Here is a 231,863-nt window from a genome sequence, read left to right as displayed (position 1 = left end):
GGCGCCACAAGGTGATCCAAGCTACGAAATTATTCCCATGAGAAGACTGAGAATTGGCAGAACTTACTTAATTAGGAAATGTCAGTAAGTCAAAGGCATCCAATCAGATAAAGGTTAAACAGAGAAACTCCGAATCCTGACTTCCTTAATTTTGTGAGAGACTTTGCCTTCTTAACTTATGCCCCAATTCATTTAAAGTCCTGAAAACTTTCAATTCTCAGATGTACATCAAGCAGTGTGCTCGATATTGTAGAAACAAATGAAGCAAGGATAGTTTGTACCCTTAAGAATTTAAAGAGCCAGGCGGTGGTGGCGCACGCCTGTAATCCCAGCACTCTAGGAGGCAGAGGCAAGCATATTAATGAGTTCGAGGCCAGCCTGGTCTACAGAGTGAGCTCCAGGACAGTCAGGGCTATAAAGAGAAACCCTGTCTCAAAAAAATCAAATCCAAAAAACCAAAAAAAAAAAAAAAAAGAAAGAAAGAAAGAAAGAAAGAAAGAAAGAAAGAAAAAGAAAAGAAAGAAAGAAAGCTGGGTGTGGTAGCAAAGTTCTTTGGAAAGCAGAGGCTATGATCTACATGAATTGAAGGCCAGCCTGATCTGCAGGACAGAAAAAAAAACAAAATAAAATAAAAAAGACTGGCAGCACATCTTGAATCCCAGCACTGGGGAGGCTGACAAGGAGCTGAAAAACAGTCTGGGTTATAAAAGGAGATGGTGTCTAAGACAGAGAATGAAAGAGAGGCAAATGGGGAAATGTCTCAAAGGGTCTTTGACAGTATTTCAAACTGTCATTTCACCAGAACTATTACATTATTTTTGAAATAATAGACTATGAAAAGGGTTGCCCAAATTTAAATATTATGTACAGACCTATATTCAGTCCTCTCTGGGAGTCACTGAGAATCACAATTATTGAGGTAACAACAATACTCAGCCAAATTTTGGAAATTGTTATCGATACACTAAGCAAAATGGGTGGCTGATTAAAAAAAAAAGGGGATGGGGAGCCTTACCTGTAAGATAAGCCTACAGATGTCACATGTTTGTGTGAGTACATGTATATGTGGATGTGGTTATGCGTGCGTGTGTGCATGTGTGTGTGTGTGTGTGTGTGTGTGTGTGTGTAAGCCCAAAAGTATCCTCCTCAATCAGTCTATGCCTTATTTCTTGAGACTGAGTTTATCACTAAACTTGTTTCTACTAGCAGTGTGCTTGATATTGTAGATATCAATTTTCAGGGATTTTCACACATATTCCAGTGGCTGGGATTATTGATGAATGTCACAGTGACACCTTGCTTTACATGGATGCTGGGATCCAAATTCACCTCAGGCTCATATGGCAGGGGCTTCACCCACTAAGCCGTCTCCCCAAACCCTAGTTTTCTATTAGTTTACAAAGCAGCAAGTCTCCTTATGTTCCTTTTTTCATACATCTGTAGTTTGGGTCGACCCTCCATGCACACACTCCCTTCTTCCTGATCTCACCCCTTATTTTGCTTAATCCATTTCCCCTCCAGTAGTCCTTCCTTCAGGTTCAAATTACCTGTTCTATGAGCTACCCGCAATGCTTAAAGCCTCCTTCATTTTCTCTAATGTGGGTTCTTACCAGTTTCTGAGTATCTGTACACACTCCCACATAAATAAAAATAAAACACGTAAATAAAAATTAGAACACATAAATAAAAATAATACACGTAAATAAAAATTAAAAGCTAGGAGGCTAGAGATATGTCCGCCAGTTAAAAGCTCTTGCTGCTCTTATAGAAGACCTGAGTTCTGTTCTCAGAACCACAGATGTTTCACAGCCAGCTATAACTGCAGCTTACAGGGCATTTAATGTCTCTTCTGACCTCCTCAGTCACCAGAGAGAGAGAGAGAGAGAGGGAGGGAGGGAGAGGGAGGGAGAAGGAGAGAGGGACAGAAAGAAAGAAATACACACACATATGAAGGCAAACACTCATATGAATAAAATAAATCTTTTTTTAAGTATTAAGAAATTAGAAGCCAGGTCAGGGCATCCTTGTGCACGCTTTTAATCCCGGCACTGGGGAGGAAGAAGCTTGAGAGTTCAAGCTCAGCCTGGTCTACATAGAGAGTTCTAGGACATCCTGGTCTACATAGAGAGTTCTAGGACAGCCTGGTCTACATAGAGAGTTCTAGGACAGCCTGGTCTACATAGAGAGTTCTAGGACAACCTGGTCTACATAGAGAGTTCTAGGACAGCCTGGTCTACATAGAGAGTTCTAGGACAACCTGGTCTACATAGAGAGTTCTAGGACAGCCTGGTCTACATAGAGAGTTCTAGGACAGCCTGGTCTACATAGAGAGTTCTAGGACAGCCTGGTCTACATAGAGAGTTCTAGGACAGCCTGGTCTACATAGAGAGTTCTAGGACAACCTGGTCTACATAGAGAGTTCTAGGACAGCCTGGTCTACATAGAGAGTTCTAGGACAGCCTGGTCTACATAGAGAGTTCTAGGACAGCCTGGTCTACATAGAGAGTTCTAGGACAGCCAGGGAAACCTAGTAAGATTCTGTAAATAAATAAATAAATAAATAAATGTTTAAAATAATGGGAAAGATACAAAATCAAGATGAGCAAATTACCACACAGAAACACGAAAAAGCTAAGTTCTCTGGTTCTTCAAAAAGACAATAACTTATCAATGATTGAGTACAGTAATACTAAAATAGGTCAACTACCAGCAATATACCTTCAAAGTTTGTTAGTATAGTGATCAATAAATGTGAAAATCAGCAATGTGAATGAATGTTAGTAAAGAGATTGAGAAATAAGGGAAAAAATAGAAATGTTAGAAATGAAAAGCTCAACAGACTGCAGGGAGGAAAAGAATGCTAGACATGAAGGAGAAGGTCAACAAACTACCAAACACATTCAGTATCAATAGGGAGGAAAATGAGCATGACCACAACAAGCAGGAATTTTGGAATACAATCAAGAGAAGTCATAGGACAAAAGGAAAAATTGAGATTCCATGCCAACGGTACATAGCCAATGCAGTCAATGATATTTTAGTTGAAAATTCCCCAAATCTAGCGAAAGGAATGAACACACACACACACACACACACAAAACCTCTTCACAATATATTATAAACTAGCTGTCAAAAACACAAAGCAAACGATACAAAAAACGATAACAGAAAACCATCAACTCACAGACAAGCACCAAACTAACAACACAGACAAGCACAGCAGACTGACGACAAATTTGTCATTAACAACCTAAAGGATAGAAAAGTATGAAAGGTTGTATTTCAAGCCCAGAAAGTGAATGAATGGGTGCCAACGTAGATTGCTCCACCCAGAAAAGCTGTCTTGTAAAATTGATAGGTAAATTAGGGCATTCGGGACAAGTTCAAACAAAAGCAATTCATGTTCGTCAAGCAAGCACTGAAGGAGACACTTAAAGAAAACTACACGCAGAGGAGGTAGAAAGAGTCTTCTGCACAAGAATACAGGAACAGACAAAGCTGGTGAGAGGAGTAGAAGAAAGAACAACTGTGAAGGGATCCCTGTCCAGAACAGAAAATCTTCTGATTCTAATAAGGAATAAAGAAAATAATGATAATTCAACCCACCAGACAAACTAATAATAAAATTATAAAAAATAATAAGCAACTCTCAGCAATAACTTTCAGTATAAAGGTCTCAAGTCACTAATAAAAAAACAAACAAATAAACATATGGACTGGAAGATCCAGAAATGAACCCACACAGCTACATCATCTTCAATATAAATGTTAAAAACAAGCATTGGGGCTGTGGTGGTTTGAATAGGAGTGGCCCCCACAGACTCTCGTGTTTGAATGAATGCCTAGTTCATAGGAGTGGCACTATTAGGAGGTGTTACTCTCCTGAAATAGATGTGGCCTGGTAAGGAGGTGTGTCATTACAGGTGACTTTGAGGTTTAAGTTCAGTCTCCTTCACTTCCTGCTGCCTGCCAATCTAGAACGCTCAGCTCCTTCAATGGCACCAAGTCTGTTTGAGTTCTGCCATGACGATAATGACCAAAACCCCTGAACTATAAGCCAACCCCAATGAAATGTTCTCCTCTGTAAGAGATGCCAGGAGATGGGTGAGGGGGCCGACAGGGGAGATGGGGGCAAGGATAGCCTCTTTGAGCTATCCTATACCAGTAGGACATACCAGTAGGATAGCCTACTGGTAGTAGGAAAGATGGATGCAAAATTAGAATAAAATTAGGGTCCTATCTCTCGACTTGCACAAAAACTTATTCAAAATAGATCAGAGACTAAGGTAAGACCTAAAACTTTACAACTGCTAGAGGAAAACACTTCAAGGTCTAAGAATGGTGTGAAAATGTAGCTTCCTTGGTAGAGCGCTTGGCTAGCATGTAAAAAGCCATGGTTCACAGGCCAGCCCTGTATAAAACCAGGCAAGGCAGCACATATGCCTCTAATATCAGAATTTGGAAAGCAGAGACAGGAGGATCAGTAATTCAAGGCCATCTTTGGCCACAAAGCAAGTTTGAGGTCAATCTGAGAGACATGGTTCTATCAAAAAAAATAAATAAATAGAATTAGACAAGGATGGTATATAGAAACAAAGACTCCAATAGCACAGGAAATAATCCCAAGAACTGAGAAGATTGAATTGAAATGAAAATGTTTCCCCAGGTAAAGAAATCAGTCAACCTATTGTTGTGAAGAGTTGGCCTAGTAAATAAGAGAAAGTCTACTAACCATACCAACATGGCATTAGTACCTAGGATGCACAAAAAGCTGCAAAAACCATTTTTAAATCATCAATTTAATAGATAAAATAAGCAATCCTTGAAAGAAGAAGCCCAATTTAGCCAGTAAATATTTGGAAAAACACAAACAACCTTGATAATCTGGGAAATTAAACTAAAACTACTCTAGCTAGGCAGTGGTGGCACACTCCTTTAATCCTAGCACACAAGAGCAGAGACAGGCAGGTGGATCTCTATGAGTTCGAGGCCACCCTGGTCTATAGAGTGAGTTCCAGGACATCCAGGTCTACACAGAGAAACCCTGTCTCAAAAAAAGCAAGAAAACAATGACAATAAACATTGGCAAAGACATGGGGAATGACAAATCCCTAGACACTGTTACAAGAAATGCAAATTAGTTCAGCCACGATGGAAACCGGGGTGGAAGTTCCTCAAAAAGCTAAAAGTAGAGCTAACTCACATATGATTCAGCTACACCACTTCCGGGTATATGCCCAAAGGACCGTATGTTTGCATACCACAGAGATACATGCACATCTGTGTTTATTGCTGATCTGTTCTCAACAGCCAAATACGGGCCCCTCCACAGGTGTTCATCGAGAAGAATTGTATTCGTTACTTTTCTTTGTTTCCTTTTATTCCCCCCAAATATTAAAACATTATGTGCATGAGAGTAAGTCTGTGGGTGTGTGCACATGAGTGCAGGTGCTTGCTGAGACTAAACACAGTGCAGTCCCTAGAACTAGAGTTATAGGCACTTGTGAAGTGCCCAACATGAAGACTCAGAACTGTTCTCCAGTTCTCTGCAAAAGTAGTCCGTGCACTTAAGCACTGAGCCATGTCTCCTGTCTGCCTACATTTATTTATATATTATAATTTTAATTAATATATATAATTATATATCACATAATTTTTAAATTATAATATAATGATAGTATCCCTGCTTTCCTTCCTCCAACTCTCCCCATGTATACCCCCCATTTTTCTTCCTCAAAATCATGAGTTCTAGTTCTTAAATTATTATGTGTGTGTATATGTATATAACTTCCAAAATATGTAAAAACTGCCTGCTCCATCTTTACAATATATATGTATGTATATTATTTCAAGGCTGACCACTTCGCATTGGGTAACCAATTCCAATTTGAGTGCTCATCCTTGGTGATGACTGTTTCTCTTGATAGTTTCCTATAGTTCTTTGTTGAGGGTTGAGGCCGGACGAGATTTCCCCTTCCTGTTAGCCATATCTGTTTGTGTCCTTGTTCAGGTCTTGTTTAGAGAGCCACGTTGATGAAACTTAGTGGGTGAGACGTTGTAGACATTTCTAGGAGGGTTCCTCTGGCTCTTACAATCTGCCCCTTCTTCTAAAGTAATCTCTGAACAGCAGGTGCACCCGTTGTGTGTGCAGATGCCTCAGTTGGAGCCAGGTACGATCTACTTGCCTGTTCTCTGCATCTTTATCAGTTATGGTTTTCTGTAATGGTCTTCATATGAGGCGAAGAGAAATTTCCTGACTGAAGAGTGAGAACTACATTTACCCACAGGCATAGGAAACATATTTAGAGTATAGTTAGGGATTAGGCTGGTTTAGTAAAGGATGGTTGTAGGTTCTCCTCCAATATACATGAGTTCATTAGCCCTGGATAGTGGGCTAGGTTTCCAGTGCCAGGAATGATTTCTCTCTTGATGAGCAGGCATTAAATTCAACTAGAAAGCCAAAGTGGTGTTTCTATGGAAGCAGCCTGGAAAAGGGGCATGTGATGTTTTGCTAGAGTGGATGCTTGGGAGAACACCTGATGTTTGGAAAGTGTCTAACAGACAGTAGACAATGCTGTATGGTATTGGTTCGCCTTACCATTGGTCATCATTTGTTGTGATTTCATAGAAAGAAACACCACCAAAGAACTTCTGGTGGTGTTTCTTCCTGCCACTTCCAAGGACTGGGACACATTGGCAGAGCTTCATGGCTTCTTCTGGATTGAACTGTCATTGCTGCTACTGGAATGGTGCTGGGACTGGAGAGATGGTTCAGTGATTAAGAGCACTGACTGCTGTTCCAGAGGTCCTGGAGTTCAATTCCCAGCAACCACATGGTGGCTCACAACCATCTGTAATGGGGTCTGATCCCCTCTTCTAGTGTGTCTGAATGAAGATAGTTACAGTATACTCATATCCATAAAATAAATAAATAAATAAATAAATAAATAAATAAATAAATAAATTTAAGACAAAATAGTGTTAGTTGGGTGGGGGTGGTGCACGTCTTTAATCCCAGCACTTGGGAGGCAGAGGCAGGTGGCTTTCTGAGTTCAAGGCCAACTTGGTCTACAGAGTGAGTTCCAGGACAGCCAGGGCTACACAGAGAAACCCTGTCTCAAAAAAACAACAACAACAACAACAAAATAGTGTTTGTGAGTGGATCCAGTGGCCACTGCTGACAAAGCAGATTGGATTTGCTCCAAAGAACTATTTCTAAACAAGAGCACATCCTTCTTTGCCCTATTAACCTTTCCTTTCTACTACCTCTGGTGGATGGTGGGCTAGAAGGGAGCTTAAAGCATTAAAGAAATGTAATATATCTATATCTATATCATCTATATCATCTATGTCATCTATATCATCTATATCAATCATCTATATCTATATCTATATCTATATCTATATCTATATCTGCCTTGTGCCTACAGAAAGCTCCAACTACTGCACCCTTAGGGTTATTGTGCAACGTCCCTCTGTATTGTGGTTTACAGCCATGACAGCTGGGCAGGATTATTGCTTGCTTCCTTCCTTTGGAAGCTTACATGGCACATTTTGGTATCAGGAAAGCCAGTCCTTAGGAAGGAGGCTTTCAGATCACAAAGAGTTCAGATCATGTGGGTCAGACGTCTGAAGCATAAGGTGTAGTCCTGTGCCCCATACCACACCCCAAAACAGGGTTTCTCTGTGTGGCCTTGGCTGTCCTGGAACTTACCTTATTGACTCAGAGATCAGCCTGCCTCTGCCTCCCAAGTGCTGGGATTAAAGGCACATAGGGGGTCTTTAGCAACGACGACTTACCTTCAACTTCTGGGAGGCAGCCAAAGGCACAAAAATAATATGTAATGTTTTCGGAGACTCTTGGGAAACCTTGACCAACAACCTAAAAGGGATTTTTATGCCTCGTATTGGTGTATTTGTTAAATAGTTTATGAGCCTTGGGGAAGAGACATTGTCACCCTAGATGGGAAAATATCATTTAAACTATATCTGGGGTTTTTTTTGGGGGGGTGGGTTTTTTTGTTTGTTTGTTTGTTTTTTGGATTTGGTTTTTTGGAGACAGGGTTTCTCTGTGTAGCCCTGGCTGTCCTAGAACTCACTCTGTAGACCAGGCTGGCCTCAAACTCAGAAATCTGCCTGCCTCTGTCTCCCAGAGAAACTATATCTGTATATACAGGCTTATATGTAATTTTAGGTAAATTGGTAGCATCATGATTTCTTATGATTTTTTCAGATGCCTTAATGGTCATATAACCCTCTTCTGTAATAATTTACCCTCTCCCTAATTAAATCCTCCATTCCTTCGTTCTTTAAACATTTTTATAACATTATTTATTTATCATGTGTATCTATGTGCCTGGTAGGGGTGTGTAACTATGTGTATGTGTGAGAGAACTTGCATGCATGTTAAGTGTGTAGAAGCCAGAGGACAATTTACAGAAGAAGGTGGATCTCTCCACCTTATGGATCCCAGAATCAATTCAAACTCAGGTCATCGGACTTGAAATACAAGCATCTCTCCTTGCCAGGCTATCTCATGGCCCCACTCCTTGCTGAGCTATCTCACGGCCCCCCATGGGGGTGCTTTTTCTCATCAGTGTGAACAAGCACCTGAGCAGAATCAATTTAGGAGAGAAAAAAGCTTTCCCGTTGTTTTATGCCCAAGGTGATCCCGTTCACCGAGGTGAGAAGCATTGTGGGAGATGTAGGAAACAGTTGGCAACATTGTTCATGCAATTAGGGAGCCCAAAAGTTGGATGCGGGTGCTCAATTTTCTTTCTTCTTTTTATTCAGATTAGGTTCTCAGCCCAGGGAAGAGTGCTGCCCACACTTCTGCTCTCCACTTACCTAATCTGCAGACTCTTAATAGATGTGCCCAGAGGTTTGCCATTTTGACATCCTTTGAGGTAACAATTAATAGTAAACCACCACAGGAATGAATAAAGAAAGTTCTGAACCAATAAAGTCCTTGCCTGACAAACAAGTCTCAAATCTGAGTCAGATCTGAGACCCATATTTTTTTTTTAATAAAAATTCCAGACTTGGAGGCACAGGTGTATAATCCCACTGCTATAAAGCACTGGGCTTGCAGGCCAGCCAACCTTGCTTAATGGAATTGGTGAGCTTTGAGTAAAGAGAAGCCCTGTCTCAAAAACAAACAAACAAACAAACAAACAAACAAAGGCATTTGGTACCTTAAGCCTTCAGGCAATGACCTTTCCCCATCCTGGATATTCTGACCCTGCTCCCATTCCCCAGATTATACAAACCTTGACTCAGACTAAGCAAAGGTGATCTGCCTCCGCACAGCTGGTTGTGGCTTCTGACAACCTGTGTCTGCTCCCTTTGCTCTCACGGACTGCTATCAGTTGAGGATTCCTGGGGGCAAGGAGGGACACAGGCATATTTGGCTAACAGGGCCCTAGATCTTAGTAGTTCTTAAGACCTTCACACAGTTGACTCTGTGTTGTAAATACTAGTCAGGCTGTGAAATTTAGCATATAACCACCTGGCAAAAGTAAAACAAAGACCTGATCCACCGAAATTTATAGCTGTGAGAATGTCTAAAATGTGCTCACCTTTGGCTTCTGTAGCTCTGCTTCTGGCTAACTGTTCTTGTTAGCTGAAGTTGTCAACCCAGGATATGGTCTTTGTGCCTAAAAGCTAATGCCAAAATAGGGTCAGGGCTACACTGGGATCACTGGTCAGTTAAAAATGATTTCACATAGGTATATTACTTAGGGTTTTATTGCTGTGAACAGAAACCACAACCAAGGCAACTCGTATAAGGATAGCATTTAATTGGGGCTGGCTTAGAGGTTCAGAGGTTCAGTTTATTATCATTAATAAACTGAATAAGGTGGGAGCATGGCAGCATCTAGGCAGGCATGGTGCAGGAGGAGCTGAGAGTTCTACATCTTCATCTGAAGGCTGCTAGCAGAATACTAGTTTCCAGGCAGCTAGGATGAGAGTCTTAAAGCTCCCACCCACAGTGCCATGCCTACTCCAAAAAGACCACACCTACTTGAACAGGGCCACACCTCCCTCACCCCCACCCCCAGACAGGGTTTCTCTGTATAGCCCTGGCTGTCCTGGAACTCACTCTGTAGACCAGCCTGGCCTCAAACTCAGAAATCCCCTTGCCTCTGCCACCCAAGTGCTGGGATTTAAGGCATGCGCTGGGTTGGTGAAGATCTTTTCCCAGTTTGTTGATTGCAGTTTTCTCCTTTTGACAGTGTCCTTTGCCTTACAGAAACTTTGTAATTTTATGAGGTCCCATTTGTCAATTCTTGATCTTAGAGCATAAGCTATTGGTGTTCTGTTCAGGAACTTTTCCCCTGTGCCCATGTCCTCAAGGGTCTTACCCAGTTTCTTTTCTGTTAGTTTCAGTGTGTCTGGTTTTATGTGGAAGTCCTTGATCTACTTGGAGTTGAGCTTAGTACAAGGAAATAAGAATGGATCAATTCGCATTCTTCTACATGCTGACCTCCAACTGAACCAGCCCCATTTGTTGAAAAGGCTATCCTTTTTCCACTGGATGTTTTCAGCTCCTTTGTCGAAGATCAAGTGACCATGGGTGTGTGGGTTCATTTCTGGGTCTTTGATTCTATTCCATTGGTCCACTTGCCTGTCACTGTACCAATACCATGCAGTTTTTTTTTTTTTTAACACTATTGCTCTGTAGTATTGCTTGAGGTCTGGGATACTGATTCCCCCAGAAGTTCTTTTACTGTTGAGAATAGTTTTAGCTATCCTGGGTTTTTTGTTATTACAGATGAATTTGAGAATTGCTCTTTCTAACTCTGTGAAGAAGTGAGTTGGGATTTTGATGGAGATCGTGTTGAATCTGTAGATTGGTTTTGGCAAGATGGCCATTTTAACTATATTAATCCTGCCAATCCATGAGCATGGAAGACTTTTCCATTTTCTGAGGTCTTCTTTGATTTCCTTCTTCAGAGACCTGAAGTTCTTGTCATACAGATCTTTTATTTGTTTGGTTAGAGTCACACCAAGATACTTTATATTGTTTGTGGCTATTGTGAAGTGTGTCATTTCCCTAACTTCTTTCTCAGCCTGCTTATCCTTTGAGTATAGGAAGGCTACTGATTTGCTTGAGTTGATTTTATAACCAGCTACTTTGCTGAAGAGTTCTCTGGTGGAGTTTTTTGGGTCACTTAAGTATACTATCATATCATCTGCAAATAGTGATAGTTTGACTTCTTACTTTCCAATTTGTATCCCTTTGACCTTCAACAGAGGGCTAATATTCAATATATACAAAGAACTTGAGAAGTTAGACAACAGAGAACCAAATAGACCTATTAAAAATGGGGTCCAGAGCTAAACAAAGAATTGTAACCTGAAGAAATTCAGATGGCTGAGAAGCACCTTAAGAAATGTTCAACATCATGAGTCATTAGGGAAATGCAAATCAAAGCAACCCTGAGATTTCACCTCACATCAGTCAGAATGGCTAAGGTTAAAAACTCAGGAGACAGCAGGTGTTGGCAAGGATGCAGAGAAAAAGGAACACTCCTCCACTGCTGGTGGGATTGTAAGATGGTACTCTAGAAATCAGTCTGGTGGTTCCTCAGAAAACTGGGCATGACACTTCCGGAGGACCCTGTTATACCACTCCTGGGCATATACCCAGAGGATTCCCCGGCATTCAATAAGGACATAAGCTCCACTGTGTTCATAGCAGCCCTATTTATAATAGCCAGAAGCAGGAAAGAACCCAGATGTCCCTCAATGGAGGAATGAATATAGAAAATGTGGTACATTTATACTATTGAATACTACTCAGCAATTAAAAACAATGAATTCATGAAATTCTTAGGCAAATGGTTGGAACCGAAAAATATCATCCTAAGTGGGGTAACCCAATCACAAAAGAATATACATAGAATGCAATCTCTGATAAGTGGATATAAGCCCAGAAGCTCTGAATACTCAAGACACAATTAGCATATCAAATGATTCCCAAGAAGGAAGGAAGGAGAGGGCCCTCATCCTGGAAAGACTTGATGCGGCATTGTAGGGGAATACTAGGACAGAGAAATGGGAGCGGGGGTGATTGGGGAATGGGTGGAGAAAAGAGGACTTATGGGACATATGGGGGGGGGACTTGGAAAGGGGAAAGCTTTTGGAATGTAAACAAAAAATATAGAAAAAAAGATATAAAATGAAAAAATAAAAATAAAGGCATGGGCCACCACTGCCTGGCCAAGGGCCACCACTGCCCGGCCAAGGGCCACACCTTCTAATAATGCCACTCCCAGGGCTGAGCATATACAAACCATAACAATAGGCTTACACCCTTGTCTGAGTAGTCTTCTCTGGTAAACACCCCACAACAATATACAGAAAAAAAATTCTTGAGCTACCAAAAACATGAGATTTTGACGTTTGCAAGAAAAGTGGATGGAAAGAATGAAATAGATTGGATGAGTCGCACTCAGGAAGACAAAAGTCATATTTAATACAGATTTAAATGTGTGTGTGTGTGTGTGTGTGTGTGTGTGTGTGAGAGAGAGAGAGAGAGAGAAAGAGAGAGAGAGAGAGAGAGAGAGAGAGAGATTGTGAATGGAAACACCTAGGGGAAAAAACCAAGCTATGACTGTGTTAAGGTTTGTAAATGAATATATGATTTATTTGAATTTCATCACTGTGGAGTTAGAATGATGCAGATACCAAGCTGAAACTCTTGAGCTGCTAGGCATGGTGGCCCTTACCTTTAATCCTAGTGCTTAGGAGGCAAAGGCAGGCAGATCTCTAAGCAGGAGTCTATCTAGCCTGGTCTAAAGGGCCAGTTCCAAGATAGCCAGAGATTACCAGAGAAACCCTTTAGCTGTTTTTAGCACCCATTATTTTAAAAGGGTGCTATTATTTACCTCTTATACGTATGGCTGTTTTGCCTGCATGTATATGTCTGTTGTATGTATATATACATGTGTGCTTGGTGCTTGCAAAGGACAGAAGAGGGCATCCAAACTTCTGGAGTTACAGTTGTTATCCACCCAGTGGGTGCTGGGAATATACCCAAATCTGGGTCCACTGTCATTAGCTGCTGAGCCATTTTTTCCAGCCTCTATTTTAAAAATTAACTAATTTACTTTACATCCCAACCACAGTTTCCCCTCCCTCTTCTCCTCCCAATCCCCCCCCCCCCCCACACACACACACACTAGGCTTCCTCCATTTCTTTTCAGAAAAGGGCAGGCCTTCCATGGATATCAGTCAGCCTTGGAACATTTAGTTTGCTAAGACTAGACACATCTTCTCCTATTGAGGCTAGACGTGGCAGCCCAGTTAGGGGAAAGGGTCCCACGGATAGGCAATAGTGTTAGAGACAGTCCCAGCTCCCCCCAGCCCCTATTTTTATTACTCTTAATATCCATTTATTTCTCATCCCTATGTCTGACCTAATATCCTTTTGAGTTTCAGGTAAAACTTTTGAAATGGCTTTAGGCTTTTAGACTCTTGTCTATCAATCTGAAAGTTAAGAATGCAGCCAAGTAGTGTCTGAGTTGACAGCAGAAATCATTCACCTCACTGACTAAAGCCTTCCTTCCTAAGGTCCCCCACTCTATATCTGGTAAATACATTGATTTAGTATCTCTGTTTCTATAACTAATAACAGCTCTAACCACAGATATAACTGTTTCCAGTGGAACATATCCTTGCTGGTTTGAATAGGAATGGTCCCCCTAGACTCATATATGTGAATCCTTGGCCTACAGGGAATGGCACTATTAGGAAGTGTAGCTTTATTGGAAAGGGTGCGGACTTGTTGGAGGAAGTATGTCACTATGGAGGCAGGCTTTGAGGTTGCAAAAATGCTCAAGTGTGACACACAGTCTCCTCCTGCTGCCTGCAGATCAAAATGTAGAACTCTCAGTTCATCTCCAGCACTATGACTACATGAATGTGGCTGTGCTTCCTGCCAAGATGATAATGGACTAAACCTCTGAAACTGTAAGCCAACCCCAATTAAATGGTTTATAAGAGTTAACATAGTCAGGGTGACTGTTCATATCAATGGAAACCCTAAGACAATGTCTTTTATAAATTACATATTTATTTATTTCTCTCTGTCTCTCTGTCTCTCTGTCTCTCTGTCTCTCTGTCTCTCTGTCTCTCTGTCTCTCTGTCTCTCTCTCTCTCTCTCTCTCTCTCTCTCTCTCTCGTGTGTGTGTGTGTGTGTGTGTGTGTGTGTGTGTGTGTGTGTGAGTGAAATGCTGCAGTTCCAGTGGCCATCAAAGAACTGCTTGCAGGAGTCGGGCTTTACAGCAGTCACCTACACACCCTGTGCCATCTGATTGGTCCTGGAACTTGTCTTTCACAGTAATCTAAGCCTTCATTCTTATGTCATTCATATTTGGCTCAGAATAAACTACGGTGGTACATGACTGTAATCCCATCACTCAGGACGTGGAAGGAGGAGGATCAGGACTTCAAGGTTGCTAGATGGTGGTGGTGCATGCACATGTTTAATCCTACCTCTTGGAGACAGAGGCAGGTGGATCTCTGTGAGTTTGAGACCAACCTTGAAGTGGGAATATATGGTTTAGTTGCAGACTCAATTGTGTCATGAGATTTTTTTTTTTCTGGAAGCTGTCTTATGAGAGGATGTCTTGCTGAGAATAGACAGGTGTGTTTTTCTGGAAGCTCCTGGTGAAAGGGCATGTGATATTTTGCTGGAGTAGATGCTTGAGAGGACATGTGATGTTTGGGAAGAATATAAGTATAACTCAACAGACAGTGGACGACGCTCTGGCATTGGTTCGCCTTGCTGGTCTTTGTTGGGTTTCGCTAATGCTGATCTTTGAGTATGACACTCTTGCATTCACTCACCTTGTTTTCCTCTCCGATCTTTGCTTATTGTGACATCGTAGGGAGAAACACACCAAAGAACTTCTGTTGGTGCTCTGGCTGCTTCTTGCTACTTCAGTGCACTGAATTCAGGGGAGCCTTGAGGTTTCTTCTAGATGGAGCTGCTGCTGCTGATTTGTGTTTGGTGTTTTGCTAGTGGACTGGACTGCTGACAACAAAGACTGCAATCACCCCCAATGAACTACTTCTAAACAGGTCCACGCCCCCTTGTCCTATTAGCCACCTTCCTCCTCTCCCTTTGGTCAGTGGGCTAAAAGGGAGATTGAAGCACTGAAGAACCCTTATTAAAGTGGGTTTTGAAAAATACAAGCCTACAAGCCTGGTCTAGAGAGCAAGTTCAAAGATAGCAAGAGAGAGCTACACAGAAAAACTCTGTCACACAAAAAACCCAAACAAACAAAGGAACAAACAAAACTCCCAAACAATAGAAGAGTCCAAGTCATCCTCAGATACCCAGTGAGCTTGAGGCCTGGACTATACACACACCCTGTCTAAAAGCAGAAAAAGACAAAACAGCAGCTACAACAAAATGCTACCTCAGATTGCCTTTGAGGAGAAAGCTATGTTTTACAGGAACAACTCAAAGTAGAATGCTTATGGTGAACATGAAGAAGGAAGTCTAAAGGGAAGTGAAAGCAAAAACAGGCTGTGGGGGTGGAGTCAGCAGGAGGAAGGAAGGTGACTGTGGAATGGCAAAGTATATTATACATAAAATTACCAATGTAATACAGTATATTCATGAAAATGTCACAGTGAAACTCATTACTTTGCATACTAATCAGAAAGAAATTAAATGCTAGCATGGTTGCATGTACCTTGTCACCCCAGCTCTGGGGAGGCAGAGGCAGGAAGATCACTGAAATTTTGAGGAAGGCCTGCTGCATATAGCAAAGTCCAAGCCAGACAGGGTCTGAGAAAACTATTACTAATGCAACAACAACAAAGAAAGAAAAACAACACATCCAGGAGAATGGAGGTGCATTCTCATAGTCCATTTTAATAAACATTACAGAGCTCTTTGAAAACAAAATAAAACCAAAGCAAAGAAGAGAACTATGTTCCATAGTAAGTGTGATCTATATTCAAGCAATGCTATATGGAGATACCTTTCCCCAAAGTGGTGCTGAAGAGATGGGTCAATCAATGGTCAAGAGCATTTGTTGCTCCAGCAAATAACCTGGGTTTGGTTCCTGTCGTCCACACAGTGGTTCACACTTATTCTTAATTCCCAGTTCCAGGGGATCTGAAGCCCTCTTCTGACCTGGAGTATCTTGCATTCACAGCCAGTGTATAAGAATTTAATCATAAGACAAAGTACCACATTGTAACCGATGGCTTTCCATGCTTTTATTTATTTATTTATTTATTTATTTATTTATTTATTTATTTATTTATTTATTTATTTATTTGGACATGGCTAAAATACTAATAGCATCTAATAACTTAACTTGTTCTTGAGAGAGGATCTCATACCCACGCTGGACTTGAACCCTTCTATAGCTAAGTACAACATTGCATTTTTTTTTCTTTTTTGTTCCTGATTTAGTTCTCTTAACACAGTTATCTCTAGCAACCTTGAATCTTCCTCCAGAGCTCAAGTGCTAGGATTATAGGCTGTTTCTGCCATGCCTCATTTAAGCAAGTAGGCAATGTCATTAAGAGTACCGTGATACAAAATTGCTTCTGCTTAGATCACTGCGCTTGTAGGACCCAGTTTCTTTTACTTATTATTATTATTATTATTATTATTATTATTATTATTATTTTGTTTTTTTCTGAGACAGGGTTTCTCTGTGTAGCCCTGGCTGTCCTGGAACTCACTCTGTAGACCAGGCTGGCCTCAAACTCAGAAATCTGCCTGCCTCTGCCTCCCAAGTGCTGGGATTAAAGGCGTGCACCACCACTACTGATTTAAAAACAAAATGAAAAACAAAAAAATAAAAAAGTTGTGACTGAAATGAATCCTGTTTGTTTTTTTTTTAATAAGTAGCCCCTGGTTCCAGTGCCCTGCTCAATACAGGCACTTGAGCCTTGGTGTAGCTTCCATTCAACTTTGTATCACAGGAATGGATTGGCCTGATTTCTTGGCCTTCGTTTGGAATTGACCCCAAACAGGGTCTCTGGCAAGTGGAGTGAAGGCTTTTTGTCTAAAGATGACAAGAGTCAGCTCAGGGGTTGTGGGGGAAGGGCACTTTCATCTTCCCCACTGTCATTTGAGGTTTTGAACTCTGGGTAAAGAGGCAGTTTATCTTTGTGAACATAAAACATTTTATGCTTTCTTCGGTTTTATGTTAATGGTGAAAGAATGGAAGCGAATAAAGTTTTACTGATTTTTGAGACACTAAAACAAAATAATAATGTGCAGAAATCAATAGAATGTATGTTTTTACCCTCCATTAATTTAATATTTTTCTTTTTTTTAAGATTTATTTATTTTATTTATATGAGTATACTGTAGCTGTCTTCAGACACACCAGAAGAGGGCATCCAATCCCATTACAGATGGGTGTGAGCCACCATATGGTTCCTGGGAATTGAACTCAGGACCTCCAGAAGAGCAGTCAGTGCTCTTAACTGCTGAGTCATCTCTCCAGCCCAATATTTTTCTATGCATTGAATTATAAAAAGCCCAACGGATCCTTTTTTCAGTGCTGGCATTGAGCCTAGGACCTTGTACATATAGATAAATAATACTCTACCAGTATATTACATCCCTAAACCATGAAATGACTTTCAAAGAAATCCCAAGGAGCTGAAGAGGTGGCTCAGTGGTGAAGAGCACAGATTGCTCTTGTGGAGAACCCAAGTTCAATTCCCAGCACACCTACATTGCAGCTCCAAGCCGTCTGTAACTCCAGTTCCAGGGAATCTGCTCCCTTTTCCTGCCCTCTGTGTGCTGCACAGGCATGCTTTTTTTTTTTTTTTTTTTTTTTGAGACAGGGTTTCTCTGTATAGCCCTGGCTGTCCTGGAGCTCACTCTGTAGACCAGGCTGGCCTCCTAACTCAGAAATCTGCCTGACTTTGCCTCCCAGAGTGCTGGGATTAAAGGCATGCACCACCACTGCCTGGCACACCAGGCATGCTCAAGGTACGCAGGCCTACATTTGGACAAAACAAACAGTGAAAATAAAATTGAAAAAAAATCCAACAGAATCCAAGTATTGTAGCATTCAGGATTATGAATTGCAGGCTAGTCTGGGCAGCATGGCAAAATCCAGCCTCAAAAAACAAAATCAAAAACAACACCAAAAAACAAACAAACAAGGGCTGTTAGGGTGGATGGCTCAGTGGGTAAGAATGCTTGCTGTGCAAGCATGAGGACCCAAGTTCAAGTCCCTGGAGCCTGTGCTAAAAGCCAGCACAGTTGTGAAACCCCAGCATCAGGAGTCAGAGATAGGCAGATTCCATAAGTTCACTGGCCAACCAGCCTAGCCCTAAATTGGCTAGTGTCAGTTTTAGTCAGAGACATTGTCTGAATGAAACAAGGCTAAGAACAATAAAGAAAGTCACCTGATGTACTGCTCTGGCCTCTAAATGTGTATACAAAGGCACATGAACCCTAACACACTCCTGTGAGTGCACCACACAGAGGGAGGTGAGGACAGAGTAGAGAGGAGAAAGAAAGAAAGAAAAAAAAAAAAGAACCGAAATAGAGGACTGGGGAGAAAGCTTGGTGGGTAGATTGTCCTACAATCAGGAAGATTTTATTTCTAGATAAAAAAATATTTGACAACAACAAAGTGCTTGTGGGGGGGTGCCTGCTTATAATGTCAGTGCTGGGCGTTGGAACCAGAGAGATCAACAAGAACAAAAATGAAGCAACAAAAAATTCATGCCAAAACATGCCGGAAGTCGACCTCTGGCCTCCACACACAGTGGGTCTGAGTGTACCCTAGGAACATGTGCCTACAAGTACACACACGTACACATACAGAAAGTAAAACGAAGGCTGGGGAACGGCTGCAGTGGACAGAGAGTTGACCCCGAAGGAGTGAGGACAGAAGTCTCAGTCACCAGAACCCGCAGAAACCTGGGCCTCTTGTCAGCAGCACAGCACAGCAGGACAAAGACAGGGGATCCGTGGGTCAAACTGGCTCTCTAGACCAGTAGAAAGAGAGAACCAAAGTGTCTCTGACCTCTGACCTCCACATGTGCTATGCTCACCCTCAAACAAACAAACACACGAACAAACACGTAAATGTGATTTTCAAAAAGAGAGAGGAGACTATTTTTTAATAAGCAAAATGGAATGTGATTGCGGAAGACATTCTATAGCAACTTAAGACTTCGGAAGTATACCTATACATGTACCCACACGTTGCTACATGTGATCACACACACACACACACACACACACACTCACACTCACACATGTACACTCACCAGGATAAAATAAAAGAAAAAGAAATTGCAATAAAGAGTAACTGTGTTTATATTAAATTTAATGACTTTGCCAGTGTTCAACTTATAAATCCAACCATTTATTTATTTACTTATTTAATGAGACAAAGGCTATTGTCGTCCAGGCTAGCCTCAAACTTAGTACGTACCCAACGGTATCCTTGAATTGATCCTCCTGCTCCCATCTTGCCAGTACTGGAATTACAGCTATGTGCCAGCACATCTTGCTTTATGAAGTACTGGGGGGGCTAAAACTAGGGCTTTTCGCATACGAGGCAAGCAGTAACCCAGTTAAGCTAAATTCCAGCACCCGTACCCTTCTTTTAACGGACACGGGCAAATTAATTTGGTAATGAAAAAAGTTCGTGAAGTGCACATTCTAGGCATATGGGAAACCACTTTACAGGCTGAGTTTTAAGACATTAGATTGCTGACAATCACGGACGTTACTTCAGAGAGATAAAGAGATACTCCGTGTAGCTGAGCCTGGTAATATGCCATTACAACACTAGCACTCGGAAGGTTGAACCAGTAGGATTGCCTGTTGGAAGTCAGCCTGGGCTACAAAACAAGTGACTTCATCAAAAAGGATGTCTACAAAGAGAGATGTGTGACATGACAGGCAAAAAAATTATAATTTGGGTTATTTTGGTACATAATTGCTGATATTATCTGGCACATTATACTGAAAAGAACTTCAGAACTCTGCTTTCTGTTTGTTTGTGGTTTTTACTTCAGAATTCTGTGTAGGTGACTCACAGCACTGTGTACCAGGGCGCTAAGTAGGGGTCAGCAAGCTAGAATCCAGAACGGCAGTGTGATATACTGGGAAGAAAGCAGCAGTCAGGAAGGCGGAACCACTCCCCCATCTGTCCTGCACCCTCCAAAACACTCCCACCTCTTGCAGTGCCGCCATCTCCACATGGCATAATTTCTTGTGTTAGGGAGGGTTATGTAGAGAAATAGATTCAAAGGAAAATACATAATGTGTAGAGTAGTAGTTTCAAAAAGAACGCCCCCAGAGGCTCATATAGTCACCGGGGAGTGGAACTGTCTGAAAGCAACAGAATGATTAGGAGGTGTGGTCTTGTCTGAGAAAGTGAGTCACTGGGGGTGGGCTTTGAGGTTTCAAAGGCCCACACAAGGCCTGGTCTCTCCCTCTCTCTCTGTACCTAAGGATCAGGATGTAGTTTTCAGCTTCTTCTCCAGCACCATGCCTGCTTGCTGCCATGCTCCCCCCTGTGATGATAACGGACTAACTCTCTGAAACTATAAGCAAGCCCCCAGTTAAATGCTTTCCTTTCTAAGAGTTGCCGTGGTCATGGTATCTCTTCACAGCAATAGAACAGTAAGAAAGTTATTTGATTGGCAAAGGACAGAAGTTGGGGGGTGGGGGCGGGTCATGTACCAACAGCTGTCTGCACAGAAGAGGAAGAGGACTCAGTAACCGCTCGGGCCACAAAGCTGGAGGCTGCAGCCGCAGTCTGGCCAGGAAGCTCCCTGGAGAACCACACCATTCAGTTCCTGTTGCAGGGCCAAGAGCATCCTGAGTCTGATGACAGACAGCCTCGGTGACGCAGGCATCCACGCAGGAAGAAGTGAGAGGCAGGTGACAAGGCCTTTTCTTCTGACCTCTTTATATCGAAACCTTCCATTCTCCCCTCTCTGGAAATTAATGCTTTCTGTAAACACACGGGCAGGCATGCTCAGAGGTCTGCTTCTGCAACGATTCCGAATCCCAGCAAGCTAACAAGACAAGCCGTCATGTTTCTCTCCTACGTGCACAGAAAATGGACAAAATGGTATTGGTCGTAAGCTGATGAAAGGTAGCCCAGACAACAGAAAGGTGTTTCTCACAGTTCTGGGTGACACAAGTCCCAAACAAGGTTCCTCCTGAGCCTCTGACCTTGCGTGAGAATCTCTGTGCCCTCACGTGACATTTTCTCTTCTCATATCCAACCCTTGTGTCTTTTCCTCTTTTTATGACACAAAACTGCATTTAATTAGGGCCCAAGTCTAATTACTTCCTTTTTGACCTTACTTACTTATCTTAAACTCTAACTTCAAGTGTAGCCAAATGCAAAGTACGGGAGGTGAGGAGTCCAAATACGACTTTGGGAAGGGTACTGTGGCAAGACACTTGAGAAAACTAACTTAAGGAGGGAAGGTTACTCTGGCCCTCGGAGTGAGAGGCTTTAGTCTGTGGCTTGTTTAGCCCCATGGATGTGACTTTGTGTTGGGGCACATCAGCATGGGGTAGTGCATTCTGAAAACAAAGTAATTCCTCTTATGAGGCCAGAGAAGGGAATTGAATCGACAGAGAGAGAGAGAGAGAGAGAGAGAGAGAGAGAGAGAGAGGATCACAGTGACCTATCCCTCTAGCTAGGCCCTTTTTTCTAACAGCCCACTCAGCTACAAACTCACCTGGAATCAGAGTTTCCATGATCCACTCACCTCCATAGTATTCCATAGTATCAACAATTGGGGACAAAGTCTTCAGCAAACATATACGCTTTTTGGAAGACATTTCACATCCAAACCCTAAGAAGAAAAGACACCGTTCTGTTTACAGTAGGGAATTCGCTAACATTCTGAGATTCTAAAGCCCTCAGTTACATTCCCGTCACTGCCACTCTAGCGGCTGCCCCCACCATTGATGAGACTATCATTCTTCCTCCTGCGATGAGGAGAACGGATCCCAGGGCCTGGCATGGATGGGCCAGCCTGACTCCATCTTAGAAGTCACCTTATTACAAGGTCAAAATAAGCTCATTCCTGCTTTCTATAAAACTTGGGTTTGACCACGTCTTGACCTGTTTTCTGGGATTTGACATGTCCCACACATGTTCGGGCCGAATAACTTGGAGTTGTTTTCCAAGTTCCTATGTAACCAAAACCTCTTGAAAACCTCCTAAGCTTGAAGTATTGAGATAAATATAAACCTCCATCTTCTGTGTGCAATACTATTTTCTGAAGCCCTTTAGGGAGATAGCCCTATCTGATGGAGAATAAAGCTTGGAGGGACATAGCACATACTAATCAAGAACTCCATAACTGAACCCCTCTCCCTTTCTTTTCTTTTTTCCTTTTTCTTTTCTTTTCTCTTTCTTCCTTTCTTTCTCTTCCTTCCTTCCTTCCTTCCTTCCTTCCTTCCTTCCTTCCTTCCTTCCTTCCTTCCTTCCTTCCTTCCTTCCTTTCTTTCTTTCTTTCTTTCTTTCTTTCTTTCTTTCTTTCTTTCTTTCTTTCTTTCTTTCTTTCTTTCTTTCCTTCTTTCTTTCAAGATAGAGTCTCACTATGTAGCCCAGGCTGGCCTTGAGCCTGCTACTGTATCCCAATTGTTGGGATTAAAGGTGTGAAGCACCACAGCCAGGTTCCCCTTTCTTCTCATCAAATTACTGTCATCGGACTGGAGATGCTGCTCAGTGATAGATGTGTTCCTAAGGAGGCACAAGGTCTTGGATTTTGTCTCCAGCACTGAAGAAAAGAATAGGGCTGGAGAGATGGCTCAGGGGTTAAGAGCACTGATTGCTCTTTCGAAGGTCCTGAGTTCAAATCCCAGCAACCACATGATGATTCACAACCACCTGTAATGAGATATGACTCCCTCTTCTGGTGTGTCTGAAAACAGCTACAGTATATTTACATATAATAAATAAATAAATCTTAAAAAGAAATAACATTACTATCCAGAAAACTCCGTAAAGAAGAGACAGATTAATATTACTTCCAGTTTAGCAAAGCCTGTAAGAGGATTTCAGAAGTCAGAATGTGGTAGGAACTTACCTTCAGCTTCTATGGCACTTGATGAAAAAATTACAGTATGCAGTTATATTATTTGTAACATAAAGACCCACAGGCAGCAGCTTTCAGGCAGATCTGATTATTATTTAACCCAGGAGGAAAGCTCTGTAACGCGTGTTGTGTTGGTAAATCATCACGTTCTTTCTGAGTTCACTGAGGAACTGGCTCTAGAAGCAGCGTAACCCCTCTCACACTTCGGCTCCAGGTACATTTATGTGGAATGCTCTTTGAGACCCTGGAGCCGTGGCAGGAAAGAGAGTAAAAATACCATGTCCTTGTAGACAGACTATCTTGTCATTTATCCCATGGCACCAAAAGCAAGGCTGTAAAGTCAGTTACTGCATTCAGCTGTAGGAAGCTCATTCCCTGAGGGAAAGCTCAGCTGGGAACTCCAAAGGACTGCTTCATCTTCCTCCTCAGTTCCAGGCTGCATGTGTGTAAACCCCTCCTCCATGATTATCCCTCTGTTACTTATCCTTTCACTCAGAAGACTCTCTTGAGGGGAGCTCACTCTACCTGGTTCTCTCTTTCTCTATTAGGTTCCAACCACTGCCTTAACGGGGCTTCTGCTAGTTGACTTGCGCTGGATGTTTCATGTATATATATATGACTGGTATTGTTTTGGTTCCCCTCCCCCATGCCCTTCATTCTTTTACGCTAGTTTCCTATATACATAACGCATCCATTTAAAACCAAACAGTTTGGCTATCGTAGAGCAATCTCCAGTTTGTACAGCACAAGTTCTTTCTTCGGGTCTCAGAAGACCTTACACCAAGCCACAGAGGAAAGTAGCCTTGTGTGGGGAAAAGCTATAATCAAGGAACAATTACAAATTAGCAACGGGCAGGTGCACAGTAGAGAGGGAGGGACGTGGAAGGCTTCTGTGACAATCCTCACTCCCTCACCAAACCCTCAAAAAAAAAAAAAAATCACAGCGTACACAAGAAGCTCTCAAAGAGAAGTAACTCTTAAAAACCGTGATGGAGCCGGGCAGTGGTGGCACACGCCTTTAATCCCAGCACTTGAGAGGCAGAGGCAGGTGGGATTTCTGAGTTCGAGGCCAGCATGCACTGCAGAGTGAGTTCCAGGACAGCCAGGGCTACACAGAGAAACCCTGTCTTGAAAAAAAAAAAAGTATGATGGAGATGCCTTTCTCTTGGAGATGCGGGAGGAGATGGACTCAGTTCTGTTTAAGTGGCAGGCCACAGAGAGCTTGACCATGCTCCAGTGAGTATATAGATAACACAAATAAGATTTGCTTATTTTTAATGTTTCTAGTTTATTCTCATTTTTATTTTAACATTTTTGGGGTCACAACAGTGGGGGGATGGACATGGAAGGACCGGGGAATGATTGTGACTGGGGTGCACGATGTGAAATTCCCAGAGAAGCAATAAAAAAATATTATGTTGGGAAAAAAAGTAGAAATGAGCTAAAATTTAATGTATATTGTGTCTATGCAGAAAAATATATCTGTGAGTGAAATATTATACTGTTTTCATTTCTATTCTAGGAGCTTCAATATTTGCAACATGGTTTGGATAAATTCATCTTGTTAATTTTGGAAGCTGCTCAATCAATACACCCTCTGTCACCTCTCTTTCTCAACTTAGTAAGATGCTATCGATATTTGTAACAATCCAGCAGTGTCTGTGACACATTTGACCTGGATAGCACTAACATGTATTTCACTCACTAAGCTGAGAGCTAAGTCCCCTAAATGTCTTTTGCTCTAACCTTTTCAATGTTTTGTGTTTTTATAAATCCCTTACTCTGTGAAGGTCCCAATATAACTTCCCTTTTGCTGAATGAACTCTGATAAAATTGACCACATCATACTAAGATGTTCTAAGGCTATCAGATGGATGTATAGAGATGGAAACATATGTGCTTTGTATCCCTCAGGTTCTGGGTGGGGTCAACAGCCAGAATTAAAACAAAAAAAGTTAAAAAAAAAAAAAAAAAAGACAACCTGCGTAGTATTTCTAAGCCAAAATTTATAGAAATAACTCAATTTCAGCTCTCGAGTCTAAGGTAGGAAGATCTTACCTTCAGAACCAGCCTGGGTTTATAGAACAAGACTCTGATTAAAAACAAAACAAAACAAAAAACCAGAAACAAAATGAAACAGCAAAACCACATAATAATAGTAGCAACAACAACGGTGAAATAGGGTGAAGAGTGAGGAAAAATGGCTCTGCTCTGAATATTGTTTCATATACAAAACACAAAAATAAAGTTCTAGAGCAAATCATTTTAAAGCATAGAAACTTGGGTACTAGTCACAATTAATGTCTTTTTTTGAAAAAAAAAATCAAAATTGAAGATGCACCTGAAAGTCCCTGGTGGCCAGGTGTGCTGGCATTCACCCTTATACCAGGATGGGAAGTACACTGGTTCATTGGTGAAGATTCTGGATTTTATACGTGTTGACTTGGACCTTCCTAGTAATGAGCTCTGCTGGATGCTTTTCAGGATCATTGGCCTGCTGGGTATAATCTTTGTAGAAATGCCTATCAAAGGTTTTTTTATATTTTGGAAACTTGACTTTTCCATTGTTGAATTTTGGGAAGTGGCTATTTTGTTTTCAACTGTGATATAGCTAGGTTGCCCTGGAAACCTCAAACTCCTGCTTTAAAGTGGTTCTTTTGCTTCAGCCGCTGGGCTGTTGTTGTTTACCAAATTCTTGATCATTTGATTTTAGCAATGTAGACTTGGGAGCCTGCTAGCTCAGAGAGGCAGAGAAAGCGCCCAGCTGACCTTCCTACTCAACAGAAGTCATGCCTCTCTCTTCTACTTTCTGTGTGACTACCTGTCCTTCTGACTCCCTCCTACTCACTATGTTTTTTTTTTCTTTTCTTTCTTTCTTTTTATTTTTTTTTTAAAGAATTTTGTTTTGTTTTGTTTTGCTGTTGTTGTTTTGGTTTTTTGGAGACAGGGTTTCTCTGGGTATCCCTGGCTGTCCTGGAACTCACTCTGTAGACCAGGCTGGCCTTAAACTCAGAAATCTGCCTGCCTCTTCCTCCTAAGTGCTGGGATTAAAGACATGCACCACTACTGTCTGGCCATTTTTTTTCTTTTTTTAATTGGATATTTTATTTATTTACATTTCAAGTGTCATCCCCTTTCCCAATCTCCCCCCTCAGAAATCCCCATCCCATCCTCCATCTTTCCTCCTCCTGCTTCTATAAGGGTGTGCCCCCACCCACCTACCCACTCCCGCCTTTCATTTGTTTGCTTGTCCTGCCTCTTGACCTATAGTTGACTTTATTTTTAATTCTGTTTAAAATAAGGCTGAGCCACACCACAACTAGAAACAGGTTTTTCCAATAAAGAAGCACCCAGAGTAATTCCAGGCATTGGTGTGCTGCCCTGTCTTACTGCATGTCCTCAAGTCCTGCTCTCTTGTCAGCTGCAGTAAAACCATCTGGCCTGTGTGAGCCCTACAAAGGGTGGGATTAGACAGATGCCTTAGAATAGCCTTGAGCCTGTACCAATATCTTGCTATCTGCCACCTCCTGGACTTGAGAAGTAACCCTCAATTTATGAATTCCTTCTTTATTACTTCATGAACATCTGCTGAAATTTGAAAGAGAGCAAGGGGTGGTGGTGCTATATTTGAGTGTGCAGAGGGAGGAAAGGGAAGGGAGAAATGATATATTATAATCTCAGAAATAAGAGAAATAGAACAAAAAGTGGTTGGTCACATTGTATCCAAGTCACGAAACAGGGAACAATGTGGGTGCTCAGCGCTCTCTCTCTCTCTCTTAAAAATGAACTTACTTTTATTTATGTATATGTGTCTGTGTGGGAGCATGTGCATGAGTGTTGGGTAGGCTTAAATTTTTCAAAGCTTACTTTAATTAGGGTACTTAAATGCTTTAATCTCCCACTCACCAGAGGCAGTGAAAAGGTTAATAGGGCAAAGGGGGATGTGGGCCTGTTTAAAAATTGTTGTTTTTGGGTGATCGCAATCTTTCTTGTCAAGATATCAGCAGTTCAGCTCACATGAATCAGTCATGGTAGCCAGATCTACTCGCAAACACTACTGATGAGTCAGCAGTGGCAGTTTGATCCAAAAGAAACCATGAAGCCCTGCCAATTGGCCTGAGTCTGAAAAACAAAACAAACAAAAACAAAAAACAAAACCAGCACCTAGCAAACAAGCAAACCAATAGAAATATCATGAAAAGTTCTTTGGTACATTTTTTTACCTACAAAGTCACAACAAATGACAGCGAAGAAGGCAAGGCGAACCAATGCCACACAGGATCGTAGTTGTAGTCGTTGTCAGTTGTTGTCGTCATGATTGTCGTCCACTGTCTTCTGGGTTATAGTTATACCCCTTCCAAACATGGCACATTCTCTCAGGAGTCTGCTCTAGAAAAACATCACCCGCCATTTTTCTAGGCTTTCAGAAAAACACCAGGAGGTGTCTGTTTTCAGCAAAAAACAAACAAACAAAAACAAACACAAAAAACAAAACCCAAATTTTCTACTTCAGTGTTGGGTGCCTGTAGAGGCCAGAGACACTGGGTCTACAGGCAATTGTGAGCCACCTGACATGGGTATTAGGAACTGAACTCAGGTCCTCTGGAAGAGCAGAGCACACACTGAACTGCTAAGGCATCTTGTCATTTCTCTTCCTCCTTTCCATAATTTCATGTATTTCATTAATATCAATATTTTTTATTCGATATATTTTTTATTTACATTTCAAATGATTTTAATATCAATATTTTTATATATCTTCATATTTTCAAGATTACTACATTGTTTTAACTATCTTACATATCTTGTTTGTCACAATAGACTTTGAGTTCTTTGAGATTAATTAATTTTGCTTCTTTTTGACAGAACAGAAAGCTGATTCTAAGGTCTCAGACATGTGGAGAAGCACTCTGTCACTGAGATATACTCCCACCAGTATTCAAACATGGTGGGAGTTTGGGGAAGTATTTGTAAAAGTTGGAACATCTAAAATAATCCTTTCAAGCTCGGCGGTGGTGCACGCCTGTAATCCCAGCACTCTGGGAGGCAGAGGCAGAGGCAGAGGCAGATGGATTTCTGAGTTGGAGGCCAGCCTGGTCTACAGAGTGAGTTCTAGGACAGCCAGGGCTACACAGAGAAACCCTGTCTCGAAAAAAACCAAATCCAAAAAACCAAAAATAAAATAAAATAAAATAAAATAAAATAAAATAATTCTTTCAAACTTAATCTTTATTCATTTATGCTTCATTTGACACATAAATTTAGCATTTTATATTTTTAAGGCCATATGCAAAAGTAAGTATTTTAAAAATAAAACATCTATAGCAATGCATAATCAAGACTATTTCAGCCGGGCAGTGGTGGCACACACCTTTAATCCCAGCACTTGGGAGGCAGAGGCAGGCGGATTTCTGAGTTTGAGGCCAGCCTGGTCTACAGAGTGAGTTCCAGGACAGTCAGTGATCTATACAGAAACCCTGTCTCAAAAAACCAAAAACCAAACCAAAACAAAATAAAATAAAACAAAACAAAACAAAAAACCAAAACTTCAAATTAGGTAATATACTGAAAATACTTAAAGATATTAAGGAGTGTCTCATGGGATGAAATTTTCAGTTAGAATTGTAACTTTACATAATTAGAAGGCAGTAGTTTGGGAACTGATTCCATCTATCACATCCATGGATATATTACAGCAGGACTTAACACTTTAAACCAACAGAGCTATACAAATTACTTTTTCTTTCCATTTTTTTTAAATTTGATTTAATCCAGTCATATCTCCTGGATCTGGAGTTACAGGTGGGTGTGGGCCCCAGGAATCAAACTTTTGTCCTACAGAAGAGCACTATGAGTTCTTAACTGTTGAGTGAGCTCTCTAACCCCAAAGAAACAAAACCTTTTCAAATAATCAGATTTATTTATTCTATTTTAAGTGTGAGTGTTTTGCCTACAAGGCATATACCCCACATGGGTGTCTGGTACTCCAGGAAGTCTGAAGAGGGACTTGGACCCCAAGAATTGATGTTACTAGAGGTTGTTGTTAACCCCTATATGAGGGCTAGGAAACAAACCTGGGTCCTTTGCAAGAGCAGCCAGTGCTTTGAAATATTGAAATACTGAGACATTTCTCTAGACCTCTTTTTTTTTTTTTTTTTTTTTTTTTTTTTAAAGACAGAGTCTGTCAACATGGCTGTACAAGAATTCACTATGTAGACCATGCTGGCCTTGAACTCACAGAAACCTGTCTCCCTGAGTGCTGTGAATAGAATCATGGATGGCCTGGGTCCCCTCTCTCTCTATTTTTAGCTAAGAATCTCACTATTTTGGGAATGCTTGTTTGAATTCCTGAGTTAAAAGTGTGACTCTCATACCTCTGTTTCCCTTGTGTATGTGTAAGCCAAAGTACAACGTTTGGGCATTAGTTCTTGACTTCCAACATGTGGGTCCTGGGAACTGAACTCAGGTTGTTAAGTTGGTGGCAAGCACTTTTGCTCCCTGAGCCATATCACTGGCCCTCAACTCATTATTTTCACACATTAATTTCTTTAAGGAATATGTGGAAAATCTACTTGTGTATGTGATCATATATACACACACATTCTATAATATTTAAACTAGATTAAATACATCAATTTAAAACAAGATATTTAAATACTTTTAATAATTGTTTTTGAATGAGTATTAATGTTTTGGATACATGTCTTGGGTATGTCTATGTACCACTTGTGTGCCTGGGACCTAAGCAGGAAGCAAGTGCGAGATCCCATGGAACTGGAATTACAGACATTGTGAGCTACCATGTGGTTGCTGGGAATTGAACCTGGGTCTTCTGGAAGAGCAGTCGGTGCTCTTAATCAGAGCTATCTCTCTATCCTCTTGAAGTATTTGTCATAAAAACATCACACTCCCTTCTAGCTTTTTGAAACACACCACATATGATTATCTAGTTATTTCACTATATCACATCAGAGCTTCTTATTCTTATTGATTTACAGTTTAGTACCATGAGTCAAATCCCCACACTTTTCTTCTACTTCTTGCTCCATGCTTTGGTAACTAGCCTACTTGCAACTTCTCTCCAGTAAGTAATAGGCAGCTGCGTTGCTTTGGCTGCAGCGATGAAACACCATAACCAAAGCAACTTGGGAAGGAAAGAGTTTATTCAACTGGTCTTCCACATCACTGTTCATCATCAATGAAAGTTAGGACAGGAACTCAAAAGGCAAGAACCTGGAGGCAGACCTGATGCAACGGCCATGAAGGAGTGCTGTTTACTGGCTTGCACAATCTGCTTTCTTACAGAATCCAGGATCACCACCTCAGGTATGGCACCACTCACCGTGGGCTGGGCCTTCCCATATCAATCACTTAACTTAAAAAAAAAAATGCTTGCTCTACAGGCTTGCTAAGAGTCTGATCTCATGGAAGCATTTTCTCAATTAGGGTTCCCTCCTCACAGATGACTGACTCTAGCCTATGTCAAGTTGACATAAAATTACATTAAGGATCACAGGTCACAGGATCTGTGACTACCTAAGTCCTTAGTGGCTAACAGTAATTTGCTGCTAAGCCTGACAGACCACCTGAATTCAGTCCCTAGAATTCCCATGGTGGAAAGAGAGAACTAATATTGTAAATTGTTCTCTTTGTGCCGTGTCCCCTCTATACCCCCCTACACACAAATAAATGTAATAAAAATAAAGAATGGCAAGATTTCCTTTTTCTTTTTTGTTTTTGTTTTTTGGATTTGATTTTTTCGAGACAGGGTTTCTCTGTATAGCCCTGGCTGTCCTGGAGCTCACTCTGTAGATAAGGCTGGACTGGATCTCAGAAATCCACCTGCCTCTGCCTCCCAGAGTGCTGGGATTACAGGCGTGCGCCACCACCGCCAGGCTAGATTTCCTTTTTCTTAAGGCTAACCAGTTTTCTATGTATACAAATCACATTTTAAAATCCATTTATCGGTTTATCAGCTTATACTTAGCTTGCTTCCACTAGGCAAAAAAAAAAAAAAAAAAAAAAAAAAAAAAAAAAAAAAAAAAAAAAAGCTACTTTAAAAAACATTTCACTCGACTAGCTTCAATTTCCTTTATCCTTATGCTATTCCACAACTGGAAATTCATAAACCATACATAAAACATGCAATGTTTTGCAATCACTGGCAGAAAATTCCGTCGTCATTAGTACCTAAAGATCTACAGAACCAGTAGGGTAGCTCATTACATAAGTCTAATTATCAGTTGTCAAAATCAAGTACTAAAAATATAAACACCCGAAACTTTTTCATGAATATGCACATCTGACTAGGACTGACTGAGCAGCACCAAGTTCAAGAAAAGTGGTGAGGCAAAGGTAAACACGCAAAGCGTTCTCATGTTGAGAAAGGTAGAAAACCTGAGCCTTCCTTTTACACGATTAGGACAAGTCTCATTCATTGCAGGTTTTATGATTTGACTGACACTTCGCTTGCGAACTCTTTAAATTTTAGGACCTTGGGCAAGTCAACTACCATTTCCTCATTTATAAATACCTTACAGTGCTTTTGAAATAGATCATGTTTGCCAAACTTCACACATATGAAGGCTCTTGTATACATCTCTCGTGATGCCTGCGCTCCTCCAGTAAGTTTTGTCTTTTTGAATAATCGATCAGTGAGTCCAGAATTTTTTTCTGGGGTACTTTTGATTACAGGTCGCACGAGCTCTGAAAGAACTCTTCAGGCGACACTGTTCACAATACCCAGATGAATACGCTATCAGGGTACATGCCTGTCAGAGGAACTGTCAGAGATTCCTTTTTTCTCGAAGCTTAAGAAGCACTTCGGAGACGCCCCAAAAGCAACACGGAAGAAAGGAACTTCCGCCACACACCGGGAGGATGGGCTACACAGAGAAACCAAACCGGAACCGGAGGGAATGACGCCAGCCTACAGAGGAAGGTGTCCGGAAGCGCCGGGGGACTACAGTTCCCATAAGCCCGCGGGGCAAGGTGAGGGGCAGGCGTCGAGACAAAACCGGACAGGCCTTGCCAGTCATTTGGCTATATCAAGGTAAATGCCGACACCGCGGCTCCGAGGGAAGAGTGACTTATAGTTCGCAATTAGATTTTTACGAGTAACCTTCCCAACCCATCCTCAACCGACAAAAATGACGCTCCCAACGGGGGCGTCCTTGAGATTTCCAGGCCACAGCACTCCACGCCTGCGGCGAGCTTTCTCTGTGCCTACGACGCGGGCATTACGTTCCGCACCGACTTTCTCCATCTCTAGCCTCCGGCGGGGCTGTGCCTGACTCCTGGGCGTGGAGAGTGGGTAATGGAGGTGTTGAGCAGCGGGTCGCCTCCGCTCACCTTTGCTCGCTCCGCCCAGGCGCCAGAGGGTGAAAGCTGTCCCAAGACCTGGGGGCCAGGGCTAAGCATTTCCATCCTCGCCCTTAATCCCCCTTTGTAGCCTTTAGCGTGGTGTAAATCCACAGGAGAGGCCAAGCGACTTCTCCTAGGTCACGGAGTGTAAGTGTCAAAAGAAGTTTTGAAGCCACTTTTTATGGTTCACTCCCTTCTACAGTTTAACCCCGAGGCTAGGCATTGAGGACCACCGACTCTTGAGGTTTTGTTTTTGTCCTTTAAACACTAGCGGTATCTAGGGGGCACCTTTGGGACCAGGCATAGAATCCTAGCGCGTCATCGGCGTCGCTAGCCTCAGCCCGAACTTAAAACAAGCACCGGGTTCTCCGCAGGCCGACCCCAGCCGAAGCGCCTCGTAGCCTCCTTCCCCCTCCTCGGAGAACGCGCACCCCGCGCACGTCACCACGGCGGAGCGGGTGGGTGGGGTTTGCTGCACGGCGGCGGTGGCGGCGGAGGCCAGTGGGTCCTCCAGCGACTCTGGGGCGGGGCTGTGGGGACGGTGCCCACCGACTGCTGGACTTGTCAGGAATGGGGGGTGTGGCTGGTCGGCCAGCATCTTCCGGGTGGGAGAAAGGGTCCGCTGTTACCGGCGGCACAACCTCCAAGGCCTGCTGCTAGAGATGCTCTTCCTCTCGGTGAGTTGTTCGGCTGTTTTGTTTTTTATTTATTTTTTTGTTGGCTGGGATGTACTCTTAGACACGCCCCACGGAGGAGGAAGGAACCAGGCCACCTTGGTCTGTGTGGCCTTGATTGGGCGGGCAGAGGGGAATTGACCACCTCTGCTCGCGTCGTTAATCTGCAGCTGCGCTCGGTGTTCAGTTTCATGCAGGCTCTTGGGAAAGCTGGTGCTGCTGCTGCTGTGTGATTCCCGCGGACAGACCTTGGGACCGGGGCCGGCGCTGGCAGCTGGAGATGGCGGACACACGATCAGTGTATGAAACCAGGTTTGAGGCGGCCGTGAAGGTGATCCAAAGTTTGCCGAAAAATGGTAAGTGCAGTGGGCTCTGGGTAAAAGACCTATCAGCTGGTGCTAGTCGACCTTCGTTGGCGCCCCTCCTATTTTGTCATTTGAACGAATGTAATTGAAAGAATGGCATTGAATGTTAATTACCCTCTGATTTTTTTTATTTATTTATTTATTTATTTATTTATTTATTTTTGTTTTTTTTTTTCGAGACAGGGTTTCTCTGTATAGTCCTGGCTGTCCTGGAGCTCACTCTAGACGAGCCTGGCCTTGAACTCAGAAATCCGCCTGCCTCTGCCTCCCAAGTGCTGGGATCACAGGCCTGCACCACTGCCGCCTGGCTACCCGCTGATTTTTGAGGTCCAAGACGACGTTTTATCTAGGCTTTAAGTAGTTTATATTTTTGAGAACAAGTCTTATCACTTAATGAGTGTGGATCTGGTCAAGTTAAAAAACCAAAACAAAACTGGGGAGGGATGTCAGGTGGTACCTAACTCAAAAGAGTAATCCAAACCTTCAGAAACTTTTGATATGAAGTGAAAAGAAAGAACAATAATATTCACTTATAAAATGATTATTTTTGACTATAATGTGTCAAGTACGGTTTTCTTTGTGTGTACCCTGACAACAACTTGTAAAACTTTTTGTAATTTTGTCTGACCAGTGTTAAGAAATTTTTTCCATCACTAAATTTTTTCTTTCAGTGTTCTAAATAGAGAGACTTTTACTTTGAAAATTTATATCCATTTGCATTGTGATTTACTTTTCATAATAAATTAGATTAAAAATTGTCTTACCCACTTTACTGTGTGCACTAGAATGGATAATGAGAACCTGTCTCAAAAAATAAAAAGGAAATAATATAGGAACTCAATTAGACATTTATTAAAAAGTTGTTTTAAATTTTATTTACATTGGTGATCTGCCTTCATGTATGTCTGTGTGAGGATGTCAGATCCTCTGGAACTGGAGTTACAGTTAGGATCATGAAGTGTCATGTGGGCACTGGGATTTGAACCCAGGTCCTTTGGAAGAGTGGCTAGTGCTCTTAACACCTGAGCCACCTCTCCATCTCCAGATATTGAGCTTGATATTTTTAAATGTTCAATTAAGAATATTTATAGGAAAGTATGATTTCAGAGTTTTATGTAAGTAGTTTGTTCACTTCTCTAAGCCATGCATTTTATAGGTCTTTGAAAATGAATAAGCTCGACCTGATATTTCTATTTGTTCTACTTCATTATTTTACATGCTACTTATTAAAAAACCTAAATGAAATGGATTGCAGGCCAGCCAGTTTGGGCTACAAAGCAGGATCCAGCTTTTTTTTTTTTTTTTTTTTTTTTTTTTTTTAAGTATTGAGAAATTAAGATAGACTCGATAAATGGACCTTGCAACAGATGTGGCGTGCTGTGGCTCAGGCTCAGTGATAGAGGTTGCCAGGGACCTTGAGTTTAATCTTCAAAGAAAAAAGGGCAGGGGCAGGCACGGCTGGATGCCAGAGTAGGTATTTAGCAGGCACAAAGCCATTAATAACAGACAACCCCGCTTGCTCAGGAAAAGGACAAAAAAAAGCATTTGTGTTAGACAGCATTTGATGAAGTTTCAAAAGCTAACTGATCTATCTGAACAAAATTTGGTACAATGAAGTTAAATATTTTTGTAGTTTTTAAATTTGCTTTTGAGACAAAAACTTGCTGTTTAGCTCCAGCTGGCCTCAAATTTGGGAGATTCTCTTTCTCCTGCTTCTGAAGTGCGCGGGTTATAGATATGCTCTACCACACATGCCTTATGCTACTTTGTTTGTTTATTTGTATTTCTTTATTTATTGGCAGTATTGGGGTTGAATACTGCCTAGGAATTAAACTCAGGACCTCTAGAAGAGCAGTCTGTGCTCTTAACCACTAAGCCATCTCTCCAGCCCTGTAATTTTATTTTTATTTGTGCACTAGTAACATTCTAAGCAAGTGGTCTACCGCTGTGCTATATTTCCAGAGTTATTTTAAATTATTTGGTTGGCTTTGAATTATTTTTCAAAGAGATCTTGAAGTTTTTGTTATTTATTATCTAACTTTTACTTATAGTCTAAAATGAGGGGCGAGGGAGATGCTTCTTTGGTTAAGAGTGCTTGCTGCTTTTTTAGAGGACCTAAGTTTGTTTCCCACCTACCACTTCAGCTCTGGGGTATGCAGTGCTCTCTTCTGGCCTGCACCAGTATTGACATGTACATGGGTGGATATACATGCTTAGGTTGTTGAAGGCCCAAGGTTCAATCCCCAATACTGCCAATAAATAAATATAAATAAACAAGCAATAAAATAAAGAAGGTATTATAAGCCATGCATGGTAGAGCATATCTATAATCCTAGTGCACAAATAAAAATAAAATTACAGGGCTGGAGAGATAACTTAGTGATTAAGAGCACTGACTGCTCTTCCAGAGGTCCTAAGTTCAATTCCTAGTAACCACATGGTGGCTCATAGCCATCTGTAATGGGATCGGATGTCCTTTTCTGGTGTGTCTGAAGACAGCTACGGTATACTCATATGCATAAAATAAATAAATAAATCTTTAAAAAAATAAAAAATAAAATTACAAACAAATCTAAATTAACTATATAACGATTGATAGAATCTTAGTTATTAGACATGAAAATTTAAACACATATGTCACGGGAACATCTTTAGGACAGAAGTAATGCTGTCTTACACTTAGTATATTTAAAATATATTCTCAGTTTTTGTTTATATACACAGTAATATGTATCGTTTACCAAAGCCAATAAATTGTAAATTTTGTTAGCTTACTGAAGATATGAGATGAAGTTGTTTAATTAAAGTTTTTTTTATTACATTTACTGTATGTATGCGTGTACCACTCGAGGAGGTTAGAGAACAGCCTATAGGAGGTTAGAGGACAGCCTACAGGAGTTAATTTTCTCTCTCCACGGTGTCTTGCTTGCATGTGACTTTGATGTGCTGAGCTGTCTGTCTCACCCACCTCCCTTTTACAGTTGTTAAATTTTTAAATTTGAATTTGTGCTGTTAACTCATTCTGTGTTTTTTTTTTTTAATTTTTATTCTTCACTCTTTAAAAACTATCTTGTTGGAATCCTATGTCTAAGAAAAAAACCTAAATGTTGATAGGTAGTTATTATGGTGGTTTTGTAATTAATTATATACTCTTGGCCAAACCTGAACTACTAGTTTTCAATTTGACTGTGTTATAATTTCTAGTTAAAAAAAAAAAACCTATTAGCTTTTGATTACTACATGTAATGCTTGATATATAGTCTGTTATCTTGAGACTACCTTTATAGTTACTGTTTTTATGGCAATTTTTGCTTTTGAAAAGTATTAAGCACTAGGATGAAGAGATGGCTCAGCAGTTAAGAGTGGTTGCTGCTCTTCCAGAGGAGCTGAGTTCAGTTCCTTGTACTCACATCTGGCCGCTCACAAGTTCCTGGGACCCTAGCCTCAGGGGATTCTATACCTCTGGCCTTGGGCAGGCACCTGCACTCCCATGCAGATACCCATGCAGATACACACTGTCTTAGGGTTTTACTGCTGTGAACAGACACCATGACCAAAGCAACTCTTATAAAGGACAGCATTTAATTGGGGCTGTCTCACAGTTTCAGAGGTTTTGTCCATTTTCATCATGCAGGGAGACATGGTCCTAGAGAAGGAGCTGAAAGTTCTACATCTTGATCCACAAGCAGCAGAAGCCACAGAGTGACACACTGGCATAGCTTGAGCACATAATACCTTACAGCCTGCCTCCATAGTGACACACTTCCTTCAACAAGGCGATATCTACCCCGTCAAGGTCACACCTCCTAATAATGCCATCCCTGTAGGCCAAGTATTCAAACATATGGGTCTGGGGACCTTCCTATTCAAACCACCTCACACACTTACACATAATTAAAAAACAAAACCAAGTTTTAAACAGAAAAAGGAAAACTGAAGTAATAATCTACATACCTACCTACTATCCAGAAACATCACCTCTTAACATTTTAATGCATATTATGTTATACTTGCTAGGAGATAAGAGTGTTGCTTAGTAGACTGTGCTAGCCTGGAACATACCATATAACCCTACTACTCATCCCATGCTGGCCGTCTACCTGTAATCCTCTTGCTTCTGTTTCCTATGTGCTGAGATTACAGATATGTATTACTGTACTATTTACACATGCACACACACTTATTTAGGTGTAATTATATATGGTGGTTTTTTTTTTAATGTGTGAATATTCTGTCTGCTTGTTTGTGTCCTTTTATGTGTCTAGTGCCCATGGCTGCTGGAACTAGGTATCAGATACCTTAGAGATGGAGTTATTGGTGGTTGTGGGTTGCCACGTGGGTGTTGGGAATCAAATCTAGGGTCTGTGCAAGAGCAGCCAGTGCTCTTAACTACTGAGCCACCATCTCTCCAGCCTCTGTTTGTAGCCTTTTAAAGATGCTTTCTTCCTTTCCCCATTTAATAGCAGGTCATGAAACTTCTTTTGCCTTTATTTATATTTTCCTGCAGTACAGTTTTTAGAAATGTAATGAACAATTAGTCTTTTAATGGGTATAATAGTTATTTAAAATATTAATATTTAAATTTATTGCTTTTATTGAATATTGTAAGTTATAGTACTTGCTTATATAACTTGAAAATTTTAAATATAAAAATGTTAGCTGGGTGGTGATGGTACATGCCTTTAATCCCAGCACTTGGGAGGCAAAGGCAGGTGGATCTCTGAGTTTGATGCCAGTATGGTCTACATATCAAGTTCCAGGACAGCCAGGACGACAGAGAGAAACCCTGTCTCAAAAATCAGAACAAACAAAGCAAAAACCAAAAAGATATGCTATTAGAAACATAAAACACCAAATATATTAAAATGTGTAATGACTTACTATGGAAAGTCAGGCTCCTGTGGGAATCTGAGTGGCCCAAGTGAAAAACCTACATGGTTACGTTGGCCAAAGTTTAAGTTTTCCCCAGATAAAGGACTTCGGGGAAAGCTAGTTAGTTTGGGAACATTTCCTTCCTTCTTTCCTCCCTCCCTCTCTCCCTCCCTCGTTCCCTCCCTCGTTCCCTCCCTCCCTCCCTCCCTCCCTTCCTTCCTTTCTCCCCTCCTTTCTTTTTTCTTTTCATTTTTTTGTTTTTTGTTTGCTTTTGTTTTGGAGACAAGGTTTCTCTATGTAGCTCTGGCTGTTCAGGAACTCACTCTGTAGACCAGGCTGGCCTCGAACTCAGATCCACGTGCCTCTGCCTCCAGATTGCTGGGATTAAAGGTTTACACTACTGCCTGACCACCGTTATTTTCTTTGAAAATAGTCTTCACGTATTTTTTTTTTAATGTAACACTGCTGGCTATTTCAGTTACATCTTTAAAATGGTTTCTAATTTATTTATTGAACTGATACTGTTCTTAAAAGTTTGAACTTCCAGAACATTTTGAAATCATAGGAGCTTTAGCCCAGGTGTGGTGGATCCTGCTTTTAATTCAGCATTCAGGAAGCTGATGCAGGATCATTGCTGTGAATCTGAAGCCAGTTTGGGTTGCATAGCAGATGTAGGCAGGCCTGAGCTGCAGTGTTATACTGTATCTGAATAAAACCAAACCAAACCAGAGAATTACTAAGTGTGTGTGGCTAAGCTAATACAGGGCTTTATGTTATAAGTAATAGTCCCAAGTGATCTGTATTTAATGTATGTTTCCCGTAGGATCATTCCAACCAACAAATGAAATGATGCTTAAGTTCTATAGCTTCTACAAACAGGCAACTGAAGGACCCTGTAAACTTTCAAGGCCTGGATTCTGGGATCCTATTGGAAGATATAAATGGTAATTTCATTTATAGAGTTAAGATAGACTTTTCGTTTAAATGAGTTAATTATATAGCTGTTACTTATGTGTTTTGTGCATAAAGTGTCCTAGGTATTCCTCACAATTTTATTTTTAAAGTGTCCTTAATATACTTTTAAATAATTAGGAAAATCTTGGAGAAGATAGGAAAACAGTAAAATGTCATGAGTAGGTTCTTTACAGATAGAAAACTAAGAAAATGTTTGTACTTAGTTTTCCTTTTCTGTTATAGAGGTTCCTTCCTCTACTTCCAGATTAATACCCCATGTTTGCTTTTGGTGATACAACTCAGTAATTCTAGCAGTCTGAGGTAGAGGCAGAAGGATCAGGAATTCAAGGCCAGCTTTGGCTACATAATGAGAATAGGTAAAAAACAAAACAAAAACAAAAACAAAACAAAACATCAAAAAACCAAACCAACTTTTTCTTATCTCTTTGAGCTGCCAAAGAAAATAGTGGCTTTTGTTTGTCAAGTGAATTGTTTGCTTTGAGACTTTAAGGTAATGTGTAACAAGGTATGACTCAGGGACTGCCACATTGACTTTGGTCTAAAGTGACTCCTGACCCTTAAGAAGAATATTGGTTGTTAATGTTGTAGCTAAAAGAGTCATGAAATATCTAGATGCTGTTCTGTTTTCTAAACTGACTAATACTTGTTTACAGCTTTATATGTATAAATACTACTACGGATTTACAAATATCTGACAAAGCTTAATTTAAGATTATACTTTATCAATAGAGCATGGTAATTAGTGCATCGTGTTTTCAAACAATTAAGTCATTAGAGTCACAGATGAGGAAATCATTTCTTTCCCTAGATTTGACCTTTGGCAGAGTTAACTGCTTCATAAATGTATGAAGACAGGATTTGACTTTTTTTGAGACTGTCTCATCCTAAAACTTACTTGTAGCTGAGGATGGCCTTGAATTTCTGCCCTCCCTCTCTGCCTTCCCAGATTTGGGGTTGTAGGCAAGATCACAAGCATGAACTACACTTGCTAATTTATTCTGTGTTTGGGATTGAACTCAGGGCCTTATGCATCCTAGGCAAGTACTTTTACGACCTGAGCTAGGTCCTTAGTCCTGGGCCATCCTTAGTTCTAGTATGTGATTGGTTGCATATTTAAATTAATGGGGGAATTTTAACCAAAATATTTTCTTTTGTTTACAACATGGCATTCAGAGTTCTTATAATCTTCTAAACTATCCATTACTGTTACTATTCTTTATAATGACATAAAACCTCCTTTTTTTCTTTTGAGGCTGGATAGATGGATCATTGGTTAAAAGCACTTGGTACTCTTGCTATGAGGTCTTGGGTTCCTAGCACCCATACTAGATATCTTACAACTGCTTGGGACTCCAGTTGCAGGGAATCTAATGCCCTCTTCTGACCTGTGAGGGCAGTTGCATGTAATGATACACATATACACTCAGGCTCATATATATACACCAAAAAAAAAAAAAAAAAAAAGAATAAAATAAATCTTTGGGGCTGGAGATATGGCTCAGTGGTTAACTGTGCTTACTTTTGCACAAGACCTAAGTTTAGTTCCCAGCCCATATGGTGGCTCACAACTGCTTGTAACTCCTGTTCTAGGAATCCAACAACCTCTTCTGGCTTCTGCGAGTTCCTGCACATAAGTGTGCACATAAACTCCTGTAGGTATACAAACATGATAATAAATTTTTAAAAATCCTTAAAACCTTTGAGATGGTCCTTAGGAAATATTTATGAATAGTTTATAGTCTTCTGTGCTTTATACGTATGTTGATGGGTTAATGCTTAATGTTTTAAAATTCTACTTTTTTGTCTATTTTATATATATGAGTCTTCAGACACACCAGAAAAGTGCATTAGATCCCATTACAGATAGTTGTGAACTACCATGTGGTTGCTGGGAATTGAACTTAGGACCTCTGCAACATCAGTCAGTATTCTTAACTGCTAAGTCATGTTGCTAGCCCTAAAATTCTATTTTTTTAATACTTTCAAAAATGACTATAAAAGGTTCCATGTGGCTATCTGCATGCATGTGTCTAATGTACTCTGAGCACATTCCTTCCATACTCTGCTGTCTTCCCTTGCTCCCTCTTGCCCTAGTCCCCTCGTTCCTCATTTCACTGACCTTTGTTGCCATCGGCACAGACTTCCTTCTGTTCAGGCTTAGGATCTGTAAACGAGAGAAAGCCTGTTTGCCTTTCTGAGGGCTCTTTACTTTACTCCATAGGATTTTGTCTGCTCGGACTCATTTTCTGCACTTAGCATAACTGCATTCTTTAATGGCTTCAGGCATGAACTATGATGTTTAGCTCAAAAATCAAATATCTCTTGTTATTATTTTTGTATTTTCATTTCTAGGGATGCTTGGAGTTCGCTGGGTGATATGACTAAAGAAGAAGCCATGATTGCATATGTTGAAGAAATGAAAAAGGTAGGGAAAATAATTTATAGCAGAGAATAAAAATGCTCAAAGGAGCTTCAATTTACTTTTGTGTGTGTGTGATAATAGCTTGAAGGGTTAAAACCATGCCGGTCAGTCAAGTCATCTACTTAAGCTTTGTGTCCAGCACCTCTGATTAAATTTTTTTTGGGGGGGGCAAGATCTTATGTAGCTTAAAGCAGCCTCAGTGTTGACAAGTGACAGAAGATTGCCTTATGGACAGGCACCACACAGCCCTATTTATGTGGTATTGGAGATAGAGCCCATGGCTTCATGCATTCTGGGGAAACACTCTGTTAACTGAACTACATGTCAGCCCTGTCTGATGATCATAAAGAAATCGCTTTTGAGCATAAAGGAAATCGATCTGTAATAGTCTCTCCAACCCCAGAGGGTTTTCAACAACATCTATTTGGAAAATCCAGAGTTTTTTTTCATTCTTGCCTGTGCTACCCTTTGCTGTGCCCTTTGTTACATTTTCACAACTTTTATTTAATGAACTTGAGCACCGAGGGCAGAGTTTAATGCTTCTGCTGTTAGTAGTATCAGTAGCATAAACACAAAGGAGCCTTTCAAAAGCAGAGAGAATCAAAAGGCATTGCAGTTTGATAATTGTTTTAAAAAGTTATACTTAGCTTTGTGTGCGTATGTGTGTCATAGTACATGTGAGACACTCAGGAGACAACCTGTAGATACAATTCCCTCCTCCTGTTGTATGGGTGCTCGGTGTTGACCCCAGGTTGTCGGCCTTGGCAGCAAGTGCCTTTACTCACTGAACCGGCTTGCTGACCTTTCTTAACCTCAGATAATGTATAATTTTTAGGATACATTTATATAATTCAGTATAAGGTTGAACTGACAGTAATCTTTATTCATTTTTTCCTATTCAGTTTTATGAAGTAATGGTTTAGCTACAGTTTAATGTGAGAAAGGGAGCAAGTAATTACAATTACTTGCACTTGAATTCTTGCCCCCTGGACTCTTAGGCAGGAGGATTCTATAAGTTCAAGACGAGCCTGGTCTACATAGGGAGTTCCAGGATAGTCAGAGCAACAAAGTAAGATCTCTGTACCCCACCCACCCAAAACAAAACAACAACAAACCCCAAATCTAAAACCAAACAAATGGATGATTCTAAATTGTTCCATAGTCTTGAAGGTGTCAAAGTGTTTATCAATTCTTGCTTTTTGTTCTCTTAGAAACTTCCTTAGTATCAAACAGCAGATATGAGGGGATTTTATTCTAGTAGCCATTTATTTCTTTTAAAGATTTGTTTATTTATTATATGTAAGTACATTGTAGCTGTCTTCAGACACCCCAGCAGAGGAAGTCAGATCTTGTAATAGATGGTTGTGAGCTACCATGTGGTTGTTGGGATTTGAACTCTGGAACTTCAGAAGAGCAGTTGGTGCTCTTAACCACTGAGCCATCTCTCCAGCCCCTACACACCCATTTTTAAAGTGCAACTTAGATTCTCACATAGTTTCACATGAAGCCTTTGTAAAATAGTCTTTGACTGAGAATACTTTTAAAATAAACAGTTTCTTTATGTACATGTGTGTGTGCCTGAGTGTATGTTGAGCACATGCATGTAGGAGCCCTCAGAGGGTAGAAGTGAGGTGCTTGTGAGCCACCATGTGGGTGCTGGGGTCTGAACCTGGGTCCCCTTTAAGAATATCAAGTTCTCTTTAATAGGTGAGCCATCTCCTCTCCAGCCCCATCCCTTTGGAATGTGTGCTAATGAATTTCCAATCTGAAAATTATTGACAAACTGAAAAAAATAGATTTTATATAACTACAGATGAATTTAATAGTTGGCACTTTTACAGTATTCCTTTCTCTTACTTACAGATTATTGAAACTATGCCCATGACTGAGAAAGTGGAAGAGTTGCTGCATGTTATAGGTCCATTTTATGAGATCGTAGAAGACAAAAAGAGCAGCAAGAGTTCTGACTTGACCTCAGGTTGTATGATATCTGTTTCTTTTTAAGACATACCATCTCATGACCAGGGTTGGACCAGGCTGGCCTCTGACTCACCAACTTCCTGCCTCATTGCCCTGTGTCCTGGGATTACAGGCGTGTTCAATCCCATGCAGTGCTGTTTTACTCCTCACCCCCCAACTCAGCAGCCGATCTATTATGTATACACTAACACCTGTATGTCTAATTTTCTCTTTTACTTCCACATGCCAGTCCGATTGGAGAAAATCTCTAAGTACTTAGAAGGTAGGAATAATGAAAACCATGTAAACCTTTTGTTTAAAATTTTCAGGGCAGTGGTGTTAGAGTGATGGCTCCGTGTTAAGAGCATATCCTGTTTTGCAGAGGAGCAAGTATAATTCCCAGCACCTATGGAGGCAGCTTACACCTGCCTGTTACTCCAGCTCTAAGGCCTCACCAGATGCCGTCTTGGCTTTGTGGCCACCTCCACACACACACATGGAATACACTCGTACTCACCCTCAGATATAAAAGTAAAGATAAGAAATAGGGCTGGCTGCGTGATTAAGAGCACTGACTGCTCTCCCAGAGGTGCTGGGTTCACTTCCTGGCACTGACATGGTGCCTCACAACTGTCTCTAACTCTAGTTCTACAGAATCTTGTGCTCTCTTTTGGCCTCTGAAGATACCAGGCATGCAAGTGGTGCACAGATATACGTGCAGGCAAAACACCCAAACATAAAATAAAATTAAATAACTAAAAATACAAATAGAAAAATAAATAATAAAAAAGTTTACAAGGAAAAATAATTCTGCATATGCACATAAAACATAAATTTATCATCTAGAAATTGTTATCCAAAGCAAACATATTGTATTGAGATTCTAAAATATTAAGGTATATTGTGATGGCCCTGGTGCTGGTGTATTTTGATGTTAATTCCCTTTTTTCCAAGGAGGGGCTGTCTGGAATGAGGAATAAATCTCATACTCTGGTGACTTCTCCTAAACCATCCCTTAATGAATAAAGGAATCATTCAAGGATTCACCACTGGAAGATTTAGATTTAATTGGCTTACAAGATTAGGATTTTAGTTGATGTGGCCAGCGATTGAGTTGCCATTGTTTCTGAACTAAGTTTGTGTGGTGTTTTCTTTTACACAGCAGCTCGACTGGGTTCCAGAGAGAAAGGTTTAGCGGCAAAGCGTAGGTTTGCCTGATGTGCACACAGAAGGGTGTGGGAGTTTTGAAGCATGGGAACTTATCGAGCTGGGTGGAGAGATTTTGGAGCTCTGAGACAGAGAGTCTCCATGAGATTAGAACAGGCCAGCCATTGCCCACCAGTGCATGGCTAGCCAGTCCACTGGCGCCAAGCCTGCAGTAGCATGGATTTAATATTTCCCACAACAAAAGTGCATGTTTTACCTTATTAAAATATGCCAAGTGGTTCACCTTTATATTACAGAAATAGAGAAGTCATAGTTTTTTTGTGTTCCTTATTAAATTAAAAAATTATTTAGTACACTCATGCTGCTATGCCAAGGTCAAAGGGCAGACTGTGGGACTCGGTTATCCATTTCTTCCTAGTGAGTCCCAGGGGCCAGACTCAGGCCCTTGGGCATGGCAGCAAATGCCTTTACCCATGGAGCCATCTCACTGTCCAGTTTTGTTTTCGTAAATGATTTTGTCTTATGAAGTATGTTATTTATACCATGGATTAAATGGTTTTTGTTTTGGTTTGGTTTGGTTTGGTTTTTGGGTTTTTTTTTTTTTTTTTTTTTTTTGGTTTTTTGGATTTGGCTTATTTTGTTGTTGTTGTTGTTGTTTTTTTTCCGGAGACAGGGTTTCTCTGTGTAGTCCTGGCTGTCCTGGAACTCACTCTATAGACCAGGCTGGCCTCGAACTCAGAAATCCGCCTGCCTCTGCCTCCCAGAGTGCGGGGATTAAGGGCCTGTGTCACCACCACTCTGCTGATTAAATGGTTTTTAAATGTGTATTTGTAAAATATTTCTTTAGAAACAGTTTCTTGTCATAACCCTGGCTTTGAACTTATTATATAGATGAGGCTAGCCTTGAACCTGGTCAGTCTGTTTCCACCTCTCAGGTTTTGGGGTTACAGGAGAGTGCTTCCATGCCACCTGCTCCTGTGCTTACTTACATGTTAATTTATTTATAACACAAAGTCTTGGTATATATAGCCCTGGTTGGCTCAAAACATACTATATAGAGGAGGCGGACCTGGAACAATTATCTTCTTTCTTCTACCTCCTAGCACTAGAATTTTCCCCCCTGAGACAGGGTTTCTCTGAATAGCTCTGTCTATCCTGGAATTCCTTCTGTAGACCAGGCTGGCCTCGAACATAGAGATCCTCCTCCTGCCTCTGCCTTCTGAGTGCTGGAGTTAAAGGTGTGTGTCACCACAACCGAGCTTCATCTTCTCTTAATAATGTTTTATTCATTTGTATTGTAGATTTATTCTTTTGTGTTGTATGCTATTGTAGATTGAATTCTTTTTTAAAATTTAATTTTTGAGTTATATATTATTACTAAATAGAAATAGAATTGTTTTGGTATATAAATCTTATGTTTCATTTGCATTTACCATTTATCCTAATGAATTCCTTCCTTCCTTTCAATTCATCCATCCATTCATTCATTCATTCTTTTTTTTTTTTTTTTTGAGATAGGGTTGTGCTTTGTAGCTCTGGATGGCCTAGAAATCATAAGAAATTCATCTGCTTCACCCTCCTTGAGTGCTGGGATTATGTCTTAGCTATGGACCCATCTCTCCAGCTCCTAGATCATTTAGTAAAAAGATTTATTTATTTGTATTTTACATGCATAGGTGTTTTGTCTGCATTTGTACCTGTACTGTACCACTTGTGTGCCTAGTGCCTGGGGAGGCAGAAGAGGGCATCGCATCCCTTGGAGCCTCAGTCTCAGTGATTATGAGCAACCACTTATGAGTATGTGGGTTCTTGGCATAGAATCCAGGCCCTAAGCAGCCAGTGCTATTAACCATTGTGCCAGTCTCTCAACATGTTTCACTCTGTGAGGTTAAGGAAGTTTGTTGTATTCTTTGTTTATTTACAATTTTTACTTTATTATTTTTTATTGTTAATTTTATATTTTTACAGTCCAGTCATTAACCCCCTCCCAGTCTGCCTTCCACAGTTCCTCATCCCATTTCCCCATGCCCCATCTCCAAGAGGATGCCCTCTCACCCCCTCACCCCTTACCCCCTACCCTCCCACCAGGCAGTCCTCTACTGTATATGTGTCAGGTGGGGGCTCGGACCAGCTCTTGAATACTGCCTGGCTAGTGGCTCAGTGTCTGAGAGATCTCAGGGGCCCGGGTTAGTTGAGATTGCTGGTCTCCCTATGGGGTCACCCTCCTCAGCTTCTTCCAGCCTTTCCCTAATTCAACCACAGGGGTCCTCAACATCAGTCAGTTGGTAGGGTATAAGTATCTGCATCTGTCTCAGTCAGCTGCTTATTGAGCCTCTTGGAGGACAGAGCCTCATCTGTAAGCACACCATAGCATCAGTAATAGTGTCAGACCTTGAGCCTCCCAAGTTGGGCTGGTCACTGGACCACCTTACCCTCAGTCTTTTCTCCATTTTTGTCCCTATAGTTCTTTTAGACAGGAACAATTCTGGGTCAGAGTTCTTGACTGTGGGATGGCAACCCCATCTCTCCACTTGATGCCCTGTCTTTCTAGTGAGGACTCCACAAGTTCCCTCTCACCACTGTTGGGCATTTCATCTAAGGTCCCTCCCTTTGAGTCCTGAGAGTCTCTCACCTCCCAGATCTCTGCTACATTCTAGAGGGTCCCCACCTCCCACCCTCTGAAGATGCATATTTCCGTTCATTCTGCTGGCCCTCAGGACTTTTCTCCTGTCTCTTCCCTCCACAGTGGGATTGAAGCATCCTCACTTGAGCCCTTCTGCTTGTTAACCTTCTTAAGTTGTTTGTATTCTATCCTGGGAATTCTGTACTTTCTTGGCTAATATCCATTTATTAGTGAGTACATACCATGCATGTCCTTTTTGGTCTGACTTACTTCACTTAGGATGATATGTATTACGTTGTATAAATGAACCACATTTTCTGTATCCATTCTTCCATTGATGGACATCTGGGTCATTTCCAGATTATGGCTATCACAGGTAAGACTGCTAAGAACATAGTAGAACACGTGCCCTAGTGGTATGGTGGGACATCTTTCGGGTATATGCCCAAGAGTTCTTTACCATTTTTATAAAAAAAAAAGAAAGCTGTGTTTTGTTTCTTCATCTTATCTATGTGATAATTATGTGACTGTCATTTAGTCTATTAATACAGTATTTTACATAGATTTTTAGCTGTTGATTTATTAGATTATTTAGATTCATTATCACATACCTGCATTGATGTTATGTTTTCTGCTGTCAGATGGTTCTGTTGTGAATGTGTATTTGATGGAGATTTGCAGGGTTCTTGTTACATTTGTTGAAGATGTCTACTGGCGTGCACATACACACACACACTTAGTTTTTTTTCTTGTTCTTATTTTAACAATGAAAGTGAAAAAAAAAAGTGCTCTCATGCTTAGCATACACAAGACCCTAGGGAAAAGGCCCTTGGTATATAATACAGTAAATACCTGAGCACTGGGCATGAACATTGAGTAGAATCCTTGCCTATCATGGATAAGACCCATAGTCTAATTCTTAGAACTACAAAACAAACTATAGAGATGGTGTGATTCTATAATAGAAAATAGGCTTGAAGTTTTAGTCTTTTGTTTGATTAATTAGGTAGACTTAAATAAGAATGGAGGCCTTGTTGGGTAGTGGTCATGTGGCACGCCTTTAATCTCAGCACCCCGGAGGCAGAGGCAAGCGGATCTTAGTCTGTGTACCCCAAACCCTAAAGATAAGAAAACAAACAAACAAGTTAAGTGAATAGTGCCTGATTCAGCAGCACAGTGCTAAACTGAACAACACAGAGATTAGCACAGCTCCTGTGCAAGGATGATGTTGTAGATTCTTGTAGCATTCTTTGTCTAATAGAAAGAAATTAGCTGTGTGGGCAGTATGCCTGTCATTCTAGCACTTGGGAAGCAGAGGCAGGAGGACTATGATCTACATCATAAGTTCTAAACCAGCCAGGGCTATAGTGTGAGGCTTTAACTAACAAAGGATTAAAATGGAGTTCAACTATACTATTAAGGAGACCTTTGATAGAGCTAAAATAGTATGTTGTTTTCCACAGGCTAGCAAATTGTTTTTCATTTACTATATACGAAGGTCATTTATTTCCAACTTTTCAATTGACATCAATTTTAAAATTAATTTTCCCTTGGCTTTTAAAAAGATAGTTAACTGGCAATTGAAGGAATTTGTGTAGTTATAAATATATAGCGTAAGAGACTACCTTTACATGTTGTGATAGTTTGTGTATACGTGGCCTAGGGAGTAGCACTGTTGAGGTACGGCCTTGGAGGGTGTGTGTCAATGTGGGGTTGGACTTGGAGGCCCTCCTCCTAGCTGCCCAGATAAAGAGGTAGAACTCTCAGCTCTTGTAGCACCAGGCCTGCCTATACACTGCCCTGTCCCCACCTTGATGACAGTGAACTGAACCTCTGAACATGTAAGCCAGCCCCAATGAAATAAGTTCCTTTATAACTTGCCTTGGTTATGGTGTCTGTTCACAACAGTAAAACCCTAACTAAGACAGAAGTTGGTACCAGGAGTAGGGCATTGCTGTGATAGGTCTGACCATGCTTTTGTTTGGAAGAATGTGGATTTTGAAACTTTGAATTTTGGAAGCAGTGGAATGCTTTAAATGGGGCTTAGTGGGCTATCCTAGGAGGAATATGGAAGACTTTGTTACTGAGGGTGGTTTGAATTATGCAGACCTGGCCCAAAAGGTTTCAGTGGGGAATTTTAATATGTAGCATAGAGACTGTTTTTGTGGTATTTTGGTGAAGAATGTGTTTTTTTGCCCTCATCTGAAGAGTCTGACTGAGGCTAAGGAGAAGAGACACAGATTAATTGCATTGACAAAGGAAGTCTCAGAAACGCCCACCATAGACTTTGTTCTCTGGCTAAGTCTCATGAAGAGCACTTTAAACAAGCACAGCAAGCTGAGAAAGGGAAAATATAAAATATATGGTTCAAGTATTAAAGGGGCACCAGGAAGTGAAATGGAGCTGAATCCTGTGTTCAAGGACATTAACCAGAGTAGTGACCTTGGGGCAGGATCCCACCCAGCTAAGTTTAGGTCTAGGCATTGAATTACAAGCCTTTAATTCCAGGAGGCAAAGACAAGCAAATCTCTGAGTTCAAGGCCAACCTAGAGCACTTTCTAGGTGAAAAACTTAAGTCCAGGCTTGGTGGTCCACACCTTTAATTCCAGTGCTCAGGAGATAGGCATGCAGAAAATCTGAGTTCAAAGTCAGTCTACAGAGCAAGTTTCAGGACAGCCAAGCTTAAGCAGTGAAGGAGCTGGGAAACAGAAAGCTGGTGATAATGTAATAGAGCAAGAGGGCCATGTTCCAGTCAGCAAAGCAGCAGAACCTCGCAGCTTCAGCCACGTGGCCCTGGCTTTAGAGTGAAAAATAGAAGGGACTACTGGGACAGTTGGTACTGGTTAGCTGGGTACTGGAAACTGAACCTAGGTCCCTTGGAAGGATAGCCAGTGCTCTTAACTTCTGACCCATGTTTTCATTTCATGTTTTAGATCTTGGTAATGTTCTGACCTCTTCAAATGCCAAAGCTGTTAATGGTAAAGCGGAGAGCAGTGACAGTGGGGCTGAGTCTGAGGAAGAAGAGGCCCAAGAAGAGTTAAAAGGAGCAGAACAGAGTGGCAGTGATGGTAGGTGCTGGGTACCTGGCTTAATACAGTTAAAATTTTTTTACTTGATAAGATAAAAGGACAAGAGAACATTTGTGCTGATTTTTAAAAACATTATATATGATTAATGCATGTGGCAGCATTTGGGGCATTGACTGTACTATCAATGTTTTCGGTGGATCAAAATGTTCTACTATGGACTATCCAGGCAGGCAGCCTTAGTTAGTCATCAATCAGATAGGAGTTAGCTTAGAGTGGACAAGACTGGGCTACTCTTCCCAATACTCTGAATACAGCGATGTGTTATATAATGAATAAAAGGCTATTTACTTTTATTTTATTATGTATATGTGTGTTTTGTCTGCATGTCTGTATGTATACTATGTGCGTGCAGTACCCTCAGAGGCCAGAAAAGAGAATTTGGAACTAGAATTACAGATGGTTGTGAGAGGCTATGTGGATATAGGGAATAGAACCCAGGCCCTCTAGAAGAGCAACCAATGCTCTTGACTCTTAACTGCTGAGTCGTCTCTCTATCCCAGTATTTATAATTTTAATTTTTTGGAAGCACTGCCTCAGTTATTATAGACTGGCCTTGAATATGTTCTGTAGCTGAGGATGACCTTGAACTTCTGAGCCTCCTACCTCCAGTCCCCTTGCTGGATACAGGTGAGTATTACCATGCTCAGTTTCTGCATTGTTGACATCTAAGGCCCTGGTTCATTGTTATGCAAAGAGCTGCATCTCTAGCCCCATTCATATATTATTTATGGTGTTATTTTTAAAATGGATATATGTATATGTACATTAGCATTTTATCAAAATTCTTTAGCATTCTATCAAAACTAAAATGGAATTTAAAAAATACAATATAGGCATAAACTCCTTTTTGCTTGCTGAGGATTGAATGCAAAGCCCCGCACTTACTAGGCAAACATTCGACCCTGAGTTATGTGCTCAGTTCTAAGTATTCTGAGACTGAGTCTCACTATGGAGCTCAGGTTGACTCCAAATTTAATAATCCTGATTCTGTGTCTAGAGTGCTGAGATTACGTTGTGTCACTTGGTCACCTCAGGCATAAATTTTGATGGAGTATTGGTATAACAGGATACCTCATTACTACCCTATTAGTAGAAGGACAAGAAATTCTAATTACAGAAAGAGATACTAAGTCTGTACAGCTTAGGTCTGCTTTCACACTCTGTTCTTTATGGATCAGTTTATTAGTCATTTCTAGGTTTCTAGAGCAGTTTGTCTGTTTGAGATAATGTAAAAACATTAGGACACTATTCTAGGGGCTGGAGAGGTGGCTCAGTGGTTAGGACAGAGGACCTGTGTTCATAGGCCAGCACACACATGGCCTCACAGCCACTGAATTCCTATTTACAGGGAGATCTGATCTAATGCTCTCTCCTGGCTTCCTAGGGCACCAGGCTCGCATGTGATGCACAGGCATACATGTAGGCATAACACCCATATACATAAAAATAAGATGAAAATAGATTTAACTTTCGTTTTTTTAGAGACAGGTTATCTCTGTGTAGTCCTGGCTGTCCTGAAACTTGCTATGTAGATTCACAAAGATTGCCCTGCCTCTTATTTCCAAGTGTTAGGATGAAGGGCGTCTGGCACCAAGCTCGCACGTTTGTATTCATGTGCTCATACTTGCATGCATCAGTGTCTGTGTGCCACATGCACATATGGGCATCAGACCACAGCTCTTAGGGGGCAGACCTCTTCTTCCATCATCCGGGACCTGGGCTTTGAACTCAGGTCATCAAACTTTACAGCAAGTGCTTTTATTTGTCGAATACTTATCTTTGTGTTTGAAGCCAGGTTTGTTGATTTCATCACATAGCCAGGAGGTAGAGACAGTAGGATTGCTATGATTTCAAGGCCAGGTTGAATTACAAAGAGAATAGTAGAGCATTTAAGGCTACATAATGAAACCATTTCTCAGAAAACCAAAACTGGGGTTTTGCATGGTGATGGACACCTTTAATTTCAGTGATTGGGAGGCAGTCTCTGTGAGTTGGGTTGTATAGTGAGGTCCTGTATTAACAAAACAAAATACCAAAAGCAAGATAGTATTCTTGTAAATCTTTTTTCCCACTTTGAGATTTATTTTATTTTTGCGTGAGTCTGTGTGCACTTCCTGTTGCCTACGGAGCCAGCAGAAGGTACTGTGTCCTCTGCAGCATAAGCTCTAGGCAGTGTGAGGCTGGCGTGGGTACTGGAGAATCTCTGTAGCCCAAGATGAGGAGGAGGAGGAGGAAGAAGAAGAGGAGGAGGAAGGGAAGAAGAGGGGAAGGTGGAAGAGGAGGAGTTTTAAAAGGATTCTAGAAGAGTCATGGGAAGTGGGAGCATTTTGAAAAGTTACTGTGAATTGTGGGTGTGTAGTAGTTTCTTTTGCAAGGAGCTACCCATTTCTCACATCTAGACGGGAAGCCAATCAGAGGACTGTGATAGTTTGGGAATTGAGTAGTGATTCTAGAAAAACATTTTTTTTTCTTTCTACGTAGACTAGGCTGACCTTGAACTCAGAATCCACCTACTTCTGCCCCTTGAGTGCTAGCATTAAAGTTTAAGTCATTATGTCTGGTACTTTTGTACATCTCTTTTTTTTTTTTTTCATACAAGGTAAGAAAATGATGAAGAAATCAACAGATACGAATTTGGAAATTATTGTTACCAACGGCTATAAAGATAGCTGTGCTCAGGATATACAGAGTGATGTTCAAACCGATTCTTCCCCGGGGACCAGAAGCAGTGAAGATGACAAGCCTGCAGATCAGAGTTCGCAGTGGACGGGAAGCACTGTTGTCTGGGTTCACCAAGGTATTGTCCCCAAGTGCCTCCCTTTAATCATTTTCTGACAGTTAAAACACTCTTAATAGGGGCAGAGAGATGGCTCAGCGGTTAAGAGCACCGCTTGCTCTTTGGAAGGTCCTGAGTTCAAATCTCAGCGACCACATGGTGGGCTCTCAACCATCTGTAACAAGAACTGACTCCTCTTCTGGACTGTCTGAAGACAGCTACAGTGTACTTACATATAATAAATAAATAAATGTAAAAAATCCCACACAAAAACAACAAACAACAACAATAACAAAAACCCATTCTTAATAGTTGTAGGATGTTTAGAAATCATTCTGGACTTTTAAAAATGTCATGTTTAGTAATATCTTCTTAGGATTTGTTAATACTGTAAGGGTTACTTATTTTGAAGCACAGTGAATTAGAGTCAGGGCATTTTCTTATATTTTTTCTTTTTTCTTTTGTTCATAGTGTGGTGTGTGTACCATGGTAAGTCTGTGGAGGGTCTGTGCAGGTCAGGAAGGACAACTTGAGTTTCCGCTGTGTGAGTTCTGGGGGTTGAATTCAGGTTGGCCAGCTTGGCTGCCAGCTCTCCTGCTCTCTGAGCTGTGGTGTATTTTATTAGGATCAAGCTCTGTAGACCTGGTGTCCTAGAACTGCTGATCATTCTCCTGCCTTAAAACTGCTTGAGTGTAGCTGAAATTTGTTTAGTTAAGTAGATATAAAGTTTTGGAAGTTTATTTAAAAAACAGTCATGACGTGGAACCAGGTGTAGTGGAATGGCTGTAACTTCAGCACTTCAGAAGCTGAGGCAGGAGCCTTGTGGATTTGAGACCATCCTGGTAGACAGATTTCTTTCCCGGAATGAGTATACTGCTGAATTGTGAAATATAGAATGAAAATATATTTTTCTTGTCTTAAGAGTATAGTTACACTGTCTGGATATTTGTTCAAATTTAGATAAAAATGAAGATCCCAGTGAAGATGCTTCAGGAATACATCATTTGACAAGTGATTCAGATAGTGAAGTATACTGTGATTCTATGGAGCAATTTGGACAAGAAGAGGTAAAGATGACATTTTCCTATTGACAAATCTTTAGAGTGATATTTCCAGTGCACAGCATATAGTATGACATCCATGCATGGAAATGCCATAATAAAACCCATCACTTTGTGTGTTAACAAAAACTAGCAAAAGGCAAGAAAATCTAACGCATAACTTGAGTTAGTGGCTAATAAGCCTCTTCATTACTGTCTTAGTCAAGGTTTTTATTCCTGCACAAACATCATGACCAAGAAGCAAGTTGGGCAGCAAAGGGTTTATTGAGCTTACACTTCCATGTTGCAGTTCATCACAAAAGGAAGTCAGGACTGGAACTCAAGCAGATCAGGAAGCAGGAGCTGACGCAGAGGCCATGGAGAGATGTTCCTTACTGGCTTGCTTCCCCTGGCTTGCTCAGCCTGCTCTCTTATAGAACCCAAGAGCACCAGCCTAAAGGTGGTACCACCCACAAGGGGCCCTCCCCACCTGATCACTAATTGAGAAAATGCCCCACAACTGGATCTCATGGAGGCACCTCCCCAACTGAAGCTCCTTTCTCTGTGATAACTCCAGCCTGTGTCAAGTTGACACACGAAACTAGTCAGTACAATTGACCCCTTGTCAACTTGACACACAAACACATCACTATTAAGCCTCAACCCTTACTTTCTTATTCATCCCCAAGATCTAAATTACTTTAAAAGTCCCACAGTCTTTACATATTAAAAGTTCAATCGCCTTAAAATGTCCAATATCTTTAAAATTCAAAGACTTTTAAAAGTTCAAAGTCTTTTAACTGTGGGCTCCACTAAAATACTTTCTTCCTTCAAGAGGGAAACATATCAGGGCACAGTCACAACCAAAAGCAAAACTCAAACTCCAAATGTCCAATGTCTGGGATCCAACTCACGATCTTCTGGGCTCCTCCAAGGGTGTGGGTCACTTCTTCAATCCTGCCCTTTGTAGCACACAGCTTGTGTTCTAGGCTCCAGCTGCCTGTACTCCACTGCTGCTGCTGTTCTTGGTGGTCATCACATGGTACTGGCATGGTACTCCAAAACGCTGCTATCTTACACTGTAATTAGGCTTCACCAATAGCCTCTCATAGGCTCTCATCAGGGTGACAAGCCTCTGCTCCTATGCATGACCCCTTAAAGTCCTGGGCCATCAATTGCAACTGAGGCTGCACCTTCTCCAATGGCCTTCCGTGGCCTCTCACTGTGCCAAGAGCCTCAGCTGCTCTTCATGACCCCTCATACCTTCAAAACCAGTACCATCTGTGTGACTCTACACAATACCAAGTCCAGCCATAGCACAAAATACAACTGTGGCTATCTCTGGAACACACTCTCTGTGCTCTCAGAAAACACTTCCAAGAAGATTTCATCTCAGTGATGCTGGTCTCTTCTTAATCACTGCTAATTTCTTAGCTCCAGCTAACCAGAATCAATAGTCCCAGTAACACAAAGGTTTGCTTTAGTGGTTCTGGTATCTTGTTACAGCTGATTCTTAACAGCTCCAGCTAACCAAAACCACAGAATCTTCACAATCAAAATATGGCCACTGTAAGCGTATTTAATCTTCCCTCTGAAATTTCACAAGCCAGGCCTCCATCTTTTGCACTGTTCTTAACATTGTCTTCCAAGCTCCTACAGAACTTTCCTTTCTCTATGATAGAAGCTCCTTTCTCTATGATAACTCCAGTCTGTGTCAAGTTGACAAACAAAACCAGCCAGTACAATTGCTTTGCTGTAGGGCGCCGTGCTTGCTGTGCAGGCCGACAGACTTCAGGGCCTCAGAACTCGCACAAAGCTGGAGGATGTTTATAATCTTGGTACTCCAAAAGTGAGATGGGGTGTCCTGGTAGGGCAATCCCCAGAAGGTCACAGGCCAGCTAGGATGCTGTGTGTCCTATGAAGGACGAAGGACCCTGCTTAGTGGAAAGCAAGGGCAGACACCTGAGTTTGTGGCCCTTTAAGCACGTGTGGGCTGTAGCACTCTGCTAAAATAACAGCCATTAACACATTGGAATACATACACATCACACATGCATTTCTCTCTGTCTGTCTCTGTCTCTGTCTCTCTCTCTCTCTCACACACACACATACACACACACATCATACACACACACACATATACACACACAACTAAAAAAAAAACCTTGAAAATGTTTAAACATTTATAGTTTTTTTTTTGTGTGTGTATGTAAATTAAAGTGTATAATAAGGGTGGGAAATGGCTCTGTGCATAGGAGCACTTACTGCACAAGTATGTGAGCACCTGTTTGAATTCTCAGCGTCCATATCAAGAGCCATGTGTAGAGGCCAGCATGGAGGTGCACAACTTTAATCCCAGAACTCGGGAAGTAGAGGCGGGCAGATTTCTGTGAGTTTAGTCTAGCTAGAGCTGTACTGTAAAACTGTCTCAAAGGAAACAAAAGCCATTAGTGGCTCTGTGTGCCTACCCCTCTTCAATACTATGGGAGTGGAGAGAGGATGGACACTGGGGCTTTCTGCCGTCAGCTCTAGGTCAGTGGGAGACCCTGTAGGCTGCCCGATACTGTCTGGCCTCTGCGTGTGTACCATGGAGTGTATGTCTGCACTGGTACATGGGCATTTCAAGCACATACAAGAGAAAAATATGCCACATAATTTTATTAGAATACAATAGAATTAGAATACAGATTATATTAGAATACTACATTAGAATTTGTATAAATATTATAAATTAGTATATATAGTAGAATAATATAGAATTCCATGATCATTTGCCATATGTGCATTTTATAAATATTCTGTGGCAGGGAGGATGGCGGTGTAGAAGGTAAACTGTGTACCCACAAGCTTTTCTTTTCTTTTTTTTGTTTTTTGTTTTTTGTTTGTTTGTTTGTTTTTTCCAGATAGGGTTTCTCTGTATAGCCTTGGCTGTCCTGGAACTCACTCTGTAGATCAGGCTGGCCTTGAACTCAGAAATCTGCCTACCTCTGCTTCCCAAGTGCTGGGATTAAAGGCGTGTGCCACCACCGCGGGCTATCCCCCAAGCTTTTTTTACCTGGCCTCTTTGTTCACCGAATAACGACTCTGGAACTTAATTATTCATGAATGAATGCCTAGGCCTTAAGCTATGGCTCATTCCCTGACTAGGTCATAGCTTATATAACCCATTTGTTTATTCTAGTCCGTGTCTGCCACATGGCTAATTACCTCTCATTTTTATTGGTCCATTTCTTCAGAGTCTGGGCAAAGTGTCTCACCGCTCTCCTGAGTTCAAGTCTCTCTCTACCGCTACTCCCACATTCTATTTCCTCTCTCAATTAATAGGCCATCAGCTTTTTATTGACAGGTGATGCTTCCACATAAGAGATTCTCTGTACAGAACTGTTTATGCTACTGTCCCTGCTAAAACATTGATTAGGGAAGAAAATTGAATAATTTTCTGACACAAATTCTTCATACTGACTATGTATATTCCAGTCAGTGAAAACTTTTAGTTCTAGGGCTGGGGAGCTGGTTCAGCAGTTAAGACCCAAGTTCTGGTCCTCTTATCCATGTCAAGACAGCTCACCATAGCCTATGAACCTAGCCATGGGGGATCTAGTGCCCTCTTCTGGACTTCAAGGATATTACTCTTATTTGCAAAACCCACACAAACTCATATACAAGATGTTTTCTTATGGGTATTGTGTGCGTGTGCACACACACACACACTTCATATACTAGATGTTTTCTTACACACAAAACTAAAAGTAAAATGAAGCCTTTAAAACCAAAAACTACATTAGTAAAAATAATATTCAGATTTCAGTAAAGATTCAGTATTGGAAGAACAAAGAACAATAGTCTGTGGTTGGATGTGGTGGCCTACACCTTTAATTCCAGCAGTTGGGAGGCAGAGGCAGTCATATCCCCAAGTTTGATGTCAGCCTGGTTTACATAGAAAGGTCCCCACCGGCCAAAGGCTACATGGTAAGACCCTCCCCTAAATAAAATATAAAACAAAACAATACAACAACAAAAAACCCCATGAAAGTTGGTGATTAGTACTTTTTCTCCCTCTTCAAGATAAAGTTGTAGTATGTAGCCTAGGCTGGATTAGAACTCCATACGTACTCATAGCTGGTGTTGATGGACACTGACCTCGGACAGCACCTGCCCATGCCTCCCTCATGCCTCCGTGAGCACTACAGCACATACTTCTTTTTCTGTTGACCCAGGGGCTTAATCTTCACGAGTCTTGGTAACTGCTTTTTTTGATTCAGCCATGATATGTCTGATAACTATCAAAGAAATAAGCTCAGTGTTTTCTCTCTTCTGAACTCTACTCTTTGCCTAGTATGCTGGCACTAGTTTTATGTCAACTTGGCAGAAGCTAGAGTAACTTTGGGAAGGGGACCCTTAGTTGAGAAAATGTTCCCACCAAAATATCGTTATGGGGTCTTGACTGAGCCCCCACACCACCATTGGTCCTGTGCTCCAGGAAGAGAACAGGCTGAGCGAGCCGTGAGGAGCAGCTAGTGAGCAGCGCCCTCCATGGGCTCCTGCCTGGCTGGACCTTCCTGCCCTGACTTAAAGCTGTATGATGAAATTGCCCTTTCCTTCCCTACTTGGTTTTGGTCCTGGTGTTTTTAAGCACACAGCAGAAACTCTGAGACACCTATGGCTTCAGTTGTCACTTGCTTGTATCCGAACCATTTTCTTTTTCTGTTCTAAAGTCTCATCTTCTGTATCTGTCATAGTACATCACCAAACCATCTAGTCTGCAGAGCTCTCCTCCTGCTCTCCATGCTCAAGTTTCCAAATCATCTTCAATCCAACTACATTGCTGGACATCTGTTGTTATGAAACCTTTGATTTAGCTTATGCTCATTTGTTCTTTTTGCTTTTGCATTAGTGACTGACTGTAGACCAGGCTGTCCTCTAATTCACAGAGATCTGCCTGCTTCTGCTTCTGAGCACTGGGGTTTAAAACGCATTCACTACCACACTTGGCCTTACTCATTCGTTCTCAGTTGAAGCCTTTTCTGACCATAGTCGCACTCAGCTCTAGTAAGGGTTAGGTACCAATTTGATTGGCTTCTGAAGTCTGTACTGCATATTGTTTCTCATGAATCTCCGCAGACAATGGAGCGGTAATCTCTTCTAACTCCTTACTAAGCTGGTAAGCAAGGTCCCTTTGCTTGAGAAGGAAATTCCTATCTCTATTATTTCCTGTCTGGGAAGCTGCATATAAATTGAAGAATTTTTTAAACAGAGAAATATTTTCAGCAGGAACATGAAAGGATCCTTTTAGAAAAACAGTACTTACATTACTATGAAATTGTTGGCTTGTCATTTATATTTTTAAGTTTTAACTGTCATTTTGAATTTGTAGTCTTTAGACAGCTTTATGTCAAACAATGGACACTTTCAGTGTTCCTTAGGTGGTGGTCTTCCTCAGCACTTGGAATGCTCTGGGTTTTGTGAAGATGCTCCACAGTCCCCTGGAAGCAGCAGCACTGGGGACGTGCAGATGGTAGCAGTCAGGGGGAGCGGCGAAGTGACACACGGAGGGGAAGATGGCAGAAGTGGCGGTGGAGCACCGCCCCGAGAGAAGAGAGGCGGCGAGAGCGAGGACTTCTCCAGTGTCAGGAGAGGGAGAGGTGTGTAGTCCTCCTTCCTTGATGCCTGACAGTCTCATTGTCTAGGCCCAGACATGGCCTGGGACTTGTGATCCTTTACTTCGGTGTGACAGTGCAGTGTTTTTAATCTTTTGTGCCCTGTTTTCTAAAAGAACATTCTGTGTGTGTGTGTGTGTGTGAGAGAGAGAGAGAGAGTGTGTGTGTCTGTGTATGTGTACACACTATATATGCAATGGCACGCACGTGGAATTCAGAGGACAAGTTGTCAGAGGAGTCAGTCTTCTCCATCATGTGGCTCCCATGAATCAAAGCCAGGTCGTGAGCCTGGGCAGTAGGTGTCCTTGAGTGCTGAGCCACCCTGGCAGCCCGTTCTGGAGTATTTGTAAGGATTTACCTTTCCTTCTGAGCAGTCACTGGGTACTCTAACTGTGCTGCTACTGTGTAAAAGTCCCTGTGTTTTCCCTGTGAAAAGTCAGTCTGAGTCTCTCATCTTCTCTTATAAATCAACTAGTAAGCATGAAGGAACACTGCAACTGAAACATTGACAAGAGCAATGCGGCTGGCAAGACAGTCAGCGCTAAGTGTGCTTGCTCCTACCCTGTAGACTTAGGCTTGATCCCTGGACCGAAGGGGATCTACCTGACGTCCATTAAGTTATCCTCTGACCTCTAATGCATGCCTTGGCATGAACATTCCCTCTGACACAGCGGACACTAAATAAATAAATGTGAAAAGAATTAAAAAGGAATAGTGACATGATTGGGAAGTAGAGTAGATATGAATGAGAAAAAGGTACATGCATTTGTTGTAGGTATGTCTGGTAAGAAATGAAGATACTGAAGATGAGCGAGAGAGGACATAAATATATAGAATTTAGAATTGTAGTATAGAACAAGAGGTATAGCTCAGTCATAGCTTGAGTTCAGTCCCTGCTATTGAAGTAGAAGGAAAGGAGAGATGGCTCAGCGGTTAAGAGCACTGACTGCTCTTCCAAAAGTCCTCAGTTCAAATCCCAGCAACCACATAGTGGCTCACAACCATCCATAATGAAATCTGACACCCTCTTCTGGTGCTGTCTGAAGACAGCTACAGTGCTCTTACATATAACAATAAATAAATCTTTAAGCCAGAGCGAGTGGGGCTGATCAGAACGAGCAGAGGTCCTGAATTCAAATTCCCAGCAAGTACATGATGGCTCACAACCATCAGTACAGCTACAGTGTACTCATATTCATACAATAAATAAATCTTTAGAAAAAATAAAAAGATTTATTAAAAAGAAGGATTGAGAAATAAGCATTTGAAAAAAGTATGGATACTTCTCAAATTTCAATAGGGTTATAGCCTAATACATCCTTTTTAAATTGTATTATGAGCTAAATATTCATATAGCCTAACTGTCTCCACTATACTCAGAACACTTTTGTCAGCCTGCTCTTGGGCAAAGTCATCTAACACAAAGCCTGTTTAAAAATAGACTGTCCTTCAGGGGCTGAGAGACGGCTTGGGATGAAGAGTCTTTGTTACTTTTGCAAAGGACCTGGGTTCAGTTCCCAACACCCATATCAGAGGATTCAGAACTGCTGTAGACATCTGCACGGACATAAACATTCTCTCTCTCTCTCTCTCTCATACACACACACACACACACACACACACACACACACAGAGAGAGAGAGAGAGAGAGAGAGAGAGAGAGAGAGAGAGAGAGAGAGAGAGAGAGAGAGAGAGAACACATAAAGGACAAGAGGAACAACATAAACATCTCATTAGCCTTCTGAAAAATAAATTGGCAATACTAAGAACCTTGACAAATTTAAAATATTTTGATTCAGTAGTAGTATATTACAATCCTTAAATCTGTACTAAAGACAGTTGATGCTTAATGATTGGTTGTCAACCTGAAAGGATTTAGAGTCACCTAAGAGTCAGTTACTGGGCAGGCTTATGAGGAATGTCTGGTAGGTTAATTGATCTAGGAGGACTTTCAGCAGAAAGGAGGAACTGAGAAGATCACTGGTGTTCATGGCTCTGCCTCCCAACTTCAGATCCACTGGGACCCGGAGTCCCATGCTCCTGTTGCTGTGCCAGGCCTGCCCTGATGGAGGCCCAGATAAAACCTACCCTTCAGTCAGTCTGTCCTTCGCTCCCTCTCCCCCTTCCCCTTTCTCCCCCTCCCCCTTTTTTCCCCCTTCCCCTCCTCTCCTCTTCCCCTTTCTCTCCCCTTCCCCCTCTTTCCCCCCTCCCCTCCTCCCACCTCCTCCTCCCTCCTCTCTTCCCTCCCTCCCTCTCCCTTCCTTCCCTGGAGCTGAGCTGAGGACTGAACCCAGGCCCTTGCACTTGCTAGGCAAGTGCTCTACCACTGAGCTAAATCCATAAACCACCCCCTCTCTTTCTCTCTTTTTTTTCCTTCCTTCCTTCCTTCCTTCCTTCCTTCCTTCCTTCCTTCCTTCCTTCCTTCCTTCCTTCCTTCCTTCCTTTTTTTGTTAAAACTTTCTTAAGTTGCTTTGATTAGGTACTTTGTTCAGCAACCAGGAAAGTAACTAACACAGGAGTCAACAAAAATTTTGAGATGGATTAGTATACAAGACATTCATTGCAATATTACTTGTATTAGCAAAAATTTGGTTTGAAACCTGAGAAATGGTAAAATTTCTTGCTTCATACACCTGATGGTTCAGTCCCTGGAAGCCACAGTGGATGGAAAAAGTGATTTCTGACAGTTGTCCTAGGACTTTCACATGTGCCATGGCACACACACATTACATCTATAGTCACACACACACACACACACACACACACACACACAATTTTAAAATAATTGTAGGGTTTTTTGCTTTTGGTTCTTTTGGTTGGTTTTCATTTTTTGAGACAGGGCTAGCCTAGATTGCCCTTGAACTCAGAGAAATCTGCCTGCCTTTGACTCCTGAGTGCTGGGATTAAATGAGTGCACTACCACATCCAGTCTTTTTTTTTTTTTTTTTTTTTAAGATTTATTTATTTTGTTTGTGAGTGCTCTATCTGCATGTACACCTGCATTCCAGAGGAGAGCATCAGATCCATTGGGGATGCTTCCGAGCCAACATGAACTCAGGACCTGTGGAAGTTCAGACAGTGCTCTTAACCCCTGAGCTACTTCTCCAGACTCCACACCCAGTCTTCAAATATTTGTTTTCTGCTATTTTTTTCTGGCAGGGTCTCATGTATCCCAGACTAGCCTTGGCCTCTTTATGTAGTGCAGGATGACCTTGAACTTCTCTGTTCCTGCATCTGTCTTCCCAGTGCTAGGGTTACAAGCATGCACCACTCACTGCACCTGGTTTTTGTATTAGCAAAAATTTATAATTTCTAGTCAGGTATGCAGAATGGTCAAGTCAATTACTTCATTGTTTCTATTAAGGAATTTATGTCACTGTATAAATGTTTTTGGAGTATGAGTCAATGATGGAGATAAATGTTTGTAATATGATTTAAATAGTACATAATCATGAGGGATAAAGTCAAATTTTAAGTCAGTGAATATAAAAAAATAAGTGGTAATATAGGAAAATCTTAGTAGTTAAATATTTTAGTATGTAGAAGGAGTATGCAGTTTATAATTAGAAATCCCTTTTGTGTGCTTACAATATGTTGAAACCAAGAAGGAAAGTTTTGTTATTTAATATAACTTTTAATACTTTAAAAAAACAGCTAAAGCTTTTTTAGTTTAAATTAGTTCAAATTGCAGTAATGAGCATTTACATTTGGAAAAAAGGTTTATTTTGCATGTATGAATATTTTGTCTGTATGTCTAGTGTGCCATGTGCATGGCTGGTACCCACAGAGTTCAGAAGAGAGTGTCAGGTCCCTGGAACTGGAATTATAAGTGGTTTTATGCTACCATGCAGGTGCTGGGAACTAAACCCAGGTCCTCGGCAAGAGCAGCAAGTACTTTAGCTGCTGCGCCATCTCTCCAGCCACAGTAAAGAGGTTTTTAAAAACATGTACTCTGAACATGTGTCTTCCTTTTGAATTGTATAGACATGGTCATATATTAGTAAATTATGTACAGTATTCCCCTAATAGAGAATAAAGGTTTACATAGCGATTTCTTTAATGATAATGGTTGATTTTATGTACTTCTTTATTGCTTTTAATTTGTAGGTTTATTTACATATCAAGGAATTAACAAGGAAAGTGAATAATAGACTATATTTGAAAAAGAAACCTTTATTTTTAGCTAACTTATTTTATTCTCTTAAAGTAGGGCATAGAATACCACATTTGAGTGAAGGGACCAAGGGTCGGCAAGCAGGAAGTGGAGGTGATGGAGAACGCTGGGGCTCAGACCGAGGGTCCAGAGGCGGCCTCAACGAGCAGATCGCTCTTGTGCTCCTGAGATTGCAGGAGGACATGCAGAATGTCCTTCAGAGACTTCACAAACTGGAAACACTAACCGCTTCGCAGGTAAGCTATTGAGTTTATCACACTGTTATTTTCTGTTTTTTGATTCTATACAGCAGTGTAAAATCTGTCTCCATGAGATTTGTATAAATACATGTTTATATTCAGATTTGCACAAATACACAGTTTTACAAGTTAACATAAATTTAAAAAATTTTTGTTAACAATAAAATCAACTAGTTTTGAGCATATTGTTTAAGAAGAGACTAGCCTAAAAGATGGGTGGGTGCCATTTCCAATAGAAACACTTTTCGAGTGTGAGGTTGAGCATTCCAGAGGACTAAGATACAAGGATGTTAAACCTTGAGATTCCTGAGAGTGCAAAATCAGAGTGAGTCTCTGAGTCTTCTGTCTTCTCTTTTTCTTCTTTTTGTCTGCTCCAATTCTGATATAATTGTTTTGCTTTGTCTTGTATTTTGTTATATTTTATTATTGTTCCTTAGAAGCCTGTTCTCTTGTAATGAAACATAAAGGGAGTGGATCTGAAGGGAGGGGTGGTGGAATGGAGCTGGGAGGAGTGGAGGGAGGGGAAACTGTAATTAAGATATATGTTAGAAAAGAATCTATTTTCAATAAAAGGGAAAACTGAACCATGGGACTGAGGGTGTAGCTTATTGTTACAGTGTTTTCCTAGCATATTCCAGGCCCTGGGTCCAAATCGTAGACCACAAAAAAGAAAAAGACACTGTATTTTGTCACTTACAAAAGTTCAAGAAAATCACAGACATCCTAGGTTGTTGCAATTTTTCTTATACAAATTGCTATTTTTCTAATGAATAAACCTGATATAGTTGCCAGAAACTGAACTCAGTGCCTCTGGAAGAGTAGAAAGTGCTCTTAAGCACTGAGCCATCTCTCAGGCCCCCAACATTTTTCTTTTTTCTTTTTTTGGAGGGGGTGGTTTTTGAGACAGAATTTATTTGTGTAGCTTTGGCTGTCCTTGAACTAACTCTGTAGGCCATGTGGAACTCATACAGGTGCACCTGCCTCTGTCTCCCAAGTGCTGGGATTAAAGGCATTTCCCACTATGCCTTAAGCTGTAGCCCAGGTTGTCCTTAAATTTGTGATCTTCCTGCCTGTGCTTCTTCAGCGCCACCATGTCTTTCTTTCTTTTTAAAAATAGCTACTGAATCCAATTAGTGCTGTCTGTATGCACAAGGCGGGAAGCCATCACCAAAATGTGAATACTTACTATTCACCACATCCTCAAAGAGTGAGTCCTCCAAGCAGCAATCTGTAAAGTGGGGATCCATCAGCACCTCTCCCATTCATGCTAGAATTTTGGCTGGCTTAATCTTATCCAGGCATTTAGCATGTAACAACCATTGTTGCTGTTGCTATGAGCTCATGAGTACAATAGTCCAGTCTTGAGGACAGCGGTTCATAGTATTATTCTGTATCCTCTTGCATTCTTTTACTCAAAGAAACCCTTAAGATATAGATAACCCTTTGATATAGATGTGCCATTTGGGTTGAATTATTCTCAATACTTTGAGCAGTTATGAGCATCTGTACCTCACTATAGAGCTAAGATTAGGACTAGCACCAATCTATGTACAAAACAAATACTTAGAAGTCATTTGGATATGTCCATTTAGTAAAACAATAGTACTATGTTCCTCCCTAGGTCTGTGACCTTCCCAGCTGTGGGCTTTTGGCCAGGCTTATAGTAGCAGATATAATTAGCTTCCTGTGTAACAGGCCTCAAATAGATTTAGGAAGTGTTTGGTTACCTCTCGGCAGTTATGCCACTATTGCACCAGAGGTTACTTCTTCCTGTCATGATAGCATTGTGTATGCAGAGTCCAGGCTTGATGTCTTTTCTCCCTCAGTGACTGGTATAGCGTATGCTGGGGGTATGAAAGCTAGCCAGCTGTCCTAGAGCCAGTGTCTTCTCTTAAATGATATCACTGATCATTCTTAATTATAGGAAATGGAGAAAGTGGAATAATGTTTTTAATATATAATCTAAGAGAAATGAGCTAAATGTCTTTGAAATGAGCTAAATTGAAATCTCAATTTCCTAAATTAGTTGAAATTTTTTCGCTTAATTTAGATTATATCTCATAGTGATATGGAATATAGTTCGTTTCTCATAGTACATATTGTGGGTTCTCAGGCAGCATGGGTGTTGTTTATAGTCATTTGGTTAATTTTATAGTGGCAATTCTCAAACATGCTTACAAATTGATAGTTTGTATGGAAAGCAGATTAAGCAAAGTTAAAAAGCTGATAAGATTAAAAGAGGAATTTAGATAAAAATACTTTAAATATATGAAATTATATACACATAAAAATGAAATTGTAGAAAGATTAAATAAATAATTTCAAAAAAGAATTTAGAAATAGTGTCTCATGTATCCCCTGATGACCTCCTGTAGTCAAGGATCACCTTAAATATCTGATCCTCCAGTCTTTGTCTTCTGAGCTCAGGGATTACAGGTGGTCCAGTTCTTGGTTTATGTGGTTCAGGGGATTAAATACAAGTGATTTGTATATTTTAAAGTAAGAACTTTACCAGTTGAACTATATGTTGAACATTTATTTGAAGTTTTATTTTTATAATTTCATATAATTTAAAGTATATAAACAATATAAGTTATTTGCGTACCTCCCAGGTATAGGGACCACACTGGCCTTACAATTCCTAGTGTAACTGAACGTGCACTTCTGATCCTCCCTGCCTCCACCTCTCTCACACTAAGTACAGACACGAGCCACCCTGTTGTTCATCCAAGCCCCACAGTGTAGGCTTTAGTGTAATCAAAATTTAACACAAAATGAAAGAACAAGAAAACAATTTTTTTTCTTATTTTAAAGATTGGAACTAGAAAAACATTGTATGGGAATGTGGCTGTAGCTTAGCTGGTAGAGTGCTTGTTTGCTTAGCATGCCTGAAATCTTAGGGTTTGATTACCAATACTGCATAAATCAGGGGTGTGTGTGCATGTGTGTGTGTGTGTGTGTGTGTGTGTGTGTGTGGTGTGTGGTGTGTGTGGTGTGTGTGTGTGTGTGTGTGTGTGTGTGTGTGTGTGTGTGTGTGTGGTGTGTGGTGCGTGTGTGTGTGTGTGTGTGTGTGTGTGTGTGGTGTGGTGTGTGGTGTGTGTGGTGCGTGTGGTGTGTGTGTGTGTGTGTGTGTGTGTGTGTGTGTGTGTGGTGTGTGTGGTGCGTGTGTGTGTGTGTGTGTGTGTGTGTGTGTGTGTGTGTGTGTGGTGTGTGGTGTGTGTGTGTGTGTGTGGTGTGTGTGGTGCGTGTGTGTGTGTGGTGTGTGTGTGTGTGTGTGTGTGTGTGGTGTGGTGTGTGGTGTGTGGTGTGTGTGGTGCGTGTGGTGTGTGTGTGTGTGTGTGTGTGTGTGGTGTGGTGTGTGGTGTGTGTGTGTGTGTGTGTGTGTGAGTGTGGAGTATGGAATAGCACAGGGGAGCAGTGATGATTAGAAGTTCACATTGAGTTATAGTGGGAGTTGTAGGGCCAGCCTGGGTAAGAGACCCTTTCTTAAAATAGACACAAAAAAATCCAAAATTACACATTTTTTTCATTCTGTCAAAGCTTTTACTTTTTGTTTGTATTTCAAGGCGAAATTATCTTTGCAGACAAGTAATCAGCCCTACTCACAGGTAAGAGTTTTAAATAAATTATAAGACATTTACATTTTATGAGATCCTTAAGTCATTAAACATGAAATCTCTCCTTTAGAGTATTGAAGCTAGACATACATTTGTAGGTGTGGCCCCTTTGGCTTTTGCTCATTTTTCCCGAGAGTGTTTTACTTTATTCTGTAATAAACTTATTTTCTATAATGAAAAAAATTGCATGTGTTTACTTAAGTCTTAGAAGTCTGCTTACTGAGCATAGAATGATTTATCACAGGAGATGTTTGTTATTAGTTTTATTTTTTTGAATTATATATTAAGAATGTCTTCAAGTTTCTCCATGTGGTATTTAAGAGATAAATGCTTATTTTATTTTCTCAGAGACCATCTTGGTGGCCCTTTGAGATGTCCCCTGGTGCATTAGCTTTTGCTATTGTATGGCCTTTTATTGCTCAGTGGTTGGTGCATTTGTATTATCAAAGAAGGAGAAGGTAATACTCTAATTTTCTATTTGAAATAGTGCATGCAGTCTTATAACTTATCATAGACATAATTTGCAGTGGTAATTAAAGGTCCATTTCATAGATGCATTGTCATTGTGAATATCTGCTGATCCTGACACCAAAACTACCTTGGAAAAGATATCTGTGCATTTCTAGGTACTTGTAAACGATAAAACAATATTACTCAAATATGTTATAGATTTGTAACACTTCTAATTTATGTAACTTGACTATATGCTTTTAATTTTTTTTTTTTTTTTTTTTTTTTTGGTTTTTCAAGACAGGGTTTCTCTGTGTAGCCCTGGCTGTCCTGGAACTCACTCTATGTAGACCAGGCTGGCCTCAAACTCAGAAATCCATCTGTCTCTGCCTTCCAAGTGCTGGGATTAAAGGTGTGCGCCACCACTGCCTGGCTGCTTTTAAAGTTTTATGACTAATGAATATATCTTGCTTTTAAAGGCTGTTTATTTAGAAATAGCTTTAATAGAATTTCAGAAGCAGCAGTCAGTGTCTTGGTGGCATCTGTCCCTTTATAATCTCTTCATATGTGTGCTCTTTGAAGATACAGACACTAACTGGAATTACTTCTACAGTACTCATGTATTTTAGTATTTTATGTAAGTTTTTTCTCTGTTTTTCCTTTTTTTTTTTTTTTTTTTTTTGGTTTTCTGAGACAGGGTTTCTCCATGTAACGGCCCTGGCTGTCTTGGAATAGACCAGCCTCGAACTCACAGAGATCCACCTGCTTCTGCTGCCTCAGTGCTGGGATTAAAGACATGAACCACCTTACCCTGTTCAACCCCACTTTTTATTTTTAATATTTTATTTGGGGTATATTAGGTACAGGGCCCTAGGGACTCATAGTAGGTGAACAGTCTACCTTCTAGCCCCCCAAAACTTCTTTTCATGTTTCTTTTGTAGAAAGGCAGCAGTTAGGGCTATCGAGATAGCTCAGTGCACAGCAAGCAGCAGTTCAATTTTCAGTAAGACAGTAAGAACAGCTGGGCATGGCTGCACATGCTTGTAATACCCGTGCTAAGGAGGCCGATACAGGCCCATCAGGGGCCAGCCAGCCTGGCCTACTTGAGTTTCACTGTCCCCTTTTCTTTCTTTCTTTTTTTTTTTTTTTTTTTTTTTTTTTTACTTTTTTGCTGTCATGCGGTTCTTTTTTTTTTTTTTTATTCGATATAATTTATTTACATTTCAAATGATTTCCCTTTTCTAGCCCCCCCACTCCCCGAAAGTCCCGTAAGCCCCCTTCTCTTCCCCTGTCCTCCCACCCACCCCTTCCCACTTCCCCATTCTGGTTTTGCTGAATACTGTTTCACTGAGTCTTTCCAGAACCAGGGGCCACTCCTCCTTTCTTCTTGTACCTCATTTGATGTGTGGATTATGTTTTGGGTATTCCAGTTTTCTAGGTTAATATCCACTTATTAGTGAGTGCATACCATGATTCACCTTTTGAGTCTGGGTTACCTCACTTAGTATCACTGTCCCCTTTTCAAATAATGGTTCTCAATTCTCCTAATGCCGTGACCCTTTAATACAATTCCTCCCAACCTTAACATTATTTTTGTTGCTACTTCATAACTGTACTTTTGCTGCTGTTAAAAATCTTAATGTAGCCGGGCGGTGGTGGCTCACGCCTGTAATCCCAGCACGAGGCAGAGGCAGGCGGATCTCTTGAGTTTGAGGCCAGCCTGGTCTACAGAGTGAGTTCCAGGACAGCCAGGGCTACACAGAGAAACCCTGTCTCGAAAAAAAAACCAAATCCAAAAAAACAAAAAAAAAAAAAACAAAAAAAAAAAAAAAAAGAAAAGAAAAAAAGAAAAAAAAGAAAAAAATCTTAATGTAAATATCTGTGTTTCCAGTGGACTTGGGTGACCCCTGTGAGGGTTGGTTGAACCTCAAAGGCGTTTCGACCCACAGGTTGAGAACCAGTGTTCTAAACCTGGCTAGCCACTAACACAGCAGTTCTCAATCTGCCACAGCATTGGGAAGGTTGAGAGAACCAGTACTCTAAAACTGACACCTGAAGTTGACCTATGGCTGCTATATTCAACCGGCATACACACATGCAGCGCCCCTCTAAACACATGCATACACATATACAGAAAATATAGAAACTGTAACTGGTTGAGAAGTTTGACATAGAACAATAATAATTTTTTTTTTATGATTGAAGTAGCTTATCCCATAGTGAAGGGTTAAGAAACAAGTGACATATCCAGGCATGGTAACCCATGCTATAATCTCAGCACTTGTTGGGTGGACACGGGGAACAGGAGTGCCAGTGTAGACAGTTACATAAGGAAGAAAAATAGTTTTAGTAGTTATAGAAAATTGGACTTTTTGTTTATTTCTTCATGTTCTTTATTTTTTGAGTTTGAGTTTCAGTCATAGTCTAGGCTGGCGTGAGTGCAGGCTAGCTTTGAACTTGCAGTAATATTCTGCCTATAATCCCAAGTGCTGGGATTATAGGCCTGTACCACCAGACTCCTTTGAGAATTGGAGTAATTCAGTAATTCATTTGCCTTAGTACATCACTGCTAGCAGAAGTCTAGTAAAGGAGGCTTACTATTTCTTCTAAGTGTCCCTTTAGTTGTTCAGAGATAGAGAAACAATAATAAAGTTTTCTGCCTTATTACTGAGTTTTTCATGTTAAGCTACCTTTCCAATGCAGATTGTTCAGTACAGTATGTTTCAGTGAGGTGTGTTTAGACACAGTTTGCGTATCTATGTGGCAGATGATCTGGGAGGCAGGCAGAGCCAAGTTTGATAAGGAAATGAGGTTTATTTCCTTAAGGGGATTTAGTACCTTAACCTGGCATCTTTTCCTAATTTTTATTTATTGAAAATAGATTCATTTTTCATTATATCTTGATTATAGTTTCCCCTCCTTCTAATCCTCCCATTTCCTCTCAACCTTCCCTCCCTTACAGATCCGCTTCCTTTTTGCCTCTCTTTGGAAAAAACAGGCTTCTAAGAGATAATAACCAAACAGGGCAAAATAAAATACAATAAGTGAAGCCAAAAACGATCATATTGAAGTTGACGTGGCAACTCAACAGGAGGAAGAGTCTCTAAAGCAGGCACAAGAGTCAGAGACCCACTCATCCTCAGTTAGGAGTCCCATAGTTGTGAAAGCACCGGAGGGCCCGTGTAGACCCTGTGCTCGCTGCTTCAGCCTGTGAGCTCCCGTTGCTTAGTCGATTCATAGGGCGTTTTTTCTCCTGGTGACCCCTATCTTCTGTAGCTCTTATGGTTTTTCTGCCTTCTGCTCTTCTTCCACAGCAGTCCTTGAGCTCTGAGAGGGGTTGATAGAGACCTCTAACATAGACTTTCTGAATTATGTCTGGCTATGAGTCTTTGCATCTATGCCAATCTGCTGCCAGAGGGAGGGAAGCCTCTCTGATGATGACTATATAAGGCACTGAACTATTAGAATAGCAGAATCATTGGGAATCATTATATTGACTTTTTCCCCTTGTAGACCAGTCATAGTGTAGAAAGTTGTTCAGTTTCAATGAGTTTGTTAGCTTTCTGTTGTTTTTATTGCTGATATCCAGCTTTAATCTGATAGAAAACATGGAGTTATTTCAATTAATTTTTCTTCTATCTGTTGAGACTTGTTTTATGTCTGAGTATGTGGTTAGTTTTGGAGGGAGTTAGGTGAGGGACTGTGAGGTTCTTTTGTGTTTGGGTGGAATGATCTGTAAATATCTGTTAGGTCCATTTGGTTTATAACATGTTAGCTCCAGTTTGATGTATCCATTTCTTCTATAGTATCTTCAACGCCCGAGATTCTCTCTTCTATTCTGTTGGTGAAGCTTGCCTCTGAAGGTCCTGTTTGAATTCTTAAATTTTTCGTTTCCAGAATTCCCTCAGTTTGTATTTTCTTTATTGCTTCTAATTCTGTTTTCGGGTCTTCAATAGTTACATTCATTTCCTTCAACTGTATTTTCTTGGCTTTAAGGGATTTATTGATTTCCTTAAGGGATTTATTGATTTCCTTCAATTTGTGTGTGTTTTCCTAGGATTCTTTAAGGATCTCTATCATTTTCACACAGTAGGTTTTAAGGACTTTTTCTTGTGCTTCACCTCTGTTGAAGATTTTGGGCCTGCTGTGGAAGGATAGCTGGGCTGTAGTGGAGACATTGATTTGGCTGTTGTTGGATTTTGTTTTGCGCTGGCATTTGGGTTTAGGAAAGAGGTCTAGGTGCTGATTTCTGGATTTGTCTTATTAGATGGCTCTTTTGCCCTTTGTTTTTATTTCCTTTGTGGGTTTGCAGACAGTAATGGCTGTACACTGCATATTTCCACAGCCTGTTCCCCTGGTGTGTTCGCAGGGAAAGCCTGCTCATTTGGAGCTTTTGTAAATGGGATGAGTTGGGGGAAGGAAGGTTGAAAAAAAATCTGTGATCTATTGGGGATGAGGTCAGAGAGGAAAGGGAGACCAAGGCAGACTTCTAGCCTCAGCTTTGGATGAGATTTGGGGGATTGGATCTCAGCTTTAGGAGAGGTATGGCTCTGCCTTCAGCCTAGTTTTTGCCCTGGGAGGAGCTGCCCGCCCTTGGGTTAGCAGGGTGTGCCCGCTGGAGTTGGCATCTGGGACAAAGTGACAAGTCAGGAGAGAGAGGTTAGGAAGGGAAGGTCTGGGGACCCACAGGAGACGTGGAGAGGGGTGAGGGAAGGTGGCAGCTTGTATTCTATTGCAGTGCTAGGGACAAGACTGGGGGATTGGGTCTGGGGGACAGAAACGAGGTATGTGTGTGGGGGCAGCCGACTGGTTTTCGGGCAAGCGTGGCCTGCGGTATAGCAGGGGTTTAATCTGGTAATTTTTAATCTTTTAGTTAAATAGTGACTACTACAGTTTGGAAAAGAGTCTATGAAAGAAAGGTGTCTAGGTCTTGTATTGTGATCTGCTGCTTTGCTTATTTTGGTAGAGAGTATAAATTCAGAGGTAAAAGAGTGTCATGCAGTTCTTGTATGTGATGTAAAGAGCAACATCTATAGATTTCCTGTTTAACATAGTTCCTAGGGATCTTGCTTAGCCTCTGCTAGGGAAATAAAAATATTATTGAACAGACTCCATTAAAAACTTGAACACTCTGAAGTTTTGGAAATCTTGATTGCTATTCATTTGCACTTTGGAAGCTTGGGAGTCCGGGGACTAACTTGCTTGCTGCTCTGCGAAAGGACCTTGTGCAGCAGTCTACATCATGCGATCCTTGATAAGTGTGGGGAACTGTTGGGGTATCCAGTAGCCACAGATAACATTTCTGCCACACCTTTACAAGCAGTTTTCTTCAGAATCACCCACATGTCTTTGTCAGGCATTTCAATTTTCTTCTAACATGGGCATTTTGTTCCTGATGTAGAAAACCTCTGTTGCTTAAAATCTGATTATTTAAAATGTCACTCATGCCAAGGAAATATATATATATATGGTTTTCTACAGAAATTAAGGAATGATCTGACTGTTTGAGGTATTACACCTTGGAGAGATGGCTCAGCTATTAAAAGCATATACCATTATACTGGAGGACCCTAGTTGGGTTCCCAGTACCCATGTTGGTGTGTCACAACGCTCCCAAACTCCGGGGCGGGGGGGGGGGTGTCTGTTGACTTTTCTAGCTTCTATGGAAAAATCATGTGCACATGCCCACTCCCCTTTATCACATAACTAAAAATAAATAGTTATTTTGCCAATGAGCTGCATGAGTATGTCCAGGTGAGGAATAGATCCATGATGAGAATTCCAGCTGTCTAGGCATCGTGTATCTGCTATATATTCTTTCCAGCAGTGGATCCTGCTTTGAGGTGTATGTTGCCCCCCCCCCCCCCCCCCCCCCATCACTGAACTGAGCTAGGAACCTGCTTTATTTAGTCTCTGAATCCCTGATTCAGTACATGAAAATAAGTCTGTTTTCATATTTTCTATTTAAGCTGTTTCATATTTTCATAAAAATTATTAAGTCCCCTAAGTATTAACTATTTACCAGCCAGTTGAAAAGTATGAAAATTAGAAGGTAAAAGGAGAGATATAAGTTGAAATTATTTATTAGAAACTGCTTGAGGGCTATTATAGGTTTGTATACAGCATACACTTAGCACATGCAAAGCCCTAGGCTTAGACCTGCACCAGCAGTAAATGAATAAATAAATTTGATAATTTGACTGCCTGCAATTACATCTTTCCTACCAAGTTAAGTCACATGAAGTAACCTTATAAAGATCATCTGTAGTTTTACAGTTTTATTTTGAATTTGAATGCTGTGTTTTATCCATAAAACTCTTTGGTGTGAATGTGCTTCATATTCGGGTTACAGTTATACTCACAGGAAATTGGGTTTTACTTTCTTTTTAAAGAAAACCAAATTGAAGAAATGGCCTTTTACTCAAGAAGCCTGCTGGGCCTGGATGACCTACGAGATGGACTGGAAATGAAGTGGAATTCACAAGAAAATCTCAGTTTTGATGATTACATTTCTCTTTTGTCCAGTAGTTTGGTTTATATACATAAATATACTTTGCACTACACAAATGGTAACATTTTAAATACTAATATTGCTGATACTTGAAAAATCAATCTCAACTAGATTTTAAGTAGCATCCATAGATTTACTCTTTTTGAGCTTGAAGGATTAAGTTATTAATTATTGTTCAGTAACAATCACCTAATTTTCTCCCATAAGAATTATAAGCTGTATTTCTAAGGCATAGTTCCAATTATGAAATAAAATTTATACAGTTTTTCTAAATTAAACACAAGAAAGAATGCAAAAACAAGAGTGGCCTTTAAATGAGGTTAAATCAATTTTGTATCAGGCACTGAACTGTCAGCTAGGTAGCAGAAAACTGATGGAGGAATCCTCTGTATTCTTTGTGGTTTGCACAGAAGACTGGGCTTTAATTTAGTGGCTTGATTTCCCTGGCTTGCTCAGGGGAACTCACAAAATCTTCGCCCTTGTACTGTGCTTACTGTTTACAAATGATTCATTGAACAGACTTAACTTGATGGAAATGGTGAAGACTAGGCCTAATGTAGGTCTAAACGTGTATTCCAACTCTAGAGATGGCTAATCAGACTTTAATTCAACCATGCACATTTAATCCTTTTTAACCATTTTTCTTTTAAGTGAGGATATCTATCTACTGTCTGCTTCATAGGGTGCTTTGCAATAAAATGAAAACTTATTTATACTGTTTTTACTAAGGTAACAGAAGCGTGAAAATCCTTTTTTCTGCAAGTGGTAAATGACAGTCTGGATTCTTAACCTTAGTGCCTCAGTTTTCCTTTGGGGTGTACTTCACAGGTATCACAAGTACTTTCAGTCTACAGGTCGCTATGTCCACATGATGAAGGAATGCCTCGCTAATGGAAACAAGCTCCTTCTAGCCATTAGAACAAAAGGAAGATTAATTTAAATCCTGGAAGACTGTATTTGAAAAATAATCTTGTGTACTTTCCCAAGCCTGTGCTGGGTAATATACTTTATGCTTTGAAGATTTAATTTAAATCTGAATAACAAATCGTTTTCTGCTTTTCCTTTTGAGACAGTCTTGGTAGCTCATGCCTCCAGTTCTCTGTGTAGCTACAGACAAACCTTGAATACCAGATGTTCCTCTCTCCCTTCTTTTCAGTTTCTGGGACCATACGCATGTACCACCATGGCCAACTTTAGAGAATAAAACATTTTAATTTGTTCTTGATTTGTATGATGTTGGGGGCATTAGCACTAGGTATTGAATATTTTCAGTAAGAGGAAAAGAATCCATCTCCAGAATATAGGGTTGTTCTTTGGAAGGAAAAAAAAGTTTGAGAACATAATTTGCTTGTCTTAGACTTTACAAATTTTTTAAAACTGTAACTTTATTTTAAAATTGTGTATCACAACTTAATTGATCTGCCTAAAATGATCTACTGGCTTTTGCTTATGATTAAAAAAACCTCAAATCTATCTTCTACTTTTTAGAAGGAAGAAAAAAAAAACAAATAACTGAATTATTACAGAAAACTTTAGACCTGTGGAGTTTTTGTTTTAAATTACAAAAGAAGTTGGTATGATAAAGTGGTGGCTTTTTTCTTATATAAATAGAATGCAAATCAAAGATGTAATCAGTTGTGATTCATTGCAAGTAGTCAAGTGTAACTAACTTCTAAGGGCAACCATTTGTATCTTATATATCAGAATTACTTTATAGTTTGAAAGCACTTTGCACACACTTCTTGTACATAAAGGATGTAATTACAGGATATAGTGGTAATGCTTTAAAACATGAACCTTATTTTAAAAATTGACAGCTATGGTATTTTTTTAATGATCAGCTTTTCTGTTTATTGTAAAACTAAGTTAAAAAATAAAAGGTTAATGAGAAATGAAAAGTTTACTGTATTGATTGTGTACAAAGCTAAAGTGAGAACAAACAGTAGGAGTTCATATATAGTCATCTTAATGGCAGGCAGAGCTGCAACTCTCCCAAATGTGACTCCTGAGCTTCATTCCCAGTACCATGCAAAAAGATAAGAAGTGAGAATAAATAAAGGCATATTATTATATATAATTTGATAAAAGATGCAGAAATGAATGCAGTTTAACTCATTTGTCATCTGATATTTAACTCACTTGTCATCAAGGATATTGGTAATACAGTTAAAAAAAAAAAAAGAGGCAGGGTTTTACTATGTGGCTTAGACTGGCTCCAGACTTGAAGCAGTCCTCTTGCCTCAATCTCCAAAGGACTGAAGAGAGTCATTTTAAGTTTTATCAGATGTGAAGCTGAGAATGTAAAGGTGTAGAGTAAGGTGCTGTCTCTTGACTCGTGCTAGAGTTGTCTCCAGTGAAGGAGAATTTATACCTACCCATATACAAAAGGTCAGAGATGATTTCCTGGTGTTTGCTATTTCAAATTGCCTTTAGCCCAAATACTGCTTATACGAAAGAGGCATGTTGGGGGGGGGGGGGGACATTCTTGTTTCTTCAGATGAGCTGATTTCTGTGGGGAACAACCAAGATTGTTTATCCTATTGTTTTGGATTTTCTTTAACAAAGTGTTTTGGCAGGTGTAAATGTAGATGATAAAGTATTTATTCCCAGTAAATACCATTAAACAACAGTGCTTTATCTGGCGGCAGAATATGAGGTGATGACCTGCCTGTGATCCCAGCACTTGGGAGGCAGAGGCAGGCAGATTTTTGAGTTTGAGGCCAGCCTGGTCTACAGAGTGAGTTCCAGTTTATATGAGCCAGGGCTATACAGAGAAATCCTGTCTCAAAAAACCAAAAGCCAAAATCAAAACAAAGAGAAATAAGTCCTATGTAGTAATGTTTTAGGTTTTAGTGTTTGTGTGTGTGTGTGCCCATGTCACAACACATGTATAGAGGTCAAAAAACAACTTGCAGTCCTTTCCTCCCACAGTGTGATTCCTGGAGTCTGAACTCAGGTGATTGGGATTGGTGGCAGGTGAGTTTACCTGCTGAAGCACTTGCTGGCCGTAGTTTTTGTTTTACCTCTAGTATGTTTTACTTACTCATTCATGAATACACCATTAAGTCACCTGAATATGTACATAATATATATTAATTACTTTTCTATTGCTATGATTAAGACAACATGACCAAGGCAACTTATTAAAAAAAACAATTTGGGGCTGTTGAGATGACTCAGTGGTTAAGAGCACTGGCTGTTCCTCCAGGGGCCCTGGATTCAGTTCCCAGCATCCACAAGGCAGCTCACCATTGTCTCTAGCTCCAGGAGTCCTGACATCTTCACAAGTACACACATGCAGGCAAAACACCAATGCACCTTAACAAACAAAAAAACTTGTCAGGCAGGGGTGGTGAACACATCATTCTCAGCACTCTAGACTCAGAGACAGGCAATCTCTTCTATAGGACAACCGGGGTTACACAAAGAAACCCTGTGTTGAAAAACTAAGAGCCTTGAGTCTTTTGAGACTTCAAGCTCATCTCCTGTGACACTCCTAATCCTTCCCAAACCAGGGACCAAGTATTCAAACCTGAGCCTATTGGGGTTGGGGGGGAGGAAGCAGTCTTAGTCACCCAATCAAAGAAACAACACTGCTGGAACGTAGATTAAATAATATTGAAAGGAGAAATAACTTTTTTGTAAAAATCACATTCTGTACAGACAAAATGATACATAAATGTGCAAACTTTATGATTCACTCTGTGAAAACAGGGAAAGTAGAAAAAAACATTTTACAAAAAAAAAAAACCCAAAACCATAGTGTCTTCCCATCCTTCTTCTGTGTACTACATATAGCACATTGTTTCCCTCTGTATTCAGACATCTATTTACATAGTTTTCTGACTATTTCAGTGCTATATTCATGTAGCCCCAGGCAGGCCAGGACTCCTCAATAATCCACAGCAGAATTTGATTTTACTATAACCAATTGTCCAATGATTTGATTTAAGAAGCCAGCTAGGGGCTTGCTTCTGCAGACTCATTTTTAACAATCCCCACAGCTGGGGTCCAGGGCGCTCATATCATAGACCAGGACTCTTAAACCCCAGGCTCGTTTCTTAATATGGCTCTGCTTATTCTAATTCTACAAGGTGATTAATATTTGTGTGTTAGTGGGGACTGAGCACAGGGTCCTTTGGACACTGAGCATTTGCTACCTCCAGCCTCCAGCATCTCAGGGCTCGAGTCTGACCTACCCACATCATCTCAGTTTGGCAGCACAGCCATTTAGCCATTTTTTGATTCCAAAGGCGTTTTTCTTTCTACTACTTGAAAACACTCTAAGAGGATAGAGTAAATAGACTGTAGAATTATGCTGTTATCTGATAGTGAGTCATAGTAAATGAAGTTGTAAATATTTTGAATATTTTTAGTAGAAAAGGTAACTGGAACAAGTAGTCTTTACTAAAATAAGCACAGTAAGGATTCAATACCCAGCAATGATTATGTATCTTTGCAAACTACATTCTCTCTAAGCTGTGACTAGGCGGTAATGAAAGCACTAAGGCCAGTATGCAAAAAGGTATTAGTAAAACCTTACCCATGATACATGTAAATCTTAATGTTGCTCTTCTAGGGACATACTGAAAGTTTCAACTAGTTTTAAGACTTATGAGCTGAGTCTTAGTACATATTCTTTGAAAAGAACGATACTGAAATCATTAGTTACAGTTACATTTTTTAAGCAAGAGTAATGATTAATATTTGTCTCACATGGTGTTTGAAACAATATGATATAATGTTTACATTTTTATATGAAAAGTGAACAAGCTATTAAAATTACTTAACGGATCAGGTCCAACCTTTCCACTACCCATTTAAAGAAGCAGGAGTTGTAGAGGGAAACACCAAGGGCATTCAAGACAGTGAGACTCCATCCTTAAGGAGAGCTCGAACCTTAGTTCTTTTGACTGTCCACACCCTGCAGAGACATACTGCTGTGGACTATAGTCCTGGCTGGCCTTAGTCTTTAAATTGCAGTCACACCTGTGTTGCATCTGCTCCTGAATATGGGGACTTCCACCATCATGTCTAGCTCACATGATTTTCAGTCATGCTTGTCTCATATGACGGTCCCAAGAACAGCTTTACATGTAACCATGTGCAAATAAATTAAATTTAAATAAAATGGTCATTTCTTTTGCTTGATAGTGAAGAGAACTAAAATCAGCAGACACAGATAAGCTTAAGGCTCATTCCCTCATTTAGAGTGGTAGTGTTTTAGTTTATTGATACTTTGCTCTTCATAAAGTGCAGTGAATAAATAAGATGAAAAAAGCTACTATGGTTTATATACAGTTCAAAAGTAAAGATTAATTAGTGATTATATTTCTTATAGTATTTTAACTCTGTAAAAGCTGTTGTACTTAGTAATTAAAAGCTGTTTAGTCTAGGTAAAAGAATGACTTTTATCCCATTTAGACCAATCTAGTATTAAATAGCATATTATTGTAAAACTTAATTCTATATCACAAGTTAGATAAAAATGACATGCATGTGCTACAGACTGAACCCAGATATGGTCAGATGTTGAGCATTATTCCTGGCTTCAAAATAGGATGTATCTGTTTCGTCGTCTGGTTGGGGTACGAAAGGCATAGTCTGATGCTGCAGATTTTCCCAGTCCACTTCACCGAAGAGAGGATGCTGTTTTAGCTCTTAAGAGGGAAATATATAAAAAAAAAAACCAAAATCAGAATATGATACCATTACTTAAGCTCTGCTCTCAGGAATTAAAAAGAGAGTATCTTAGATGTATCCTGCTTTATTATGCCACTCAGTGGTATTTGTTTAATGAGTCTCCCTAGTAAGCTATGTACTTTATTGTCCCTTTGCACACCACTTGTCACACCATGGCAATCTCTAAGCACCCTCTGTTGCCCTATAACTTAAGGATGATGTTTGCCTCTCACTCTGCTTTCTAAACGTCATCTTTCTTCACGCACATTCCACATACATGGATGACGATTCACTGTATATTTTAATTTACTGCCCTTTTGCTTTGTCTTTTTGTTTATGTGTTTGAAATAAGGTTTCACACTGTAGTCTGGAATTCCCTGTGTAGCTCAGGCTGAATGTTTTTTACAATTTTCTTAGCCTCTCAAGTGCTGGCTTTACAGGCACGGACTAGCATGTAGAGCTTGATTCTGGTCTTCGATGACATTTTTCACACATTCTCTCCATGTCTGACTGACTGACTTGATTCCACTGACTACATCTTTAGAATTTAGAAGCCAGCACTATATATCTAGGATATTTCCATCACAGTACACCTGTGTTTATAAGATGTCGCACTCTTCATTTTTTTGTTTTATTTTGAGACAAAGTATGCAGTCCTTCCTGTCTTAGAATAGTCTCTATGTAGACCTTTTGAGGTTGGCTTCAAACTGCCTGCCATCATGCCTGGGTTCTCTTTATGTTTTATTACTTCTACCTACTAAACAGAAAACATGTTCACTGGCTGGATACACTGATATTTAGTTGCTAAAATAAGCATCCCTTTCTTGGATCTTTGACCATTTCTTCTTTGCAGTGCTGGTGACTGAGCCCAAGGCCCGGCACATTCTGTGCAAGTGTCCACTGCAGGGCTACATCTCCTCTTCATGTTTTTTTTGGACAGATTTTTATTTTATTTTATTATTTTATTTACTGTGGAGCCTAGATTGGCTTTGAACTCATGGCAGTTCTTCTGTGTCAGGCTCCTAGGTGCCTTATGCCACCAAGTCCATCTTTTAACCCTTTACCTTTAAAAGCAACAATATAAATGCTAGTAAATAAAGAACTGACAAGACAGTAAGTAAACCCAAAACTGTACCTACTTTTAAGGAGAATATTGGAAGATGACTAATGGCTGTGGTGGGAATATTGATTTAGGAAATTTAATGTTTTCTAAACTAGAAGAAACGATATATTGTTTCTGGTGCCTTATGGAGTTACAAAATTCAGAGTGTGAGTTGCAACTACACTGGGCAGAGTTTTTAATTGAAATAAAGACACATATATAAATGCATATCTATAGGAACTATCATTTTATCACTAAGCAGTCAAACTAGCAAGTGTAAAGGAGGGTATTGACCAAACCCTTACCCCTCATTCCAGCTCTCTTTGTATCATCAATGGTTAAAAGCATGTCCATTGCACTTTGAGCATTATCTGATAGCTTTTCTTCACCTTCTGGCCATGGGATATCTACAAGTACAAATATACAAGTTGTTTTATTTTATTTTATTTTTGGTTTTTTTTGGTATTTTTTTGAGACAGGGTTTCTCTGTGTAGCCCTGGCTGTCATGGAACTCACTCTGTAGACCAGGCTGGCCTCGAACTCAGAAATCCGCCTGCCTCTGCCTCCCAGAGTGCTGGGATTACAGCCGTGTGCTACCATTGCCCGGCACAAGTAAAGTTTTGATGTTATCTTGAGGAGCCATACTTACATTTTTTTACATTCTGCAAACCTTGAAGAAATCAACACCCATTTTTCTGGGTGTATCTTACTTTCTTTTGACTACCTATCTTTTTCATACCCCTCTGACCCCATACTTAACTTTGTATTAAAATGCCTTTATTAAACAGATTTAAAAGTCATTCCCAACTAATAGGGATAAATGACTTTCTTTTTCCCTATGGATTCAGTTAAGGGTATTGTGTATGCTAGACAAGTACTCTACCATTGAGCTATATCCTCTTACTCTGAATCTATCCTAATTGAAAACATAAAAAGAAATCACCTCTTTTTAAAATATTCTGGAATACTTGTTGTGGTGTTTCATCATTGAAAGGAGGAATTCCTGTTAGAAATTCGAACAAGCAAACTCCAAGTGCCCACCAGTCTACTGCAGGACCTGGAATGTAAAAGGAGATACACTGAATTTGCAAGCATTTCATACAAGTAATTTACATTTACAACAGAAACACAGCATACTGATGCTTGAGCCATCCTGGCCTTCTTGCTTTAGGGATTTCTTCTGTTTCTATACAGTATAAAACCTCAAATTATCTTCACTCAGGCAATAACCATCGCCTTAGCTCTCCAGAGATTTACATTAGCAATACTTTTCAAGGCCACTTTTTGATAGATTAATAAATTCTGATAGTTTGCATATTTGATGAATTCTAAATCTTAAAGAGCAATTAAGGAGTATATTTCAGAAAATATTAATTCAAGAAATGACAACAAAGAAAGACAATGCTGGCAGATGCCAGCACTTGGGAGGCAGAGGCAGGCAGATCTTGAGTTTGAAGCCAGCTTGGTCTACAGAGTGAGTTCCAGAACACCCAGGATTACACAGTGACCCTGTCTTAAAAAAACAAATCAAAAAACCAAAAACAACCACAAAAAAGATTATACTGTATTTCACTTGTTTCACCCAAGGTATGACAGCAATATTTATACTAACTGAAGGAAAGGTAGTTACCGAATGCCCTAAATAGTGTTTATAGTTCTTAGCTCAAAGGGAGTGAGAGCTATTCTGTAGCCAAATTTGAATGATCATGGTTTGGGAACATGGATTTAATTTGCCTTGAAGGACATGTTCCCGGTTGAGGAGATCGTTCAGTGGTTAAGTGGTTCTGCTATTCCAGAGGACCTAGATTCCATTCCTAGCACCAAGGGATCCAATCAATACCTTCCTCTGGCCTCAGTAAGCACCAGGCATACATATGGTACACAGACATATGTAGGCAAAACACCATACACATAAAATGAAAATAAGTAAAATCTCAAAAAAGAAAAAGGCATGTTCCACTATAGAAGTGGTTACATGGGACTGAACTAACAAGGAAAGTCATAAGTCAGACACTGACCACAGGTAGGTCATAGAAAAGCAGGAAAAATTAGTTATAGTTTCCAGATACTATCTGCCAACATTCTTAAGCTTTTGAATTGGTGGGAGCTAGTTTGCCAAAAATGAGCATTTGTTTTTGCTCTTTGCTTTAAAACATTTTAAAGGTTTTGATGGTCAAAGGATGTTAGGTCAGACACAGAGGTGGGCAGTGAATGGCTTTCAAATGCAGTAAAAATAGCCCAAGATAGTTTGACTCTTGTCTGTGATACTTTAACTCTCCATAATCCTAATGTTCAATCATTTGGTCTTGTAGAATCTTTAACACAGACATGGACTTTCTTTCTGGGACGTTCATTCACAGGTACCCCAATTGCCAAATCACAATTTGTGCTGGCAGAGGTCAAATGATTTTATGCTACAAGGCTAGGAAGGCTCAATCATACGTCTGAAAAAGACTGGGCGGAATAGACAAAAATGCAGCCTTTGGAGGGAGGAACACTTGGTAGAATCAGTAAGAAGTTTATTTACCGATTACAACCCGAGTCTGGTTGTTTTTTCTTTGTATCACAGGAATACTATGCTTACAGTTTAAATAATTAAGAAAATAGGCAAGATGATGCATGCCTGGTTTGCATTGCAAGTTCTAGGACAGCCAAGGCTACAGAGATCATGTCTCAAGTCCCTAACCCGCCTCCCACCATTAGGATAGTAGGTAAGGTATGTAGCTAAGTTTTTAACTTATTTAATTGCTTGCCTTTCTTGTATGGGGCCCTAGGTTCAAGTTAGGACTTGCCTCTCGAGCTAGAAGCACAAGGATTAGAAGTTCGGGGTGAACCTCTAGCTACATGATGAGTTCAAGGCCAGCCTGAGCTATTTGAAACACTGTTTTAAAATAATAACAGTATGGCTTAAAGAAGCAAAAGTAGCACCTGAGAGAACCAATTTAATTGACCAAGTTGACTTTATATTTCTCTATGTGTCTATAGTCTTTTGAACTATATGCAATGTTTTATTTAGAGTCCTTTTTTTTTTTTAGTTTTCCTTTTTGCTAGTTTGATTACACAGCTATGACCTCATGAGGTGTGGCTAGTTCAGGTTTTAGGAATGATCAACTTTAAACTTCTAAGTTATTATATATCTTGTGTCTATATTTGTCCTACTATTTTGGTATTAATTCAGATCAGATGACAATACCATTTTAAATTTTTTTCAGAAAAAAGTTGCCTTTTTTTTCTGTGTACCAAATATTAGTAGTGACAGAAGCAGAACTAACTAAGAGGTCAGATCCCTTGGAACTGGAGTTATAGATTGTTGTCAGCTACCATGTGGGTACTGGGAATTGAACCTAGGTCCTCTGCAAGAGTAGCAAAGTAGTCTTACCTGCTGATCTATCTCCCAGCTCATTTAAGGACTTTTAAATAAGATTTAAAGGCTAACCATGGTAAAACTAAAGAGTATATATAGTAAGTACCTATGTGCCTTTACCTCTTTTTAAATCTGTTTATGGCACACTTTACTCTCTTTGTCTTCATCCTTTCTGTGTTTTGGAAAAGATCTTTTACTATAAAATATTACTTTTAGAAAACCCTGTGCTTAATAGGAGATAAAGGTGACATGCTGTATCTTAGGTAGGCCTTACTGCCGCTTGGATTCTCAAGTAGGCTCTTAGTGCATTGCTTTTTTCCCCTTGGTCTTAAATTACTGTGAGCATTAAAGAACGCCTCATGTCCACAAGAGCTGGCCAAGATAAATACTGACACTGGGCAAAGGAGGGGAAAATACTGTGAGACATCTTTCTTTGTTATCCATGTAATTATAGTTTTTAGGAAAAGGGAGGAGCTAGCGAATGCTTATTTTTTTCCTGGAGGAACAAGGGGAGACACAGGAGTCTCTTGGGGACAGTGATAGCAGACTGGATAAATACTTATGTATTTACAACATCACCACCATCAAAACATATCTGAAAAGTGAGAGGAAAAAAATTCTGTGACTTTTTATCAGATTGCATCTGTCAGAAACGGACCTAGCTAGCATTATGTTGCACACTGCGAGCACACTGTTACAACAAACAGTAATGATTTAATGAACAGATTCTAAATGCAATATCATCTTTTTATGCACAAACTGTTTTATCTAATCTCATAGATAATGAATTAATGTGGAGTGACAAATTTACTTTCCTAGTAGGAAAAATAATTGATCTTAACAATGAAAAAATGTTTAACATAGGATAAAGTCTAGAAACTATTTAAAAGTTTTTCTACATATAGGCTAGTTCTTTAACTTTTCAAACTATTCTAAATGTACATTTTAAATTTGATCACAAAAAGCAGTTTAGAAATTTGAGCACTGTGGTGGTTTGAAGGACAATGGCCCCTAAAGGCTTGTAGATTTGAATAGCAGGTGAGCATGGAGCTGCACCACATGACATGATTAGGAGGTATGGCCTTGTTGGAGGACCGTGTCACTGAGGGTGGGCTTTGAGGTTCCCAAAGCCGGTTCCAAGCTCAGTCCCTCTCCCCCTGCTGCCTGTGGATCTGGATGTGCAGCTCTGTTACTTTTTCAGCCCTGTCTCTGCCTGCCTGCCTGCCCGCCTACCCGCTCTGCCTGCCCGCCTGCCTGAAACCGTATGCAACGCCCAATTAGATGCTTTCTTTTCTAAGAGTAACTTTGGTCATGGTCTCTTCCCATCAATAGAACACTCATTTCAGACAAGCATTTAATAAAAAAGCATGTTTTAATAATTTAATCATCTACTAAATGCAAGGCATCAGTTATTACTCTTGTAAATGTTTCTTTTTCTCTTTTTTAGCCTTAGTTTTCAGAATTTACATTTGAAAATTCCAGATTCAAATCATTCAGAAAGCTCAAAATGAATGTTTTACTATCTATAATTTTGTTGGCCCTGACTGGGATAAAGTCTTTGTATAATAGCTTTTAAAATTCTGTCCTAAATTCTACAGTTAATTCTCAGATACGTATATCTTAGCTAGGGCTGGCTGAGACCTGGAACAACTGGTTTTTAATGGCACAGAAAGACAAAAAATGAGGGACATGTAGATAGGCAATGATCCCTACACATTACTGCCACTGTTTTGCTAAAAAGTCCTAAAATGCCAATATTTACATATAAGTATGCTACATTTAAAAATAGTTAAACATTATAAGTCCATAAAGAATAACAATTTTAGTTTCCAGTAAGTTAAAATGAAGTGGCCAAAGGTTTGTAACTCCATTTTCAGGAATTTTAGGGGCAGACTGAGTTTTTGTCCATGCTGTTACAGAGAGAAAATGACAGAATGGTCATAAAGTAAAACAAACAAACAAACAAACAAACCCCCCAACAAACCAAAAACAAACCAACAAGCCAAAATACAAATCCTCAAATAAATAGGCTCAGCAATACAGCTCTGTGGCTAAAAGCAGTTGGTGTGCAAGTTTTATGACATAAATTAAGTCCCTGGGATCCACAGCAGGTGAAATGCAGTTACAGGCTTCAGATGCTGCTGACTTCCTTAGCTCTAGCCTGGTGGAGGCCAGTGATCTGCTGAGAAGAATTTTGGCTATGATTGGCACAAGGATGTTAGATCAGATAGGTGTGGGCAGTACATGGCTTTCAAAGGCATTAATATAACTCAACATAATTTGGCTCTGGTCTGCAACATTTTTACTATAATCAGGAAGCTCAGTTATTTGTCCTAGTAGACTTTAGCACAGTTGGGCTGGGGAGCTGGCTCACTGCATTATAAGTTCTTGTCAGGCACCAGGCACTTTGATCCTAGTACTCTCTAGGCAGAGGCAGGAAGATCTGTGAGTTCAAGGCTAGTCTGATGTATGTAAGAATTCTAGGCCAGCCAGGAGTCCATAGTGAGACCATGTCTCAAGAGCAAAAACACCACATACCTTTCAAAGAAACCAAAAGGAAAACCAAACCAAAGAAGCAGCTGTGCTTGTGAAGGAAGCGGAGCTGAGTTCAGATTCCCAGGGTGTATGTAAACACACAGATGCAATGGCACAGGCATCTATACCTCAGAGCTCCTGCAGGAAGACAGGAAGCAGAGACCAGAGGATTCCTAGGAGTCTAGGAGTAGGACACTTAGCCTGGAGTACACAGAGAAAAATAGCAGAAACCCTTTCTCAAACAACGTGGAAAGCAGATGAGGGCCAATACTTGTCTGACTCCTGTGCCTGCATTTACATATGTACACACACGTGTACACACACAGACACATGTACATACATTTTTATTAAAGGTGGAGCTTTTGTTTTTTAAATTATTTTATTTATTTCATTCCAGTTGTTGCCCCTCTCCTCAGTCTCCTGTCCTAGTTTCTCAGCCTCTTCTTCTTCCCTCTTGCCTCTGAGAGGGTGATCCTCCCTCCCCCCAACCAGGTTTCCCTCTTCCCTGAAGCCTCAAGTTTCAAGGATTAAGTGCATCTTCTCCCACTTAGGCCAGACCAGGAAGATATCTGCTGTATATGTGTCAGGGGCTCTGGGCCCTCCTGTGCACGACCCTGGTTGGTGGCTCAGTCTCTGGGAGCTCCCTGGGGTCTGGGTTAGTTGGGACTGCTTGTCTTCCTATGGCCTCACTTTTGTTATTTTAAGATTTTTTTTTTTAAATTTTTATTTGTCTGTGTGAGTGAATGCCTCACATGTATGCATGTGCCTGGAAGCCATGGAAGTTCAATCCTTTGGAGGTGGAGCTAGAGGCAGGTGTGAGTAGCCTTGTATGAGTGCTGGAACTGACCGCCGCTCCTCTGGAAGACAAGTGCTTAAGCACAGAGCTATCTCTCCCTCCTCCACAGTACATTCTTTTTGGGCTCATGGCACCTTCCTGCCTTGCCTTCCAAAACAAACAAACAACAAATCTAACCCTAAAGGTGTAGAGCACATGCCTGGGTTCAAATCCACAAGTCCATCAACAACAATCAAAAACTAAAGACACATTTATATCATAGGTTGACTCTCACCTAGTCCACTAAAAGTACTAGGTCATTTATAGATGTAATTACTTAAGATGAGTTATCCTAGATTAGAGCAGGTTTATTCAGGGCATAATTCAATGTGACTGGTGCCTTTATATAAGCCAGCCACGAACACTACTCAAATAGTTTTGCTTTTGCTTTTACATCTGGTGTGTGTATACTTTTTATTACATTTATTAATTTAGTGTGTGCATGTGTATGTAATTCAAGGGAAAATGTTTGCTGTGGTAAAAGAGAAGAATGAGAGTAACAGAAGTGGGGAGCATCACACATCACAACATAGGTGATTAGGCAGGTGAGAGGTGCTGAGAACAGAAGGGCAATTCAGTAAGATGGGGAAAGCCACACACACTGAGCCACACAGTCCTACAAGGGGAAGGAAAACAGAAGCCTTATTCAGAAGGTAAGCCGGGCAGCACTGACCAAGAGACTGGCAATAGGTCAGCCCAGGGATCTTGCAAGGATTCAATCTAGTTAGGGTCCAGGAGACATTGATTCTGATGCAATTAATGAGAGAATAATGAAGTCTATTTTCTACTATGTAGGACTGAGTTGGGTCGGGGCCTAATATAAGGAAATAATCATAAATCAGGGAGCCTAGCCAACCTGCCATAGCCCTAGGACTAAGAGACAGATGGGAGGCAGTGTGCATGTGGGAGGGCTAGGTGACCTGCACAGAAGTTTAGGTGGCAGTAGACTCACACTGAGCAGTCAGGTGGAGCTGGGCACAGATCTTCCACCTGATAGCTTTAGAGCCTGATATCCTAAGTTTCAGTTAATTGTAGAGGACGAAGGAAAACCACTTTGATACTTTCCTTTTTTATATTGATCCTGTGTTTACTTTGTGTGTGTACTGCATGCATGTATGGTGTGTGTATATGTATGTGTATGTGTACTCATCTGTGCATGGATGTGTGGCAACAAAAGGTTAACATTAGGTGTAATGCTTGAATAAGAATGGCCCCTATACGCTTATATATTTGAATGCTTAGTTAATTTGAATACACTGCACTGTCTGAGAAGGGTTAGAAGGATTAGGAGACTTAGTTTTGGTGAAGGGAGTGTATCACTAGGGGGTAGATAGGCTTTGAGGTTTCAAAGCTTAAGCTAAACTCAGTCCTCTCATCCTAGCAAAGGATGATCAGGATGCTTAGCAGCCTCTCAGCTCCACTCTAGTACCCGCCTGCCCGCCACCATGTTCCCAGCCATGATGATAATGGATTAATAAGTCTCTGAAACTGTAAGTAAGCCTCCAATTAAATGCTTCCTTTTAAAAGCATTGCCTTAGTCATGGTGTCTCTTCATAGCAATTGAATTGTAACTAAGGTATTGATATCTTCCTTTATTGATCTCCACCTTATCTTTTGAGACAAGAAAAGAAAGATTCAAGACTGAATCTGGAGCACAAAAATTTTCCCTTGAATTACATACACATGCACACACTAAATTAATAAATGTAATAAAAAGTATACACATACCAGACTTGAAAGCAGAAGCAAAACTATTTGAGTAGAGGAAGATGTCCAGTGAGTAGGGGGTTAATATTAGCCAAATATAGTTCTACATATATGGATGCGTGCATGCATACATACATGATGAAACTCATTATTTGGTATGCCACCAAAAAATTAAAAGAAATTAATACATAAATTTAAAAAATTATGACATGTCAAAATAACGAAGGTAGAGATAGAGGGAAAACACCACATATAAAGAGATAGAAACAGAATGTCAAAGATGGCCAGGAAACTATCATAAGCTTGCAGATCATGGAAGGCTTGCTTTTTCTAAAGGTTTTAAAAGTCCCTACTCTAGACTTAAAACTTTTCCATCTGTGAAGCATACTTTTTTTGCTGCATTTTGAGCCATTTACTTTGTAATATTTTTGTGATATCAAACTGGCAGATGAATATAGTTTACTTCAGAATGTAGAAAGAAGAATTTTTTTTGAAAGAGAAAGGAAGAAAAAAAGAGACAGGTAAAGTATTCTTTATTATTATTATTATTATTATTATTTTTGTCATGCACTGGCAAAGCTTTCCAGGTGACAGCTATATCAGGCTCCAGTCAGCAAGCACTTGTTGGCATCCACAGTAGTATCTGGGTTTTGTAACTGTATATGGGATGGATCCCTAGGTGGGGCAGTCTTTGGACAGTCTCTCCCTCAGTCTCTGCTCCACACTTTGTCTCTGTATCTCCTCCTGTGGGAATATTGTTCCCCCTTCTAAGAAGGACCAGAGTATCCATACTTTGTTCTTTCTTCCTTCTTGAGCTTCATTTGATCTGTGAATTGTGTCTTAGGTATTCCAAGCTTCTGGGCTAATATATACTTATGAGTGCATACCATGTGTGTTCTTTTGTGATTGGGTCACCTCACTCAGGATGATATTTTCTAGTTCCATCCATTTGTCTAAGAATTTCATGAATTCATTATTTTTAATAGCTGAGTAAATGTACCACATTTTCTGTATTATTTTATTCTAATGTACTATCCTGAAGGTTGGTTCATTTCTGGATTGACCATTTTGGTGAGGATAAATAAGGGTGGTTTGTATTGTTGTTGCTAATATGACTCTATCTATATAAAGTACCCAGAGTAGGCCAAGCTTTGAAGTAGTGTCTGACTGGAGCTGGGATAGGGTGAGAGAGCAGGAGAAAGTAGGTGGTGGCTACTAATAGGTACATGGTTTAAGGCTGATGGAATGATTAATATTATAGTGATGCTTATACAACCGTGGGAATACACTGAAACAAACAAATCCTCACATTATATACATTAATTGGGTCAATTGTAAATAATGTAGATTATAACTCAAGAAAACTATTTTCTGGGTTTCTGAGTTCGGTTCCCAGGATCTACAGTGTGGTGTCTCACAATGAATCTGACACTCTTCTGGCCTCTCTGGACACCAGGAGTTCGCCTGGTGAACATACATAAATGCAGACACTCATACACACAAAAATAAGGCAATTGTTTTAAAAAAAAAAAGGCTACTACCTAACTAGTTAACTATAATTTTCATGAAATAAAAAATTGTTTTCATTTTGTAATTTCATTGTAATCTGTTTTACTTAATAGGATTTTGTTGTTGGTTTTGTTTTTTATTGCTTGTATTTAAATTTTGCAAGTACACTGCAAGCTCTTATGCTTATGTCTGTATTTGTTGGATGGATTCAGGGTAATTGTAGTCAAAACGATCTAATTTAGAGCTGGAGTTGGTAGATTCCTGAGTGTATGTCAGACATGACTCACAGCAATACTCCAGGGACACATGGATGATACACGGGAGAGAAAATGACTGGAGCTTCACTGGGAACTGACTTGGTGTGCTTACCGCTGGGGTCTCAGCCACTGAGAATAGTGTGTGACCTGCCTCTCCAGACTGCTGACTGCAGACTACCTGGGACTTATGATATTTGGCTGTGCTTATGTTGCAGTTTATATTACATAAATCCAAAGTATAAATAAACTATTACATTTAGTAACTCACAACTGCATTAGTTCCTTTTTTGCATTGCTGTGACTAGAAATGAGGTTAAATTTTGAAGAGTGAAAAGAAATTTCAGGCTAACTTTAAAGTCACTTTAGTCCAGACTGAGGGCAGAGCTTCTCTGGATCAGCGAGACTGAGTCAAAGAAGCGGAAAAAAACCCATTGAATCTGCAGATGTGGCTCAGTGGTAGAACTCTTGCCCAGAGCACATTTATACGGCCTAAGTTTTTATCTTCAGCCGCACAAAGTAAATGAACACAAGAGAAATGGCTATGTGCTTTACTGTGTTTATTCCCCTATACCCAGAGAATATTTTTTTTGAAATGTGTATGTGTTGTGATATATGCATATTTATGTATGTACATATACACATGTGTTGTGGGGTGTGTGTACACATGTAGAGGCCAAAAAGTTCATCTTCCTTTCTTAGTCTCTGCCTAACTTTTTGAAACAAAGTCTCATGACTAAACCTAGAACTGATATGGCAAGACTGGTAGGCCAGCCAGCCCCCAGGATCCTCCTGTCTCTGTCTCCTCACTGCTAAGATTATTGGATTGGCCAGCATGCCACCCCCACCCTCCCATTTCATGACTCATTTTTAATGTGGGTCCTCTTTTTTGCCCAGCAAACACTGAGCTGGCTACCTCCACAGCCCCAAGCTGTTTCCTTTTTCCTTTTCCCACTATAAATGCTACGTGACAGAGAGGTGCCAAGTACTCCTTTCAAGTATTGAAGCCAGGCCTGTACAAAAATGCTGTCTCAAACAGCAAAAATAAAACACACAAACAACCCACAAGCCCATAGTTTAGATGTTAGAAGACAACTTATGAGAGAAGAGTAGGAGATTTGAATACAGATCAAAGAAATTTCATATAAAAGGGTAATGTTGTCACTGATTAAAAACATGAAACCCAGACACACAATGTCTATCTTACCATGGGCTCTACCCAGTAAGAGCTCAGGTGCCAGGTAATCTGGAGTTCCTAGAATTCGCCCATCATCTGCTGGGGGTGCCCCTCTTCTCACACTCTTTGGAGTTCTGTATGATGTTCCCAACTTGACCTGATTTGGAGTCTGCTAATTTAAGAGTTCAAGAGACAAGAAATATGTTAATTTCTTTCAAATGAATAAAAGCACTGAAGCGTTAACAAACATTCTTTAGGTATGAAATATGCATTCAAATCCTTGATCAGGGATTTAAAAGCAGACTCCGGCTAGTTATAATTATTAAAAAGTTCTTATGTAATCAAATTCAATAGCTCTGATAATGTCAACTGTTTTTGTAAGATATGTCTGTAAAAGAAAAAAAATCTTTTTAGATAGTTTTACTATACAGCTCAAACCATGATCTTGCTTTAGCCTCCAAAGAATTCAGATTAAAGCTTTATAAGGAGGAATTCCACCTAAGAAAAGTACCTTGACAGCCTAGATTGATATAAATAAGAAAAGGTATGGCTGACAAAATGATTGAAAAATATTAAGACAATATTAAGATGAACTAAGTGTCTGTCATCTCTTGTACTAAGCGGTCTTTAAAAGTTTTAATGTAATTTCTGCTTAACACCAACCTTTTTTTTTTTTTTTTTTTTTTAGATTTATTTATTTTATTTATATGAATACGGGATCCCTTTACAGATGGTTGTGAGCCATCATGTGGTTACTGGGAATTAAACTCAGGACCTCTGGGAGAACACTTAGTGCTCTTAACCCCTGAACCATCTTTCCAGCTCCAACACCAATCTTTGAAAGTAGAATGACAGGGGCTTTTGTCACTTATAGGCATTTGGAAAATAGGTTCTGAGGTTAAGGGACATCTAAGTCCTTAACGGAAAACTGAAATCTCATAACCTAAATTTGGAGTGTAATCTTTTCATAATGCCCCTTCAAAGGAATAAAAGAAATGGAATTTTTGGTTTACACAAGTATAGAAAATAAAGACAAATAATATTTGAAATATATATTACTGTTGGAGGATATTAAGATAATCTTCAATTTCATATTAAGGTATATTGAGATCAGTGAAATATGTATTTTCTTATAGAAAAAGCATAGTTATACAGCTATTAAGAATAATAAATGTCACTATCAACTTCACTTTTATGCATGAAAAAATTTCAACCACTTATAGGAGAATCAAACTGTATAATTAATACCATGTAACCTAGCTAAGAGGCAAGCATGTCTCTTAGGTTATTACTCTAATATTGTAAGAGTAAAGTGGAACATACCTGAAGTGACATATACGTTCTTCCTTTTTCAGTAGGGGTCACAGCCATAGGATACGAACCACTGTAACCACAGGAAATGTCCATAGGATCTAAAGAAGTTATGCTCATTTTGGATGGTTCTGAATTACTAGATGCATTAATATGACTGTTAAAACTTTGAAAAGCCACGACATTGGTCTTAGAGGTTAATGTTTTGGGCACCTTTGAAGGAGGAGCTAACATTCGGTTACTGTCTTGGATAGAAGCATGGCAGTCATCTTTTGACAAGGAATTTTCTTGGCATTTTGGTATCAAAAGTAGATCTTCAGTATTGGGTTCTTCAAAAGAGTAGTCTCTGATGCTTTTATCTGGTTCTAAGGCCTGACTTTCCAGTGAGCTTTCCATTACAGACACTCCAGGAAAAGATGAATCCGAGTCCACACAGACAGTTTTAGGGGCTCTGTCCTCATCAGAACAAACAGAGTTAGAACTGAGGCAGTCTTTTTTACTGGTCAGCTCACAGTCTTCATCTAGTTCAGACATAAGGTTCTTTGCTATTGTTGGTATATGCAGTTCTTCTGGGGTTTGTCTGTCAGTTAAATAGGTGACAATGTTCTCCTTATTGGCATAGTCATGCTGCTGACTTTCGCACACTGATAGCTTCAGGTTCTGGACTTCGGCTGTCAAGCCTGTACTTTGATTTGCACAGCAGCCCTGACTTTCCTTCCTGGCTTCATACTCAATACAGTTTTTTTTACTTTGTATAATTTCCTGACAAGGACTGGAGTCAACCATGTGGAAATTTCTTTTACAATTTCTTTTGCCAAGGTGTTCTTCAGATGTAGCACTAGAATTTACAGCCCACTGGCTGGACTGACAGAAAGTAGACTGTCCCTCATCAATGGCCATGTCCTCATTATTTATATCCAGTTCTCTTGCTTCCCAAGAGATTTCCTTGAAGCATTTTCGAGGGAGGGTCACCTGATCGCTTCCAGTGGCGGGAACGGCACTGGTGCTGTGAATGGGAGAAAGTGCTAATTCCAGATCCGTCTTGGTCTTCATGGCACCCGCGGATTGTGCACACAGCATTCCGCCTGCACTCCAGCTCACTGCACAGCCTGATGCCTTGGTACTCTAAGAGGCGGGAAAGGCTCTTCAGTTACAAGCCTTAGTTCTTTCAAAGCTTCTAATCTATGAATGTCTACAGGTGAGAAGTAACCCAGTCAACTAGTATGCTGTCTTTTTTTGTTTTTAGATGGAACTGAAGAGTTAAAGTCAAATATAGCATAAGCTTACTATAGACTACATTGCTAATAATCACACTGTTCCAAATATAACATTGGCTACAATTTAAATAAATTATGTCTCAATATTTATTTTGATAATATACTACATGATATTAAACAAGAAAAATTAACAGAATATATTCAGTCAAATTTTGGGGTAGGCTTATAAGTATAGTACATAATCTATTTTGCAATAGGGACATGGCAATTCTGCTTAAAATGGCAAAATGTAAGGGCCTAAAATCTACTAACTGAAAAATTACTGACTAAAAGTAGTTATTATAAACATGTGTCACTATATAAACAATAAAGTAAAACCAGAAATGAGTTTAAATTGAAATCCATTGTTGGGGTTGTGGATATAACTGAGGGGTAGTGTGCCAATGAACGAAAATAAATAAATTAATAAAAAAGTAATTATCAAAAAGATCGACTGACACTGAAATGAAAACAAAATGCTTTTTTTCCCTTTGTTTTTTTAATTATTATTTTACTTGCTCACTTTACATCCCACTCCAGCCTCCCACTTTCCTTTTCTCTTTTTGAGATAGTCTCATGTATCTCAGGCTAAGTAAGTAGCAAGGATGACCTTCAACTCTCATGGAATTACAGTATGTGCCACCAGGCCCAGGTTTTAGGATGCTGGAGATTGATCCCAGAGTGCTGTGCTTGCTAGGCAAGCACTGTACCAACCCCAGACTAGCAAAATGCTTTTCTTGCAGACTGAATTGAAAAAAATCTGAAGGTACCTGTTTCAGAATTTTGTATATATTGTATATATAATATACTGTAGCCAGTGCTCTTAACTGTGGAACCATCTCCACAGCCCTATAGGATTTATAAGGATACTGTCATAGCATGAATCTTCTGCCATGTCAATACTACCTTTTGTTTTCCTGGCATTACTGGAGATTGAATTTAGGATCATGCAAAACTACACCACAAAGATACAACCCCAGCCTTAATGGCATCTATTTTCAATGTATAACCATCGAACTTTATTAACTATTATTAACTTACTTAGTAGCAAGGAACACTGCAAAAAGATTTCTGAATTATAATTCACTGGTGTTTCTGGTATAGACACTGCTGAGCCTTGGAGTCATAACAGTGTTATTGCTGTCACTTGTATAATCTTAGTTTTCCTACGCTCTAGTTCCCTGTCCTCTCGGTCCTGCTCCCTCAGTGCAGCACTGAGAGGGAGGAAGAATAGAGCTATATATAAACTGACAGAGTGCACAGTATGATCTCTGCAAAATGAAGGAGATAAGAGTTCTAGAAGAATCTGGTTATTATACAGCATATGTTATCTATAGCAAAGTCTAAAAGGAAAAAGATGCAGATGTCTTGTTTTATCTATGTTTGACTTTACCCTAAAAATACAATTATCCAACAATAGTGAGAAAAAGTCATATTTTTGGGAATAAGAAGCAAATATAACATCAATTACTTTATCAAATGACTTATTTTGATATTACCCTTCTATGGAGGAGAACTTAGTTTAATTTTATATATATTTCTATGACCTTTTCTATTAGTATTAATAACTATAGAAAAAGCAAAACATAAAGTAAATAAAATAATATTTGGGGGGCTGGTTCAGGGCAGAGTTTTTCATTGTAGGTTTGGCTGTTCTGGAGCCCAGTGATCCACCAGCCTGTCTCCTGTGTGCAGGGTTTAAAGGCGTGGCCCACCACAGCCACCAGCCTCAGCCTCCTGTGTGCAGGGTTTAAAGGCGTGGCCCACCGCAGCCTGGCTCAAGTAAGATGATTTAAGAACATCCATTCATTTGGCGAACAACTGCTCTGTGATAGACACTTTGAAGGAAACATCCCTATTAACTTTATGTCCTAAAAGTTAAATCTGAAGAGTTTCCATTCTATCAGATGAGAAATTTGTAGTAAACAGTACAGAAAGAGATATTATAAGTTTTAAAATTATGTCTGGAAACAACAATAGCAAACCCTCAATTATCTCATGTCTCTCACAGAAGGAGATGAAAAAGTGCCTGGAGGTCAGACATTTTCAGCTGGTTCACTACAACAGTCACTCATCATACATTTCAGCATGTATGACCAGTATCAATCAAATGAGGGATGAAATGAAGCTTTTACAAGAATCTGACACAATATCCAGAAAGATGAAGACTTTCTTATAATACCTCCACTGTACCCATGAGGCAATGTCATTTCCTTACAAGTTTCTTATGAAAGGGCTGGTGTTAGTATCACTGGTCTCACGTGCGTATTTGCTTTAGGTTATGTACCCTTCCTCCTAACCTGGCAGTCTCTTTCCCTTTTGGGACTGCTGTGGCATTCTGACTCCACACTGGATACGAAGGTATGAGACTGGCTACTAGTACTTGAGGTACCCAGTCTTTTCCTACACTGGAGTAGGTTAGAAGTCAGACATTTCACAGGTATTTCTGGATTGGATGCAAGGGTTTCAAAACCTGTAGGGAAAAGAAAATGCTAGTTTATTTTCACAGCTACTAGTTGTTTATGGAACTTGACTCTTTCCAGGTAACTGTAATATATATTATATATTATGACTACTCTTTGTGAACATTACCTAGCCCACAAGGATATTGGTATATCTGCTATGATTTTTATTATGTTTAGATTCAGAAATTATTTCAAACAGGTTAGAACTAAGGTTATAACTAAGCCAAATCACTTTACATTTGTAAAATAAAAACCAGGCTAAGGACATTAAAAGACAATAAGCAGGAAATTGATTTTGAGCTATATATGATTTACTTTGGAGTTATCAATAACAGACCATTTACTAGTATGCATTATTAAGATATGCTGTAAGGTGCAGCAGTATAGGGGAATACCAGGACAGGGAAACGAGAAGGGCATGACTGGGGAACAGGGGACAGGAAGAAGGCTTATGGGACTTTTGAGGAGGGGGGGATCCAGGAAAGGGGATATCATTTGAAATGTAAATAAAGAATATATCAAATAAAAAAAAAGTCTTACACTAGGAAAAAAAAGATATGCTGTAAGGTTAAAATGTTATTAAATTGACCTAGCTCAATTAATGTTTAATTAAACTGTAGCAGTACTGGAGATGTTGAAATTTATAAGCTTATCGGCGTACTAATTATAGAAAGCCACAGGCATTTGCTTTTTTGTTTTTCCAGTGCTCAGGATTGAACCCATGACCATGTACATGTATGTATGTGTATATATATATGTATATATTTATATGTGTGTATATATATATATACACACACACACACACACCAACCAAACATTCTAACAGTGAGCTTTACACCTGTGCCTTTTTATAAGGGATTTTGTTACTATGATCTGATAAGTTACATGACAGAAAACTGACTACTGAGCTGCAATATGGCAGCACCTAGAGTACACATGCTTCTTTGTCTTACATAAATGGCTAGCAAATGGTTGCTTCTTAGCTTTGTGCATGTGTGTGTGCATTGAGTTGGAGGCCAGAGACCAGTCTGGGGCAGAGTGTCGCATGCACCATGCATCATCTTCTTACCCACAGAGGCCAGAGTATGTGTTAGATCCCTGTAACTGGAGTTGTAAACAGTTGTAAGCTGCCACATGGGCCCTGGGAATTGAACATGGGTTCTCTGGAAAAGCAGCCAGTGCCCTTAACTGCTGAGTCATCTGTCCAGCTCCCACTTAGTATTCTGAGATAAGGTTTCTTTCTGTCTAGAGCTGGCTAAGCAGTCTTGGCTGGCTGGCAGCCCAGGGGATCCCTGTCTCTATCTTTAGCATTGAAATTACAACAGTGCACCACCATACTAGCTTTCTCAAGTGGTTTTGTAGACTGAATAAATGCCCTCACTTCACTTTCCATTAGACTCAAGAATGCTTTACTGAATTACTTGAGGATGCACACTGTGGCATCACACTGTGTGTGACGGCTTGAATGAGAATGGCCTGCCAAGGTACACGTGTGACAGCTTGGTGCCCAGGTGGGAGAACTGTCTGGGAAGCATTCGCTGTAGCCTTATAAGAGGAGGCTTGTCATGGGTACAGACCTGAGGTTAAAGAAGACCTTGCCAGTGTGCTTCTTGGCTTCCTGCTTGTGGATCAAGATGTGAGCTCTCAGCTGCTGCTCAAAGCACCCGCTTCTGTACCCTAGCTCTGCCGTCACGGCCTCTAACCTCTGGAGCTGGAAGCTCTAGTAAACTCTTTTTTTGTTGTTTGTTTTTTTATTTTTGTTTTTCGAGACAGGGTTTCTCTGTGTAGCCCTGGCTGTCCTGGAGCTCACTCTGTAGATCAGGCTGGCCTCGAACTCAGGAATCTGCCTGCCACTGCCTCCCAAGTGCTGGGATTAAAGGTGTGCACCACCACCACCCGGCTGTCCAATTAAACTCTTAAATGCTGTGCTTTGTTACGCTGCCTTGGTCATGTAGCTTATTATAGCTATACAGAGGTAAGACGTGTGTATCTTTTTTCCTTTCCAAAAGGGATGAACATGACATTAAACTCTAGAAAATTAGAGCTTTGTAATATAATAAGCATCATATTTTACAACAAGGAAGGAAATTTCTTTCAAAGTTCATTTAATGCAACTTAATTTTTCATATACAAATGCTCTAGGTTGATCGGGAGGTTTTGAACTAGAGGCCTAGCTGCCTCTGGTTGCTAGGATTAAAGGTGTGTGCCACCATACTCAGCATTCGTTTTCAAATACAAAAATTCGTTTACTTGTAAACCAGTCATCCTGACACATGCCTGTAACTTTAGTACTGAGAGGCCAAGGCAAGAGAACTAAAATTTAAAGGCCAATCTGAACTAATAGTTCAGCCTGGACAACATATTGAGAACTTGTCTCAAAAATACTAATAAAACAAAACAAATAAACAAAAACCCCGAAATGAAACCAAAATTCCATCCCCAACACAAAGAATAACAAGAAAACACAGCCTTCATTTTGAGTTTTTGAACTACCTCAAAACTTTTAAAAATAAGTTTACAAAGACATACAACATTGCAGTTACTTTATTCTCTTCATATAAAATTTCCATAGATCCAAACATAGTGAAATTTATTCAACAATCATTTAGGTAATTGAATATGATTATTAGCAAGACAGTTTATTCTATGGACTTATAGAATCTACTGCGTTTGTCAGAAATGGCATTTATGTAATAAAATATAGGAGTGCCACAGTTATTAAATTATTAGAAATTTAAAGTTTTGAGATATTTTTATTCTTTAAAGCACACACTTAGTGGAATAAAATACCCTTTTATACTCACATGATTTTAGTAGTTTGCTAGAATAAGAAGTCAACTCCTTCTGATCTACGGACATAGGACAGATTAATCCTCGAGAAAGTTGTGCTTCAGACTTAGGGGCTGAAAACATGTTTGCAGAGTCTTGATCTTTTTCTCCAACTGGTGTGAACTATTAAAAAGCAAAATTATCTGGGGTCAGTGAGATGGTCAAGGTAATGGCACCTGCTGCCTGATGGTGTGACCTCAATTCCTAGTTCTCCATGTGTGGAAGGAGAGAACAGACTTGAACAGGTGTCCTGCTGCTACATACACTATACCTACATGTGATAAAAATGGTTTAAAAAGAAAAAAATACTAAAAGCAAAAAATTAAACACGAGTACTAAGAGCTTCATCTTCAGATGGATACAGCAGATAGATAGATAGCTTTACCACCTGATAAAAAAAACTGCCAAAGGAAATGCCGTCTCATGCTTGGTTCTTACATCCTCCTACCTGTTTTTATTTTAAAGCAGGCTTTAAAATTTTAAGTGATAATCATGTAAAGGTATTTTATGAGTTTCCTTATGAAGTACTTACAAATCCCAAAGAACTGATGAGAGATAAGACTTGTCCTGGAGTTCTTGAATAATCTTGCTTAGGTTTCGACATTGATGGTGTTGTGAGAATATCCATCATATTTATGTCTATACATGCAAAAGAAAATATACAAATATATTTAAAACCTTTGCTCATCATTGAGTATATAAATAATCATGTTCTAAACATTGTTTTTCTACATTAGAAACTTCACCTATAGAACTGGCTGGTATAGGATATATATATGCAGAGGCAACATTTATAAGCAATTAACTAATTGAAATCATTACAATTTTGAGAAGTAGAGATATAGCTCCATGATAGTGTCTTGCCCAGCAAGCATGCATAAGGCCCAGGGTTTAAGTCTCAGGACTCAAAAACAAAACAAACAAACAAACAAACAAACAAAAAAAACAAAAAACAAAACCAGTTTCTTTGAACAGTGCTGTAGAATAGACTGAACATAATGAAATAACTATCAAATTTCAGGAAACACTTGCTCACTAATTATCAGTTATCTCAGGAAAGCAACTGCCACTGCTGTTGACTATTCACTAAAATGAGATGATATGGTAGAGACACTACCATGGAATGGAGCTAGGAGTTTCCTCCCTGCTGGCTAGCTGTTGTAATATCACAGTGTGCTAGGGGACTGACAAAAAAGGCTGAGGATGAGCAGTAACAGTTTTATCGAGCAGTAGATGCTTACTGCTGCTAGACTAGAGGCAGACATGCCTATTGGTGCAATAGTGGTGTGGTATGTGGGTGACTTACTAAGTCTCTTAGTGGATTTAAGAAGGAGGGAATCCTTGTCTGAAATTCTAGACTCAGTCAAAAATTCATGGCTGGGGATGTATTAGGTCCTGGGGAGGGGGAGGTCCCTACTGCTTATTATTTTTACAAATGAATATGATGTACCCATCAAATCACCTTCAAAATAATTATGCTTATAGCCACAGATCATTGTTGGTGCTGGCTCTGGCTAGAGCATTTTTTTTTTTGTAGTGGGCTCAATAAGTACAGATGCTTATATCCAATCAAAGTGATAAAACAAGTGACTGTTGAATGCTCAGAATGAAGGGACATGATTCATACTACAGCTAGCAAGTGTGGTGAGATTGGTGTGGAATTCTGACTTACAGGAATGACTACAGTATTATTTAAATTTAAGCCAACTGTGATCACCTGACCAAGACCTACATAAGATTAATCCCACCAATATAATGCCATGGGGTGGCAAAGTGTTAATAAGGTTTCTCTTTCCTGAGGATCTATATGTAGTTAATGGTTTCTGGGGAAGAGACAGTTCTTTCTCTGAGGTAGTCGCTGTTAAGGGCATACACTATAGTAAATGACCCTACTGTAACTAACTGGCATTTAAGAAAACACAGAAGATATAAAAGCAACAGGAGGACTAGTTGGGAAGAGGAAGGGGATCAGTGGTGTGGGGTGACAGGGTAAAGTGTGTGTGAATACCACTAAAATATGAAAATTCACTGTTACCTGTTAGACTTAAAAATTATAATCTCTGAAATCAAGCAAGATAATTTTTGTTATAAATAAAGTACTGAGGAAAAAAAGGAAATAAGAAGTTAATTCAACTATGGGCCTTTTATATCATCTAATATGTTAGGCTTAGGTAAAGAGAGAAATTAATCTATTTTATTAGCATGCGTCAATATATTTAAATGCTTAGTGACCAGGGAGTGGAACTGTTTGAAAGGATTAGAAGGATTAGAAAGTGTTGACTTGTTGGAGGAGATGTGACCTTGTTTGAGGAAGTGTGTCACTGCGGGGTAAGCGTTGAGGTTTCAAAAGCCCATGCCAGGTCCAATCTCTCTCACTCTGCCTGCAGATCAGGATGTATAGCTCTCAGTTACTGTTCTAGTACTGGCTTGTATGCAGCCAAGCTCTCTGCTATGATAATGGACCAACCCTCTGAAACTGCAAGCAAGCCCCTACTGAGATGCTTGCTTTTATAAGAGTTGCTTTGATTGTGGTGTCTCTCATAGCAACATAATAGTGACTAAGATACTACTTTAAAATAATTCAACATTGATTATAATACTTTTATTATTTTACTTAGATGAAAAAGTAAAAGTCTGTTCTGTTTGATGTAAGTCTTTTAAGAAATGTATTCAACCAGAAATCCAAGCTCTTGGAAGGTTGAAGCAGTAAGACTGCTCTGAGTTCAAGGTCCAAGGAAGGCCCTGTCTTAAAACAAAAGCATTATACTTCAAGTCGGAACATACCAATTTCATTTGTCTCACACTGATGAAGCAGTTAAAAAAAAAAAAGGAATAATAATCTTACATATTCTAGGCCTGCCTTAATGACCAAAAATGACTTAAACTTAAACATACCAATATCATCCTTATCCATTTCTGTAACAACTGATTAGGAGTTGGGTTTGTTGTTTATGTTATAAGAAAGCTAATATGGTGACCATATTATATATTATAGAACCTCATATAGACTGCACAATCAGATATTACCTCCGAATCAAGACATGTAAAAAATCATATGAAGTGGGATTAGGAAGACTATATTCATATGAGCTTAGGTAAGACTTTTACCTAATTTAGGAATAATTCTACACTTGTATTTTCAAACAATTATAATTTACAGCTTATAATTTTTAGTTTCAATTTTACATTACTCTTCATATATTAAACAAACATTTTGAAAAAGCTGGGTGTGACAGCACATGCCAGTATAACCATGCTCAGGGGCAGAGGCTAGAGAGACAGAAGACTCAAATTCAAGGCCAGCCTGGTCTATATAATGAATTCTAGGTTAGTCAGGGCTATAGAACAAGAACATGTCTGAAAAGTCCAAAAACAAGGGCTAGTGAGGTGGCTTAGAGGATCAAGGCATTTATGCCCCAAGCCTGGGGACCTGAGTTTGAACCCCGGAATCCGTGTAAAAGTAGACAGAACTTATTCCACAAAGCTGCTTCTCTGACCTCCACATGCCTTGTATGCCTCCATATCATGCACAGATACACAACAACAACAACAACAACGATAGTAAATAAAAAATCCAAAATCAAACCAAAACAGTTTGCCTTTTCATACAACCCGTTGGGTGTGTGTATCTGTGCTGGTGGAATGCAGATCTGGGCCCTGGATATGCTAAGCAAGCACACTACCTCAGGGCCACGAGCAGCATTCTTTTCTACAGCTTTCTTTCGCTTTGCTTTTTTAAGCCTTTAAGTTAGTACACAAAGGACTAGATTTCATCAACAGCATCTTTATACATTGTGTGGTTACACTTTGTTCCCATTCCTTACCCTCCCCTCCCCCAGCATCTCTTCACCTCTTCCCAATGTCCTCTCTCTTCTTCATCTATACTTTTTAAAAAAAAATGTATTAATGTGTACACTTGTGTCTGTGGAGGCCAGCGTCCGATACCCCTGGAAGTCAGTGCTTGGAACTGACCTCTCTGGCTCTCTGCATGTGCAGCAAATGCTTTTATTTATTTATTTATTTTTAATTTTTATTTTCTAAATTCTTTGTTTACATTCTAAATGCTTTCCCCTTTCCCGGTTCTCCTCTCCCCATATGTCCCATAATCCATCTTCTCTCCACACATTCTCCAATCACTTCCCTCCTTTTTCTCTGTCCTGGTACTCCCCTACAATGCTGGATCAAGCCTTTCCAGGATCAGGGCCCTCTCTTTACTTCTTCATGGGAGTCATTTGATATGCTAATTGTGTCTTGGGTATTCAGAGCTTCTGGGCTAATTAATATCCACTTATCAGTGATTGCATTCCATGTGTATTCTTTTGTGATTGGGTTGCCTCACTTAGGATGATATTTTCCAATTTCAACCATTTGCCTAAAAATTTCATGAATTCATTGTTTTTAATTGCTGAGTAGTATTCCATTGTGTAAATATACCACGTTTTCTGTATCCATTCCTCCACTGAGGGACATCTGGGTTCTTTTCAGCTTCTGGTTATTATAAATAAGGGTGCTATGAACATAGTGGAACATGTATCCTTATGTAGCAAATGCTTTTAACTGCTGAGCTATTTCACTAGTCCCTCTTGTATACTTAATATAGAATCAGCTCTATTTCTTAATATAGAATCCAACTTCCAAGTTGGTAATTTATCATCTTGCCACATTTCTATGATGAATTTAAGTTAATGTCTTGTTTTAATTCATTATACAATGGTACTGCAAATCATTTTATTCACTTACATTTTGTTCTCTAGACACAGTGCTTTAAAATAAATTTTAAAACATAAGATTGACAGGCTAGGAATGTAGCTTAGTGTCAGAACACTTGCTTAGCATACAAGAAGCCTTGAGTTCAGTCTCTTAGTATTTACAAATCAAAACATCCAAACCAGATATAGTCAGTGATCTACTTTTATAATCCCAGCACTTGGGAGGCGGAGGGAAGTTTTGGCTACATAACAAGTTTGAGGACAACCAAGGCTACAAAAAACTCTGTGTTACTCTACCTTCTTCCCCCCAAAAGTCCCATATAAAATCAGAGAGAATTAAAATATTTTGTCTTAAATATACAAATTTTCTTTTGACAGCATTAAGCCAATATATAATCTCTTTAGAAAAACTGTGTTTTGTTTTTTTGTAGTTTTGTTCACGGGTCAGTATTCCTTTGTGGTATTAATAGTGTGAGATGTTTACTTTGTTTTTTTGTTTTTTGTTTTTTTAATGCTAGATTAAAATTCCTACTCAGAAATGAACTTATTTCCAAACATACAGGAACAAATTGTGTCTATCAAGGTCTTGGTGGTGGCAAGATGTATCTGCCTAAGTGTTTTAGGAATCAGCTCTGGATTATATTGTAGTTTAGTCATTCAGTTCATGCTTAAATATCCATCCTGTTTCAGCATGGATTCCATTTTTAAATATCTAAGGAATGTTAAGGACCTTTGAAGATCCTAGAGTGATCTTTTATTTGTTTCCTCTTCTTGTTCTTGTTCTTCCTCCTCCTCCTCCTCTTTTCTTCTAGGAGTGGATCATTTTAAGCAAACACGCCAACACAACCCCAATCCTCCTTTTAGTGGGACAAAACCAATATCACATACTCATTTCTAGCCTATCTCAGAACAAACAGCTATCACATTTTATCTAGTATAGTAAAAAAAAAAAGTTAATGGAAGAGTCTCAAAATATGCTGGATTTTTAAAAAGGCACTTACCTGCTATCATTCTTACCTCTATTCAGAGTAACTTTGGAAAGGCCAAAATCTGTCAGCTTAATATGACCCTCATTGGAAATAAGCATATTGTCCGGTTTCAAATCCCTGGATATAAAAAAAAGCAAACAAATACTAAGAAAAGTAATTCTGATGTTAAAATACCAGGTAAAGTGGGGGGAATTGCAAGAGACAACTGTAGTTATTTCCTTTAAACACATAGAAAACAGCTCTCAGAAACATCTGTTACATATTGGAATCTACAAAAATTTGTGTTGTTCAATACTAGATTTTGTTTGGCATTATTTTTGGATATCTCATCCTTCTGCCAGTACAAATTTATATTCACCTCTCTAAAGCAAGGCATGACTTAAGGTTTGACAGAGCAGAGCCACTTAGCCTTTTTCTGAACAGATGAAAGGTGGGCATGTCAGCTGGGAGCACAAACTCTGTTACTGCTGCAGATGGTATGGGAGTGGAAAGAGATCAATAATCTTAATTAAAATGTTGTGTTTGTGTTCAAAGCAACACTTAACAAAATATAGGGAGATTAAATAGCTTATGTAGTCTCTAAGAACATATTACAACTGTGCTGTGGGTGAACCAGGCATGTCTTGTATGTATGCAAGTAGTTTCTGCGTATATTAAAGATTCAAACACAATCCTCTTTAAGTAATAATGTATGGAAAAGTCAGCCTTACCTATGGATGATTCCATGTCTGTGCAGGTAGTCTAAAGCCAATGCTACTTCAGAAATATATTTTATAGCCATCTCTTCATCAAAATAACCATATATATGTAGGAGAGACTTGACGTCTCCACCAATAAGATATTCCATTATCTATCAAAATACAATTTAAAAACATTTTTGAAAAAATTGGTATTTAGGCATTACAGTCTTATTTTGTTCAGAATAGTTACACAATAAAAGCTATTTTTCTATTTTTGTTATCACTTATGCGCCTGAGTGATAACTGTGGGCCTGTGTACTGGAGGCTTTCCATGGAGAGATCTCACTCAGAGAATGAATGAAAATAGAACTGGGGATATAGCTCAGTGGCAGGATTCTTCCCTAGGATGTGTAGGGCCCTGGGTTTGGGCCCCAGTACCACACATAAACAGTACGCCAAAAACATCAAACAAAAGAAATATTATAGCTGTCTAATTATTACAGTAATTCTAGAGTAAAAACAAAGAGCTGCACGTTAAGCAGTCACACCTACCACTCACCCACTGTGGTACTAGGTCTGAAAGCTGCTGGATACTAAGGAGTTAAATCAGTCACAGTCATGGGTGTTACACACAAACAGGCAAAACACGGTGCTGTAAACGCATCTGGAGACCTCAGGAAGAATGAAAGGATTAAGCAGAGGCGGGCAAGCATAGAGATGGCTTAGCAGCCCGGGGTCATGTCTGCCTCCAGTCCCATGTGCATCCAGCTGCAAGTACATCCCCTCTCCAAATAAAGCAGTTGGGCCACACTGACCCATCCTCCCTAGCAGACCTCATTAACTCACTGTGGACAAACACATCTTGAAACATATCCTGAAAGCAGAGGGAGTGGGCCTGATCAGTCTACACTAGTGTAGCAAGATGATCTACGTTCTAAACATGAACAGTCAGCGCAAAGTCCCTATTATGACTGTATGCCTATGCATAACTAGGCATGTATAAAATTAAAAATCAGATGGATCATAGGAAAGGACATGCAGAGTGGATAATAGTTTACCCAAGGTTATCAATCAAACAGAAACCCCCACAAGTCCCTCCGGGAGCAGTCAACTCCTCTTCCTCCTGGAAGACCGGGACAGTACCGAAGGGCTTTGGAGCAGATTTCTCAGTCTGCTATTCCTGTTCAACTGCCCATTCAATGTGCCTTTGAATCAAACTTGTTACTTGGCTATTTGTGTGTTTCTCTAATTCCTGGAGCAAGATGCCAACAACCTGGGAATGTCTGGTCCAGGCTGGTAACAACTTTCCTACCTTCTTTGGACATAGCATTCAAGGTTTTACCTTTTAGTCTGTGAAGAGCCACATAACAAGCTTTAGGCTTTGTGGGATTTTAGTACAACTGTTTCCTTCAGTCACTTTACCACTGCCAAAGACGATGACATAAACAAAAGAATGTGATTAGGTTCCAATGAAACCTTACCTCCCGACTGAAACTCCAAGTTCACTTTCATTTTCATGTATCAGAAAAGTCTTCTCTTGGTGTTTTGTGGTACAGATGTATGTGCACAGGTGTATGAGGACGTTAGGAATACTATTCCATCACTGTCACTATTCTCTGTGACAAGGTCTCTCTTACCGAATCTGGAGGTAGCTTTGTGAGCAGCAAGCTTCAGTGATCCTGTGTCTTTGTGACCTGATAACACCGTTATTACTGGGGTGTCTAAGATCACACTCAGATTTTTACATGGGCTCAGGTCCTCATGGGTGTGCAGCAAGAACTCTTATCGACTGAGCTATCCCAATTTCAAACAGCAGTCTTTAACATTTTTCTCCCCCCCCCCCACCCAGTGCATTTTTAAAAAGTAAGATATTTTGTCTTCAGGGTGGCCTCAAACTTCTTTTGTAGCTGAGGATAACCTGGAACTCCTAATCTTCTAGCCTCCACCTCCTCAGTGCTGGGATTAAATGTGTATACTACCACACCCAGTTTATTTGGTGCTGGGGACTAAACCCAGAGCTTTTAAAAAAATAAAAAAAATCTTCTTAGCTTGAACATGGGTCACAGTGGTTTGCAAACACTGACTTAGAAGAAGGAAATCAATTTCTCTTATATTTCATATTCATTTTCTATAGTGAATCACCCTATAAAACAGAGTGCTATTTCACAGAAGACTGTGAAATATAACCTAGACATTTTCTGAAGGTGCCCTCCTTAACCTTGCTGATGTCTCTCTCTCTCTCTAAGCAGGGTCTTCTATATAGCTCCAGCTGGCCTAGAACTTGCAATCTTCTTTCTTCTGCCCCCCTTCCATGTGCTGATACTATAGACCTGTGCCATCTTGTACTGCTTTTAACTTTGCTTTGGAGGTGAACGCCCAAACTTGCTTCCTCACACCAAAATTACTTCCCTAGAATCAACAGGTGTCATCCTCAGTGGACGAGTTCATTACAACCCAGTACTCAAACACCTGATTACAGAGAACAGAACCGGACAAGACCTGAAATAGTTTCATTAACAATATAATCACCAAAGGAATGGTCAAATTCATGACCAAATACTGGAATTCTATGTTGTCAAAAGGATTCTATGTCGTCTACTGCCTTCAGAGAAAGCAGGCAGGGCTTACTATGTGATCCCATTTGCCATTCACCTGAACTGTGGCTTGTTAAAAAAATAAAATAAAATAAAATAAAATTGCCTTGATTGTAAATTCATCTTGATGCAGCAAAGAAGTGCTCAGCACTATGCTACAATACCTTCTTCCTTCCCAAAATTTCTGTCTTTAACACCAGTCTAAATATACTTGAAGGTTTATTAAAGATTGGAAACTGACTAAATTATCAGATACCGGGCAAGTTCTTAGAACAAGTATCATTTTTATAACTCACCTAAAGTATTTAGATGAGGCATACTTTAAATTAGTAGTAGGCTTTGATAAAGCACATTATTCTATAATGTCAATAGATAGCAAACGATCAGTTGTTAACAGGAGAAAATGTTAAAGTACTCAAAGTAAAGGGAAGCCTGCCTGCAGATGGCGTGTATAAATGGCAGCATTAATCCTTCATCAGTCTCTAGAATAACAGTCTACCTTATAGTTTGGATTTGCCAAATACTAACAGTTAATGGTCAGATTCCTTAAAAACAGATCCCCTGACCCCCCCACCCCCACCCCATACACACACACACACACACACACACACACACACACACACACACACACACACACGTGCACATACATACATACATACATACAGCCACAACCTATTGGTTCTTTCTCTCATTAAAACAACATGCAAGTTGGTCAGGTCATTAAGCACCAAAGCAGGAATTCATATGCAAGTCTGCCCAACACAAATACTGTGCTCTATCTAGATCACTGGGTTCAGTGACTGTGGAGTCACCAGAGTACCAGGCTGTTTACTCACCAAGTAGACATTGCTTGCTGACTGCAGCGAGTAATACAGATGTACAACAAAAGGGCTTTTGCTCAGTGCCAGGGCATCTCTCTCTGCTTGTACCTGATGAGTCATATTTTTGTTGATCATATCTGCCTTTTTGACAACCTATAACAGATAACATGACAAGAGACACATTTACTCTTAAAATGTGTTCAGAGGTTTCAAAGTCGACATCATAAAAACCCTAAGAAGGAGAAAATATACAGATGTCATTTACATCTGACTGATATCAGGAAACTGCCAGAAAAATAGCTCAGATGGTGAAACAAGTTAAAAAATGTTTTCAAGATAGCACTGTTTCCAATAACCAGTTAGTTGGTTAAATGAATACCAATATATGTTTACATGTAAACATATACATATACATTTTAGCTTCTCATTCTTTAATAGAGAGGAATAGAGTAAAAATGTCAGGGGATGGAAAGATGGTTCAGTACTTATGAGTGTATATTACTCTGCCAGAAGATCCAGGTTCTTCTTACCATCCGCGTTAGGAGGCTAACACCTGCCTGTGACTCCAGTTCAAGAGATCTAGAATACCTTGACCTCCACACAGGTGGCACACACTCACACGCCTATGATTACTCAGATAGAAGGGAATAGAGTAAAACTGTTCTCTAAAACTTGGGGGCTGGATTCAGACTGCTGAATGCTTAAAATAACTTGTTGCTCTTATGGAGGACCTGAATTCAGTTCCCGGCATCCGTATGGTGTTTCACAACCATTTGTAAATTTGGTTCCAGGGAATCCAGCATCCTCTTAGAGCCTCCCTGTGTACCAGACATACACATGGTGCATATATAGTCTGCCAAAATTCTCATACACATTAAAAAATCTCCCCCATTTTTAAGGTTGGAAGTCTGTTTATGAATGATGAGAACTAGTCATTCAGGCGCAAGATTGTAATATCAGCATTTGGGAGGCTGAGGCAAGCCTGGACCACAGAACAAGAGTCTAACCTTAAAAATACCCACAAATCAAATTCTGCTTATAGAAAAATCTGGACTATATCCTCATCCTATATATCTGAGGCTGGTTTTGAATTTACTATATAGCTGAGGCTGCCCATGAACTCCCAATTCACCTCACAAGTGTTGGGAGTACAGGTGTGTGCCATCATATCTGGCCAAATTACACCTTTTAAGTTTCAAGGTAAACTGGCTTAGAAACAAAACTATATGTTTCTACCTGTCATCTAAAATTGGGGCATTAAGTGACATAGTAACACTGGGATTATATAATTCTGAAAAAATTAGTGAAAATATCTTAAAAAAAAAATAGTGGGATCCTCCCCCTCACCACCTACAACAAGCAGGAGAGCTGGTCCCAAGGCCATGAGAGCCTTGGGTAGCACAACAGAGCTGGCCCTGGTGGTGTAGGGAGGGTGACCCAGCCCAGAAGGTGTGAGAGTAATAGAGCGGGCATTGGACGAGCTATCCACTACCCAGGATTCTGCTAGAGAGTTTGCCCTGATGGTGTGGCTGTGGGAGAGCTGCTGGGCTGACCAGCTAAGCTACCACCCAGGTCTGGATTTTGAGTTGGCTCACCCCAACATCTACCCCGACTACGAACTGCTTTAACATGTGAAGGGGCTGGTCTTACAGATTCAAAGCTGCAGGGTTTCCATGACACAGGGCAACACCAGGATATCCAAGAAGGGTCCTGGTGAGGATCCAGCAATAAGTGTAGCAGAAGCCAGAGGTCTTGAAATGAACATTTGCATGTAAAGAGGTGTGGACAAAAGTCCTGTGGGACACACTCTAGCTTCCACAGTGAGATTTTGTTTGTTTGTTTTCTTTTGGAGGGTGGATGCAATGATGGGGCATGGGTATAAAGGGATCGGGAGAGGAATATGGGATTGGAGTGCATGATGTAAAACTCATAAAGAACCAATAAAAATACTGGAATGCTTATTACTACTATAAAAAAAAGGCACTCACTAAAGTATTTAATCTTAGCTTTGCCTCCTTTCCTTAAGAAAACCAAAAGAAAAGCTCGGGATGTAGATCAGTGGTAGACTACTGATCTAACAGTGGTAAGGCCCTAAGTCTCTCTTTCCCAGCACTGAAGAGAGATTAATAAATCAAGCCAACAATACAATTCTACCTGTCATCTCACTGGCAGAGGCTCTATGAAGCTTATGAGGTGGTATGGCACCAAGGTACTCAAAATATTTACAGGAGAGATTAATTGGTGTTTTCATATCAACAACTGATGACTGCTTGAGGTGTTAAGAGAAGGAAAAACAAGTACCTTGGCAACATATAAAGTAAGTAACAATTTCAATGAGTTCAGTTTGGAAAATCAGAGGTTTCTGGGGAATTAGGTAAACCTCAAAACAAAACAATGGCTGAAAAGCAGAGAAAGGTGGAACAAAGCAGTTAGGAAGGAACCACAACAAACTTAAGTCCTGAGGTGTGAAAATAAGTCATGGGCTTTGAGGGAGCAGTCAGCTGCCCAGATATCACCTTAACATAGGTTATGTGGAAGACAAAGTAGAGATCAAGGGCCAAAAAATTGGGAATGGGACTTTTTAAGGTGTCTGGATTTTGGCTTGCATACCACAGCCTAAAGAATGGCTTAAAAGGAAAGTTAATGATTCTAGCTAGGGAACTACTCCAACCAACTAACTATAGAAATTAAGGCCTGATGAACCTCAAGCCACCAGGTAAATGAAGAAGGGGAAAAAAAAACCCACCAAAGAGCATACATTGTATGATTTCATTTATGTGAATTGTCCAGAAAAGGCAACCTAGCAGATATAGAAGGTGAGTTGGGGTTAGCTTAGGGCATGTTGGTGCATGCCTGTAATCTTCGCACTTAAGAGGTGGAGCCAGAAGTATCAGTAGTTTAAGGCCAGTCATTCTCAGCTACATCGTGTGTCTGAGGCGATTTGGGACTGTCAGAGAGACTGAGAAGAGAGGAGGGTAAGTAGTCACCTGCTGACATACTAAGGAAGAGGTGCTGTGAATGGGCAGAAAGGTCATTTGGGAGCTATGGAACTATTCCTTAAAACTGGTTTTCAACTGTTACGCAACTAGTTAACTTCCTAAAATTATCACTGAACTGCACTTTTATGAACAAGTGGGAAGAAATGAGAGCCTGAACTTATTCATTTGTGAATGAAAAAAGCAAAACAAAACAAAACCAAAACCAAACAAAGTTTTCCAGAGGGAGATGAGGAACCGTGGTGCGTAGATGAAATCACAAGAACACCTCAAGTTTCTAGCCTTAAGGGTAGGAGTGATGGAGGTACTATTAAAGGGAAAGAAGCAAAGCAGGAGGGTCAGCATTTAGGCAGTCGGGTGAAGGGCTGCTTATCCTGTGTGCTACTCTCCAAGCACTGGGTATGTATCCGAGCCGGTCAATAGCCCCCTTTGTTATTTTTACTCATTACAACGTGAGTGATTGGAAATGTCAGGAGTAATGAGAAGCAAGGGTGGACTGAACAATTTTCAGTGCACACTGACTGTTTTTACAATCACATAGAGATAGGACACACTTGATTTAGGATTCATTTCTTTCAACTTGCTTTATAAATGAACTTATAGCTTATGGAAAGCTGGAAAAGCAAAAATGAGGTTTAATGAGATCTTTTGGTTTTTTACAGCACTTGCTCCTTATTAGTAATTTATTATTAAAGAGAGAGAATTAAGACATAATCAGAAAGCAACTATTACAAACTTAATCAAAATATCAAACTTAATCCAGGTGAAGCTCGAGTGAGTAAAAGAGCAAAACAAACCCAAAATCCAGGTGACACATAAAATTAATACAATTAAAAAAATTCACAATATAAGTTTCAACACAGAAAAATTGAATATAATTCAGTTTCTTGGTAAGAGTGGGATTTGAAATCAGTGTCTACATATCCATCTTGTTTGTGATAACAAGATTTCGGCTACTCTGCATGTCAAACAAGGAAAACATAACCAGTAAGTATTTAAGGCCTTTTGAATTTTGAAACATAACTCATGAATCGTGACTGTGGTTTCAAGTCTCTGCCTTCAGCCGCAGTTTTCTCATTTGTTAACACTGACCAGGAGACAGTCGGTTACGTTTTGCTATTTTCAATGGGTAATGATTTTCAGGATACAGAGAAGGTCAGGGCAAGAGAAAGGACAGACACCTGCTCACTGCAGTCTGCCCAAACGCCAATAGTCGACATGCAGGGCGTGCAGACTTCTGTAAGCCGGGCATTCCAGGGTGGTGCTACAGCAGCTCCAGAGTTTGCTCAACAACATAAAAAGGAGGTTCGTGAGGGAGGACCATTTAAGACCTTCTCACTTCTAGACTGCCTACCTTCACAGCGTACAACTTGCCGCCTTTCTGTCCCAGGTACACCTTCCCGAATGCACCACGGCTAATTGGCTTCACTATGGTGAACTCCTCAATGGAGGGTGGTCTTGGTACCGGGATCCTATTCACGCGTTCCTCTATCGCTGCTCTTCCTTCATTCTCCTCACTTCCCGAGGCGGAATCCATTGCCGTACAGTTCGCACTGCAACAGCAACTCCCGCCAACTAGATTCAAAAGGTTTCGCCCAAGCCGGACGCATCCCGTGACGTCACCGCGAGCCTGCGCTCTGCAGGCTCAACGTAGGCCAGAATCGATGGGTGGGGCCAGCGGCACTGTTGGGCGGGGTCTGCGGAGCGCTGGGTGGGGCCGGCAGCACTGCTGGGTGGGGCCTGTGGAGCACTGGGCGGGGCCGGTGCCCCTGCTGGGCGGGACTCAGCCGCGGAAACCCGGGATGTTTTTGTGACGAGGCCGTGCATTCGCTGGCCAATGAGCTTGGGGACTTTCTACTTTAATGCAGATCGAGTCTGGTGGGGTCCTTCCGAGGCAAGATCTGCAGTTCTCCCTCCCTCCGCGTGAGCTAGAAGCCAGGGCGACTTAAGTAAAGCAATGGCTAGGGATGAGGTGTGGAAGCTAGCAAAGTCGCAAAATGTGAAGAACCTGGGTGATCGGGAAGCGCGGCGGAACCCCTACTGAATTCAGATTAGGAGCGACCAGAAAAACATCCAATATAAATAATGTGGGAAGTGTAAAAAAAAAAAAAAAAAAAAAAAAACCTCGAAAAACAACCCCAAAGTGAAATAGTACCCGGAAGAGGCGGAGCGCTGACGAGTAGGGGGCGTGGTGAACCTGAAGGCATTCACTTGCTCCGGAAGTACTGTTTCGGTAGCCTCTGGTCTTCCGGGGCAGATGTCGTCGTAGCAGCTGTCGGGAGGGGAAGCCATTTTTTTTGTTTCTGGGAGGAGTAAGGGAGAAACTGGGAGAAAAGCGAAGGGAAATATATAGAAAATAAAAGGGCTCAGCCCCTTTCCTCTGAGCTGAAGATAGGAAGCAGTTTCGGCTGGCGCGTAAGTTCCCGAGGGTCCAGAGATGTTCTCCCTGTCGAGCACAGTGCAGCCTCAGGTGAGCCCAACATTCAGCCGTTTTCTTGCGGCCCCTTTGCTACTGTTTTCCGGATGCTGTAGTAGAATCGGTGTTTCTGAAGCAAATTAGAGAGGGAAGTGACGAACCCAGTGTGAGTCACGGGCTGAAAAGTAGATCAGGGGGACAATGCTGAGAGTATGACCCGACAGTAACCGTGGTGGACATTACATAGCTTATCCAAGGGCTTGCACAGAGTTTCTGTTGAGAATTCAGGCATTGTTTAGTGTTGGACAGTCTGAGATGGGGATTTGTAAAGTATGCGAGGTGAAGAAGACAGTGTTCTTTCCACCCACCTCTTTCTGATCCCCTGTTTTTCCTTTCAAGTCGAATTTAGTTCAAACATACTCTAATAATTTGAGTATCATCACAGTTTCTTTCTTTCTGGCCAGAATTAACTTGTGAATATTTTTGAAGCATTAGATTATTGCTATTAAATTTTTAAAATTAATTTAAGCTATATATACATGTTTGTTTTTCCAGACAGGGTTTCTCTGTATAGCCCTGGCTGTCCTGGAACTCACTCTGTAGACCAGGTTGGCGTCGAACTCAGAAATCCGCCTGCCTCTGCCTCCCAAGTGCTGGGATTAAAGGCATGTGACATCACTGCCCTGCCTAAATTTTATAATTTTTATCAGGACCCAAATTGTGTTAATTTTTTCCTTGTTGCATTAAAATTTGTTTCTTTTGGGGGGGGTGATAACAATGCTTAATTAATTAATTATACTTTATTTTTTGAGGCAAGGTGTCACTGTCTCCAGGCTGGCCTCCTCAGTGTTGGGATCATGGCCCCGTCACCATCCCACCAGGAGAATCGCCAACCTGTTTTGAGAATGTGATTATTCCTAGGGAGGCAGAGTCAGGCAGAGAGTCTAGCGATGTTACATAGTGACAACTTGTCTCAAAAGCCCCTACCCCCATGTTCTTTAGTTCTTACTCCCTGCCTTTTTGTGTTCCCATGGTATTGGCGGACTAATAGAGAATGGAATTGTTTAGCTACTTCGTAGGCAGCAAGCTAGCAAAGCATATGTGTGTTTCTCCTAGTCATTGGAAGTAAAGATGAACAATAAACAGGAATTTCAGACAGACAAAACTATAAATAAAAAAAAAATCCTGTGAGGAACAAAAGTCAGGCCAGTGTGGCAAGAGCAGAGTGATTAAGGGGAGCAGCATCAGAGATGGGGTGGGAGAGAAGCTTCCAGGCAGTTAGGGAGTTCAGTTCATTTGATTTCCATGACCAGGTTTTCACTTGGAGGCTTACTCTAGCTTCTTGTTGTGTGGAGAAAACGAGAAGGCAAAAGTGTAAGTGTTCTAGATTTAAGGATGCTGTTGCCCTGACAGAGGAAGGGCATTCAGTAATTATGGAAAAGAAATCGCTATGTCTACTGTGGTATCTCTAATTCCAGACTTGGTGGGAGGGACAAGAGGATTAGGAATTGGCAACCAACCTGTCTCAGAAAAATTAAAGTAGAAAGCAAAAGTAATAGAATTTCGCTCAGTGTAAGTGTGGGAGATGGTGGAAAGTGAAATTTCTGTGTTGATCAGCTTGATACAGGAAAATGCTGTTTTCTATGATGATAATGTTTGGGGAAGTTTTAGTAATTAAAGTCTGAGACTGTTGAATATAAATTTATATGAAGAAAGCGTGATTAATAGTATACTGTCATGAGGTAGACAGCATAACATGGTAGAAGAACAAAAGAACAAAGGGGGAAACCCACTCTGGTGGTGTAAGGCCTGGACTTACATGGCTTAAATACTTGCTTGGTGTGGGTTTTGTACAACCCTATGTAGCACCGAGCAGTTGGCTTGTAGTGCTGTGCTATCCTTCCTAGCAAATCACCTCCCACCTCCTATTGCTGTTATAATCGTAATCAAAACTGAATTAAGAATGAATATTAAAGGGACTCTGCCTGCAAATCACAGCAAGAAGTATAACACTGGTTAATTTTAATGTCAGGGATTGAATTAGTTAAATTATTAGACTTGTTTTCTAATCAGAGCCCATTATTTTATTCACTTAACAAAAATGCCTATTTAGCAGTCTCTGTATTCACACTTGTGTTGGGATGCAACATTCAATGCTAAAGAAGAAAAAATTCTTGCCATATGGAGTTTATCTTTTAGTTGAATAATATACTACAACAAAAGAAATACTTAATTTTTGTAGTCTTCTTCCTGTCAAGCTTCTGTTATATTCTTAGAATTTCTTGAGCTTTGAAGCTTATGATTTCATAAGATCCATGGATTACATTTGTGTTTGTCCTAATGAGGTAACTTGAATCTGCAAATAGTCCCGGAATGGGACTAGTCGGACCAGATAATTTCATCATACTGTAATTCCCACTCCTGGAGGTAGTAATTGTCTGAGCTGCTGGGCGGTGAATTGCTATGAAGAAGGGTTTTACATCCTAACTCCGTAGAGGGTGTCCTCCACTGGGTGTTCTTTCCAGGGCTTGCCCTATGCACATCTTCTTATTGACTGGTAATGGAACTAAAGTGTTTTCATGTGTTCTTTGAGCCATTCTAACACAGAATGAAGGGGCATATATAAAGAGAGGTAATGTAAAACCAAACTGTAGAACATTTTCAAGTTCTACATGTGTTAGATTATAAACAGAAGTGTGATCTAGCAGACTGTCATCATGTGATTACTTTTATCTCTTGCTGGTAGTGTGTAACAGCTGGGTAAGTGTAGAAACAGGAGATTAGATAGTGGGATTTAGAGCAAGATGGTGGCAATGGGGAAGTCCAAAACTCAGAAAATTTTTGGTGTGAACTTTTGCTTTTAATGTTTGTGAAGCCTTTCTGTGGAAGCACCTTTTTATGTTTGTTTTTTGTTTGTTTGTTTGGTTTGGTTTTTCGAGACAGGGTTTCTCTGGGTAGTCCAGGCTATCCTGGAACACACTCTGTAGACCAGGCTGGCCTGGAACTCAGAAATCCGCCTGCCTTTGCCTCCCAAGTGCTGGGATTACAGGCATGCGCCATCACCGTCCGGCTGTGCAAGCACCTTTTATTTTACCACTTCCCTAATAGTTCTTTTCTCCAGCTTTCCACTTTTTTAAAAAATTATGTTGAAAAAATTTATTAGTGTGCATCATTTGTCAAATTACTTCCTTAGAATAAATTCCTAGAAAGTCAACTTTAGAGAATGAAAGTATATGTAATTTCAAATTAATTAATTTGTGTGACAGTCTGTGTAGTCTTCTTGGCTGGTCTTGAACTCTATGTAGACCAAGCTAGCATTGAATTCATAGACCTGCCTTGTCTTCCTCCCCATTGCTGTGATAAAAAGTGTACTGCCATTGCCTGGATCCTAACATAGCCAAGGTAGTGTCAGGAAAGAGCAAACCCATTTTCTTCTGTCTGCAGTAAATAAATATGGACAACTTTTTGGCATGCATGTGTGTTTATGTCTATGCCAATCTCTGTGGTACTGGAGCTCAAACTGAGATCTTCATTTACACTGATCAGGGGTGCTAGCACAGAGCTATAGCCCAGCCTATCTATAATTTTGACATGTGGTGTATTTTTGACTTTTAACAGGTCTAAATTCTGACTAGAAAAAAAAAAGAGATTGTTTCTGGTTTTTGTTTTTTGTTTTTAAACAGACTGCTTAATTTGAACTTCTGTTTTTTTCCTAGGTTACAGTTCCTCTCAGTCATCTCATCAATGCCTTCCATTCACCAAAAAAAATATCTGCTTCTGTCAATACATCTGTTTCTCCAAAACAGCATCGAGATATAGTTCCTGAGCATGAAGCTCCCAGTAGTGAGGTAATAGTTCATCCGAACCTGAACTATATGAGAAAGCCTTTTGGTATGGTGAATTTTAATCATATATTTGGTCAAATATTTTCATTTAAGCATTTATACTAATGCTTTCTGCTTTCAGCTAATCTTTGTAATTAAAGGCAGCTAATTCTGCTCTTTGTTGTTTGTTGTATATATTAAGAGTATTCGTTTATTTGGTTGTTAAAACATATGACTTATTTGCTATGTACTGCTCATATTACTTCTTGATACCAATTTTTTATTAAAATATTAATTTTTTTAGTTATTTTTATTTTTTGTGTCTAAATGTTTACCAATATGTGTTTTTGTCTAATATTCTGGAGGTTAGATTAGGGTGTCAGAGCTCCTGGAACTAGAGTTACAATATGATTTTAAGCCAACATGTGGGTACTAGAACTGAATCCTGGTGCTTTGTAATAGGAAAAATGCTCTTACCTGTTCAGACATTTTTCCAGCCCCTTTTCTTCCTTTTAAAAATAAAATCTAAAAATTGACTTTGTGTGTGTGTGTGTGTGTGTGTGTGTGTGTTCTCCCGCCCTCCCCCCCCAGACAGGGTTTCTCTGTGTAGCCCTGGCTGTTCAAAACTTTTAACCTGTAAATGCTGGATGTTCTTAGTTTGGGTTTCAGGATCTATGGCAGAAGACAATAGAGGAAAAATAGGAACGCAGCTCACTTAAGGTGCCGCTGGTCCTCATGGGTCAGGGTCGTGAACTCAGGGACCTTGTACTAGGGTTGCATGTGTGTCCCACCATGCCTGCGTGATGTCATCTTCTGATCAAATGGAAAGCTTGCCTTGTCACAGTCGTACTTGACTTTCCCTGTTTGCACAGCTCCTCTTGCTCCTTCAGTAGGTGCTCCACTGCGTTTCTTCTCTTGATAACCCTGCTTTCCAATCAGCCCGAGAAAGCCTCACGACTGAAGATACTATGAAGTTGAATTTATAGGTGATAAGATTAATAACAATCATGAAGAACAATTATATTACAATGGAAGTTATATAAATATGATATGTCTCAACACAGTCTGTTTCACTGTACTCCATCCAGCAAATAATTATTCTTATGAATGACAGATGGGTGTTAGGTTGGCACCTGATCACAGTGCTTTATATGAAGAGAGGAAAACAATGTAAAACCTTTCACTTCATGGTGACTCAGACTGCTTAACTGGTTCTTTTGGTTTCAGTGATGTCATTGATTTAAGGGGACTATTAGGGAATTTTTTGGGGGGGAGGAGGTCAAATGTCATGATTAACCTTTGTAAAACTAGAACCATTATATAGTTTGTATTAGCTTATTTTTAAGAATGAAAAAGAAATCAATACATGTTTATATTTAAAAAATCCTTATCATTTAATATTTGGTTAATGTTAATTTAACTGTCTTGTCTTTTTTAGCCTGTGCTTAATTTAAAGGACCTTGGATTATCTGAATTGAAAATTGGACAGATTGATAAACTGGTAGAAAATTTACTTCCTGGATTTTATAAAGACAAAAGAGTTTCTTCCTGTTGGCATACATCTCATATCTCGGCACAGTCCTTTTTTGAAAATAAATATGGTATGTTAGTTTTTATCATTTCTAACTAAAATAATGATATAATAGCTGGAGTGTATTAGCTTTTACTATAGGCCAGTTCTTTTTTTGAGTTTTTAAAAAATTTATAACTTTTGTTACTGCTATAATTTAGATTTATAGAAAAATATTGAAGTCCAGAGAATTTATGTGTACTCCTTTGTTTCCTGTAGTATTGACCTCAGGGTTTGTTCTCGCTTTGCAAGCCTTCTACCACTGAGCTGCATCCTCTCCGTGGGATTGAATCTTTAACCTTACATGTGCTAGGGAAGTGCTCTACTAGTGAGCTACACACACACACACACACACATACACACACACCCGCCAGAGTTTTGGCAAGTTATCCAGGCTGGCCTTGTTCATTCTGTAGCCCTAGCAGATCTTGAAATTATGGTCTTCTTGCCTCAACCTTCTCAATAGCTGGGATTATATATATAGGCCTGGGCTACATGTGATTTTTTTTTTTTTTATGTCACTAAACTAGATAGTAGTAGAGCCTTTAGTTGTTTTTCAAAACAGGCTATGTCTATGTAGCCCTGGGTGTCCTAGAACTTACTTTGTAGACCACACTGGCCTCGAATTCAGATCTGCCTGCCTCTGCCTAACTTAAAGCCTTCTTAAAATATCAAAATACCTGTTTCATATTGATGGAAGATTATGTTCTAAATATCAGTTTAAACTATAGGAGTCCAAGAATAAAAGATTAAAAGAATGAAAGAGTGAGAACAAAGTGTAATTACTTAAGGTTTGAGTGCTCAGACTAGGACATAGATGTCCTAAAGTGTTTGGCCCATAGTACATCTTCAAAAGAACAGATTTTTATTTTAATGTCTTTGTACTTTTATTCTCATGTTTTTCTAATCTGCATTTTCACAGTTTAAAATTCTTCATACTATGAGGCACTTGTTTTACTTGGGCTCACAGAGATATTAGGAATGAGTTTCTTAGTTGGATACTTACCTAGGAATTTTTTAAAAAATACCTTGCAAACAAATAGTAATCATCACTGAGGAGTTGGGCCTGAGAACGTAGTGCAGTGATACTGTAAGGTGGCAAGCCTGGCTATTGAAGGAACCTTTTTCATGCTTTGCAACTTTTTGCTTTTGTTTTGGTTTTTGAGACAGGATCTCCTTATGTAGCCCCGCCTGTCCTGGAAGTCACTATGTAGACCAGGCTGGCCTTGAATTCAGAGTTCCACCTGCCTCTATCTCTAGAGCTTTGGTATTAAAGGTACTCACCAACATACCTAGCTTTACTCTAGATACTTTAAGTCTTATTAGAAGTTGTATTTGCACTGTTCTACGACATCAATAGAGCTTTCAAATGGTCCCTAAGCAATAGCAGCTCTTTATTACAATATTATTGTAATAAAAGAGGCTGTTTTATATCTGCTGATTTTAATTTAGTTTCATGGGCAGATATCATATTCCAGAGAGAAATAGTAATCTCACCATATGTGATAGTGAAAGGAGGAACTGTGAACTATAAAGAACTTATGTTAAGGCTGGGCGGTGGTGGTACACGCCTGTAATCCCAGCACTCTGGGAGGCAGAGGCAGGCGGATTTCTGAGTTTGAGGCCAGCCTGGTCTACAGAGTGAGTTCCAGGACAGCCAGGACTACACAGAGAAACCCTGTCTCGACAAAAACCAAATCCAAAAACCAAAAAAAAAAAAAAAAAAAGAAGTTATGTTAATGCATCAGATGTCTTTTTAAAAGTAAAGGTGTACTATGGACAAATACCATGTGAAACTCATGTATTGTGATTTTTTTTTTTTTTTTTTTAGTACTTATAATCATTTTATACAACTTTTATGTGTTTCTGCGTTTTCCTTGACAATTAGACTATAACCTTGCAATTTCCTTCCAGGTCACTTAGATATGTTCAGTACATTACGTTCCTCTAGCTTGTACAGGCAACATCCAAAAACTCTTCGAAGCATTTGTTCAGATCTTCAATATTTTCCAGGTACAAAACAACTGCATTTATTTTGAAAAAAAAAAGTTATATTCAATACGACTTGTTTTTGTTAGTGATGGTAATTGAAATACCTATTCCTTGTATAGTAGACTTAAAATATTGGAATTATTCATTTGGTTAGTTCTGTATTTTTAGATGGCGAGGTTTCACTATGATAGACTGCTGGGAACTTGTCTTCCTCAGCCTCTTATATGTTAGACGTTACAGGCATGTGCCACCATGTTTAGCTTTCTTTATAAACTTTGGAGGAAAAAAAGTATTTATTTTATATGTGTGTATGCTCCACCTGCATGTATGTCTGTGTACCATGTGTGTCTGGTTTTCTGTGAGGCCAGAATACAGCCTCAGAACTCTTGAAACTCTGCGAGCCACCATATGGGTATTTGGACTTGAACCCGGGTCCTCTGGAAGAGTAGTCTGTGCTGCTTAGCCCTTTGTCTCGTCCTCTTTGTAATCTCTGAGCTGCAAAATAATAATAGAAGCCAAGCTGTGTGAGTGCTAAGTACCAAGGAAAATCAGACCTGGGAAACTAAGCTAGTCCTGTTTTAAAATAATTGACTAAGCATATTTGTTTACTTCCCTCACTGGAGAACATCAGAATGTTTTCATTAACATCCCAGAAATATGAGGAGTTTAAATAAAGCTGTAAAGTAGGTGATACCATATTGATAGCATTGTTTGCTACTTTCAAGCAGTTTAGGATAGAGCAGTGGCTCTCAACCTAGGGGTTGAATGATTTTTTCCTGGGTTGAATATTAGATATCCTGTATATCAGGTATATACATTATAATTCATAATAATAGCAAAATTATACTGAATGAAATGGATTTATGGTTGGGGGCGGTTACCACATGAGGAGCTATATTAACGGGTCTCAGCAATTGGAAGGTTGAGAACCACTGGGGTAGTAGTGTCACAAATTATGTGAATGATTTTATTTCTAGAACTTAGGGAAAATGCCAAACTTGGAATCACTAAGGATGGGCTTTGGAATTTGTCCTAGTATGGCTTTTGTTGCTGAGATAAAACACTGGCCAAGAGCAACTTGGAGAGGAAACAGTTTATTCGTCTCACAGGTCCTAATCACATCCATCACTGAGGGGAGTCAGAGCAGAAGCAAGGACTAAAGCAGAGGCCGTGGAGAAGTTCCATGGTTTCTTAGCTTTTTCTTTCATGCAACTTGGTATCACTTGCCCAGTGGGGTTAGAATCCTATGTGGGCTGGACCCTCCCACATTATTCACTAAGACTCGCCTCCAGGCCAGTCTTATGAAGGCATTTCCTTATTTGAGGTTCTTTATTTCCGAGTGAGCCTAGTTTATGCCACATTTATAAAGTAACTAGAACAGGATCGTAGATGCAGTAAACACTTGAAAGATTGCCAGGAATGGGCCAATCATAGAGCAAATGTAGGAATTAACTTTTAGGCTACAGTTAGCAGCAAACACCTTTCCTTATAGGCACTGTATTTGTATATGTATTTGGGGCATTCTGTTTTTCAAGAGCTCTGGTTTGAGCCCTAATGCCAAAGAAGAAAGGCAAGCTTACTTTGGTTTTGAATTGTGTATATACTTGTCTTCATTCACATAATTCATGATTTATAGTTTCAGTACATTATTGCTTTGTAATAGAAATGGGAGCCATCTATGATGATACACATCTATAATCTCAGCACTAGAGAGGCAATGCAGGACCAACCTGAGCTATATAAGCAAGACTGTATTAAGATGAAAAGTACTGGATACTAGGACTCTCCACATTTGAGGAAGAGTACTTATAGCATGAAAAACAAGGAACCAAATTCAGCCAAGTGCAATAATCCTCTGAAGAAATGAATGGCTACTGTGGAAGACAGAAGGATAATTAAGACATATGTATGTATGTTAAGAATTTATGGAATTCTGAAGTCAGGTTGATTATCAAACAGTAGAGCTAAAATATAATATGATGGCTAAAAGAATACCTGAGTACTGAGGATTTCAGTCAGTTTGCAAGTACTATCTCATGGCTGGGGAAGTCAGTACTGAGATTAGACCTTGAAGCCCCATATGAAAAATCTTCATAGAAAATCCTTTTAGGAAGTAGTTTTTTATATCACAATTTAAACTTAATTTCACTTTTTTCACTTTTAGGAATTTAGTTTTCATATGCTGAAAAAGCATGAAAATATGTGGTATTATGTATTACATATATGTATTATGTTTGGCAATGAAATGGTTGGGGAGCTGGAATTAGAGCTTGGTGTAGAGCATGTTTAGGATGCTTGAGCTGTGACTTTGCAAAAAGCAAACAAAAATGCAGCACTTTCTGAACAGTCTTAGTGCAAATTAAGAAATTATAAATGACCATTAACCTGAATGTACTCTGTTGAATTCTGAAATATTTCCATGGAGTTGAGAAAACTGTCTAGACTCTTTTGTTTTCTACCATGTCTCACTGTGTAGCCCAGGGAGCTTCATGGTCTTCTTGAGCTCATGGTTTTCTTGTCTTACTTATCTCCTTGGGACGGTAGGAACTTGTTAGCTTACTCCACTTAGAATGTTTTTTTACAGGAAGAGTGTGTGTGTAGCTTTGTGTGTGCTCTTGGCATTAGAAAGGTTAGACGATTGTATCTCCAACCTAGCAAATAAGTAAAAGAATAAATATGTGTGTACAGGCATTTACGAGTAGTTACAGATGGTGGCTCACAACCATCTGTAATGAAAAAAAAAAGAGTAGGTACAGAATTATTAAGAATGATTACTTTGGGAAATTGGTTTTAAATGTAAGAAATTACTATTTAGTTTGCTTTTTTTGGGTACTAGAAACAACTATCAAAGAATATTTAAAGTTAATTGTTTATATTTAATCAATTTCAATAATTTACCTTTTTTTGTAAAGTTTCACAATTTGCTACTTTCTTGTTTTCTAAGTTATATTATAAATCGTCTTTTTACTTTTTTCCTGTCAATATGAAATAAAATGTTCAAAGTTGATGGAAAAATGTAAAGCATATGGAAATGTCAACAGAATTAACTGTTTCTAGAACTTAAATACTAATTAGGATGTATACTTATGGGTCAGACTTTACACTTGATCATTTTCCTGTGTTATAGCCGCAAAGTAACTAGCACTGTTTTGTTTAGTTTTCATACAGTCTCGGGGTTTCAAAACTTTGAAATCAAGGACACGACGTTTGCAGTCTACCTCTGAAAGATTAGCAGAAGCACAGAATATAGCACCATCATTTGTGAAGGTAATTACTTCTTTGTGATTTAGAAAGTAATAACTTTCAACTATTTAGACCAAAATCACCATTTTTTCCAGTTGATGGAGCCCCATCCCCTTTCTCTGATGATTAATTAATTGTGCCTATAAATCCTTAAACATAATTCTCTTCTTTATTCTTGAGAATTTCATACTTGTATTAATGTATGAAATGTAATACATGATACGGTCGGTTGTTTTTTTTTTTTTTGTTTTTGTTTGTTTGTTTGTTTGTTTGTTTGTTTGTTTTCTTGAGACAGGGTTTCTCTGTGTAGCCCTGGCTGTCCTGGAACTCACTCTGTAGACCAGGCTGGCCTCAACTCAGAAATCCACCTCCCTCTGTCTCCCAAGTGCTGGGATTACAGGCGTGTGCCACCACCGCCCAACTATAATACATGAAATATGCTATCTACCTCCTATTCTTTACTTCAGCTTCCTGTATGTTTTCCCCTCAGCATGTCTGCCTCCCATTTTCATATCTTTAACGTTAAAAAAATTTTTTTTTATATTATAATCTATTTAGTCCAGTTGGTGCTGCTCATATATATGCATCTGTTTGGGGCTATTCACTGGAGCATAGGAATTCTACCAGTGGCCATATCCTTAAGAAAAGCTACTTAGTAAGTGGTGGTCCTGGAAATTCTTTACTACATCTATGTCAGAATTTTGGTTGGCTTCATTTTGTGAAGGTAATCTCTGTTGCTGTGAGTTCATGAAGATTATAACTGTATTTTAACCAGAAGACAGTATTCACAGCATTCCTTCCTGTGTGATAGCTCTTAAATTCTTCCTGCCTCTTCCTCCATATTCCCTGAGTCTTCTTGGAGAGGGATATTTGATATAGATGTTGTGTTTAGGGCTGAACACTCTTTTTCTTATTCTTAGTACTTGTACTAGTTTCATATCTCTTTATTGGCTGCTGCATAGTGCAGAAAGAAGTGGTCTGATCAAGGTTGAAAGCAGGCCAGGCCTATGTTTATAAACAAAAATTTAGAAGGCACTTGTATGTATCACCTGTTGGCAAAAATATAAATAGCAGATTTTACCTAGTATTTGACCTTTCCAGCCATGGGCTTTTTGATTGGGGTTACAATACCAGGCATGGAATTCCCTTCAGTGGAAGAGTGTACACTCTTCTTAGAAAGAGGTTAGGTACCTCAGTAGTAGTTGTGCCTTTACTGTACCAGTAGGCTTTTCTTGCTTGGCTGGTTAGTATTGGAGTGTGCAGGGTGTGAAGCTGGTTAAGATCACTGATAGTTTTCTCTCTCAGCAACTTGCATTGCACCCTTCAACACTATGAAAGCTAGCACGCAGGGAGGAAGGTTCTCATTTAGTTTGATATTGATTTTCTGTGAACTGTGACCAACGTGTGGTTCTTCAGCAACTGAGGTTTACTGTGTAGGTTTGGTGGGTAACAAGGATAATGGCAGTAGCCTGTGTTGTTTTGATGATCCCTAGGGTCTCCCTGACCAACGACATGTAGAGAGGTTTCTCATTCCTTTTATTGTGACTTAATTGCTTATATATTTTGAGAACCACATTGTCTATTTGTACAGGATAATTCCATTTGAACTATGTTTTAAGTTGTGTTTTGAAATTAGCATACTATTGGTTTATATAATATTCTTGTCTATGTCCTTAGTTTTGGTTAACCCTCATCTGCCTGCCCATATCTGCTTACTAAGCCTTAACTTCTCCTCTCCTTTCTCCCCTTTTTGCATTTCACAGTGTTCTTTTGTACCTTCACATATCTTTAAATTTGGGGTGTGAGATGCAGCTTTCTATATACTTATACTTTGTCTTTGTGTTCGTTCTCCTTCCATCTCCAGGTTTCCCCCATACCCATTAAAGCCTTTCTGCTGCCAGAATTCCACCTCCCTCTTTTTAGCTACTTCCTTAAGGTGTGGATGTTGTTGTTCTCCATCTCCCTTTCTCCCAAAAGGTCACTGTCTAGTTTCTTGGCTTTCCACTTAGGCTCCAAGTTAAATACACAAAACAAAATATTTGTAGCTAGAATCTACATGTAAGAGAGATCATGGCATTTGTTTATCTGGGCCTGTTACCTTAGTATAGTCTTTTCCTATTTCATACATTTACCTACATATCTCTCTGTCCCTCCACTCCTTTCTCTTTCTCTCTGAGACATGGTTTTTCTACATAGTCCTGAATATCCTGGAATTTACTATATAGACTAGGCTGGCCTCAAACTCAGAAGAGATTCATCTGCCTCTTCCTAAGTGCTGGGATTAAAGGTGTGCAGCATCATGACCAACCCGAATTTTCTTATTCCTCTGTTACCATGTAGGTTGATTCTACTTCCTTATTATTAAAAGTAGAATAGTAATGTGTATGTCTCTGTAGTAGCATAGAAAGTCCATAGAAAGTATGCCCATGGTATAGCTTAGCTATGTGGCTGTTCTAGTTTCAGTTTTCGGTAAGTCTCTAGATTGAGCCACTCCCAGAGTGGCTGTACTAGTTTTACACTTTGACCAACAGTGTATAAGGGTTCCCTTCCCATACACCCACACCAGCATTTGTTTTTAATCTCTGTTTCTCAAATCTCAAAGTAGTTTTAATTTTCCTTTTCTTGAAGGCTGGGTAGCTGAACACTTTCTAAAGTGTTTATTAGCCATTTATATATCCCTAGAGAACTTCCTGTACAGTTCCATTGCCCAGTTTTTAGCTGGATGCTTATTTTCTTGATGGTTAGTATTTTGCATTCTTTTGTATGTTCTAGACACTAACTCTGTCACATGAATTGCTGGTAGGTCTCTCCTACTCTGTGGCCTTTGTCTTCACTTGCTTGATAGTCTCCTTTGCTGCACTGAAACGGATTCTATTGTTTGTTATTCTTACTTCCTGTGCTACTGAAGTTTATTCAGAACCGTGATATTTCTGCTGATAAATGGAAGCATTATTCCTCATTTCTTTCTCAAAGTTTCAGGGGATTAGGTCTTCAAGTTCTTGATCCATTTGGGCTTGAATTTTGTTAAGGGTTAGAAATAGGAATTGTTTGTTTTTTGGAGTCCAGATTTCCCAGTACTGTTTGTTGAAAGGGTTGTCCTTTCTTCAGTGTACAGACATAAGTATCTGTGGTGGGGAAGTGGTAGTCCTAGGGATTGAACCTAGGCATTATAGATTCTAGTCAGGTGATCTGCCGCTGATCGACACCACTAATCTGACATGCGTGTCTTTTTGTTGTGTGTGTCTTGTTGTTTTGAACAGGCCCGGCTGTTCTAAACCTCGCTATGTAGCCGAGTTTGGCCTCGTTCTGCTTCAGGTTCTTAAAGCTAGAATTACAAGTGTGAGCCACTTTGCCCAGCTAACATTTTTTAACTTTCCTTTCATCTTTGTTGTACTGCCATTCATATACAAGTATAACATTTTATTGCCTGGATTACTGGAGTGAGTACTCATTTAACCCTGTTTTTCTACTCTTGCTCCTTTTAGTCTTGTCTCCAAACTTGTATCATCATTGCTTCTCATTAAGTGCATTATTCCGCTTTATTACCCAACACAGCCTCACATAACAGAGTGTTTTATTATACTTTATTACCATTTTTCTGTTCTCATCTTGAATATTGTCATTAGATACCTTTATTCTCTTCTTGGTATTACAGTTCACCAGATTATTTATTGTTTTTGGACATTATTTCACATTGTTCTTTCAAATTGTTTGCTGATGATGTCTGTTTCCTGTGTATACATTTTGTGTGTGTGTGTTTGAGAGTGTGTGTGTGTGAGAGTGTGTGTGTGTGAGAGAGAGAGAGAGAAAGAGAGAGAGAGAGAGAAAGAGAAAGACAGAGAGAGAGAGAGAGAGAGTGTGAGTTTTCTCCAGCCTAGGCTGGCCTTGACCTCAGTCCATCCTCTTAAGTTCTAAGTTTACAGACCTGTGACGTGATGCCTTTAGGTATATGACTTTTAGTGGGGTGGGGGGCAAGGAAGTTGGAGAGATGGCTTCATATAGCACACGACTCTTTCCGTACCTGAGGGTTACCTTTAGCTTCCACTTCTCATGCTTAGACCTCTCATGTTCTGGCATTCTTACTTGTGCTTACCAAGTCTAGTTTATGTGGTGCTGTGGATCAACCTGAAGGCCTCATGTATGCTCAGCAAACACTGTTAGCTTATCCCTATCTCCAACCTTCTGCATGTGGTTTTGATATCCCATTCTCTTGATGTTTTGGTTACAAGCCTTGCCTTTAATAGCTGAGCCATTTAGCCCCAGGGTCCCATTCTCCATAAGAGATTCTGCTTTCCATAGCTAACAGTATTGCCATACCTATTGCTTCTAGCAGAGTATCAAAATTATTTGTAAAGTATGCCTGTTTGTTTAACTTTGTCCAGTAGACTGAAAATCTCCAGACACTGCTTTCTTTCTTTGTATCTTTCTGACACTCTTTTATTTTCTTACATTTTTAGGGGTTTCTTTTGCGGGACAGAGGAACAGATCTTGAGAGTTTGGACAAACTTATGAAAACTAAAAACATACCTGAAGCTCACCAAGATGCATTTAAGACTGGCTTTGCAGAGGGCTTTCTCAAAGCTCAAGCTCTTACACAGAAGACCAATGGTATGACGAATAGGAAGGGCAGTTGAAAGATTCTTAGTCCTCTGCTTGAAGTGCTGCAAAAACCTTCCTCCGTTTTCAAACAGTTATCAGAGTGTGGGTGTGTGTGATGTGAGTGAAGGTGGGCTGCTTGCGCCACAGCACACATGTGGAGATCCCATGACTGACTTTGTTGTGCCACAGCACACATGTGGAGATCCCATGGCTTTGTTGTGCCACAGCACACATGTGGAGATCCCATGGCTTTGTTGTGCCACAACACACGTGTGGAGATCCCATGGCTTTGTTGTGCCACAGCACACATGTAGAGATCCCATGGCTTTGTTGTGCCACAGCACACATGTGGAGATCCCATGGCTTTGTTGTGCCACAGCACACGTGTGGAGATCCCATGGCTTTGTTGTGCCACAGCACACATGTAGAGATCCCATGGCTTTGTTGTGCCACAGCACACATGTGGAGATCCCATGGCTTTGTTGTGCCACAGCACACGTGTGGAGATCCCATGGCTTTGTTGTGCCACAGCACACATGTGGAGATCCCATGGCTTTGTTGTGCCACAGCACACATGTAGAGATCCCATGGCTTTGTTGTGCCACAGCACACATGTGGAGATCCCATGGCTTTGTTGTGCCACAGCACACATGTAGAGATCCCATGGCTTTGTTGTGCCACAGCACACATGTGGAGATCCCATGGCTTTGTTGTGCCACAGCACACATGTGGAGATCCCATGGCTTTGTTGTGCCACAGCACACATGTAGAGATCCCATGGCTTTGTTGTGCCACAGCACACATGTGGAGATCCCATGGCTTTGTTGTGCCACAGCACACATGTGGAGATCCCATGGCTTTGTTGTGCCACAGCACACATGTGGAGATCCCATGGCTTTGTTGTGCCACAACACACGTGTGGAGATCCCATGGCTTTGTTGTGCCACAGCACACATGTAGAGATCCCATGGCTTTGTTGTGCCACAGCACACATGTGGAGATCCCATGGCTTTGTTGTGCCACAGCACACGTGTGGAGATCCCATGGCTTTGTTGTGCCACAGCACACATGTAGAGATCCCATGGCTTTGTTGTGCCACAGCACACATGTGGAGATCCCATGGCTTTGTTGTGCCACAGCACACGTGTGGAGATCCCATGGCTTTGTTGTGCCACAGCACACATGTGGAGATCCCATGGCTTTGTTGTGCCACAGCACACATGTAGAGATCCCATGGCTTTGTTGTGCCACAGCACACATGTGGAGATCCCATGGCTTTGTTGTGCCACAGCACACATGTAGAGATCCCATGGCTTTGTTGTGCCACAGCACACATGTGGAGATCCCATGGCTTTGTTGTGCCACAGCACACATGTGGAGATCCCATGGCTTTGTTGTGCCACAGCACACATGTAGAGATCCCATGGCTTTGTTGTGCCACAGCACACATGTGGAGATCCCATGGCTTTGTTGTGCCACAGCACACATGTGGAGATCCCATGGCTTTGTTGTGCCACAGCACACATGTGGAGATCCCATGGCTTTGTTGTGCCACAGCACACATGTGGAGATCCCATGGCTTTGGATGTCAGTTCTGTCTTTCTGCTTTCTTTCCTTCTTCTATGGATTCTAGCATTCAAACTCAGGTTGCAAGTCTTGTACGGCAAGCTTTTATCTGCCGAACAATCTCATTGTCCTATAGAAACTTAAGAAAATCAGTCTCAATATTGGTCATGATCCATAATAAAACTTAAGATTGCTTAAGCTGTGTGGGAATGGAAATAATAAAGGGTAGAAATTGTGCCTTGATAAATACAAGGTTCTTAGAGAGTGTCATCGTAGCCATCTACCTTTGATAAAGGTAATGATATGCATTAGGAAAAAAGATAACTACATCAACTAGTGATGCTGGGAGAGATGGATAGCCACGTGTAGATTAATGACATTAGATCCTTTTCTTTCACTTTATGTAAAAATTAAAATGGAGGGAAAACCTTACTGTAAGACGCAAAACTCAAACTTCCAGAATAAAGCACAAGTATAACACTTTAATATACAAACATAGGAAAGGATTTCCCAAGATGGACTCCAGCAGTTCAAGAAAGAATTGTAAAAGGTGATAAGTGGGAATATATGAAATTCAAAAGCTTGCACACAGCCAAAGGAATCAGGAAAGTAAAATAACAGTTTCTATAATAGAAGAAAAAACTTTGTCAACCTGATGAGATCAATGTCTAGAATCTATGAATAATTGTTCAATTTTTACTCACCATAAAACTTAGTCATCAGATCAGTAAATGGTTAAATGAATATAGTTTTCAAAAGAGAACTACAAATGGCTAGTAAGTGTATGAAAAAAGTTCTGACTTCCTCAGCCATCGAGGAAATTCAAATTCCAACTTCTGAGATTATCTCCAGCCAGAATGGCTGTCACTAAGTAAATAACCACTGGTCATAGTAATAGAGGGACCTTTACACACTGCTGATGGCAGGATACCTGGAGGAGGCCTGAGGAAGATGAACATGAAGATTCCCCAGGGTACTGAATATAGTCCTGCTATATTTAACATTTTGAGATTGTAAACAAAGGAATCGTAAGCATGGCATAGAGATGTTTCTTTGTTTTTACTTAGCTGTAGGGACAGTAGCCAAGATACTAGAGCCAGCCCAAATACCCATCAACACATGAATGTATGAAAATTTAGTATTTATATATAATGGGATTTTATTCAGCCATACCAAAAGTTTGAAATGCCATTTGCAGGAAAATAGATGGAATTGGGTTTTATCTTTATAAAAGCCAGATTCTGATAAATGTTGTATGTTTATTTTTATGCAGAATTTGTGTGAGGATTTGTGCACATGCATGCATTTTTATGCTAAGCTGGAGGGACAGGACCTTAAAGGTAGCAGGGGGGACAAAAATTGCAGTATTTTTGCGTGCAGAATTGAAGGTGAACTATATGAGATACATATATATGAATAATATGAAAGAAGGACAACTGTTATAAGGAAGGAAGGAAGGAAGGAAGGTGACAGCAAAGAGAACACACACACACACACACACAGAAATACAATAAAAACCTTAGTCTGTGTGCTAACTGAAGATTATCTCATACCAAGATTAAGCTGTCATATAAATTATATCAGATAAAACTGTACGAATACTGAATACTGGTTTTCTTGCTAACAAATTTACTGCATAAATGCATGTTAGTTGGTGATCAGGGCAAAGCGGGTGGTAAAAATGCACTTTCAACTTTTCTGTAAACATAAACTTTCAAAACAATTTGTTGTTTTTCTGAGGATTCAATCTAGGGCTTCAGGCATGATAAACAAACATTCTACTAGTGAGAATATTCTCATCTTCAGGTCTTAATGTAATGCATCAAATTCAAAAAAAAGTAGTAACTAATTCTTGGCCACAAAGGTGTTATGTTTTCATTGATGTCATTTAATTCAAGGCCTTTTCCTCTTTCAGATTCCTTAAGGCGAACTCGTCTGATCCTCTTTGTTTTGCTCCTGTTTGGCATTTATGGACTCTTAAAAAATCCATTTTTATCTGGTAAAGACTTTCATATATCTGAATTCATTTATTTCCTCCTTAAGCATCTGGCTTTTATATTCTTTACAGTTGTAACAAATATTTTACTATTGTACCAAAATTTTCTTTTGTTGAACTTAGGGTTATGGTTAATGGGGAAGAATATTTGAAAAGTAAGGTCCATTTAGTTTGACTTAAAAAACGTTAGTGTAACATTTTGTCTAAGCTGGGTTTAAAGTAATATTTTCAAAACTCTATTTCTATGGCTAGTTATATCAGAATAATAAGTTATTAAATGAATACTTTTAAAAGTTAAAACTATCATAGTTTTAAAAAATGACGACTCCTAACCATGCTTTCCTGAATGAACAAACCAGCTAAATAGTAATCTTGTTAAGTTTAGCTATTTAGTGATGACCTTCTGCATAGTTCAGCATAAGACTTAGCTCCCATACTTTGACGAGTAGTAATCCTTCAGCTCAGTTCTTGGTTTTAAAAACTTATTATGAATGAGGAACCATCCTCTGTGACCCTCAAGCCTGCTTATACCTAACTATTCAACTAGCTACTTAACAATATCCCCTGAAGAATTAAGACCTAAAATCACTTTGGAGATGGTTTATTCAGTCTGGCTAATAATGTGTAAAATGGGGTATAGAGAGTTTTTAAAACACTTCCTGCTTTTAAGGCCTTAGAAATCAAAAGAACGTAGACACGTGGAGTTTACTACTACAGGGTTATCCGAGGGAGGAGCAACAACAGTGAACCAGAAGAATAACATTAAACAGCAGGAAAGAGTGCAAAGTCTGGGAGCAGTGCACAGAGACATGCGGATATCTGTGAGTTCGAGGCCTGCAGTTCCAGAACAGCCAGGGCTACACAGAGAAACTCTGTTCCAAACAAACAATAAACAAACACAAAACAAAACAAAAAAAAAAACAAAAGCAAAGTCCAAAGACTTTTGACCAGTGAGATCAGATATTTCCACCATGAAAATCAAAATCAATGATACCTACTTCCAAACCTGGTTTTATACATATCTGGTAGCAGAGTTCCATGGTAGACACATTTAATCTCAGCAAGAGAAAGGTATATATTTAAGTTGAAGGGTATCTTGATTTGTATAGCAGTTCTATGCCAGCCAGAACTATATAGTGACGTCCTGTCTCCAAAAACAAAAACAAAGTTCACAAAACAAAGAACAGTAATAAGGTTTATTTTGGTTTGTGTACCAGAGGATTAAAGTCCATAATAGCAGCGATGGCATGGTAGCTGGAGATGAGCGGGAAGGTGGCTGATCACGTTTTCAGTCATGCAGAAAGCAGAGTGAACTGGACATGGGATAAGGCTAGGAACTCTCAAAGCCTATACTTCCACCAGGAAGGCTTCTTGTCCTAAAGGTTCCATAACCTCCCTAAAAAGTACCACCAGTCAAGACCAAGTGTTCACATACCTGTGTCTGCTTCAGTGGTCTATTCGAGCCATCCCAGCCCTTAGTTCCCAGAAGGTACCAGTTAGCTCTGCATGGCTTAGATATGGATCACTGAAAGAGCTCTGTGCTCTAGAGTTCAGATGTGTATTTTGAGGTAATAGTTGGGCCTTGGGCTTAGAGAGACAGCCTTTGTCAACAAATATATTAGTTATTCTTCTCATTGCTGAAACAAAATGTCTGACAAAAGCAGCTCTAGAAAGGGATTATTTTGGCTCTCCCTACTAGGATACAATTACTGCAGCAGCTTGGGGTAGCTGGTTACATGATAGCTTCAGTCAGGAATCAGAGAAAAGTGAAATGCTGGTGTTTAGTTCACATCCTTTTCATTCAGGTAGGGACCCTCACCTTCATTTAGATTGCTCTCCCCATCTCAATCCAATTTAGAAGCTCTCTTGTAGGCATGCCGAGAAGTTTCTCACCTAGATCCTATCAAATGGACAGTGATAAACATCATAGTGTTGAAGTCCTTGTTAGGTGTTCTAGTTTCTGTCATTGTAGTTTTCTATTGCTGTGATAAAACACCTGAATAACTTGGGGTGGAAAGAGTTTATCTACCTTTTACTTCCATGTTACAGTCCATCATTGAGGGAAGGTAAGGCAGTGTACAGCCGTTTTTACACAGATTTGGACTACCTACCTGCCTAGTGATGGTACTACCAAGACTTTGATATCAAATATCCTTACATATTTTCTTCCTCTTAGTGCGCTTCCGAACAACTACAGGACTTGATTCTGCAGTAGACCCTGTCCAGATGAAAAATGTCACTTTTGAACACGTTAAAGGGGTAAGATTTTTTTTTTTTTTTTTTTTTTTTTTTTTTTTGGCTTCCTTTGTATTTTGTCTGACTCTGCATTAGGCTTCCATCCAGTTATACCAAGCTGCTCTGAACTTTTCTTGCAATTGAAGCTATGAGCCCTGTTTGAATTACAGAAGGTGATAACTTAGGAAAAGATTGATATGGTTGATATTTAAAATTTGAATCATTAATATGGATCTGGGACCTACTAGTCTGAGTTCTGCAGTCAAGCATAAATTGAATTTTGGGGGCTAGAGAGATGCTGTAGTAGTTAAGAGCACATATTGGTCTTGAGAAGATCTAAGTTCAGTTCTAGCTACCTACAGGTAGCTCACAACTGCTTATAAATTCAGTTCCAGGGAATCCCACTCATCTTCTGGCCTCCGTGAACACATCAGCATGCACATACTCTATACAGGCACACATAAATATTAAAAAATACAGCACATCATTTATTATTTAGTTATTTATTATTTATTTATATTTTTCAAGATGCTTTTTGTATGTAACAGCCCTGACTATCCTGGAACTCACTCTGTAGACTAGCCTAGCCTCAAACTCACAAAGATCCACCTGCCTAACTCCAAGTGCTAGGGTTATAGGCATGTGCCACCATGCCTGGCGATAAAGTAAATCTTTAAAAAATTGACTTCTTGTTGAAGATGTTTTGGTTGGAGTATATTAGTTTCTGGCTACAGTGGGAATGAGGCAATGTGTGAATATAGAACCAGAGACAGGCCGACGACTAAACCATATAATTGACAGACAAATTCTGTCTGACAAAATTTAAATTGATATAAGCAAAGAAACTTGGTAGAATTTACCATAATAGGTTTGCTCTTACACAGTTTTGCCACATCTTCAAAAGCTTACATAACAATCATTTCTTGCCCAGAATTTTGAGTCTGCCTATACATGTACATATATAGCGCTGCTTCCAAATTGTAAGAACTGTTTAGAACATTATTATCTTGATGTTCTTAACCCTACCTCACCCAGTAGCTTTTCTGTTGCTCAACTAGAGATATTTTTGTCACAGAGTAGGGGCAGATGTTTATTTTGAGAAGTAATGGTATCTCATGTCTCTTGCTTCATTCTTAGAACTTAAAATTGCCTTTTACCCATTATTTTAAGTAGATATATTTTAGTCTATCACTATGCAGTGTTCTTGGGTTTTTTTTTTTTTTAAGTGTTCTTTTTAAGTAACTCATTCAGGTCTTTTTGAAATTCAACATATTTGCTTAAACGTACATAAATAATAAATTTCAAGAAGGAGCATATGTTTTTCATCAGTTCTCAGCTTAACAAAGAACATTAGACCCCCACAGCCTCCCAGAAGCTTCTTCCATTACTTTCTCTGTCAATGATAGGAGAGTCACCCTTCTGTCAGATACTTCACTTCACTTCTACTTTCCCATCCTAATAGCTGCGGTATACATAGAATGTCCTGTTTTGTACCTTCCTTTGTTCAACATGATGTTCTTGGTTGGGATCTGGCCATGCTGGTTGGAGTTGTAGTTTATGTATCCTGATTATACAGTTTGTATTATGTGGCTGTCAGAATACACTCTTTATTCTAACTAACTAGACATTTTGGTTGTTTGTAGTTTAGGATTCTAATATTGTGAGCATGTGCTCCATGCATTTTGGTGAACATGGGTCCATTCTCCTGAGGCTAGGAATGGCTAGACCTTTATTTTTACGTATTATCATTACAAAAATTTTAGTAAAATACTTCCTGTCTCTTAATATTTTCTAGAAATAATTTGGGGAAATTTTCTAGAAATGTAATCAAGACCTAAACAATTTAGATTTTCAGATTATCCTTGGTCTGTAAACTGTGATTTCCCTCATAGTTTCAGTTTGAGCCTGACCACTGTATTTGACTTGTTTCTCCTATTGAGTAAAGGTGAGAGGGTCAAAAAACTTTTGTTGGCATAATAAGGATGCAGTGTAATTTGAAATAAGGATTGGGAGAAAAACCTTTAGTGTTTTAAAATTTTTCACTGAAAATAGCCAATTTCACTCAAATATACATTAAGTATATGATTACCAAGAAGGAAGCTTTGATAATCTAGCCATTATTTGATTATTTGGTAAATTGTACTGTTTAAGGTGGAGGAAGCCAAACAAGAATTGCAGGAAGTGGTTGAATTCTTGAAAAATCCACAGAAGTTTACTGTGCTAGGAGGTAAACTTCCCAAAGGTAAGAGAGTCTCTTTTTATCATGATTTGGTGTAAAACATAAAATAGCATATTATTATAAGTTTTATTTGATCATATTATAGCTGATTGAAATTCAGTTCCTAAGTTTTGTTTTTAAAAATATGTGCTTATTCTACACATAAAGTTTTATAACTTATTTTTAATAAGGCATAATGCTTCTTTTAGTACTTGGCTGTATATTTACCAAAAAGGATTTTTTAATTAAAAATAAAATTACAGTTTATGTTTTGCGTATGTGTCTGCTTACCCTGTGTATGTCAGATGCTGGCAGAGGGAGGAAGAGAGCGTCAGAGTTTCCTAGGACTAGAGTTACACACGTTGTGAATTGCTACGTGGGTGCTGGGAATTGAACCTGGTTTGTCTAGAAGAGAATCTAGTGGTCTTAAATACTGAGCCATCTCTCTAACCTTACATAAAGATATTTTTTCTATAGCATTTGTGTAGTTAAAACTAGTACTTTTACATGGATATAAAATTGCTAACTTCATGTTTATACACAAAATTCATCATTTGTTCTAGTCTCAATCTATGCAGTGTCACCCCCATCAGGGTTAGGCATGAATCCAGGGTCACACTAAGCACGGATGTTTTTGATCTTCGTTTTGTTTTGTTTTGTTTTTGATTTGTTTTTTTTTTTGAGACAGGGTTTCTCTGTGTAACCCTGGCTGTCCTGGAACTCACTCTGTAGACCAGGCTGGCCTCAAACTCAGAAATCTGCCTGCCTCTGCCTCCCAAGTACTGGGACTAAAGGCGTGCGCCACCACTGCCCGGCTATATATATATATATATAAGAATAGAATATTAAGAATAATTTTGAAGATTTTTGTTAAGTGAAACTATGGAAATTGTACTCATGATCTTTGTAATTATGAAGACAAAATGGTAATTATTTTTAGCATGTGTACTTTTATGCAAAGATTTATATGATTTTCTACTAAAAATAGCTCTCTAACCCAGGTTTTGTCCTTCAGTCAAATTGTTACTTAGAATAAATTTGTAGGGGATAGGTGGGTCTAGATCTCTGTTTAGTGGTTATCCAGTATGTATAAAGCCCAAGATTTGATCCCTACCATGGTAGAAACTGAGCCTGTAAACCCAGCATGTGGGAGATGAAGCAGAAATTTGAGGTAAGCCTGAAAAATAGACAAATGGGACAGATTTCTATGAATAGAATTTCTATGTTAAAAGGTTATAATTTGCTTTTGTTTGTTGTCTTTAAAGGTTTGTCTCAGGCTTGTAGTTTTAGAAGTTTCAATCCACAATCCCGACCCATCATTGAGGGTCTAGGTGAGGCTAAGTAAGCTTTACAATGCATGGTAGCACAAAGCTCATCTTACAGTAGAGGGCGGAGTGGCTAGGGCGGCTCTGTCCTGGACACAGGACCCTTCAAAGGCATGCCTTTGTATGTGGCTGAGGATAAAAGACACAGTCTACCCTTTGAAGGCACAACTGTGCGTGTGGCACAGGATTGGAGATAAAATCTACCCTTCAACAACTCACCCCTTCTCACTAGGCTCTGTCTCTTTAAGTTTTGACAGTCTTAGAGCAGTAGCTTAGGCAGACCTTTAACAGGCAGTTATTTGGTAGCTGTTTCCACTGGAAGCATGTCGCTAGGAGTTCTACAGAGAAAATAGAAGAATGTTCCCAAAACTTATCCCAGTTAGGGATACAGTGCTATAATATAGAGAGAATATTTAAAACTGTAGTTTTACTTAATTTCTAATAAAGCATTTTATAAATTTATGGAAAACTTTTGAGATACACACTAAGATATATTAAGTCAGTATTGATAAGCAACTTAGGCCAGTTAGGTGTCACTAAAGCATGGTAATGCTAGTGTGACCTTCATGCTGCTTTTTAGCTTGTCTATGCTTTTTTTTAAATGTTAAAATGCAACATCACTACAGCTTGGTTGCTTTTTAATGTAAATTATAAAAGTTATATACAAATTAGGGATTGCTTTTTTTCAACTTACTGTGGGAAAACCTTACTGTTACAAAAACTTAAATATTTGCGAAACCTTGGAATAATAGCATTTAACATCTATGTATTATCAATGTAGATAAATATTTGACATTTTGTTAAATATGTTTCTGTGTTTGCCTATATGCATTCATGTGTATTTCATTTCTTCCTTGAACATATGAAAGCTGTAGATATCAACTATGTGTCACCTACAAGTAAAGATGCTGCCCCAATCTTATCTAACTCAGCCCAAATTAGCATTATTTGTTTAATATTGGCTTTTCTTATTTTGTTTTCTTTTTCAGTCTATACCATGTTTCTAGAAAATATTTTTTTAAAGTCTTTTATGGAAGTAATTTATCAAGATTCTTCCATTTAAATTTGGTTGCTTATTTTTTATTGTGAGTGATTCTGTATTCCTTTGTCTTAGTACATTTTTCTTGTCATTTTTCTTGTCTTGTTTGTTGATGTGTGAATTTTACACACACACAGACCACAGACACACACACACAAACACAAACACACACACACACACACAGTTTGTTTGAGATAGACTCTTACTCTGTTCCCCCCTTACTGGCCTGAAACTAACTGTATAAACCCGGTTGGCTCTGAGATCTATTTGCTTCTGTCTCCCTAGTGCTGGGATTAAAGGTGTGTGGAACCTCTCTTTGCTGTGAATATTTAAATGGTACAAGAAAATTAGTTATAGAGAAAATTTTAAAGTGAAACATCATCAGAAACTTGTTTCTGTTTTTTTTCCCCCATGTTTGGCCATATTGAACATTTTTGTCATTTCTGTTATAGCAATTAATATTTGTGTTAGAGGTTCTTATTGAGAGATTTAAAAAGTAATGACTCATTCTTGTCTCTTTTTCTTCTAGGAATTCTTTTAGTTGGGCCACCAGGAACAGGGAAGACACTTCTTGCCCGAGCTGTGGCAGGAGAAGCTGATGTTCCTTTTTATTATGCGTCTGGATCAGAATTCGATGAGATGTTTGTTGGTGTAGGAGCCAGCAGGATCAGAAATCTTTTTAGTATGTTTGGTGTATATTTTAGACTCTATGTTAGAGTAACAGTAATGTTTTATTTACCCTTTCCTTGATAATTGGCTTTAGTTTCAGGTAACTTAATGGAACTGTATGCTTTATTTATAAACAATTTTACTGTGTACATGTGAAGTATGTGCAGTCAGTTTTCTTCTACCTTTTTTAAAAGGGTTCAGGAATTAAAACTCAAGCCCATTTTCTACTGAGCCATCTCACAGGCCGTGCATTCTTCCCTAAAGTAGGCTAAGCAATCATGCGACCCGGGAAATGTGCTGGGTAAAGTTAGGGGACTGTTGGTGTTGAAAAACTCTTGAGTTTTTGGTTTTTCATTTATTTATCGATTTCATAGCAAACAATTAATATTTATAGCTTCAATTCTGATTATATTACATTTGTACAAATAGGAAGAGTGAAAAACAGTTCTTAAATTTGACTGTGATAGTTTTACAGGTTCAAAAGGTGTTGATTTCTTTCAAGTTATTTGAATATTTTTTGTTTTCTTAGGAGAAGCAAAAGCAAATGCGCCTTGTGTTATATTCATTGATGAATTAGATTCTGTTGGTGGGAAGAGAATTGAATCTCCAATGCATCCATATTCAAGGCAGACTATCAATCAACTTCTTGCTGAAATGGATGGGTAATTGAGTCTTTTAAATATGATGAAATATTTTGAAAATTAGCATTTATACTATTTTAACCACAATTTAGAGTAACAGGTACCTCTCATTATTTGATATTTACAAACATGGTTTTATGTAAATTCTTTTCATGGAAGATTTGGTAAAATTGTATAGATATTAAATGTTATATATGTTTAGGTAACAGTCAAATGTGAGAAGTCAGATTTATCTTTCAATACTGTTTCCCCTACTAATTGATGCATCAGCTCCTCATTCATTTATTCATTCATTGTACTTATAAGTGGAAAACTGATTCTAGTTCAAACTGGTCTTTTAAAGAAAGATATGGCGTGTAAGTATAGCTCAATGGTGAATCTTTTGCCGCTAGTATATGTGAGTTCCTGAATTAGGTCCCCAGCACTGACTTGTATACTCCTCTCCCAACACACATCAGGGATAACACACTGGTTTCTATATAGTTGATGACTGAAACAGAATAAATATTGCCTTGAATAAATGATCTTAATATCAGTATGAGACCTTTTGACTAAATAAAACTCTTTTACCACATAATTTGAATTGATAAAGCTAAAAATAATTTTCTAAAATTTAAAGAGGAACTGGGCTTTTTATGACAGTTTGTTTTCCTAAGTAACAGATAGTTTGTGATTTATGTAACCGTTGGTTTATTATCAGCTAAGGTTAGCAATGAGCAGTTTTGTATATAGGTATTATTACTTGTAAGTCATACTTCAGTTTTCAGTGAAATGGTACTTTTTCTCTCTCTCTTCTCTAGTTTCAAACCCAATGAAGGAGTAATCATTATAGGTGCCACAAATTTCCCAGAGGCATTAGATAAGTAAGTATGAAAAGAAAAGTTCTGTGAAGAATATGTGCTACAACATTGCACTAAGAGAAGCCCCCCACAAAATAACTTGCAGGGTTCCATTCATAAAATATTCAAAATATGCAAATCCAGAGATAGGTAGTGACTGCTAAAGGCTTGGAGAACATGACCTAATTACCAGTGGACGTATTCTCTTTTTTAAAAAAATTTTTTATTGGATATATTCTTTATTACATTTCAAATGTTAGCCCCTTTCCCAGCTCCCCCCTCCCACCCACACCCCTGTTCCGGGTAGTGCCCCCTATCCCATCCTCTCCCTACTTTCTATGAGGGTGTTCCTCCACCTACCCCCTCCCACCTCCCCACCCTTGAATCTCCTACAATGGGGCATCTATTGAGCCTTCATAGGACCAAAGAACTTTCCTCCCATTGATACCTGACAAGGCAATCCTCTGCTACATATGCAGCTGGAGCCAAGTGTACCCCTTGGATGATAGTTTAGTCCCTAGGAGCTTTGGGGGAGGGTGGTTCTAGTTGGTTGATGTTGTTCTTCCTATGAGGTTGCAAACCCCTTCAGCTCCTTCAGTCCTTTCTCTAATTCCTCCACTGGGGACCCCACGCTTAGTCCAACAGTTGGCTGTGAGCATCTGCCTCTGTATTTGTAAGGCTTTGGTAGAGCCTCTCGGGAGACAGCCATATCAGGCTCCTTTCAGCAAGTATTTCTTGGCATCCATAATAGTGCTGGAGTTTGGTGACTGTATCTGGGATGAATCCCCAGGTGGGGTGGTCTCAGGATGGCCTTTCCTTCAATCTCTGCTCTACACTTTGTCTCCATATTTGCTCCTGTGAATATTTTGTTCCCCTTCTCAGAAGAACCAAAGACACTTTGGTCTTCATTCTTTTTGAGCTTCATGTGGTCTGTGGATTGTGTCTTGGGTATTTAGAGCTTTAGGGTTAATATCCACTGCCAGTGAGTGCATACCATATGTGCTTTTTTGTGATTGGGTTATACCTCACTCAGGATTATATTTTCTAGTTCATCCATTTGCCTAAGAATTTCATTAATTCATTGTTCTTAATAGCTGAATAGTACTCTAATGTGTAAATATACCACATTTTCTGTATCCATTTCTCTGTTGAAGGACATCTGGGGTTATGGTCTAAGATCAAGAATCAACAAATGGGACCTCATAAAATTACAAAGTTTCTGTAAGGCAAAGGACACTGTCAATAAGACAAAACGGCAACAAACAGATTGGGAAAGATCTTTACCAATCCTATATCCAATAGAGGACTAATATCCAACATATACAAAGAACTCAAGAAATTGGATTCCAGAGAATTAAATAACCCTATTAAAAAAATGGGATACAGAGCTAAACAAAGAATTTTCAACTGAGGAATACCAAATGGCTGAGAAGCACCTAAAGAAATATTCAACATCCTTAGTTATTAGGGAAATGCAAATCAAAACAACCCTGAGATTTCACCTCACACCCAGTCAGAATGGCTAAAATAAAAAACTCAGGTGACAGCAGATGCTGGTGAGGATGTGGAGAAAGGAACACTCCTCCATTGCTGGTGGAATTGCATACTGGTCCAACTACTCTGGAAATCAGTTTGGGGGCTCCTCAGAAAATTGGGCATAGTACTACCTGAGGACCCAGCTATACCTTCTGGGCATATACCCAGAAAATGCTCCAACGTGTAATAAGGGTGTAGAATTCTTAAGGAAGAAAATAATTCTAAAAGTTTATCAAAGAGATGTTTGCAAAGCCTGATGTATTAAACCCAGGTGGATTATTTACTTTGAATTTGGAACTTTTAGAATTACTGTTCAATAATACTGAAAATATACCACATTTAAATGGAAAGCATTTTAAAAATAATATTTATAGCATTAAAGGTTTGTCTTGGGAGTGAGACTACAGAATGCCCAGTGGTTAAGAGAGCACACTGTCCTTGCTGTTGATCTTAGTTTTTTCCCTTTACGCGGGCTCTCTGCCTTACAGCCACTAACTATACAGCTCCAGCCCTTGGCAATTGAGCACTTTCCTTTGGCCGCTGTAGGCACCTGCAGTAAAGTGCACATACCTGTGCCTCTTCCATATTTAAAAACAAAATTAAGTTTAAATTAAAAAAAAAACTTATACAAGTTATTTTTTGTGTGATTAGTAGCTTGTCTTTTTCTGGTATAACAATCTAGCACTCTAGATAGCAATTAAGAAGGGAGTGTGTCTTTTTAAAAATAATAGCTTTATTTTTTTTTGAGGTTATAATTATATCATTTCCCCCCTTTTTCTTCCCTCCTTCAAGTCATCCATGTAACTCCCACCCCCCACTAGGCTCCTTTCTAAATCCATTGTCTTTTTTATCTTGTGTGTGTGTGTGTGTGCGCGCGCGGCGCGCGCACGCATGTATGTATGTATGTGTGTATATATGTATGTTTGTATGTATGTATGTGTGTTTATATTCCTAAATAAGTACAACCTGTTCAGAGTGTATAGTGTTACTCGTATGTGTATATTTTGGGGGGCTGATTGTTTGGGGTGCTCTTCCCTGGTTAAGACTTGCTCCTGTTCTCAGCAGTGTGACTTACCTGTAGTTCTTTGTCTAGGGGTGAGACTGTCCCCCATCCACATTTGCATAACATAGCATTGCCCTTTTTGAGGTCATGTTTAGGCAGCCACGTTAGTGAGACCGATGAGTGTCACTTCTGACCTCTCTAGGAGATACAGTTTTACAACAAGCTCCTTGATTCTTCAGCTCTTACAGTCTTATCACCCCCTCTTCCGAAATGTTCCAGGAGCCAGGGGTGAGTAGGAGTTGTGTTCTTGATTTATCAGTTGGGACTGGGCTCTGCAACTCTGCATTTTGATCAGGTGTAGTTTTTTATAGTGGTCTCTGTCAGTTGCAGAGAGAAGTTTCCTTGATGAGGATGGAGACTACCCTGATCAGTGGCTATAAGGACAAATATTAGAATGTAATTAGGGATTGTGCTGGTTTAGCAAATTAGCAGTTATAGGTTCTCCTCTAAGATCCCTTACTGTCCCTGGGTGGTTGGCTAGGTTTCCATCACCAGGGATGATTTCTCTCTTCTCAAGTGGGTTCTAAAGAAAAAGCTATTGGTTACCACTGAAGTGCTCGTGCTTCTACTGAGCTCTTGGGGTTAGTGTGCTGCACTGGTTAATACCGTGCTTCATAGGTGTCATACTTGGCTAGGACTTCATTGCGTCTCTCTTTGGAAGCTTGCATGGTGCCTTCTAATATTAAGAAAGGTAGTCTTCAGGGAAGAGGCATTCCAGTCAATTCCACCTCAGAGGTCTCTAGGCCGTGTCTGAAGTGTATGTACCTTCTTCCATACAAACTTCTTTTCCACCTCTGGTGGGGCAGGCAAGTACAATAGCAGTTTTACAATGCTTTGACAGTATCTTGGACAACACTGACCAACAAACTCATGCCTGGTGTTGAGTTTTTTGTTAGATGCTCTATGGTTCTTTGGGAAAGTATCACCAACCCAGAAGGGAGACCGACAGACAGACAGACACACACACACACACATACACACACACACACACACACACTCTGAAATATATATTATAGATATGTGTAGGTAGACAGTTAAAATATGCTAGTAAGAAAGAGATAGGCAGATCTCTGTGAGTTTGAGGCCAGCCTGAACTACTTAATGATTTCAAGAACTATCATGATTATATAGAAATCCTGTTTAAAAAAGATATGTGTATCATTCATTAGACAAAAAAAAATTCTATGGTAACCTGATGTAGAAACCATGCGCAGTTGCAAGTGTTCAGATGTGAGTAGCTAACCTGGAATAGCTGCACAAGCTAGGAAAGTGAGGAAGTGAGGAGGGCCGTCGGGAGGAGCGGCAGCTGCCACCGAGAGGGGCAGAGCAGGGACGAGTGCTCTGAGGCGCCCTAGATAGGGAGGGAGAAGAGAGAGAATGCTGCTACCTTAGTGGCACACATAATACCCACGAGAGCCTTCCTCCTCCCTTCTGTTCATTGCTATTTCACCCCAGGTTACACTGCGGACTCCTGGGACTCCTTCCTTCTTGCTTTCTGTGAGCCTTGACTTAATGGCTTCTACACTTCTGAGGCAACTGTCTGAACATTTATATTCAGAATTCTTTCTTATCTTTGGTTGTCATTTTTTTTCTCATCATATGTTGAATGGGTGCTAGCATCCGGCTTATTAATTTATATATATCCTTTTTATTTTTCTCCTAGTGCTTTAATACGTCCTGGTCGTTTCGATATGCAAGTTACAGTTCCAAGGCCAGATGTGAAGGGTCGGACTGAAATTTTGAAATGGTATCTCAATAAAATAAAGTTTGATAAATGTGAGTCCAATTTCTTAATTCAAATATTGTTATTCGGGAAAATGGAAATATATCTAACCATTCCATTTGGTCCCTCTTTGGACTTTCATGGTCCTTTATATCTCAAGCCAGTTAATTTTTTGTTTCTCTTTATACCCATATATATATGTGTGTTCTTCAGTTTGTATATATATTCAGGATATTATTTTATTCTTGTATCCTGATTCCAAAAGAAATGGTTTGGGGTTTATAGACATGCGTGCGTGCGTGCGTGCGTGCGTGCGTGCGTGCGTGCGTGTGTGTGTGTGTTAAATGCATGTATTTATGAAGATGTATGTATAGATTTTAAATCAAAATATAAAATACAAAAAAATAGGCTTCATTTAGGAAGAAAGTAAAATACAACATAAAGGCATATAGAAACATAGAACTCTTGAAGACAAGGATAAGTGGTATAAACTACAGGGTTTTCAAGGATATCTTCCATCACTCGGAGAGACCAAGGTAGTTCAAGGTGAAATTTTAAAAGAATTTGGACTGTGGGCTTGCGTTTTCATTTGTAGCCAGGCTGGATATAATGTAAGAGTATGTCTAAGATATGTTTATTTTTATCTTTTATGTATATAACTGTTTTGTCTGTATTGTATTTATTCATCCCATATGTGTGCAGTAACAATAGAGGCCAGAAGAGGAGCTTCCTTGTGGATGCTGAGAACTGAACATGGGTCCTCTGCTAGAGCAGTGGTACTCTAGACTGCTGGCCCATCTCTTCAGGCCTAGCACTGGCTATATTTCAGATTTCTAATTCCATTTCAGTAATTGCTTTTTGTTTTGTTTTCAGAAAGCTAATAAAACTTAGAACTTTTCTGGAAGTTTTATTGAAATAATAATTTATTATTGAAAAATGTAAATTATTACTAATAGTGATAACATTAAGTTAAACTGGCATATTTCATTGTTTAAGTTTTATTAAGTTCAGTTTTAGTTTTAAGATGTGTTTTAAGTTGTAAATCAGAGTAATTGTGTTCTTTCTACTTTCAAAATGTGAGTTGAATGGGAAGAGCTTGTATTTAGTGGTGGAGATTTATCTTCTCTTTCTCTATAGCTGTTGATCCAGAAATCATAGCTCGAGGGACTGTTGGGTTTTCTGGAGCAGAGTTGGAGAATCTTGTGAACCAGGCTGCATTAAAGGCAGCAGTTGATGGAAAAGAAATGGTTACAATGAAGGAACTAGAGTTTTCCAAGGATAAAATTCTAATGGGTATGACTTCCTTCTTCACATCTCCTTCTGCAGTTCATCTTTTTCTTTGTTTTTACTCTGCCTTACCTTTTTACTTTTGAGACTGACTTTGATTCTATAATCCAAGCTGGTCAGCTGGCCCTCTATATCCACTATATCTCAGGCTGGCTGGGGTTCCTGCTGATCATCCTGCCTCAGCCTTCTAACTACCATGTCTGTCTGTCTGTCTGTCTGTCTGTCTCTCTCTCTCTCTCTCTCTCTCTCTCTCTCCCTCCCCCTCCCCCTCTCCCTCTCCCTCTCCCTCTCCTTCTCTCTCTCTCTCTTTCTCTCTCTCTCTCCTCTCACTCTCTCTCTCTCTGTGTGTGTGTGTGTGTGTGAGTGAGTGCATATGTGGTTTGTCTGTTTGCTTTCCTCTTACCACAGAGACTCATGGGCTAACCTGAAACTTATTCTCTTGCCTCTGGAATGATGGGATTATAGGCTACTATATGCAGCAGTTAAGTATACTGTCCTATATGTCGCTTATCTTAGGACCAGAAAGAAGAAGTGTGGAAATTGATAACAAAAACAAAACTATAACAGCCTATCATGAATCTGGTCATGCTATTATTGCATATTACACAAAGGATGCCATGCCAATCAATAAAGCTACAATCATGCCTCGAGGGCCAACACTTGGACATGTAAGTTTCTTATAGGCCTCCTCATCCCTCCTCCCATTCCTGTGCTTGGAACTCAGAGACTCATGCATATGAATGAAGCTCTCACCAATGAACCATGTACCTATTTATTTTTGTTTACTTGTTTTGTTCATTTTCTTTGAGACAGGGTTTCTCTTCTCATTTTGTAGCTCAGATTGGTCTAGAACTCTCTGTGTAACCAAGAACTTCACAAATCCTGAGAACACATATTTGAGCCATCTTGCCTAATATACCTCATTTTCTTGTTTTAAAATTCAGTTTCAAATACAGCTTTCTAGAAGCTTATATAAGAGATTGCAAATTCCAAATTATTTTCATCCCTTTTGATTTCATGAACAATACTGAAATAAAACCCATTTGCTGTAATTTTCTATCAAAGTAGCTTCACAATATATTTCAGGTGTTACATATTTATACTGAAATGTAATGGAAGAGTCACTATTGACTATAATTTTTAAATATCCAAGTAAGCTGCTACACATAAAGACATATCATAGTGGCTGGTTTCATAGTTGTTCCAAGATACTTGTTTGTACATGTTTCAGTCTTGAATCTTACATATTTTTGTGCAGGTAGGAAAAAGTCCCCTTGCAGCATTACACACCTATTGTTTGTCAGATGCACTTTCCTATAGAGGGTTTTCTTTGTTGGTTTTGTCATTGAGTTACTTGCTTACCATGTCTTTTGAATCTCGTGGATTTCAGCATTATCATACTGAATCCTGTCTGTGAGAAAAAAATCAAACAATGTTGGTTATGAATGTAACTATTTCAGAAGTGTGTCTGAATGTCTTTCCATTATTATTAAATTGTGTAGGTATCACTGTTGCCTGAGAATGACAGATGGAATGAAACTAGAGCCCAGCTGCTGGCCCAGATGGACGTCAGCATGGGAGGGAGAGTGGCAGAGGAACTCATATTTGGAACTGATCACATTACAACTGGTTGGTTTAGATAAGAGTATTTTCTTCAAGTTTATGTTCATTCTTACAAAGATATTCTCAAATTTTGTTTATTTATTTTTTAATCTAGGTGCTTCTAGTGATTTTGATAATGCAACAAAAATTGCCAAGAGGATGGTTACCAAATTTGGAATGAGTGAAAAGGTAGGTTGGATTTACCATGTGGTCCTTTGATAGATTTATGAGTTGATAACTGTGGCAGAAATTTCCTTGTCTAATCTACTTGCAGCCGGAGGCCTGTGATTGGACAGGGAGAAGGGAGGCAGAGCTAAGCGTGGCAGAGAGGGAGATGTAGGACGAATATGGAGAGGTGAAAATAGAGGCATAAGTGATGCTGCACAGCTTTAGTAGTCTCAGGTAGTTACAGCAAAAGGTTAGGATATTGAGATAACTTGTCTAAACCGTGTGGGCATCTTGTATGTTGAGATTTTATTGATATATAAATCCGATTGGTGAACTATAATGATCTAGAGGTTTGTTTCACTGGGTTACTGCCAGGGGCCAGCCCAGAGCCAGCCAGGGGAGCAGCAGCCTAGCCAATGTCTGGGGTGGGGGATGGGCAGGTACCACTGAGGGGCCAGCAGGTGCCTGATTCTAGTCCTGGAACATGGGGTCAGAGCTGGAAGCCAGCGGACATCGTTTCTAATACCTCCCACTACAGATAACATTTCTTTCCTTGTCTGATTCCTAATTTGTTTGTGACTTACTTTAAGCACTGTTCTGACAGTCTTTTTTTTTTTCTGTTTAAATATTATGAACTAAGAAAGTATAAAATAAATTTAGCTCATCTTTCTAAACTTCCTATTTTACATTTCCAGTATTTTACATTCCTACTTTATCATTGCAGTCAATGAAGCATATGAACTGAATTGTTATATTTGGGAGAGCTACCAGGGTTTTCTGAGAAGTACTTAAAGGACTTATACTTTTATATCCTATCCACATTTGCTACTTTGGTTCCAAAGAGTGATATACTTCATTACGTTAGACATTTTATATTGCTTTTTTTTTTTTTTGTCTCACATTACCACATATAGTTTTTGTCTCACAATACCATATGTAATAATATAATATGTAGACTGTGCTCGATTTCATGATAGTAACTTGTTCAATTACTTTATCCCTTTTGGTATTAGCTTGGAGTTATGACCTACAGTGATACAGGAAAGCTAAGTCCTGAAACTCAATCGGCTATTGAACAAGAAATAAGAATCCTTCTACGGGTAATATTTTTCTGAACTTGATTTTTTTTTTAATTTTTATTTTTTTAATACAAAATACCTAAGTATTTTAATTTTCTTTGTGCCTAAGTATTTTTAAAAATGATAATAAGGGAGGTATAGTTCATTAGTAGAGCATACTTGTCTAGTTTATGAAATGCCTTGGGGTTTAATCCCCAGCACTGTAAACAAAAACAAGTGATGATAACCAAGGCTTTTAAATCTCACCCTGCAAAATGCAATGTGTGAAGACACATTGAGTGTGCTCCAGATAAACTGAAGAAGATTTGGGCATGTGGTACAGTTGATAGTGATTGTCTAGCATGTACAAAGCACTGGGTTCAATTCCAAGCACCACAGAAATTAGGCCTGTGAGCACATGCCTGTAATCGTAGCACTTGAAAGGTAGAAGCAGGCGAATTCAAAGTTCGGGGTCACCTTTGGCTTTATAATACATTTGAAATCATCTTCAGAAAAGGTAGACTAAAACATTAGGTATCAGTTACGAAAGGTAAGAGCAGCTGGAACCATTTTTCGGATTTCTGCCTCTTGTAAGTATTGTTTATGCCATTAACTGAAGAACATGGAGACCAAACTGGATGTAAACTGTTGGTGTTGGTAGATTGTTTTTTTTTTCCTAATAAGAAGTTATTGAATTTCGACACCATAATGAAGATTTAAGTGAGAAGTAGGTGTGTTGGTCTGAAGCTTACTAGAAAGGTTGCTTACATATTTTTAGATACTGAAGGTGTTCATCTCTTAAGATAGCTCTTGGAGAAGATCTTGCTGAGGCTCAGTACCTATTGAATGAAGAATGTAATCAGTATTAATTAGATGGCATGAAGGGTCTTTGGTAGCATTATTCAAATGGTTTACTCCTTGGGAGTAGTATTTTCTGCAAGAGGTAGGTTAGTGGTGATGGGTAGTGGGAACAGGGAAGCATCTGGGATGAGAGTAAGAACTTGAGGAAAGCAGACTTCCAGGGACACAGCCAGGCTTGAATTAACTGCTTTGAGGGGTAAAGAAAGAAATGCCTTAGCAGTTAAAAACTGACAGAATGAATATTTTGGAAAGGCAAAGCCTCTTTTGAAAGATTTCCCTAATTCTTCCGATGTAGTACATTGCATATACTGTTTATATTATGTACAAATAATTTGCATTTTAAACAAAACTTTTAAATGCTTTTTTTTTCTATTTCTTTTTTTTTATTCGATATAATTTATTTACATTTCAAATGATTTCCCCTTTTCTAGCCCCCCCACTCCCCGAAAGTCCCGCAAGCCCCCTTCTCTTCCCCTGTCCTCCCACCCACCCCTTCCCACTTCCCCGTTCTGGTTTTGCTGAATACTGTTTCACTGAGTCTTTCCAGAACCAGGGGCCACTTCTCCTTTCTTCTTGTACCTCATTTGATGTGTGGATTATGTTTTGGGTATTCCAGTTTTCTAGGTTAATATCCACTTATTAGTGAGTGCATACCATGATTCACCTTTTGAGTCTGGGTTACCTCACTTAGTATGATATTCTCTAGCTCCATCCATATACTTTTAAATGCTTTTTTAAAAGTATAAATTAACATATTTTAAGCCACATTAGTTTTATATTTCTGTTTTCTATGGTTTTCCTACACTTTCTTGTATGATTTGTTTTTCTCTTTCAGGAGTCATATGAACGAGCAAAACATATCTTGAAAACACATGCAAAAGAACATAAGAACCTGGCAGAAGCATTGCTGACCTATGAGACTTTGGATGCCAAAGAGATTCAAATTGTTCTTGAGGGGAAGAAATTGGAAGTGAGATGATAACTCTCTTATATTGCTGGTTTTATCACAAGAATATACTTAGTCCTGCAGTCTCCTTTGCAACACTTTCCAACCCCCACTCCTGACTTGGTATATGATTCAAGGATGTGAAACACTTTGTCACTTTTCTGTCCCATTATTTGATTTTGGTTATTCCTGTGTTGATACCATTGGAGATCAGTAACCCATAGCAAATACACAAAAAGAGCTAAATAAAGATAAATAAAGAGCTGTCAGGATTAAAGACAGATTGAAAAATGTCAATCATGTTGAAAGTAAGCAATCATTTTGAGCTTGATTACTCCAAGTGAGTAAAAAATTGTGCCTTTATCTACTGGTAAGTATTTTTTTTTTCCTGCAAGCTAAATTTGAAAAGCTATCATCTTCTGATAGTAACATTTCTCTATGGGGAAAATAAATGCCGTGGATAAATCATTTCTACTTAACATCAGTAGAAATGCCATTAAGATGTACTTAATTATGTTCTTGATTGACCATGTAAAATGGCCTTTAAAAGAAGCTATTTGAATTGTAAATATAAAGATATACTCAGAATTTAAATGACTGTAATGGTTTAAAATTGCAGCATGTATGTCCATTTTCTTTCAGATATTACTATCACTGACAAAATTTGTTTCAGAACAACAGTATTTTATGAAGTAAACAAGTAGCAAATTATATTCTAAACATCTGTATAATTACATTTAATCTCAAAACCAAAATGAAACCAAAACCTCAATTCCTTTCCAAAATGATCTTTCAATGTCACCTTGTCAGAATTGGAAGGCTTGTACCATCTGCACATTAAAGGGTTACAGGTAATTTCATATTCAAATCAGTAAACAATAGTGTGAGTGCATTGTATTGGTGTTACAACCAAGTTACATTCTTGAAGGAACTATTAAAATTACATTCAGTTGTCTTATTGAGGATGTATATGGTCTTTATTGAAGAAGATAAGTATAATTAAAGGGATCTTGTTACATATTTTTGATCTTTTTAAATAACGTTACATTTTTGATACAATTTCAAAGTCAAAATGTTGATAGAGCTCCTTTATATTGATCCAGACTGACAGGTTTTAATTTTCACTGCTTTTTGCTGTCTCCATTCTCCCTCATGTTCCTTTGTTTGTTCTCTCTCCCTTGTCCCCTCATTCTCTACATATTCATGCATACACATGGAAAACATCAGTGCTTTATCTAACCTGACTTCAAACATTTTTACAGTCACATTGAATTGTAAATTTTCATGTTATAAAACTTAAAGCTTATCCATTGTAAATATATATACCAAAGACCTTTTTTTCTTTTTCTGTGTAATCATTACCACAGTTAGGTTTTAGTACAATTTTTTTCAAGCTTTCAAAATTCAAAGTGACTACACAGTTTTCCTTTGTAGCTTCTATTATGTAAGGTTTCAGTTTAATTACCAGTCAACCTAAAGTGGTGTTTCACCACAGACATCCCAATTGAATTCCTCAAAGGTCCAGTCTCTGTAAACTATATAGCAAATTTACTATAGCTTTTGAGTTTTAGTTGGTTTTATTGCTTCTACTTTGTGTGTATGCAAAGACTTTGACAACCAAGCATGAATATAATTAGGTGGAGAATTTTCTGCTCTGTATGTCTGGTAAACCTAGGATATTTCATGAAGTGATTATTAACTTCCCCTGGGTTTCTCACATCACAGAAATATCACACTTTTTTCTTTCTGGCAGAGCAACTAACGACTTCAGGCTAGTAAGTTACTTATCATTGAAATCATAAATTTAGTCAATAGTATATCAAATCAGCTGAGTTCTCTTGTCAAAATGAGAATAAGCCTTTATTGTATTTTTTTTGGGGGGGTGGGTTTTTGCTGTTTGTTTTGTCCTGTTTGGGGTCTTTTCCACAAAGTTCTCTGTATTAACTTACGCTAGCCTCCAACTGACATCCCATCTGAGCCTCCTGGGTGCTGGGAATGTAGGTGTGCTCCATCATTCTTGGCACACAACTCTTCTTTATGTAGTATTCTTTCACCCTGGTTTGAACATGTGGACTAGGAGCTGCCCTGAGTTGGTAGAATCACCAAAGATTCATGTTCTTGGTTAAATTTAGTGGCTTCCATGAAGAAACAAATTATACTTTGTTATAGGTCTCTTGTTAATTCCTGGAGTCATAGAATGGTTGGGTGTATTGGTTTCATTGAGGGTTGTAGTTGGCTTTTTTCAGATAAAAATGAATTTATCCTGATATTTTAAAATCATATTCCAACTGAAGCATTTTAAGGAGAATGAATGTAGAAAAGAGTTTTAAGCTTTTCTGAGTTCATATTCAAAGCCATCCAAATGCCTGAGTTGAATTATGGGAATTGGACTCTCCAGCTTCTCTCAGCATGAACACCCATTTAAATAATTCATTATATGTGAAAATACCTTGACTTGTATCAAGTAAACCTGGTTGCAACATCATTGTAGGTTGGGTAGGGTAGAAAAGATAGTTGTATATTATTTAGGTTACACTTGTCCACATCTCCAGTGGTGACTGTGAGATGGTGGCCGACTGTAATGGCCATTGGCTCAGAGTAAGCTGTAGCAGCAGGTGTGTATGTCTCAGCCCTCAGCTGTCGTGCTTCCATTCCCTCTGAATGCCACATCCAGCCATTGTAGTTCTGTGGAGAGGAGGACTGCCGCTCCAGTGAGCATGAGCTTAAGGTCCTTAGCAGAAGACATTGGGAGGCTTACTATTGACTGCCATTTTCCATAGTCAAGCTACAGAGGTTGGACTCAGCACACCGTCAGTGAGCAGGCAGTACATTTTAACCATAAGGACCAGAAACAATTAGAAAAATAGCAAATCAAGATACAAATCAAGGTATTACTAGATAATCTTGAAGAACGGAGAAATTTTAACTGTCAGTAGCAAAGAATACACTAGCACCTGTTTTGAAAAATTAAACCTCAAGGAAGTAATTTTGAAATTAGAGCAGTTTAAGAGATTGAAATTTTTTTTTAATCCTAGGAGTTTATAAATACTGTGAGTGAAATGTAAAATGGTGGTAGAGAGCAGCAAAAATAAAATTGTGAAAAATCTTATTACCTAACAACAAAAAAGCCCCTAGCATTTGAAAATGAAAAAATCAGGGGCCAGTAAAAAGACTCGAGTATAAAGCATTTGTTGCTGGGACTGATGACCTAAGCCATGCACATGGCATAAGCAGAGAACCAACTGATCTTGTAGGGATTTTCTTATCAACTTGACACAAATTAGGGTCAACTGGAAACAGGGACATCAGTTATGAAAATGTCTCCACTGGGTTGACCTAATGCAAGTCTGGAGTCTTCGTGATTAGGTCCATGTGGAGAACCAGCCCACTGTAGATGGTGACATCTGTGCAGGTGGACCTGGGAGGCACAGGGAAGGTTGCTGGGTATGAACCTGGAAGGCAGGCTCATGCAGCTCTCTTCAAGGTTTCTGCCTCTGCCCCTACCTGGGTTCCTGCCCCGACTTCCCTCATTGACTGATTGTGATGGATGAGCCAAACTTTTTCCTCAAGTTAAGGTTTGGTTAGTGTTTTATAACACCAACAGAAAAGCCAAGACAACTCCTTGAAGTTTTTCTCTCCCCTCTACTGGTCCCCACACATAAATAATGAAATGGAAATGAAAACGGACCATCAGAAGAAAAGGAATGGAGACAGGATTTGGGACAATGGGGAATGTACGTCAGAGCTGTTGAGTTAAGCATGGAAAAAAGTGGCTTAGAAATTTTATTTGAAGAGGTAATGGCAAAAAAAAAAAAAAAAGAATCGTAAAAGGTATTTTACAGATTTACCTGGTTATACAGTGAAATGAAGGTGAAGGACAAAAGATCCTGAAATGAAGAGAAAAGCAGTTCACATGAATAATTTGTATGCCTAGCAGCAGATAGCAGAATCTAGGCAGACTAAGAAAATAGTATAATATATTCAAAGTGCTAAGTAAAACCCTGCCTGTCAAGAATATTGTACTCGACGAAGCTGAGCTTCAGAAATAAAGCAACCTCAGACAAAAGCCATGAAAAGGCCTCATCAGGCATCTGCAAAAAGGAGCTGTTCAAACAAAAAGCAACTTGCTAAGCGTATACCTGAAAGTCTGATAAAAGTAAGTTTAGAGCACTCTGATGGTTGTATTTAAGTCTATACTTTTAGGATGGAGCAATGGGTCTCAACCTTTGTAGTGCTGTGGCCCTCATGACCCCAATGATTAAGATTATTTTTGTTGCTACTTTATAACTAATTTTGCAATTGTTATGAATTGTGTGTTTTCTGATGGTCTTAGGTGGCCCTGTGAAAGGGTCATTAATCCCCAAAGGTATTGTGACTTGCAGGTTGAGCTCTGTTATTGCAGATGTTAATAGAAAAATAATTACAATAATTCTCATGGGATTGTGATAACAAACTACAGATTGGGTGTTAAGAAATAGAGGATGATTTTTCCCTATCAAAGTTGTCATTTTAGTTCCTGTCTTGGCTTTTCTTAGTGATCGATTGTAACCCTTTCCTTGCCAGGTTTCTATTTTTCATGATTTTTATCATAGCAATAGAAAGCAAACTGCTAAGTATACAGCAAATCAAATTAAAAGACTAAAATGCGGACATGAATCTGTACTGCGTGTCTGTTCTGTGGAACAGCAGACAGTTTTTCATCCCATTTCTCCCACACCGAAGTGCATTGCCTCCACCTCATGAAAGAGTTGACAGACATGGACATGAGCCCTTTTAGGCCTCAGAACTACCTTTTCTGTTGTGTACTAAAGGCTGAAAAACACTATCACTTTAAAATGGATAATGATGAAAATGAGCACCAGTTACCATTAATGGTCAGTTTAGGGGCAGGGGCAAAAGATGAATTACACATCATAGAGGCAGAAGCAATGAACCATGAAGGCAGTCCAATTAAAGTAACACTGGCAACTTTGAAAGTGTCTGTACAACCAACAGTTTCCCTTGGGTGCTTTGAAAACACTCTACCTGTGGTCTTCAGGTTGAAATGTGCTTCAGGGTATATGGGCAGCACATAATAGCTGTAGAGGAAGATGAGGATGTAAAATTCTTAGGAATGGCTGGAAAGCATTTTGCTTCTGGAGGTGGTAACAAGGTTCCACAGAAAAAAGTAAAATGATGAAGGACAAGGAGAAAAAGAAGATGATTTTGATGAATAGGAAAATGAAGAAAAGGTTCCAGTGAAGAAATCTGTACAAGATACCCCAGCCAAAACTGCACGAAGTCAAACCAGAATGGAAAAGACTTAAAACCATCAACACCTCCCCAAAACAGGAAAAAACTCCTAAAACACCAAAAGGACTTAGTTCTGTAGAAAACATTAAGGCAAAAATGCAAGCAAGTATAGAAAAAGGTAGTTTTCTTCCTAAAGTAGAAGCCAAATTCATTAATTATATGAAGAATTGTTTCCAGATGACTGGCCAGGAGGCTATTCAAGATCTCGGTGAAGGAAGTCTCTTTAAAAAAAATGGTTTAAACAGTTTGAAATATTCTGTCTTACTTCATTTCTGTAATAGTTGATACCTGGCTGTCCTTTTTATAATGCAAAGTGAGAACTTTTCCTGCTGTGTTTGATAAATGTTGTCCAGGTTCAATTGCCAAGAAATGTCTCAAATGCCTGTTTAGTTTTCAAGGATGGAACTCCACCCTTTAATTGGTTTTTAAGTATGTATGGAAGTTATAATAGGACATAGTAACAGTGGTGGTCAGATGTGGAAATGGTAGGGAGACAAAAATATACATGTGAAATAAATTCAGTACTTAAGGAAAAAAAAAGACTAAAAGGCAAATGGTAGATGATAGAAAGCAAAACATCCAGTCAAGTGCACAAAACATTCAACAGAAAGGGTGGAAGGCCCTTTAAGGCAGTGGAGTTCTCAGTGGGGTCTCTGAGCAGAGCAGAGCAGAACATTGCCTCAGGCTACCAAGTAAGAGAATAAATAGCAGAGAGATATCAAACCATGTGCTAAGAATATCCTACAGAAGGAGACTGGGGAAGTTGGAGCAGTTGCTGGAATTTCTGGTTGAGAATGTCCCCTCCATTCTGGATCAACTTCCTGTGGGTGAACTTTCTGTGACTGAACTTTGATATTATAGAATAAACAATAGTAATGACCGCTTGGAATTGTTTACCTTCAAGCTGATTTCAAGGGTGCTATTTCTCCTCTATTTCTCCTCTTCAGTTGGTTTACTCTCCCTGTCACAATGGTGGGGAACTACCTCAATCTGCCAAAAGTGGCCATAGAGACACTTTGAGACAAACATTTAGGACTGAAATTGCAGTGGGAAGTTGCCTCACTTCTAGAGTCCAGTCAGTGAATTCTGACAGCACACACAGTTTACCAATATAATATACACTACATTTGACTCTTAAATTGCTTATGTGTTGCTGTAGGATATTTCTACCTCAAGTTATTTTGTAGCAAATAGGTTATTGATTTTATGTATTTCAGGCCAAATGTAACAAAATTTTCATGATTATAAAATCTGCTTTACTTTTAGAGCCCTGACTTTTATCCGGTTAATTTGCCTGCCTCGTAAGACCATTTATATACCTTCAATTCTTAACATTGTAACACTTAATTTGTGTATTTTTATCACGTCATTTCCCCCTCAAGGATTTGGGACCCAAATATTTAGGACTTGGAGTGATGACTAATCATGACTGCTTGAGAGCTGAATAGGGATAATACTGAATGAGCTAGATAGATCCCTCTGGGAGTCATGCTGAGTGTAGTTGACCTAACAGCCATTGGTAGAAGAATAGAAGAAGGAGGTCGTGTCTGGATGGAAAATTGTGCAAGAATGTAATTGTGAGCATGTAGAGTGTGAGGATGTTAATTTGTGTGAGCATGTTTGAAGATGCAGGTAGGTATGAGTAATTGTGAATGAAAATGTGAACAACCATGTGTCATGTGTGAGAATGATTTTGTGTAGCTGCATGATTATGCATTTAACGTTATGCCAGTGTGCAATAGGTATAAGTTTTCATTAGTGTGAAAGAATGTAGATTCTCTGTACATGTGCAACTTTTAAGAAAAAGGATGGAGCAGTATGTCTTCATGCTAGAAGAACTAAACCAGGCTCAGAAAAAATAACATTTTATCTTACAAGTAGCATTTAGAAATTAAGAAAGAAAATGTATATTGAAGGTGGGGTATTGGGACTAGGGATGGAGTGGGGAGGTTTTGTGAGTGGTAATGGGAGATCAGTATGGTCAAGTGCTTCATATATACTTAAAAATATTGCAGTCAATTCCATTTCATAAAAATGATATGTGCTACTAAAAGTCGAATTCTAAGCATGGATGTATTTGTTCTTAGAAGCAAGTCTTCTGAGCATTAGGTTTTTATGATAAGGGAAGTATCAGGAATACTATTTTATCTATATAAATTATGTACATTATTTTAGCATAGTAAAGGTCAAATAAATGTGAGCATTGACATTTAAAATAATGAATACCCATCCTGTCATATCTTAAATATTTGGTGAAAAAAATTTTTTTTGGTTTTATTTTTAATCTCTTTAGAAAATATCTTCAAAATGTCCAAGGATGTGTGTCAGATTATTTGTTTCCACATTGCATACTACTTTTACGAATACACGGTATAAAATGCTAAAGTGTTTGTATTACATTGTCTCTTGGAGAAAAACTATTTGATAGAGACTTTAAGTGATGAAAATGGCCCGACAGTGGTGGCACACGCCTTTAATCCCAGTACTTGGGAGGCAGAGGCAGACGGATTTCTGAGTTCGAGGCCAGCCTGGTCTACACAATGAGTTCCAGGACAGCCAAGCAAGGCTACACAGAAAAACCCTGTCTCGAACCCCCCCCCCCCCAAAAAAAAAAGAGAGAGAGATGAAAATGGACAAGATTTTTAAAGCCAATACAGTTCAGTTTTGCAGAGCAGGTAAACCTATAGCAAAGCTCACACTGTTGCCCTCAAGACCCTGTTCAACGTTGTCATCATTGAAGTCTTTTCAGCATGTCAAAAGAATCAACTACTGTCAAAACTGACAAATCCTGCAACCCCTGTAGCCACGTGCTTTGTAAAAGGACTATAATTAAAAAGACACTGACATTGCTACTGGAGGGGATATGGTTCTGTGTGGATGGAAAGTGAGGATGGGGAGAAAGAAGAAGAACAGGAAATTAGCTGTCTTTGGAAGGGGAGAGGGAAGGCATGCAGGGATGGCAGGAGCTCACGCCAGGCAATTCTTGGGGATTGAGAAAGCTACTGAATGAATATATAGATGAATTGACCTAGTGAGAAAAGATGGGTTGGGGAAAGAAAATTGCCGATTAAAAATTTAAATATGTTGCTCTCTAAAAAATAACACCTTGGAATGACTGCAGGTTTTATAGGAGAAAATAAAACAGGGAGACTAAGAGGTATGTTGGCGGTGTGTTGGTGGCGTGTTGCCGGTGTGTTGGTGGTGTGTTGGAGGTGTGTTGGCGGATGTTCGTTTTGCATGGAATGTACATTAGTTTCTCTTCAAAATGTACACCCGAACCCATGAAAATGGACCGCTGTTAGCTCTGCTGCTGAATTCTCGTACCCTACTGGAGGTGGAAATTAAGAGACCATTCTGTTAGAGGTTTTCCTGTAGAGCAGGCCTTTGGCATTCCATGCCCCCTCCACTTTCAACAACCATGCACGAGGACTGCTTTCCCATGACCGTAAGCCAGCGTTGAACAAATGACCAAAGGTCATCTAGCTCTCTTTTGACTTTTGACATTTAAAAAGTTCGTAATTGTTAATTACCTTCATATGTGTGTGAGGGAATGTGCCTGTGTGAGTATAGGTGCCTGAAGTCCAAAAGAGGGCGTTGTAAGCCAGCTCTGGTGGGTACTGAAAACCCAGCTAGTTCATCGGTAAGAGCAGTACATGCTCGTAAACACTGAGCCATCCCTCCAGCTTCTTCTGACATTTGGAACAACACGTGTCGACTCTGCAGAGATTTGACAGGCTGGATTCTGCGCATGCGCATTGATCTTCATTGGCTTCAGCCAGTCGAAGATCAGAGGCACGCACACATTCACGCACTCCCTTGCGTACTTGCGTCCACCAACATGGCTTGACAAGAGCTGTTCCGCCAACTGTCCCTGCAGTTGATAGACTCTAAACCAGGGAGCAGACTTGAGGGGACGGGGACTTTGGGAGAGACTTGGCTAGCCTATGACAAGTGATTTTTAGATCAGGATGGGTGGGCTTACTACATCATTGATACTTAGATAAGGAATAATGGGCTAATTATAATACATACACATACACACACATATATCATTAAAAACAGGAGGGGTGAACTTATAATTCGACATGAGATGGGGAGAGTCTGCTTGTCACAGTAACGTTAATACTGGGGCAGTTAACGGTTGGCTTGCTGTGTATAACCTTGCCTGAGATGGGAGGAAAATACAGCCGAGGGGAAGAGAGGAGGCCTTTGGATTTTCCAGGCTTCTCTGAACTGTGTTATCACAAAAAGAGTAGGGAAGAGACGCCTTTAGGTTTCTGCGCTCTGAAGGCGCCGAGAAGCAACCCGTGCTTTGGAAGGGAGAATCCTGCTTACCTGGACATGGCATACTTTCCTGACAATGATCTGCACATGGCGGCCTGTGCAGGAGATTTATCTTTTGTGCGGCTGTATATCGCTCTGGGTAAATATGAAGTCAATTACAGAGACAGGGATAATAGGTAAGAGCCTTCAGACCTGGGGTTTGGGGGGGCGCAGTGCGGGAGAAGACGCCTTTACTGGCTCCCAGGACAGGAACAGGAGCGGGGACGGACCACCTCTGGTCGCGGCCACTATACTTTGGCTATTTCAGCGCCTGTGATCAGCACACCTGGTGGGGAACCACTGATCCAGCCAATGCATGGGCAGAAGTCTGGCTACTTTCCCTTCCTCACGAGTCCTTTAGAGAGTCAACAGACTATTTAAAAGTGTTAATTAACAAAAACAAATTATCATTTTATCTTTGTGTACATCTTAGGAACACAATGTTAAATACATTTTTTAAATGTGAAAAACAGAAAGAATATATTTATAATGTATTTATTACCTTCAAGCTTAGAATTCTTCAAGTAAAACCCAGAATCCACTATATATGATATATATCAGAATGTATATTAGAAGATTAAGTATATATAATTATATATGTTTATGAATTGTATATTAGTCCTGATATGTATTATAAAAAACTGAACTGAGTGTCTCTGTTTTCCCTGCCACAGTTATAAGTTGTACACACACACACCTCTACCTCTTGGTTCTAGAAGGGAGAAAAGAAACCCATAGCACTTTATTTTTATCAACCTGCCATAAAATGCCAAATTATTAGAACACAGTTATTAAAAAATGCAGTGCATCTATTGAATATCTCACTTTGAAGAGGGCATAAACAGACATAGAAGAATATTAGAATAGATATAGCTTGTTATGCTAAGTGACAAACCAGTTTGATTATATCTAAACAAGCAGTGATTGGAGACTTAAATTAACAAACTATATGTACAAATCTAATGTATTATTTTCAAGCATTTGAATTACAAATGAATTTTCCTCTTTTTTATTCCTTAAATCAGCTGCTCTGCTTTGTGATGCTGCTACCTTTTAAAACAGATCCTCATGTAGTGGAGACACCTAACTATAAAATTATTTTTGTTGCTTCTTCATAATGATAATTGCTATTGTTATGAATCATCATGTAAACATCTGTGTTTTCTGATTGTCTTTGACTGCCCTTGTAAAAGGGTCATTTGATCCCTCACAGGATTGGAACCACTGACATACCCCACCCTGACACATTAAGTCACTGCTGGACCAGGTATATCCTCTCCTACTGAGGCCAAACAAGGCAGCCCAGTTAGGAATGGGATTCACAGGCAGGAACAGTTAGGGACAGCCCCCACTTGTTCTGGATAGTTATATGTTAACTTGACACTAGCTGAGAGGAGGGTCCCTCAATAAAGAAAATGCTTCCATATGGTTGAGCTGTAGGGAAGCCTGTAGAATATTTTCTTAACTGGTTATTGATAGGGGAGGGCACCCCACATTGTGGGTAGTACCATCTCTGGTCTGGTGGTTCTGTGTTCTATAAGAAAGCAGGCTGAGTGCGCCATAAAGAGGAAGCTGATGTGCAGCACCCCTTCATGGCCACTGCATCAGTTTCTGTCTCCAGGTTCCTCCCCTATTTAAATTCCTACCCTGTCTTCTTTTGATGGTGAACAGTGCTGTACAAGTGTAAACTAAGTAAACCATTTCCTCCCCAAGTTGCTTTGGTCATGGTGTTTCATTATAGCAAAAGAATCCTAAGATAAGATACTGATCATAAGTATATAAAAGATAAAAAATATACACAGCTATTAATATCACATAGGAGTTGTCTTCTTTTGTAATAGTTCCGATGTAGAAGCATGAATCCCCTTCCATTCTCTTAATCCACTTAGTCTCCAGATTTAACCAGAATATCTACTATGTATATATTACTATTTTTCAGGATCCATTCCTTCTTGAAAACTTCATGGTTTTTTTTTTTTTTTTTTTTTTTTTTTTTTTTTTTTTTGCCCTGAGTAGCAATATTGACTAAAACTAAATGATACTTCTTCATTTGATTCCTATAAGTTTTTCCTTTGGCGTATAAGTCTGAAAAACCAAAGCCCTGGTTACTCTGTGCTTAGCTTTTGCTACTGCATTTGTAAGAAGTAAAATTTATTAAGTGCAATTGGCATAACCACATTTCAAAGGACCCATTTTATATAGGATTGCATTCTGACCCATTCTTTTCAGTATTAATAAAATCTAAAAGTTGCTATCATTTATAGTTCTAAAACAGAAGAAGGACATTCCAGCCTCAGCATCTTAGCAGGAGGAGCATGAGTGTTTGACCAGCCTGGACGTGAAGCTCTGGCTCATTAAAAAAAGTCACCTTATGGTTGTTGAAATATAGAATCCATAAAACATCTATAAAATGGGTACAATTGTATTTTTTTTACCAACCTGTTTAACCATGTAAAGTTGGAGTGATATGATTAATATCTAGTGTGTTATAAGTAAAACTTTAATTATTGTGTTTATATTCTCAAATGAAGCATCACAATGTTCCATTTTACTGGAGCAGAAATGAAGCCCATAAAGGGTAAGAAATTATTCGTAGTTAACAGAGCTTAGAGTTTGAGTTAAATTGCCAGAGTTCAAAGGTACTCCCCTCCCCCACTCATGTATTTGAGCATTTGGTCCTCAGATGGTAGCTCTGATTTGGGAGTTGTGGAACCTTATGAACAGATGGAAGTTTCTGTGGGTCAGACTTTAGGGAGGGTATAGCCAGTTGTTGGTTCCAGTCCCTTCCCTGTTTCCTGAACACCACCTTAAGCATGCAGCTTATGGGGCAAGGTAGGCAAGCTTGGAGTTGAGTGTCAAAGGGGAACGCCATGAGCAGATCTCAATGACCTATTGTGCACGTGCCGAAGGCAGCATGGCAGTCAACAGACAGGAAGGGACTGGCTTGGGAGAACTGCAAGCAAGGGGTCATAGTGAACAGGATAAAAGCTATTTGTGGCTACATTCTGCCAAAGGATCCGAGTTTTATATCCTGAAATTTTAAAAGAGGCTTAATGCAAATAGATCAGATTGATTGATTGATTGATTGATTGATTGATTGATAGTGTGTGTATGTGTGTGTGTGTGTGTGTCTAGAAAAAATTTCACAAGGGAAAATAGATTTCTTCAGAAGAGCATTACATATTTGTTTAAAAGGCACATGCACCTTATGCTATTTAACAGTTCAGTCACAAGAACTCTTGCATATATTGAGATAGTGCACTGTGATTTCTCTATAGGAATGCCATGCACTTTGCCTGCTTCTATGGACATTTAGAACTGGTGACATATCTCTGGAGGCGTGGCTGTGAGATTAATGTGTGTGACAAACATAACATCACACCCCTGATGAAGGTAGACTATAGTCATCATTTTAACAATGAAATGATTGTGATTGAAGTAAAAATTAATTCATCTCATATAACTATAATTAATGGTGAAACACATGAGTGTGTATCATTAATTCTATGAGCTGACTGTGTGCTTCTTGTTACAATCCCTTAAGGCTGTCCAAAGCTGGGAAGATGGCATCGTGTCTTTTCTGCTAGAGCACCATGCTAACCTGCACATTAAAGACAGCAGGGGTAACACCGCTCTGCACTATGCTGTCTATAGCGGAAATCCAGCAACGGCTGCCAGGCTGCTACAGTATGGAGCAGATATTGAGGAAAGGACAAAAGTAAGGATCACTCTGCTTAGAAACATGTGTGATGTGTGCAGGGCTAATGACCCATGTTTAAAGCTCACTTGTTCTCTGAATAAAACTGAATAAATAGAAGGGAAATATTTTAAATATTTGTACTTTGGAAAGTTCAGCTTTCTTCTTTATACTAAAGACAAATATATGTGAAAACACTGAATTTCTTAAAGGTAAGATTTGTGTTTTATTCAATACTTTATGAACATATTTTTGTAAAAGTAAAAAAATTACAATAAAGCAAGATTAGCCTTGCAAATAAGCATCATCTTAAAACTCAAAACAATTTTGAACTAAGTGGAATTATTAATGTTGTTGACAAGTCCTATCAGTTACTTATTTACTCATAGTAGTGCTAATGGAAGAATAATGGAAGCAAATTGACTAGGAAGATTCAAGCCAATTTGGAAATTATGTAATTAAAATAAAATGCCAAGAAGGCTTTGTTACTTGTTCAGAATTTTTGGTTTCTTTATGTGGATAGGGTAGCCTTTAGATTTGGATAATTTTGCCTAGTTTGAGAGGATGTCACTGAGTTAAAATCATGTCAGAGGGCAGGCTTTAGAGCATGCAATTGATGTTCATTAATTTTCATAAGGAGATATAGTGACTTTCTGAGAAGTTTCAGGGTACCCAAGAGGGACACTGGGGCAGCTTCCTGGAGAGTAGGGGGTTCATTACAGTTAGTAACACCATGGATAGTCAGGTGTTGGCCTCTAGAACAAAAGCTAGCATCTGCGCTCACTCATACAAGGACATTATTGAGTCCTAGTATCATGCTGCACAGTGTTCTGGATGGCCTGGACCAGCATGCAGAATCGGCTATTGATCAGTGGATATAGGGTAAGGACAGTTATCAAAGGAAAGTAATGGAGTCCAAGAAGACATTTCAAATCATTTTAACTTGACATTACTAAGAGAAGGTGATGCTTGAGATAATAAGATTTGAATTTGTGATTTTGGAAGTGGTTGTGAGGAAGATGGAGAGTAAAGATAGGTTCTAGTAAGGTTTCTATACTTAAATTCCATCTCATGGGACAACTTTAGAGTATTCATCACAACAATGTGATGTCATTTACAGGGGAAGGTAATAGATTTGGCTATCTTTGCTGTTATTTTGAGGTTATAATTTAGTTACGTTTTCCCCCTCCCTTTCCCCCTCCAAATCTTTCCATAGCCTTCCCTTCCTCTCCTTCAAATTCATGACCTCCTTTTCATTGTTATGGTATATATAACTACACACACACACACACACACACACACACACACTGTTGAGTCCATATAAATTTATCTGGATGATGTGTATGTCTACTTTCAGGGCTGAGCATTTGGCATTAAACAACCAGTTGGTGCGCTCTCTCTGCCCCAGGTAGGCCCACTTTTCCTGTTCCCAGCCTTGTTTACTCACCTCTAGTTCTTTGTGGAGGGTCTTGGCTTCTTGAAATTATTCCCATCCAGTTTGGCATGGTCCTTGGAGACATCCTTGTTTAGCTCACATTTTGGGCAGTCATGTTGGTGATACTTCATTGGTGTAGCTCCTAATGTTGCTAGAGGACAGAATCTCGCAGCAAATTTATTGATTCTCTGGTTCTTACAATCTTTCTGCTTTGTCTACATTAATGCCCCTTGGGCCTCAGGTTTAGGAATGTCTTGTAGATATATCCACTGGGACCGGGATGCAAAACTGCGCATTTGGATTGGTTGTATTTTTCTATGTGTTGCAATGTTTTTTTTTTTTTTTTTAGATGAGGTATGGAGGCTACACTTATTTGTAGATCTACAGAGCAAGTGGGAGGAGGGTGAAGGAGAATAGCAGTATGCAAATTATCGGATGGGAAAATAGGAAATGTGGGTACATTTGTGGGTACAGATAAATACAGATTGGCTATTAAAAGATTAAAATATCCCAATATCATTTTGCCTTTGGATCCGTGACATTCTAATTGTCCACATTACTAGATGTAATATCAAACATACAACTTTTGGAAGTTCCAGTAGATGTAGCTACTTTCATAAGCCTCAGCTTATGGTCCATGACAACTCATGTCCCATGGCAGCCAGCTTATCCTAAAATCTAAAAGGTTACTACAACATCAGGAAGGCAGACCTTCAGGAAAAAGAAATAATTACCTAAGGACAGTAAGGAAGAAATTTTCATATTCTACTATTTGTCACATTCTAATCCAGGTTTAATTATTTTGTCTTTGGTATGTGACAGAACATTGATATAACACAAATGTTATAGCTAGCATTAAAATAATTAGTAACATATTTCTGAAAGGAGCAAAGATAACAGATAAGCAAGACTTTTGCTTTAACTTGAGCTTGGCAAGTCCCCCCTTCCCAACTATAGCACATGGAGTCAAAGCTAGAGGAGTGGCAATATAACTGATTGACCTTTTAATACCTGTAAATAAGAAAGAGTTTGACTCGGGCACTAAATATGGGTTTAAAATATAGGTGTTCTCAAAAAAGATTTTTTTTTTGTTAGTTTAGAATTAGATCTCTTTCACCCAAATTATTCGGAATAAAAACATTTGTTTACAAAGATAGTGAGAACACGCTTGTATGTTTTTAGTCTCAAAGTGGGATCCAGCGCAAGGGGTGGTCCCAAGGCCTGATACGATTGCTGAGGCTGTGGAGCGCTCATAAAAATGGACCTAGCATGACAGCATTCCGGATGACCCAACAAGCAGCTGAAAGATGCACCCAACCAATGAAAGGCAGTGGCTGACCCCTGTCATTGGATTAGGGGAGGCTGAAGGAAGCTGAGAAGGGCGACCCTGTAGGAGGACCAGCAGTCTCAGTTAATCTGGACCCTGGGATCTCTCAAACTCTGAACCACCAAACAGGCAGCAGCATATACTAGCTGACATGAGGCCCCCAACACACATACAGCAGAGGACTGCCAGGTCTGTGTTCATTCATAGATGAAGCACCTAACCCTCAAGAGACTGGAGGCCCCAGGGAGTTTAGAGGTCAGGTGGGGTGCGGGATAGGGACATCCATGTGGAGACAGGGAGGGGAGGAGGTATGGGATGTGGAACAGTCGGAGGGTGGACAGGGATTGGCAGGATGGGGAATAAAATATGAAGTATATAAAAATAATAAAAAAATATTTATAAAATAAAAATGGACTTTAATAAGGCAGGGGGCCTGGGTAAATTAACAATTACATCAAACATTATTAAAGTAAGGACATGGTATCACTTTCACTTGTACCAAAGTGGCACACTGAAGTTGAAGAGAGAGAGATGTGAGTGTGGGTGTGGGTGTGGGCAGACAGTAGAAAAGGGCAACTCCTTGAAGAGTTTTGTGGCAGAGTGCAAGGATAGTTGTAACCCTCTTATTTGAAAGCCACTTGCATATATACTGAGCTATGACTGAGCAACTGTGGCACCGTGGTGGTGTGGGGTTGGGGAGAGCATTGTGGCTGTTCCCCCAAAATACAAAATGGTCGGAGCAACAGTCCTGGACTAGACATGGAAGAATGTGACTCAGCATGGGGTTTTCTTGATTCAGAGATTAACAGGCTCCCAAAGATGTGAAAGACTCGCATCAAGGCAGGGGCCTGTACTGGATATGGAGGCAGCATCAAGAAATGGAGAAAGTCTTTAAAGGGTTATGTATTTCAGTAGAGGATCTGAGTCTCAGGGTTTCTATTGCTGCAACAAAGCACTACCAAAAGCAAGCTGGGGAGGGAAGGGTTTATTTATTTGGCTTACACTTTCACATCGCTGTTCATCATTGAAGCCAGCATAGGAACTGGAACAGAACAGGCACCTGGAGGCAGAAGGCGATGCAGACACCGTGGAGGAATGCATGCTGCTTCTTCTCTTGCTCACCGTGGGTTACTCAGCCTGCTTTCTTAAAGAACTCAGGAACACCAGTCCAGTTTTGGCACCACTCAGAATGGGCTGGGCCCTCCCCCATCAATCACTAATTATGCCGGTGTTCTACAAGCTGACTCACAGCCCCATCTTAAGGAGGCATTTTCTCAGTTGAGATTTCCTCCTCTGAGATGACTAAAGTTTGTGTCAAGTTGACACAAATCCAGCCAGCACAGCCAGAGTTCAGGAGAGATGCTGAGACTGTTGATTCTGGAGGAGAGATTTCTTAGGAGAGATTTCATTAATGTCATGGCAGGGAGGAAACTGCTTAACTAGAGTGGAGGCTGTGGGGCACATGGGTCCAGGGAGAGGTCAGGTCCAGCACCAGGGCCAAGCTCTGGGGGTTTCTAAAGGAACCAGCACCCATGTGATAGTTATATGGTCTCTAAAGCTCTCTGAGGATGGGGGTGCTGTTCACAGTAGATGCCTGCAGCCGGGCTTTTTGATTCCCAAGCATGGAAGGGGGGATGGGGAGCAGGAAGTGTGGTTACGAATACCTGATATCGAATACCGCTGCGATGTGAGCTCACTTTCTAGGGGAAGGAGCCTGGCACTGGGAAGGGTTGTCAGTTCAGGACCTGCAGTTGTAAACACTGAAAACCTAAGAGTAATAACGGTGATAGAGAAATCCTTTCAATAATTTAGCTTTAGCTATCCCGTGCACCAAATTATTCACTGGGATAATTGAATATATTCAGAATATAAATCAAGTGCTAGAAAATGTCAAGAATAGGAATTTTTTATTTTAAATTAAATTTGACACATGATTTTTGCAAAGATAAAATATTTCACATGTAAATGGTTTTTAAACAATCATCCATTAGTAAACACACCATCAATCAGGATTTAAATAATTCACAATTTAACTTTATATTTCTGCAGAAACCTGAACTTTTAGGTCTCTTAGAGAATTAAATCCAGTCTTTTATGATTTTATGTGACTGATTTGTGCCTAGGCAGAGAGAACACCCATTATCTGAGACCCTAGTTTGCTCCAGTCTTCAAGGAATCCATCTGAGTATTTGTGTTATTCTGTGTTAGTATTTGAATCTACAACCCTTTACTTATGGTATGCTGTGATATAAGTTTCTGAGTTTTCAACATTACATTAAATTGGCATGTTGAAATTTTTCTTGAGAGATGGCTTGGCAGATAAGAAACATTGCTGCTCTTCCAGAGGTCCAGAGTTCAGGTCCCAGCACCTAAGTCAGGCAGCTTAGCACCAGCTATAACTCCAGGACCAGGGCATCTGATACCAGGTGTCAACCCTCTTCTGGCTTCCACACTGAAGAGTGCCTTGTGAGCATGACCACGAGCCTATGTTTCATCTCCAGCACGGCAAATGTTTTTCTTGGTTATGCTATAAATAATGAAACTCCCATCAGAACATCTGCAAGTCTTGTTTGGCTAATTACTCTAACTAGACAGACAAGAGGCATATTACAAAGAATATTTTTATTTTTTTCTCTCATATTACCCATTAAATAGTATAAGCTATTTAGCAGTCTTTGTTATAATTATGTATGTATGTATCTATCACTATTGGAATTTCATTGAGAAGTCACTGGCTTTTAATTTATGACTTATAATTTGACCAAAATGAAAAGTAACTATAAATAGTAATTAAAATAGAGCCATAACAAATGTGAATTAAGAATATTAGACAATCAAGGATAAGTGCACATACCTGTGATCTCAGCACTTAGGAAGCTATAGTAGGTGGAACATTCAGGCCACCCCAGGCTGCGATTGGGACCATAAACCCCTCAAAAAGATTGTAAAACTAGGGTCACACTATTAACAGTGAGAAAACATTTTGTCCTGGCCTTTCTAATAGCTAAGACAACTTATCAGAAAAGCCACAGAGCAGTTAGTCAGAAGCATTTAAAGTCATTTTGAAGATGCTAGATCTAATTACAAGTCAGTTTCTGTAGTGACCCATGTGAAATGGGAGACTAAGGTTGATTTCTGGGGTCCTGTGTTGATATAGAATACAATGCTCCCAAGGACTAAACCACCAACCAAAGAGTACACATGGAGGGACCCATGGCTTCAGCTACATATGTAGCAGAGGATGGCCTTATCTGGCATCAGCTGGAAGGGAATTCCCCTGGCCCTGTGAAGCTTCATGCCCCAGTACTGGGGAATTTTAGGGCAGTGAGGCAAGGAGTGGAGCACGCTCAGAGAAGCAGGGCAAGGGGGGGTGGGATAGGGGGTTGTGGAGGGGAAACAGGGAAGGGGGGATGGGACAGGGGGTTGTGGAGGGGAAACGGGGAAGGGGGGTATGCTGGTCCAATCTTAGGAGAGTTGACTGTTTCCTTGCTGTCCAGGATCTGTGGAACCATCTGTGGCTAGATAGATCAGAAGGAACAGGTCCAGTGTCTGTGAGAGATTGGAGCATCTGGAGGTTGCTTCTTTGGAGCTCTCCTGGGTGTAGTAAACATGCCTGGACTTGACAAGATGCTGAACACACACACACACACACACACACACACACACACACACACACACACACACTATAGGTAGAGAATAAAGTTAAGTATGTTTGGGAGAATTATTTTTCTTAAGTGTATATTTGAAAGTACATTTGAAACCCTTAGGTCTTGGTGGTTAGAGGTGAGGTGAGTCCCAATCCCAGGAACAGGAGAGGAACCCCACCCTATGGAATAGGTAGGTATACTTATGGGTGGATGGAGTTTATTTGGTCCATGAGAGGTATATCTGAGTGGGTTTCCTATACATTTGAAATCATTAGGTCTTGGTGGTTGGGGTAAGGGAGTCCCAATCCCAGGAACAGGAGAGGAATCCCACCCTCTGGAATAGGTAGTAAGTGGGAACTTTAGACTATTGATTAGCAGATGTACTTATCTGGATGGAGTCTATTTGGTCCATGAGAGGTAGGTCTGAGTGGGTTTCCTGTACCTAATAAGTTTACCAAAGAGGTAAATTTGTTAATACCATGAACAGTCTTTAAGACGAGCTTAGGGAAGACAAAAACCTTTTGTGGAGCAAAAGGAACAAGAGGGGCTTGTTCCTTCTGTCTAGGAAACTGAATATACATAATGAGAAACAATTTTAAGTTTATAATTGAGAGTCAAAGGAAACTCAAAACCTTGACATTGTGAACACAGTTGATCGTATAGTTTAGCACGAGAAATAGAAAAGACAGTCAAAGAAAACCTAAAATTTGAATTTGTGATTATACGATTGGATCATATAGTATAATATTTTATTAGGGTTAGGCAAATTTAAATGAACTTGAATAATGTTAGAACAGTGGCATAGCAAGAAGAGGAAATATGAAGCATTTAGTTACTGGAAACTGAGTTTAGGTAAGGAAGTAACAGGCTACGTCGGTGAAAGCTTACATCTGAACTTGTGTATTGTATATCGTTAAGCCTGTGAGCAAGGAAAACATGTCTGTCTTTGATAAGAAATCTAGTAGTCTTAGCAAGTAAACTAAGTTATTAATGAGCAAATAATGTGGATTACCTTAGGGTAAGAAGCTAGGTCTATTTTCTAGCTGTCAAGTTACAGTGATCTTTGCTGTCAATGTAGCCAGAAATCTGGGGAAGAATGAATTACAATCTAGGAGTTATGTATTAATTAAAAATGACAGTTTTGCCAGGCAGTGGTGGTGCACGTCTGTAATCCCAGCACTCTGGGAGGCAGAGGCAGGCAGATTTCTGAGTTCGAGGCCCGCCTGGTCTACAGAGTGAGTTCCAGGACAGCCAGGGCTATACAAAGAAACCCTGTCTCGGAAAAAACCAAATCCAACCCCCCCCCCCCCCAAATGACAGTTTCATCTATTGTCTACTACCTAAACAGTTTCCAGGTCCTTGTGGTCTCCACGACAACTTGGGTAGAATCAGTCTGGCTTTCAAGTCCAGAAAACAAAAAGCTTTTCCTCTGTGGAATAGCTATATGTGAAATGAGAAATTATCCACCATGACTTAGGCAATATAAGACAATTGACTCAGGGTATCCTGCTTTGCCACAGTATAGACCAAGCCCTGGCAGTGGGCAAGGCAAGGGCAGTGTTCCTCAGTGGTTATCACACCACAATCCAGGTAGACTCTCATTGCTATGTCCATATCTTCTCAGAGACCTTGGTGAGAACTGTCAGGCTTTGGGAGTCTCCATCTGTCATAAGCTTAAATATTATTGAACTTAGCAGATTTCTGACAAGATTGAGAGCAGTATCCATTAAGTATAATCTGAGTTAGACAATAGACCACACTATAACTTAGTGGCAGTAGCGGAAAAACAAGGCTAAACACGTGTTTATAAAAGGCAGTGATCTGTAACTTTATATTGTTTAAAAATTATTATTTACCAAGGCAGGATAGAACAAAAAAGCCTTATCTTTTAAGTGGCTTTGGAAGGTTTCATTAGCCAGAAAAATGCATGGAGAGACGCACACAGAGACAAATAGCAGAGTTCTGTCTAGTGTACACTTGGCAGAAAGAAACTAGAAAGTTGACAGTGGTAGTGTGAGACCATGGAGTGGGGACAGAACGTCTCTGGGCATGTCAGGCCTGTGCCATGGAGTGAGCTGGTGGGGTGTAGGCCATGGGAACAGCCTGGGGTGTGGGAGTGCCAGGCAGTCCTGGCTCAGGGCTGTGGACCTGGGCTGGTTCACGGATCAGGACATGGGCGCACTTGAGCGCACACAGTTTGAAGACCACAACAGATGGTTTGTGGGCCTGCTTCGTTCCCTCCCCTCTCCCCCCACCTGCAACTCTCACTGTCCTGCAGAGATGGCACGGGGATGTATGTCTGCTTCTCTTGTGCTCACGAAATGAAACACTGGACTGCAGGGCAGGGGTGGTGGCAGCCGTGCAGGAAGGATAGGTGGGGACAAGTCCCGGGCAGAGAGAGGGAGAGAGTGCATGGGTGTGCATGCAGGAAAGAGAGCATAGAGGCAGGGGCAGAGGCAGTGGGAAAGCAGCACAGTGTCTCAGCAAATAGTGTCCCAGGCAGTGCCTAACGGGTGGGCTGAGACATGCTTTTCCCAGCGGCTAGCCAGGAGCTGAGCAAGGCTACAAGCAGAGGGGTGAGAGAATGAAGGGGGAGGGGAGCCTACAGATGCGAGTGGGAGAGTTGCTTTAAAAGCATCAGTTAAAGAGCCACGCAGAGTCTTCCCCAGTTTCTTTTCTATTAGTTTCAGTATGTCTGGTTTTATGTGGAGGTTCTTGATCCACTTGGACTTGAGCTTAGTACAAGGAGATAAGAATGGATCAATTTGCATTCTTCTGCATGCTGACCTCCAGTTGAACCAGCACCATTTGTTGAAGAGGCTATCTGTTTTCCACTGGATGGTTGTAGCTTCTTTATCAAAGATCAAGTAACCATAATTCTGTGGGCTCATTTCCAGATCTTCAGTTCTATTCCATTGATCTACTTGCCTGTCACTGTACGAATACCATGCAGTTTTTAACACTATTGCTCTGTAGTACTGCTTGAGGTTGGGGATACTGATTCCCCCAGAAGTTCTTTTACTGTTGAGAATAGTTTTAGCTGTCCTGGGTTTTTTGTTATTCCAGATGAATTTGAGAATTGCTTTTTCTAAGTCTATGAAGAATTGAGTTGGGATTTTGATGGGGATTGTATTGAATCTGTAGATTGGTTTTGGCAAGATGGCCATTTTTACTATATTAATCCTGCCAATCCAAGAGCATGGAAGATTTTTCCATCTTGTGAGGTCTTCTTTGATTTCCTTCTTCAGAGACCTGAAGTTCTTGTCATACAGATCTTTCACTTGTTTGGTTAGAGTCACACCAAGATACTTTATATTGTTTGTGGCTATTGTGAAGAGTGTCATTTCCCTAATTTTTTTCTCAGCCTGTTTATCCTTTGAGTATAGGAAGGCTACCAATTTGCTTGAGTTAATTTTATAACCAGCCACCTTGTTGAAGTTGTTTATCAGCTCTCTGGAGTTCTCTGGTGGAGTTTTTTGGGTCACTTAGGTAGACTATCATATCTTCTGCAAATAGTGATAGTTTGACTTCTTCCTTTGCAATTTGTATCCCCTTGACCTCCTTATGTTGTCTAACTACTCTAGCTAGAACTTCAAGTACTATATTGAATAAATATGGAGAGAGAGGGCAGCCTTGTCTAGTCCCTGATTTTAGTGGGATCGCTTCAAGTTTTTCTCCATTTAGTTTGTTGGCTACTAGTTTGCTGTATATTGCTTTTATTATGTTTAGGTATGGGCCTTGAATTCCCATGGGCACAGGGAAAATTTCCTCAATAGAACACAAATAGCTTATGCTCTGAGATCAAGAATTGACAAATGAGACCTCATTAAACTACAAGGTTTCTGTAAGGCAAAGGACACTGTCAAAAGGACAAAACGGCAACCAACAAATTGGGAAAAGATCTTTACCAATACTACATCTGACAGAGGCTTTATGTCCAAGATATACAAAGAACTCAAGAAGGTAGACTCCAGAGAGCCAAATATCCCCCTTAAAAATGGGGTACAGAGCTAAACAAAGAAATTTCACCTGAGGAATATCGGATGGCTGAGAAGCACCTAAAGAAATGTTCAACATCCTTAGTCATCAGGGAAATGCAAATCAAAACAACCCTGAGATTTCACCTCACACCAGTCAGAATGGCTAAGATCAAAAAGTCAGGAGAAAACACGTGCTTGCGTGGATGTGAAGAAAGAGGAACATTCCTCCACTGCTGGTGGGGTTGCAAGCTGGTACAACTACTCTGGATCAGTCTGTCGGTTCCTCAGAAAACTGGGAATGAAACTTCCAGAGGACTCCACTATACCACTCCTGGGCATATACCCAGAGGATTCCCCAGCATGTAATAAGGACACATGCTCCACTATATTCATAGCAGCCCAATTTATAATAGTCAGAAGCTGGAAAGAACCTAGATGTCCCTCAATGGAGGAGTGGATACAGAAAATGGTATATATGCACAATGGATTACTATTCGGCTATTAGAAACAATGAATTCATGAAATTCTTAGACAAATGGATGGAACTGGAGAACATCATCCTAAGTGAGGTAACCCAGTCTCAAAAGAACACTCAGGGTATGCATTCACTGGTAAATGGATATGCCCAAGACAGAATGCACATATCAAATGATGCCCAAGAAGAAGGAAGGAGTGGCCCCTGGTCCTGGAAAAGCTCATTGTAGCAGTGTTGGGGAATACCAGGACAGGGAAGTGGGAAGGGGTGGATTGGGGAACCTGGGGAGGGAAGAGGGCTTATGGGACTTTCGGGGAGGGGGGAACCCAGGAAAGGGAAACTCACTTGAAATTTAAATAAAGAATATATCAAATAATTTAAAAAAAAAAAGCCATGCAGAGATATTGCTTGCTGGGTACTGTGAATTAGACCTAGAAACACCCCAGTAAGTAGAGAGAAGTCGGCGAAGACCAACCCATTGGGTGTGGAAGTTATTTGCAATGTTCCTACCGGTATCCTAAAAATGAAATTTAATAAAATGCAAATGTGTAGTCAGGCTAGACATACTGGGTTTTCATGTGGACGCTAGGGATTGTAGTGAGTTCGGGACTTACCTAAGCTCAGGGGTTTTTCTAGGACTGCAAGAGCCCGAGGGGAGGGGTCATGGAAACTGCTTTTCACGGGGGGGGGGGCTTTCACCCAAGGGTTAGAGGTCCTAGAATGAGGAGGGTCAGTGAAAAGACCAGTCATAAAGACTCAATGTCTCCTTCTGTCCTCAATGGCAGCACAGGGGTGGCTCCGAACTCAAGAATTCTCCCCTGGGAACAGAGGACATTTACTAGAGGAGGAAGGGAGCTCACCAGTTGTCCGAAGTTTGGACTACTGAGCAATGGCTCTCCATGTGGCATCAGGAGATGTGGCAGCAAGTCGTTTCTAAATCTGAGCCTAGGCACCAAATGTTGTGTTTTATAAAAATATGAGGAGATAAGAAATATGTTTGTTGGATGCACAGTCATGTATGGGGGAAGGGGTGCCTCTGTAGGCCGTGCTGAGGCATCTCTTGCCCCTTAGGGAGGAGCCACATAGTATAGGATAGAATAGAGTTTATTCAGGGCATGGGGAGGGGAGTTGAGAAAAAGGCGGGCGGGGGGGGGGAGGAGGGAGAGAGAGAGAAGAGTAGAGGAACAGAGGCCAGCCATGGGCATGTGGAGAGAGGGAGAAGGAGAATGGGGAGAGAGGGGCAGAGGGCAAGAGAGCAAGAGAGGGAGGAGGGGGCAAGAAGCCCCCTTTATAGTGAGCCAGGCACAACTGGCTGTTGCCAGATAACTGTGCGGCGGAGTCTAGACTAAATGCCAACATTTATGCCTATTGTGTCTTTGCAAAATGTAAATTTATTTTGTTGTTTTACAGGATAACCTCACACCACTCTTGCTTGCTCTCAGGGAGTACAGACTGAAGATGGCACAATTCTTAGTAAAGATGGAAGCAAGCGTGCATGCAGTTGACTCACAGAGGAGGTAGAGTCGCTTGATTCATAAAAACTTTTCAATGGCCACAGCCATGCACATAAAAATATTACACCAGACTGGAGAGATGGCTCAGTGGTTAAGAGCACTGACTGCTCTTCCGAAGGTCCTGAGTTCAATTCCCAGCAACCACATGGAGGCTCACAACCATCCATAATGAGATCTGACACCCTCTTCTGGTGTGTCTGAGGACAGCAACAGTGTGCTTACATAAATAATAAAAATATTACACCAATAGGAACACTAAGATCAACTTACAGAAATGTACTCGAAATCAATGTGTATTATCTATTAGGTAGAATTACCTTTTTTACTTTCTTTCTTTCTTTCTTTCTTTCTTTTCTTTTCTTTTCTTTTCTTTTTTTTCTTTTTTTTTTGGAGACATGTTCCTCTGTGTAGCTCTGTCCTAGAACTTGCTCTGTACTCAAAGATCTGCCTGCCTCTGCCTCCCAAGGGCTGGGATTAAAGGTATGAGACACTCCCAGATTGGAATTTCAGTAATTTAGAACAATATATAAGATTAATTATCTTCTTATTAAAATTGACTGATTTCTTTAGTTTTTATTCTGATATTAGTACATATAATCTTGCATTTAGCTAAAATGTATTAATCTTATTTTAATACACTTTTCTTTCAAAAATTCTATATTGAGTATAAAAGTAAAAAACATCATTTTATGTTACCTTTCATATAGACATACGTGACAGAGGCAAATTAATAGAAGGATGATTTATTTTGTCTCAAGACCTTAGAATGTATTCTCTATCTTAGCAAGGAAAGCACCCCATAGTATCTCCATCACTGGGAGAATGTGGCAGAACTCCTCCCAAGGAGTCTAGTGTACCTAACCTCCCAACACCCCGAGGTCTCCACTGTAAGTTAGACTTCCATTCAAAACTCAACATAAAACTCAATTAGGAGATCCATGCAGGAAATTCTAGCCTACTACTCATTGCCTGGCATCATGGATTTATATTTTCTCCTGACACCTTGGTGTAAATCTCCACAATGCTATAATTTTTGCATTCTTTATGAGGCAAACCAGGACACAAGGACGATATCCTCTGCTGCTGCCACATTGGTAGCAAGCTCCCTGAGGGCCTTGGCTAGTATCGCTGCCTAGTGCCGTATGACTAGGCCAGGGAAAATGTGTCTCTAATATATTAAAATATATATAATACACATGAAGAGTGGTTGTAAGGCTATTCATGAGGGAGATGGGTGGGGTGTTGCAGACTTTTAATCCTCTCACTCAGGAGACAGAGGCATGGCTATCTGTGGGTTTGAGGTCAGCCAGATCAACATGGTGAAACATACATATTGAGTCCCTGTTTGAAAAAAAATTAATATATAGTTTACCTCAATGTCCATCATGTGGCAATCAACATCATTAACTGAAAGTACTATTGCTGTGCTAGGGATTGTTCATTAATCCAAAAATTAAAAAAGACCACCAACGAACCAATTCTGATACAATTGTGTTAGGGTCACTTTATTACAAGCTGAGCTTGGGCTCCCAGTCAATCTAGACATGGAGGATTGGAAGGTGAAGCCCAGAGCCTAGTTTCAGGCAAGCGTTTATAGAGGCAAGCAAACAAGCAAGGGGGCTTCTAGCCTGACACAACACTTAATTGGGGGGGGGAGCGCATTATGGCCTTTAACATATAATTATCTAGTGCTGGGAACCAATCCCTAACCTTAACTTCTGCTTTTCTCCTGATTGGTGGTTGTTAGCAAGTGAAATGAAATGCCAGGGAAGGCTTGTAACCTGGAGGTGTAGATTTGCTGGGGAGGAACCTGGAAACTGGTGCTAGGTGCCAACTTGTTAATTAACTCGAGTTCAATCTTAGGTCAGGTTCTCAGATGGAGTCTGAACCTTAAAGACCTGGTCTCTCATTGTAACTATCTTTGCCACTATTATCAATATAATTTTATATTGTTACTATTATTATATTAATCACAAAATAATGTACCTTACTTGACATGAGTATAAATTGCCAGATATCACATTAAGTTATGGAAAGAACAGAGAAATCTCCTAAATCTTAATGTACTTCAGATAAGTTCCAGATATCACATTAAGCCATGGAAAGAACAGAGAAATCTCCTAAATCTTAATGTACTTCAGATAAGTTTTTCTTAGTACCATAGTTGTCCATCAAAGAATACTGACTTGGAAATCCTCTTATGTAATAGAGTAGTGGGAAAGGAGCCTATTAGAGTGTTACGCCTTTTTAGCTTTGACGATAACATAGTGTTGAATACTAGATCTCACAAAATAAGTCTGTTAATGATTCTATACAGTTGAGAGAGCTATTTGATAAAGTGTATCCAACACTTTTTAAATTAAAATAACTACTAAGGTTTTTAAGCAAAGTTATTTTTATTTTAGAAATTCTCTCATGTATGCCGTAAGATGTGACTCGCCAGTGATGGTCAACCTTATTCTTCAACAAGGTGTTGACATAAATTTGAAAGATTTATTTGGATGGACTGCTTTACGCTATGCTATTGAAGGTGATCGTGATGTGTAAGTAATTCTAATTAACATTAATTGTTTCAAATAATCACACAGTTGAGATTTCATTAGTCCATTTTATCATCTAGAAACCAAACAAAATGGATTATTTAGAAGTAGAAATGGGTACAGGATATTTTAATCCCAAGACAAGTTTTAATAATATTGGGATCGAATCCAGGGCTTGATGGTAAGGCAAGTATTCTATCATTGAACTACGTCCATTATCCCTGTCCTTGGAAGTTTAAAGATTTTCATACTTAGGGATTCCAGAATGCTTCAGTGCATTGCAAACATAATCCTTGTGCATCAGACTGTATCATATTTTTATTTAATTGTTTACTTTAGTCTTTTTTTTTTTTTGATTTGGTTTTTTGGAGACAGGGTTTCTTTGTATAGCCCTGGCTGTCCTGGAACTCACTCTGTAGACCAGGCTGGCCTTGAACTCAGAAATCCGCCTGCCTCTGCTTCCCAGAGTGCTGGGATTACAGGCGTGTGCCACCACCGCCCGGCTACTTTGGTCTTATAATGTCCATTTTAGCAGAAAATCCACAAAAGCTGTCTTCTATTGCTGCTACTTGAAATTCTATGAAACCAACTAGTTTGAAAGTACAAGGGAGTCAACTCTCCCTCACAATTCAAAGAAAGAAATTCTAGTTTAGAATACCTTTTTGCCTTGTTGATTCTGTTGTTATAGCTTTGCTATTAAAATGAATCCTATAGTATTATAAGGATTAACTGCTACTCAGTGGTCACCCTTTATTGATTCAGATTCCTGAGCTTTTGTGGTAACATTCACATAATAGAGTAGTTTCTTCATTTCATATCGATATTATTCCCAAAGTGTTCTCTTTCTATCTGTTAAAAACCTCTATTTGCAGTCAACATGTGTCCCTAGACCTTCATGAATCCTAAAGGGATTATGGCTATTCTGCTATTAAATATGTGTTGTGACCACTCCTAAATATCAGATAGTCTTGCAAGAAGAAATCAAAGAGTCTATTCTTCTTTGATACTGAATTTTATTCAGAAACTCCTGATAGTTTGAATAGCCCCATTTCCAAGTGTAGGTGATTCTAAGTCGCTCTAGACAGGGAAGGTTCCAACTCTGTCTTTTTTAAAACCTTTTAAAATTCTCTTATACATTACATTCCTCTCCCTCCACTTTTCCCAGTTCACCCCCACCTCCCTTCTCCTCCAGATCTACTCCTCTTCTATTTCCATTAGAAAAAAGAGCAGTCCCCAACCCCCCACCCCCAGGATGTCCACCAAACATGGCCTAACTGGACATAAGCCATAGCAAGGCTGAACAAGGCAACCCAATAGGAGGAAAGGGACTCAAAACAGAGACAAAAGAGTCAGAAACACTCACACTTTTATTGTTGGGAGTCCTACAAGAATACCAAGCTACACAACCATAACATATATGCAGAAGACCTAGTGAAGACCCATACAGGGTCTGTGACTGTCACTTCCATCTCTGTGAGCCCCTCTGAGCCCTGCTTAGTTGATAATGTAGACCATCTTCTCATGGTGTCCTTGACCCCTTTGGTTCCTACAATCCTTCCTTGCTGTCTTCTGTGGGGTTCCTCTGTCTCTGCCTAGAGTTTGCCTGTGGGTCTCTGCATCTGCCCCATCAGTTGCTTGATGATAATCTTCTGAAGATAATTGGGATAGGCATGGATCTTTAAGAATGGCAGAACATCATTAGGAATCATTTTATTGATTTTTTTCCCAGTTGTCTTAGTCAGGGTTTTATTGCTGTGAAGACATGCCAGGACCACAGCAACTCTTAAAAAGAAAAACATTTAATTGGGGCCAGCCTACAATTCAGAGGTTTAGTCCATTATCATCATGGTGAGAAGAATGGTGGCATGCTTGCACTTATAGTGCTGAAGTGTGGTAGCCGAGAGTTCTACACCCAGATTGACAGGTAGCAGGAAGGAAGACTCCACTAGGCCTGGTTTGAGCTTCTGAGACATCAAAGCCCACCTCCTAGTGACACACTCCCAACAAAGTTACACTTACTCCAACAAGGCCACACCTCCTAATACTGCCACTATCTGTGGACCTATGGGGGAATATTTTTGTTCAGAACATCACACCAGTCATGTTTGGTTCTACCCTAGGCTACTCTGATAGAGTTCCTGGCCATCTAGGCAGTGCCAGGCATGGGCTCTTCTTTCATATGAGTCTCTAGTTGGAGCAGTCATTGCTTGGTCACTCTCACAAGTTTTGTGCCACCATTGTGCCAGGACATCTTGAAGGCAGGACAGATTGTAGGTCAAAGATTTTGTGTCTGGGTTGATGGCGTAGTCTCACTGCTGGCCATCTTGTTTGGTTATAGAAGACGGCGCTTCAGGCTCTATATCCTCCATTACTAGGAGACTTCACTAAGGTCACTTTTGCAGATTCCATAGAGTTTCCACTGTACTAGGTTTTTATATCACCCCCAAATGCCTCCAATTCCAGTCGTTTCAGTCTTCTATCCATTCCTTCCACCCCACACCCTGCCTGATCCTTTCTGTTCCCATTCCCATCTGCCTCCAGTCTACCCACAAAAATATATTCTTTTTTTCCAGGTTCCAATTTTTAGTTAGTCATTTAAGTGATAAAAACTTTCCAAGTTACATAAATCTGTCCTCCAAGATTTCAGTATATTTTTCAAATTTTACCTCACAAGCCATTGAACAAATTACCTGTTTTTGGCAAATGTAAGTCCCATAATGTCTTATCATATATAAAAAGACTCCATCTTCCGAATATGCTGGCGATTGTAGTGGTTTGAATGAGAAATGTCTCCCTTAGTCATAGACATATGAACCCTTGGTCCCCAGTTGGTGGCATAGTTTAGGGAGCCTAACGTGGTGTAGCCTTGCTGGAGGAAGTGTGTCACTGGATCAGGCTTTGAGGTTAAAACCCTCATGAGAATCCCAGCTCACCTTGACTCTTTCCTATCTACATTTGAAGACGTGGGCTTTCAGCCTCCTGCTCTCCTGCCTCCACGCCTGCTACTTGCTTCTGTGCTTCCCTGCAAAGAAGGACTCGTCTTTGGGCTTGGGTGGGTGTTAGATTTGGGCTCTTTTTTTTTTTTTTTTTTTTTTGGTATATATGTTTTTCTTATATTGAAAATAGATTCTTGTCAGGGAGAAACTGGGGGAGGGAATGGAGGGTTGGGATGTAATATATGAGAAAACAATGAAAAATAAAAAGCAAAAACCTGCCATACAGATACAATGGATGGGCAAGCCAGATCTGAGCGCATGTTATCAGAATCTCAATTCTATACCTTTAGCTTTTTTATTATAATACCTATGTTGTCTATATACCTAATTTTGTGTTCATTTACATACCAAAATACACTTCAGATTCTACAGGCACATGGTTTTGTGTGCATATAATCACATATTGAAAAAAATCCTGCTAATTTTCCAAGATTTATATCTACCATTTTCTTCTCTTATTGCACATACCAAAATGTCAAAATAATCTTGATTATTATTTATGAGATTATATGGACTGTTTATGTGCTCCTGGTTTTAAATGAAATTCTCATTATTTAGGAGTGCTGCTTCAATGTTTCAAAGATTATTTTATATATGATATATTTTTGTACACATATATACACATACATATTTAATGGGTTCTTTCTTGTTTTGACTTAGTTTTATCTTAAAAAGAATCACTTCTAGATTTTATCTAAAACTTTTCATCTATTGATAACATGATTTTTTTTATTTTGATTTATTAACCTTATTTTAATAGATTTTTCTTCTGGGCAGTGGTGGCATATGCCTTTAATCCCAGCACTTGGTAGGCAAAAGTATGTGGATTTCTGAGTTTGAGGCCAGTCTGGTCTGCAGAGTGAGTTCCAGGACTGCCAGAGCTATACAGAGAAACCCTATCTTGAAAAATCAAAAACACCAATAAATAAATAAATAAATAAATAAATAAATAAATAAATAAATACAAACAATAAAATAATAAATAAATAAATAAAAATAATAAAAATAAAAACAAAAATACAAAAATGTAGTATATTTACACAATGGAGAACTATTCAGCCATTAGAAAAAATGAATTCATGAAATTCTTAGACAAATGGATGGAGCTGGAGAACATCATACTAAGCGAGGCAACCCAGTCTCAAAAGATCAATCATGGTATGCACTCACTGATAAGTGGATATTAGCCTGGAAACTTTGAATACCCAAGACATAATCCACATATTAAATGATGTACAAGAAGAACAGAGGAGTGGCCCCTTGTTCTGGAAAGACTCAGTGCAGCAGTATAGGGGAATACCAGAACAGGCAAGTGGGAAGGGGTAGATGGGGAACAGGGGGAGGGAAGAGAGCTTATGGGATTTTCAGGGAGTGGGGAGCCAGAAAAGAGGAAATCATTTGAAATGTAAATAAATATATCGAATAAAAAATAAAATAAAAAAAATAAAAAATATATATACAAAAAAAGAAAAACCAAGAACACCAATAAATAAATAAATAAATAAATAAATAAAAATAAAAAAAATAGATTTTTCTAACACTAGAAAAGCCTTGAATTTTACCTATAAGATTAACAAATACTTGGTTATTAATTTGAAGAGAGAAAGAAAATAGATTCTTTTCTCATATAATATATCCTGATTGTAGTTTTCTTTCCCTTTATTCCTCCCAGTTCTTCCCTACCTCCCTTCCCCTATGGATTCACTCTCTTTCTGTCTATCATTAGGAAAAGACAGGCATCTAAGAGATAAGAACCAAACACAGCAAAATAAAATATGCTAAGATGAAGCAAATACAATTATAGTACTGTTGGACATGGCAACTGAACAGGAGGAAAATTGTACCAAGAGGAGGCACAATAGTCAGAGACCCACATGTTCTCACAGTCAGGAGTCCCATAGAAATACTAAGCTAATGGTATAATATATGCCGAAGGCCTGCTGCAGACCATACAGGCCCTGGGCTTGCTCTTTAGTCCCGTGAGCTCACACGTGCCTTGCTTGGTTGATTGAGAAGGCCTTGTTCTCCCAGTGCCCTCTGTCCACTCTGGCTCTTACACTTTTCCACCTGCTCCTCCATGGGAGTCCCTGAACTCTGCGGGGAGGGATCCGATGGAGACCTCCCACTTAGTTTATCTCCACATAATGTCTGGCTGTAAGTCTCTGCATCTGTTTCCACCACAATAGACTCTCATTCCTTTGTAAGCCATAATCAACCTTCCTATCAGTTGCCTTGGCTGTAGTAGTTTATTATAGATGGACTCTCATTCCTTTGTATCTGTAAGCCATACCCAACTTTTCTTTCTATCAGTTGCTTTGGCTGTGTTATTTTATTACAGCAACAGAAAAGTAACTAATCCATGTTAACAATTTTTGTAATTTCCTTGTCTAAGTAAAAGCTTAATAAAAATATGCTCAAATGCACAGTTCTGAAGACTATACCAGCACACCCTGATACCACCCAAAATATTCTTTTTTTAAAAAAGATTTTATTTATTTAATATATATAAGTACACTGTAGCTGTCTTCAGACATACCAGAAGAGGGCATCAGATCCCATTACAGAAAGTTGTGAGCTACCATGTGGTTGCCAGGATTTTGTTTGAACTCAGGATCTCTGAAAGAGCAGTCAGTGATCTTAACCACTGAGCCATCTCTTCAGCTCCTTCAGCCCCAAAACATTCTTAATAATTTAGTGCGTCTACAATGGTTTTCATATCAATATTAAAGTAATGATTACATATACCACTTTTTTTTTATATGGCAGGAGGACAATTCTTTTGGAGTATGAGCATAACCTGTTAAAAAGCTTAAAAGAGAAAAATCAAGGTAAGATATTTTTTGTTTGTTTGTTTTTGTTTTTGAGACAGGGCTTCTCTGTATACCCCTGGCTGTCCTGGAACTCACTCTGTAGACCAGGCTCAGAAATTCACCTGCCTCTGCCTCCCAGAGTGCTGGGATTACAGGCATGCACCACCACCACCTGGCTAAGGTAAGATTTTTTGGTAATTGTATTTCAGAAGTAACATCAGAGTAGGGAAGTTCTAACTCTAAAAGTTTTCAGAACCAACTGTAAATTGCCTTTACTTTTTCTTTCTAGTTTAGAGTTAAGAGTTATGAAGAAATTATATGAAAATTTCAATCTGAAATGGCATTGTTTGAGGAGAAAAGTAGAATAATTTTGGCACTTAAAATATTATTTGTCCTTGGATTTGTATAAAAACTCAAATTAGTATATGTTATAATAACTATCACATTGTAGCAAATTGGATATGTTATAAAATGGGTTTTAATTGTTAATAAGAATATATTGTATCACATAGTTGAATATTATTTACTTAGTAATATGTACCAATAAACATGAATAATATTAAAGCATTTTCTTGTTTACTTTCCTTTGTTGTTAGTAAAAAATACTCAATGTTCTCTGTTTTCAAACTATCCAATCTGTACTATAACAATCATTTACTATTTCTGTGGTTTTATATAATTTTTCTAATAGTTACACATGAATATACTCTTTTTATCAAACATACTCCTATTTCTTCCACTCTGATTCCTTACCTGTAACATCCATAATTTTCCTTTTCCAGTTTCATATGTGTCCCTTTCCTCTTTCAATATCCAATTGAGTCCATGTAGTGCTGCTATACATGCATGAGTATGGTTTCATCTACTAGAGATGGGTAGCTTCTCAGAGCCAACATCCCTGAGGAAAATCGACTCTTTCCCCAAAAGAAGCCATATATGCCAATAGTTCTTCAGGTAGGAGTGGGACCTACATAGGATCAAATCTGTGATTTCTAAATGTCTTCTGGTGACTACCTCTTGTGATAATACACAGAAATACTAGGCTGACTAAATGTATATTACATTAAAACATCATTAATTTTGCCAGTGGATTGAATCCAGAGCCCCATTCTAGGTAAGTGCTGTAACCTACCAGCTACTCAAAGCAATTCCACTAAAGTCAGGAATGAGACAGGGGTGTCTATTATCCCTACACATTTTCAATATAGTCTCTGAAGAACTAGAAAGTATAATGAAACAAGAAAAGGAAACGAAAAGCATACAAATAGGAAAAGAAGTTAGATTGTTCCTATGTGAAGACGACATGATATTATACACAAGAGATCCCCAAACTTCCATCAGAAAATTTCTAGAAGTGATCAACAATTTTAGCGAAGTGGCAGGATAAAAAAATCAGTAGCTTTTCTCTATGCCAACAACAAAACTCTGAGAAAGAAAGCATGGAAACACTCTCATTCACAATAGCCTCAGAAAACCTGAAGTATCTAGGAATAAACCCAACTAAGAAAGGAAAAGACCTTTCCAATGAAAACTTTAAATATATGAAGAAAGATTTTGAGCAAGAAACTAAAAAATGGAAGCCATTTCATTGGTTTGATAGAATTAGTATTGTGAGATTGACCATTCAACCTAAAGCAATTTGCAGAATTGATGCGATCCCAATTTAACTCCTATCTCATTCCTAGGGGGTAAAAAACCCCTAACATTCCTATTGAACCACAAAAGGCCCAGATACAATCTGATGCAAGCTTTTATTTTCATTCAGGATAATGTTGGCTATAGTTTTAGGTAGAATAGAATGGACCAAGTCACTTATGAGGGAAAACCCACCAGAATAAAAACAGCTGATTTCTCTGTGGGAACTATGGCTTGAAGAGTCTTGAGCAGTGCACACCAATGTTGTGGGAAGTATTAAAAAAGTAGAACTGTCATGTTCCCATGCTTGAGACTCTAACTCTCTGCCCTGGCAGCCTGGCCAGCCTTGCACTGGCAGGCAATGGCTGACCTGTTTTTATCTCATGGAGATTCTGACTCTGAACTCCACAGCCTCTCCATCCAGCTCACTAGGTTCCCACTCGCGAGTCACTACCATGCCACCCCCATGATTCAAATCCCCCATGACCTTTGTGGAGCACCGCAGGCAAACCCACACTTGGCCGCCATACCATTCTCTCTTGAACCCAGACGAGCAGCGACATGAAGGAAAACACAACACTAACTTAGTTCAGAAACAGTAACTCAATCTCTGGGAGCAACAACTAAAACCCAATCTTGTAAGCCTTATTAAAATCTTATCCCTCCAGTGGTGGATCTGCAAGGATTCGCCATGATACTAGGAGACTATAGCATCTACACCTTACCCCTCTGATGTCCCAGCTCCAAAGGGAAGTAACTCTGTTCTGCTTCCTCTCTTCTTCTGAACAACCCGGAAGTCCTGCCTACTCGCCCAGTGATTGACTCCTTTATTCTTTAGGGGACTGGTTCACAAGAACAGCACCATTCCCATACACAACACACCAAGAAATTCATGAAAGACCATGAATACCAACACAGATTACTATACTCAGCCAAACTATCTACCACAGTTGAAGGAGAATGAGAAATTTCCCATGATACAAACAGACTAAAATATTTTATGCTCACCAAATCAACTTTATACAGAAACTGGAAGCAATACTTCAGAGTCAAGGGAGAAATGCACATTGCCATGAGAATATAGAAATAAAACAAATGAAGCTCATGGAGATCAAACACTCATCACTGAATGAGGAACACATCAAGTAAACATCAAGACAAATCTAAAAATACCTTGAACTAAATGAAAATGAAAACACATACAGCCAAGCCTCTGAGACATATTAAAAGCGGTGCTATGAGGGGAATTCATAGATATGGGTGCCTGCCATCAAAAATCAGAAAGAGCACAGATAAACAACTCTTGAATTTGGAAAATCCAAAAGAAACCAAACTCAGGTGTAGTGGACTCCAAAAAAAAAAAATAATAATAATAAAAATGAGCCTCAAGCAGGGGGGTCTGCCCAGGTTCCCACAATTACCTGATGCAGAACTGCTCGCACTTCCCAAGCCATCCATCGGCCCCCTGCAGCTAGCCAATTAATTCCCCTATCCCCATAAAATAAAAACTCTAGAGGCTTGTGATTTACCAGCCATATTTATAACAGTAAATCCTCAACCCCCAAAATGTCCACACAAAGAACTCAAAACTCAATTGATATAGATACAAGGTACACACATAGATTGGACAAATGTGCCCTATATTATTACTCAATCAACTATCTGTGAAATCCCTAGTTACTTATGGTTCCTAGGGCCACATGATTCTGGCCCATCATCCTCTCCTTCAGGAACCATCTTGTCTCTCCCATCTCCATTTTTCTGTCTTTCTCTCTCTGTCCCCTGTCTAAAACTTTCCATTCTGCCTTCTTTTCCCACTGCCCAATCATAGGCTCTAGCCTTATCTGACTAATAAGATTCCACCTGACCTCATCTGCATACAGACACCCCTTTTGAGTGAACAAACAAAACAAAAAAGAGATAATAATCCACAACAAAAATGAGAATAGAAATTAATGATATACAATTAAGGAACAACAAATCTGTAGTGGTTTGAATAAGAATGGCCCTCTTAGGTATGTATGAATGCTTAATTATCAGGGCATGGCATTATTCGAGAAGGATGAAGTGTGTCACTGGGGGGGTGAACTTTGAGTTTCAAAAGCTCAAGTCAGGCCCAGTGTCTCTCATCCTCTGCCAGGATTGTCAGGATGCCATTGCTCCAGGATCTGTTTTCCTTCTGCCATGTTCCCAGCCACGATGATGATGGATTAAACCTCTGAAATTATCAGCAATTTCCTAATTAAATGCTTCTCTCTATAAGTGGTTTTCTTAGTCCAGGTGTCCCTTTACAACATAGAAAAGTGACTAAGACAAAAGTTGGTACCAGGGAACGGTTTACTGCTGTGACAGGCCTAACCACCTGTTTGTTGGAAGAATGTGGACGATTTGGGGACTTTGGATGCTCTAAGTGGGGGCTCACTGTGCCATCTGGTGGGAGCATGGACAGTGCTGCTGAGGGCAGTATGGGCTGTAGGGGCCATCATAAGACATTTTAGAGGGGAATGGTCTAGAGACTGTTCTTGGGATAGTTTGATGAAGGATGTGGCTGCTTCCTGCCATAGTTTTAAGGTTTGCTGGAGGGTAAGTTGAAGAGTTTCAGATTAGTGATTTTGGCAGAAGAGATTTCATGACAGACTAGCACCAACTGTGTCGTGCAGTCACTAGGAATCACTCTTATGTAGATCTCTAATGAAAGGAAGCAAGCTGGATGAAGAGAAATACAGTGTGCCCAGTCTGAGAAGAAAAGGGGCACCAGGAAGTGTAATGAAGCCAAGTCCAGTGCTCAAGGAGATGAAAAGTTTAAAGAAATGCAGGATGCTACATGGAAGAAAGAGTGGTGATTAGGGCGAGATTTCCCATCACCACCTCCAACTTGGGAAAAGAATTGAAGGAAAAGCTTCAGTGCTGAAGAAAACCATCAACAGCAGAAAGTTAATGTAAATGTGATTGACGGATGGGACCAAGTTCCAGCCCCGTCAAGCAGCAAACCTTGAACAATTTCAGCCATGTGGTTCTGGCTTTAGAATCAAGGATATAAGGGGTGGGGGGAACTGTAGGCTAAGGAAAGCCGCAGAAACCAGGCATTTGTTAAAGGTGTCCCTAGATGAGGCTCAGGGAGGCCATTGTGTGAAGCTGTGAAGGTGAAGCCTGGGTTGTGTTGGAGACTCCTAGGTGCTGGAGGGGCCCTAGTCATGGCATACTTCCAGAGGAAAGCTGTGGACTGGGTGTGGAACCAGGCCCAGAAAGACAAGTGTGTTGCAGTCAACAAAGCTGAAGTGAGTTAGAGATCTGAATAATGCTTTGACATGAGACATGGAGATACAGAAGTTGGCAGCTTGTAGGCATATCATAATGGAGGCCAGGAGTGGACAAAGTCCACAAAGCCCACAAAGTAGTGGTTCTTTGGGAAGATAATTAAGATTTTGACCCAATTAACCAAAAGAAAGAAAGAGATGACTCAATTTAACAGACTCAGAAGCGAACAGAGAAATATTACAACAGACATCAATGAAATAAAAATATAGGGAAATACTTTACAACATATATTCCCTTGAATTGAAAAACCTAAAAAAAATGTATGCATTTTACTAAAGTTAAACCAAGAAGAGACCAAAAGCTTAAAAAGACCCTGTGGTCTGACTGAGGATGTTCCCCACATATGCATTTATTTGAACTTAGTCACCAGTTTGCGGTTGTGTTGGGGGATGTTTAGGGGATATGACTTGCTGAAGGAAGTATGTCACTTGAAGTGGGTTTTGCGAGCTTAGCAGGTGGGCCCCATTTCTAGTTTTCTGTTTTTGCTTCACTCTAGTGATTCAGCTTGTGACTCCACAATACTTTCCCATTGTTTTCTGTTTTTGCTTCACTCTAGTGATTCAGCTTGTGACTCCAGCCTCTATACTTTCCCATTGCCATGCCTCCCTGGCATGATGGCCATGTGCCCTTATCTGTCTGGAATCATAAGCCCTAAAAATACCTTCCTTTTATAAATTGCCTTGGCCATGGTGTTTTATCACAGCAATGTAACACGAAATAGTACAGACCTGTAACAAATAAGGATATTGAAGCAGTAATAAAAGCCTTCCAACTAAAAGAAGCCCAGGACCAGGTGGAGCCTCAGCAGTATTCTACCCAACTTCTCAAAGAGTATTGATGACCAGGACTTTCCATGAGACAAAATATCCAGTAGCCTTCAATTGTATTTGCACCAAAGGGACGAATGAGATAGTAGTGAGAATTGAGTGAGGCTGGTTTTGAGGAGGATTGAGGAGGACTAGTAAGGTTCAGCCACACATTTTTTCTCCACTGGCAGCCAGAAAAATGTTTTGATGATGTCTTAAGGTTTTTATTGCTGTGGCGAGACACCATGTCCATGGCAACTCATAAAAAGAAAGCATTTAATTGGGGCTGTCTCACAGTTTAGGGGTTTGGTCCATTATCCCACCATGCAGTGGGAAGTATGGCAGTGTAGAGAAGATGTGGTGCTGGAGAAGCAGCTGAGAGTTCTACATCTTGATCCACAGGCAGCAGAAGGAGAATTCGCTTGAGCATCTGAGACCTCAAAGCCCACTCCCATAGTGACACACTTGCCCCAGCAACCACACCTGCTCCAACAAGACACACCTCCTAATAGTGCCACCTTATCTGGGCTTATGGGGAGCATTTTTATTTAAACCACCTCAGATGAGCCCTTGTCCCTGCTCTGTTTCTATTTTCCTGTACTCCTTAGTGTGATGACCAGATGGTAGGCTTCTTTGTGATAAGAGCATTTTATGTTCAACTAAATAGTTTGGGCAAATTTCTAAAGAGGTTCACTTGTGTCAAGACAAAAGGATTTCTTCTTAGAATCATTCATTGCATAATTAATTTAGAAAATTAAGCTGTTCGAATGACACTGCCAGTTTATGGAAAGAAACTTATTCTGCTAAAGGCACCATGCTCTGACAGTCTCTTGTGTTCAGCTGGGATTGTGATTGTGATACATGGCAATCTACCTTAAGGCATCACATTTTGACATATTCCATTTTTTCTTACATACAATAATGACAAGGAGAAATAACCTTTAATACATCACTTGCTCGCAAGTAATATAACTCATATTGACAGTAGAATATTCTCATGCTTAATACTGCACTTTTAATACTTAACAGTATTATCTACACAAGGTAACTTGTGTCTTTTCTTTGTTAGCATTTCAGAGTTCTGAAAACTCTTCAATCAGGTAGGACTCGTGTGTTTAAGAAAGAAGTTGACATTCTATAATGTCAACTGATTATAGAATGGGATAAAAGGGAATTTTGTGTTGCTGTACTTTGTCCTTAATTCTGTATGTATGTTTAAAACATGTTTTTATTATAGTTATTGTAACACTTATGCAAAAGACCTTGTGCTCTTATGACTTTTCTTTTACTAATTAAGCAACCACCATTTAGAGTCTGATTAACTGTTCTATCAAGTCATGATTGACAAGTATTCAGAAACAAAATAATGAATTATCTTGTTTCACTTCATAGACTGAAAAGCCCCTGTATAGCACAGGGGCAAGAAATAGATGCATATAAAGTCAATTCAGAAAATCAATTATGAATTTATATTAAATATGCTTTAGCGTTTCCTAAGAAACACAACTATAATCCAAGAATGTATCTTAATGCTTTAAAAAAGATTGTTAAAAAGTATCTTTTTTTGCACCAAAGGTCTTTTTGGGCAGATCTCACTTAAGTATGGTATGAAATAACACATGATATGTAGCAATATAGAGCAGTATCACGCGAAGAATGCTTTCCTGGAAGTGCAGAGTAACTGCATGTGCAGTGTGCATCTAGATCGAGGAGATTAAACTTGACACACAAATTTCTCCATTGGCCTTTGTTGCAAATATTTATCTTAGACTAGGAAAATAATTTTCCTTTTCTTCTTTTCCTTTTTCTACAACTGCACTTAAAACTGATTTCATATACCTCCTCCTTTTTTGTTTGTTTTTTGAGACAGGGTTTCTCTGAGTAGCCCTGACTGTCCTGGAACTCACTGTGTAGACAAGGCTGACCACAAACTCTCAGAGATCCACCTGCTTCTGCCTCCCGAGTGCTGGGATTAAAGATGTGCACTACCACTGCCTATCTTTGGAAACTAACAACCAGGCTTCCAGCTCACAAACTTGAGCTTTTATCACAGAACACATAGTAGTTGTGATGGAGAATCTTAGACTTTCAGATACTAAAGTAGTATCTCTGGGTATAGTAAACATGAAACATTAATTCTAAGGCCTGTTCTCTTATTTATTAGTTTATGGGTGAGTGGGATTTTTGTTTTTTTGTTTGTTTGTTTGTTTGTTTTGTTTTTTTGAGACAGGGTTTCTCTGTGTAGGCCTGGCTGTCCTGGAACTCACACTGTAGACCAGGTTGGCCTTGAATGTAGAAATACACCTGCCTTTGCCTCCCAAGTGCTGGGATTAAAGGTGCGTGCCACCACTGCCCAGCTTTGGGTGAGTGTTTTATAATACAATAGATCAATGAGTCTAGTCATACCAATGTAAGAAGATGAAATTAGCAAATGATTGAAAAGGCAGAGGTTAATGGTGAAATAAATGGGGCAAGGCAAATTTGGAAAGGAGCAGTATTTGGTTTGATTCAAAGGAACAGGAATTTAGAGCAGAGATGAGGATCTTGGTTTTATGATAAGTCTGATAAAGATAACACAAAACTATAGACACAAGACATTGAAAGGTTCCATATAAAGGTATGTGAACATCAGGGGTTCAAGGTAATTCTGACAAATTTGCTCCTTTTGTTTTCTTAGTATTTGGAATTGATAAAATTCCCTTTGAAAACTGCTAGTATCACCCAAGACACTGGAGAATGTCTCTATAGAAACTAGGGATGCTGCATTATTTACTTGATCTCGTCTTACAGAAAGTGGATTAGCGTCCCTTATGCACCCGAGCAGGTGTCCCCTCAATGGCACTTCTCTTCCAGCTCACTGCTGTTCTTCTTATGCACATTCATGGCCAAGGTTTATAATCAGTTGGCAAAAAGGCTCTCTAACTTAACAGCTGGCACCAGCTGCTGTGTCAATGCTGAGGTCAATGGCCTTTTCATCCACCAGACACTGTTGGCTGTAGTCCTCTCTAATCTATGATGTTCATAGTCTTTCTGTGCCCTCTTGTTCCTTATTCCCTGAGCCTTTGGGGTAGGGATTGTGTTTAAGATGTCTTATTTAAGCCTGAGCACTCCACAGATACATATTCTCTGCAGTCTGACCATGTGTGAGTCTCTATATCAACCACTGTCTTTTGCAAAAAAGACCCTTTTCTGATGAAAACTAAGAACTGCACTTTTCTATTGGTCTAGAGACAAATATTTACAAGGATGTCTGGTATATCACACTCTTAGCAAAATAATAGTAGTGGGTTCTCCTCTAGGGCCTATGTGCTTCCCAGCAATGGATCATTTGCTGTATTTATACATACATTTCTTCCTGTGAGGGGAGCATTCAATACATCAGAAAGCAGTTTGTTTACTCATAGCATTTGTAGCATTATCTTATGCACAGCCATATTTTCTTGCCTGGCTGTTAATTATTGTTGCCCATAGTGTTCACAGCTGGGTACAACTTTTACTTTTCTTACCTTGCTGCCTGCATAGGATCTTGTAGTACTAAGAAAGCTAGTCAGGAAGAAGGAAGCTTCCTAGTAAGTACCAACTTGATTTCTTCATTCCCTGTGACCAGGGTATGTGGTGTTCCCTGTGACTACTGTATGTGGTATCTTCAGCAGTGGAGTCTTATATCCAGTTCTGGTGGGCAACTTAGATTAATGGAAATAGCTATGTTGGTTTTTTGAGGGGGAGGTCTCTGGGATTTCTTTGACCAACAACTCCAAGGGAAGAATTCCACACACAGAATTGGGATTTTGATTTGATAACCGATAAGCTTTGGCCTCTATACTACTCTATTAAAATCTCTCTCTCTCTCTCTCTCTCTCTCTCTCTCTCTCTCTCTCTCTCTTTCTCTCTCTCTATCTCAATCTCTGTCTCCCTCTCTCAATCTCTCTCAATCTCTGTCTCTCTCAATCTCTCTCAATCTCTGTCTCTCTGTCTGTCTCTTCCTCTCATTCTCTCTCAATCTCTATCTCTCTGTCTCTCTGTCTCTGTCTCTCTGTCTCTCTCTGTCTCTCTCTGTCTCTCTCTGTCTCTCTGTCTCTCTCTGTCTCTCTCTGTCTCTCTCTCTCTCTCTCTCTCTCTCTCTCTCTCACACACACACACACACACACACACTTATATGCTTGAGGGATGGATCAGTATACTGCTCTTCCAGAGGACCAGAGTTTGATTCCTGCTATCTACGTGAGATGGTTCACAGCTAGCTGCCTGTAACTCCAGCTCTAGAGAATCTGTCACTCTTTTGACCTCTGCTGGCACGTGTAGTTATGTGCACATGCCAACGCAAAGTTACTCATACCTATACATAAGCAAAACTAATAAAATAAATCTTTAATATGTATACCTATTTAGAAAGCTAATCAAAGGCTGTGTTTCTACGTGGCTTTCAAATATACTTAGTGTTGGTTATCTTTTCATCCCCTCCTCTTCTCATTCCCCTCTCCCCTACTTAAACCTTTGGCTCCAGTTTTTCCCCCTTTATATTTTCTGTGTTCTAGTACTATAATTTTTAATGCTTCAACCTTTCTGTGAAAAACATTTTCAGTAATAATTGTAAACATATTCTTAGAATTTGCAATATATCTCAACATTTAAAAATGTCTCAGGGGAATCCCTCTGCTATTTTTTTCAGGCAAAGAGAAGTAATAGATTTAAACTGTTCTTAAAAGTTGTGTGTATGTGTGTGTGTGTGTGTGTGTTTTTGTGCAGGTCTGATGGATGGCAGAGAATGGCAGAGGACCCCTGTAGAGCCAGTAATTTCATGACATTGTGAGAGACTTGGCATGAGTGCCAAGAACAAAATTTGGGTCCCTCAAAAGAGTAGTAAGTGCTACTTAAAAAACCAAGCCATCTGCTCAGCCCTGCAATGGCTTCTTTTCAATACATGTATTCCACAATGAAGAAAAAAGGTACCACAGTTGAATACTAAAGCTTGGTGTTTGATGCAGGATTAGAGGATGGAGAAGGAAGTGCTCATCATTGCAATGTGTTTTATGCTTGCAGATTTGTTTCATTTCTATGAAACATTGATAGGAATTTTAGCTTATTTCCTCCATAGTAGGCAGTTTTTAAATGCAAAGTGTTTCCAAGGCACTACCAAAATATTGTCATAATATGAAACTGTAAATAATGTACCATTGAGCAGTTATTATATCAAGAGAGGTGGAGGTGGGAATGGATAACTAAAGATGGTTTAAACCCTTAAGCCAAATTATAGTAACAAAGTAAGGAAGTATAATTCACTATGTAGAGAGCTGGTCTCTTAGTACATTTAAAGAGTCATACTTACACACCTTGTTGTACTTTTTGCTCTGAAGGCCTATCAACGAAGCTGATGCGGAAGTGACCTCACCTACGGCAAATGAGGTTTGTAATGTTGGTTCTGGGGAAACATACTCATTGCTGAACTTAATTTTCTTACTTAGGATTTTTAATAATCATTATGCTTTTTCTCATTTAATTAATTTTTAGAGCCACAATGAATTTTAATCATATTTATCCCCTGTTGTATGTGCTTCAGTGTGCTGGAGAGGTATGCTGGTTTGAATGAGAATGCCCCCCCCCATGGGCTCAGTGGTTTGAATTGTTGGTCCCCAGTTGGGCTAGACTATAGAGATGTGGTCTTGCTTGAGAAACTTTGTAACAGAGTGTGAGGTATGGCTTTGAAGTTGAAAAGCTATGTGTCATTCCCAATTTGCTCTCTCTGTCTCCTATTTGTTGTTCAGTATGTGAGCCCTCAGTGTTTTCTACAGCACTGTCTGCTGCTTGCTGCCTTCTTTGCCATCATAACAGACTGTTATCCATCTGGAGCAAAAAGCCCAAGCTAATCTTTCTTTCTATGAATTACCATGTGCAAGGAATTTTATTACAGCAATCGGAAAAGGCAATGCAAGGAGATCAGAGACAACTTCAAGCATCAGTCCTTGCCCATCACCTTGTTTCAGGAGAGTTCTCTAGTTGTATGCTGGTGTATATGCAGGACAAAGAAGCCCACCAGCTTCCAAGGAGTCCACTGTATTTACTTCCTATCTTCCTCTGGGAGTGTTGGAATTACAGACATGCAAGCTCAGCTATTATATCTGGCTTTAATGTGGGTTGTGGGGATTCAAATACAGGTACATGGCAAGCCCTTTACCAACCAAGCTATCTCCTCAACCGAATATATTTGAAATCTTAACAACACTTTTTAAAATATACACTCACACTTATAGCAATACATTTCTGTAATATTGCTGTACATATTAGTAAAGTTATGTCCATGAACTTAAGTGATCATTTTGAAAGTTAGATATGAGAACTCAGTTTTATCCTAAATTTTCACGGTTGTATGTATTTGAGTTGTCATACTACCTTTTGCTTTTTAGCAAGGGCAAGAAATGTCCACACTGGAGTCTGATGAGTTATAATTTTAATTTTGTATTACTGAGCATGTGTTATTAATTATACAACATTATAAAATATCTTATTTCAAAATACTTCCAGAAAGTGATTGAAATGCAAGACCCTCTTACAACCAATGAAGCAAGAATGGAGAAGATGGAAACCCACAGACCAGGTAAATTTAGAAACACAAAATAAAACTCTGAAAAGAAGTTATATAGAATATTGAAGACAAGTTATTCCCATCATCTATTAGCTTTAGGATCTAATTATTAGATTTGACGTAATGGATGCAGGTGCCACTGCCAACATCTATATTGCAAAGTAAGATATATACATGCATGAGAAATTATTTTTAAATTGTAGTTATTTCCTGTTCATATTTATAATATTTCTCCTCCCCTTTTCCTTTCCATCTCCTCTACCATCTCTGTCCCTTCCCGCTCCCTCTCATCTTTATGCCTTTTCTTTAATTATTATCATTATATACATCATGATTCACACATACACAAATATATATTAATGCAACCTGCCTAGTCCATTCAGTGTTGCACATATGTATATGTTTTAAGGGACGACCACTTGCTACTAGATAATGGATTATGGGCTCATCTCTGATTAAGACTGATTCTGCCTCTCTCATGGGCCATTAGTTGGTGGTGGTTCTTCATCTAGGATGGGGCTTTGTGAGGTGTTGCCTACCCAGATTGGCATGTCAGGAGCTTTTGCTTTTGTTCATGTCTTATTTAGACAACTATATTTTCAAGATCCTATGGGTGCACTTGTCCTGGTCCTCTGAATTACAAGTCTCCACCTCCTTTTCCATGATGTTTCTCAGTCTTAGGTACTGTATGTGTATCATTTGGGGCTGACCATGGCATTGGTATGCATTCTCTGTGTTTTGGTCAATTGTGGGTTGATGGTCTCCAATAGCTGCAAAGAAGTTTCTTTGATAAGGGGCTGGAACCACCCTCAACTGACTGTATAAGTGTCAACATTTAGAATGCTGTTTGGGCTTGGCTAGTTATTGTCAGCTTGGTATAATCAGAGAGGTGGAGACCTCAGTTGAGGAAAAGCTCCATAGACCAGTCTGTAGCCAAGCCTGTGAGCCATTTCTTGATTATTGACTAGTGTGGGAGGGCCAAACCCATTATGTTTGGTGCTACCCTTAAGCAGGTCTTAGATGGTGTAATAGAACAGGCTGAGAAAACCATAGGAAGCAAGGCAGGAAGCAGAATTCCTGTATGGCCTCTGCTTCAGTTCCTGCCTTTAGGTTCCTGTCTTGAGTTCCTGCCCTGGCTTCCCTCAGTGATGGACTATGACCTGAAAGCTGTAATAAACTTTTTCCTCTCAAGTTGCATTCATAGTGTCTTATCACAGCATGTAACTCCCAGCCAAGACATAGGAATTATACTGTTAGGAAAGTGGCAGTAGTGGGTTTTCCTGTAGGTCCCATAACCTCACCAGTCATGAGTGGTTAGCCAGGTTCATAGTACCAGGCAAGCTTTCTCCCCATTGAGCAGACCTTAAATACAATTAGATAAATGTTGGTTAGCTCCAAAATATAAGTACCACTGTTTCACCTTTGGGGATATCCTGCCATGCTAGTCATACCTGGTAGAACTAGTGATTGCATTTTTTCCTTGGCAGCTGGCATTCCACCCTCTGTTGCTGTCAGAGCTGGCCATGTTCTTTATGGGTCAGACCCTACTTGATGATCCAAAGACTTACATCCAAAGTATATGTTATTTCTATCAGAAGTGACTTACCTTCAAATTCTGGGAGGAAACAAAGGGAAACAGCAATAGTTTATGTTACTTGTGGATCTCTTGGACTACCCTGTCCAAAAACCCCAAAGCAGATTTCCCATGCATGGTCCTGTGGGTTTTGTTAGATAGTCGATGACTCCTGACAGGACTATTATCACCAAAATGGGATAGCTTCATTTAAAATATTTGTATGTATGTATGTACATATGTATGTATGCATGCATGCATGCATATATGTATGTATACATATACACTTATATGTAATTTTAAGTAAACATAAAATAATGCTTCCCTGTAGGTTTTTAAAACACCCATAGCATTATTTATTCTTCCCCTCTTCTTCTACTTCTATGCAGTCTTCCAGCTCCTTTCCATATTACACCCACCTCAGTATTTCACATTTCCTTTTCAAAACACCTGTTTTCTACTACCTTCCCCCAAATGAGAGCTTCTTCCCCATGTCACTCCCTGCCGTGCTCCCTTTTAACCTGCCTGGTTCTTGCAGTTACTCCAACCTATATATTCACACGTAAAGACTCCAAGATAGGAATAAAAACAAAATTGGCATCGGTCTTTCTAGGTCTGGGTCACCTCACTCAACATTAAGTTTCTAGTTCCACCTATTTCCTGACTTCCTTTTTCTTTACAGCTGGATAATTCTGTAATATATATGTATCATGTATTTATTATTCATTATTAGTTGAACAATATTTAAGTAGTTTCCATTTCCTAGCTACTGTGAATGGAGCGGCAGTGACTATGACTAAGCAATCATATGCAGAGTTTGTTGTCACTTGTTTTCTTTAAAAACAAAAAACAAAAAAAAAAACAAAGTTTGACAATTGTTATCTTTGCCCAGAAACAGTTTCCTGAGAGGGAGATGATGTCTGTAAGTCTCAATAAGACCATAACACAGTTACAACTCTTTCTTCCTAAGAGGAATCCAGGGTTTTGGGTAAAGCAGCTGGGAAACTATTCAACAGAATATAGTGGAGGCATTATACCATACCTTGTCAACATTTAAGCTTTCTTCATGCTTTTTCTCTAATTGTCAGGTCCTTCACAGTTTGTCTTTTTTAAAGGTATATTCTTTATTTACACTTCAAATGTTGTCCCCTTTTCTGGTTCCCCCTCCCCCGAAAATCCCATAAGCCATCTCCCCTTCCCCAATCAACCCAACCCCACTTCCCTGTCCTGGTATTCTTTTACACTATGATATCAAGTCTTTCCAGGACCAAGGGCCTCTCCCTCATTTGATATCCAACAAGATCATCCTCTGCCGACGATGTGTCTGGGGCCGTGGGTAATTCCAAGTGTGCTCTTTGGTTGATGGTTTGTCCCTGGGAGCTCTGGGAGTACTGGGTGACTCACATTGTTGTTCTTTTATGACACTGCAAACCCCTTCAGGTTCCTGTCAGCAAGCACTTCTTAGCATCTGTAATAGTGTCTGGGTTTGGTGTCTGTATATAGGATGGATCTTCAGTTGGGGCAGTCTCTGGATGGCCTTTCCTTCTTCAGTCTCTGCTCTACACTTTGTCTTTGTATTTCCTCCCATAAGTATTTTGTTGCCCTTGCTAAGGACTGAAGCATCCACCCTTTCATCTGCCTTCTTCTTGAGCTTCATGTGGTCTGTGAATTGTATCTTAGGTATTCTGAGCTTTGGGCTAATATCCACTTATTAGTGAGTGCATACCATATGTGTTCTTTTGTGACTGGGTTACCTCACTCAGGATGATATTTTCTAGTTCCTTCCATTTGCCTAAGAATTTCATGAAGTCATTGTTTTTAATAGTTGAGTAGTACTCCATTGTGTATATATACCACATTTTCTGAATCTATTCCTCTGTTGAGGGACATCTGGGTTCTTTCCAGCTTCTGGAAATAAGGCTGCAGTGACCACAGTGCTGGAGACAGATGATGGGGATAATGACCTGCCAGCCTGGTAATTAGTGACCTCTAGGTAAGGAAAAAATGCTGTGTCAAAACCTAGTGGATATCAGTGACAGAAGACTTCAACGTTTTGATACCACGTGTACATTCACTTCTGTTCACATATTCCAGGCTGGACTTGTTTTCCATCATATTTTACAATATGGTTCAAAATAAGTTTCTGCAAACTTCACTTTTTTGGTAGATGAATAGATCATTTGGGTGTTTGCATAACTCAAACATGGCAGTATTCAGGGTATGCCCAGGTGATCTAGTGATAGTTTATATAATTAGATATTCTTTTCAAATAACTTTTAACTTAATTGGGTAAAATTATCTTTAATTTCAAAATGAATTCTATTGGTGGTGATAGAGATAATTGTTTTTAGGTAATTGGTGTTCATAATTTATTGTAATTAGCAGAATCTGAATTAGAGGTGATCTCATTGGAAGACGAAATCAGTTGTAATGAGACTATAAATAACCCGCAGCAGGTATGTAAATATTTAAAGTTAAATTGTCAACAGTACTGTTTTGCTTTAAGACTTTAGCATAGGTTAAAACAAACTAACCAAGCATTCTGCCAGCTAGTTAAAAATGCACTATTCGCTTTTATCTGGTTGTTTAAGACAATAGTTTCTGACTCGTTCTCTTTCTTCTGGATCCAAAAGAACCCTAATAATAATATTGCCGTATTATCTATAGAGCCTTAAAATTTTACTGATTTTTCAAATTAAGAATAAACCTATTGGTCTGATGAACAAATTGTTGTGTCCTATGAATACAATTGGATTGAACATAGACTACAATATATGTTATTACTAGAATATTAATTTCTATTTTGTATAATTTAAATTCCCCAAAGTTCAACTTTTCAGCCGTGTTACTTTATGTAAGCTAGACCGGACCATTTTGGTGAACATTAGATCTTTCAGCATAGAAAGATTGTATGTGGCAAACTTGAGGCAAACACTAAATATATCACATGCCAACAGATCCACCTTGGAAGGACTAGAGTTTGTTTTGAGAAAGTTCTCCATCTCAGAGAATAGTTATGCCTAACTTATGTTCCTATTTTCACAGCCTCTACAGTGATAATACTGCCCTGGCATAATGACTTGCAGGGTTTTGAAGTCTTTTCATATTTTAGATGGGCCGCAGGTTGACCAAAGCATTATTAATGTTCTTAATTTTAGCAATGTTGAAAGTTCTAGTTCAAGAGAAGTTCATATTTCACCAAGTATACCTTGGGGTACAGTGGACAGAAGAAAGTTCTGTAACTGCCTAAATTATTGGAGGAAACTTGTAAAGTTGGATTGTGAACCCATATATTTTCCTTACTTCTTAAATGTTTCAATTAAATTTCAGTTACTCAGGTAATCTATTCATTTAAAATAACTGTGCAGCTACCAGGGAGAATTTAGTAAGAACAATAATACTCATGAGGGAGGTCGTGGTTTAGAAATGATGCTGTTATGGAGACAGAATTTTTTGTTGAATAGTTCAGCTTTATTTAAAGGACAATGGGGATGAAATTGTTGATCACAAAGGATCAGCATTTGATAAGGATTATAAATACTGGATATTCAAAACAATATGTTTGTTAAGAGTCTCACTGGTGTGAATTCTCTGTTGCATATCTAAGAGATAGGCTAAAATTAAAGGATTCACACCTTCAATATATTTGAAAGTTTTCTCTCCGTAAGTATTCTCTAACGAATTTTCAGATAATATTTCTTGGTAGAAGATTGTTCTATATACTTCATTCATAAAGTTTCTCTACTGTATAAAATCTCTGATAATTTCTCAGACTGATTGTAGGTGATGCATTTTTCACATACACAATATTTATAAGCTTTATCTCATGTATGAATTCTCTGATGCCTTCTCTGGCTACTTTTCTGGGTAAAGCAGTTGGCACATTCACTGCATTTGTAGGGTTTCTCTCCTGAATGACTTCTCTGATAACTTCTAAAATGGGATTGTCAGGCCACAAACACTACATTTGTAAGGTTCCTCTCCTGTAAGTGTTCTCTGATGAACACTTAGAAGGGATTGTTAGGCAAAGCATTTGTCACATTCACTACATTTATAAGGATTCTCTCCTGTATGAATTCTCTGATGAATTCTCAGACTAACTTTGTGGGTAAAGCATCTGGCACATCCACTGCATTTGTAAGGTTTCTCTCTTTATGAATTCTCTCATGACTTCTCAGACTAACTTTGTCAGTAAAACATTTGCCACAAACACTACATTTGTAAGGTTTCTCTCCTGTATGACTTCTCTGATGCATACTAAAATTGAATTTGCATGTAAAACATTTGTCACATTCACTATGTTTGTAAGGTTTCTTCCCTGGATACATGGTCTGCCAATTTTGAAGACTGTCTCTCTGGGTAAAGCATTTGTCAAATTCACTCCAGGATTCACTCAACTAATGTTTTGTTTCACCATGAGTCTATGTTTAGTGAGAAGAATCTCATCAAATTCTGAATTTCTATTGTGTTCTTTCATCCCTATGTGGATTCCTTGATTGAGACTAAAGATAGGACACCCGTTAAAAAAGTTTGCACATTCTTCATTCTTCATATTTGCGAAATTCTTCAGTGTTCCAAGTTTTATGTCTTTTTAAGTTTGAGGATTGAAGAGAGGCATCTCTGTGGTTAGTTTTATGAGCTGCACTTTGGCTAGATTCATGAATCATATTGCTAAACGTGTTACATTTAGAAGTCTTCTCTAGGATAGTCACATACTCATGGACAATGTACTGTGTGCCTTGATCCAAGACCTTGCCATACATTTTACATATGTGATGATTTTCCACAAACAACAGATTGTTGTAATTGTCCAATATCATATCCATGTACAATGCCTTCTGAGCAAAATTGAGACATTCCCATTTACACTGTGAGAAGTCCAGAACCATGTCCTTAAAGGTGAACAGACCCCACAAACAATAGATTGTTGTAATTCTCCAACATCACATCCATGTACAATGCCCGCTGAGCCAAAATGAGACATTCCCATTTCTCCACTGAGAATTCCAGAGAAATGTCACTGTAGCTTATCAGACCTTGTGGAGTGTTTACCAGAGAAGCAGTCATTCATTTTGTTGTTCTTCTCCTGGTTTTGTTGTTCTTTTCCCTGCCGGAACTCTTCTGGCAGGTGACAGAACCAGCTGCTGAATGTTCTAGGGAGTCAGTGCAGCAACTGCAGCTTAAGGAAGTTTTCGGGTTCCACAAATACCAGGCACTCGTCTCCAACCATGACTTCCTGACCAAGAGGCAGCCAAAATACATGGTTAATCATGGAGACAGATTTTTGTTCTGAGATATAACAGAGTTAACTTCATAGACAGGTATGTGGCAGAAGGTCTGAATCAGACACTTCTTATAAAACCTGCAGGGAATACAGGAGCGTAAGTGCAGCCTGATTTGTGCCTAATAGAACCCAGCTGTGTGAAAGAGGAGACTCTTCTGAAGTGTAAGAAGAGTAGTAGGAGGTGACACTAACAGGAATCCTCACTATGTGTAAAGGTGTTGGTATTTAATATATTTTAACTTTGTGTAAGGTAACTTACTTTGCCTTAAATTTGTCATCTATGATGATAAGGTAACATTGGGTTATTAAATGGAATAAGTCATGCAAAATGTTTTACCTATGTGTATAATATTAAAACTCTATCATCTTACATTGTATCCAGGATTCTGCTGTGTACTCTGTGTGACTATCCAAGCCATCTCACACCAGAGTTTTCTAGTTCAAACACTGTTTGAATCTTAATTAGCATTTCATAACAGCTATATTTTAAGGAAAGTGGATGTTAATATGACAAACATTTCAAAACAAGACAGTGTATGTAAAGAGCATTCAGCTATCTCATACTAGTGTCATAAGGGAGCAACCATTCAAAGTGAATTATAAATAGATTATAAACACTTCTAGAGGCCTGACAAGGCTAAATGGTAAATACTGCAAATATTTTGCCAAGATGGTGGCATAGAATATATTTTTAAAAAATATTAACATCTGTAATTTGGTTAATATGGCCTGGGGCAAAATGAGACAACTTATACAGTGTGCTATTTACCCTATTGAAAACCATTCAATAAATAGATTCTCTCCTTTCAGTTTTATGGCACTATGAAAAAATGCAAGAGGAGTGGTTATATCATATCATTTCTGACAAATGTGACTTAGGTTTCTCTTGTTGTGTCAAAAGACCTTTACAAAAGCATCTCTATGAGGTGATGACTTATTTTAGCTTACAGTTATGTTGTAGCTGATCACCAAGGGAAGTCAAGGCAGGATCCCAAAGCAGGGACCAGGAAGCAGGAACTGAAGCAGAGGCCATGGAGGAATGCTGCCTACTGGCCTTCTCTTCCTGGCTTGCTCAACCTGGTATCATTATACCATCCAGGACCACCTTCCCGGGGGCGGCACCACTCAACAGTGTGTAGTGCCCACCCACATCAATCACCAATCAATAAAATGAACACCTCCACAGACTTGATCATGAGCCCCAATAGAAGCAATTCCTTGGTAGGAGCTCTCTTTCCAAAGACTCTAGCCTGTTTCAAGTTGATAAAAATACTAATCAGAACACAGAGTTTCTTCCCATTGTTGTCATTCTCTGTAAGGTTTATTGTTAATAAAGTTGTTAAAATGTATCTAACTACACAGACTCTTCTTGTATTCTTTTTTTTTATTGGCATCTTCCTTTTTCTTATTCGATGCATTTTTTATTTACATTTCAAATGATTTCCCCTTTTCTGGCTTCCCACTCCCCCAAAGTCCCATAAGCTCTCTTCCCTCCCCCGTTCCCCCATCCACCCCTTCCCACTTCCCTGTTCCAGTATTGCCCTATACTGCTGCACTGAGTCTTTCCATAACCAGGGGCCACTCCTCCGTTCTTCTTGGACATCATTTGATGTGTGGATTATGTTTTGGGTATTCCAATTTTCTAGGCTAATATCCACTTATTAGTGAGTGCATACCATGATTAATCTTTTGAGACTGGGTTACCTCACATAGTATGATGTTCTCCAGTTCCATCCATTTGTCTAAGAAGTTCATGAATTCATTGTTTCTAATGGCTGAATAGTACTCCATTGTGTATATATATACCACATTTTTTGTATCCATTCCTCCGCTGAGGGACACCTGGGTTCTTTCCAGGTTCTGGCAATTATAAATAGGGCTGCTATGAACATAGTGGAGCACGTATCCCTATTACATTCTGGGGAATCCTCTGGGTATATGCCCAGAAATGGTATAGCAGGATCTTCCAGAAGTGATGTGCCCAATTTTCTGAGGAATTGCCAGACTGATTTCCAGAGTGGTTGTATTCTTTTTTAAAAAAATATTTATTTATTATATGCACTAGAGTTGTCTTCAGACCCTCCAGAAGAGGGAGTCAGATCTCATTACGGATGGTTGCTGGGATTTGAACTCAGGACCTTTGGAAGAACAGTCAGTGCTCTTCACTGCTGAGCCATCTCTCCAGCCCTCTTCTTGTATTCTTAATACATAGGTTACTAGTTTTTATGTTTCAAACTCTATGTGCATTTTAAAAATTGTAAAGATGCAGTCTTTTCTACACATCTGGAATTCAACTTCTTTCCCATAGTGTTTATCCATAAAATAGTAATTTCTATAAGGATGCATCTTTCGTGTCTTTAGATTTTGATTATCTCTTCAAGTGGCCTCCAATTAACAATTTAGTCCCTGTTTCTGCTGTCCTTGTGGTGAGGTCACCAGTTTGAAAAAATTACTAGAAAGGATCAATGGGAATCTCATCAAGTGTGACTACATTGTAGTACTGTCAAGGCAGAAATGACTATGAACATGGGGATGCTTGATGGTGAGTGAGGCACACAAATGGCACAAGTGTCATAATTAGTTCATCCTGTTAAAACCACCCATATTTCTTTTGTGACTAACAGAGCCCGGGACAATGAAGTGCACAGACAGATGCTGCTACTGAAAAACGGAGCCCATAGCTACCACGAATCCTGAAAGCATGAAGTTGGCTACTACAAACAGCTGAAAGAGAAAAGACATAAATATATGACTAGAAAATATCTAAACAGGCCTCAAGGAACATGATCAGAGTCTTAAGGACAAGCTGTGGTGGAAGAAATATTTTAAGGAACTCTTTCAATGTTGGTGCTGTCCACCTGGCAGAGAGGAATTCTGGACCTGGTTGGAATACTGGCTGTGGAAATACTGTGTGGTCCTCGTACTCCCTTAGTCCTTCAGTATCAGTTTTATAAAGTCAAAAACCAACCCACACATATCATGGAATACTTGTATACATGAAAATAAAAACTCAAAGTAATTTGTGCAGCCAATGGTAATTGATAGCCAATGGTAAACATATTAATTAAAATTATCTCTACAGACTATGTTGAGTAGATATCTACTTCAGAAGGACTTTCTATGAAAGATTTATTCCATTTGTATATAGCAGGTTGATTAGTCAGTCTAGATCAGAGTATTGATAGTTCTATGTTCTATGCTAGAGATGGAGAAACTGAGTTTATCAAAAATTTTATAAAAATTTGTGGATTCAAAATATTTTTGTGATTTAAAACATTTAGAACTAGGAAATAAGTTTAAGGGTTGTGGAAAGGGTTGTTTTGAGTTATTTTACTAAATACAAGATGTGAGTTTTCTTTTGTGAAAATGACTGTTTTCTTCATATGTTGATGTCAGCAGTATCATATACATCCATTTATTATATTCTGAGTAAGTCTTTGATTTCATAGAGTGCATTACTGGAGAGGAAGGAGAGCATTCTAGCTTCCTTTTGTTTTGTTTTTGAGGCAGGGTCTCACTAGGTTGCCCTGCATGTCCTGAAACTTGCTATGTAGATCAGAATGGCTTCGAACCCAGATGACTCTATCTGTCTGCTGCTGGAGTGCTGAGATTTAAGAGACACACCACCAGGACTAAACTAAGATCCCTAGCTTTTGTTTAAAAAATATACTGCTGAGAATAGATGGCAACTGTGGATCATGGAGGTATAATCTGATATGTATAGAATTTCTTGGCCAGTCTTGGTAGTCACATGCTTGCCTAGCAGGCACAAAGCCTCAGACTTGATACCCCTTCCTGACATCCGCCTGGTGTTCCACATCTATAGTCCCAGCACTTGGAGGTAGATGCAGGAGAATCAGGTTAGAGGCCAAGGGAAGGAAAGACCTGGTAGAATAGAGAATGCAACAGAGAGAGTATCTGCCAGAGTTTGAGAGTGCGGTGATGTTGAGAATCCGAGAAATCCTGAGCAAGTGTCATTCCTTACATCACTTAGAGATGAAATGTGAAGTGCAGACCTGGAGGATCTCACAGCTTTAGATGGAAGAGGCTGGAAGAGCAGGACAAGGAAGTGGTGGGGGAGGAAGAAGAGGAAAGTCAGACACCAGGCTGCAGGGCAATCCTGGTTAAACAGGCACATCCAGTCATGACCATAATTGTTTAGGGAGAAAACAGTTCCAGGGGCTGTGAAGAGTAAAGAAAAAGGCTTGAAATGTCCAGAATAGGACGCCATGTTCCTAAGCGTAATGTTCCTTCCAAATTCATAAGGAGAAACTGGAGCTTGTGTGGGAACTAGAGGCTGTGCTGAAGGCAAGTAGGCAAGGCAGCCACTATACCTTTCCATTTCATCTGGCAGGTGAGCCTGTTTCTCCTCCAAAGGTCACATCCTGCCAGCAACACTGCAGTCAGGAGACTGCTTTCTGTAGCACCCGCTACAGAAACCCTAGGAAACCACCTGGGCTAGATGCAGTTTGCAGGAAGGGAAGTTGGTGAAACCCCAGGTATTTGAGCAAGGAAGGTTTAGTAAAGCATTCCCTTAGTCTGCAGTCTTTGCAGCCTGGTGTCCAGCCAAACACTGCTTCCCTGCTAGTGGACAGGACTAGTCTGTGCTGGCTGACTTAGGCTGGCCAGCCAGTGTGCATGCACAGTATCCAGCAGACACTGTGCCCTCCTGTGTTTACATGTGTTGCCTGGCAACGGTGGCATGCTACTCCTTCAATCCCTGCCCCAGCAATTGACAGAAGTCTTAGTACTGCTTCCCTTGGGCTGCTTGCTGTGACAGATTTGAACTTGCTTTCTCGTGCTCCATCTGGCTTAGGAGAGAGAGACAGCCAAGGGCGGGGAACGCCCACCTTTAACACCATGAAGAAAATCCTGGGCTTCTGTAATCAAAGTCAGTTGTCCTCACCATCCTCTTACAACCCCAGCTGATCTTTTCTGGGTTCTGGACATCAATGTGACAGTGTTGGTACCCTCCCCATACATAGACACCTCAAAGACTGAAAGGTCTTCTGACAGTGCCTCAAGGCTGTGAGCCTGGAAGATGTGGCCACAGTGCATCAGAGGCTCATCCTTAGCAGCAATGGAAGGAACGGCTGAGACAGGAAGAGCAAGTGACTGGAACTGGGAGGAAGTCAAGGGGCAGGCCGTAGAGGTGAAGTGCTGGCTGTTTGGACAACGGACCTGGGAGAAGAGTAAGGAAGAGCATTAAGGGTGCAGTGGGAATGGAAAGACGGTCCTTTGCATCTGCACCTGGAGTCCAGGTTGTTCTTTGTGTGCACAGAAACCCCTGGAATGCATCATCTGATTCCAGTTCCAACCTCTGGTAGCTAGGATGGCCAGTCCACTATGCTCACCTGGGTCTGTCTAGATAGTGTTTGGTGCATTCCAGCAGCTGGGCAGCCTATCACTAGATATTATTTTGTCATCTTACCAAACCATAGCCCGGTACTTGCCCAAGAGTCATGCCTTGCTAACCCTGAGCACAGACCCAGGCAGCCTCCAGGTTACTTCAGTGTGTTGGAACCACCTGCTTGGGCAGACAGACCTATGATGACCAAGGAATCCTCTATGGTTTTCTGACCCCCAGACTCAAGATTTTCTTTTGCTGTGCTTGTCACAGAGGAGTCCCTGCCCGTGGATGCATATTATTTTGGGAAAACCCAGGGAAGAGTAAAATACAAGGATGTCTGGACTGCAGCTTCTGATCAAGCTTAATGAGCCTCTTGTGAATATCCTATTAGAACATGAAAGGGAGAATCTTACCTGTTCTCTGTTTTAGGAAGTAGTATAAAATGAATATGTGACAACTCTCTGCGGCAGCACCAGAGAGTCCGCGCCAGTCTAGCCGCACTAGACTCTCTGGTGCTGCTGGCCTCTTGGCCTGCAAACTCTCTGCCCTGCGGGACCATAGGGCCTCCACTGAGCCATTTCACTTAGCCATCCCTCTGTTAGCCATCTCTCCAGTGGGGGGACATGGAGCATAATCTCCTCAGAGCTGCAGGTCTGGGTCCTTAATACTTGTTCTATCATAGACTAACATGTGTTATGTGGTGAAACAAGGAGGGGGGCACAGATAACTCACAATCTGAGTTAAGTTTCAGGATCCTTGTGTAGGAAGATAAGGTGCCACTAACTGGAGCTTCCTCTACCTCACTCTTTGCTGATGCTCTGGTCTTCTACCTCAGCCCAGAGGTCCTGGTCCAAGCGAGATCTATGAACACAGCAATCTTGTGCTACCTAGAGATTGTTAATATTGATGTAACTCAAAATCACTTTTATTTATTTGTTTTACATATTTATTTATACTTTTATTAGGTCATTTCTTTCTCATTTTATGCATTTATTTTACTGCAAAGTGAATTGAACCCAGATGCATACTCAGGCTGAGAAAAATCTATATGGCTGTGCTATGTCTGAGGACTAGATATACACACGGATAAATATGCATATATATCTACATGAAAACAGTATATATGTTCATTAGTTATCTGAGAAATAGTCTCACTCTGTGACCCAGATCTCAGTATGTTCCGCAGCATATTAACCTTCCTCAACCACTATACTGCTGAGAAAAGTACTGGTATTTTTTCATTTGTATTTAAGACAGGATCTTGTTCTATTGCTGGGACTGGTATTAAATTACAAGCTCTGGTGATCCTACTGCCTCATCTTCTTGGGTATGGGACATAGGAAAAGGACTATGGAGTACCCAGTCATCTTTGGAATCTATGCTGGAGCAGGGTTGAGAAAGACTCATGGCTCTAATGACAACTGCATTATCTGACCCTGACATCCGCTCACAGATACTATGTTAGCAGCACTACCTACTGAGTCTAGCCTCATTTTCATACATCCAATAGCTCACATAACCTGGGACTTGGCTACCAACTACACCCCGGGAATCCTGGGCCAATGTACTTTGTATCCATCACCCTCATGTATCATGGGAAATGAGCTGATGCCAGGAAACAGTGCTGTCATATCAGTGGGAGTGTCGTGGAGACTGCTTATCACATGGCAACGGGGAAACAGAGAGAAAGACAGAACAAGGGTATCTTTTCAAAACATGACAGCATATGGTCTACCACCACCATAAGGCCCCATCTTTCATTTGCCACCACTTCCCAATATCTTGGAAATTAATATTTCAACACATGAATTTTGTATGGCAATATATCTAGATAATAATATGAGGTAACTGCAGGCTTGGGCTCTCTACAACTAAGGCTTTATCCTGATAGGAATTCATCCTGCCCATAGAAAGTTTACTGTCCTCCTAGTGAGGTTTAACTTAAAAAAATTATCTATTTATATTAACTGGGTACTACTAACTTCCCATCATATCTGGGAAATCAGGAGTCTCATAAGACTGCTCTGTTTTTATAAAAAGATATTGAAATGTTTGCTAATATGTAGGCTCAAATTGTTAGTTTCAAACACATGCCTGTTGAAAGCTGCTTGAGACACAGTAGTTATGGAAGAGGATGCTAAAGTTCATCAACAGATGAGTATTTATCTTCATATATAATGAAACTTACCTGAGTTTCAGGCAAGTTGTATACTACTTATAACATTTTCACGAGATGATTATGTCATTTCTCTCCTGATTTGTCTTTCCAAAAGTTTCAATCGTAGCATACAAAAAGTGGGCTTTGTTGTGGAATGTTCACATATATTATCATATTTTGACCACTTCTTTCTCATGAGCCTATATACTTCTGGAAGTTAAAACCACATATATGTTTTATAAATATGTGAATATAGAACTTATATGCATATATAATTTAAGTGTTCTTTATTTTTGAAATTTTTTGTATTAAAACAGTAAAACATGATTATAACACTCCCCATTCTTACTACCCATATTTCCCCCATATCTCCTAATGATATTAAGTTTTTTATGTGCTAAAGTATGATTGTGATTTTTACAAAGTGAGGTTATTTTACATTACATAATACCTAGCTTTATTTAATTTTCTACAGATGTCATGATTTCTTTTTCCTTTATAAGAAAAAACTTCTGCTATATATTTTATCAGACTTTCTTCATTCTCTCATGTTTTGAAGGAGATCTCCACTGGCCCTTTTTCTCAACTCTATCAACTAGTACCACATATAATATGGATGTACAAGTAGTCTGCTGCATGTTGTCTTAGTGTCTTCTATCTATATATTCATAATTCCAGGTCTTTTAAAGATAAAAGGTGACACAATGCCTCACAGCATACTGTTAATTATTAAATAAATGCTTCTGGGAACTGCTTTGTTCTTAAATATTCTACTTGAATAAACCATGGTAGATGTCTCTGGTTTGAATTTTCAAAATAAAAAACACTTTCATCTCAGAACCCTGCCTTCCTTCTCATTCCTGAAACTGAGTATGCTGGAGTCATAAATCAAATGATTCTCAAACTGTTGAGCTCTTTGAAATGTGCCAACTTGAACCAGAAATAGAAAGTCTTCATGAAAGCAGAGTCACCAGAATATATGGTATTTCTTTTTATGTATTTTCTACAAAGATGGTCTCAATAGATTGCTTTTCACACTGCAGGAAAAGTGTATTCCAGCTTTCATAAAATAGAACTGTATTCACCTATAAAAATCCTGTGTATTCCAAATAAGTTGTCTATCTATATGGCTGATAACATTGGTGTGAATACTCATTTCCTCATTGGGGGTTTTGAAAATTGCCAGTTGCTAATTGATACTGAAAACTTAATTTTTCTATCAACTTTCTGGCCTCCTTTGGCCATAACTACTGCCATCCCCGGGAAACACTGTAAGCATACTGCACATATTTAGTTTTATATATATATAATTATACATGTATGTATATATAATTTATATAATATATTCTGTTGCATATATTACATATTATATATTATATAGCATAATATTTAATATATTAAAATATACCTTTGTATATTCCTTCAGAAATACTGCATATCTTTGATGGTTGATATGCTTCCTAGAACACATAACAAAATAGAATCATATCAAGATGTTTGAAGATAATTGCAAATGAAAAACCAACACAAAACAGGTTTTCATTCATTTTAACAAAAATAAAATTCAGTTCATATTGTCAAAAGGTTTTTCCAAGAGAAATGAGCATTTATTTGCTAAAGAACTTTCCCATTTTATAACTTATATAACATAAAGCTTGATATATATTTCATATTTTGTTTTCCTTGCTGCTGATTCTAATTATCCTCTTATAACTGAAATATTTTGCTTTATCACTAGAAGCCTACCCTGCCTGTCATGAAATCAGTGATACTTTCCGTATAAATTAGCCATCCATGAAGCCTTGTATGAATCTGAGAAATGAACCAGAAACCAAATAATCCCTGTTGATATGGTTATATATAACATAGAGTGTTTTATTATGGATTATGAAGGAGGTCAAATGCAAGTACAATCTGACCCTGTCAATAAGAACAGGAATAGGCTAGACATTTTTATTTAACTAGACTCTTGATAATATATATTCATCTCATAAAATTCTTTGGGAAACTAATAGGAGTTACTTTTAAACCTTCATAAAAGCATGGTGAATTAAGAGTTCATTTAAATTCAAAGAGTGTGCTACATATTCTGCATTTGCTTGTGAAGAATGGAAAATTCTTTACCAAAAGGTTACAACAGTTCTGACAGAAGTGCTCCTCCAAAATTTTTCTTGAGACACATGATGCAGAGAAAGTGGATAATTTGGCAACACACATGACTATAAAAATAATTATTTCCCTAATCTCACATATGTCATAAGAAGGAAAGCTTATATCAGGAGAGGAAAAGCACAGACGTATAGACATTTAACTTGCAGGAGAATTTTTAAAATCTGGCCTTCTAGAACATGAATATTAATTGTGAAGTTAAGATAATGGCAAGGAAGGGCAGGGGAGCATCTCCCCAACAGAGAACAAGTAGTGGGAATCATTTATGGAAGTCCCAAAACTATGAATCACTAGGAAGCATCACTTGTGTACTATTTTTTTCTCCCTGATTTCAAATAATGTAAAAGTACAACGAGTCTGAAGCCCTCTCTTTCCAATCTAATGGTTATAATATGGTGAAGATTTATTTTATGCACACCTATTTATGACAATTGTATGATTAAACAATGGTAAGAAATCCATGAATACTTTGAGAATTCTTTAATCTGTCTAATTAATTTATCTTCCCTTGTAAGTATCCAGAGTATCTTGTCATGATTCAAGGAATATCATTCTTCAAATTTCACTTAACATCAAAATCACTACTCCTGATGACAAAGGACTTTGAATATTTTTAAGTGCTTCTTTGCCTTTCAAGATTCCTCTGTTGTGAATTCTCTGTTTAGCTCTGTACCACATTTTTTAATGTTTAGGTTATTTGGGCTTTTGAAGATTAACGTGTTGAGTTCTTTACATATTTTGGATATTAGCCTCCTGTGGGATGTAGAGTTAGTGAAGATTTTTTTCCCAATCTGTAGGTTAAGGATTTGTCCTACTAATGGCTACTTTTGCCTTTTAGAAGCTTTTCAGTCTTATGAGGTCCCATTTATCAATTGTTGATTTTAGATACTGAGCCATTTGTGTTCTGTACAGGAAATTTCCCCCTGTACCAATGAGTTCGACGATCTTTCCCACTTTCTCTTCTATTAGACTCAGTATATCTGGTTTGATGTTGGGATCCTTGATCCACTTGGACTTGATCTTTGTGCAAAAGGATAAATATGGATCTATTTTATTTCTCCTACATACACATCACCAGTTAGACCAGCCAAATTTATTGCAGATGCTTGTCGGCCTCTCATTGGCCCTGCCTGCCTTGCCTCAGCAGAGGATAACATGGAACTGTATGTTTTTCCACTGTATGTTTTTTGTTTCTTTATCAAAGATCGAGTGTCCATTAAGCCTATGGGTCTATTTTTGGGTCTTTGATTCTATTCCATTTATTGACTTATTTGTGTCTATACCAATACAATGTGGTTATTGTCACTATTCTTTTATTAGAATTTAAATCAAAATGACCCTGAGATTCTACATCATACCAATTCAGAATGGCTAAGATCAATAACTCATGTGACAGCACTTGCTGGCAAGATGTGGAGAAAGAGGAACTCTCTTCCATTACTAGTGGGATTGCAAACTGGTATAACCACTCTGGAAATCAATCTAGCCATTCCTCAGAGATTGGAAATAGTTCTACCTGATGACCCAGCTATACCACTCTTGAGCATATAACCAAAATAATCCCCACCATACCACGAGGACACATGCTCCACATGCTCATAGCAGCCTTATTTATAATAGACAGAAGCTGGAAACAACCCAGGTGTTCCTCAATTAAAGAGCAGATACAGAAAATGTGGTTCATTTACACATTGGAATACAATTCAGTCATTAAAAATGAATTTTACAAGCAAATTGATGGAACTAGAAAATATCATCCAAAATGATGTAACTCAGACCCCAAAGGACATGCACAGTATGTACTCACTGATAAGTAGTTATTAGCCGAAATGTCCAGAAGACCTAGGATAAAACCTACATGTGGACCTATGTACTGGAGGCTTTCCATGAAGATCTCTGGCCTGGATGGGTGTGAGGGTTCAGGCAAAGGGGAGAGAGTGTGAGCAGGAAGAGGGAGTTGTCTCCACCACCTCCTCTGCTGCAGCTGGGTCCACCTCAGTCTCTGCTGTTGCCTTCTCAGTTGCTCCACATTGCCCTGTGCTGAGTCAGGGCAGGCAGGGCTGATGAGAGGCTGACAAGCCATCAAGGAGTGTGGGGGAGCTCTGGTGGCAGTTCAGGAGAGCAGACCTCTTCCCAAGTGACAGTGTTACAACTTTTATGACAGAAGCTTTCAGACGAAAAGTTGAGTAGTTCTCACACCTTTATTCCTTCTGGATAGGATGCTTATATACAGTTTTGGGGTGGGTCATGGTCTGACAGCAGGTACTTCCTATTGGCTTGTTCTGAGAGCTTGGGTATACCATATTTGAATCTGGGAGGGCTTGGGGTGCTGTTCCTACATGACTGATAGCCATAGACCTCTCTATAAGGGCCTATGGGAAGCTGTAGCTATGTTACTGGACCCAGGGTCCCAAGGAGTGTGGCCAAATTCCTGCTCTCTCTTGTAGGCTATGGACACCTGCTGAGTCACTGGGGTTTAATCCTGAGCTTGACCAGGGACCTATCACAGCTCACCACCCCACAACTCCCCATTTTTCTTTTTATAAGGGAGAGGTGTCCTCAGAATAAGTGTCTCCTGTTTTGGGAAAAGTTTGATACTGAACCAAGACACGATTGGTAGTGATTTTTGCAATGCTACTCATCCACTGCTTTAGAAACTGAATGAGACAGGGTGCCTAGAGAATCAAGGCTCCAATGGCTAGTATGGGAACAAGGAGGGGAAGAATCCAGGCTAACAAGGGGTTATAGTACCAAGGAGAAGGGGCGTTGGGAGTATAGTGTGCCTGGAGGTTCCCCAGAGCTTTTTGAGCATTTGTATATCTTGTGCTGAGAGACTCCAACTCAATATTTTTAGACTCCAGCAATTAGCTTAGCACTGGGTCACTGAGGAACTTGCCTTTCCGCCCTCATCTTGAGACCTTTGGCCTCAAGAGATAGCTCACACTGTCCCAGGAACTAGCTCACCACATTCTTGACACATCTGATGACTGGCCCATTGTTTATCTATACAATGCCCCAAGGATGCTTGCTTCAGATAATCTCTAACCTTCCTTAAGGCATAAGCTATTGCCTGACTTGCTCATTCTGTGCTGCCCGTCCTTGCATGAGTTGTCCTCCACCCCTTGCCTTATGATTTTTCCCCTTTAAATACTCCTGACTTTAGTTGTTCAGGGTCCTCTACCCCTGCGCAGTGTACGACTGTGGTTCCCAGAGCTCTGGAATAAAAATCCTCTTGCTAATTGCATCAAGACCATTTCTTGTGAGTGATATGGGTGTCACCTTCTGAGGCGTGGGGCACTGGGGCACCCTCGTTTTTTTTGGGGGGGGGTCTTACATTTTTTGGTGCATTGGCCAGGAAGTGTGACTATCCTTCACTCGATAGAACCGACTTGGAGATAAGGGGATCCCCACTGGAATGTGTGTGTGCCGGCCAGTGTCTTTGTTGTCCTGGGTGTCTGTCCTGCACTGTTTTCTGAATCTGAATCTGAGGAGATGCGTGCTTTTGGTGGGCAGCTGTTCTCTCAGACCATGAGGACCAGAGAACCGTGGTCTGCAGATGTGCTCACAAGACCACAGGCTGCGGCCCTGGGAGATGTCTCAGGATGTTTGGGGGAATTCCAGGGATGCCTGGAAGATTCCTGTCTGGGTATCAGAGAGGACACGGTGGTAGTTCTACTGAATTGGAGAACATATACGCCCTCCTGGCCATCTGGTTTCCTGATCTGGTTCTGTCTGTCTCGGTGGAGACAAATACTTGTCAGTCTTTGTCTTGTGTGTCTTTGTCAACAGTTTGACCATTGAACAAGTACTGTGGTTTGTTTTCTGTCTCATTGTTTGTCAAAGTCTGAGTCTATAAGCCTGTTTCAAAGCTTCCGGTTTTGCTTGCTAGCGTCTGGGGCTTGGAGAGCCTGTCTGGGGTGGTGAGTTCAACTGCCAGCCATGCTAGTAGAGACTGAGGGGTCTGGAGGAAGCTTTAGGCCCCAGAGAGAGCTGAATAATACTCTTCTCCATCTGTAAACAGCAAGGCAATAACAGCAGGAGCTATGTTTTGCTAAAATCTGATTTATCTGGTTCCTGCAGCATGTGCAGGGGCACCTGGTGTCTGAAACTATGCCCCTCTAGGGGAAAATTGTGTGATTTTCCTTGCTCTGTGTTCTTGAATCTAGAGGCCTGACAGTTGCAGGGTCAGGCTGTATATGTGGTGTTGTGTTGTATCGTGTTCTGTGTTTTTGGACTTAGATGGATATTGCTTGGATTTTAGCCCGACTGAAAAGCCACTCTCTCTGTGGCACCAAAATCAGGTCACTTGACTCAAGCATGCCAACTTAGAACAAAAGGAGATACAAAATACTTGGGCTCTGATGCCCCTAGTGGGGAAAATAAATCTTGACAAGACACTCAATGTGGCAGGTGTGAGACTTCTGGGTTTAATTTGGTACAGATAGTTTATTTCTTTTAAATTGTTTAAATTATTATGATCGATGTGATGTTAAACTTTGTGGTTATATTGTTCCTCTTGGAGAGAGGCCAAAATAAAGGAGCCCTCTAGAAGACTACATTCTAAAATATTAAGTGAAATATCTGTTTTGAGATTTACATTACAGAAGGTAACACTCCCCTTCATATCTCAACACACCATATTCAGCTTGAAGAAATTGTCTTTCTAGAGAATATAGAAATGGTCAGATTAAAAATGGGGAGAAAATAAAAGTAATTATATAGGCATAATTTCATTTGACAAAAATCTTTATAATTGTTATTAAGTTCAAGGCATAAATTCTTATTTGATACAGATTTTATTTTGATACAAAATCAAGGTTTTCATTGGTGTAAATACTAAAAACTTGAAAGTACAGGATTTACACCCAGTCCTTCTTTGCTGTTATTATTACAGATCTAAGGTGTTTAAGCCTGTGAGTTTAGGGCCAAATAGAAATATAAGGCTCTGAGTTTATTGTTAGGGTGTTTTCTAGGTTTTAATTAAAATAGCTGAAGATAGTTTAACATTCAATAGTCCACATTACTTTACATAGATAGTTGGTTTTCAAAAATGTCAAAAATCCTTGGAATATGATGTTTAAGTCTTAGAAGCTGTGTTAAGCTTTCTATATATTTTCAGTTAATATTGGTCACTCTTAGATTTCTGATGGGGTTGAAGACTGTTAGTTTCATAGAGAGCCCAAGCCGTTTAATCTTGAGAAAGCTGATATAGATTTAAATGATTTTCAGGTGACATAAAATTTAAAGCCAAGACATGAGTCAATTCTTACAATGTTAATTTTTAAGTGTTAATTCTGACAGTCTTTTAAGATAATACAGATGAAAAGGTTCTCTTTAATTGACAGGGATGATAAACTAAGTGTTATGTCTCTCTTATAGTTTATAATTTACAAAATGGTAATAATTATGCTCAATTGATATTTAGAAAGGACCAAAGAGTGGAGCAGGAGAGGACCTGAGACCACCTATCCTGATTCCACTAAGGGCATATTTCCCAAGAGACTGATTAATCTCTTTGAGACTGTTTTATTTATAATACAGGAAGCCAAAAAGAAAACCTCCTCAGACAAAAGGTAAGAGGCACCTGAAGGACCAACACCAGACTCCATTGGCAGGTCTCGAGGGCATGGCAGCCCACAAATTTGACCAAGGTATGTAAGGTTAAGCAGGGACCAGATGAGCCACCTGCAGCTTTTCTAGAGCAGCTCATAGAGGCGTTCTGCCAATATACATGCTATGACTCCAGGGGCAAGGAATATAAAGCTACTATGACAATGGCTTTTATAGATGGGGCTAGTAGAGATATCAGGAAAAAGCTTCAGAGGCTAGAGGGATTTGGTGCAGGTTGCTGAGAAGGTCTGTAGAAGGATTTAGTATAAGTTGTTGAGAAAGTGTATATAGAGATTTAATGCAGTTGGCAGAGACAGGGAGACTGAGGAGGAGAAGAAACGGAGAAAAAGAAAGAAAAAAATGACAGAAAAGTAAGCTACAGAGAATCCTGGCTATTATAGTTTTTAAAAAAGCAGAAAAGAGAGACAGAAAAGGACCAGTGTACATACTATAAGGAGAGAGGCCACTGAACCAGAGTGTGCCCTAAGAAATAGAAGTTGGGAGCAGGAATTCCCAGGTCTGGGGAAAAGTGCCCCCAAATGGCGAACCTGTAGCCGCCCGCGGCCACATGTGAACGAAAGAGAATTGAGTCAAGACGACAGTTGCTGATAGAAACTGACTTTACTATTATTTAGCCAAAATATATAGTCTTTAGAAAACAACCCTGCCTGCCCCCCCCCCCCCCCGGCAGAACTCCTTGGCTCTACTTCTCAGCGGGTTGCCTGCTTCAAGTCTAGCGGGTCTCTGCTGGTCTCCAGGTGAGACTGCTCTGAGGCAGCCTTGGTCGTCAAGGTGAAAGCACTGTATTGTTCCCAAGGAACAAGGGCTGGAGATAACACCAGCGGAAAAGTGGGGGCTGCCAGACAGCTCAGTGCTGTGGGGGAAGGCACAATTCCCCCTTAATTATTAATTTTTAACAACTCAGTGGATATAAATATATTCGTCCAATGGACGACAGGCTTTTGACCAGTGAGGGAAAACAGAGGTCCGACCCTCTTACACATTAAAGACATCTTTTTCAGGGGAGGGGAAATAGACTGCCTTAATAATTTAAGGACAGTCTCTCAATGTCAACCCCTGTTATCAGGGCAATCACTTTTAAAATGACCCAGACTGCCACATTTAAAACACCTTTTATTTCCTTGTCTCTGTGAAAGTATTCCCTGGATGGTGGTTCCCTGCAATGCTGTGGCCATTGCTAGACCCTGATTATACAAGGTGCCAATTTCAGAACAGAGACAAATATAACCAGTCAAGCCTGTCTTCCCCCTGTGAGGTCTGATGGCCTCGCGGGAGGCTGCATTAGCATTTTCATAGGCTAGCTGAGTAACCAACAGATTTTCTGTCTGAGAATTTCCAAAAATTCTATTAGCTGTTTTTAACAATCTATCTATAAAATCCTGAAAAAGCTCATCAGGAGCCTGTTTGACACCTGTTAAGTTTCCACTAAGATCTCCCTTTGATGGTAAAAGATTCCAAGCACGGCGGGCAGCCATCGCAATCTGCGCATATATTGCGATGGGAAACCCAATCTGATTAGTATTTCCTTCATATACACCTTCTCCCAGTAACATATCAGCATTCCATTCTGGATGGCCTGCCTGAGTATTTACGGTGGCAGTTCTTTTGCTAGCCTCACGCCATTCAGAACTCCAAAGCAAGAAATCTCCTCCTGATAAAGTAGCCTTACATAAAGTTCTCCAATCCTGTGGAGTTAAATTTGACTCTATCACAGTATCCAATAAAGCTTGTGTAAAAGGTGCTGTAGGGCCATACTGAGCTACAGCTGCCTTTAATTCTTTTATCACTTTGAATTCCAATGTCTGATATCGTCTAATCCTATTCTCCTGGTCTTCGATCTCAAGGACAGGAAAAGCTAAGAGTTCTGATGTATCCTGCCCTTCTCCACGAGCCTGGCTTATCGCTCTTTCTAGTGGCGATTGGCGTGTCTCAGGATCATCGTTCTCTCTAGTATTTGACACCCTTTTTAGCTACTGTAATTCATTAGTCAATTTCTGCAATTTAATTTCAAACTCCAACTTTTGTAACTGCATATCTCTCTGGATCTCGTCTCCTGCCATCAAAGTCATAGGCAGAGCAGATGGCACGATAGGGACCTATTCTTCCCCATGAGATTCAGCTGTTCTCTTTTTGGGATGAGCTGCCTTTTTTATAATTAGCTCATCAGCACTATCTCTGCGTTTTTGTAACTTAGAGTAGGGAGGGTCCTTCTTTGCAGAGGTCCTCTCCGGCAGGCTTTCTTCTTGAGATTCCTCAAGTTCTTGAATAATATCTAATTCCTCCAAGCCTCCTTCATCTATAATATCCTTTATAAGTGTATCCCAGAGGCAGAGGGTAATATTATCTGCCTTGGCTGCCTTTAGCGAATTACCAATTCTTTCCCAAGTTCTCTCATTTAATGTTCATTTTTCTTGGAACCAAGGACAGCAAGAATATATTTGATCCAAGAAATTTTCCAACCTTCCTTCTTCAAACCCTATCCCTTTCGCCTGAAGCAACTCTTGAATGTTGCGGGTGCAAATTTCACGTGAACTTTCCTGTCCCATTTTTCCCTATCTATCTATCCCAAGCAGCCATTGTGCCAGGTCAGCACAATTTTGCTTGCCTAACCGTATCCCTCTGCACCCACAACAATAGTTTCAAAGGATAAAATTTTACACCAGCGCTAGCATTTAACTCCTATAGTTGTTTACCGTGCGGATACCATCTTCTTTCCACTTTTTCTGCGAAGCTTCACCAGATAGGGTCACCTCAGGAAATTCTCCCGTATCAGGTCTGTCCGTGTTCAGGCACCATTATATAGCCGCCCACGGCCACATGTGAACCGGATACCTGGAAGAGAATTCTGGGGATAAACGGGAAGGGGACGAAAGAGAATTGAGTCAAGACGACAGTTGCCAATAGAGACTGACTTTACTATTATTTAGCCAAAATATATAGTCTTAGAAAACAACCCTGCCCCCTCTCCCCCCGACATCAAGGAGCAGGTGGAGAACTCCTTGGCTCCACTTCTCAGCGGGTCACCTGCTTCAAGTCTAGGGTCCAAGAAGCCACTGGCACCAAAAATGTATTCATGGACTACCCGAAAAACAGGGCCAGAGATAACACCAGTGGAAAAGTGGGGGCTGCCAGCCAGCTCAATGCTGTGGGGGAAGGGACACAAACCCAGGTGTTAGCCCTGGGTGAAGACAATGACTAGGGGAGATGGGGTTTCTGACCACCTCCCCCAAACCAGGATAACTGTGGGAGTGAAAGAAAAACCCACTCAGTTCTTGGTGGACACAGGGGCTCAACACTCGGTCTTCCAAGCCAATGGCACTGTTTCCAAGGAAAGATCTTGGGTCCAAGAAGCCACTGGCACCAAAAATATATTCATGGACTACCCGAAGAACAGTGGACCTAGGGATGGGATGGGTAGACCATTCATTCAGGGTCACCTCAGACTGTTCCTACCTTCTGTGGGAGCAAGGCATCCTCTCCAAAATGGAGGGCCAGATATACTTCCTGCTCAACACGCTGCAGATAGCTGGCCCAAAAAGAGAGACTGACCCCTGATGAAAAGTTGCTACAGACAGGAGCAGTTTTCTCCATGAAGGTCAGAGACAAACAGGTGCTGCTATGGTAGATGGCACAAATGTCAGCCAGGTAGATGAATCCTTACCCCCTGGCATGTCAACGCAGAAAGTGGACCTAATTGCCCTCACCAAGACCCTGAAACTTGGAGCCAGCAAGAAAATCAACAGCCACATGGATAACAGGTACACCTTTGCCACAGCCCACGCCCACAGGGATATATGCCAAAAGGACTGGTCACATCAGAGGAAACCAACAGAAAATCTTGGACATCTTAAATGTCCTAATGAAGCCAGCAACTGTGAGTATTATTCATTTTCCAGGATGTCAAAAGGGAAAAGACTCAATGGACAATAACCAGGCAGAGCAAGTGGCTCCAGGAATGGATATGCAGGAGCCTATACTGATTATGGGCCTACAAGAGACACCCACTATTACCAAGAGAAGCTTCACACAAGAAGGGAGAACTATACTCCCCAGAAAGTAAGCCAAAGACTCACTAGGCCAAATGCACAGATGGACTCACTTAAGGGATTAAAAACTTTGTCCTGGCAGATAAGGGACCAAACGTATATATTTCTGACTCAGGTTTTAGGCTAGAGAGATAATAGAACAGTGTAAGATATACCAGCAAGTAAATGCTTATGCAGCAAAGAGTAAACATGGCAAAAGACCTAGAAGAGAACAGCCTAAAATATATAAGAATTTATAAGAGCTAAGGCAGGAGAATATAGTTACAAATACCTTATAGCATTTATAGATACTTTCTCTAGATGAGTTGAAGCAGGAAACAGCTGCCAGTGTTAGAAGAAATTTTCCTGAGTTTCAGAGTGCCCAAGGTAATTGGACCAGGCAATGGTTCTGTGTTTTGTTTCTAAGGTTAGTCAGAAATTGACAGAGATATTGGGGACTAATTGGAAACATTATTGGACGTACTGTCCCCAGGGCTCAAGACAGATAGAGAAAACAAACAAAACCCTATGAGAGACCTTAACTCAATTGACCTTGGAGACTGGCTCAGGCTGGGTGGTGCCTCTCCCCTTGTTTCTGAACAGCCCCTGCCATTTTAACCTGACCCTCCTAGAGATCCTCTTTGATACCCCTACTTCTTTGGTGTCCACTGGGCCCTTCCAGGAGGTGTCCTACAACATGAGATTTGGCTCAAACTATCTGCCTTAAACACTCCAGGCATGCCAGAGACTCCTCACTGCTTCCAGACAGGTGACTGGATCTGTATAAGAAGGCTTCAGGAACAGTTGATGAAACCCTGATGAAAGAAACCCTCACCAAATTGACCACAGAGACTGGTGTTCATGATTAAATAGTGCTCCTAGCCTTTGTGCTCTTCAGGCCTTTGTTCTCTAGGCTCAAGGCGCTCGAGTGGGTGAGACAGCAAGCATGAAAGCAGCTCCGGGAGGCCTACTCAGGAGAAGGAGACTTGCAAGTCCCACATCGCTTCCAAATTGGAGATTTGGTCTACGTTAGATACCACTGCGCAGAAAACCTTGAGAGTCGATGGAAAGGCCCTTAACTCTTGACCACCCTGCTTTCTGCTTTGATGAGACCCTTAATAATTTTACTCCTTTTGCTTACAATTGGAACCTGCATGATTAACCGATTAATAGTTTTTATTAGGGAATGTATAAGTGCTGTGTAGACTTATGCTTTGCCAACAGTATCAGAAGGTAGAACAAGATAGTTCCGAATATATAGAATCAGAGATATAGGCCAAGGAGTTCTAAGATTAGAACCCCGTACTAGAAGGAGTAGGGAATGAGAGACCCCAACTCAATATTTTTAGACTCCAGCAATTAGCTTAGCACTGGGACACTGAGTAACTTGCCTTTCCACCCTCAGCTTGAGACCTTTGGCCTCAAGAGATAGCCCAACCTGTCCCAGGAACTAGCTCACCACATTCTTGACACATCTGATGACTGGCCCATTGTTTAACTATACAATGCCCCAAGGATGTTTGCTCCAGATAATCTGTAACCTTCCTTAAGGCATAAACTATTGCCTGACTTGCTCATTCTGTGCTGCCCGTCCGTAGTCCTCTACCCCTGCGTGGTGTACGGCTGTGGACCCCAGAGCTCTGGAATAAAAATCCTCTTGCTAATTGCATCAAGACCGTTTCTTGTGAGTGATTTGGGTGTCGCCTTCCGAGGCATGGGGCACTGGGGTGCCCTGGGTTTTTTGGGGTCTTACATTGACAGCTGAAATTCTTTGACATAAAAGCAACATCCCCCCACCCAGCTAAATGCAAGTTCCTAACTCTTCAGCAGTCAGTAAGTCCAGGGCTTTCTGGTTTTGGAGAGCAACTCCTGCTAAGGAGGTTGTCTGGCACTGAAGAGATTCAAGGCTGTCTGTAGTGGAACCCATTGCCTGGTCAAACTTGTCTTGGACGTTGCTGGACAGACGTTGTGTTTAGACAAGGAATGCTCTAGCAGCTCTGGTCATACCCAGTGAGACAGCAAGGCCTAGTCCAACGAGCAGAGGGATAAAGATCTCTCTCTTCTTTTGGCTTCCTCCCATCTGCAAGTTGAGTTCTTTGGGTTTGTAAATATAAACCTAGGGGACGAATATCACAGGGGTGCAGGAGCCTTGAAAAGGGGGCTTAATACAGGCACTTGTAGAGCCTTTGCACTAGAGGATGGCAGCAGGGTTAATAACAGTGATTTGGTGATAGTGATGTCGTGGACACATGTATGACGGGGTTTTAAGTAGAGCCATACAAGGCAAGGAGGCAAGGATAGGTCAAAGAGAGGAATATCCTGTGCTTTCCTCGTGGGTAGAGGTCTATGGACGTCATGAAGGGAAATGTTAATGGGAATGACTGCTAATAATGACCAGGAAAGTGAAGCACAGAAAAAGCATTGGGAGTTGGGGTGGGTTGTTAAGGGAAGGAGGTCAGCTGCATATTGGATGTATTGTAGCCAGGAGAGGGTAGCTCGTAGCTCTTTCTGAGACTGATTTTCCCGTTGGATAATATTAGGATGGGTAAAGGCTGATTTGGAGGCAGGAATAAGCTCACGGGGGAGGTGCAGATCAGCTACTGGGTATTTGGCATAGCCATTGGGGTAAAGTTCACCCATGACTTCAGTCTACCAAGGTTTCATCGCTACAAATCGCTGATGGAAAGCTGAAAATGAGTTTTAAGGTTGGTGAGCATGGTGCCACCAAGACTGGTGGATTCCATCCTGCAGCTCCAGTATCTGCAACCTTCATATGTGGAGACTTTCTGGAGACATTCACCTGTGTTTCAGTAAGGAAAACAGAGAAAAGGGCAGGGTATAGTGGAGATGGAATCTGGTTGTAGAGGGATCTCAATCCTGATTCCACATCCTTTGAGTGGACAGTGCTGGGTCCCTATAACTTTGTTGTGTCTGTTGTAGGTTTCCCTAGTGTAGAATCTCCAGTGGTAGGTGCTGGGAAGGCTGGGGAGAGGCTGGACTGTAGCAGAGTTAGCATGAAGAATTACAAAAACAGCAAAGAGAATAGAGGAGAGAGGGCTACTAAGAATGCAAAGTTCTCACAGTCTCTGGGGTGGAGAGGGATGGAGAAAAAGCACTCTTTTATGTCTATTGCTAGTAAGGGAACATTGGCAGGGATGGCTGAGATGTGGGGTAGCCCTCTTTGTGGGGAGCCCCAGAAGTACATGGTTTTGTTAATTGCCCTCAAATCTTGAAATAATCTCCATCCCCCTGAACACTTTTTCATACCAAACACAGAGGTATTCCATGGACTTCAGAGGGGGGCCAAAGTGTCGTAGCAACAGCTGCTCTTCTACCATCTGTGTGAGGGCTCAAAACTTCTCCATTGGTCCTCTGGGACCGAGATGTCTTCATTGGAGAGCCAATTGAGGCAGGGAGTACTATATCTAACAGTGGCCCCTGGAATTGGGGGTGATGGAGGAGAGTTTTTAGGGTCTCCTTGGGTATTATTTTCTTTATAGGTTGTTAGGCCTAGTGAGGGAGCCTGAGCCTTTGCTCGAGTTTAGAGACCTGTCTCTGTCACTTCCATACTGAGTAACTCAGCAGAACCTGCTTAAGCCCGCCTTTGCCTACCTAACACTGATGTGGAATAACTTTGTTGGCTCTGCCAGTCACCCCATACCCTCCATCACCCTTCCCCTCCCCCAACATCATCTCACCGCTGAAAAAACACTCACCTCCTCTCTCAGCCCTTTAAAAACAAAAGACTGATACAATTAAATGAGTTCCTGCTTTGACAGACTCCCTGCTGGAGGTGGTTATTCTCCAGAAGGCAGGAGATCCAAGCCGCAGACACTCACCATCACACTTCAGGCCGGGAGAGACTCAGCTGGACTGGGTTCTCTCCACGCTCTCAGCCTGGACCTGCTGGCAGAGAACCAGCAATAGGCAATGTCCTCTATTGTAATGAAATCTCTTGCTAGTTGGGTGGTAAGAACTGCCTCTAAGGCTTGTAAGGCTCCCTAGAGCCTGGTGGTTCAAGTAGCCACCAGGGGGCATATGAGGCAGAGAGTTCCATCTGGGTCTTCCTAGCTGTAGGCCTATTTGGTGATGAATTCATGAGAGGTACCCCCTATGCCTGGAGCTGGGGCCCAGGGATTAGTGGCCAGTCACATGGGATCTCTGGCTGTCTTAAAATTGGCCTGTCTACTCCAGTATCAATAAGGCATTTGAATGGTTGATTATGTATTTTAATGGTTAATTTTGGATGGGAGCCTTCTGAGATGCTAAACGCCCATAGGCTTCTATGGGAGTAGTTGTCCCTCTTACTGTAGGGGCTGAGGGCTGCATTGTCTGAAGTTTAAAGTCTCCAGAGGCTTACCATCTTTATCATATAGAGTGGTACTGTGTCTCCTCCAGTGGAAACCTTTGCTGCAGCAGGGACAGATTTTCTTAGGGGGGGTTAGAATCTGTTATAGGGAGAGGCTTTTGTGGGTATTCATTACTCCAATGTCCTGCCGCTCCACAATGAAGCAGGTTCCTACAGTTTCTACTGCTGTTACAAATGCCCGAGCCACGGATGTAATCTGGTTTGACACGGTTCCTATATCTTGGGTTGGCATAATCCACCTATCGTGATGCTCCTCCTGGAGGCCCTGGTAAGCTAGTCTGGATTCAGAAGTCACGCCTTCCCGTACAATGTTTTTAAGAAGGAGGTCTCTGACTGCGGGGTTGGGAATTTTTCTTTCTAGGCTCATTTTAGTTCTGAGAATAAAATCAGATAGGTGTTATCAGGGCTTTTGATGGAGAGAAAGCAGCGAGGAGGCGGGGTCTTGGCACTAAGGGTGGAGTGAGCCTATCCCAAGCTTGGGCTGCAGAGAGGTGGGTCTTCTCAGTGCCCTGCTGGCTGAGCTGCCTGCAGAGCCCCAGTAGAAAAGTCTTCCCGGACAAAGACTTCATCAAATCCCTATGGGGTGTCGCCTCTGTCCTGATTTGCCTGACTTATTGATGGCATTCATCGCGAAATA

The 231,863-nt window shown here is 39.8% G+C and overlaps 4 protein-coding genes, 1 long non-coding RNA gene and 1 pseudogene across 15 annotated transcripts; 4 read left to right on the top strand and 2 right to left on the bottom strand.

Moving 5' to 3' along the window:
- Positions 1-19,360: 19,360 nt before the first annotated feature.
- LOC127664803 (uncharacterized) lies at positions 19,361-32,023 on the bottom strand. 2 transcript variants are annotated; one of them, XR_007973256.1, is made up of 3 exons: positions 31,622-32,023; positions 21,751-21,837; positions 19,361-21,071 (listed from the first exon to the last, which is right to left on the bottom strand). It is a non-coding gene; the product is annotated as an uncharacterized LOC127664803 (long non-coding RNA). The 2 variants fall into 2 exon arrangements; XR_007973257.1 differs by lacking the exon at positions 31,622-32,023 and adding an exon at positions 27,312-27,486.
- Positions 32,024-32,038: 15 nt separating this feature from the next.
- Positions 32,039-76,959, top strand: Acbd5 (acyl-CoA binding domain containing 5). Of its 8 annotated transcripts, none has more exons than XM_052156985.1 (14): positions 32,039-32,140; positions 33,313-33,481; positions 39,186-39,306; positions 41,690-41,762; positions 43,623-43,737; positions 43,969-44,001; positions 50,442-50,576; positions 53,197-53,394; positions 54,334-54,440; positions 59,827-60,055; positions 64,278-64,480; positions 68,050-68,091; positions 68,449-68,558; positions 74,943-76,959. In XM_052156985.1, the coding sequence occupies exons 2-14, from the start codon at positions 33,406-33,408 to the stop codon at positions 74,953-74,955; spliced, it is 1,455 nt and encodes a 484-aa protein (XP_052012945.1). In that variant the 5' UTR covers positions 32,039-32,140; positions 33,313-33,405; the 3' UTR covers positions 74,956-76,959. The 8 variants fall into 8 exon arrangements, with proteins under 8 accessions (XP_052012945.1, XP_052012940.1, XP_052012939.1 ...); XM_052156978.1 differs by lacking the exon at positions 32,039-32,140 and adding an exon at positions 32,924-33,128 and having other exon boundaries at positions 64,281-64,480; XM_052156977.1 differs by lacking the exon at positions 32,039-32,140 and adding an exon at positions 32,924-33,128.
- A 1,771-nt stretch (positions 76,960-78,730) lies between these two features.
- On the bottom strand, positions 78,731-115,619 carry Mastl (microtubule associated serine/threonine kinase like). Of its 3 annotated transcripts, none has more exons than XM_052156974.1 (12): positions 115,231-115,603; positions 110,896-111,033; positions 107,496-107,635; positions 106,814-106,902; positions 101,620-101,726; positions 101,063-101,210; positions 98,094-98,266; positions 94,550-95,662; positions 93,257-93,398; positions 82,789-82,902; positions 82,151-82,252; positions 78,731-80,721 (listed from the first exon to the last, which is right to left on the bottom strand). In XM_052156974.1, the coding sequence occupies exons 1-12, from the start codon at positions 115,411-115,413 to the stop codon at positions 80,564-80,566; spliced, it is 2,607 nt and encodes an 868-aa protein (XP_052012934.1). In that variant the 5' UTR covers positions 115,414-115,603; the 3' UTR covers positions 78,731-80,563. The 3 variants fall into 3 exon arrangements, 2 of the variants coding, with proteins under 2 accessions (XP_052012934.1, XP_052012935.1); XM_052156975.1 differs by having other exon boundaries at positions 93,257-93,395; XR_007973255.1 differs by lacking the exons at positions 78,731-80,721; positions 82,151-82,252 and adding an exon at positions 87,748-87,882 and having other exon boundaries at positions 82,819-82,902; positions 115,231-115,619.
- A 466-nt stretch (positions 115,620-116,085) lies between these two features.
- Positions 116,086-155,250, top strand: Yme1l1 (YME1 like 1 ATPase). The gene is made up of 19 exons (XM_052156976.1): positions 116,086-116,346; positions 120,009-120,140; positions 121,555-121,717; positions 123,601-123,699; positions 126,836-126,945; positions 131,379-131,529; positions 135,002-135,085; positions 137,259-137,341; positions 139,469-139,559; positions 142,429-142,581; positions 143,098-143,230; positions 144,010-144,072; positions 148,311-148,423; positions 149,508-149,663; positions 150,174-150,325; positions 151,160-151,286; positions 151,375-151,448; positions 152,441-152,527; positions 154,182-155,250. The coding sequence occupies exons 1-19, from the start codon at positions 116,314-116,316 to the stop codon at positions 154,323-154,325; spliced, it is 2,148 nt and encodes a 715-aa protein (XP_052012936.1). The 5' UTR covers positions 116,086-116,313; the 3' UTR covers positions 154,326-155,250.
- Positions 155,251-155,352: 102 nt separating this feature from the next.
- On the top strand, positions 155,353-161,645 carry LOC127664802 (nucleophosmin-like; annotated as a pseudogene).
- Positions 161,646-163,655: 2,010 nt separating this feature from the next.
- On the top strand, positions 163,656-210,482 carry LOC127664835 (putative ankyrin repeat domain-containing protein 19). The gene is made up of 11 exons (XM_052157040.1): positions 163,656-164,044; positions 167,186-167,300; positions 167,452-167,625; positions 179,879-179,985; positions 182,388-182,525; positions 188,285-188,346; positions 195,157-195,187; positions 199,442-199,490; positions 200,607-200,679; positions 204,623-204,696; positions 210,149-210,482. The coding sequence occupies exons 1-11, from the start codon at positions 163,755-163,757 to the stop codon at positions 210,161-210,163; spliced, it is 1,128 nt and encodes a 375-aa protein (XP_052013000.1). The 5' UTR covers positions 163,656-163,754; the 3' UTR covers positions 210,164-210,482.
- Positions 210,483-231,863: the final 21,381 nt, after the last annotated feature.

The sequence above is a fragment of the Apodemus sylvaticus genome, chromosome 14, assembly GCF_947179515.1.
Source record: "Apodemus sylvaticus chromosome 14, mApoSyl1.1, whole genome shotgun sequence".
Classification (NCBI taxonomy): domain Eukaryota; kingdom Metazoa; phylum Chordata; class Mammalia; order Rodentia; family Muridae; genus Apodemus; species Apodemus sylvaticus.
The sequence above is the reverse complement of the archived record's forward strand: the minus strand, read 5'-3'. Positions and strand labels throughout refer to the sequence as shown.

What these genes read in the sequence shown, in the direction of transcription:
- Mastl (XM_052156974.1), bottom strand. Translation starts at nt 115,413, where the DNA reads ATGGATTCCGCCTCGGGAAGTGAGGAGAATGAAGGAAGAGCAGCGATA. An exon ending in CAGCAAGCAATGTCTACTTG is followed by an intron (nt 107,636 to 110,895) that starts GTGAGTAAACAG and finishes GTATTTTGATAG; the next exon opens with ATAATGGAATATCTTATTGG. An exon ending in AGACATGGAATCATCCATAG is followed by an intron (nt 106,903 to 107,495) that starts GTAAGGCTGACT and finishes TTTTATATCCAG; the next exon opens with GGATTTGAAACCGGACAATA.
- LOC127664835 (XM_052157040.1), top strand. Translation starts at nt 163,755, where the DNA reads ATGGGAGGAAAATACAGCCGAGGGGAAGAGAGGAGGCCTTTGGATTTT. An exon ending in ACATCACACCCCTGATGAAG is followed by an intron (nt 167,301 to 167,451) that starts GTAGACTATAGT and finishes CAATCCCTTAAG; the next exon opens with GCTGTCCAAAGCTGGGAAGA. An exon ending in CTTAAAAGAGAAAAATCAAG is followed by an intron (nt 188,347 to 195,156) that starts GTAAGATATTTT and finishes TTTCTTTGTTAG; the next exon opens with CATTTCAGAGTTCTGAAAAC.
- Acbd5 (XM_052156977.1), top strand. An exon ending in GAGTTCTGACTTGACCTCAG is followed by an intron (nt 43,738 to 43,968) that starts GTTGTATGATAT and finishes TCCACATGCCAG; the next exon opens with TCCGATTGGAGAAAATCTCT. An exon ending in AATCTCTAAGTACTTAGAAG is followed by an intron (nt 44,002 to 50,441) that starts GTAGGAATAATG and finishes TTCATGTTTTAG; the next exon opens with ATCTTGGTAATGTTCTGACC.
- Yme1l1 (XM_052156976.1), top strand. Translation starts at nt 116,314, where the DNA reads ATGTTCTCCCTGTCGAGCACAGTGCAGCCTCAG. An exon ending in ATGAAGCTCCCAGTAGTGAG is followed by an intron (nt 120,141 to 121,554) that starts GTAATAGTTCAT and finishes TGTCTTTTTTAG; the next exon opens with CCTGTGCTTAATTTAAAGGA. An exon ending in GAGGGCCAACACTTGGACAT is followed by an intron (nt 150,326 to 151,159) that starts GTAAGTTTCTTA and finishes TAAATTGTGTAG; the next exon opens with GTATCACTGTTGCCTGAGAA.